This window comes from Halichoerus grypus, chromosome 6, assembly GCF_964656455.1.
Source record: "Halichoerus grypus chromosome 6, mHalGry1.hap1.1, whole genome shotgun sequence".
In the NCBI taxonomy this organism is placed as follows: Eukaryota; Metazoa; Chordata; class Mammalia; order Carnivora; family Phocidae; genus Halichoerus; species Halichoerus grypus.
The window spans coordinates 169938749-170195334 of NC_135717.1; the positions used below are offsets into that span (position 1 = coordinate 169938749).

Genomic DNA, 256586 nt, shown 5'->3' on the forward strand with positions numbered 1-256586 from the left:
GGCCTCTGGGGGGAGGGCACACCGGGTTGGGTCTTGAAGGATGAGTAGAAGATTTGCCAGAAAGGCTTTCTGGGTGGAAAGACTAAGATACGCCAAGGGTCAGGGCTGAGAAATGTTGGAGAAATGGCAAGCGTTTCTGAGGGCTGCCTGCGGTGTGCTTCTGGGAAGGGCTCATTCATGGATGAGTGGAGGGAGTGCAGGTGGGGGAGGGCAGGGCAGGCTGCCGGTCTGGTGACTTCATCCAGCAGGGGAGAAAGAAGGAAGCGAACCTGATGTTTACTGAATAGCCCTGCCGGCGACCCACATGCGGTCAGGCAGCCAGCCTTGAGCCCATTCTGCAGATGAAGACACCGAAGGCTAGGAGCCAGCTCACGCCGCGCTCCCTGCCTGCCAGGAGCCTTGGCAGGGCTGGAGCTTGGCCCTCGGCAGGGGTCAGGGACTCCTCACCTCGGGGACCCAGGGCCAGGAGGGAGATGACCCAGGGCGGGAGGAATGTGGCTCCCACGGGCCAGGCGGCAGCTGCGGGAAGGGCCAACAGACCTAGCAATTGTTCACAGAGCCAAATGGGCCCCAGGTGAAAGAGGACTGCCGAGCTGTAAGGTGACACCGCCTTGGGCTGGCTAATCTTGTATCTGGGCTTCTTTCAGCTTTCAGGCTTGCACAGCTTCCTTGTCAGGCCCTAGAGGAGGGGCCGGGGAAGGAGGGCCACCTACCAAGCCCCCCCCCACCCTGCCCCCAACTCTCCCCTACATCCTCTTTGGTGGCTTAGAGGTAGGACAAGAAGTGAGTGAGGAGGGAGAAGTTGGAAAGGTCCAGATTCCAGTGTGATGTTGGGCAGTGATTACTCCCATTTTACGGATGAGGAAACTGAGGCTTAGGGCCTCGAAGTGACTGGGACACACAGGGGAGCTGGATTCATCAGTCACGCCAGTGTTCAGCTTCTCCACCTGCTGGGCACCTGCTGCGTGCCAGACCTTTCTAAATGCTGGAGAAGAAACAGAGGCTTATCTCCTCTCCTGGCCAGCTCTCGCAGAGGTGGGCTCCCGCGGTTGGGAGGGTAGAGAGGTGGGGCCTGGTGGGCTGGCTCTGCGTGTGACTGAGCAAGTCACTAGTCATCTCTGAGGGGCTGGAGGGCAGGCTGGCCACACACAGCCCCCACCTCTCGTCGAGACTGCCAGAGTGCACTGGGCAGGCGGAGGCTGACTTGGGTATGGCCCCACCAAGGCTGACTCCCTTGCGGCCTCACAAGAAGCTTGGAATCCAGAAAGGTCAGGAGAACAAAGACCGGAGTGGTGGGGGGAGGATGGAGCACAGTGAGCAGGCCCCCGGAGTCTGACCCAGCTAGCTCCAGGCAGGGCAGGGCAATCCCACACTTGTTCCTCTACCCAGCTGCCCTGGTGGGTGTCTTACCCCTGCATGGACTTAGGGGCACCCACATGTGGGTGCGGGTGCTCTCGTGAGGGATCCAGGGTATAGCCTCCTGAAGCAGGGCCTTGGGAACACAGCTTTCCTCAAGTGGCCATTTTCAGACAGGTCAAGATGAACAATCACTGCTTTTTTTAATGACAGGTAATATGCACACAAATGGCATTAATCATTTTTTTTCCCCTGGCAAATACTTATTGGGTGTCTCCCCCAGACCCAGCTAAGGGTGTTCAGGAGACAGTGTCCCTGCTGTCACTGTGCCAGTTGGACAATCTGGCTGGCACGCCCTGAGGGGGGCACCTTATGTACGGGGACCCATTTCACCCTCTGAGGCGCTTGAGGAGGGAGGCTTCCTTATCCCCATTTCACAGATGAGGAAACTAAGAGCTAAGCCACTCACATGAAGACCCAGACCCAAGTCAGATCTCTCTGGTTCCTGAACCCGCTTATCCCCGAACAGTGGGACCCTCCCCACGGATCCTTACTTTTCAGTCCATACCACGGGCAGGGCCTGGAGGCTCAAGGACAGGAGAAAACATCGGTTTCACACCTTATTTTATTTTATTTATTTATTTGTTATTTATTAATTTATTTATTTATTTTAAGATTTTATTTATTTATTTGACAGAGAGAGACACAGCGAGAGAGGGAACACAAGCAGGGGGAGCGGGAGAGGGAGAAGCAGGCCTTCCGAGGAGCAGGGAGCCCGATGCGGGGCTCGATCCCAGGACCCTGGGATCATGACCTGAGCTGAAGGCAGACGCCTAACGACTGAGCCACCCAGGCACCCCTCACACCTTATTTTAAAAAACCAAAAGGGAGACAAGCTATAAATGTAATGGATTGGTTTTTAGGTCACAACAAAATGGCTTCACATCAAATGAACTGCATCCAAAAAAAAAAAAAAAAAAAAGATGTCATGAAGGAAATTGGGTGGCTGGGGCTGGGGCTGGGAGCTTCCTTTCCACTGGACATCTTTCAATAATTTTCAAATTTGTGCTGTGTGTAGCTATTATCTGTTCACCCAAATCAATTAAAAAATTTCAAGGGATGAAAAAGGCATATTTGTGGCTCAGGCCTTGATCTGGACCTTCTTGGCTCATAGCCTTGGGAGCCGGAGCTTGTCACAGGGAGAAAGAGTACACACTCGGTGAGAGATGACTGCCATTGGCTGCTCCCTGCGAGCACCCCAGCATGGAGAATGAATTCGAGAGAGTCCCGCAAACCCAGGTTTGAGTCCAGGCTCCAGGGCCCCCCAGTCTTGTTACCTTGGGCACCCTTTGATGGGAGCTGTGAACATGGACGGATACAATATTTTGTTCCCAGCTTGGTGCTAATGGGCCAGCTTTGAGGTTTCCAAGACGCCCAGAGCAAGCCAGACCTGAAACAGTGCCTTTCTCATGGGCCAAAGGATGCCCAAGTTGCTGCAGGAGAGGCCAGGGGAGGAAGAGCAGATTCTCCTGGGGAAGTCAGGGGCAAGGAAAGTGTCTCTGTCTCTGAGATGGCCCTTTCCAGGTGACAAGAGTACCCAGGCAGAGGCACGGGGAGAGGCGGGAGAGACGGAGGTGAGCCTGTGTGAGGGTTCCACTGGGAACCTTTCCCACAGTGGAAAGAGAATGGCAGAGAGTCAGCTGGAGGAGCAGGTAGGGAAGAGGATGCTGACCCTTTGGGGTAGAATAGATGGGATTTGCAGGGAATGACAGGATACCTGAAGCAAGTGAGTCATAAGGATGTTACAAAGGGAACAGGGATGTGCTTAGAGTGATGCCAGCTGGGAATGATTTTTACATTTTCAAAGATTAGGGAAAAAAAAAAAAGAAAGAAGAATAAGGTTTCACACACAAGAAAATTACATAAAATTTACACTTTAGTGTCCATAAATAAAGTTTTATTGGAACACAGCCATGCTCATTCCTTCACATATTGTCTATGGCTGATTTTATACTACAGTGGCAGAATTGAGTAGTTGAGACAGAAACCCTACAGGCAGCAAAGCCTAAAATATTGACTAGCTGGCCCTTACACAAGATAGTTTGCCTACTCTTGGCTTAGAGGGAGTCTCCACAGAGAGGAGGGGTGGGAGTGAGGCTGGAGAGGAGACAGAGCCAGGTCACCAGGGCCTCCTGCCCTGCCCAGGCACTGAGCTTAAGCTGAGGGCAAGTGGGAGCCATTGAGGAGTCAGGGGGGAGAGTGACCAGCTCAGATGACGGTTGGAGAAGGGTCACTGACTGCTTGGCAAAGATAGATGAAGGTGGGCAGGGGGCACATGGAGCAGGAAGCCCAGCCAGAGGCAGCTCCAAAGGCCTAGCGAAGGCCAGTGGGATCCCCCCTTGAGGACATTTGCTGGGACCTAGCCTTGAGGCGTCTCGCAGCCCTCCGCACGCACCTTCGCCTATAGTTCAGAGCCGTGCTCACTGTATACCCAGGGTGCCCCGCACACGGGGCGGAAGTGACTGCTTCACCCGGGAGTCCCTGAGCGGAAGGAACTGCCAGAAGGGTGGGAAGCACGTGGACGCCACCTCGGAGCCCCAAGCAAGATCATGAGAAGCCAGGGCATGAAGTGGTGGGCGCTCGGAGAACCACTGGTGGCCCGATGGCAGGAGAGGAGGCTCAAGAGGTAGGCAGGGCGCGGACCTTGGGGCCTTGAGTTTCGCTGAAGGGCGTGGGGGAGGGGAGGTTTATGCCCAGGAGCCCCAGGACAGGAGTCAGGGATAGGGCTGGGGGAGAGAGAGCGCGGTGGGGCCTGGGCAGGGAGCGCACAGTGGCTCTGGCACGTACGTATATGTACACGTACAGGAGGGTGTCGGAAGAATACAGGCAGACAAAGGCCCGTGGACCCCGGGGCGGCATACACTGGCCACGCACGCACGCAGACACACAGACCTGCGTAGACTCGGTCAAAGGCCTAGCGGTATGCACGCACCGCAGCAGAAGACCAGGCCTCTGCACACGATGCTCGATGGGTGTACATATAAGCACAGCTGCCCAGAGTCACGCACGCACACGAGCCCTAGAGGCCCCTCCACACGGTCACAGAGACGTGCACACAATCACGGTCCAGGCACACGCAGGCACAGCGCCGGATCCACGCACACACCATAACGCAGATGTGCACGCCCAGGCTCTCCCGGGAACTGCAGGTCACACAGTCCCATGCACACTGCAAAACGCAGACGCACACAGAACGGGACGCGCAGACCCATGCACACACCACACAGACACACACTCTCTGACCCGCCCCGCCTCCCATCGCACACACAGCCGCCCAGGACGCACCGGGCCGTGGGCCGGCGCACGCACGGTCACAGGCAGGGGCGCGCACACGCACACATTTGATCGCACACGCGGGAGGCGCGGAGCGGCGGCGGCCCGAGACTGCGGCCCGAGGCGCCCCCCGGCCCAGCGCGGCGCGGCGAGCGGAGCGCGGCCGGCGGCGGAGGGGAGGGGGCTCCGGTGGGGGTGGGGGTGGGGCGGGGGCCGGAGCCGCCGAGCCGGGCGGGAGCGGGCACCTCTGCGCGCCGCGCTCGGGCCTCGCCTCCGCACCCCCACCCCCCGCGCGCCTCCCGGGGGGGCCCTCCCCCGCGCCCGTCCGCTCGCCGGCCCCCAGCCGCGGCCCCGGGGTGCAGCCAGGCGGCCGCGCCGGGCCCGCGGGACGGGGTGGAGGTGGGGGCGGGGGGCGGGGATCGGGGCCGGGCCGCGCCGCCCGCGATGCCGGGCGCCCACCGCAGCCGCCGCCGGAGCCCGGGATGGGGCGAGAGGCTGCGGCGGACGCCAGCATCTCCCCGCCGGGGGCCCCGGGGGCCGCGGAGCCGCCGCCGCCGCTGCTGCCGCCGCTGCTGAGACCCAGCGGGCGATGGGTGAGTTGACCCTGGCGTCCCGGGGGCCCGCGCCGCAGCCCCGCCATCCCCGCACTCCCGGCCCTCCGCCTCCGTCTCCGCGCCGCCTCCTCCGCGCTCGCGGCGCCCCCCGTCACGGCTCCCACGGCCCCCTCCCTGAGCGTGACCCCTAGGGGCGGGGGCGGGAGCACGGGGCCGGGGGGAGGGTGCTGGGGGGGGCCGAGATGGGGGGGGATGCCTGGGAGGCTACTCAGCTCCGGCGCCCCCTCCCCCAACCCGGCTGCTCCGCGGAGCTTTACCCGGCCCCGGAGGGCAAAGCCTCATCCCTCCGATCCCCTCCCCCGGCCTGGGCGGGGGGCGTCCCCGAGGCGCGGGGCTCGAGCGGCGCTTTGTGCGCCGTGCACCCCCCCCAAACCTCCGGCGCGGCGCGGGGCTGGGGGTGGGAGGCCTCAGCGCCCGCCTTCCCCACCCCCCGACCCGGGGCTGCGGCGGCGGAGGCCCAGGCGCGGTCCGGGAGCAGGGCGGGTGCGGGGGCTGGGACTGTGGCTGCTCGCGGCGACCAGGCAGAGGGGAGTGGGAAGAGCACCCCCGGTTCTTTGGGGGGGGGCTCCCGCTCTTTTCACTGCACTGCCCAGGGCGGGGGAGGGAACCTGGCTGGGGGAGGGCGCTATAAATATCTGCAAATAGTGAGTTCTGGAACCGGGGGTGGGGAGGGGAGCGCGCTTGGGTATAAGTGGGAATGGTGGAGCCTGAGCTGGGGTGCCATGAGAAGCAGAGATGGGTCTCAGCCAGCCCTGGTGGCCTGAGGTCAGGTGACTCTCCCAGCTCTGGAAGACTCCCTAGAAGGGGTGTGCGCAGGAATACTACCCCAGAGAGACCCCTCCATGGGCCCCCAGAACCGGCACTGCCCCCATCCCGATGGTACTCCTCCTCACTCCTGGGACACCAGTCCAGATCTGCCCCGATGGGGAGCTGTGGGCGCTGGCGCCTCACCTCCCGGGGCAGTTACTAAAGATCCAGGCAGGGGGCCTCCGAGGGCTAAGGAGATAGGCACAGGGTCCTCTGAAAGTTTGAGAGGTGCCGCCACAGCCCAAGGGGGAGAGAGAACTTGCTGGAAGAGTTGGCTTGCTCAGGAGAGGAGGGAAGGGCACTCTAGGTAGAGGGAATGGCAGGAGCGGAAGCTCCGAGATGGGAGTGCCTGGTACCAGTGGAGAGCTGGAGGGGGCTGCTGGTCAAGCAGGGCAGGGTGAAGAGAGGAGTGCCCAGGCTGACGGGAAGGAGGGCCAGGTGGAGGTGAGGTGGCAGGCCCTACCAGGGAGCTGGCACTAGCTTCTGAGGACAGTGAGGAGCAGATGGGGCTGGGAGTGCTGCCATCTGGCTCGGAACCCCCTCCTGTCTGCCCAGGGCCCCTGTTGCGGTCAGGGCTGCCTACCCACATCTGGGATCCCTCTTACTGTGGTGGCTGGGCTGGCGCAAGCAAGTCCGCTTTCTGAGGCTCAGTTTCCACATCTGTCAAATGGGGAGAGTCCGCCACAGGGTTGTGGAGAGATCTGAATGAGATGATGAGTTTAGGGTGCCCAGCACCTGAGAAGTAGTCGGGAAATCCCTGTCTGCTGTGTCAGGATCATTACCTGGAAAACAGGGACACTGATGTCAGCTGGTGGGCCAGGCTCACTTTACTGGCTCACCCCATACCGGTGGTGATAAGGATCATGTGAGGGCTGGATGTGACCCCGGGGGGAGCCAAGGGTTGGGGGAATTGCATGTCCACGTCCTCACGTTATTCTGGGAGAAGAGAAGAGCAGGGGGCAGTGGCTGGAGCCGGGTGGTCTGCATAGACAGCCTGTTCTTGCCCCCACATGGCACCTTAGCCATGACATTCAGCAGACCCTGCTGTGTTCCCCAAGGCCAAAGCCTCTTTGTTCTCCACGCTGCAACCCTCCTGCTAGCCAGCTCTAGCCCTGCACATGGGGACCAGGGCTCCCTTCCAGAAGGTTCTCCAGGCACTGAGACCAACAAACACAATGACCTCCTGTGAGGGGCACTGTCGTGGGCAGCCAGGTGGAGAGGACACAGACTTTGCCCCCAGGAGAATGGAATCTAGTTGGGCAGCAAATAGTCCTGGGCGTCCGTGGTCTTGCCTAGCCCTGTGCTGGCTGCTTAGGGGCAGGGGGAGGGTGGCAATAATTGCACCGTGGGACAGTCCAGTGCAGAAGTTAAAAGCAAGGATTCCGGATCCAGTGGCCCAGGTTTGAATCTCGACTCTGCCACTTCTTCCCGTGCAGCTGTGGACTAGTGTGACTCTGCCTCTCTGGGCCTCAGTTTCCTTGCCTCTAAAATGGGAATGATGCACACTAGTGCTATTTGAACAGCTTGGTTCCATTTCTAGTGAGCATTCACGCCCCCGCTTTCAGAATGAGTCTCTTGGTTCACCCCCTGCCTCCTTGGAGACGATGCAGCCTCCTCCTCTAGATAAGGTGTCTACGTCGCTGTTGTGAGTCCCTATAGGCAGAGGCCTGCCTTTCTGTGTCCATTGCTGGGGCAGGGGCAATGGTATGCTGGCAGCAGACTCTCTGGGAGAAGAAAGGTCCCGATGAACAGTGTTGGCAGGTTTCTGTGGTGTAAATCTTCCAGCAAGGCCCCTTTGCAGCTATACCAACAGCTCATCCATGTCACAGTGGGAGCTGGTACAAGCCTACTTCGGCACCCAGGCATTCAGTAGGTGTTTAATAAATGGCAGCTGAATGAGAAGAGAAGGCTCCAGAGCCTGTTGGTCGGGTAGACTTGGGGAGCGGCCAGGCCGTGCTGTAGCTAGGAGGAGCGGGGGACATTGGACAGGTTGAGGGCAGGACCAGATCACTCTGAATAAGTACCCACAGTGAGATGCAGGGCGGGGGGGGGGGGGGAGGGCTGGTGCCTCCCTTCCTGGGAGCCTCCACACCTCAGACCCTGCCTCACTCCAGCTCAAGCTCCCCTTGACCGTGGCCGGGTTTGGGCTGTCTGCACAGAATGACCCAGCTGGATCCCAAGCTTCCGCCTGACAGAGCTCTGAGATATGGTCCAGATAGGCCTCAAATGTCAAATTCTATTCCCTTGCTTATGCTCTTCCCTCCGTCTGAATGTCTGTTCCACCCACTTCTTCCAATGTCCCCTGGAACTCTGTGCCAGCCCTCAACCCCCAATCGCACAGACCCTTCTCCACTTCTGCCATCACCCCCAGCCTTACAGCTTCTTGGGCACACTGCCTGCCCATCAAAATATCAATACCTGACATTTGTTGCGTCTCCAGAGCAACCCGTGACAGAGGTACCATGATCATCCCCTTTGCAGATGGGGAAATGGAGGCACAGTGTCTTGTTAGTGATGACCCATCCTCTCCATCCGAGCTGAGCGTCAGTCGTGCAGGGAAGCTCCTTGCTGTGGGCCGGCGGAGTACCACGTCTGTCTCGTTAACGTGTTTGCTATCGCGTGTTCCGCATCCTAGAGGAGCTCGGATGGATGGATGGATGGATGGATGGATGGATGGATGGATGATGAAGTGCATTAATGATCGTCAGCCCCAGGGAGTGGCCCTGTCCTTTTCCCCATCCTTCCCCCTTCTTCATCCCTGTTGGAGGAGACTGACCCTCCGGAGGGCAGCCTCAGACCACAGAGGGATGGTCACAGGGACCCTGCTTATCCACACCTCCTGGAAGGGGAAGTGAGGCCCTGGGTCGGGCCGGAAGCAGTGTGGTAGAGGGTAGTAGACCACCCTCCTGTGGTCTTGAACGGGGCCACATGGGCCCATGGCCCTGCCAGGAATCCAGGAAGTGATCAGGGTCCTAAAATACTTTTTCTTGCACCACCTCAAGTGGAAAGTCCCCTGTGGGCTCACTTATTTTCGTCTTTTTCATACAAATAAAATTGGAACAATAAGAATCGTTCACGTACCTCATTGCTCCATTGTTTTACGAAATTAGAGCTTATTTGGCTCAAGACTGTGGTTTCCAGTGAAGTAGGAATCCCTGGGGAGGGGCAGGATTAGGGCCAAGACGGAAGGCCGGAGCCCTGCTGACGCTGGGGTCTCCTCCGGGTCTGCCCTCCAGCTGCCCTCTTCGGGCAGGCTGGGAACTTCCCAGAAGGAGCAGCCCAGATGGGGGTCTGAGCGAGGGAGGGCGGCCAGAGGCAATCTCCAGGATTCTGGTTGACAGAGACCCGTGATGGATGACTTCCCAGGCTGTTCTACCCCACCTTGACCTCTGAGTCATAATCATTCGCTGCTATTTATCGAGCACTTACTATGTGCTGGGCGCTGGGCCAAACACTTTGTCTGCATTATCCCGGCGACGCCTCCTAACTTCCCTCGAAGTAGGTACTATTATTATCCCCATTTGGCAGTTTGAGGGTGCCTGGGGCCCGGGGCTCAGGGCCAGGAAGGGGCAGGGCGGGGATCGTATCCAGCCGGTAGGACCCCAGCGCCTGATGGGGCTCCGAGTCTAGGCCCCTCAGTCACTCAGAGGAGAGTGGTCTCTGAAGCTTGGATGCCCAAGACAGCGACTTCACTGGTGTCCTGGCCTCCAGGCCACCCTCCTCGTAGCCCTGGGGTCACTCCCTTCTTTCCCATCGTCCTGGGGCTGTCTCTGGAAGCCCTGCTTAGCCTCACCTGGGACGCTTGGGGAAAATACATATTTCCCAGGCCCCACCCCACCCCACTGAGTCAGAATCCCACTGTGGGAGAGAGGGCTGCAAACCCGGTTTTTAAAATAATGTCCTGGGGCTACGAGGCCTGTGGGCTCCAAGAAGGCCTGCCCAGCCCAGTGGAGTCCAGGCCGCCTCAAGAGACCCCCTTGCCCTCAACCCAGATCCCTGGGACCCTGCTCCCCCACCTGCATTCTCGGCCTCTGCTCTCTCCTACCCTAACCCAGCTCTGCACGCACCATGCTGACTCCCCCACCCCTTTATCCAGACACCTGCTGCTGCTGTTTCCTTCTGGAAACAGGTCCCAGCTGGCCATGGACCCCACGTAGCTTGCTTAACACTCTGGAGAAATCGCTCAGGGCCCCACTCTGGCTACCCCGGGCCTGGCACACAGCCTGGGTGCATCGTGCTGGGTGAGTGAGGGTGGCCAGGGAAGGGGGAACAGGGAGGGCTGCCGATGGCCGGGGAGGAGCTGGGCTTCCAGGCTGGGCTACACAGGCAGTCTCCGGGGGCTGGCCCCTTGCCTGACGTGGAAAAGGCATTTGATAAATATTTCTTAAGTATTTGTTGAATGGTGATGGTGAGAGGGGCGGGAAGCCGCGCAGGTTGGCGGGTTTGGGAGAAAGACTGAGGGGGACGCCTTCCCAGTCATCTCCTAGGACTGTGATGGTGAATGGTCGGAACTCACTGATGGCTCGAATGGGAGCGAGATGCTGGTGCTCTCTTGAATGATTTCATTTCAGTATCACAGGATCCCTGGGCAGTGGTGCTCAAGTAATCCTCATTGCATTCTATGGAAACTGAGTCCTGGGCAGGGCAGGCGACTTGCCGGGCTCACAGCCAGGAGGTGGTTCTGCAGTCCGGAGCCTTGCCCTTTGGGCAAAAGAACCAATGACTCTGTGCAGCACTCCGTTGTGTACAAAGCACCCACACATTATCTCGTTTGGCTCTAGCAGTAGCTCAGAGGTTTGGTGTAGGTTTTTAACTACGCCCATATCCCGGAGTCAGAAAACCTGCCCCCGAGGGGCCTTCTGCATCTCTGAGGGGTAGTGGTGGGAAGAGACCCCTCCTCCAGGCTAGCGGAAGAGAGAAACGAAGAGGCATGTGTTGGGGGCTCTGGCACACAGTAGGTGTTTGGGATCCCCTTTGGGGAGGCAGAGCCAGGCCTTTGGTCCCATCTGGTCCTTGGAACAGCCCAAGACAGGCTTCAGTCTTTGAGCCGAGGCCCACAGAGTATGGGCGACTGGTTCAAGGTCACACACCCGCCATGACCCAAGGTGAAGAGCAGAGCTGTTGAGGCTCCATCAGGGCTGGGGGGTCTGGGAGTGGGGCAGGCGGATTCTGGCTGTGCAGGGGGGACTGGTCCCAAAGGGACCCCAGGCAAGCCCCCTCGCAGGGGTGTCGAGGGCTGCTACTGGGGCCTGGCATGTCACTGCTGTTAGAAATGTTTGGGGCCACCCCTTGGCATGGGCAGTGGCCCTGTCCCCGCCACTGGGCGGGGAGGTAACAGGATTCGTGGTCCCTGCCTCCAGGCATCAGCACCCCGCCTAGACTGGGAATCCAGGGGTTAGCTTTCCTGGCCTTTGCAGATGCTGTCCCTCGTCTGGAAGGGCCTTCCCCTCCTCTCCTGGCAGGGGCTGGCTCATCCCTTGAGACCCGACCCCCCTGCCCAGGAAGCCCTGCCTGACCCCCACCCCAAGGGCAGGGCTGATTGTCCCTGCCAGGATTTCCATCTGTCTGCTCCACAGGATGCTGAGAACGAGAACCCTAAGGGCAGGGCAGGTCTGCCGAGGGCCTGGTTACAGTGCAGGGCCTTGAGCGAGATGCCAGTGGAGTGGGCAGAGAAAGCAACTGTAAGGTGCAGCCCAGCTCAGGTGACTGTCGCCTCAGCCCAGACAGGGGACCAGGCTGGGGAGCCTAGAGGCCATGCAGCCCGCCAAACACGCCCGTTTCACAGAGGGAACATTGGAGGCCTGAGGTGCTTGGGACTGACCTAGAGTACCACGGAGAGTGGCTGTTAGTCCCTCTGTGGCTTGTAGGTGAGCCCAGGGCTGTGTGGCCGCACCCCTCCCACTCTCCCCAAGCTGGAGCGTTTCTCTACAGGATCCAGGTCAGGTCTGGGGAGCTGGGAAGAAGCCCAGGAGAGCGGAGACCCCAGGGCTCAGGTGTGCACTCGGTCCTCCCGTGTGGAGGAGAAAGCTCCTTAGAGGAAATGCTTGCTGTCCCAAAGTGGCAGGAAATCCACACGGATGGTTCATTTCAGCAAAAAGATGCGTAGGAAAAAAAGTCGGCGAGAACTGAGACCAAGAGGTTAGCTCGGGGGATGGTACGATGGTGGCTGATACTGTCCTGTTGCTTTCGCTGTGATTTTCAAATTTTCTAGAACGTATGCGGCACCTTTATCATCAGAAAAATGAAGTTATAATCTAAAGGAGAGAGGCTAAGAAAAGATGCCCTGAGAACAGCGAGCTCCCCATGTGTTCGATCCTGGGGTCACCGCCTGTGGGTGGCTTCCAGGGGGACCCGTGGGAGCTGCCTGGCCCCAGGCACATCCCCCGGAACAGCTGCACCTGCGGTAGATAGCTTGTGTTTCTCTCCTTCTTGCAAATGGGGTCAGTGAGAGAGTCCCCGGCGTGGGGCTGCTGGGATGTGGCACCCCGAAATTCCCATTCAAACTTCTGACCCCCTCCCTGCAGTGCCTGGAGCCCTTGCCTTCCCACCTCCACCTGGAAAGCCGGCCCACTCGACCCCCAGCTACTGCCATCCGCCTCTTCCAGCCAGAGGTGGCCCGCGGGGCTGTTTGCTTCACCCCAGTGGGTGTGCATCACTGCTGACTGCCTTCCTTACTGACTCCTACCCCGAAGTGCCTTTCCAGGGGTCCTCCTGCAACATAGTCAAGTTCTGCCTGGCGGAAATGGTATTTGTCCTCACGGCTGAGCCTTGATCCCGGGTGAGGATGCCGTCTCTGTCTCCCCCAGGCCCCTGCCCCTGTGCCCGGTACAGAGCTCTCATTCATTCGTTCAGCTGTTGTCCAACAAGTGCCCGGGCCCAGGCTAAGTGCCAGGGGCACAGATCTGCTGACTTCAGGGTGTGACCGCATGTGTATCTTTGCGCGTAGGTTTTGTGCACGTCCCCTTCGCCTACACACAGCGGGAACAGCTCCATCGTACATGACCTGTCGTCCTTTCGGCTGTGCTGGTATAGAATCTTGCTGGTACCTCCGGCCCACCCGGTTAATTCATTCAGCAGGTGTTTATCAGATACCCACTAAGGAGGTACCAGGCCCTGACCCCAAAGAAACGTGACCCAAGGTCTCTGTCCTTGGGAAGTGCCGTCTTAGGGTCTGTTGCAGTGCAGACTGGTGAGGGCCGAGGCCAGCGGGGCCAGGGGTGGTCAGAAGCGTCGTCCTGGAGAGACGGGGGGCCGGGTGGGGAAGGGCGTTCCTGCCCAGCTGTGGGTATGCGCTCCGATCCCCGCGGCCCTGGGAACACTGTGCTGGCCCTCCTTGCGGCTTTTGCTTCTCCAAAGCAGCCCCGAGGGCCGACAGAGCTGGAGCACGGGCCCCGGGGCTGTGAGTCCTCCTGCTGTGAGTCCTCCTGCCTCCTCCGGCAAGCAGGAGGACCTGGGCTGCAGAACTTTCTGAAGGAGAACCTGGGGACCAGACCCCAGAACACAGCATTGAGTAGCACCCCTCGATTCAGACCAGAGAAGCTGGGTCACGGAACTCAGAGGAGGAGAACGGAGCAGCAGACCTAGAATGCAGCCCTTCCGGAACCGGGAGCACGGATGTCAGCCGGAAGCTGGAGGATCAAGTCCCCCAGTGGTCATTGGGGAAAACGAGGTGGTCCAGGGATGGGGAGGTCTGGAGCCCGGGTGAGCGTTGGTGCGCGTGCTCGTGGCCTCTGCTGAGCCGGGCCCTCCCCACAGCTTGCTCTTGGGCAAGGCCTGTCCCTTCTCCAAGCCTCAGTTTCCGCATGATGGCTGTGTGACAGTGAGCTGAGATGGAGCACTTCACTTGGGAAGGAGTGCTGCCCTTGGTGCCCAAGCTCTCCTGGGCGGTTCGTGGTGTGGCTGAGGCCTGGACCCTGGCCACCTGCCTCCTGGAAGGACCCTGTCCCCTGGTGGTGATGGTCTGCTCACTGCTGTTGTTCTGTCTTCTTCCCCACACTCGGTGGGACGTTTGGGCACTTGCGGGCCTTTCTTGGAATGGTCTTTGGATCTAGCAGGTGGGAAGGACTGAGCGATTAAAGGAGCAGGAACAGATTGGTGGCTCCATATTAAGGAGCAGGGGCCCAGTGCCTGCAGCCCTGCATGGTGTCCCCTGCCCTTTGGTGGGGGCTTCCTGAGTGTCCCCGGTGGAGACGGTCAGGGCCTAACCCAAGGGGGCTGTGGCTCCTCGCCGGCAGGGGTGGGCTGAGATTAACTGGGGAGGAAGAAGAGAAAGGGCTTATTGTTGCAGCTTCGCAGGGGCTCCCCAGGTGCCCAGAGTGGCAGAGCCAACCAGCTGTGCACCTGCTCCGGCCCCGCCACTCCCGCAGGAGGGGGCTTGGGCTGCTCGGGTTCCCGGGGCCCTGGAGCTGCAGGGTCCGAGCCAGGAGCAGCCGCGTCACCTCCCCAGATCCCTGCGAGGACCCTGCAGGCGGGTGTCAGCGGCCCCCCCTTAATGCCTTGGGGAGAGTAGGGTCCCAGAGCTGTGGGTGGCAGAGCCAGGGTTCCAGCCCATTCTTCCCGCCGCAGCAGCTGGTCGAGGCCCTGCTGCACGCCAGGCATGGCGCTAGCCACTGAGCGCCCGGTGGTGAACCGCACTCACTTCGTTTTTCGCCTTCTTCCTTCCTGGGCCTCCTCCAGCTCATCAGCCATCATGTTGCTCTGAAGGCTGGAGTCCTTTCCCGTGTCCCCCCTCTCCACCACTGCCCTCCCACGGCAAGCGACCCCGTCCGGTTCATGGAGATGAGCCACCTCATCCGGGTATGCTCTGCCCAGGCCGATCTAGACTTTTCCAAGCCCCATTCCAGGCCTCAGAGCCCAGCAGTGCTGACTGCAGGTGCACGTGTGTGGGTTTGCGGGGGAGGGTCATGTCTTCATTCAGCAAGCCAAGGTCAGGACCTTCTTTGCATCAGGCCCGGAGCTGGGGCCCCAGGGGAGCCGGGCAGCACCGCCCAGTGTGGAGTGAGGAGCCCTGGGGGGCAGGCCGGGGGCGCCCGGGGGGAAGTGCGGTTCAGCTGAGCCCACCTGGAGACTGGGCGTGAAAGATTACACAGGAACCCGGAGCCTCCTGCAGGATCTGCACTTTTTCCTGAGGACAGGAGTTCCAGCCTGGGAGGGGCAGCGTTGGATGTGGCTTTCGTTTGGTTCACGGGGACCAGGCCAGGGGGCCCCCGGGAAGCCACTGCTCTTGTCCAGGTGAGTGCTGATGGTGATGCAACCCGCGTGGACAGTGGCACAGCGGGACAGGTGGGATGAGAAGTACTGGGGCATGGAATAGACGCGCTTGGTGATAGACGTGTGGGGTCCGCAAGGGGGACGACTGAGGATGGCTCCTGGGCTCCTGGCCTGGGCAGCTGGGTGGACGGTCACGTCACGTCGAGGCCCAGGAGGAGGAATGTTGGGAATGCCCGAAGTCGTCCCGGCGTCCCTGGGTGCCAGGCTCAGGTCACAGGTTATCAGCTCAGGTTGTTGGGACAACTGTTCGAGTGAGTTCTTTGTGCCTGATTTTGCAGCCATGGACTCACCAGCTCTGCTCCTCTCTGTCCCTTAACCCCATGGCACTCTAGCCTCTTGAGGACAATTGCACCCCCCCTGCCTGTGCCCTGTACCCAGGGGGAAGTGCCCATGGGAGCACCTCTGCTCCTGCCTGGGTACACGGGACTGACCTCTGCAAGGGCACTGCCCCTCTCCCCATGCAGGGGCATTCCCCCCCACCACTCCCCAAGGTGCAGCTCATGGAACAGAGCCTGTCCACGGTGTGGCTTGAATCTTGGCCCTCCTGGCCCTGTGCAAAGGCCCCATGAAGACAGACGAGGCGCGCATCCTCCCCACCCTTCCCCCACCCGCAGGCCTCTGGGCTGGAGATGGAGCTGAAGCTCCGCACTGAAGTGGCCCTTTGTACATTGTCCCCCTGGAGGCTGGGGGAGCCTGGTGGGCGGGGCCGGCACTGCCCGACACCCTTCGCTGATCTCAGCAGGGCTGAGGAGCGAGGTGGGGGGGGGCTTTCTCTGGGCCCCGGGAGCAGGACAGAGCACCCTGCTAGGTATGGGTACGCACTGGCCAGGCCTGCTGCCCCAGGCCCCCCAAACTAGATGATACTTGTCACTCAGAGTCTGTCATCATTTCTCTTCAGAGTTCGGTCGTCACGCAACAGCTGTTTCTGGAGCGCCTTCTCTGGGCCAGGCTTTGTCCAAGGGGTGGGGAGCCGCCGAGCCCGGTGACCGGTGACTGAGGCTCATGATGACCCTGCTCTCCTGCTGTTGACGTTCCGAGCGCCAGGGTGTGGGTGGGTGAGACAGACCACTAACATGTAAACAAAGAGCTTGCTTCCGCAGTGGTTGCGGGGGGGCGGGGGGGGGCAGATGACCTGGGGAGGGGACAGCCACTCTAGCTGCTGGGGCGGGAGGTCCCCTCTGAGCAGGCAGCCACATTCCAGACAGAGGAAAAGCCAGGGGGAGGACCCTGAGGATGAAAAGTGGGGACTGTGGCCGGAGCCCAGTGGACGAGGGAGGTGAGGGCAGAGAAGATTCAGGGACCAGATTGGCAGGGCCTGTGGGCCCAGAGAGGAGCTTGGGTTTCATTCTGAGCCAGACTGGGGGGGTGGGTTGGGAGGGCGTAGGGTCTTGTGGGAGGGGGGTGAGCTGGAGATGGGGGACATGTGGCCTGATGGGGACTTTGCAGTGACAGAATTTGTGGGGCCCAGTGCCAAATGAAAATGTAGCGCCCCTTGTTCAAAAAGTAAGAATGTCAAGACAGGAAGAAGAAAAAAAAAAGGAGGCAGGCCAGTGAGGAGGAGGAGGCATGGGGCTGGGTCCTGGGAGCGTTTTGGAAGGAGGTGCCAACAGGTCTTGCCGTGCCCCCCGCCTCGGGGAGCGGCAGGGGATGAACTTTGGCTCAGGATCTCAGAGGACTGGTCTATGTCGAGGCTTTTTGGATGCGGCCCTCTTTACCCCTCATGGGGTGAGGGGTTGGGATGGTCCCACAGTTCAGATGGCGACTTTGAAACCCAGTATAGTAAATGACCCAGAAAGCACTCAGCCCAACCTTACGGGCCTTGCTTTCTTCAAGGTGATCTCCATTTTCCACAGATGTGACAGCTGAGGCTGGGCAGAGCTGCTCTCCGCCCTGCCCCCTGGGCTTGTCTCCTCTCCCTTCCTGCTCTGCTCCTGGTGGGCAGGGTGGGTTATTTGGGTCTGGAAGTACCAGAGTCTCTGGGGAGCCTCTGGGGGGTTTGGGGGAGTGGTGGGTGGGTATGTGAGCAATAAGCCTGCATGGGGAGGGCCAGACAACTTGGTTGAAGGACTGGTGGCATATTCTTTTATGAGTTGGAAGAGGCTAGGTTCTTCTCTTTCCTCTACATTGGCTGCACGTTAATGATTAATAATTTGCCCGATTATCACTGGCTCCTGCGGCCCCTCCTGCTTCCTCGGCCCCACTCTGGCTGGACCCTGCCCTCCTCTTTCTCCTTCCTTCTTCCTCCTGGCACCTCAGACCTAGCCCTGCCCCCCTCCCAGCCATAGACCCCAGCCCGCACCCCCGCAGAGATGACAGGGGGCCCCGTGCCCTTAGGAAGTCCTTTCGTCCTGCTCACTTGGGCCTTCAGCAGCCCTCCCGGATGGGGTCTGTCCCACCTGACAGATGCAGACAATCAGGCACTCACGCCTTCACCACACTGACGCCTCATAGGGGATTTTGGCCGTGCAGCTCTCCTGAGCACAGGGCTCTTGTGATTGGTCACCTGCTGGAACCAGGGAGGTATGTGACCTGCAAATGGCAAGCCCTCCGGCTCCTGCTGGGGGCCAGGGTGGAGGTGGGGGAAAGCCCTTGCCCTGGGCAAGGCTGAAGGCAGCAGCCGAGAACTTGCCCCCTGAATGAGGACCCCTAGAAGTGGTGAGTAGATGTGAGTCCCAGGCAGGTCCCTCAGCTCCCCCTCAGGCCGACTGGCCGCCAGGAAGTTTCTCTCCAGGCTGAGAGGGGGCTTCTGAGTGGGCTGGGGGGGGGGAAGGGCAGCTCCCCAGGGGTGGCTAGAGCTAAGCTGGGAAGTAGTCTCTGCTGGTGGGACCCAGTGTCTCACACAAAGTGGGGGCTTGCAGGGCCGCGAGAGGAGCCTGAATCCTGACTGCCCCTCAGAGACCCTGCACGGTTCATTTGTAAGTGGGCTCCATACTCAACAGCCCCGGGGCGGGGTGGGGGCACAGTTGGGGGTGAAGGGCTCTCTGGGAGTGGAAGTAGAGGCTGGACTCTGTGTGGCTGGCCACGGATGAGAAACTGGGGGCCCAGAAGAGACCCCCCCCCAAACAGCTGTACTGTACTGTACTGCATGGCTCCATGCCCAAGTCCACCATGAGAAAGGCATTCATTCCTTGTGGTGGGAATTACCCTCTCCGGACTCCTTCTTAAGAGGGTGAAGACAAACCAGACCCCGGCAGAGAAGAAGGCTGGGGGGTAGAGCTTCCAGCATCCATACTGCTGGGTCGGGGGATGCATGCGGGGTCTCTGGGGGACTCCTCTCTTACACCTCAGCCCCCCCTCAGCCCGTCTCTTCACCCCCTGATGGCTGTGAGGATAAATGGAGTAAGACATACAGCATCTGGCAGCCAGGCTGTTCAGGAAGTGCCGGAAGGTGAAGATGATGGAGGCGCCGCCTTCTGGGAGGAATGTTCCAGACCCACTTGCTCCCCAGACCGGTCCAGCCCTGCCCAGTTAGAGGGTTTAGCTGCATCCGGATTACTGACTCGGGAGGGTGGCCACTGAGATGGGGGGCCCAGGCTTCTGCCCAAGCAGCCCCTGAAGTGTGGGGTGTCCTCGCCAGCCCCGCTAGGCTCCACAGGCCCTTCACAGACTCAGACGCCCCCCCCGCCCCCCCTCCCACTTTGCTGTCACCACACTGGGGGTTTCCTCCTCTGTGAGGTGGCTCCTTCTCGGGTCTCAGCTGAAATGTCCTCTCTTCGGGAGGCCCACCCTGACCCCTGGCATCCTCTGTTGGCCCGTTTTCTCATTTGTCCTCTGTCCCTTCCCCGGACTGGGCTCTAGGGGAGGACCTCATTTATGCATCTTGTTCCTTGCTGCACCCCCAGCTCCAAACCAGGACTGATCTTGCTCTCTCCACCCACCTCAGGCAGGGCAGAGGCACCAGCGACCTGTGAGCCTCACACCCCCCCCCCCCCGCCGCCGCCCCAGCCCCTGGGTGCCTTCCCTCCCCCCAGGGCCCAGCCCCGAGCAGGGCAGCCATGTCTCTTGATCCTTCATCCAGCAAATCCATGATTATATGTGGCCCTGCTGACAGGGACACAGCCAGATCCCTGTGCCTGAAATTCCACCTTAGTGCTCATCCCTTTGGCTTGTCCCAGACATTCACTGAATGTCTGGGCCGGGCCCCATGCTGGGCTCCGGGAACACAGGGTCAGCCTGACTTGGAGAATCACAGTGTGGGAATGGAATGAACAGGGCCGGGACAAGGCCAGTCGCTGCTGAGATTTACTGTGACAGGGCAGAAGCAGGGGTTGGGAGAGACATGATCTCCGGCTCGGTGGCCGCCAGTCACGCTTGGGTGGCTGCCACCCTCTCCTCCCACCTCTGCCCCAGCAGCCCCGGCACCCCTGCTGGGATGCGTCCACATCCCCTCTCTGGACCACGGAGGGGATGCAGGCAAGAGGCACGGCCAGCTCCTGGCATGGCTGTTCCCCGAGGCCCCGGCTGTGAGTGTGGCCATCAAGAGCCCTTGCGGCCCTTCTGAGATGGACGTCCACCTCTGCCCGGCTGGGGGTTTTAGACCTTTTTTTAGTATAGAAGTTTTTCTGCGAACGAAATCTTAGGAGAAACTCTAATGTATGAAATTGAAAAGCTGAGAGAGCATCTTCTTGATTGTTTCTGGGGGGCTGTCCCCGGCTTCGTTACCTCTCCCCGTCGTCATCTGGTCCCAGGAGCACCCTGGGGATTCCCCAGAACCTGGTTTGGGGACACCTGTTCTCAGTGCCCACAGAGCCCTTTCTGTGGGATGTTGGTCTGTGTCTGCATTGAGCCCCCTCTTCCCCTCCCCAAAGCCACCCACCAGGAGTCCCTGCTTCCTCCTCAGATGCCGCAGTCTCCCTCCTGTGGCAAGCATTCACCCGCCCCTCACCAGATATTGTTTCATCCCTACCGGGTGGTCGCTCTCTCAGGCAGTGTTCCAAACACTTTAAATACATGAAATCCTCACCACAGCCCAGTGACCTGAACACCGTGGCCCCACCTTGCTGCCTCTGCACAATGAGGCCCAGCCCCCTGCACCCTTAGGTGCCCCCCCTCCCCGGAATTGGGCTCAGCTCCTCTGTGGCTCTGCTCCTCCCCTTCCTCCTTCCCAAACTTTCCCAGGTCCCACCTCCAGCCCACGTCTTACCCTGAGGCTGGGACCCTCCTCCTGCTCCCTCCCTCTGTCACCCCAGCTGCTCACCGCTCACCGCCACTCCCCACCCTGGCCCTAGGTCCCAGGCTGGATGCCCCAGGCTGCCTCCTCGCCTCCTGTACCCTCCCCTCTGCTCCTGCTGCCTCCTCCCAAGCCCAGCCCCACCATTCCCCCAGGGCTGGTGCGGTCAGCCCAGCCCCCTGCCCCGTCCTCCCCAGTCCCGTCTAAACCTGCGCGCTCCAATTCCATAGCAGCTAGCACATGTGGCTACTAGACTAAAATTCAAATTAAGTTAAATTATAAATTAGTTCCTCCGTCTCCCAGTCAATTTCAAGTGCTCGGTAGCCACGTGGGGCTAGCGGCTGGTGTGTTGGACAGCGTAGCCTGGCTGTTTCCACTGTCACGGAGAGTGCTGCTGGGTCGCTCTGGAAGCCGCTACTGGTCACCCTCGGGCACAGGGGTTGCTCCGCTCAGAGCCTTCAGGGGTCTGGGGCTCAGGCCAGTGGCACCTCCCCCCCCCCCCCCGTAAGTGGAGGCCGCGTGGGTGTGCACAGGTGAGCAGAGGAATGCTCTGCAAGTTGCTTTGCCCTCTGAGCTTCGGTTTCCTCATCTGTAAAGTGGGGATAATAAGTCCTACCTCCAAGGATGGCTGGGAGGGTCAAGTGTATGTAAAACATATGCCGACAGCTGGTGCACATCTAAGCGTGTGATGAGTGGCGGCCGTGACCTTAACATGAATAAGGCAAGGTAGGGCCAGATGTCAGGAGGCAGGGGTCACAACAGCCATGAGCCTGAGTGCGGGACAGTGGGAGCCACTGCAGGCTTCTGAGCCGTTGGCTGACGCCTGAGCATGACTAATCTCTTTAGCCTCCAGCACTGTCCAATAGAACATTCTGAGCTGGTGGAAATGTTCTTTGTCTTCACTACCCATGGGCCTCTGGGGACCAGACACTGATGTCCTTGGTGGGCCAATGACCAGTGGGGAAAGAGGAGAAGGCCCCGGGGAGCTGAGGGCAGGTCCCAGCCTTGGGAACCACTTTCTCAGGCACATGCTAACAACCACTCTGTGGGAAAGTTCTCAGGCGTCTGGCAGGGGGCTGGAATCAGGCGGAGTGGGAAGGGGTTTGGAGCAAGGAGAGAGGGCCAGGGCACATGGGCTGGTTGTGGGGGAGGGGGACGGGTGGGGTTCACCATGGAAAGGGCTCCTGAGCATGAGCATTGGGCTGAAGCTTCAGCCAGCCCCCTGCCCTGGAGCTAAGCCAGCAAGAAAGAGTAGGGCCCAGATTCTTGTGCCCAGGGGAGTGGCCTGGGCACCCCACCTGGCTGGTCCAGGAATGGCTCCCAGTGTAGCTGTGCCTCTCTTTTGGGCCTTTTTTCTTATCTGTGGTTGGGAGCAGCAGCAGTTCTCCCACCCGCCCCATGGTGAACAGGGTTTGCCAGGACTTTCCAGTTCCTGGGCAGCTGGGGTCCTTGGCCAGGGCTGGCCCTTTGAGCCGACTTCTCTCTGGGGAGTGCCGGGGAGTAGAAGTCCTGGGGACTGGGGGTCAGGGTACATCAGACCCTCCCTCAGCTAAGCTGTTCGTGTTTAGCCTCAGACAGAACCCCCAAATATGCAGCCCCGCTGGGCCCCAGGTCTACCTGTCGGCAGGTGCAGCATGCTTGGGGAATCTTGGTTCCCATCTGCTGCATTCCCACAAGCCCTGTGTGGCTGAGCGAGTAGCTTAACCTTGAAGCGTCCATTTCCTCATTTACAAAATGGAGACTCACATACCTTCCTCCAGGGTGGGCCCCAGGAAGGGCCCCTAATTTCTCCAGCTGTTGCAAGGGCAGCGCCTGGCACACTGCAGGGTCTTGGGAAATGTCCACCAGTAGCCTGGATGATGCGCTGGCTGTGGGGTGACCCCCGCGTGTAGGCTTGACCCTTATGGAGCTCTGCCTGATGGATAGGAGCCGAAGGAATGAATAAAATGATGAAAGCTAAAGAAATAAACAGAGCGTCAGTTGTTTCTCTCATCTTGCCAGAATTCTGGAATTTGTCGGACTCCGTAGCTGCCTCCTCTGCCCGTCTCTCCGTGTAGGATCGTGGAACCTCACATTAGAAGGACCCTTTTTTTGCCTCGGAGTCTTCTGATTCCTCAGGCGCTGCCTTGCTCTGCCTAACCCCAAGGAAGGACCCGGAAACAGTTGCAGAAGCTCCAGGGAGGCTGATTTAGGTCAATAGGAGGAAGAATTTCTACCAGCCCAACGTGCTTGGAATGGGTGGCGCTAAGAATTGGACAAGCAGAGGCCAGATGGGCACTTGGCAGGAGCACCGGCCTGGGGTGAGGGTTTGGACAATATTCTTACTCCGGGGCCCTTCAGACCCCGGGAGAGGAGTCTGGAACCTCTGTGGGGCTCCAGGTTTCCTGGGCTCTGAAAGCCAGATGAGTCACTGAGATTGCCCAGTAGGGTGTTGGGTGCCAGTCAGTAGTAAGCAGCCTTCCAACTGGCTCAGTCCTTTAACAAAGCCGGCCAGGAGCAAGCCTGGCGTGTTTAGTCATGTCATCTGCATTTGGTTGCCTGGCAGGAAAGGCAAATGGAAGGAAAGAAACAGGCATTTTTAGAGCATCTACCAAGTGCTGGGCTCCATGCAGGATGCTTTGATACCACGGCTCATCCAGATCTCCCGACAGGACTGCAAGGGAGAGGATATCGTCCTTCTACGGCTAAGACTGAGGCTCAGAGAGGCTAAGTAACTTGCCTGAAGGCACACAGTAAATTACAGCACTGGGGTTCAAGCCAAATCTTCCTGATTTCCAGTGACAATGAAGGCCAGTGTTCACTGAGCACCTACTTGATGCATAGACACAGTTACTAGTCCTTTGCATGGATTAATTCATTTGTTATACCTCCATTTTACAGAGAAGGGGAACTGAGGCCGGGAAAGGTAGGATAACTTGCCAAGGTCAGGGGCAGTGTTCAGATCTGACGTCACAACCACTGTGCCTACCCTGTGTCTTAGGCAGAGTTTGCTGCCAAGATACACCTCCTGCCTCCCTCGTGGAGATGGGCAGAGCCCTTGGGTCACATAGGGTAAGACTGGAATGGGGTGGAGGTGAGCACAGGGAGGCGGACTGCAGCTCAAAATCAAGATGCCCTTTCTTTTTTTTTTTTTTTTTAAGATTAATCTATTTGTTTGACAGAGAGAGACACAGCGAAGAGGGAACACAAGTGGGGGGAGTGGGAGAGGGAGAAGCAGGCTTCCCACGGAGCAGGGAGCCCGATGCGGGGCTCGAATGTGGGGTGCATTCAGAGGTGCTCCCAGGTGGGGTTTGTAGATGGGCCATTTCCTGCCCAAGAGTGGAGATGAGGTTAGCTGTGCAACCTCCCAAGATTTCTCCTCATGGCATTTCCAGAGCGTCCTGAGCACCTACTAGGTGTCAAACCTCTTTGCTGCTGGACTCAGAACACAGCTGATCCCTTCACCCAGTGTAGGAGTTGAGTGCCCCGTGGCTGCTCCAGAACTGAGGACACCAGGGATCAGGTGTCATGAGGCAGGCAGGGAAGGGGGCCAGAGAATGGTGGGCAGGGGAAGTGGCCATTAAGACATGAGCCACTGAACCACGGAGGAGGCTGGCAGGGGCCAGTGAGAGGCTGGTGGAGGCCATTCCCAGGGCTAAGCTAGGACCGTGGTCAGCGCAGGCGAGCTCAGGACCATGGAGAGCTCCACAGGAGACTCCCGTCACTCCGATGACAGCTGTCAGGGTATGTCTGCATCCATGAGGCTACTGTCAGCCTGGCCAGGCCCACAGTCATAGCCTGTGGTCTCCAGGGAGCACCTGTCCTCTCTGCCCAAGAGCCACCCCCCAGACAGCTTGAGCCCTGACCCTGAGATTATGGGTGGGTTGTGGGGCTTGGGCTCATCTGCTTTCCTCCCTTACCCAGTCAACCTTCTAAGCAGAGCCCAGAGAAAGAGGGCGCAAGGAGGAGAAGGAAAGAGTGGGAAGAGGAGGGAAGGAAGAAAACCTGCCCAGGGGCACCTTCTGGGGCATGGCCACAGCCACAAGTCAGCACAAGAAGAGGAGGCCCAGGGTGGGCTGATCCTGCCACCATCCTGGGTCAGGGTCAGCCTTAGCCTCCCCCATCCCTGATTATCTGCTACCAGGAAGCACCCAGCACCCCCCCCCACCTTCATGCAGGAGACCCAGGCCCCTGGGTGTGTGTATGTTGGGTGGGGGTGCTGGGGAGGCTCTTAGAGAGCCTGAAATTCCTCCTTTCCCCGGCTCCCCAGGAAGCAGGGCGCCCTTCCCCAGCCCCTCCACCGTCCGGCTCAGTTTCTGCCTAGGTTTCACTTGCTGAGCCCCTGCTCTGCTCCTTGCTCCTCTGAGACGGGACAGCACCCACCAAGGCCCAGGCTTTGCCAGGGGCTCACTTCCAAGCCTTTACTCCTGCCGTGCCCCCACCCAAAGGTTCTCTCTGCCAGGCTGGGATATAGCAACAGGAGTAAGAAGAGTTATAGTGTATTTCGTACTCACTATGCGCCAGGCACTTTATATGGATTATTGAACCCTCATTTTATAGATGAAAAAAAGGAGGAAAGTTGTGAACTTGCCCAAGGCTACACAGGAGATGGTAGAGCCAGGATTTGGAGTCTTGTTCCAGAGTCTGTGTGTATGGAAGTGATGGTGAGCACATTGAGGAGGCCCAGGGCAATGCAGGGTGCTTTTATTGAGCACCTTCTGTGTACAGCTCCCTGCCCCAGGTTGCTGGTAGCCCAGCTGGGGAGACAGAGGTCAGGGAAGGTGAGCTCCGCATGGTGAGCATTGGCAACAGGGCAGGGCTATGGACTGGTCTCTCTGATTTGGTGTCTCATTTAAAATAGGCAGGACAGGGGCGCCTGGGTGGCTCAGTTGGTTAAGCGACTGCCTTCGGCTCAGGTCATGATCCTGGAGTCCCTGGATCGAGTCCCGCATCGGGCTCCCTGCTCGGCAGGGAGCCTGCTTCTCCCTCTGACCCTCCCCCCCTCATGTGCTCTCTCTCTCTCATTCTGTCTCAAGTAAATAAATAAAATCTTTAAAAAAATAAAAATAAAAAAAATAAAATAGGCAGGACAGGAATGATTATATCCATTTTATAGATGGGGGAGTTGAAGCTCAGAGAGGCCAAGCATTCTTGAGACTCAGGTTGACAGGGGCTATATAAACCCAGAGGCTGATGCAGGGAGTCAGGAGGAGGGTTGGCAGAACTCAGTATGGTTCTTCCAGGTCCTAACCCGGGGCAGAAGCCACTTGGTTTCAAGAGAGGCCAGCCCTGACACAAAGCAAGCACTGGAGAAATATCCAGTGAATTTTACTGAAATGAGTAAGGGCCTAAATATGGCCTCTGAGCTGCCTAAGGTCATCCTCAGCAGCAGGAGGGACCCAGACAGGGGTTTTGTCCTTAGGGAAGTGCCTGCCTAGGCCTTGGAGGGCAGCGGGCCAGCCCATTAGAGACCCCAAGTCCTTCCTCAGCTAACTTGCTTCTCCAGGCAGGTCCTGGCCACTGCACCCCACCTGGGGTCCTGAGTTCCCAGAGGGGCTCAAGCTAATGCATGCCAGCCAGCAGGAGTAGGGAGTGGAGAATGGTGAGCTGGACAATGCTCCCCAACCCAGCTCCTCCTCCCAGAGCCCACAGGGGGACGTCAGATCCAAAGCATTGCTCACCCCACCCCCATCTACCCTGTGAAGCTTCTAGACCAAGCATACTGTGGAAAGGACATGAGATTTGGATCCAGAGACCAAAGTCAACAGCCAGGCTCTGCCATTAGCCAGCGAAGCGACTGGCCACGCCCCTCACTCAGCCTCAGTGTTTGCATCTGCTGGGAGGGATGCTGCTTGAGGGTGAGAGCGAGGACCTGCAGAGACAGCCTGACTCAAAGCCCAGCTCTGCTGTTCACCCATCTCCGTGAAGGCTGTTGAGGGGTGGCCCCCACCCCAGTCAAAGGCTTCTCCGTCCTTCTCGGTCCAGACTCCTTGCTCACACTTCACATCCACGTCTTCAGCAAGTCCAACAGAACCTAAGCGCTTTCTGCACGGCTCTCACCGTGGTTCAAGCCACCCCCGTCACACCTGGATGGTGCTGGGGCCTCCTCGCCACGCTCCCTGCTCCACCCTGCAGCCAACCGTGTCCTCTCAACAGAGCAGCCCGAGTGAGTCTGTGCAGACCAAAGTCAGGTCATGTTCCTCCTCTGCCCAGAATCCTCCTGTGAAAGCCACATTTCCTGCTGTGACCCCAGGCGCCGTGTGATCTGGGCCCATCCTGTCCGCCTCCCTCCTGAGCACCGGCTGTTCCTTCTTCCCAGAACCTTCTTCCCCTGCCCCCTCGTCTTTGTCAAGTCTCCGTCTTCCCAGTTAGGCCTGCACTGAGCACCCTGTTTGTCACCGAGCCCACTCTACCTCCTAGCCTTTACCCAGCTTTTTCTCTGGAGCACGACTCTTTCTAATGCGCAGTATTACTTGACTCATTTATTTCTAATTTATTGCAGTCCCTTGTCCTGTTCACCCCCGGGTACGCTGCACGGAGGTGGGGTCCTCGTTTGCCTTGTCTCCTGGGCTCCCAGGGCCTAGCACAGTGCCTGGCACGCAGCGGGCTCTTGATAAGTAGTTGCTTTGTGAGTGGGTGATATGGGTCAGGTGGGCACCCTGTGGGGTATTGTGTGGGTCAAATGTGATGGTGGCTGTTCCATCTCCTGGCTTGTCTTCACTGGTCACCAGTAGACTCTTCATGGGTGTCACCCTACTTGGGTTGAATGTGGCAGATGGAAGGGGCTCAGGACAGATTTACCACTGGACCCCACAGAGTCTGACCCTTACTAATTGTGTGACACTGGGTAAGTTATGTCATTTTCTGGCCTCGGTGTCCTCATCTGTAAGATGGGGATGACAACGGTACCTGCTTCGTGTTGAGAAGATTCAATGAGGTCTAGTGTGGAATGTGCTCGGGACAGTTACTGGTTTGTGAGCGTCAAAGACCGTCAGCTTTGCTGTGATACCTGATGGGTTCTCGACGAAGCTTTATAACGGAGGTAGAAATTCTGCCAGCTGGGGCCTCATTTGCTTCCGCGGATTTAGCCCACAGCTGGGCCACCTGGAGGGCTCATCTCAGCTGTAAGGAGGGAGGAAGGTGCTGGCACGGGAACCGAACTGTCCTAATGGCCTTTGGGAAAAGCCTTGTCATCTTTCTGAGTCTCTGTTTCCCCATCTGTAAAATGGGTGGTTACAGTAACCTCCCAGGGTGCATGAGATTTGCATGAGACCTCAGGAGCCCATGCTTTATTTATTCAGTTTCCTATTTAGATGCCACTCAGTGGGGAAAAAAAATATTTCAAGCATTTATTAAAGAAATACATGAAGATAAGATAAAAAGGGATCGGGGAGTAAGGGTGAAGGAGGAGTAAGAGTGAAGCTGAAAGTGAAGGTGTCCCAGCAAATCTGGTCTGTGAGGCACTGACTTGCTCCAGGCCGACCACCATGTGCTTCGGCATTTTCTAAGCAGCCCAAGTAATGAAATTAGCCGCACACACTTCCTTGATTCTCTGCAGCAAGCCAGGCTGGAGCCTCATCAAGGGGCCTCACTCTGAAAGCCCCAGTGAAAGGGGGATCCCAAGCACTGGTGAGTCTGTCCTCCGAAGGGCACATCTGGCCAGGTGTGACCAGGTCCTGAAAGCCAGCCTGGTCGGGGAGCCGAGGGGCAGCTGGGTCAGGGTGACCCTGGCGAGGCTGTAGGGGCCCTTCGCGCCCAGCAGGGCCACTGCTGCTGGGGGAATGAGCGGGAGCGGCAGCCTGGCCCCGCCCTCCACAGCTCATGGGCTAGTTCAGTCCAACAAGGGCCAGGGTTGGGGTGTGCTCCATAGAGGCTGGTTCCAAGTGGGAAAGAAGAGCCTGCCAGAAGGATCAGGGCTGCCTTACTAGGTCCTCAGGGCCCTCTGGTGGGTCAGTCTGGAGGCTTCTGCTGTGCTGACCTCCATCTGCAGTGTTGCCTGATGCCTGGTCTCTGCCACAGCAGGAACTCCTATCTACCCATCTTTATCGGGCCTCACCCCTCTGCCCCGCCACTCACCCTGCTGGCCTGGTCTGCCCGGTCTCACTTTGCCAGAGTAGGGCTGGGATCCATTAGAGAGAGAGGAGCCCAGAAGACCTACTTCCAAATGTTGCCAAGGAGCAGCCCCTCCCTCCCACCTTCCCAAAAGCCAGTGGAGACCAGCAGCAAACCGCCCCCGCCCTGGGACAGCTGACATTTAGCAGAGGCCAGGTCCCCCGCCCCAATTGTCCTACCCGACTGCCGGCAGTCAGCTGTGCCAGCCACCCTCGGGCAGGCTCCAGGAGGGCTGGGCATTCAAACTGGAGGAGGTGCGTCCCCTTGGACCTGATAGTGCAAGTACCCCGGCCAGGGGACTTGGCAGCCACTCCACTGTTCCTCACCACCCTGCTCAGGACTCCTCACCAACGTGAGGCTGGGAAGGGGGTGGAACAGGAGGCAAGCCACCCAGATTCCTGCCCCAGCTTTGTAACATCAGGCGGGTCCCTGAAGCCCCCTGGGTCCTGGTTTCCTCCTCTGTAAAATTAGAAGGTTGGAGGAGGTGGTTCTTAAAATTCTAGATCAAACATTTCATGATTCTGTGCCTTATGACCACATAGCTTAGAGAAAAGTATGTTGGAATCTTCCAGCCTTGAAAGGACAGAAGTTTATTGAGCACCTGCTGCCCACCGGGAACGCTGTACCCATTTCACAGGTGTAGAAACTGAGGTTTAGAATAGTGAGGAGCCTTGCTTAAGATCACAGAAGTTTGAAGCCAAGTGTGCATCTTTCCACTCTCCCCTGCTGTCCTCAGAGTTAGGAAGTGGAGGGGAGTGTATGGCAGCAAGGCACCCAAATGACCCAGAGAAGTAAGGAGAAGCCACAGAAAGGAACATTTGAAGGGAAAGAATGTTCTACGTGGAGGGACAGTGCCTCACTCATGGGGATCTATGGAAGGGAAAATGCAAACACCAGATGCCAAAGGCCAGTTTCTGTCCTAGCCCCTCCCGAGACTCGATAGATCATCCAACCATCATTGGTCCTACTTGGCCCAGTGAGTGTAGCCTCCCAGCCTGCCTGCCCACCTCCCTGGGCTCCAGGACAAAACAAGCTGGAGGATTATGGTCAGAAGTGTGTTCTTGCTCCGCAGGTTCATTCATGAGATAAATAGCACATCTGAATGAAGTATAGACTTCAGTTAATAGTTATGTGGCCATTTCAATTTTCGAGTTATGACAAATGTATCATGGTGGTGTAAGACATTAACCATGGGGGAGACCGAAGGAGGAGTGTAAGGGAACCCTCTGTACTATCTTTGCAACTTTTCCGATACGCTACAAATATTCTACAATAGAAAGTTTACTTAAATTGTAAAAAACAATATACAAGGCTCTCCATTCCACAGCCATAAGCTAATTGATAAATCGAACTGTGTAAGTGAATAGAAAGAATGGTTATACTCATGAATCACTCATGAATAGAGTGATTCATTCAAAATAACCATGGAATATTGTGTGGGATTTAAAAGGAAATGGTAGATTTATTACTACTGATACGAAAATCTCTTTATCATTGATTGAGGAAAACAACTTGATTGTACTTAATATCCAATATGATAATATTTATGAAAAATAGGAAATCAAAAACAAATACTGCATATAAAACCAGCAACACACCTCAAACAGATCAAACTGTTTATGCCTGGAGATTGGTCTAGCAAAGGGGTAATGAAGGGGAACTTTTACTTATTCTTTTAAATATGTTAGAATTAAATGTGTTTCCTTGAGACCTGTGAATTTTTTCAGTGAAAAGGAATTAAAAAGATATGTCAAGCGCATCTGGGTGGCTCAGTCAGTTAGGCATCTGCCTTTGGCTCGTGTCTTGATCCTGGGGTCCTGGGGTAGAGCCCCGCATTGCGCTCCCTGCTCAGCTGGGAGTCTGCTTCTCCCTCTGCCCCTCCCCCTGCTCATGCACTCTCACTCTCTCTTAAATAAATAAATAAAATCTTAAAAAAAAAAAAAAATTTGTCAACATATCCACAAAAGAAAGAAAGAAAGAAATGAAAAGAGAGGAAAGCACCCTGGGCAGGGCAGGGAGGGGACGGACCCACGTTGGCAGCCTGCAGCCCCCTCTGCCCCTCCCTTGGGGCAGGTTCTGCACTGCAGAGTTGAGCTTTTCCCAGGCTGCATTGTTCCTAGAGCAAAGCCTAGCGGTGAAGCCGAAGCCGGTCTGGTCAGGGGAAGCAGGCCAGGTGGAGGATCAGGCTGCAGCGGGGGTGGGTGTGGTGGGTGTGGTGACCTGGTACTCTCTGAGGGGAAGGGAGGAGGTCCTGAGCCAGGAGGGGAATTTCCTTGTTGCCTCGCCTTCCAGGGGTACTTGGTACAGCGAGTTGGGACTCACAGGCTGGACTCGTGGCGGCCAGGAGGTGACTTCCTGTAGGGGCGCCAGGCACTGGCCAGGACGTTCACAGACGCGGTGGCTGCAAAGGCCTCCCTGGGGTCCCTCCCTTAGGAGAGGGGCCTCAGGCTGTCCTCACCCAGGTCTGCAGACCCCTGACCCGTCCGCTCTATCCCTCTTTACTGCAGGATGAAGATGAGACGCTACAAGCTCTTTCTCATGTTCTGTATGGCCGGCCTGTGCCTCATCTCCTTCCTGCACTTCTTTAAGACCCTGTCCTATGTCACCTTCCCTCGAGAGCTGGCCTCCCTCAGCCCGAACCTCGTGTCCAGCTTCTTCTGGAACAATGCCCCCGTCACGCCCCAGGCCAGCCCGGAGCCGGGCAGCCCCGACCTGCTGCGAACGCCGCTCTATTCCCACTCGCCCCTGCTCCAGCCGCTGTCACCAAGCAAGGCCACCGAAGAGCTCCACCGGATGGACTTCGTGCTGCCCGAGGACACCACCGAGTATTTCGTCCGCACCAAGGCGGGAGGCGTCTGCTTCAAACCAGGCACCAAGATGCTGGAGAAGCCCCTCTCGGGGCGGCCCGAGGAGAAGGCCGAGGGGGCCGACGGCTCCTCGGCCCGGGGCCCGGCCCGGCACCTGCTGAGCGCCCGCGAGCGCCCGGGGGCCCGCGGCCCACGGCGCAAGTGGGTGGAGTGCGTGTGCCTCCCGGGCTGGCACGGGCCCAGCTGCGGCGTGCCCACCGTGGTGCAGTACTCCAACCTGCCCACCAAGGAGCGCCTGGTGCCCCGCGAGGTGCCGCGGCGGGTCATCAACGCCATCAACATCAACCACGAGTTCGACCTGCTGGACGTGCGCTTCCACGAGCTGGGCGACGTGGTGGACGCCTTCGTGGTGTGCGAGTCCAACTTCACGGCCTACGGGGAGCCGCGGCCGCTCAAGTTCCGCGAGATGCTCACGAACGGCACCTTCGAGTACATCCGGCACAAGGTGCTCTACGTCTTCCTGGACCACTTCCCGCTGGGCGGGCGGCAGGACGGCTGGATCGCCGACGACTACCTGCGCACCTTCCTGACGCAGGACGGCGTGTCGCGTCTGCGCAACCTGCGGCCCGACGACGTCTTCATCATCGACGACGCCGACGAGATCCCCGCGCGCGACGGCGTGCTCTTCCTCAAGCTCTACGACGGCTGGACCGAGCCGTTCGCCTTCCACATGCGCAAGTCGCTGTACGGCTTCTTCTGGAAGCAGCCGGGCACCCTGGAGGTGGTGTCGGGCTGCACGGTGGACATGCTGCAGACGGTGTACGGGCTGGACGGCATCCGCCTGCGCCGCCGCCAGTACTACACCATGCCCAACTTCCGGCACTACGAGAACCGCACGGGCCACATCCTGGTGCAGTGGTCGCTCGGCAGCCCGCTGCACTTCGCCGGCTGGCACTGCTCCTGGTGCTTCACGCCCGAGGGCATCTACTTCAAGCTCGTGTCCGCCCAGAACGGCGACTTCCCCCGCTGGGGCGACTACGAGGACAAGCGGGACCTCAATTACATCCGGAGCTTGATCCGCACCGGGGGCTGGTTTGACGGCACGCAGCAGGAGTACCCGCCGGCCGACCCCAGCGAACACATGTACGCCCCTAAGTACCTGCTCAACAACTACGCCCAGTTCCGCTACCTGCTGGACAACCCCTACCAGGAGCCCAAGAGCACGGCGGCAGGTGGGCGGCGGATCAGGGGTCCCGAGGGAAGGCCACCCGCCAGGGGCAAATTGGATGTGGTTGAAGGCTAAGGCTGCATGATCGTAGAGGGCCAGTGGCAGGGTGGGGGGCAGCGGCTGCCCCTCCTGGTATTTTCCTGCCTCCCTCTGCCCTCTGGCTGGTTCTTGAGAAGACCAGGAGTGGAGGGGTGGAGGAGTCGTCCCTACTCAGGCCCTCGTGAATCAAGGGTCAGGCCTGTGAGCTCACAAAACATCCTTCCTCATCAGGAGAGGGGAGTCCAGCCCTTCCGACCACCAAGAGCCCTGTGGCAGGGGGAGTGCCAGCCGAGAGTGCATGATGGTTACTGGGTGGCAAGGGAGGGCGGGCAGGGTGGGGAAGGGAACCTGCAGGAGCTCCCCAGGGCCACCAGGTGGGAGCTGCGGCCCCTGCCAGGAAGAAACCTACCATTTGGCCTCCTGGGGCTTTGGACTGGCAGCGGAAAAGTGGACGTGTCAGGAGGTCCTGGGGCTCTGTAAATAGATGCTTTGGGGTCCAGGAGGAAAAGGGGACACCCAAGATGGGAGGGGATGAAAAACAGCAGCCAGCTGGGAAGAACTGCAGTGTCCTCAGAAGAGCTGAGCCAGAGGGAGCTGAGAACTCTGCCCCATAGGCCACCCCTGTGCTGGATAGCACCTTTGGGGTAGGCAGGGGTCTGCGGAAGTCCAAGGAGTCTTCCTTTTGGTTCCAAACCTGGCCTTGACATTCCTTCTTTCTTTTATATTGCTGTCTTGTGGGCTGCCCACTCAGTCCTTGCAAGGCCAAGAGTCCAGTTCTCAGGGTGGGATGGGAGCCAGAGACTAGACCATCTACCAGCCTCATAGGTCGGGCCTGGGAGGGGGCGTGGGGGAGGAGGCGGTTCCCCATTACCCCATCCCCAGCTCCCCACCGTCTCTGGTAGAGTCACCCTTGCGCCCCTTCCTGGGGCTGGCTAGAGCCAGGAAGGGCCCACGGGGCTGCCCTGGACCCAGGAGGGACTTGAAAGCCAGCTGTATGTCATCTCATTCCTCTTTGCCTCATGAGGGCAGGGGATGTATTGGTTAGATTCTAAGCTGCTCTAATTAAGAAGCCCCAAAATACAGTGGTTTAAGCAAGACAAGCTTGTTTCTAGCTTAACTGCCTAGAGAGAGATGGTCCAGATCTGGTAAGGCAGCTCTGCTTTCCTTCATATGCACCTTCCAATTCTGGATAGAGTGGTTGCTTCAGCTCCCACCATCACATGTGCATCCCAGCCCAGGGGAAACAGAGAACGGCAAGAGAAGTACATGCCCTTTCCTTATAAGGGCATGAGCCCGAACAGGCATGTTCACTTCTGATCACATCTCACAGGCCAGGTCTTAGTCACATGGCCACAAGTAGCTGCAAGGGAAGCTGGGAAAGGTAGTCTTCAGCCGCATGCCCAGCCTCAGCCTGAGAGTTCTCTTAGTAAAGGAAGGAGGAGAGAATGGAGATAGGAGACAAGAGCATCTCTGGCACAGAGGGAGGGGGATGGGGAGAGAGCATAGGAATGACTAACGCAGTCCTAGGATCCTACTCTCACATTCAGAACTCCTAGAAGCACCTGCTCCTGCCCTCACTCACTGCCAGCCCAGGGTTGGGGGGCAGTTAGAGCCTGTAGTTGTAGGAGGGGTGATAACACCCCCCCTCCCGAGGCCCCGTAGATGTTCACCCAGTGATGCCAGGATGCAGAGCCTGCCTGTGGGACGGTACATGTTTGTGCGTGTGTGTGTGTGTGTATTTATGGGCATGTGTGCATGCTTGGTGTGTACTTGTACGTGTCTGTATTGGGGTGTCCCTGTAAATATATGCTTCTGTATGGATGTGGGGGCAGGGCCCAGGCCTCCCCTTCCCCAGGACCTGGAGCCTGTGGCCACACCTCCTTGCGGCTCCCACAAGGTAACTGAGGCAGAAAGCCCTTGGGGAGCCTAGAAAGCAAGGCTAAAGGGGGTGCGGGGTCTGTCTGTCCATCCGTCTTTCAGTCCAAGGAATGAGAATCCTCCTGACGCGAGGGCTGAACATCTGAGAGCTCACTACCTCTCCAGCCCATCTTGGTCCCAACCATATCCTTCCATCCGGTCCCACCCAGCCTCGAGCCTGGACTTTCTCTGGGTGTCTTATTGGGGTTTCCTGATGGGCCAGGAGAGAAGGGCGTCTCCTTTGCCACAGCTCCGTCCAAGGAAATGTCTGGCGTGGGCATGGTCTGGGGAGCTGGCCGCAGAACAGCCTCTGGTGGGCAGGCATGAAGCAGGCGGAGGGGGCTCTCTGGCCTCCACTGTCCCTCCCCAAGGGAGTCCATGGCGTGCCCCGAGGGAACCCCTCCCTTGGAGTTATAACAGCTGCTCTCCCAGTCCCTCTTGGAGCTGAGAAGTGGCGAAAGAGGTCAGAATGTCCGTGTGGCTCTGGGCCAACTCAGGCCAGGGCCTGCCTTCCCAGCCACCTCTGCTCACCTCCTGGACCGGCGGTCTCTGGGGGCTCCTGAATCATGCCTGAGCCCTAGCCCAGGGTGGGCTTCCTCATCCCATGCCCCCGGCACACTCAGCTGCTGTGGGGACGCCCCCTCCCCAGGCTGGCGGGGTCCCTGGCCTCCAGTTCACCAGCTCCAGGGCAGGGGAAGGAAAAGGGGGGGAGCTCAGACCTGCCAGGCCCCACCTTCCCTCTCAGACCCAGAGCATGTTTGTGGTCACTGCCAAGGGGAGACCTGGCCATTGGGTGGAGAGGGCGGCCATCAGAGGGGTGGGGGGGCCAAGGTGTGGGGTTGAAGAGTTTCACTTACACTCACATCATACACTGGGAATTTGGGGGGGCAGGGGAGCCCTGGGCCACTCCCCCAGTATGAAAGGAAACCAAACTGTGAATGGGAGTGCGGGCACACTGCTGGCCCTGTCACCGTCACTAGGTGTCTTTCCCTGGGAACCACTGGCCCTATGACCTCCAGACTCAGGAGGCTCAGCCCACCCACAGGTCATGTCAGTTCATGGGGGCAGGTTTGCAGCGGTGGACATGGGAGAGCTTTGGGGGCAAAGGGGGCAGGCGGGGAGGGGAGACAGGACTTCTCCAAGTGGAAGGCAGGGCCCTGGGAAATGCATAATTTAAGGACGCCAATGATAATAGTATTATTTTTTTTGTAAGGGAAAATCAATATGTACATTCTGAAATCATTTTCTCTGTAAATGGTTGGATTTCATTTCACCCTTAAAGGGATGCTTAAAGGAAAAGATAATATTAATAATAAAAACAGCTACAAAGTCTGAAAGGTACGCGTGTGGGGCCAGTTTGGGGGTGCTCTGGGTCAGGGAGGGGTGCAAGGGAGTGGTTCTGGTCTTCTTAAAGACCTCCTCACTGCCAGGGCTGGGCCAGTGGGGTGCGAGCCTCCCCATGAACCGGGTGGCTGCTGGGGAGAAGGGGGACATGCAGAGCCCCTTCACGGAGGGATGCAGTCACACATGCACGCGCGCACACACACACACACGCATACACACACGCATGCCGCCAGGGGAGCTTCCTGCCCCACCCCACCCACACCTGGTGGAAACGCCGGACAGGGGAAAGTGCTAGAAGGAGGGCCACAGAAAGAAGAAGTGGGCCCAGGACTGGCGACATTCACCCTCCTGGGTGGGCCGGTACCCCTGCTGTCTCTGCCCAGAGGGGAGACGTCCCCCCAGTCCTGCTCTCTGGGCATCCAGACAAACGCTCCCGCCTCAGTGCTCTTCCCCTCTATACCTGTCACAGGTTCCCTTTTTTTTCTTTTAAGATTTTATTTTTTTAAGTAATCTCTACACCCAACATGGGGTTCGAACCTACAACCCCAAGATCAAGAGTCCCATGATCCACCTGCTGAACCAGCCAGGCTCCCCCATCACAGGTTCAAAGGTCACACAGCTCCTGGCTGGCAAAAGAGGGACCGCACCTGGATCTCCAGCACTGGTCCTGTCGCCGGCCCTTTGGGGGCAGGTGAGGATGGCAGTGTCTCTCCTGTGGACTTGTGCTCTGATGGCGCCTGGGGCCGTGGAAGGTGAGGGGGCTTCCTGGAGGCTTTCTCTGGGCCCGTGGATAATGGTATTGTCCTGGGGAAGGAACCCTCTGGGTATTTTCTAAGGGAAGTCTCAGAGATGGTGGGAGTGGGCACACTTTGAACTCTGCCTCTGTCCCCTGTGGGGTGGCTGGGCAGCCACCCCGTTAGATGGGGAGACCGAGGCTGGAGACAGGGAGGAGAGCCAGTGTTGGTGGCTATAGCAGGGGCTAATGTCCCCTGAGCGCCCACATGCCTAACTCAGACACCTGGACTCTGGCCACACTCCCAAAGCGCAGGAAGGCACCTGCTGCAGGTGCTTGGGGTAGGTGGGGTGGGGAGTCAGGTCCAGGTCAGGCCTGAGCAGGTGGGCACATCCTTGCAGTGACTGCCCACGTGCACCTGGGCAGAAGAACCCAACCATTCAGTTGAGCCCGGATCGAAATATGGAACTGTCGGCAAATAATTTGCTGTTTTATCTATTAAATTTCAGGGTGGTTTGTGTTGAAGCAATAAATATTTGATGGCAGGCTCCGTGGCCTTGGAGGGGATGCATATTCTCTCCAGTTTCAATCTCCTGTCTACAAAATTGGTCCATAGAAAGCTTTCAGAATTTAACATCCAGAGGATAACATAAAATACAGGGACATGCTCCGCAGCCTGGAAAGCCCCATCAGGTCGGGGAGACAAGGGCAGCAATCAGCGAGGCACTCGTGTGGTTGCTTTCCGGGTTGGGGCTTGAGCTGTGGGCAATTAAAACCCCCACATCCTCAAGGCCCGTCATCCTGGAGCCCACTGGAAGTCCCCACCCAGGCATCCCAAATCATGGAACGTCTACAAATCTCTGGTTACAGTTCAAAGCAGTGAAAAGCCTTGCCCAGGGCCAGCCCCCTGGTCAGCATCCTTGGCCCCTCATGTGCCCTTCTAGTGAATTCCCAGACGCTCAGTCACAGCAGGAAACTCAGTCCTTTAAATTACAATAATTGTTCAAGTTTTATGTTTTAGTTTACTCTATCAAATATTTATTGCTTCAACACAAATCACCCTGAGACTTAATAGATAAAACAGCAAATTATTTGCCAACAGTTCCATATTTCGATCCGGGCTCAACTGAATGGTTGGATTCTTCTGCCCAGTTGCACGAGGGCAGTCGCTGCAAGGATGTGCCCGCCTGCTCAGGCCTGACCTGGATTACTGGTGACAAAGGAAGGGATAAGGCACAAAAGAACGAGGTGGTCAACCAGTCAATGACTGCGCACCAGACAAGGGGGACATTAACACACACAGGCCCCCCCTGGCCTCACAGACCCACTGAGGTGAGACTCTGAGAAGGACCTCACGTCACCTCTGAGGTCTCCCGCCAAAAAAAACATGACTTGAACCTAATCTCAAGGAAGCATCACACAAACTCAAGTTGAGGTACAATCTGCCCCCAAACCTGACCTCCCCCGTGCTCCTGATTTCCTGTAACCCTGTCCTTTGGCAGAAAAAGTCCAACCCCACATTGGTACCACAAACCACCTTTCAAACACCTATCCTAGGCTGCTGAAAGCTTCTAGAGACAAACCATCAACAGTGGCACCAGTCATTGCCACTGTGGCCTCGGCATGTGGTTTGGTGGTTCCCATCACCCCAGCCGACCACCACGGTGTGTGAGCCTAGCCAAGACCAGGAGAGCTTCCTGGCCGAGTTCAGCCTAAACATTAATCCAGTCTTGTGAGCTCAATTGCTTTGGCCACTGGGGTGGTTTGTTACACAGCCTAATTGTGGCCATAAGATGACTGACACAGTTTGCTTTCGGTTAATGACAGAAAAGCCAACCCAAATGAGTAAAGCAGAGAAGAAATTTATCGGCTTGCTAACAGGTTACTTCAGTCACAGCAAAGGCTTCAGGTACAGCTTGCGGTGGAGCTCACTGTCACATTGTCATCCGGCTCTCTCTGTGGCTCAGCTCAGCTCCACTTCCTATCTCGTGTTGTCCCCATTCCCAGACAGCCTTAATCCTCATGCCTGCAACATGGCTGCAGCAGCTCCAGGCCTCACAGCATCTCATCTTGTGAACTTAGCACAGAAGAAACAGAGCTCCTCTCCCTAAAAGTCCTGGGCCTGTGTCTCAGTGACTTAGAGAAATAAAGTCATGTGATCATCCCTGGGCCAATCGGTGAGACTGGAGGGGGGGATGGGTAGAATATGCTGATCAGCTTAGATCTTCCAGAGGAAGGAGGATGCCCCAAAGAAATGTGGGTTGCAGAGGTCACCACCCGCACAACCTCAGCTGCCTCCGTCAGGTCTTTCACCAGCCCTTGGCCAAGTCCTTCTCCAGCATGCTCATCTGCAAAATGAAGATCTTCATGGGACAGGCCTCCGGAGTGGTTGTGAGTGTGCTCAGAACTTGGAACAGAGCCCAGAGCATCGGGAGAGCCTCAAAAGTGTGAGCCATCACCATCATGACCACAGCCTCACCCTCCATTCCCTCATGTGGTGTGTCTGACGCAGGGTCACGCTTCCCGTCTCCGCACTCCCTCCCTCAGCCTCTGTGACTTTCTCCTCCTCCTTCCTGATGTTCCTTCCTGGGATCCTTTTATTCCATGTACCCCTTCAATAAGGGGGCTCCCCAGGACTTAATCCTGGACCCACTGCTCTGCCTACTCTTCTTGATTCTCGCCCAGGTGGTGCTGGATCAGTCTCTCCAGGGAGTCCTCCCTCCTGGGCATCCAGCCCGTGGATCCAACAGCTTGTTGGATTAGTCCTCAAGGTCAAGGTCGCCTCAAACACCATGCGACCAAATGAACTCAGCTTCCCCCCCACCCCTGCCCAGGGCTGTTCTCTCTGTTCTGTATTCTCCATCCCATTGATGACCCCTCATCTACCCATGCAACAGCTGGAAATCTGGGAGTCATCCTTGAATTCTTCCTAACAGTAGCTACCATTTATTTAGTGTCTACTGTGTGCTGGAGACTGTGTTAGATGACCACCCGGGGTCCAAATCCCAGGTCCCCACTTGCTAATCACCTGACCCTGGATGTGTTCCTCAGACTTAAGCCCTCATTTCAGCATTTGTAAAGTGGAGATGATGACTCCCACCTCAAAGCATCAAGGGGCTTAAAGGATGCATGAAAAGCAGCTAGCACAGAGCTGGGCATGCAGTAGGCACTCAGTAAATGCTGGCTATAGTGGACATTTGCAGTCGCTCTTCTCAGGATCTCTTCCTACCAGAACTTCTTAATCGTGCATTTGGGTGAGATTGACGCACACACACAAATGTGCACACTCACACATGCACACACCCAGCTCTTGGGGTAGCCCTGAATGGCTACACCAGTTGGTACACCCACTGCCTGGTCAGGGCGATTACTTTAGGGATGGACAATCCAGGTTAGTGATACAGAAGAAAAAATTGCTGGAAGCTCCTGGAAAAGAAGTTCTTCAAGAATGATGGGAAAAGAGCCCCCACCACCAGAAATAAGAGGGAGGAGTATATAGCTTCTAGCATCGGCTGCGGGTAGAGCCTCACCCAAAACCCGCAGTTAGGACTTCTCAATTATGTGAGCCCATAAATTCCCTTTGTGAGAGACACTTTGAGCTGGGTTTTCTGCTACTTATAACCAAAAGCCTTCTCACTCCTCTAAAGAAAACCTTCCTGAGTTCATGCACACTATTCTCTTGGCCCAGAACCTTCTGCCGCCATTTTGTACCTAACTCTTACTCACTCTTTCAGGCTCCACTCGTGTGTCAGGTTCTCCAGGAGGCCTTGCTGGGAAGGCCCCCACCTCTGCCTCCCCACGCCCAGGGTAGGTGCTGATCCTCTGAGCTCCCGTTATGTCTCGAATGTCTCCAGTACGGCCCTTTCCACATGGTTTTAGGATGGTCTGCTTTTGTGTTTGTCTCCCACACTTGGGAGCAAACAGTTCCTGACACAACTCAACAGCTATTTATGGAATGGATGCTGCTAGTAAGTAGAGGCACTGAGATTTGAACCCAGGACCGTCTCCTATGCTGTCCAATAACCCCCACTTCCCAGATACCCTGCTCCCTGAATGTCCCACTCTGCCTGGCTTCTATCGCATACAACCTACCTGCCCACCTGAGGACAGTAGGTATTCTATGACCCAAACTTCCTCTTCTGTAGGGCCTTGCCCACAGGATTAGCTGCCCTCCCACCCCAGCTCAGTTACTGGCCCAGCCTGGCCAAGACTTGCCACTTCTGTCGAGTATCACACTGCATCAGTGCCCATGGTATAATGAGAACCTTTGGTGTGTCCTGCTGGGCAGCCTTTCTGAAGACCCAGCATGCCTCACACCAGGCCTGTTTGGATGCTCTGCCTTCTAGAAGTTCATGTGGGACAAGGCCAGGCCCTCGTCCACGTGACTGTCCATCACATAGTTAAAAATAACTCTCCATTCCCTGTTCTGCTCTGCCAGTCGGTCCACTGCTATCCAGTAATGGGACTTGTAGACTGTTTACCATTTGGTTCTACAAATAGTGGCCAGGGTCTGGGGTGCAGGTTGGTGGTGGGAAGAACACACAACATTCTTGAGATTTATAGGAGGCAGAGAACTTCCTGACTCAGCCAGTCCAGCCCATTGTGACGTCCTGGGGCAGGGGCTCCGAAGGGGGGCACTCAGTTCTTCTATAAAGCTCTCGAAGGGTCCCCTTGATCACCAGCATTTAAAGCAATCTGATGAGGATGCTTAGAAGCAATTTTGTTTTTGCAAATTAAATTCATCTCTCAGGAAGCCCCCAGGCTAATGCAGTTAGGCGTTTGACCCCACCCTATGAATTAGTCGTTTTTGTCTGACACCCTCAGTCCTCCTCCCCCCCCCCCCGCCCCGTATCCACGCCACTTCTTGTCACTACTCACTTTTCAGCTCAACCCCGCACTCACTCACTCACTCACTGCACACCGTGATGGGCCTCAGGGAAGATACAGAAATGAAGACACATTTTCTGCCCTCTAGGAGCTCAAAATCGATTGTGAGTAACTGATTGCGGGTTTCTCGACCTCAGCACTAGTGACAACGTGGCCAGATAATTCTGCGTTGGGGGGCTGTCCTGTGCATTGCAGGGTGTTAGCAGCATCCCTGACCCCTACTCATTAGGTGAATCCCCTCCCCCAAGCGTGACAACCAAACATGTCCCCAGATATTGTTAAATGTCCCCCCGGGGGGAAAAAATCACTCTTGCGGTTAAGGACCACTACAGTAGGAGTATACAACTATTGAGCACCTACTGTATACATGCCAGGCACTTTGCATACATTACTTCATGTAATATAAATGGTATTTGGGGGGGATTCTTCCCCCTTACCAGCCTGCAAGATTGTGGGGGTGGGGAGGCTAGGATTTGGGGAGATTAAGGATATAAGTAAATTGCTCAAAGGCAGACAGCTTCCGGTGGGAGTTGGGACCAGGGCCTCCGCCACCCCTTCTCACGGTGCTGTGCTGCCTCCTAGTGGGAGAGCCAGGAACGGCCACAACCAGCAGTGCAGGCCTGCCTTCTCTTCTTCCCTCTCCTCCAACTGGACGTCAGGTGGGATTTGAGGCAGCGTGTCCAAGTACACCCCACAAAAATGGAAAGATGTATATAGCTAATTAGACTCACAGAAAATTACAAAGAAAAAAGAAAACCAAGACTAGGAAAAATGCAAAATGATGAAGGCAATGCTAGGGGAACGTGCAAGTGTTGAAGGCGTGCAGGGCAAAGGGGTACGTGTTCTTCTTCTCCCCTTTTGCAGTCGAGGAGCTCTGAAGGTTCCAGAGCTCACACAGGAGGTGGCGGAGCTTGGAGGATGAACACCTCTGGAACATCTGCTGCCTACACAGCCGGGCTGGGCATGTCTTCCTCACCTGTGTGTCCCCAGCACTCTCTGCCCAGGCCCGGCAGCTCTCACCAAATCCGCTGAACTGTCCCAACACGGTGTGCACGTAACAACTCACCCTTCCTCGGAGCTGCTGTCTCCCAGACCCCACTCGCACTAATAGATGTTGATATCCACCCCCTGGCACATCCCCAGTGGGGCCCCAAAGACCCCTGCGCTCTGCCACCTTCCTTAGGGTTCATCTGTCCCCCTTCCGAGTCACCGAGCATGGAGGCCCACTGCTCTGCATCAACGCGAGGCTTTGCCAGCCGGTGTCATCAACACCCTTAGAAGTTACCAAGCACAGCCCAGGATGGTGCCGGGTTTTGCCTCAGTGATCTGGTAAGAGGGGCCTCAGGTCTGCTTGTGGCTGCCTGCCCTTCCAGCTGGGTAGATGTTTCCTCCCCTGCCCATCTGATATGAGAAGGTGGTGAGAATGGCTTTCCCATTAGGGAGCCATGTCTAGAGAGGATTCCTCCATTCTCTAGTCTGTGCCGGGCTGTGGGATTGCAGAGACGCCTGGGGGAGGAGAGGCTCTTCTGCCGATCAGTGAGCACGAGGACATCGGGGGGTCAAGTTCTAAGACTCAAAGGACCAAGAGCATGCACAAACATTACAACTCATCCTCTAAACTGCACTCAGGGTCATCCCAAGCTCTGTGCATCCTCTGGAATGTATCTTGTCTTAATTACTGTGTTGCCATACACCCCAGACTCTGACCTGGAAATGCAGACGTGCCTTGCTCTCCCTCTTCTCCCTTTCCCTGGCCAATCTATCCTTTAAGGTAGGGTCACTGCCAGCCCATGCAGGCTTCTGTGCAAATTGAGAAAGGCATCCCTTCGCCCAAGATGTTTTATTTCCACCTATTGGAAAATTGCCGTAATGTACTGATTTCATTAGAACAAGACAATTCACTGTCTTCTGCCAAAGAAATGTCATAGGAAACATACAACTCCACAAGGTCTATGATGTGAAAGGTGCCCCTTGGATGTGGTGCCCTTGTGCAGTGTGTAACATGAACCACCACACCCAGCAGCCCTGCCTGTACCTTATAGATCTGATCCAAACACCACCTGCTCCCAGCTTTAAAATAGTCTATGGTTCCCCATCACCTACAGTAGCAAGTCAAAGTTCTTGATGTAGCTCCAGGGAGTCTTGCTATCTTTTCATCTTCCTCGTCCCACCTCCTTGGACTGGGGTAGAAAACTTACTGAAATTCACCTACAGGCTCAGCAGCACTATTCATGACATGGCTTGGTTTGAAGAGGTGAGCTGGGCCAATCAGAGGAAGCAGGTTGGAAAGGGGGCAAATGACACAGGTGCAGAGAGAAGCAGCCATGAGATCAGCCTCCAGTACCTGGCTCTGGTCATCCTTAGGACAAACCCAACCTGAGTTGGTTTCAGTGGAGCTCTCACCCCCCAACAACTCAAAGAAGCCCTATCAGAGCTGTGACTTGGAAGAGGTCACACTGACCCAGCAGTCAGCAAATTTGAAGTATCATGAAAATGGGGTCCTTAAATACACACAGGAATTTAGTATATGATATAGATGACACCGGGGGAAGGAAAGATTATTTCATAAATATCTGACAGCCATTGAGAAGAAAGACTACAATCCCTACCTCACTCCTTATACCAGAGTGAATTCCAGATGAATACACCAAAGTTATAAATGTTTTAAGAAGTATGATTTGGCCAGTGTCTTCTCTCTCTGGGTGTCTGTACAGGTGTGTGTGTGTGTGTGTGTGTGTGTGTGTGTATGCGCACATGTGTGCATGCACCCTGGGACCAGCACGGAGGGGCTGAACTGGATAAACTCTCAAGTGTCTAACAGCTGTGACCCTCACGAGGCCTCAGGTCTTAGCAGACTCAGCAGACCACAGGAGCCCAATGGGTAATGTAATGTAAATGAGGGAGCACCAGTGGATGAGACAATAGGGCATGGTGGGGATTGGGGTGAACTGGGGAGCTCAAACTCTGTCCAAAGGTGGTGGCTGCTCCTTAGCATAAGTGGGGAACCCAGTGCTGCCAGATCATTGAATATTTGAGCAAACCTGGAAAGCTTTTATAATTTTCTGGGTCTTGCAAAGCTCTTTGTGGAGTGAAGAGAACAGTTCTTGGTCCAGTCCAGCATGGAGGCCTCCAGTTTACCCCTAGAGGAGGTGGAGGCTATAATCAGCCTGAGTGGAGCTGCCTCATCTGTAAAGTGGGTCCCCTGCTATCCAGCCCTCGCAGGACCGTAGTAGGGATCAGTGGGTATAAATAAAGGACGGAAAGGGACATTGACGGACATTCACTGAGTGACTGCTCTGGGCAGGGCACTGTACTCACAGAGGGGGCACACGTGGGCAGAGGTAGAGCCCCTGCTCATCTGCCAGCCCTGAGCCCCGCTCCTGCACCTGCCAGAGGGAGGGTATTCAGTGAATGAGCTCACATTCCCCGTGCCCTGTTCGGCACCACCTGGCACAACGTGGGCAGCAAAGCATTCACAGGCTAATGGGGGAACCTCACTCCTGTCCAGGGATATCAGGTTTTAGTCTGGTGAATACAGGATCGATGACCTCAGATGACAGCAAACTCCATTAGGAGGGAGGTGCTCACTCTGAGAGTGATTTCCAGGTACCTGGCCAGCTCACATCCCGGAGTTTGCTGATCCGGTTACAGCCAACTCCTCCATTACTCCATCACCCCAGGTAAAAGGGTCTCAATTTTATAAGGCATCCTGCTGGGCAGAGTAAAGGGCATGAGACTCGTCAGACCCTGGTCGCAGGGACTCACCTTCTCTGCCTTTTGTCGGGAAGCCTGGGGCTTTCCCTCCCCCTGCCCCCTGGGTGAGCAGCATCTGTGACTTCGCTCCAGTGAAGTGACTTCACTCACCGTCTCTGGGGCTTTTAACTCCTCTGCCTGGACTGGCTCCTCTCCTCCCCTCCTCAGGCTGGAACACGTACCAGCCCACCGCCACCCCACCCTGCCCACTTTTCCTCCCTCCAACTGGCCTCTCCTTTCACCCTTTCTCCTCCCAGCAAAGTCACTGTCTCCCTTTCCACCTTCCCATGTACTCTTTCACCCCTGGGCTCTCACTGAAGTGAGAGAGTCTGGGACCAGCCCCTAACTGGGCAAGGCTGGTCTCAGACTGGCTGGAGCACCGGCCTCTGTGGCCACACCCTCCTCTCCCCAAGCCTCCAGGACACCCCGTCTTCTGCAGTGTCTTCTGCTTCCTCGGCCTTAGACATCAGTGTCCCCAGATCTCCCCTTCCGTGTCCTCTTCTCCACCCTTGCCCCGAGTGACTTCATCTATCCCAGGGGACCCTTCAATCCCCAGAGCGGAGTTCAGATCCTAGTCCTGCCGCTTATGGCTCTTCGAGGTCCTGCCTCCTTGGATGGATGTAACAGGGGCAGTGACAGTCTTATCCCCACATGGCTGTGATGAGGGTCAGGCGACTGTATGTGCAAGTGTCAACACACAAAGAGCCATGTTCACTCCTACTGTCTGCTGATGGCTTTCAAGGGGCGCCACAGTGGCCTGGGGACCGATCTCCTGCAGGTCTCAGCCCATCAGTCTAGTCCCTCTAAAGGGACCAAGAATCTCTTTCCCAGACGGAGTTTGAGCCTAGCTCGAACTTCCCTCTTGCTGTTGGCTCAGGGTCAGAGTCCTGGCTGTGGCCTGCTAGGCCCTGCCTTCCTCCCAGTCTCATCTCGGGCCTCTCCTTCCTGAGTTCTCCGGCTCTCATTCTTTGAACTCTGCAATGGGCAGAGACCCCATCCTCTGCCGGGACCACTCCTGCCCCCGTACCATCACCTGAACTCCCTAAGGCCTCAGCCATAGTTTTATTTCTCATTACAGATATACCCTTAATACATACACCGATATACACTGCTTCACTCTCCCTCTATCTTAGTTAGCATGAGTGGATTTCAAGGTCAGATTGCTTAGGTACTTTAATTAATCCCCATTTAAACCAAGACTCAGAGCTGTTCAGAAACTTGCTGAAGGTCCCCCAGCTGTCAGATAGCAGAGCTGGGATTCAAACCCGTGACTGACTGCAGACTAAGGGCGCCAGCATAACAGCCCAGAGCACACCTTGTGGACTATCACCTCGTCCCCGGGAAACCTTGGTATGCTCGCCGTCCAGCTTTGGGTCTCATCCCTTCGCCTCCCTATCCAGCTGGTGCCCACGCAACCCTGCTTCTGCACTGGCGAAGGCTCCTCTCCGAGCGACTGTCTGTGCACCTGTCTGCCCCCCTCTCAACCCTGGCTCTCTTGAGGACAGGAACTGTGTGTTTTCCTCTACATTCCCCACTCTAGTCCTGGCTCACGCTAGGTGCTCACTACATGCTGAACGACAGACTGCTTGGGAGCAACAGTGTTAATCCTCATGGCTCATTATTTTTGTTCATTTCGTTCCAGTATCCTGCCTTCACCCTCTGGGGCCCAGACCCCTGACCACTGAGGCTTTCCAGGGCCAGAAGGCCATAGCTTGAGACTTCCCCGAGTTCCTGCCCTGGAACTGGTGTCCTGCGTTTTCAAAGTCTGTTTGTGAGCCAATATTCCCATGTCCCTATCCACACACGAGAAAGAGAGAGAGAGAGAGAGACCTCATAATAACACAAGTCTCTGCTTACTGTGCGTTCACCAGGTGTCAGGCTCCCGATGACCCCTTGCATGCCCTCTCACATTTAATCCTCAACAGCCCAAGGAGGCAGTTCCTTTAACTCCATCTCCAGCTCACAGATGAGGAAACCAAGGCACGTGAAGCTTAAATCACTTGCCCCATGCCCACCACCATCCCACTGCCTCTTTCAATTCAACTGGATTTGACTGGCCTGACTCGGGGAAATGGTCCCACTCTTCCAGGCCCTGTCTTTCTGGAAAATATTCATTCATTCATTCATTCATTCATTTGTTCACTCATTCCATAATTAAATATTTACTACTGGTGTGAGTCACCACTCTGGTGAACAAGGGCTTCCCACTCACCCTCTATCCATGACCCCAGAAGATGCCATTGCCAACGTCCAGATTATGTCAAAGCTGCAGTATCTGAGAGATCCCAGAGGGCCCCTTGTCTCATCAACCCGGCAGGGCCCTGATATTTGGGTCAGTGCTCCTTGCCAGGGGTCTCGGGCCTACAAAGGCACCATGGATACACGTGGGTCCCAGATGCCTGCCTCACTGCCCTCCCCCATTGTCATGGGAGACTGAGAGCAGGAATGAGTGCTGTGAGTCTGGAAGTAAAGAGAAGACCCAGAAGAGTCTAGGGGGAGCTGATCTGAAAGGCAGGCCCGCAGGGAACCTCTCCCCTCCTAAAAATAATATTTTATAGAGCAGGAGGGTCAGGAGGGCTATGAAAGTTCACCTGGTCTTCCAGCTGGAAATGTTACCAATTAGATTTATTTGGGTCACAAACATTTCTTTATCAAGCAAAGTAGGGCAACCCAGAAGGGTGGAAAGAACACACGTTTTGGGGTAAGACAGACATGAGTTCTACTGGGAGCTTCTCAGTTGCCTAGTTCAGTGTCAGAGAAATGGGCAAACCTCTCTCAGTCTTGGATTTCCGATCTATAAAATGGGGATAAAGATGCCTACCAAGCAGGACCGCTGGGATTAGACATAATACAATGTTTGTAAAGCATTCAGTCCCGATGTCTGACACACAAGAAGTGCTTCATAAAGGTGGCTGTAAGTGCCCAGTGCTCCCACACTGTGAGTGTGAGGGGAGAGAATTGCTGAATCTCATCCTGGTCTCCCCATGCCAAGCTGGCCCTGGGGGATCCTAGCCTAAGAGCCCCGACTCCACACCATCATCGCTCCTAAGTCTTAAGCCTCCGTCCTTGAGGCCCCCAACTGGGCCCTCCCTTTCCCGGAAGCCCTAGGGGTTCACTGCCTCTCCAGTGCTGCCAGGCTCCCTACAACACAGGGAAGTCGCCCCTTATCTAAGCGGAGACCTGAGGCCCCTGGAAAACAGCCTTCTGCTAGCAATTTGGAACACTTGGAATATGCTCCTAACTAAGCTGGTGGAGGGAGGCAGCAGGGCAGTTGCTCAGGTGGAACCCCAAAGCCACGGTGACCCTTCTCTCTCACACCCCACACAAGCAGTGGCTTTCCCTCCAAAGACTTCCAGGATCTGACCACTCCTTCCCTCCACTGCCGTCTCCCTGGTTTGAGCCCCTGTCCTGTCCCCCCCAGGGTTCTGCCACAGCTTTCTGACCAGTCTCCCTGCTTTAGCCCTTGGTGCATTCAGTCCTCCTCCAGCCAGACTGATCCTCTGGCAATGCAACTCGGGGACCCTTTGCACGAAGATGGAGCTGAAAGTGAAGACAGCTCCTGGTTCTCCTAAAGTGGAAGCCATAGCAAAGGCTTTGAAGGTCAAGAAGGCAGCACTGAATGGTGTCCACGGCCACAAGAAAAAGGGAAGATCCACATGTCACCCACGCCATGTAGGACAGCCACCCCCTCCGCCCCACCACACTCCCCTCACCCCATCCTGTCACCCAGCGGCGGTCCTCCTAGCTGGTCTCACCTCCTGTGTCAGCCCTGGCTAGAAGACAGGACCCCATCATTCCTTGCCCCGCAATAACTGAGGCAGTGCCTGGCCCATTAGAGACCCCTGATAAGGATTTGCTGCAGGAATCAATAAAGTGGCTGGGCAATTGCTCCCTAAGTGCCCACCTGCTCCTCTAGATACTTTTTAATTCTCAGACTCCCCGGCTGAGGTTAGGGAACTTGGCGGAGGGCAGTCCTTAAGCAGTGGAGCTGGAACTGGGAGCCCCCCGGGGCCGGACTCCAAACCTTGCTTGCCTGGCCTCCCTGGGCACCACGGAGATGCGGTGGGGAGGGGACTTAAGGATTCCGTAAGACATGGGTCCTGCCCTCGAATCTAGTGAGAGATACAAAAGCAAATGGATAAATTAAGTAACAGTGTCCGGCAAATAACTGGTGCCAATAAATACATTTTGTCATCGCAAGGCTTAGGAGCCCCAACGGCAGCGTGCAGACATTTCTGCGCGGCCCTAAGGAGGCTCCCTTGTCGGACACCTGATGACTTCCGGAGGGAACATTTGAGGTGGACCTTCAAGGGTAGGAGTCTGTCAGGAGCCAAAGGGCCTGGGGAGCAGGAAGAGCACGGAGGGATGAAAAAAGAAAGCGAGCTGAGAAAGCGATCTGGATTTGGAGGAGCTGTGAAAGCCAAGACGGAGGATATTATTAGTGTCAGAATCCCCCAGGTACCCCCACGGCCCCAGCCCGAGCTCGGCAGTCGGTGCTGGGGTCTCGCCTGACCCCCCGACAGACCACGAGGCCGGCAGAAGGTGGAGGCCTACCCCACACAGCGGGCTCGCGGGACTGAGCGGCCAACCCGGGCCCTCCGACCCTCCGTCCGCTCCCGCCCACCGCACCGCGGCTCTCGGGTCGAGCAGGGCCCAAACGGCCTCCGCGGGCCGGTCCTTGGTGACGTCACGCACGGAGGCGGGACGGACTCCGCCTGAGGGGGCGCGGCCCGATGAAGCTCCAGACCCCGCCCCGAGAGAGGTCGCGGCAGGGAAGAACGGAAGTCCTCCCGCCTCCGCCCGCCCCCACGCTCCCTTCAGTCCCTCCCCTCAACTCCGTGCGCAAGGTCGTGTCCCGGAAGTGAAGGGGCCATGTTGGTGGGTGACCCCGGGAGAGGTACCGGGCGAGAGGCGAATCCCGAGGAGTGGTAGCGCGCGCAGTCCGCGGGTGAGTGAGGGGAGGAGCGGGGCCAGGGGCCCGGGGCTCGCCGAGCCTCCGCTCAGGGCCGCGGCCGGCGCCCCCCAACCTGGCCACCGGGGGTCTCGCCCCAGACCGCTCTGGTTTTCCCCTGGAATGCCGCTCTGTGGCCCCGCCCCAGCCTCCGGAGGCTTCCCGGGGCCCCCGAGCCGGCCTCACCCAGCCCGGGGTCTCCCCATCCCGCCTTGGCCTCGTCCCGCAGAGTCGAGGCAGGAACTGGGAACCGACCAGGGCTCAGTCGCTCAATTGCCGAGCGACCTTGTAGTAACAGCCTTCGCGTGACAGTCGCCTCAAACCTCATAAAGCACTTTTCCTGTTGATTTCTGGATTCATCTCTCCCCGCTCCGGGGGGCCCTTGGGGCCGAGAGGAGCCCCTCTGTAGTTGAGGGAAAAAGGACAGGGACGGTGGCTTGCTCAGGCTCGCGCAGGAAGTTAGGCCAGACGCTGATGGCTAACTGACTTTGGGCCCAAAGTTCAGATCTTTTTACCAAAGACCTCCCCCATTCAGTCTCATTTTTTTATATCTGAAATAGAGGTGATCATTGCTTCCACATAGGGACGTTGTTTCTTTCCTCCAGCGTATTTTGGGGGGCCCTTACATGTGCTGGGAAAGTTTGTGGAGCACCCATGCTCTACGTGGTAAGGCCCGAGCAAATGGTAGCTATCCTTAGAGAGGCAGGCAGAGTCGGGGTCAGGAATGCAGCCCCCCTCCTTTCCAGCTGTGTGCCCGTGGGCAAGTTACTTCCCTCTGGGAGCTTCAATTTCCTCCGCTTAAAATGGGGATAATGACACTGGGTTTGTTGATAGAGTGAGATGGGACATTCTGTGGGATGTGCTTGGAACTTGAATGGTATATAGTATACACTCAGTCAGTGTTCATTGTCATTGTTCGGACCCCTGACCACCTCATGGGTTCCTCAATTTAAATGTGGTAATGGATGACAAAGCGTTTTATAAAGGACACTGTACCTGTGTAAAGGTTCATTGTTACTGAAAGGAGATGGTGGCGGCTTATGTGTAACTAAATCTAGTATTTATTGAGTACTTACAAACCAGGCTAGGCCCCGCTAGAAATAGCTAACCCTGATCGAGTGCTTAGTATGTACCAAGTACTATTCTAAACACATTTACATACGTTAACTTATTTAATTTTCATACCAACCATGTGGGCAGAATACAGTCTTAATCCTCATTTTACAGATGGAGAACTGAGGTAAGCACAGAGGTTAAGAAACTTGCCCAAGGTAATCATCATGAGTGGTGGTGCCAGGATTCAAGTATGGCTGAGAGTCCTTGCCTTCAACCACTCTAGACCACCCCTTGTGGTGAAGTTCTATTACAGATGCTTTACATGGGTTATCTCACGCAGTTCTCAAAATAACCGTAAGCGGTAGGTAGGTACTCTAACATAATATCATCTCCATTTTACAACTGAGGAAGCTGGTGCTCAGAAGGGTTAAGTACTTTGCCCAAAGTCATATGGCTGGTAAATGGCAGAGCCAAGATTGAAACCCTGGCCGGTCAACATAACCTGTATTTTCCCAGAAGAGGGGATTGAGAGGCTGGGGTCTACTCCTAGACCTGCCGCTAAGTCATAGTGTGACCTTGGTGGGTCTCTGAGACCCAGATTAAGAACTCCTGAATTTTAGATAGTCTCTATAGCCCCTTCCATCATTAATTCTGATTCTAGGCTTCTGTTTTTTCCCTTCTGCTTATAGCTTGACGCCCAGCCCCTGCCTGTCCCCCATGGCCCCATGGAGCCGAGAGGCGGTGCTCAGTCTCTACCGGGCCCTGCTGCGCCAGGGTCGAGAGCTTCGCTACACTGACCGAGACTTCTACCTTGCCTCCATACGCCGTGAGTTCCGGAAAAATCAGAAGCTAGAGGATCCTGAGGCCCGGGAGAGGCAGCTGGAAAAGGGCCTGGTCTTCCTCCACAGCAAATTGGGGGGAATTATTTAGGATCCCCTCCTTTCCCTTCTCATCCTAATTCCAAGGGAAAGAGAACAAAGGTGTCTTCCGTAGACACTCCTGCTCTTTCCCATCCCTACCTCACAGATGCAGTAAGAAACCTCAGGTAGGTAGACAATCCTATAGGTTTCTTTTTTTTTTGGATGTAGGGGACCAGGAGAGGGGAACCATAGTCACTAGAAATCAATGGAGGAAATACAGACGGTAACAGAAGTAGGTTTCCTTATTGAGAAAAAATAGGCCCTGAGTTTCAAGCCCCACCAGAACAGAATTATTATCACCATCTTATTTCATGGAACATTTTACATACGAAAATGTTAGAAAAGATAATGGTTAAAACTATTAGAGCTCAGTTCTAGGCTGGCTCATTCTCCAGTGGATTCAGTTACCTTGTGGGTCAGATCATATTCTCCAGACATAACTAGATTCTGTTACAGCACAGTCTATAAAGCAAGCATAGTGTGTAGACTGCAAAGGACCGTGTCTGGGTTCAAATCCCAGCACTGCTGCTAATAGCTGTGGGATTTAGGGCAAATCACTAGACTTTTCCAGGCCTCCATTTCCTCATTTGTAAAGTGGAGAGAACGGTACCTTCTTTGTCCAGTTATTTTGAAAATTAAATGAGACCGTGCACACACAGGATTTGGAATGGTGCTTAGTAGGTGGTGTGTTAGCTCTGTTTACTCCTGATAGCAGTGTTCTCAAGAAGTCCCGCTCTAACCTAATGAGTATATCTATTTCAGCAACTTTTCCAGAGGGTCTTCTATGGCCCTGGCATTCTGGCAGGCCTTGGGATAAAGGTGAATGATATGGTCCATCAGGGGAGTCAGTCTAATGTGGAGATCAACAGGAAGTAATCCCAGTGAAAGCAGCTCCGTACTAGAGGGCCGTATAAAGACCCTTGGAGATGGGGATGAGGACAGGATTCTGCCTGAAGTTGGGTGGTGGTAGGGGAATCATGGGTGGCTGTAGAAAAGGGGATGTTTGAGGACTGCCTCAAGTGAGAAAAGCTTGCCAGGCAGATGGGCAAGAATAAGCAAATACGGTGGTGGAAACTGTATTTGGTAGTCTGCTGTGGCTAGAATGGCAGACCTGTACAGCAAGGGCCGGAGTTGAGGCTGGGCCAAGTTGGCAAGGACACTGACTCCCCTATTGAAGAGATGGTGACATCTGAGAGGAGGGGGACAGGCACAGAAGAGGGATTGTGGCAGTGGCAGCATGGAGAAGTTGGTGAGAGATCTTAGAGGCAGCAGATCTGGCCAGACAACACGGAGCGATGGAGGGGGTAGGGTGGCTGCCCGTAAATACAGTGTGCGCCGCAGTGGGGCTTGGTGACCAGTTGGCTGAGGCTGGAGGAGGAGAAAGGAAAATGAAGACTAACTGAGGTGTAAGGCTTGCCAGCTGGGTGAGGATGCTGTTTTTGATCGAGAGGGAAAGTGGGTGGGGGGAGCGGGGAGCCTTGTGTAATGGCTTTTGGTTCGCCTCAGCCACTTAGGTTGACTGGCAGACTGGCCTTCAGCAGTGGGGGCCCAAGGGAGGGCTGATGCCCATGGGAGCCTGCCTGCACAGGGAAGGGTAATGGATCTAGAAGGGAACTAGTGAGTTACTGAGTCTTTGCGTTCTTAATCTAGTTTGACTGTGAGTTGGGTTATAAATCGCCATCACCATCTCCTCAAAAAACCAAAAATAACCCCATAGGGTTAATAGCTCGTTTGTGCAATGAACACGTACTAAGTGTCAAACACTGCTGGCCCTGGGGACATGGCAGTGAGTGTGCCGGAATGCCTCCAAGAAGTGTATGGTCTCCTGGTTAATAGAGCGGAGATGTGAGCAGGTGGGGTTGCAAGCCAATTGGGACTCCTTAAACTACTTCTCCCCAGCAGCAGGAGCTCCAGGTTCCAATCTTGGAGCTTACTGACCCCATAACCTTGGGCCATTACTTCCCCTCTGCCTCCGTTTCGTCATCTGTAAGTTGGAGAGAGCACTATGACTGACCTCGTGGTGGTGGTGGTGGTGGTGGTGGTGGTGGCGGTGTGAGGAGATGTGTCAGATGCCCAGCACGTGGTGCACACTCGGTGCACGTTCGCTGGCCTCACATGTACTCAAGCCAGACAAGTTTAAGTCCTAGGACTTTCTCAACTAAAATAAGTTGGAATTTTCATAGTTCTGTGCTGTCATCCTGGGAAGCTATTGGACCACCATGACTCATCATCCCTACTACATCAGGGTAATGAGTATTTCTATTCCCATTTTTGTATCTGGGTAGACAGGTTAAAAATTTGCCTAAAAAGTTGGTGGTGCTGAGACTCTCCATCCCCAGCCCTGCCTGCCATGTTGGTATTCCTTCTCCTCCTACTTTGTCATCTTTTTTAAAAAATATTTTAACCGGGCGCCTGGGTGGCTCAGTTGGTTAAACGACTGCCTTCGGCTCAGGTCATGATCCTGGAGTCCCTGGATCGAGTCCCGCATCGGGCTCCCTGCTCGGCAGGGAGCCTGCTTCTCCCTCTGACCCTCCCCCCTCTCATGTGCTCTCCCTCTCTCATTCTCTCTGTCTCAAATAAATAAATAAAATCTTTAAAAAAAAAAAAAAATTAAAAAAAAAAAAAAAATATTTTAACCATTTTTTAGTGTGCAGTTCAGTAGTGTTAGGACTATTCATACTGTTGTGTCACAGAGCTCCAGAACTTTTTCATCTTGCAAGATTGAAACTGTACCCATTAAACAACAGTGCTTCTCCTTGCTTGCACTGAGGAGCCAGGCTCCCCCTCCTTGCAGGGTGGATTTCTGTCTCCTAATAGGCAAGCTAGTGCAGCAGAACCTGAGTGGACAATGTGCAGTGGATAAGCAGGTTCAACTGGAACAAATTAGTTTTAGAACAAGAACTTTTAGGGGCACCTGGGTGGCTCAGTCGGTTAAGCGTCTGCCTTGGGCTCAGGTCATGATCCCAGGGTCCTGGAGTCGAGTTCTGCATCAGGCTCCTTGCTCAGTGGGGAGCCTGCTTCTCCCTCTCCCTGCCACTCCCCCTGCTTGTGCTCTCACTCTCTCTCTCTCTCTCTGACAAATAAATAAGTAAAGTCTTCAAAAAAAAAAAAAAAAGAACAAGAACTTTTATCTCCTTGTTGAAGCTCGTGGAAGCACTCTCCTCTCCCAGGTCACCAAGTCTTGACATCATCTGGTCCTTGGATGGGGGAGCACATTGCTCTAGAGGAGGAAAGGCCTTCTCTCAGGCCTACCCAACTTAATCGTTTTGGTCTCAAGCCAGAATAGCATCAATGTGCGTTTTAGAGGTCATTCTTAACTCCATCTCAGAAGGAAAAATGTAACTCAGGATAGTCTGGATTGCTGACTGCCTTCTGGAAGTTGACCTTTTGTCCTGTTGATGGAAATCATAAAAGACTTAATGATAGCCAGTATTCGTGGATTACAGTTTATAAGGTGTTCACGTATAGTATTTTTGTAGATGTTCTTTCCTCGCTACAACCTTATGATTCAGGCCATGCAGGCATAATTATCCCCTTTTCATAGCTGAGAGGTGAAGTAACTTGTGGAAGTCACCCGGCTAATAAGTCAGGGCTCAAAGACAAATACTCATCCTCAGGATTTCCGGCTCAAAAACTCAGGCTCTTTTCTATTATGCCACGTCACTGCCTCGTTCTTACCAGTCATCACATGGGCCCAGGGAGGCTTCTTCTGGTTTTTGCTTGGGGGGAGGATATCTCCTGGTCCTGCTGCATCACATGCAGGAAGTGCCTATATCCAGGGGTTCTCTTATATCAGTAAAGGTTCTTTGGTGGTTTTTAAAAAATAAAACAGTGGTCATTGTTAGGTGTGGGGAGCTGTGTAAAGTTCTCCTTTGTCCTGATTGGATTGCTCTGCCTTGGCCGAGTTTGATCTTTCTCTGTGGCCACTGGAGGGAGGGCAGTAGCGTTCTCGCCTGACCTCATCTGTAACATAGTTGAACTCTTCTCCCTGGCCTTGCTTGCTCTTTGCATATTATGAAGTGGGAACTTATTTCAGTTGGCCAAGTAGTCTCCCATTATGTCCCTAAACCTAAAGCTTCTGCTGACTGTAAGAGCCACCAAGGTTGTGAACTCTAGTTAGGGATAAATATTTTTGGACTCGACAGTGAGTCTTCCTTAATAACTCAATTGTTGGAATAAATAGAGTCAGAAATCTCTTTCTTTCTTTCTTGGGGAGGGGGAGGATAGAGGCAAGGGGATGTGAAGCCAGCAATATCCAGTTGCAGTGGTATTAGAAAGAAGGTTACTTACACTGGAAAACGCACCCAGGAATCCTGTCTCTCCTCCCATTCTGGGTGTGTTGGGACCCTGGCTGGCATACAGCTGGTTTTCCCCATGTAACTCCTGGTGAACTGGACACGGGAGGCAGGGGAGGGTAGCAGTGGTGGGAGTAGTACTCAGATCTGAACCACTTTGCCATCCTTTATCTGTGTGGGGCCCAGGGTTCTAACTTGCTGGGAATTGGGCTTATTTGGGGAACTTCAGTCGGGATGACTCCATTGTTGTTGGGGAGTACATGTGCACTCCCCTTGCTTGAGCGCTGGACGAGAGGCCAGCCTCTTTGTTGTGGAGCCCATGAACTCCCTTTTAGGTGACCACATTTTTAGTTCATTTTCCAAGTGCATTTGGGCAGATGGAGTTTTTTTGTTTTTTCCCCCCGGTTAACAGCCAAGATTACAGTGTCTTTGGCATTTATTCTCTGTCACGGGGCCAGCCTCACCTGAGCTTCTTGTAGCCCCCCTGAACACCTTCCCCAAGAAGCAAAGCATCTGTCAAGTGGGAGTGTCCACAGAGAGTTATTTTTCCCTTCGGACCTTTCTCATGTATGGACCTGAAGTTATGTCTAGTGTGCAGTGGTCTGGTCCGTGTTATCTTGTGGGGGTTGTTTTGTTTTGTCTTGTTTTTTGCAGAAAGTAGAATAGGAAAGTTTGCTGTGGGTAATTGTAATAAACATGATGTGGTAGGAAAAGCATCATACTGGGAGCTGGGAGTCCTGAGTTCTGGAGGTGGCTCTGCCATTCCTTGTTGCTGGGACCTCTGGCAAGGGAGGGAGTCACCTCCCTATGTGTGAAGCGACAGGACTGGATGAGCATCTTCTATCCTAATCTAGTAGATGAGACCTTCTCAAATCTCACCTTATAGGAAGTAGTAGCCAAAGGATCAAAACACGATCTACATTATACTGACCGGGAGGGAGAGGGAGAGGGTTGAATTGCATGCACACTAATATAAGAAAGGATTGACAGTGAGCTGAGGCTTTCTAGTTCTATAATCTCAGTAGACTGGTGGAGAGGTTTTTTTCACAGTTAGCGTGAGCCACTCTTCCCCCTCGCATGCAGATACGCCATGGAGCCTGGTGTCTCTGTCTTGACCCGAGAGCCTGCACTGCTAGAGGCAGGAGGATTTGGGTCTCTGGCATTCACAGAACACCCTGTGCTTGCTGGGGGCTGGCCTCGCAGGGGAGAGGTGGGGGATGGCTCTCGAAGTCCCAGGTGGTGATGGCTGTGTTGTGCCTTTGTCCTCAGGTGAACGATGGCAGGCTCTGGTGAGCGCAAGGGCAAGAAGGATGACAATGGCATCGGCACGGCCATTGATTTTGTGCTCTCCAACGCCCGGCTGGTGCTGGGGGTGGGCGGGGCGGCCGTGCTGGGCATTGCCACACTGGCGGTTAAGCGGGTAAGTGCGTGCGGCCGGGGCGGGGGCCGGGGCAGGGCTGGGAGAGGGGCTGAGGCTGCCCCTGCACAGTGCAGCTGACCTGGAACGGGACTCTGATGCTGATGGGCTGGTCATGCATGTGGCATTATAAGATGAGCCTTGAGGAGAATTCACTAAGTCCACTTCTAGGACTCTGCCCTAAAGAAATCGTTGGAGATACAAATAGATTGCAAATAACCAAAACATTCTTCCTTAATTACCTTATTTAAAATAGCAACACTCCACCACATATACACTTCCTACTTCCGTTTCCTACTGTATTTATCTTAACATTTATCTCTGTCTGCATACTTCACATTTAACTTGTTAATTATGTATTACCTGTATCCGTCCCCTGGCCTGGAAACTCCATGAGGGCAGGGTTGGGTCTCTTTGGTTTCCTGCTTTATTCTGTGCGCCTAGAACAATGCCTGGCACACAGTATCCACTCAGTGTCTGTGAAGTAAGTGAATCCGTGTTTAACGTTACGGTACATTCGTAAGGTGCAATGTTGTATAGTCAGAAAAGGTGCTGTAATGTTGAACACTGGTTCATTTCTAGTCGCATGGGGAAATGATAAAAGTGATCAGTGAAAAAATCCAGTTCCAAAAGTATATATAGAGTCAGATCCTAATTATATAAATATATATTTCCAGAAAGAACTAGACCAGTGTATTAAGTGGTCTCTGTGTTGTGACATTATGGTAGATTGGTTTCTTATTTGTATCATTTAGTATTTCCTGAGATTTTCCGCGTGAAGCAAAGTATTCCATAATCTAAAATAAAACGAAGTTACTGCAAAATAGTAGTTGAACTCCTGAGGGCAGAGCTGCTGGGAAGAAGGGCAACGGGCAGGAAGCTACCTATGCCGGTCCTCTGCTGTTTCAGATGTACGATCGGGCCATCAGCGCCCCTACCAGCCCCACCCGCCTGAGCCATTCAGGGAAAAGGAGCTGGGAAGAACCGAACTGGATGGGCTCCCCCCGGTTGCTGAATAAGGACATGAAGACAGGCCTGAGCCGGTCCCTGCAGACCCTTCCCACAGACTCCTCAGCCTTTGACACGGGTGAGGAAAAGGCTGTCACCCTCTGGGACTCCTCTCTGGGCTCTCAGTACTACATCTGCCTTCAGCAAATGTTTCTTGAGCACGTGTGTGCAGGCACTGTGCAAGCACTTGTCTTTTGTGCCAGGCCCTTCTTTCCGGGGCCGAGGCAGCTATGGACTAAGCAAGCATGGGAAGAGCTCACGTGCCTCTCTCTCTTGCCTTGGCAGATACATTCTGCCCGCCCCGGCCCAAGCCATTGGCCAGGAAGGGCCAGGTAGACTTGAAGAAGTCACGACTCCGCATGTCCCTGCAGGAGAAACTTCTCACTTACTACCGGAACCGGGCGGCCATCCCTGCTGGCGAGCAGGCTCGGGCCAAGCAAGCTGCGGTGGACATATGTGCCGAGCTCCGGAGCTTCCTGCGGGCCAAGTTGCCTGACATGCCACTTCGGGACATGTACCTGAGTGGCAGCCTCTATGATGACCTGCAGGTAACAAGGCGGTTCCCACGAAGGGTAGGGTTGGGTGCTGACCGGGATGCTTCTCAGGAGTGTTGTTGGTACCAAAGATCAGCGTCCCAGGCTTGCCAGAAAGACCAAGGGCTTCCTGCTTCTGGATTCTGCCCACTGGGGTAGCACTTACTGGGTCTTCTTAACCCTTTCTTGTTCTGACAGACATGTTTTTTTTTTTTTTTTTTTAAGATAATTTATTCATTTAACAGAGAGAGAGATTGAGCACAAGTAGGCAGAGCACAGGCAGAGGGAGAGGGAGAAGCAGGCTCCCCACTGAGCAGAGAGCCCGATGTGGGGCTCAATCCCAGGACCCCGGGATCATGACCTGAGCCGAAGGCAGACGCTTAACCAACTGAGCTACTCAGGTGCCCCTGACAGACGTGGGTTTAAATCGTCACTCTATTTGAATTGGTAATGGAGACATGAATGAATTCCTAGTTTCCTTTATTGTTGGGGGGAAAATGAGATGGTGGGACCTGTGTTTGGGAATGCTTGTCTCTTGAGCAGATTAAGTTCCTCAAAAGCTTTTTAATTCTGCCCCAACAGGTGGTGACAGCGGACCACATCCAACTCATCGTGCCCCTCGTGCTGGAGCAGAACCTGTGGTCGTGTATCCCTGGTGAGGACACCATCATGAACATCCCTGGCTTCTACCTGGTTCGTCGTGAGAATCCAGAGTATTTTCCTCGGGGTAGCAGTTACTGGGACCGCTGTGTAGTAGGGGGCTACCTCTCCCCAAAGACAGTGGCAGACACGTTTGAGAAGGTGGTGGCTGGCTCCATCAATTGGCCAGCCATAGGGTCCCTCTTGGACTATGTGATCCGACCAGCACCACCCCCAGAAGCCCTGACTTTGGAAGTGCAGTATGAGTGTGACAAGCATCTTGTCATTGACTTCCTGCCATCAGTGACCCTTGGCGACACCGTCTTGGTAGCCAGACCACACCGGCTGGCACAGTATGACAACCTATGGCGGCTGAGCCTGCGTCCCGCAGAGACGGCCCGCCTGCGGGCTTTGGACCAGGCCGACTCGGGCTGCCGATCTCTGTGCCTCAAGATCCTCAAGGCCGTATGCAAGTCCACTCCGGCTCTGGGCCACCTCACTGCCAGCCAGCTCACTAACGTCATCCTCCACTTGGCCCAGGAGGAGGCTGACTGGTCTCCAGATATGCTGGCAGACCGATTCTTACAGGCCCTGAGGGGACTCATCAGCTACTTGGAGGCCGGAGTCCTGCCCAGTGCCCTAAACCCCAAGGTGAACTTATTTGCAGAGCTCACTCCTGAGGAAATAGATGAACTGGGCTATACTCTCTATTGCTCGCTGTCTGAGCCGGAGGTGCTGCTGCACACGTAGGGCGGGTGAAGGCGGTCACACCCTGGCTGCTCCGTTAGCAACACGGGGCTGCGTAGTTGGTGCCTCACGGGGTCCCTAGGTGCCTCCTATCTTGCTGGTCATCGCCCCGGTCACTTCATGCTCATCAGAATGCCATCTCCTTGTCTCCTGTTTTCTCACCCAGCCCTTTCTGTTTATGTTACCAAACACTGTGCTCCTACTCCTCCCCTCCCCCTTGCTCCAGGCTAATTTTTCTGGAATGAATTGAGAAGGTGGAGCACTGGCCTGAGCTGGTGTTTTGCACTGTGGCCCAGGTTTTCTGTCCCTGTCTGCCCTGCCCTTTTGCCTGTTTCTTTTCAGTGTCTTCTCTGTCTTTTCCTCTTGTTCACGCCTTCTGTTTTGCTCTTTCCCCTGGAGCGTATCTGCCTAGTCAAGATGTTGCCTTTTCCTTGAATGTCACTGGAGAGTTATGATTGCACGTTTCCAAGCTGAGCTCTGCAGAGTGAGTGCTCAGACAGTATTTAGAGTTTCTGGGAGTAAAGCTGGTGGAAGAGCTGGCCTTTGACCCAGGTTCCTGGAGAAGAAGCCCATTTCCCCCGCCTCCTGACCAGCTCCAATTCCTAAGTGCTGAGAAGGTCTCATGGGAACACTGTTATTGACCCACACAGGAGGGAGGCTCAATATAAACTGGATGCCAGGTTGCTTGGAGATTGTGTTCTTTGGTGGCCACCAGAGACACTGCAGTGGGGGAGCCGGCGGTGGTGAAGAGGGCCTAGGGAAGGGTGTGTGTGCCCGATGGCTGAGCCTCACCCTTGGCTGGTCCAGATCAGCGCTGCTGTGTGAGCAGCTGGGGGAAGACGGGGAGGGAGGGGGCTGTTGGGACAGCACCTGTGCACGGGTGCTGTTGTTCAGCCCCTTCCTTGCCTTATTGCCAATTAGGACGAAGCCTTCAAGGACACAGTGTTTGTGGTAGAGGTTGAAGGGAGGTTGACAGGCAGCAAACACCAGCTGAAAAATCCAGTCACCGGTTGAGGCTTGGCGACCGTGTTTCTTCCCCATGAGGCCCTGCCTTTCCAGGACGTTGCCTGAGCGCAGGAACAGGCCCACAGCCAGCCTTTCATTCCCCAGCGTCTGCCATAGGAACATGAGGGGGCGTTTGCTGAACTCTCCAGGCCCTGCCAGAGGCCAGAGGGCAAGCAGACCTGCGCTGACCTCTTTCCCGTCCTGTCTCACCCCGCACCTGGGGAGACTGGTGCTACCCAGGAAGAGCGCGCATGGATAAGACACATAGGAGAGGGATGCGGGGCTTCCTACGCTCCCTCTGGTTTCCTGCTGCTAAAACTGCACTGCGTGTTGCAACGACAAAGGTATCCTGGCGGTGGGGAGGAGGGTGTCACACACGTCAGTGCAGCTGCTTGTTTTGTGCTTTCTTCCTGTTCGTGGCAAGAAGCCAATAATAATTCTGTTTCTAATCTGCCAGTATTTTGTTCTCCCATCAAGTTTTATTTTTTCTCTTACTACCTCTCCATCAGTGAGATTCTGGTGAAGCTCCCTGCAGCTGTCTCATTCCTTCCCAATGACAGCAGCATGAAATGACTCTTTAAATAGCATTGAAACCTCAGCTGTCCTTTGAATTTAGGGTAGAGATTCCTGTACCCTTTTTGTCATGGATTAGGAGGTTGTGAACTAGGGTTAACCTTGGCTATATTTGGAACATTTTCCTGCTTCTCTCATAGATCTGCAAAGGTTCCTTAAAGTGGTTCAGTTGCCATTTGTATGAAGCCATTGAGAGAGAATGAAAAATATAAAGCCCAGAACCCCGAGAGAGATCCCCCATCCTGGCTGTTCATCAGAATCGAATTAGAGTTTAAAGAAATTCTCTGTGCCTGAGTGCTACCCAGGTGATTGGCAGAGAGGGTACGGGGCAGGACCTGGCATCGAACGTTCTGTGCACCTGTCTGGTATCCATTAGAGGGAAGGAAGAGGGGAGGTTGCAAAAGCATGGGTTAGGCTTCGTTGAGATAAAGGATTTGGTTTTCCTAATGTATTAGAGGACCTAGTTTTACCAAGCTGGCATCTCTGACCAAATTCCATATTAAAACATTGGAAGGAGAGCTGAAAAAAACAAGCGGTTTTTTTTTTTTTTTTTTGTGAGTAAAGCGAGAGGTTTATTTAAAGTGAAGATACAGAGAAAGCTCTCAAGAGTGAAAGGGGTCCTGACAGGGTTGCCCAACAAGCGGTTTTAAAGACAAAGTCCCTAATTATCAAAGCCAGGTGTAATTGTGATTTGATTTTATGTCCTTTCTTAAAAGAGCATCTTTCTAAGGGCATCTCTGTCTCTTAACTATGTTTCACAAAACCAGAAACCGTAACTTTCCCATTTCACAAGCAAGAACCACCCGGAAGTCCTCAGAACTAGAAGCAGTGGGAGTTCTTGGCCCTGGTCCTGGTGGGTTTGCTGACTGAGGCTGGGCCAGCCTTGTAAAACATGGAAGATAGTCTAGTGCTTGGAGGTTCTTGGATGGAAGAGGGCAATGCTCTGCCCCAACCCCCACCCCCTGCTCCGCCCCCCCTCCGTCCAATTTTTTTAATCTTTGGGGAAGGATGTTTTGCCTCTCCCTGCCATTCTGCCTTTCTACTCAGTAACTCCCACCTTTGCCTGAAGTTTTTCGCACCGTCTAGGTTAGCAAACCATGAGTTAGCCTAATGCTTAAAAAATATACTCATTACCTTGAAAGCCTAATCAATTCCAAAGCGTATTTTGGTTTTTTCCCTGTTGGCCCGTCCTAAAAAATGAGTTCAGGATAACAGTATTTTATATGCTTGGTTGTGACTTTTTTTTCCCTCAAATAAATAATCAAAAACTAATGTCTGGAAAAACTGTTGAGGCCTACAGTCTTTCCTCCTTGGTCTCAGCCCCTGGTGGTCACCCTGTTCACACTCCAGATTAGCTGGTTTTGCTCCCTTGTACTCCACTCAAGTTGAGAACTCTCATTTTTTTTTTTTTTTAAGATTTTATTTATTTGAAAGAGAGCACAAGCAAGGGGAAGAGCAGAAGCAGAGGGAGGGGGACAAGGAGATTCCCTGCTGAGCGGGGAGCCAGATGCAGGGCTCAATCCCAGGACCCTGAGATCATGACCAAAAGCTTTTTTTTTTTTAAGTAGGCTCCACGCCCAGCATGGAGCTCAATGCAGGGCTTGAACTCAGGACCCTGAGATCAAGAGCCAGACGTTGAACCAACTGAGCCACCCAGGCACCCCTTGAGAACTCACATGTTTTGACAAGGAATCAGCTTCAGGATCACAAGGTCCTGGAGAGGCACCAGGAGGAGTTCTGCAAGTAGGGAACCCCGCATGTGTCTTGGTCCTCTGCCGTGGTACATCTTCCTTGACACTGTGACCCTGGCTGAAAACTGCTTACAGGGTTGGTTAGCACTCTGCCCGTCCTGTTAAAGCTCAAGGCCAAAGAGAATGGTAAAGACACCTGGGACTAGAGCTGTCAGGCTGTGGCCCTTTTACACACTGCTCATTCTAAGTGGCCAAAACACCAGATGTGGGTTCTGAGGCTGTGTCCAGCGTGTTTACCTTTTCATTCGGATCACCTTGTAGTCTTTAAATTCTTGCTCCCTGAGGCCAAGGACACAACTTGCCTTCTAGTCACTTGCCTGCCCTTCAGTAGCAGTGGATGCATTCAGCTGGTAGATCTGGAATCCGTCACTGGTGTTTCTGTCCCACCTTGGCTAGGTCCACATAGAAGCAGCTTAGCCCTGAGACCCAGAGAACTCTATCTTTTTTCTCCTTGAGGGAGGAAATAAAGCTGGGGAACATGAGGACCTTCCACAGCATGGAAAGAAAAGAATAAAAGTCTCCTTTCCAATAGCTTTGACTTCTGTGTGTGGTATGAAACATTTTCCTACAGGAGTGATCCTCCTCCATTTTCAGCCAGGAGAACCTTTTAAGTGCTTGATCTGGGTCTTCATGATAGAATGAATGGGACAAGCTGCCACTGGAGTCATTCATCTGTGACCTCCTGCAGTGTCAAAACTGGGGCAATATTACTTTAATTCTCAACCTCCTGCATGGTCGTCCGTAAGGAGGCACTGGCAGGTCTCCTGATACAGCAAAAGGAGGACGTGCCCCATGGGTCCTTAGTTACACCTTGGAAGACTTGTGTAATGGCTCAGAGATACTTACTGCCTTTGTACTGAAAGACCAGACAACTTCGTTACATCTTGACATTTGTGATTCTCCAAGGCAGTAGAAAAACCATTCTTGTCCCAGTATGCAATGTACTTTGCATGTACCAGTTGTTGCTGGTTTCATTTCAGTCAAGAAGAGGCCTCTGTGGAAGCAGGATGATGTAAGGAAGATGTGGAGTGGGGAGTTCAGGATCAGAAGACCTGAGTTCTAATAATGGTAATAATAGGCAACCGTTTATTGAGCACTTACCAGCACTTTGCTCAGTGCTTTCCATATATGATCTTCATTCTAAGGAGAAGGATACTCATCATTAGCCTCATTTTACGGATGAGGAAACTGGCTCAGCAAGGATAAACTGCTTAACCAAAACGTCTTAGTACTAAAAAGAAGAGCCAGGATTCTTGGGTTTGCCTCAAAAATTTGTCTTCTAAGGCCTGCCCCATACCGCCTCCACTGGCAACTGTGTGACTTTGGGCCACACACCCCGCCCCATTAGTTGTTTGGCCTAAAGAAATTGTTGGGCTAGCTAGACTGAATCAAAGCAATGAATGGTTTGTAGTTATCAAAGACAGTGTTTCCCCAATTTTCTGACCTCACCGCCCTCCTACAGATACTTGAATGGCCCACTGAAATGGAGGCAGAAACAAGGTTTCTGCCCCTACAGGCCCCGACTGTGAAGGACACGGAGGATGATGGAGACCTTTCTTGGCACTCTTCACAGCTCCCCAGTAGAGAGCAAGTTGCAGGCCTTGAGCTGGACTGCTGCTTCCAAACACGATGCTCCGCGAGAAGCCTCAAGCTTCTCCCGCCACATCAGCGCCATTAGGCGGACGTGCTGGGAAGTGGTTCGGATGGATACACCGGGCAGTTGCAGACTTGGGAGACCGACAGATACCAGTTTAACAAAATCTCGTCGGGGAACTGCATCTGCATAAACCAAAAGAAGTTGCCCTGTGATAGACTGAATACTTTTTTTTTTTTTTTTAAGATTTTATTTATTTATTTGACAGAGAGAGAGAGTGAGTGCAGGAACACAAGCAGGGGGAGTGGGAGAGGGAGAGGGAGAAGCAGGCTTCCCGCCGAGCAGGGAGCCCGATGCGGGGCTCGATCCCAGGATCCTGGGTTCATGACCTGAGCCGAAGGCAGACGCTTAACGACTGAGCCACCCAGGCGCCCCTAGACTGAATACTCTTAATAAAACAGCAAACATTTTAGCAGGCTGCGTATGTAAAAATACCCTAAGTTGGGCTAGAGATTATGTATCTTCCCGACTGGCCTTGAGAGTTCACGGTAAGGATGCAGAGTTGGCCCTTGATCGTAGGTGCGCGCGGAGCGTTTGAGATCCCGAGTGAGGTCCTCAGTCTCCCCTTTCAGCTATTTAAGGGCTTGCGTGACACGAAATGCCACTTCCTTTTGCCTAGTTTCGGCCTGAACTTGGTCGCTAATTCGGAGCTTGACGGAGGGCGACAGGAAGGGACCACAAAGGCCGGGGCCTGACGCGACCGTTTGGGACTACCCAGGTTAAAGCAGCCCGGAGAAGGAGCCAGGACAGTCACGGACGGCTACGCGTGTGCCGAGCTGAGGAGGCCAGTGCAGGACAGGGAACCTCACTGGCCGCTCCCCTCCTTCCCGCTCTGACCGGGCGTCCCTCACCGAGCAGCCCGCCCATGTCGGGGTCTGAGCCAATAGAAAATCGGGATATATATGACTCACCGTGACTAGCCAATCAGCTCGACGCTCGCTCTCCGCCAGTATCTCGCGCGATAACCAGGTGGCCTCGGACTTCACAATAAAAACCTTCCTTGGGCTGAAAGACTTCTCTCCCCGCCCACCAAGCTAACACCGGAAACGAGGTATGTCTGAAGAATCCCTCCGCGCCATCCGGCGGCGGAGGGAAGAGTGACACTTTGATCTTAGTAGCCTTGCAAAGTAGTGCGCCTTTTTCCTTTCTTGAGGCCTTGAAAATAACTCCTATTCTCTTCACAGCTACGCCCTGGGCATGAAAGTCGTGGGTTGGACACGGTGGGGCATCGGATAGGAGAAAACGAGCGGGTGGGAGGCGCGGGTCACGTGACCGCGGCGGAAGGATGTGCAGTGTGATGCGTCCTCATAGAGGCAAAGTCTATAAAGGACCCTCGGGCGGCGCTCCGCCGCCATTTCTCTTCCTCCCGCCTATAAATGTAGATCCTTCCCGCAAGTGCGCGCATTCCCTCCAATCCCCGCAGGGTCCGCGGCCGCCATGGCGTATTAGAGGCAGCAGTGCCTGCGGCAGCATTGGCCTTTGCAGCGGCGGCAGCAGCACCAGGCTCTGCAGCGGCACCCTCCAGCGGCTTAAGCCATGGCGTAAGTACCGGGCCGCCCCGGCCGTGCTCCCCTGAGTCGGCAAGGGCAGTCAGCTCGCTTGGGCGCGGCCTGCGGCCGGGCGGCGTCGCGGAAGGGGAAGCGGTTTTACGAGCGCCCGGGACGCGTGACCCCTGTTTGGGTGTCCTCTAGACGCCGACGCTTCTGGGTGGGGAGGCCGCGGCCCGGCGGGAGTGGGGGTAGAAGCCCTCGGCGGCCCCGGCCCCTGAACCCGGCGGCGTCCCGCCCGGCGTCCCGCGAAACGTGGCAGGGGCCAAGATGGCGGCGGGGCAAGGCGGCAGCAGCGCGGCGTGAGTCCCGGGCGGGCGTGGGCGGGGCCGGGCGGCCCGGGCCGTATTTGGACATGAGCAGGGCGCGCCTTCTTCTGGCGGCGGCGAGGGGAGGAGCGGCCCGGCCCCGAGGGCGTCCATCTTGAGCGGGCCGCGGGGAAGGTGGACGCCATGGCTCTGGGGCCGCCTGTGCCGGATCCTCTGCTCCCGAGTGGGGTTCTAGTTTGGCCATCCTCCCTCCGGGACGGAGAGATGAACTTCTCGGGTCGGCCGATGGCTGAGGGGACTTGGTTTCTGATTGCTTCTCAGGCTTCTCACGGCATCCAGCAGCAGCGTTGCTGTAACCGACAAAGACACCTTCGAATTAAGCACATTCCTCGATTCCAGTAAAGTACCGCGACATGGCCGAGATGAGTTTCCTGAGCAGCGAGGTGTTGGTGGGGGACTTGATGTCCCCCTTCGACCAGTCGGGTTTGGGGGCTGAGGAAAGCCTAGGTCTCTTAGACGACTACCTGGAGGTGGCCAAGCACTTCAAACCTCATGGGTTCTCCAGCGACAAGGCTAAGGCGGGCTCCTCCGAATGGCTGGCTGTGGATGGGTTGGTCAGTGCCTCAGACAACGGCAAGGGTGAGTGAGAGTCGTTTGCCGCTGGGGCCTGGTCTAGGGCTTTGCTGCGGCAGTGTGCGTCTGACTTCACTGGTTCTCTTTTGCAGAGGATGCCTTCTCCGGGACAGATTGGATGGTGGAGAAAATGGATCTGAAGGAGTTTGATTTTGATTCTCTGTTCAGTATAGATGACCTGGAAACCATGCCAGATGAGCTTTTGGCCACGTTGGATGACACGTGTGATCTCTTTGACCCCGTAGTCCAGGAGACTAATAAGGAGCCCCCCCAGACTGTGAACCCAATTGGCCATCTTCCAGAAAGTTTACAAAAAACAGACCAGATTGCCCCCTTTACCTTCCTCCAACCACTTCCGCGCTCCCCAGGGGCCCTGTCCTCCACTCCAGATCATTCTTTTAGTTTAGAGCTAGGCAGTGAAGTGGATATTTCTGAAGGAGATAGAAAGTCAGACTCTGCCACTTACAGTAATGTGATCCCTCAGTGCATCAAGGAGGAGGATGCCCCCTCAGATAATGATAGTGGCATCTGTATGAGTCCTGAGTCCTATCTGGGGTCCCCCCAGCATAGCCCCTCTACCTCCAGGGGCTCTCCAAATAGGAGCCTGCTGTCTCCAAGTTCCCTCTGTGGCTCTGCCCGCCCCAAACCCTATGACCCTCCTGGAGAGAAGACAGAAGCAAAAGTAAAGGTTGAGAAACTAGATAAGAAGCTGAAAAAAATGGAGCAGAACAAGACAGCAGCCACTCGGTACCGCCAGAAGAAGAGGGCTGAGCAGGAGGCCCTCACTGGGGAGTGTAAAGAGCTGGAAAAGCAGAATGAGGCTCTGAAAGAGAGGGCAGATTCTTTAGCCAAGGAGATCCAGTATCTGAAAGATTTGATAGAAGAGGTCCGAAAGGCGAGGGAGAAGAAAAGGGTCCCCTAGTCGGGGTAGTCAGGAGTGTGTGCGCTTGTACATAGGCTTGCGCTAAAGCTGTGTGTTGTAATAAATTATTTTGTAGTGAAAGTACTTGAATTGCTGTGTGCCTGCTTTCTGGTTTCAATCCACCTTGGCTTGGCTGTTGCAAGGCAAGTGGGGTTGGTTCAGCCCTGTTGGGCCATAGGTCAGGACCACTGTTGATTCTGTTGGACTCCCAGGCTGGAGGGAGTTGGGCTTTGGACCCCCATAGGTGGCTGGGTGGGGCGGGGGAGCTTTACCCTTGAGGGAGTTGGGTGATGAGGAGCCACAGGCCCCACCTGGGCACTAAGTGATTAAATTCCACTTTTTTTACAGTTCTGTGGAGCGCTTCCCCAGAACTCTAGAGAAAAGTAGGTCTTTGGTTTTTGCTGGAATAAACTACGAGTTGGGGGTTCAAGACGTAGCTTGCAGAATTCCTGGCCAGAGCTGCGCTCAAAGGCTGGCAGATCTGTCCATAGGTGATGTCAGGATAGCACCAGGAAGCCTTGATGTTCATCTGAATGGCAATGCGGACCCCCCAGAGTGTGGCACCGGGCAGTGTTGTAAGCACTCTACTACGTGCATTCTCCCAGTTCCTGTGGTAACCCAGTGGGGCCTTTCCCCTGTGGGAAATAGGTGCAGGAGGAAGCATCGGGCTCTTGACCCATTTGCCTTTGGAAGAACTTGAGAACAAGGGGGGAGAGGGCCCACGTTTCCCTGACCTACTTCCCAATGCTGGGCATTGAGAGAGCCAGCCTGCTGTTGGAATACAACCAGCTGTGACCCGGATGGGAACATTTCCTCAGACATCTGCCAGAGGGAGTGGAGGTCTTGCCCTGAGGTGGTAGCATTCCTCACAAGCCCATGGGCCTCCATCTTACTCAGCAGGGACCACCCATCTAGGTAGTAAAATTATCACAAGATCTCTCACCTCTAAGCAGCTGAACTGTTAGCAGCTAAGTATGTGGGGATTTACTGGTTGGAAAAACAGCATCTACTCAGCTACATGCACTGATGTTCTGAAAGTTCTATTCACAATACCTTTTTTAAAAAAAAATTTATTTTTTAATAATCACAAGGTGGGACTCAAAACAACTCTTAAGATCAAAGAGTCTAGCAGGTGCCCCCAAAATGCTTTTTTCATAAGGATCACCTCATCTGCATTTTACAGATGAGGGAACTAAAGCTTGGAGCAGTTGTGTAACCTGCCCAGCTGCCAGGTGGATTCAAACCCAGGCAGTCTGACTTCAGAGTGCACTTAGTGTGGCTCCAGATTTCCTTACAGGCAGTATTAGAGGGGGACCCTGGATACTCATCAAAGCTGGGGGTTCAGAGAAAGCACGTGTGGGTGCTAATGTGTGTTACAGATCAGTACAAATGTGCAGGCTTAAGATCACATCAGTTCTCCACATGGCTCATGTGGGGTGAGGAGCTGGAGGAGAGTGGGGAGCCTAAGGCCACTGCCAAAGGCCCACACATGAGCACGACTGCCATCTGCAATCCCTGCTCTATTCCTCACTTCTGTGTTGTGACCTTAGAGTTTTTTATCCAAGATAGGAAATAAAAATCTACAACCACAAACACTGCTTCCTTCTGTCCACCCCCGACAGTGTCTTAGGCTTTGCACAACGGGCAGCTGCCCAAGCCTGGGGCATGTGGGGTGGGGGCAGGAGGAGGACATGGAGAGTTGAGGCGAGAGAGACCGAGGCCCTGGAAGTGACCCAGCCACCTTGCCGCATCCAGTGCCAGTGGGACCCTCTGCCCTTGGAGCAGGCCCTCGGAGACAGTGGCCTCCATTTGACAGATGGGAAACCCTTCCCTGGGGTGCCCTGAGGGGCAGTGCCGGCTGGAGGCCGAAGGCCAGGACACTGAGCTATGCCCCTTCCCAGGCCCCTGTGGCTAAGGACTCCCCAAACCCAAAAGGCAGGGATGGGATGGGTAGCAAGTTCCCTGTAGAGCTACGTGTAGGCTCAGACCACACTCAGCCTTTACCCTCCTTCACTCTTCACTGTGCTCCAGCCACTATGACCTTCCTGCAGTTCTCTGCTAAGCTCATTCCTGCCTCAGGGCCTTTGCACTTGTTCCCTCTGCCTGCAAGATTTTTCCAGGGCTCCTTTCCCCTCTCATGTAGGCCTCATATGTCACCCCAAACGACTTCCAAGATGACTCTGCTAATGTCCCAGCCCCTCTGCTTTGCCGTTTTATTTTTTACATAACCTTATCTCTAGTTGAACCTATTTGCATACATGTTTATTTTCTATTTCCCATTCCCCAATGACAATGTAATTAAGCTCTTTGATGGCAGAGATCTTGCTGTCTTGTTCATTCTCATATTTCCAGGACCTACAACAGTGCCTGGCAAGTAATAATGATTACGACTAACAATTTTTATTTAAGAGTTCTGAGGCACGGTTCTGAGTGCCTTCCGGTTATTAGCTCATAATCCGCATTAGGAGTGGTAAGGAGGATCTTACGATTGCACCTTTTTTAACGAGGCAAGCCTGCAGGTGGACGCTGGCCCAGGGCCAGCCGGTATAGACCATGACAGAGGCCTTGCTCAGCACGTGCGGTCTCTGTTTGAGAGCCCCCCACAGAGGGAGTGGGAATGAGACGAAGTCCAGCTCCACTGCTGTGGGGCCCTGCTGGGCCTTGGTCAGCCCCAGGGCTGGGCTCTCCCCCTGCTGCGGTGGGGGACGGGGTGCTCCCGGTTCAGCGCCAAGCCCTCTGCGGCCCGCACCTAGAGGCTGGAGCCACACAGCTCTCCCCACTGCACGCCTGTTTTGACTCCTAGGATGAGGCTGCGGGTCCTGGAGATCAGAAACAGGCCTTGTTTCTCTACAGCTATTCATGAGCACCCACCGCAGGCTAGACATCGTTCTGGGTGCTGAGCATTCAGTGGTGAGGAAAACAGACACAAATCTCCGCTCTCGTTCTGGCAAGGGAGGCCGCCAATAAGGCATCTAACGTGCCACGGCAGTGGGCATGCTGAGCGCTGGGGCAGGGCTGGATATGCCCATTTAGGATGGGTGTTCAGGGAGGCCCTCTCTGGGAGGTGAGGGAGTGAGTAAGCCCGCAGTGCCTGTAGCGGGGGCCGGCACACGTGGTCCAGGGCCTTGTCACCGTGATGGGACTTGAGAGTCTCCATGTGACTTGGGGAGTCTCCGGAGTAGGAGTGATACAGCGGTTGCTATTTGAAGAGGGCTCCTCAGCCAGCCTGTGAATGGCGGGGGGCGGGGGGGGCAGGGAAAGAGGACCAGGCTGGGGTCAGCACAGGTGAGCCAGGAGAGCTGGTCAGGGCCTGCATAGATCCTCAAGGTCAAGCAAGTCAGGCTCCGATGGCGGATGTGTGAGAGGGGACAGAATGGTGGCTGAGCAACTGGAAGGATGGAGTTTCCATTTCTTGAGATGGAGAAAATGAGGTGAGGAGCAGGGACTCTTCATTTCCACTCTTGGATGCTGGCCGAGGGTGTGTCCGGTCTTGGCAGATCTCTTCGGCAAGCAGGTGGGGACGGAGCGGGCAGCGGACTTTGAGGCCGGAGACCAGGAGAAGGTCCAGCTGAGACACAAAGCCCCCGTAGGGGCACCTGAGTGCCACACACCTGTGCCGGGGACCACGTGCTGAGGGGAAGGCAGCTCAGGGTCCGGTGGGAGGGCAGTAGGTAGATGCTCACACCAAGTGGAAAGTGACAGCTCCGGGAGTCAGGACTGTGAAGCTGGGTGACCCCAGTGGAAGGAGCAGGGACTCTTGGGTGGGAGGTCACAGCAGGCTGCCTGGAGGAAAGGGTGCCTGTTCTGGGCTTCAAAGGATTCGGAAGCTGGGAATGTAGAGAATGGGGAGGCATCCCCAAGAAAGCTGGCCCAGAAAACTCACGAAGGGGCACGTGCTGCGAGTGCCACAGTCCCACCTACCTGTCCAAGAGGGCTCCCCACCCCAGCTCTGCGACAGGAAGTCACCTGATGGGGACCCACCCAGCTCCTGCAGGAACTCAGGCCTCTGTCCGCACAAACTCTGCGCAGGCCCGGTGGGCAGGCCTGTGGTTGTGCCCTAGCCGGGTCCCACGGGCAGGCCTGCCCCATTCTTGCCCCGCGCCCCGGCCAACCCGTCCGGTCACAAAGGACCAGGAAGTGTGGATGCCTCAAACAGCCCACCCCGCTGGGAAGTCACAGGGAGCCTTGGCTGGGCCCTCCCACTGGTCACCACGTGCGTTCCTCCAGCTTTGCTCATGGAGGCCCACATCGGCCAGCTGCCCCAAACTACAGGGGACGCAAATGCTTCCAGGCGCTCCGTGTCACTCGCAATGTCTCGACTGAGGAGGGCCTCCTCCTCCTGGGTCTTTTTAGACCCGGCATGAAGGTGGCAACTCAGTGTCCTCTTATTTGAGCCCCGTCCCTTCCTTTCCCAGCTGGTCTGTCAGTCGCCAGGTTTTGGAGCACATGGTCAGCAAGCCCCATCTTTGACTTCTGCACACACGCCTCCCCTAACGGTGGCACATCCTCCATCCTCCGGCGCCTCTCCCAGGCCCTCTGCCGCCTTCTAAGCCCTAGCACCGGAACTGTCCGGGGTGACTGTTTTTTCTTTTCTTTTCTTTCAGATTTTATTTGTTAGAGAGAGAGAGAGAGAGAGAGTGAGCACAAGGTGGGAGAGAGAGAGGGAGAAGCACACTCCCCACTGAGCAGGGAGCCTGATCCTGGGACCCGGAGATCACGACCTGAGCCGAAGCCAGACCCTTAACCGCCTGAGCCACGCAGGCGCCTCTGTCCAGGGTGACCGTTACAAGCACGTCCCAGAGTCCTACCCCGACCTCCTGGACCAGAATCTCAGCAGTGAGCACTAACTTTGGTCACTCAAGGGGAGCACGGACACCGTCACTGGTGCTACGTGGAACGAACGGAACGTACCCACCAGCAGAGAAGTGGGAGACCCCGCTCTCACACCTGCCAACTCCCTGCCCCGGAGCCGGGCCCGTCACTCTACGCCTGGGAAGGGACAACCGTAGGTGATTAGGGCACAGTGGGCGTGTCCTTGTCAGAAAGGGGCCTGGAGCTCGAGGGCCGGTGAGGTGAGCAAGAGGGCGCCCGCACAGCGGAGATGAAGGGAAGGAGTCTCCGGGGATATCCAAGTTTGCCTCTCTCCCCGCAGGGGTTACGAAAGCTCAGCAGGCAGGAGCGAGAATGTGAGAGATACCAGCCTTTCCCTTCTTTGGAACAAGCCCATGCGAGGAAGGTGGGTCCGTAAGGGTTTGGAGTCACAGCTCCCTCCTCTCCGGCCCCCTTGGCCTCCTGGATGGATGGTCTGCTTCCTGCTGCTGGGACGGAGGCCACCTGCAGGCAGGACGGGCTCCCCCTCTGCCTCAGCCAGGTCCGCGGTCCCCTGCTGTCCCCACTTAGGATGCAAAGCTAGTTAACCACCAGGAGCAGACCCCCCGGGGCAGCGTGGGGGGTGCGGCACCCTCTCCCCTCTGGCCAGAGGGACCCACTGTGGGGTGGGCAGACTGTGGCCCCCCGGCCGGCCCAGCCACAGGAGGGCCCCTCCGCAAGTCCTCTGCCAGACGAGGCCCTGACCTAAGGAGCCCGGGACACGGGGGAGCAGAGAGTTGGACGGAGCTGCCCAAAGGCAAGCTGGGCCCTCTGCACGGGGAAGAAGGGGCTCCTGGACTTCCAGAACTTGTCGTCTCCTCCACAGCGAAGACCCATCCGGCCAGCACACCCGCTCACTCAGGCACTGGCTCTCCACATACCCGTCCCTGGCGCGTGCCTGCTGGGAAGGGGCCACCCGCCCTCTCCTGCTGGTGCAGCCCGACCCCGGCCCCGGCTTCCTGCCCGGGCACACGCCTGAGCGTGACGCCGTTTGAGGTCACCTCCTGAGCTGCCCCCTTCCCCACAAGAGCACAAGCCTTGGGTGCCAGGGCAGCCACACCCCCGCTTCCCGAACCCCGAGTCGGCTGCCCCGGAAGCCCCCAGCCGCAGTGGATACTACTCTGCCTCAAGGGCTGCCTGGTCAGCTGTGGCCGCCACCCCCAGGGGAGGAGAGCTCCTCTCAGCCCATGAGCAGATGCTGGGTGCTCTCCGGGGGCCAGCTGCACCGGGGCTGGACGGGAGGACTTCTGACCCGGAGCCCTAAGAAGCATGGGGGATGGCGAAAGGCCCTTGGTGCCAGAGGAGATGGGAGACGCCCCGGCAGCACACACTCTGCTCTTGGGTCCATGTTTATTAGAACCTGAAGCCGGCCCAGCAGCCTTCCCTCCTAGAGGTGTGGCCCCCAGGGCCTAGGAACTGGCCTCTCCGGAGCGAACAGCCCAGAGGCCCTACTTGGGCCAAAGCAAACAAAGCAGTCAGAAATGTTTTCTAGCAGGCAGACGGTTCCTCCCGAGCCTGCAGATGTCAGCTCCGGTCTGAGTGCGTTTCCTCCCCCGGGCGTCGGCTCCCCAGCTCCACACGAGCCACCCTGCTCCGGCCATGGGGCCAGCAGAGGCTGTGAGGTCCGAAGGAGACTGCAGCTGAGTGCCTTTCCCACTGTGTCCTCCTGGGAGCCTAGCTGCCGAAGTATTCCTGCTGGAACTTCTGGAAGTCTTCCTCGGTGAACACGGTGCCCTCAGCCTTCTTCTTCTTCTTCGTCTTGGCTACAGGCCGGTCACAGGCCTTGCGGCCCCGGTTCTGACGCACAATCTGGGGATGTGGGGGGGGGGGGTCAGGATCCCTCGGTGGTTTCTCTCTGCACATGAGGGACCGCCCCTTGGAGCTGCGCAACCTAGCAGAGCTGACTGAGTGCCACCTTCTCACTGGGCCCTCACACTGTTCCAGGAGGCAGAGTGTACCATTTCCACTTACAGAGGAACAAACCAAGGCCCACAAGGGTCTCAGGGGAGTAAGGCCAGGCCCAGCCTCCCAACAGCCCCGCTCTGCTCTTTGCCATCTAGAGGGGTGGCCCAACCTCTGCTCTGTGCTTAGGGCAGAGACTCCCAAGGGTCCCAGAAACAGCCCTGGCTCTCCCCACCCAGGTTCTGCCCCACAGCCCACTCCTGACAAACCTGCTGGGTGACTGACTCCGCCACGGTGCTTCTTGCACGGGTCATAAACTTCAGGTTTTCTCCAAGGTAGCCTCGACACTCTCGCTTCTGGAACTCAGCTGTGGATGGCAGGCAGGGAGGCATCATTTCAGATGTACTCCCTGGAAGCCGCTGGGTCCCCTTCCGGCAGCTCTTCCCCGTCCCCCCACCAGCCATGCCAAAGGCCCTGTGTCCCCTCCCTAGGTTAACTCCAGCACGCGGGGCTCTTTTCTGTCCAATCCACTTTCCATTCGATCCTCCTGAAAGCATCCCCCACCCCTGCCCCCGGCTCCCTGATGCTCAAGGGGCTTATGCAACAAACAAGTCCTGAGCATTTCCTGTGCGGCAGACACTGTTGTAGATGCAGGGCATAGAGCAGAAAACAGCAAAAACTCCCGCCCTCATGGAGCTTACATTCCAGAGCAAAGAAACACGGTAAACAAGATAAATAGTATTTTAGAGGGTGATACATTTTATGAAGAAAAACACCACAGTAAAGAGAAATGAGGAATGCCAGCAGTGGAGGGTTGCAATTCTAAATACGAAGGTCTGAGCAGGCCTCAGTGAAATGAGGTTTTAGCAAATACTCAAGGGAGAGAGTGTGGATATCGGGGGAAAGAGCATCCTAAGCCAGTGCAAAGAACCTGAAGAAGTGCGATTAATGTGTTTGGAGAACAGAAAATGGCTAGAACGGGGAGGGGAGAGCAGTAGGAGATGAAGATGGAGATGGGGCAGACCACGTGGGGCCTCACTGGGTAGCAAGTCTGATGGAAGCCACCGGAGGGTGTGGGGCCGGGAGAGACAGGTCCCGCTTACTGCTTCACGGGATCACTCTGGCTGCCTCGGTGAGAACAAGATTACCGGGTGGGGGAGTGGAGGTTAAGAGGCTTCTGAAATAATCCAAGCAAGAGATGATGCGGCTCACACCGAGGTGGCCCCAGAGTCCCCTCATCATCCGTTAGGTAGCGTGACAGGGAGGGGGGACAAGGGCTGGGATACAAGAGGTGACCCCTGGCACCCTAGGCTCCTGTTTCACACCAACATCACCGTTGCTCACGCCGTTTCCTGCTTGGAATTCATAGTTCTTTCAACAAATATCTGAACACCTTTTATGTACCAGGCTCCGGGGGTTCAAAGACACACGAGGAGCTCACCAAGCCCTGCCACATGTCAAAAGACCCCACCATCCAGCCCACATCTGTCCCTCCTCAAGGCTGTCTGACCCGATACATGGCATCCTATCTCCCAGGATGCTCTACTAGAAAGTGGGCTCTGTCCTCGGTGTCTCCCTCTTCCTCCATCCTTGCAGCCAATTCACCACTGAAGCCCAGCAATGCTCCCTCTCCCACCCCCCCATATCCTTGCACCATCGCGGCGGCCCAGGCCACAGTGCCTCCCACCCGAACCGAGTAGGTGAGAGCAAATCTCTCCGCAGACACACTGCCTGGTTTCCACCTGTGCGATCTGGGCCCGTGCCCATTTCTGCATCTGACAAATGGGGGTCACGACAGTACTGACCTCACAGGGTCGTGTGAGGAACCAAACGAGGGAATATTTATTTATACAGGCTTTAGAACCGCACCAGGCACGCAGACCATTCACGGCTTGTTAAGCGCTCCATCTCTGACTCCTGCCCGCTCCGTCACCTTGTCCAGGCATCTTTCTGGCCAATTCTCAAAGCAACGAACTTTTTCCTAACTCTGCATGAGCTATTTTCTCCAGAGCGCTCTTCCCCTGGCTCACTCTCACACTTCCTTCAGGTACGGGCTTAAATGTCGCTTCCGCAGAGCAGTCTGATTTGGCTTTTTATTCTAAAGCCCTCCAGAGCACTCCAGTCTTACCCCACAGGCCTCATCACACTGAGCAATTACTCCCTGCCTCTGAAATTCTTTGGTGCTTCTCTCCCCACTAGGGCAGTAGCCCACGAGGACCGGGACGACGTGTTTCGTCCACCTCCGTACTCCCAGGACCCGGCTCCGCGCCTGGCGCACACCTGCTATTCCAGAAAATGCCCGGCCACCCTTTCAAGCTCAGCCTCCAGCGCCCCCTCCTCCTGGGTGCCGCCCCCTTCCCGAGCTCACCGAGCGCGGACTTGGGCACCTTTCCCTTGGCCGAGTTCCGCAGTTTCTGGGCTTGGGTCGCCTTCGCCTTCCGGGTCCGCTTCGCCGAGGCCCCGTTCGGCTTGGCCTGGCCTGGCGCGGCCCCGGGGGCTGCAGGGGAAGAGAGAAAGGGACCGACCCGGGTCAGAGGGCGCGCAGGGTTTCCATCCCACCAGGGCCAAGCCTGGCTTGGATCGTCCCGTACCCCCTGGGCTCCCGCCCGCAGACCCTGCCGTCCCTCCGCCCACGCTGCGCGGCCCCGGCCAGGCCCGTCTCACCCTCCGGCGCCCCCAGCAGCTCCAGGCCCCGCCGCAGCAGGGCGGCCGACATGGCTGCGCTTAGCTCCGCCTACACACCACGCTACTTCCGCCTTGGCCGCCCTGGTCCTCTCGGCGGAAACCCGAGCGAGAACAGAAGGTTCCGGAGTGAGCGGGCGGAAGTGCCCGCCTGCCTTAGGACGCATGCGTTTGGGGTCGCCACTTTACTACGGAGAGGAAATGGGGGCGGGAGCTGGAGGCGGGGCCAACCTGCAGAAGGACACATTTGTTGTCCAATCCTAAGAAGGCCACGCCTTCTTCCAGAGCCGTCCGTAACCAGCCCGGGCTGGTTGGTCAACTTTCCCGAGTCCCGAAGCTCCCTAGTGGGCGAGGCGGGGGCCGGAGCAGAGTGTTCACATTATCAATTTTTTCGACAAAGGGAAGTGTACAGCCGGGTTCTTTTTCACGTACATCAACCAAAGCAACATATCGGTGGAGTATGGCATGAGAATCCAACTTGTCTTCCATTATGTCAGACCTGAAAGACATTCGCCAAAAAATGCAAAACCGTGTCAGTGTTTTCCCGCTATTTTGTTTTGCTTTGGAAAATACAACCATTTTCATTAGAAATATTTGTTCAACATAGAGCAGGCAAAAAGCATGTCTGACGTCACTGGGCCACAGGGTCCCCCACAGCCCTTTATTTATAACATGCAGTGGGGTTGCTATTGTTTTTAAAAATGAATTAATAAATAAAACGTATTAACTTACTAAATTTTAAAAATTAAAAATTTCTCAGTTTTAGTTTCTAATATGGTAAATATCAGTAGGTATTTACACATGGTAAAGCTCTTTGGGATCCTGAACTTTTTTTAAGAGTGTCAGGAATTTCTTGGACCAAAAAGTTTGAGAACTTCTGGCCTAGAAATTACTCTTCTTTTTTTTTTTTTTTTAAAGATTTTTAAAAATGTATTTATTTGATAGAGAGATAGAAGCCCGAGTAGGCAGAGTGGCAGGCAGAGAGAGAGGGAGAAGCAGGCTCTCTGCTGAGCAGGGAGCCTGATGCTGGACTTGATCCTAGGACCCTGGGATTACAACCCAAGCCGGAGGCAGCTGTTTAACTGACTGAGCCACCCAGGTGCCCCTAGAAATTACTCTTCTTGCAGTGGGGAAGAATCCTGCCTATTCACAGCTCCATCTGCAGCTCTTAGCCCAGTATCTGGCATGCAGAAGGAACTCAATAGATGAGTGGTGAATGATGAGGAATATGATTTGAGAGCCTTTCGTATGCCCTACGCTGTTGAGGTGGGGCATGGGGATGACTCAGCTGGACATTCCTGGATGAACCTCACTGTCTAACCGCCATGAGCTAGGCCTGGGGGGAAAGAACACCTAAATAGACGTTAATAATAGCAAACACTATGTTAAGGTACTGTTAACATTTGTTAACTCATTTACCTCCCACCACCCGTAACTCTGAGGTAGGAGCAACTGTTTCCCCCATTTTACAGATGAGGAAACAGTGGCACAGAGCCAAGGAACCTGTCCAGGTCACACACGTTGGTGTCCGTGCTGGGAATCAAGACACAGAGCTGAGTGTGTATGTGTGTGTGTGTGTGCTGCATCTTGCCCCAGCCTCCCAGGAGATTAGTGCTGTGGTGCTGGGTGGGGCCTCACAAGCCCACAGGATCAAGAGATCTCTGGAGAAGAGGAGCTACTCATGTGGGAGGGGAGAGTCCCAGGAAGGAGGACCCCTTAGTGAAGGCACATGCCTGGGACAGGAGTGGCCCCAGAGGGGTGACTAGGGAAGGGTGGGGTTTTTTGATTTTTTTAAAAAAATATTTTATTTATTTGAAAGAGAAAGCTAGAGAGAGAGAGCAAGAGTGGGGTGAGGGGCAGACGGAGAAGCAGACTCCCCGCTGAGCAGGGAGCTGGGGCTCATGACCTGTGATGAAGGCAGAGCTTAACCAACTGAGCCACTCAGGCACTCCAGGGAAAGGTGTTCTAATTTGCATTCAACTCCATGAATTTGCCTAAAGGACTGTGGGGGGTCGTGGAACACAGTTACATTGTCAGACACGCTCTTTTTATCTGCTTCTAAAATAGCCAGATTATTTTCTTACCATGTTTATTTTTTATTGTCTTTCCCCCCACCCACACCCCACTGTATGCTCCATAAGGGCAGGAATCTTTGTTTTGTTCATGGTTATGTCTCTAGCTCCTGGAACATATAGTAAGCACTCCATAAATGTACGGATCAGATGGATGAAGTTTGAGTTTGGGATGCCTGTGGGAGGCTAGGTAGAGGTGATTGTAGGATGTGTGAGTCTGTCTCTCAAGAGGGCAAAGGACCAAGCTCTATCGTATTCCCTTCCTCCTCCCCATCTGGGGTGGTCAGCACACGGTCCCCAGGGTGGAGGAGTTCTTTGTATTCCAATGTCCCGGCGAACAGGGACGCCAGTCATGGCTGGATTCCTGCAGCATCCTCAGCTCAACCCGTTGCTCAGCGGACTCTGGAGGGGTCCGGCTGCCCCTTCGGCCACTAGGTGGCGCCGCAGGACAGCTTTCTTGCACAGCGCGCCTCCGCGATCCTGGTTGGGGTTTCGGGGTAGGAGTGTGGGGTTGGGGCACCCTTCGGCCTCAGCTGGCTCTTTGCAGCCAGCACCGCGTGGCCCCGGCTTCCTGCCGCCTCTGCCTTGCGGCCTTCCGAGACCGGCCTAGACACCCCTCCTGGGCCTGCTGAGGTCAAGCCACCAGGCCGGGCTGGGCAGGGGCGGGGGTGGGGGGGGTGCGGTGGAGGAGGAGGCCCCCCTCTGAAAAGGGTTGTAAATGGCAGCAGGTGGGCACTCACTGTGGGGAAGTCTCCAGTGACCCTAGGCAGTCCCTTAACAGAGAGTGCCTCAGTTTCCTCATCTGTTAAATGGGGTTTGACTTCCTAATACGGTGGGAGTGAGGAGCTGGTAAATTAATACTGGTGAAGCATCTAGAACAGGGACTGGAGGGTAAGCACCCAGCAACTGTTTGCGGTGGATTATTACAGAGGTGCACTCCCATTCTGGGCAGGAAGGAGGCGCCCAGGAGGCGCCCAGGAGGTTGCCGCCTTCCTATCCCCTGTCACCCATTTACCTCATCCCTGTCTCCTTCCTGGCCTTCCTGGAACAGCTTAACCTCACCAGGCCTCAGAGGGACCAAAGGCTCAGAGGGAGGCGAGGTGTTCTAAAGTCACACAGTATTTCAAGAGCAGAGGCAGGACTAGAACCCGGGTCTCTGAGTCCTGAGCAAGAGTGTGTGAGTACGTATGAGGTTGTATGTGTGTGTGTGCGTGTGTGTGTGCAAGTGTGAGCGTGCGTGCTGGGGGGGGGGGCACCTGGCATCCTGTGCTTTGCTTTTGCTTCTCTCCATCTTTCTTCCGTCTCTGTGTATCTCTGTCTCCTTGTCCTTGTCTCTGGCTCTTGTCCTTGTGTCTGTGCCTCCGTCCTCCCTTCTCTGTCCCTGAGTCCTCTCTCCATCTCTCCCTCCTTCACCGCACCCACCCCCAGCCCCCAAGCTCCTGGCCTCTCTCCACCTTCAAATTGAAAACCCAAATTGGAATTTCCAATTGCTTTTCCGAGTGGTGATTGCCAGTCTCCGCGTGTCCAGCCCTCCCTTGTCTGTGCCGCCCGGCCCTGAGTTACTGCCGAGTCCCCCCCTCTCGCCTCCGCCTCTGACTCCTGCCCCCTGTGGCTTTGAAGTGTGTTTACCTGAGGGCTCCAGAAGGAATCCATTTCTGCCCCCTCTGGTTCTCAGCTGATGTGTGTGTGTGTGGGGGGGCTCCTTTCAGGCTCTGGTCTCCCCTGTCCCTCTCGGGGTCTCTTGGGCTTGTGTCTCATGCCTCGTTCCCTCCTGACCACGCTGTCACCAGGCAGTCACTCCTCGGTTTCCCAGATCAAGGACAGAGCTGGGGGAGGGAGCGTCCCCAGGGGTCCGAGGCTGACACAGATGCTCTAGGTTCCGCAGACTGGGCTCACAAGGCTGTGTGCCCACGAGCAAGCCACCCTCCTCCTCTGGGCCTGTTGCCTCCTCTGCCAGTTGGGCTTTGAGAAGTACTGTCCAGCCTTCCTCCCAGGGCTGAGGGCGGGACGGGGCCAGAGCTTCCTCATTCCTGGGTCCTGAGGTCTGGGGGGAGCTTGGGTTCTGGAGCAGGGCTGTGCAGGTTCAAATTATGGCTTTGCCACTCGCTAGCTGTGTGACCTTGAGTAAGGCACACAACCTCTCTGTGCTTCCGTTTCCTCATCTGTGAGTTGACTATAATAGTCCCTACCTCCTGAGGAGGGTTGCCGTGAGGACTGAGTGCAAAGAGCTTAGAAAGGAAACCTGGGCACAGAGTAAGTGCCGTATGTTTGTAAATGAACGATGGCCATTGGTGCCAGACTGTGTTTGGGGGACCTGTGCGCACATCCGTGGGGATGACCTGCACAGGTATGTAGCCACTGGACCTCCGTGCTCTTGTGAGCAGCACATGGGGAGCTTGGGGGCTACAGAGAGTAATGCTCAGGAGCCTGGAGTCTGGCAGGTGTACGTTCACGTGCAGCCTTTGCCACTTCTCAGCGTGTGGCCTGGGGAGGCTACGGTCACCTCTCTGAGCTTCGTGGGGGTTTTGGGGGACTGGTGGTGTCTCCCTCCAGGTCTGTTGGAGGGTGCGGTGAGAGGCTGCGTGGAAAGCTCAGCACCGGTCCGGACACTTGATCATCTGCTCACTCAACAAACAGCTGCTGAACATGCCCCCCAGGCAGCGGGCAGGGAGGGGGTTCCAGGTGAAGGAGGGGCTGGGTGAGGCTCATGCATTCGTGTTACACTCTAAGCAAATGCCCCTTGAGGGTCTGTGTTTATGACCCCAGGGTTTTCAGGGTTCAGGGTGGTCGCCCAGATACAGGCCCCAGGGACGGCAGCCCCACCTGGGGAGTCCAGGCAGAGGCAGAGTGGATTCTTTTTAACGATTTGAAAAGATGAAATTGTTGGCATGACCGATTTTGAGAACTTAGTGGATACACAGGAAGAAGCTGCTGGAAATCCTCCATGGAGATCTGAGGTCAGACAGGGAGTCTGGGTGGGGGTCAAAGGTCAGGTCTGTTTCATCTTAGGCTTGATCCTGACCCGCCAAACTCACAGCTCTGTCACTAAGTTGCTATGCAACCTTGGCACATCCTTCCCCACGTGGGCCTCAGTTCCAGGTAGGAGGGTCTCCCAGCCCTACCAGGTCCCCAGGGCCACTGAGACGTCAGGAAGTTACGGCGAGAGTAAGGGTGAGCTTGGAAGACTCAGGGGAAGACTTGAGAGGTCCTCAGCAAGCCAACACCCCTTCCCCGGTCACCTTGTCCCCTGAGCACTCCCTAGCAGGGACGGAGTCAGGTGGTAGGGGGTCCCTGAGACAGAGTGGATGGGGGACTCATCCCCCATCTGGGGACTTGGCCTCACTGTGAGACCTTGAGTAAGTCCCTGGGGACTTGGCCTCACTGTGAGACCTTGAGTAAGACTCTGGGGACTTGGCCTCACTGTGAGACCTTGAGTAAGTCCCTGGGGACTTGGCCTCACTATGAGACCTTGAGTAAGACTCTGGGGACTTGGCCTCACTGTGAGACCTTGAGTAAAGTCCCTGGGGACTTGGCCTCACTGTGAGACCTTGAGTAAGACTCTGGGGACTTGGCCTCACTGTGAGACCTTGAGTAAGACTCTGGGGACTTGGCCTCACTGTGAGACCTTGAGTAAGTCCCTTCTCTGCTGGGAGGGGGGTGGAGACAGGCCCCAGGGGATATCTGCGGTAGTTAAGTGTCAGGGCAGGGCTAGGCAGGGGATCCGTATCTGGCTCCCAAGGGGAAGGGCAGGGTTTTGTTCCGTCAAGCCTCAGCTTTTTAATTCTAATTACATCTCCATTAAAATGCAAATTTCCGACGAATGCAGGAATGGAGGCCCCGTTGTCGTGGCAACTGGAGTCTGGGTGTGGGGATAGGGGAACCCGTCTCCATCTCCAGATCCTTCCTGCCAAGCTGGGGGCCCCCCTGCTCACCCTGTCAAACTCAGCGTCTCACCCACAGCTTGGGGGTCTCCTACCCTGAGGCTGGGTCTTCAGGGACGAGGAGCTGGGTAACTGCACAAATCATTTCCCCTTGTTGGCCTCAGTTTACCCATCTGTGAACTGGGTATAACATTATAGGTTTCTCTTGCGGGGTCATCCTGGGGATTCAGGAAGTTACTGTGTAGGAGGGTCGCCTGGGTGGCTCAGTCGTTAAGCATCTGCCTTCGGCTCAGGTCATGATCTCAGAGTCCTGGCATCGAGCCCCACATTGGGCTCCCTGCTCAGTGGGGAGTCTGCTTCTCTCTCTCCCTTTCCCTCTGCCACTCCCCCCTGCTTGTGCTCGCTCCCGTGCTCTCTCTGGCAAATAAATAAAATCTTTTTAAAAAAAGTTACTGTGTAGGGCATCAGGGAAGGGGGAGATGCAAGAGGTACTAGATGAAAGTACCAGACCCTTCCCCATGTGGCTCAAGGTGTGTCCTGCCCTGGAGTTCTAGCATCTGCTCCATCCGGGTTCAAGGAGCCTAAAGACAGCCTGGGAGTGAACTTCAAGTGCCGTGTAGGCTCCGTTCTTCAGGCTGATGCTTCCTTGACTCTAATCCTGTCACCATTTGATCTTGCGAGGGCGATATGAATACCTAAAAACTGAGGGGTGTGTGTGGATCTTCCTGCCCTGATTGACTCTGAAAATAAGAGAGAATAAAGAAGGAAAGGGAAAAGAGAGTTGGCAAAAGAAGGAGGAAGGGATGAATATATGGAGGAAGAGGTGATTTCTCTTTTTGCCTCTGCCGCTAAGAAGCTCAGACTGAAATGTAGGATTACTGTGTTATTGTGATAAATGCTATATTATTCAACTGTAATAAATGTTCGTTTTAACTTTCTAATCCATTTAGCTCCTTTCTGTTCCCTAAATTATTTCTGATCTCTTATTTTACTTTTTAAGAAATCCTCCTTAGAAATAGCTGGGAATATAAATTATATATTAACAGTGATGACAGAAAGAATGAGCATGGGTTGTTCTGTGCAAACCTTTCGGTCCCTAAACCTCTGCGTAATTGTGGCCTTGTGCTAAGTGCCAGGAGGGGAAGGGTGGGGGCTGGGGGGCGTGGCTGTGAAACGGGGCTGATGATTGATTCTGAGTTCTTCACACCAGGCTGGGGACAACCCATCCCAGCCAGAACAGGGGTGGGGCTGAAGGGGATGGTCTTGGAGGGACCTGTCAGTTCCCAGAAGAGGCCAGAGAATGTGCATTAGTTCTCTCACCGTTCAAGACAAGATAGTGCTCTGTGTTTGCACCATCTCCCCTCCCTTTACTGCAGCTTACTTTGCTATTAGGCAGGGTCAGAACCCAGTTCTGGCTGGTGGAATGTTGGTGGAGGGGATGACCTGGCTTGGCTCTTGAAAGCATCCCCTGCAATCTCCAGCTCATTTTTCTTGCTACCATGACCCGGGGACAATGTGCGGTGGATGGCAGGCCACCATCCAGTCGGACCATGGCACATATAAGCGATAAACTATTGTTCTGATAAAGCTCTGAGATTTGGCGATCTGTTTGTTATGGCAGCATGGTCTATGGTATCCTGACTAAGATACCCCCAGTTCCCCTCCTGAGAGTCCCCCAGGACCTCCCAGGAGGTTGGGCTGGGGCTCTGGGATGACCTGTGTCATCCCTTGTTGATGTAGGAAAGATGTTGGTGTTCGGAGCTGATGGAAGAAAGAATTCTTGAGATGTCTTTGGTGCAAAAAGGTGGTTTTATGAAAGCATGGGGACAGAACCTGTGGGCAGAAAAAGCTGCACCATTATATACTTTCAAATTGGAAGGGGGTTAGGGATAGTGTAAGTCTCTAAGGAATTTTGGAAGCAAGGTGTCCAGGACCTGAGGGAGCTAAGTATTGTTAGGAAAAGGTCATTTATTACTGTCTAAGAAAACCTTAGTCATGAGACCCTTCAGATGTATATCATATATCAGTGGGCCATATGCTTGGGGGATGATGGCCAAAACATATCTTGGGGGGTAGAGATAAAGGAAGTTTCCAAAGGAATTTTTATATGTTAAAGTAGACTCACAGGATCCTGGGGGTCAGGCTAAGATTGCCTTTTGCCCTTAGCAAAGTAGTAACATCGAGGCAGCTGAGTTCCTAGAGGAATGTCCCTCTGCCTGTTCCAAGGACTTGTCAGTGGGCTGTAGGGAGTCAGGAAATTTAATTTTTCTTTTGCCTTTGTTTCCCACATCATTGTGAACACCTCAGTTCCCTGAGGGTTCAGGCTTAAAGATTGCAAAGGACCATGGAGCCTGGGCCTTGGATCCTCTACTTTCCTGGCCAGGAGCTTGAGGCCTGTAGGCGTACTGAGCCTCCAGCCAGGCTCCTGGGGCTTCCTCAACCACAGAGGAGGAAACCTAAGGGTCCCAAGAGGGCTTGAGGGGGCACAGAGAGGAACAAGGGTCAGAGGCTGGGGCTTTCATTCTGCTCCTGCATGTCCTGGCTGGCAGTCTACAGTCCATCCCCTTTGGGCCTCCTTCGCCAACCCAGAGAAAGCATGGAAAGGTCTGAATGTGTTCAGCCCACACTGGTGGAGTTGAAGGTGCAGGGGACAGGGGCCGGGCAGGTGGTGGGGACTTCTCTGGACCTCAGAGGCCCTAACTGGGTATGTCTGGAGAGGCCACATGTAGGTGAAGGAGTCAGGAGGCAGCCAGAGGGGAATCAGAGGATGTCAGAGGAGGAAGCAAAGTTAGAGATTGCACTCAAGAGGGGCCAGCTCCTTCCATCCCATCCCAGCTGGTCCAACCCAGCCAATAGTCTCCGAGTCTCTGCTCTGTCCCCACCCTGTGCTGGTCTTTAGAGACAGAGAAGAATTGTTCTGTCCCTACTGTCAAGGAGTCTGTTGGGGAGATTGGCCAACAGGGCCCTTTGGTTGGCGTGATGAGGGCTGGCAGTCAGGAGGGAGAGGAGGGGAGGGAGGAGGGCATCTGTTGGTGGCCTTATTTCTCTGAGGGCAGGACTGGCTACATATTTGTAGAGCCCAGCGAGAAATAAAAACGAGGGGCCCCTTGTTCAGAAGTTATCAAGACAGTGACAGCAGAGCATTAAACCCAGCATGCAGCCTTTCGGGGTGTGTGTGTGGTGGGGTGGAACCTGTGTGACTGCACCGGTCACACCCCACTGATGCTGTCCTGCCCCAGGGCAGGGGGGACCTTGGGGTTTCAGCTGGCTGCACATCCCCCACCCCACCCCAGTTAACATGGCAGCGGCCAGCACATCCTGACTCCCTGCCTGTGCCTCAGTTTTCTCATCTGCAAAATGAAAAGGATAATAGCACCTGCCTTCAAGGGTTGTTGTGAGGATTCTGTGGTCTGATGCTCCTGTTAGGTCCTGAGTCTTGGGCCTAGGGCAGTAATCACTCCACGGGTGGTGCCTATTTAAATTATTGTGTCTCCCCCCGCACCCCCCGTGCTGCTTTTCTCCACAGTGCTTACAGAGAGAGAGAGAGAGAGAGAGAGCACACACACGAGTGGCGGGGCGGGGGGCTGCATGGAGGACCAGAGGGAGGGGCAGACTCCCCGCTGAGCAGGGAGCCCGATGAGGGACTCGATCCCAGGACCCTGGGGTCATGACCTGGGCTGAAGGCAGATGCCCAGACTGGACTGAGCCACCCAGGCGCCCCTTACTTCTTATTCTTATTTGTTGTCTGTCTTCTCAACCACAATATAAGGACCACAGAGCTTCTATATATCTTGTTCTCACTGTAGCTGCAGAAACTCCAATGGTTTCTGGCACATAGTAGGTGCACGACAGATGTTTGTTGAATGAGTGAATGAATGAATGTCAAGCCATTTGTTTAAGCAAACAATTATTGAGCACCTACAAGGTGCCAAGGATCTTCAGGGAATTCAGCCTGAGCGAGGTTCAAGGCACGAAGTGGGGGAGCAGGGGTGCAGTGTGCGTGAGAGGGGGTAAAGCCTGGAAGGGCGTGTCGGGGAGCTGACTCAAGGTGGCCACAGACTCCAGAACCAGGACGGGAAGAGCGGCAGAAAGGCTTGGTCGGGAGGTCGGTTGTGTGGCTGTAACCTGTAACCTGTAACCTGTCACAGGGAGCTCACTCTTTAGTGGGAAGCCTGTTCCCTGGCAGGACAGCCCTCAGATTTGGGAAGTTCTCCCTGAAGCTGGGCTGAGGGCCACCCTTGGTGCCCACAGTGTCTGCCAGCTTCCGTGCTCAAGTTCACATCCCTGGAATTACCCAGAGGGAAGGCACAACCTGGTCTGAGGACAGTGCACCTCGGCAGCCTTGCTCCAAGAGGGAGTCCTAGAGTGGCCACCCCTTGCTGGGGCCCTGGCATGGTGGACACTGGCAGGAGATGTCCCAGAGGATCCCGGCAGCTGGACTCAACTCCTCTCCTGAGAAACAGGTACAAGGAGGACTGGTGAATCCACTGGCCTTTGGCTGAGCCACCCAGGCTGCAAAGCTTCCCCGTGAGCTCAGACCTCCCGAGGCTCTCCACGGCCCCCTGGGCATGTCCTCCTGTTCCTGTGTGTCCCACAGACGTCTCAGCCACAACTTGTCCCAGATGGAGCTCGCTCTCCTCCCCCAAACATGCTCCTTCTCTCCTTTCCTCTGTCTCACCCCAGCCAGAAACTGGGGTACCATTCTCCCCCTTTTATTCACCCCACATGAGAGAAGTCATCTGTCCTGTAGATTTAATTAATTAATTAATTAATTAAAAGATTTTATTTATTTGGCAGAGAGAGATAGCCAGAGAGGGAACACAAGCAGGGGGACTGGGAGAGGGAGAAGCAGGCTCCCCGCTGAGCAGGGAGCCAACCGCTGGGACCATAACCTGAGCCGAAGGCAGACTCCCAAAGACTGAGCCACCCAGGTGCCCCTGTCCTGTAGATTTAAACTTCTAAATCACCCTCCAGGGGCGCCTGGGTGGCTCAGTCGGTTAAGCGTCTGCCTTTGGCTCAGGTCATGATCCCAGGGTCCTAGGATGGAGCCCCGCATCAGGCTCGAGCCTGCTTCTCCCTCAACCCCTCCTCCCTGCTGGTGCACTCTCTCTCTCACTCACTTTATCTCAAATAAATAAATAAAATAAAGTCTTTTAAAAAAAAATAAATCACCCTCCAGATTCTCCCATCTCTCCATCCCAGGACCATGCTCCCAGCCCAGATTACCAGCCCTTCCCAACACAGCCTCCCCTCTGCCACCGGGCTTGCCTCCTTGAGATATCTCCTTGGGGAAGGAGTTGCTGGGAGGCCCATTTGGTGAGCAGACCCAAATGGAGGGTAGCTTTTCCTGCCCAGGTGGTGGTCCACATGACCTTTGGGACCTCTGCTGCTTCATCTGCCTGCCCTTGGGTTGATAACACCCCTTCTTCCCCATACAAACCAGTAGTGCTTGGAGCCCCATGGCTTCTGTACAGATAGACTCACGGGCCCCATCAGTCCTGGGGGTGGGGAGCTAGGCTGTGACCCCACCATAGGTCTGGTCCCAGGATCACTCCTTCTGACTCTGCTCTCCCTTCTTCTTTGCTAGATGACCTCCTCCTGCATCCTCCCAGGCCTACATGCTCCTTTGCCTCCCACCTCTTCCCTGATACTCCTTGAGGGAGGGAGCAGAACATGGTGGTTAAGGGCATGACTCTGGGGACACCTGGGTGGCTTAGTTGGTTAAGCATCTGCCTTCAGCTCAGGTCATGGTCCCAAGGTCCTGGGATTAAGTCCTGCTTTGCGCTCCTTCCTCGGCAGAGAGCCTGCTTCTCCCTCTGCCTGCCGCTCCTCCTGCTTGCGTGCTCTCTATCTCTCTGACAAATAAAGAAATAAAATCTTTAAAAAAAAAGGGAATGACTCTGGAGCCAGCTGCCTGGGTTCAAATCCTGACTCCCCCATCTATGGGCTGTGTGACCTTGGACAAATTACTTAAACTCTCGAGCCTTCGTTGTGCTTAATGATAATGCCAACCCTGTAGGTTATTGTGAGGGTTAAATGAACACATTCTAAGTGCTTTATCAATGTAGCTATCATGTTTTTGGTGCCCATCCATTTACAGAGCACTTTTCCAGTTAACGTCTGGTCCACAAACTTAATCCATGACGCAGGTGTCAGACCCATTTGAGAAATGTGGAAATTGAGATTCCCACCTACTCAGGGCAGTGGAGATGCTGGGACTTGGGGGTCAGACCTGGCTGTGAGTTCAAGCCTTGTCATTTCCTATGTGTTTTAGAGGGGGGTGCCCTCCCCTTTTTGACCCTGTTTCCTGATCTTTAGGATCAGGGTTATAAGCTTTACTTTGCAGGATTTTGAGAACCCACCACTTCCTAGCTATGTGACCTTTAGCCAGGCTATTTGCCTCTCAGTGCTTCAGTCTCCCCATCTGGAAAATGGGTCTAAAGCTGTTGGGAAAGTTGAATGAGTTAATATGTGAAAGTGCTTAGAACAGCACCTAGCACATAACTAAGACTCTGTGTTTGCTACTATTATTATGATTATTATTCATTGAGGAAATTTTCACATGAGCACAAGATTTCCCAAACACTTCCAGGAGGTTCATCCCTGGAGTGCCAGCATCCTTGGATTAGACACCCCTGGGATTCCTTGTCAGAGATGTGCACGTGTGTGTGTGTGTGTGTGTGTGTGTGTGTGTGTGTATGTGTTAGAGACCCCTGTGGGAATGGGGCTTGTGGGCAGGTGCTTCAAGCCAGGAAGAGCACTATTGAGTCCTGGTCATGCCTTTTACCTACCCTGTGGCCTTGGGCAAGTCACTCTCCTTTATTTTTATTTCTTCTTTTGCAGAAAAGCAGGTGGTAAAACTGTGAGGTTAAAGTTAAGTCAGATAAAGTGTCTGACGAGAGAAGACCCACAAGAAGTGATCACAATAGTTATGATGCTCCAGTGCATGGAAATCTGCAACCAATTCCTTGGCTGTGTGGGTGAGGACTACATTTTAAAATACCAGGAGGGGCCTTTCCCCTCTGCCCCTTGTTTCCTCCCCCCACCCAGCTGCCTCCTTGACCTCTGCCCAGCATCCTGCTTGTCCCAAAGCCCAAGTCTGATGGAGGGATCCCCTGCAGGGGAAGTAGGAGGCACACACAGTCCCAAAGGAAAATGGGACCCTCGCTTCTCCTTCTTCCTTCTCCAAACAGGAAAGGAAATCCTCTCTCCCTCTTGGGAACTACTGAGCATTTCTTCAGACTCCAGCTCAAAGCTCCTCAGAGACCCAAATGAATTAAAGATGTAATTAAATTAGGAATCATTCATTATTTGAAGGCTGGGAGTCTCTGGCAGGTAGAGTGGTGGAGAAGGGGAGGTGGGGCCATCTTTTTGCCAGGGCCCAAAGATTCTCTCCTGAGGGGCATGTGTGGCCAAGCTGGGGCCTGGGGGCCTGGGAGAGAGAGAGAACTGGCCTCTTCCCCACCTGTTCCCACTAAGAAGGAGCTCTTCGCAGTCTCAGGCAACTTCAGGATGTCCATGATCTCTTCAGACAACCTTACACAGATCCCTCCCCACATTGTCTCATTTTGCAGCCTCAATCTTCTCATCTGCAAAATGAGGCAAAGTGGGAAGGGAAGATGGTATTAAATTGTCTTTAAGGTTGCCTTAGGTAGTAACTTTCTATCTGAGAAATTGGAGACCTTTCTCCCTTTGAACACCTGCGACACACTCCTTGCTCACGGAGTAAGTGTGCAGGGATGGGGCAAGTGTAACTGGAGCATTGGGGGGGCAAGTGTGTGCCAGGCAATGAGGCTCCTGAGGCTGGCATGTGATGGGGAAAGAGAGGGTTAGAGCTCTTCCACATTCCCAGAGGAAAACAAAAATTTTGAAATTGTCAGAAATGTGATGTAGCTGTGAGGAGTTCATGAAACAGCTACGTACCCTGGGAAACGAGTCACGGCTGTTTGTTCTGACAGTGTGAAAACTCACAGCCTTTTCACCAAGATGGGTCATAAAAACACAGGAAAACTAGAAGTGCTTTGGTTCAACTCTGCTGAGGATGTTACTCTCAGCCTGCCCAGTTTCCGCCCTCTGGCCTGGATTTGTTTGTGCGTGTTAACACTTGCCCAGCTTTGCAGACAATTCACTCCACTTTGGTTCCTTGATTTGTCAGCCATCTTCGCTTCCAAAGTTCTTCTTGGTCACTGCGGTTATTTGAGAATGATGTCAAAGAAGAAATCGCTCTCTCTCTCTCTCCCTGAAAACCTCTGGCTGGGACCACCTCCGTCACAGTCCCTCTCCTTAGTCCCCTTCTCCCCCTTCCTATCCACCACCACCTCCCCCTCCAACCCTACTGGACTGCTGGGAGAGGTCTGGGTGGGAGCCCACACTATCCAGGCTGGGGAGAGGTGCGGGAGGTTCAGCACCACGGACAGCGACACCGGACCCGCTCAGTAGGGGGTGACTCTTCAGGCTTATGACTGGGCTGGGTGGGTGGCCTTGAATGCTGACTCAGGAGGTAAGGTGCAGGGAGCTTGGTCGGGGGGCTGATGTTGTCAGAGTAGCTCTCCCCAGGCCCAGAGATTATTTTTCCAGTGGAACTCTCTCCTTTGTTCCCAAGACTCTTGACTATCCCATTCTCCATCCTCCCCCAGCACACACACCCAGTTCCATTCCTTCCTTGCTCTGCAGGCTTTGGCTGTGCTCTCTCTCCCTCCCAGCCCCACCCTCCCTTCTCCAGCCCCCAGCTTGCCTGTCCCTGAGCACTCCGCCCCACCACCCCAGGCCTTCACCCCTGGCTCCTGGGGGGAGTTTCTGGCCTGGTAGTCACAGGAGGATCTGGTGTGGCTCATCTACTTGCATGCTGTGTGACCTTGGGCAAGTGTTCCCGCCCCTCCCACCTGACCTCCTGGCTTCAGAAAGGGGCGGTTTAGACCATGTTATTTCTGAACTTGGAGCCAAACCCCATGGTCAGCTCTTGGCAGCCACTACGCTGGTGCGGGGGAGCTGTAGGCAAGGGCAGGATGTGTGCTGGTTGCTGCGGGAGGACACAGACAGGGCCCAGCGGGCTGGGGAGAGGGAGAGTCAGGGGCTCCAAGGGTGTTTGTGTGTGTGCTGGGGAGGGGAGGCGAGGGCGGAGGGAGAACGCAGAGGAGCTGCTGGACTAGAACAGAAGAACCCCTTAGCCTGTATATTTAGCTCATCGAGGTATATAAACAGAAACCTGGAGCGGACTCAATGCTCCCCCCCCAAGCGTGAGTCATCAATGCTGCTGCAGCTAAAGTTAGGCTCCAATCACAGGCTCCCTCCCCTCTCCCCTCTCCCCCTTCCCCTCTCCTCTCTGCACTCCCCTCTCCCTCCCCTTCCTCACACCGACCCCTTACTGCCTCCTATCTCCTTATCTCTTCTCCCTGCCTCTCCCCTCCCACCTTTCTCCCTAAATCTCTCCTCGTGGGTGCTTTAAACTCCATCCCTCCCTGATCTGCCCTTCCCCTTGCATGCTCTCTCTCTTTTCCTTGATTTCCCCCCCATTTTTATTCTTCTCTTTTTCTCTTTCCTCTGTCTCTCTCACACTTCAATATGTCTTTCCCTCTTCCTGAGTGCATTTGGGAACGGGTATTTTTACTCTTGCATTTGTATTTGTTTGAACCTAGTAATAATAACATGCATGTGTCTGTGTGTACTTGAGAGGGGGTGTGCATGTGTCTGTGTGAATTTGTGTCTTGGTGAGAGGCTGTATTTAACAAAAATGATATCTGTTTGGGTGTACGTGTGAGGGTGTCTGCAGTGTTCGTGAGTCTGTGTGAATGTGTCGGTTTGTGTGTCTATGAGTGCACACATGGGAGTGTGACGATTGTGTGTCAGTGTCTCTGTGTGTTTCTTCCCTTTTGGGGGAAGGGCAGCTCTGTGCCCCAGAAGTAAATGCTCAGGGTTAAGCAGTGGAGAACCCCTTCTCCAGTTTCCTCTGGGTGTTTGTGGTGCAGGAGGATCTCTGGCCCTTACAGACTGTGAGCAAAGCAGCTGCAGGCTCTAGGCTATCTCGAGAATGGACCCAGGCTTGGCTTTTGGGCCCTGCCACTTTCTGCTGTGTGACCTTGGGCCAGTCTCTTGGCCTCTCTGGGTCTTGCTTCTGCAACTGCCAGAGGAACGTGATGACCCTGCTTCCGTCACCAGGGTGGGGGCAGGGAGCAAGGGAATTCATGGGTGCAGAGGTGCAGGAGCATGGTGGTGAGGACAGGCTGGGCACTGGGATACCCAAGGCCTCTGTGGTAGGTGTATGCTTTTCTGCCTCAGTGGGGCTCATGCTGCCTCCCCAGACGTTCAGACAGAACTGGAGGCTGGATGCCCCCACTGGAAGTGTTCCCCCATCTTAATCAGTGGATGTCACTCCCACCTTCGAGATGCATCTTGAAAGCTGCTCTCTGCAGGAAACTTCCCCAGATATCTGTGAGGTGTGCATCTGCCTCCTCCATTGCTCCTTGGGCCACTCTAATACCTTCACCATGGTCCATGTCTCTGCCTGCAACGTGGGGATTCCTGGAAAGGGTCTATAAAAGGGAACAGTGCATGTATGTGTGAGAGCGTGTGGCCTAGGGATGGTGTAGAAGAAGGATGAGAGACAGACAGCAGGGGTGCGCTAGGGGCTGAGAGGCTGCTCACCCAGAATGGGGACATGTCTGGGCCTTCAGTGGGTCGCTTTGCTCAGACTTTGCAACAGGGAGCAAGGAGTTGGCTGAGAAAGCATCACTCCTTTGGCCCCAGGGTGAGTGGGGACTATGAACAGCGCCCCTCCCAGGGCAATCTCTACCAGGCAACCAGGGTGATCTGTCACTTCAAATGACCCCATCATCCTCATTCCCCACCAGTCTCCCTTGCTTTATTTTTCTCTATAGGATGATCATCAACTGATGTCCTATATATTTCATGTATTTATCTTATGTATTTTCTGACTCACCTACTCCAATATAAGCTCCATGCGGGCAAGGACCTCATTTTATTCACTGCTGTGCCCCCCAGGGCCTACAACTGTGCCTGACACACAGTTGGGGCTCAGAAGGAGCTACTGAAGGGGTGCCTGGGTGACTCAGTCGGTTAAGCATCTGACTCTTGATTTTGGCTCAGGTCATGATCTCAGGGTTGTGAGATGGAGCTCCCCGCACTCAGAGCAGAGTCTGCTTGAGATTCTCTCCCCCTCTTCCCCTCCCCCAGCTCACACACACATGCGGTCTCTCTAAATAAATAAATAAATAAATAAATAAATAAATAAATAAAATCTTAAAAAAAAAAGGAGCTGCTGAAGAGACAAAGATGCCCTGCCATATCCTCCTGTGTGATAATCATTCATTCATTCATTCAGCAGACCTCTGGTACCTACACTGTGCCCCACTCCTTTCAGGGCTCCCAGCCTGGCAAGGGCAGAGCAGAGAGGCAGGCGATCAAGACTGGGAGGGGGTGAGGGGGTGGGGGGTAGAGTGAGGGACCCCTGACTTGACCTGGTGTGATCCCAGAGGAGGAGATGTCCCAGCTGAGCTTGAGGATTCAAAGGCACTCTCTAGGTGGAGACATTTGATTATGGCTCTTTCTATCCCCCCTTCCCCCAAGACCACTGCCAAACAGAGGGCAGCTGGGGATTATTCTTTAAAACTCAGAGTTGGCATTGGCACAGAGCAGACTTCACAGCCGGGGAACTAGCTCTGTGATCCTTCCTGGGGGTCCGGGGTGTGGGGGTAATTCCAGTTTTAACAAAGATCAAAATCTGAAAAGGACTGCAGCCCTGATGGTGGGATTTCCGGCACTCTGGGAGGCTGAGGGGCTGCCCACCCTGCCTCTGGGCAAAGTCAGCCTGCTCCCTAAAATGCCCATCCTGAGCCACCAGGGGTCAGAAGGTTGCAGGGCAGGGGCCAAGGCCAACCTGGGCGAGCCTCTCCAGCCTTGAGCCAGCTCGCACCGGCACAAACCTACACTCATCTCTCCTTGATGGTGACATTGAAGGTGGCTTCCTGAGGCTCGGCAGCTGGGGTGCCGGCCTTTGTCCAGCCGAAGATAAAAGGAAGAGTTGCCTGCTCTATTATTCTTTCTCCAAGCAGCGGGAGCAGCAGAGAGAGCGGGCGTGAGAGCACGCGCACGTTCATGAGAGACACACACGCAGAGAGCATGAGGACAGGGAGTGGGACAGACAGACAGGGAGCTAGACACACCGGGAGACACGGAGTCACAGAGAGGGAGAAGTGAGAGAGAGGAGGGAGATGGAGGAAGAAAGATGGAGAGAGTCAGAGAAAGGAGGAAACAGCCCAGAAGGAAGGGAGCGGCCAGGAGGAACAGAAGAAGGAGAAAGACACCCACAGAAGCAGAGGGAAGAAAGCAGCGGGCAGGGATGCCCACAACTGAGCTGACTGCTCTCCGTGCCTCCCCTCTCTTGCCCCTCGGGCTCCACCGCTCCACCGTGCCTGAGCTCGGCTCCCTTCACCTCTCCTGTCCCCTGTCCTGTCTCTTGCTTCCAGGCCTCCCTGATTCGCTGTCTCTCCCTCTCTGTGCCCGGTTCACCCCCCACCACAGCGTCTGCCTTCCCAGGCTGGGGAGTTTCTGGGAGCCAGTCTCGGGGAGACATCAGACACCACCATCCACCCCAGGAAGGATCAGAAACCAGGGCCCTCCCTCCCTCCTTAAGTTTCCAAGTCCTGTTCCTCTGCCCTCTGAAACATCCTTCAAATCAGTCTCAACCCGCCTGTCAGCAATACAGCCCAGGCTAATACAGGCCTTCATCGTGCCCTCTGCAGTCAGCTCACACATCACCCAGGCAGGGCCTCCTCAACAAGCCTGACTTCACCACTCCCCACCCACACTTCCCTCAGCCTGGCATTCAGACACTTGGCCTGGCCATGCGGCCATGCGGGACTTCCTCCTGTTCCCACAACAAGCCTTGCTCCTTCATACCCCCGATCCTTTGCTCCTGCTGTTTCGCCCTGCCTAGAATGACCTTCTTCTGATGCTTTGGCAGAAAATCTCTTACCAGCGCGCACCCTCCCCTTCCAAGACTTCAAATGGTCACGATGCTGTGTGAAGCCTTCTCTGACCCTCCCACGCCAGAAACAATGGTTTTCTCTTCTACTCCACTTGACCTGGGTTATCTAAACATGGCTGTTCCCCACTGGGCTGGGTTTTGTCATTGCTGTATATCCAACACCTTGCACATAGTATGTGGTCAATAAATGTCACTGAGCAATCATCTGGGGTGACCGATGGCATGCCGCAGCACCTCTCATGACCTCAAGTTCCTCATCAGTAAAATGGACCTGGAAATGATGGCTCAGAGCCCTGGCATTCAAGAAATGCACTCAGCAAGGGGCGCCTGGGTGGGTCAGTCGTTGAGCGTCTGCCTTCGGCTCAGGTCATGATCCCAGGGTCCTGGGATCGAGCCCCACATCGGGCTCCCTGCTCCGCGGGAAGCCTGCTTCTCCCTCTCCCACTCCCCCTGCTTGTGTTCCCTCTCTCGCTGTGTCTCTCTCTGTCAAATAAATAAAATCTTTAAAAAAAAAAGATGCACTCAGCAAATATTGAGCACCTACTGCATGCCAGGTCGTGCATGCTGGATATTGTGAGGCACCAAGGAGACGATGTGTCACTGGTCAAACACCAGTCAAATGTGATGGGGGCTTCTGGTGTCTCCAGCTGGGGTGGGGGTTTGGGCAGTTCCCTGCTGCAGATCTTCTGTCTGACATTCATGCTGGAATAAACCCACTGCTGCTTCATCCCCACCCTTGCTGGTTGTCGACTGCTGGGGTGTCAGCAGCCCTTTCTAGATGCACCCAGACTGGGGATGCTTCAAGCCCCATCCAGAAGTTTCTAGGGCATCAGTGGCCTTCTTTGGCTGAGAGTCAGGGACCTCCCACCTGGCAGGAACCTGAGGATCCTGTGGTCTGTCCCTTTTCCTTCTGTCTGTCTCTAGCCTTCTTCCTGGGCAGGTGGGAGAAGGATCTCTGTCTCTGTCTCTCTCTGTCTCTCTCTCTCACACACACACTCTGGCGTGGAATCCTGCATCTGCCGCTCATTAGCCAAGTGACCCGGGATAATTTACTTAATTTCTCTGGATTCTGGTTCTCCCATCTATAAAATGAGCTTCATGTTACCTCTCACCCAGAACTCTTGCCAGGATTAAGTGGGCTAATGGAGTAAATAGGCACCTGTCAGCGGGCAGGGAGGCTCCCCTAGCTCCTTATCTGGATAGAATGCCACAACCTCACCCTTCCTGCCTGGGCAGGATTCCTGGGGCCACAGCCACCCTGGGGGGAGGCTAATGTCCTCCTGGGCCTCTCTGGCTTTGCCTTTGCTCCTGCCAGCTTAGTCCGGTTGGGGGATGGACTGGTTGGTCCCGGGGCTGGTCGTCCGCGTGGGCTCCGACCTTGACATCCACACACTGGACACCCACTTGCACTAGGCCTGTGTGTGTGTGTGTCTTGCTGACTTTCCAGGGGGCAGGGCAAGGGGAGCCAGCGCTCCAGCCATGGAAGCTACTCACATCGGAGTCCTCTATCCCTCTCTGGGCCCCCGCCCCCCCCGTATGACCCCGCCTCCTCCATTTTGCCATCTCTCCTCCCCCTCCCTTCACTCTCCACACTTTCCCTCTGAAACTTCCGTTCTTCTCCCTCCGCCAGTTCAGCCACCACCCCTAGACTGGGCTCTTGGGCTCCTGGGACCCATCCCTCTGCATCCAAATCCCCGTCCTGTTTCACCCACAGTCAGCATTTCCGGACCCTTCACCTCACGTCCTCCGGCCCTGGCACAGGCCCCGTACCTAGTAGCTGCTTAATAAAGCTTTCGGAGCATTGAAGTTCATTTTCTGCCATGGGTTTTCTCCTCCCAGTGGGCTGCTCCTGGGGCCTGGTCCTGCGGTGTTCAGGTTGCTGCTGGGCGCTGAGAGCAGTCCCTTCCCGTGCCCCAGGGGGAATGTGCTCTGAAGGGGCACAGGGTGGCCTACGGGAGGGTATCACTGGCCTGGTCCCTTTCTACTCTGAGAGGTGGGGCCACTCTGCCAGTTTGGAACCCTGGACCCTTTAACTCTCAGAATTTTTGAATCCTAGGATTCCGAATCGTAGCTCGGAGCACAGACTCTGCAGCCAGATGCCCTGAATTCAAATACTGGCCCTGTCGTTTATCAGCTGTGTGATCTTGAGCAAGTTACCTGACTTCTCTGTGCCAAAGTCTCCTCATCTGTAAAACAGGAGCGACGATTTACAAGATTGTGGAAAGGATTAAAAGCGTTAATATTTGTCAAGGGCTTAAACCAGGGCCTGGCGCAGATAAATGCTTTGTGTTTGAGAAATAAATCAGTGTGGATTTTGAGGATATCGGCAACTTTGTCTCTGTGTGTTTAGGATCTCTGCTCCTGGAAGGGGGACCTCATCGTGTGTCCTGGAGCAGGAATTCTGCCCCAGTTTTTTTCTGCCCCAGCTTGCTCATCCCCCTTAATGGATTCTCCCGACACTTCTAGCCACTTCTATTGCTGGAAAGTTCTCCCGGGAACGGAAGTGAGCCTGGGCTGCTCTGGGAGTAGGGAGGGAGGCCCTGGTTGGGTCCCGGGGGGAGGGGCTGGGGAGCCTGGCCCAGCTGTCTACCCAGGTGGGTGCATGAAGGGACTCCAGGCTGGCCCCCCCCATCCTGGCAGGCCCCCCTGCTCCCAGGGCACGGCAGGGCCTAATGAGTGTATGCGGCTGCTGCAGCCTTCTGCAAATACCAGACACAATATAAATAGCAATAATGAATAAATGAAGCTCCCACCGCCAGCGAGGGCCCCTGGGGGGACGGCTGCAGCCTTGCCTCTGGCCGAGACCTGGAGTTGCAATCCCGTCCGCCAGCGGCTTGAGGGTCACCCCTCACCCCACTTCTTCTATGACCTTTGGTTTGTCTGCAGCCTCCCTGTGCTCAGAGCCCACCCCTATGCTGAGGGCAGAAGAATGGAGGAATGGACAAAGAAGGCGTCAAGTAGTGTGGGTGGATATAAAGCAGAACTTTCTGCCAGTGTGGATGCTTGAGGATGCTGGGGAGGGGGTGTGGGTCCCTCGAGGACAGAGGAATGCACTACAATCATGGAGGGAAGCAAATTTCTCCTTAAATATGAAAAAGAACTTTGAACGATCGGAGATGCTCAGGGAGCAAAGCAGCTGCCCGGGGAAGTGGGGAGCCCAGTGTCACCCCAGGTAGGCAGGCAGGGGCTGGGTGGCCACTTTGGGAGGCTGGAGCTGAAAAGACCCAGTCCTGAGAATTCACCATCTGGTGGCTTCTCAAGGTCCTGTCCAGTCTTTTGAATTTTATTTTTTTTTAACAAAGATTTTATTTATTTATTTGAGACAGAGAGAGAGAGAGAGAGCACAAGGAAGGGCAGAGAGAGAAGCAGGCTCCCCACTGAGCAGGGAGCCCGATGCGGGGCTCGATCCCAGGACCCCGGGATCATGACCTGAGCTGAAGGCAGACGCTTCACCGAGTGAGCCACCCAGGTGCTCCTCTTTTGAACTTTATGAAAATGTTTGCCAGAGGACAATGGACAGAAAGTGAGCAACGTTTGGTCGCTTCTCCCTGACTTGCTGTCCGATTGCTGTCCGCTGTCACTTTCCTGGGCCTGGCGCTTTCCAGCTGGGCACTCTGTGGGTCAGGGCCTGGAGTGCCTACCCCGCCACCTTATTTCTTACCTCCATGCCTTTGCTTGTGTCCTTTCTTCCTCCTGAAAACCATTTATCCACCCATCACCTCTCCTCTTATCTCGGTCCCATTTGAGCATTCCGGGCGCAGTGCGAGCCTCTTGCCTTTGGTGAGGTTGTCCCTTGAAGACTCCTGAGCTGAAGCCCGCTCTGTTCTGAAATAAATCCACCCCACAAATGGACTCGTCCTGGCCAGCTTACTCCCTATCATGAGACACCTCCTAGCCTAGGTGTGCCTACAACACCTTTCACTGTGGTCTGGTAACAAAGATTTGTCTTGTCTCCCTGGGCAGATTAAAGGGCAGGAAGGGATGAGTATTTGCTGAGCACCTACTAGGTGCCAGGGATGGTGCTAAGCCTGGATAGACTGTTCTCATTCTGCAAAGTGTGGACTTCTATCTCCATTTCACAGATGAGGAACCTGAGACTCAGAGACCTTAAGGGGCTTCCTCTGACAGGAAGCCACAGAGCTTGGATCAAACCTGAGTGCCCCTTCCTTCACAGCTCTGCCCGTCTGCCAGGCCAAGTGGCCCCAGGGAAGGCCTCAGTATCCTCAGTATCAGCCCCCCGCCCCACTCCCACCAGCCCCAGCCCAATGCAGGACCCCCCCCCCCCCCGCCCTAGTTTTCCAAAGGGATGAGGTGGGGATGGAGAGGGCTGAGCTGAGTGCCTCTTATATGCTTCAGGTTCCTGTGGCCCAGGCTGCCCTGGGGAAGTGGAGAGGCAAGGGGCATTTGAAGCTGGAGAAAGAAGCCTCTGTTCTACTTGGGAGCCCTCTTGGAAGCCTTCCTGGAGGAGGTGACCTTTCAGCCAAGCCCTGAAGGTTGGGAGGAGGCGCCGATGCAGATTAGCGGGAAGCTGCCTGGGCTGAGGAGCCCCCTTCGGAGTCCAATCGTAGCCTGCCCCACCGTTTAAGAGCTGTGGCCTCAGCGGGGCAGCGCCTCTCTTGGGCAGTGGGGGAGCCCCCCCCCTTCCCCAATCTCACAGTACCTCACTGAGAATCCAAAGTGTTCCGTGGCCAAGCAGGGACCTGGGACACGAGGGTGGTCAGTAATGTGGGGGGTCCCTCCCTTTTTACGCATGACGCAGCCCCCTCGGTAGGACCCTCCCCCAGACACGACCCTGAATCTTCAGGGGGGTGGCCGCAAGGCTTGGGGCTTCCTGCCCTCTGGCGAGGAGTGGGGGCTCACCAGCCGCCGCCGTGAGTCTGTCTGTCGCCTCCACGCCTCCCCCCTCCAGCGTCCCGCGCCTGCAGCTTTCCCCGAAGACATTTGGTGTCAGTATAAGGACGGCTTTGCCTCGCACGCGGCGCAGCTCGGTCTCGCCGCCGCCGCACGTCCCCGCACCGCCGGGCGCTCGGGCTCCTCCGCAGCCCCCGCCGCGCGCAGACCCCACGCCTCGAGCCCGCGGCCGGAGGCGCGAGCCGAGCCGGGGGAGGGACGAGCCCCGACCCCGCGCCGCCGCCGCGCGGTCCTCCCCGGCCACTTCCCGGCCGCTCGGTCCCCGCAGCGCCCCCGGCCCCGGCCCCGGCCCCGGAGCGCCGCGCTCCCGCCCGCCGCCCGCCGCGCGCTCCAACTCCGGCGCCGTCCGCCGCTCGTCCGCGCCGCCGGCTTCTCGCGGCCGCCCCAGCCTCGCCGACCCTCCCGCCGCCCGCCGTCTCCTCCCGCCATGGCCCGGGCCCCGGGGCCCGCCGCCCACCGCCCGCCGCCCTGCGCGCCCCAGGGGCTCAGCTGATCCTGAATTGGCGGGGGGCGGGGGGGGACGGCTGGCGGGGCCGGGGGTCCCCCTCGATTTCCGGCTTCGGGGGCACGCGGCGTTCCCGCATCTCTGACCCGGACGACCCCCTGCAGCCCGGCCAAGTCCATGCCAAGGTAGGTGGGGGTTGGGGGGAAGGAAGGGAGGGCTCCGCTCCGAGGCCAATTTCTTAGCGCGTCGGGTGCTTTCTTTACCGAGGCGTTTATTCGTTTATTTCTGGGGACCGGTTCCCCCCCCCCGACACACGCGTGCCCATCAGGTCGGCCCCCAACCCGTGCTTTCGGGCAGGTGCCTTGGGAGGAAGGACGGGAAACTTTGACCGGTCCCTTCTCCAAGGCCACGAAAGTTCTCTCGGTGCCAATGCTGAAGCCGGCTGAGCCAGCGCTGCAGAAATTTATTCAACAAGTCAGGCTGCCGGCCGGGGGGGGGGGGGGGGTGCAGTCTGTGTCTGTCTGTCCCGCTGCCCCTCGGTTGCTGCGGCTTTGCGGCCAGCTGGACCAGGGCTGGTGTCGGTGTCCAGAGGGCTGAGCTGGGAGAATTGGCAGAGACGGAGAGCAGCAGTGGGGGGATCGAATGGGGGAATCCCAGGCAGCAGCGTTAACTTTCCTGGAGGCAGAGGTGGTAGTGGGCCCCCTCCTGGGCCAGCACCCCTGGGGTACGCAAGGCTTCGCTTCGTGAAGCCAGGCCAGGGGCTGGAGCTGGGACTCTAGGGGGTAAAAGGAATCCTCAGCAGGTTGGGGCTGGTTATATAATGAGTGTTTATGATGATTGGGTTTTAATTGTCTGCTGGGTGGTGTGTGTAGGGGGGGACGTGGGGGGATAAGAGGCCTTGGCAGGGGGTGGGAAGGCCTCTTGGGGGGGAATGATGCCTGGGGGAGGGGGCTTTTGAATGGGCCCAGCCTGAGGCATCAGTCAGCCCCTCTGCTTGTGCCTTTCTCCTCCTTTCCGGGTCCTGGGGGCTCTGAGCCGGGGATGAGACTGGTGTGTGGGGAGACTCCTGAGCTATGTTCTGGCTGTGCGAGTCTGTGTTCTGGGTCCAGGTGTGTGTGTGTGTGTGTGTGTGTGTGTGTGTGTGAGAGAGAGAGAGAGAGAGAGAGAGAGAAAGAGAAAGCTTGCTTGCGTCTGTGCCCGTGTGGTGTGATGGGGTCTGACACGCCATGTGAGGAATGCCCTAGGGCTGGAGTGCTCAGGCTGGCCGAGCAGGAGGCCAGTCCGTCCTTCTGTCTCTCACCGCCCTGAGGATTCACGCAGCAGATGCTGGCAGCACCCAGGACCTGGGATGCTGTGCCCATAGGGATGTGGGTCCCTGGGCTGGGCCCGTGGGAAAGGGTCTGGCTGAGGAGTTCAGGCCTGCTTCCCGAGGCTGCGAACCTCAGGCCCTGCCCACACTGTCGGGTCACCTCTTGGATCGATATTTCCCCTCGGCCCCCAGGACTGGCTTTGGAAACTCTTGTCCACCCTTCCGGATAAACTTTTTGTTCAGACTCCAGGACCCGGGCTGGGCCGGGGACAGGGTGGGGAGTCTAGCTATCTCCTTGTCCCCTTCCCGCCTCCACCATCAAGGCTGAACCAGAGGGAGGGCATGCCGGTGGGTGACAGGGTAGGGCGACACAGAGTGGGGACCAATTCTGAGGCTGCAGTCGGGGGAGGAAGAGGAAGAGGGAGGAGCACATCCTGGGGGGTGGTGCTGAGCCAGTCTGGCACCAAATTCACTAGCCCCAGGCGCACACACCCGGGAGGGCCTGGGCACCACACCGAGTCCCTGCACTCTCTTGCTGGCTGCTCAGAGCAGCCCAGGCCTGCCCCGGGGCACCCTGAGGGGCAGCTCTGGGGAGAGGCTACGGGCTTGGCAGAAGGCCCCTCCTGGTTCCTCCCCCCACCCCCATTCCAGGTGCTTCTGAGAGGGCATCTTCTAGGCCCACCAGAGGGCACCAAGCAGCAGTTCCTGAGTCCCTGGGCCCTGACTCCCCTTGACCTTGGGTGGGGAGGTGGGTGCAGAGGTGGCTGTGAGAACTAGAACGAGAACGGCTGCTCTCTCTCACCCTCTGTCACCGGCTCCAGACAGACTCCTCCGGAGAGCCCACAGCCAAGCTGGGAGCAGTTTTAGGGACTGGGGTGATTGCAGCACCTCCGTGTCCTGGGCCCGGATCCACACTGAGCTCAGAGCGTCACCACCTGTGACTCTCCCAGTCCCCTTCATCATGCCCCCTCCACTGCCGGCTCAACCACCCACACCCCGCACCCCAAGTGGGACTCCCCTGGGCCTCAGCCCTCCCAGGAAAGTCTGTTTCTAGACACCACTCGGTTCTCCCCCACCCTGGAAGAGCTCCCGCCCCCAGGCAGCTTCTGAGTGCTTTCCAAGGTAACAAAGCCGGCTCTTGTGGGGCTCCTGGATTCCCGGCTGTCTTCCCCTCCGCCCCGCTTCTTCTCTGAGTTGCCCAGCCCCCAGCTCAGGGTGCTCAAACACTCCGTCTGGAAAGATGGGATGCCAGGCTGGGGGTGGTCCAGGGAGCCCCCACCAGGCTGCAGGGAGAGCAGGGTCCTCCTTCCCTCCTCTCCATCCCTTTTCCTCCTCCCAGCTTTCTTCCTCGTCCTTCCTTCCCCACTGCTCCATTCTGACCCCTTCCCTCCCTCCAGTTCTTTTCTGCAGAACGCTTTCTTCAAACACGTCCCCAGCACCTGCTCTTGCCTTGTGACCTCAGCCCTCGTGCCCACAGTGCAGGGAGCTATGGGGGTGCATGCCGTGTGTCTGAGCTCTGCGATCCACGCTCTGTGGTCCTCTGGGACTGTGTGTGTGGGGGTCTGTGGGTCTGCAGGCCCATGGGTCTGAGGATCTATAGATCTGCGGGCATATGTGTCTGTGGATCTGTGGATGTGTGGATTTTGGGATCCATGGGTCTGCAGGTCCTTGGGCCTGTGGATCCTGATATCCAGGAAGATGTGGGCTGAGTCTCTCCCCCTCATGGCTGCCAGCCTAGGGAAGGAAGAAAACACATCTGATTTCCTTGTCTCTCTCTTAGATTTATTAAGCACCTACTATGTGCCAAGCCCTGTTCCGGTTACTGGGGGGACACAGCAGTGAACAAAAGGGAGCAGACCAATTCTGCCCTATTGGAGCTTCTGTGCCCTGAGAGGGAGCCTGGGCTCCCCTCTGCCGGCTGCTGTGTGGGCAGATGGCTACAGGGCCTGGTTTTCTCTTGTGCCCTTGCCGGGGAGAACGAGGGCTCTGCTTGGTATGTAGGTGGTGCAGACTGGGGAGGGCTTGAAATCCCCAGGTGTTTGGATGTCCTTGAACAAGTGTGAGGGGCTTGGGGGGGCTCGTTGAGCAGGAGAGGATAAGAGGGAAGTGGTTTCTCCAGGATGGAGGCCATGGTCTTCCGGGGCTGGAAGTCAGCACAGACCTGGCCCTGCCTCACAGACCTTCTCCCTTCAGCTCAGAAGCCCTGCCTCTACCAATTCCCCGTCTTCCTGGACTCTGGCCACGGTGGTCTCACTGATGATGCATTTTGAGAAGAATGTCAGGCTTTTCTCTCTCCTCATCACTGACTCTGGCCCTGATGAGCTGTGAGGGCCCCGGGCAGGTTTCTGTTGGTCCAGGGACTTAGGCCTTCTCCCTGGACCACTCAGCTCTTGTTCCGGGGTGGGGTGGGGGGGGAATATGAGAACATTCAGGATCATGGGCATGGCCCAGAGAGGGAGGGCACTTAGCATCACGGGGGGATCAGCTTCTTGCACAAGTGGGACGATACCTTTCACCTTAAAGGATTTTTGTGAGGCTTAGACGTGTCTCTGCAGTGTCTAGTGGGGGGCCTGGTGCAGCGAATTGAAGCTGTTTTTCTTTCATGAAGGTACTTTCCAGTTCTTTTCCCCGTTTGCTATCCCTTTAGTGAGGTAGCGAAGGAGTCCTGTTCTGCATTTTATACAAGAGGCCATGAAGCTTGGTGAGACGCATATGCCCGCAGATCTGCAAGGGCCAGAGTCAGTGATGAGGAGCGAGAAAAGCTTGGTGAGGCTTGGTGCGGTGAGTGTGGCGCTGGGACCCGAACCTGGGCCCCGAGACTCCTGACCCAGTGCTCTTCCTCCTAGAACAACCTCCCTCCCTCCAGGGACCACATTCACTCTCATTTTTTCGCTGAAGCAAGACCCAAGGCCCTCATTACCGCAGAATGAGTAAAAAATGATCAGCAGAGTCACCTGCTGGGAAATGTTCAAACACACTGATGGAGATTCAGATACAGTGTCGCTGGCTGGCACTAGGCATAAGGCTGAGAGCTGGCAGACAGTGACAATGTGTAATGACAGGCGTGTGGACAGGTACCGGGGGCTGGGGGTGGGCGTGCTGCAGCGTCCTGTCCACCGCCTCGTCGGGATGACTCTTTAACTGGTAACATGGATTAAGGCCTTCCAGAGCCAGCTCGTAGCTCTTTCACTAAGTAGCCCTTGACCCTGGGAAAATCCCTTAGGCTCTCTGTGCCTCAGTTTCCTTACCTGTAAAGTGGAGAGAGTCAAAACACCTACTTCGCTGGATTGTAATGAGGGGCCTGGCCCACAGTAAGTGCTCAACTAATAATGTTGGCTATGACTCTTGGTAGCCATCATGGGAAGGGGTTCCGATCCACTTCATTGAACACTGCAAAGCTGGGAGGGCTGGCTGTTGATTTTGGTGACAGGACCGAGATGACTGAGGTGTGTGCAGGCTCGGCTGGGCAGACCACAGCAAGTTTTGCATCAGGTCATGCATTTGGGGCCATCCTTGAGCCATTGATCTTTAGGCTAGAGGAGACTTTCCTCGCCTGCAGTTTCTCTGAAGAGGATCTGAGGGCACCAGTGGACCACATGCACCCTAGATGCTGCAGTCTGATTGGGTTGCCACCCAGGCTCTGGGGCTCCCAGGCTGCGTCAAGAGACGGCGCCGCTGCAGAATTAGACAGGTGACCTCTCTGCTCTACTCTGCATTATTCAGTGCCAGTCTGGTCCTGCCCTTGCAGGGGAATGTAGGCAAACTTGAGTCTGACTGGGGACGGGTCCCAAGGAGTAGATGATCTGGAAATGTCACCCAAGGAGGGAGCTGGTGACAAGAGACCCGGGGCAGATGAAGCTCCGGGGTGGGCGGGCTGTTGTCAGGCATCTGCAGGGCTGTCATGCGGAAGAGGGAGCAGACAGAGTTCCAGAGCCTCTGGGATGCTGGCTGGAGGATTCCGGGAGGCACGTTTCCTGCAGCCTCGCAGAGACTTTTCTACAGGCCGACGGATGCAGGCCATGCATTGGCGTTGTGTGTGTGTGTGAGTGTGTGTCTGTGTAGATACGATGAGTGTGTGAGGTGCGTGTTTGGGTCTGTGCGAGCAAACGCTGTGTGTGTGTGTGTGTGTGTGTCTGAGTGTGAGCGTACATGCCCGGTTGTGTACATCTGTGAGTGTGTGAGTGTGTTTGTGTGGGTGGATGGGGGTGTGTGAGCGTGAGTATGCGTGTGAGTGTGTGATCTTTGTGCTGATGAGCACGTGGTGACCAACCACGCCCCTTTGGGGATCCCATTCTTTTCAGAGACTCCCTGTGTGGGGATCTGGGGCCCATTCGAGTCGAAAACCAGGCCGGTGTCTCTGGTCTCTGAAGTTGCGGGGTTCTGGGATTCCGCGGCCGACGGCACCCAGTGTCTGGTGGTGCGGCCGGGTGCTCGTGGGTGTCACCCCACTCCATCCTCCCGGCAGTCCGGCGCAGTGTTGTCCTCACCATGGACCACCGCCGGGCTGAGTGGGGTGCCAGGGCAGAGTGGTGTCAGAGCTGGGCTCTAGCCTGTGCTCTAAATGCCACGCTACAGAGTCCGAGGTTATTGTAGCTAATATGTTGGGCCTCTAAGGTTCTGGGTGATTCTAAGATACTCTGATTCTGAGATTCCTAGATTCTACTATTTCCAGAATGAATTTGTTGCTTATTCTCCTAGTTGCGACGTTAGCTGACGTGTGATTGTTGATAAAGGAATAAACAAGTTGTCTGCTGATGTGTGCTGGTGAATACACAAACACACACGTATGCATATGTGCGTGTGTGCGCGCACACACACACGCACACACTCTCACACAGGGCCTGGGGTGACCAGGAGAGGCCTCAGGTCTTTCTCCACCAGGGCTCTGAGCTCTGCAGACACAAGGCCTCTCCACACCATACTCCAAGGGCTCTGGAAGATTCTGGGAGGCAGATTTCCCCACAGACTTGGAGGGTCTTTGTCCCCACTGGGGGTCTTGGCTGCGCCAGCAGCTCTATCGGCACTGTCTGGGGACTGAGCTTGGGAGGGAAGGCCTGGTTCCAGGGCACCTTTCCCTGTCCCAGGGTGGTGTCTGTGAAGGTTCGGTGCTTAGCTTGGGAGTGGCAGGCCTGAACTGGGACCTTGAATCTGCCCTATACAAGCTGAGTGACGTTGGGCACCACTGGACTTCTCTGGGCCCGTTTCTTTCTCCATAAAGTGGAAATAAGGATGGTTTGTACCTTAGGGGGTTGTGGTAGAAATTTACATAAATGATGCATAGACAGCCCTTTGCTCATTGCCTGGCCCAGAGTCAGACTTAGAGGCTCTGTGATGCTGTGATGGTGGTGGTGGTGATGGTGGTGATGATGGTGATTATGTTAGTGGTGAGTGGTGATGGTGGTGATGGTGGTGATGATGATGATGTTGGTGGTGGTGGTGATGGTGGTGATGATGATGATGTTGGTGGTGATGGTGGTGATGGTGGTGATGATGATGATGGTGGTGGTGGTGATGTTGGTGGTGATGATGGTGATGATGATGTTGGTGGTGATGGTGGTGATGATGGTGATGATGACGATGTTGGTGGTGATGGTAGTGGTGATGGTGGTGATGATGATGATGGTGATGGTGGTGATGGTGGTGTGATGGTGGTGATGATGGTGAAGATGATGATGTTGGTGGTGATGGTGGTGATGGTGATGTGATGGTGGTGATGATGGTGAAGATGATATTGTTTGTGGTGATGGTGATGGTGGTGATGATGGTGAAGATGATGATGGTGGTGGTGGTGGTGATGGTAGTGATGATGATGATGTTGGTGGTGATGGTGGTGATGGTGATGTGATGGTGGTGATGATGGTGAAGATGATATTGTTTGTGGTGATGGTGATGGTGGTGATGATGGTGAAGATGATGATGGTGGTGGTGGTGGTGATGGTAGTGATGATGATGATGTTGGTGGTGATGGTGGTGATGGTGGTGTGATGGTGGTGATGATGGTGAAGATGATGATGTTGGTGGTGGTGGTGATGGTGGTGATGATGGTGAAGATGATGATGTTGGTGGTGGTGGTGATGATGATGATGTTGGTGGTGATGGTGGTGATGGTGGTGTGATGGTGGTGATGATGGTGAAGATGATGATGTTGGTGGTGGTGGTGATGGTGGTGATGATGGTGAAGATGATGATGTTGGTGGTGGTGGTGATGATGATGATGTTGGTGGTGATGGTGGTGATGGTGGTGTGATGGTGGTGATGATGGTGAAGATGATGATGTTGGTGGTGGTGGTGATGGTGGTGATGATGGTGAAGATGATGATGTTGGTGGTGGTGGTGGTGATGGTGATGTGATGGTGGTGATGATGGTGAAGATGATGTTTGTGGTGATGGTGATGGTGGTGATGATGGTGAAGATGATGATGTTGGTGGTGGTGGTGATGGTAGTGTTGATGGTAGTGATGATGATGGTGGTGGTGGTGATGATGATGAAGATGATGATGTTGGTGGTGATGGTGGTGATGGTGGTGTGATGGTGGTGATGATGGTGAAGATGATGTCGTTTGTGGTGATGGTGATGGTGGTGATGATGGTGAAGATGATGATGGTGGTGGTGGTGATGGTAGTGGTGATGATGGTGATGATAATAATGATGGTGGTAGTGGTGATGGTGGTGATGATGATGATGTTGTTGATGATGGTGGTGATGGTGGTGTGATGGTGGTGATGATGCTGGTGATGGTGGTGGTGGTAGTTATGGCAGAGAGAGGGCTGGTGTGGCTGCCCCTGGAGATGGCATTGCTGGCCTCAGGCATGCTTAGACATCTACCTTCATGGGTCTCAGAGAGCCTTCCCATCCACATTGTGTGAGGCCAGCTGACGCAGGCAGGAGGAGGGCTGAGCTTTATGGAGAAAAAGGCCGAGGCTCCAAGAGGTTGGTGGAGTCAGGAGTGGGTGTGTGTGTTCCAGACCCAGTGAGGTTTTGCTCTTGCCCCTGCACTTGCTCACGGAGGCCAGTCCAGTCACCACACCACTGCCTGGTGGCCCCACCCTGGGAGTACTTAGAGGGAGGAGGCTCCAGGATGCAGAGGCAGCTCAAACTCTGGGGCCAGAGGGACCTGAGTTTCAATCCATCAGTGCTGTCACCTGAAGCCAGTCCTCTCGTGTCTGTGAGGCTCCATTTGCAGAGAGGTTGGAGCCCAGGGGGCCCAGGTGCCAACTCATCAAGGGCTTCCAGCCCTAGGCAGCAGGGCAGCTGGGGACAGGAGCAGGGCTTCAGGCACAGGGCAGAGAAATTTGGGACTATAGGGAGCAGGTGAGAGGGTGGTGCCCTGAGTAGGCACTGGGGAGCAGGTGAGAGGGTGGAGGCTGGGTGGGCATGGGGAGTGGGTTGGGGGTGGTGGCCTTGGCAGTAGTGGTCTCTAGGAGTCCCACAGTGAGGCAGGAGAGGTGTGAGGACAAAGGACTACAACAGTGTGACAGCCTTAAACAGGGCCAAATGAGGCAAAAAACAAGTTAGGACAGAGTCGGCGGAGCTGAGAGCGAGGAGAGGGGTGGTCATGTGTGGTTCTAGAGGCCACGGCAACTGTTTGCACCCATGCGGTTGCAGGAAGGGTTTTGGTGGTCCTGGGTGGGGTGGCATTGGGGCCAATGCAGAGCCAGGCTTTTCTGCCTATAAAACATGTCTCAAATCCACCCCATTCTTCCCACCTCCCGTAGTATCCCAGGCCAGGCCAACCCATCCTTCCCACCTCCTTTTGGCCCTCCCTGCCCCACCCCTGCCTGTCCACTCACTCTCCCTTCAGCCCTCAGAGGGCTGGCTTAAAAACACAGACCAGAGCACACCACTCCCTGCAGAAAACCCTCCTGTGGCTTCTTGTTGCACTTGAAATAAAACGCAAGCTCCTTCCGTGGGTCACAGCGGGGCCTGCCCAACACTCCATTTCACCCCCTTCCTGCCCTCAGCTCGGCACACTGGCCTCATTTCTCTTCCTTAAATGCACCCAGCTCATTCCAGCCTCCCAGACTCTGCACATGCTGTTCCTTCTACCTGGAGTGCTCATCCTACAGATCACGCATGGCTGGTGCCTTCTGCTTCCTATTTTTATCTTCGGCGTCTCTCTCCTTCGACAAAGTGCCTTCCCGCCTTGCTCCCTTGTTTGTTTACTTCCCAGCCTTTTTATTAATTTATTCAACGACTATTTGTCGAGCACCTAGTATGTTGCTGGCACCGTCATGGCCCTGGGGGGGGAGTGCAGCAGTGAGCGGAGCAGACCGCAGTCCCTGCTCTCCTACCACCTTCTTTCAGGTTGGGCAGATAGGTGCTAAGTCATGAAGATATAAATACATAAATTACATGGTATGTTCGGTGGTGATAAGCGCTCTGGAACCCAGAGGAGAGAAATTCATTGACTCGTGTGTCTCTCTCCCTTGCTGGAGCATCAGCCGAATGAGAGTTGGTGCCAAGTCCGCCTCATCCACTGGCGTAGCTGCAGCGCTGGCCCAGTGCCTGCACGTAGTAGGTGCTCAGGAAATGTTTCCTGGACGGATGAATGCATCGTCAGGCCTGGGGGAACAGGGCGTGCGAGCTGGAGGAGTGGGTGTTCCGGGGAGAGGGAAGGGTGTGAGCAGAGGTCTGGAGGAGGCAGCCGGTGCTCTAGGACCGGAGGAGGTCCAGCGTGGCAGAAGCAAGGGGCCGGCGGAGGGACGGTGGGCTCAGAGGCTGGCGCTGCGGTGGGCAGGCCCAGAGCCACCCCAGGGAGGATGTTTTTCAGCCCAGGGGTTGACACGTGGCAGGCCGAGTCGCCTGAAAGCTTATGTAAGGCCCATGGCTGTTTTTCTAGAACCAAAAGCAAAGCCTGGAGCTTGGGAGAAAACTCTGCCTCCCCGACCAGCCGGGTAAAGTGGCAGGAGGTGCCAACTCCCGCCTGTTGCCCCCGGGAGCCGGAGAAATGTCCAAACGCATCAGCTCTGGGCAGCTCAGCAGTGCGCTGAGCCCCGGGACTCAGGTTCCATCTCCAACTCCCATTGCCCAGCCCGGCCCTGTGAGGGTCCTAGGGCCCGGGAGACCCCTGGGCGTGACGATTCAGGGACGGGTGGCCTCTCGGATGGGGTGGGGAGGGGACAGGCCCTGACGAGTGGCTGTCCTTCCTCCTTCACCATTGGCCGGCTGTGTAGAGGGGGCCACGCAAGGCCATGGTCAGTCATCCCTGAACTAGAGGGCCAGTGCTGGGACTCTGGCATCTGAGCGTGCCCTAGTCTCGGTGCACCACTTCCTCCTCTGGGTCTGTTTCTCCAGCTGCATGGGAGCGTTCCTGGGGTTGTTGGAAGCATCAGTCGAGACCGGGATGTGAAAGTCCCCCTGAGCTGTAGTCAGGAGCAGCTATGAAAATGTGGGGGCCCCCGATCACAAATTATGAAGAATTTCAAGTTGGTGACGGCCGAGCATTAAACCCAGAGCAGGGCCCTTCTGCGCGTGGAGCCCTGGGTGGCCGCGCTGATCACACTCCCAGGAAGCCAGCCCTGGTGGCGCTTTCCCTCTGCTGTTACCGGGCTGTGTGTCTCTCCTGTCCCTTCTCTGGGCCTCAGTTTCTCCAACTGTAAAGCAAAGAGTTTGGTGTGTAAGGTGCCTGAGCTCTCACCTTTGTGAGGTGGTAGGGGGGATCCCTGGGCTATCCGTCGTAGGTCTCAGCTCAGGGGTCACTGCCTCGGGGAAGCCTGCCCTGATTCCCTCCTGGCTTGCCCGGCTCCCTTGGTGTGCGACTCCACGGCCCTCCAACCTCTCCTTTGTTAACGCCTGTCAAGCTGGTGACTTTACAGTAACTTCCCTTTTTTTTTTCTTGCAAATTTTCTTGTCTTCGATGGTGTAGTAGATATGCAACTGTAGTCTCATAAAAACATAACAAAACCCAAATGATATCATAACTACGTTCTAGGTGGGTTTTATTCTTCTCACTCTTCATCTCCCCAAACTGAGGCTGCGCAGGGTTGACCAGACTTGCCCCAGGACCCCTCCCTGGAAGTGGATTCCGACTCGGGTGCATTGGGGCCCTCAGCTCTCTCCTAATCTTCGTGGCAGAGTGCGGGCGAGGGGCCTATGGGCTGTCTGGGCTGTGTCCCCTTGTGGGGGAAGGCGGGTTGGGAGGGTGGGTGCCAGGCAGCCCCTGCCACGTGCTGCCCTTCCTCCTCCCCCAGGGCTCCTTGCTCAGCGCAGACATGGCTGAGAGCTCCCCGCCGCCCTCCTCCCCTGCCGCTGCCCCAGCAGCTGAGCCCGGAGTCACGGAGCAGCCGGGGCCCCAGAGCCCCCCTCCCTCCCCTCCAGGCCTGGAGGAGCCCCTGGATGGAGCTGATCCTGAAGTCCCTCACCCGGACCTGGCCCCTGTTGCCTTCTTCTGTCTGCGACAGACCACCAGCCCCCGGAACTGGTGCATCAAGATGGTGTGTAACCCATATCCTTTGTGTAGGGGGGCCAAGCTGTTCCCTGATGGAGCCCTGCCTGCCCTCTGGTTCGGAGGCCACGGCGGTGGTGGTGGTTGGCGAGCTCAGATGGGGGGCCTGGGGGAACATCGGGGCATGGAGGGCCGACTGATGAGGACCTGGCGTCCTGCTGACCTGAACGTTCTGGAAGTTGTTGACGACTGCGGGGGTTGGTCTGGTGCCCGGCTGGCTCAGAAAGTCCTCAGGTGTGAGCCCCAGGCCTGCGCTGGGACTGGGGATGCCGAGTTAGGTCAGAACCTGACCCGTGGCTCAGCTCCCAGGGACTGAGCCGTTTGCCTGACGGTGGCCACAAGGGTGATGAGAGCCTGATGGGGACCCTGTGAGCGTGGACCCCGAGGCAGCAGTAAGCAGCCTCCTCACAGATCTCCCTGCCTCCACTTGCTGCCCCGTGTTGGCTGGCCCCTGCCTCGGACCCTTCGCAAAGTCCTAACCCAGCCCACCGGGCCACCTTACTTCTTACCAGCTGCTTCCTCTGTGTTCTTTCATGCCTCAGGCCCTTCTCACAGGCTCTTCCTTTTGAAATGCTTTTCCTTGCTGTCTTCACCTGGCAGAATCCTTCACTGCATCCTTCAAATCACAGCGTGTCACCTCCTCAGGGCAGCCTGCCGTGATTCCCCCTCGGCCTCTCTGTTTGTTGTCACTCCCTAGCTGTGGCATTCTGAATGTACCATTTGCCTCCTCTAGGGTCCTGTCAGGTGAGCGGGGGACATGGACCGAGCCTGTCTGGTTTGCTGCTGGACCCCAGCGCCCAGCACGGTGCCTGGCACCCAGCGCATGCTCCTTCAGTGTTCACTGGGCACATATTGGCGGTGTCTGAGCTGAGTCTCCAGTAATGAGCGGTGTCAGGTGGAGAGGGCGGTGGGGAGGAGGGCGCGTCAGGAGCAAAGGCCTGGAGAAGAGAGGAACCGAGGGCAGTTTGTTGTGGTTGGAGTGGAGGAGGGAGGGCCAGTGTGGAGGGGGAGGGGGAGGGGGAGAGGGAGGCTCGCAGGGCCGAGTGAGGAGCTGGCCCGCGTTCTCAGAGCAACGGGATCAGGTGAAATTTACAGCAGGGTGTGATGTGGAGCGATCAGTGTTTTAGAAGGACCGACTGCTCAGTGCGCCGTGGAAATGGATCATGGGCTGAGCTGGGGGCTGGGGGCCGGTGAGGAGGAGGCTTTGGCACCCAGACATGGTGGCCTCTGGGTTTGGGGGCCCGCCAAGCAGAAGATTCTCTGCCAGTGCTTGAGGCCACGCTGAGTAGCACCTGAGCCCAGCTCTGGACACCTGGGCTACCCGGGATGACGGCTGGGGTGGTGAGGTGGCCCCCAGAAAGGCTGGGGGAGGCAGCCATGCAGAGCCCAGGGCTACTGGCCTCCCTGCTCTGGAAGGGCTGGGTGATGACCTTGGAAACCGGAGGGTCTCTGCTGTAGTGGGTGGAGTGTGGGTCTGGGTGCCCTTAGCTGGACGGAGGGCCAAATGCCAGGTGTTCCTTCTGTAGGAGGGCTCAGGCGGTTTCAGGCATGGTTAGCGGGTCCGTTCAATAAGTCTGTTCCCCCAGCGCTCACTGACATCAGCCCTGGAATCGTGGAGGATAGAGAAACAGCTAGCTGGTCTGCCCTGAGGAGCTGCCAAGAGTGGGGGACGCAGGCACCATCCATGGGAACAGTTTTAGTACAGTATGTTGGGGAAACCTTAGGAGCATGTGAGCTGGGGGGTGGCCAGGCCAGGAAAAGGGGGACCACAGGAGCTTTGGGCCTTTGAGGAAGAGAAAGACTCCTTGGAAGACGAGGGAGACGATGGAACCATGTCATAGGTACCTAGCCTGGGTGGGACTAGGGCTAATTCTGGCTCTGCCATTTGGGTGCTGTGTGACCTTGGGAAAGTTACTTTACCTCTCTGAGCCTCATATGGTCTAGAGAGTCAAGACCTGGGCTGGGCTGGAGGCAGAGGCATGGCTCAGATGACCTTGACTTGGGAGTGTGACCCAGCTCACCCTCTGACAGGCTCTGGCGCATCTGGCTGGGCAGATGCAGCCCAAAGCTGGCCCCAATGTCTCAGAAGCCCTTGGATGGAGAGCGCATCTGAGTCCCGTCTACTGTAAACTAGATGTGTGACTTTGGGCAGCTCCTTCTCTCTGAGCCTCAGTGTCTCTACCTAAATAGAAGGGCCTGGATGAGATGGCCTCCTCCAGCCCTGGGAGCTGGGGTGCCTGCCATATTTGGCCTCACCCTGACCTCAGGTACTCGGGGCCCTGGTCACTGAGCAGCCCACAGCGACCCTTCCAGGTTGCTACATTTCTGGTGTGTTGGGCAAACAGAGTCCCTGGGGTCCTCTGGCCTTCGTCCTCACCATCCCCCCGGGCTCCACCCTCAGTGCATGTGGGAGCCTGGGAGTGGGAGCAACAGTGGGGGCTGGCCCCCAGAAGGGAGGGAAAGGGTCCCGCTGCTGGTCAGAGCAGGGCTTGGTCCTCCTCTGTCTCAGGGAGAGCCTGGGTCCAAGCGTGTGGAAGCCGCCCGCGGGAGGAGTGCTGCCAAATTCAGCCCCCTCCTTCGTGAGGGACTCCCCAACACTGGCTGCTGCTCAGAGCATGTTGGGCTCCCTAGGCCCCGGGACAGAGGCTGCTGAGGCTGGGGTGAAGGATGCAGGTGATTCAGGTCTCTGCCTGAACTGACTGCCTTGCTTCTGAGCTCCCTTCTAGACCAAAGATCTGATGATTCCAGAGTGGGGCAGCCTCCGAAGTGTCAGGTCTGGGACTTTCAGACTGGAAGCTTCTGTGATTGAGTCTCAGGGTTCAGAGTTTAAATGTAAGGCTCACGGACAATCAAATTCCAAGCCTCTGTGATTTCAAAGTCTGTAAAGTTCTGTGTTTCAAAGAGGGCGTGAGTCTGAGATTTGGCGGCTGCGATGGTATGTGTTTGGAAGTCCAAGGACGCGAGATTCTAGGCTTTGTGAATAGGATGGTTCAGCGCTCAGATTTCATAGCCTGAGTCGGGCCCATGGGAGGGAGGCCAAGGCAGGTTTCTGCAAATGCAGGCCCAGGTGACCTTGGTTGGTGGATCAGGGGCCCTGGATCAGAGACTTGACCGTAGGTATGCTCAGGCTGGGCTTTAGGGTCTTGGTGTGTATGTGGGTATCTTTGATCAGGTGCTCAGGGCTCTAGGATTCTTCCCTGGCCAGAAACCTCCCTTCCCCTGCCTCCTTCTTGGGAGGGAGCTCCAGGAAGGGGCAGTGCTTAAGCAGGTGCTCCTCAGTGGGGACACTGTTGGCATTTGGGTGTGACAGTATTTTGTGGTCCGGGCTGTCTTGCATATTACGGGATATTTGGTGTTCTTGGCCCCTAAATATTAGGAGGCAGTGGCCCGAATTTTCGTGACAACCATAAATGACCTTTCCCATCCCCAGACTCTGCATGGTTCTTCTTCCCATCCAGAGCCCAAAGGAATGATGGACGTCTTGGCATCAGGGTCAGGCTAGCGGGAGCAGCTATCAGGCCCAGCAGGCCCGGGGCCGGGGCAGAGCAGGATGGCAGGGTCTGCTCAGAAAGACTGTCCTGAGCACTAGAGTCCCTGCTGTGTGAGCCAGTTGTCCTTTGAAACCTGGTGCTCCCTGACTCGGCTCCTTACCCGGCTCGACCCTGAGTCGCCACCTGACTCCCCGGAGAGCCAGAAGAGGCTGCTGGGACTGAGCTGAGCTGGTGAGCCGGGCTGGCGAGCCGGGTGGGAAAGGGCCGCTCGCCCGGATGTCCGCACCACTCCCTGCCGGGTCTGGGCCTTGAGCAATGCACCGCCAGCCAGGGTTTCAGCTGGGAAGTCTCCGGGTCTGAAATGTTGGGGGATTGGTCCTGCTGTTTGACTCATGGGTAGGTGGCATGTGGAAAATGTTGGGGACCTGAGTCAGACAGACCCAGGGGCTCATTCTGCCTCTTATTTGCTGTGTGATCATGGGCCAAGTTTTTTTTTTTTTAAGATTTTATTTATTTATCTATTCGAGAGGAAGAGAGAGAGAGAAAAAGAGCACGAGCAGGGGGGAGGGGCAGAGAGAGAGGGAGAAGCACACTCCCCGCTGAGCAGGGAGCCCAACATGGGGCTCGATCCCAGGACCCTGAGGTCATGACCTGAGCCCAAGGCAGACGCTTCACCCACCGACTGAGCCACCCAGGCGCCCCCATGGCCCAGTTTTTTTTTTTTTTTTTTTTTTAAAGATTTTATTTATTTGACAGAGAGAGACACAGCGAGAGAGGGAACACAAGCAGGGGGAGTGGGAGAGGGAGAAGCAGGCTTCCCGCTGAGCAGGGAGCCCAACATGGGGCTCGATCCCAGGACCCTGGGATCATGACCTGAGCCCAAGGCAGACGCTTCACCGACTGAGCCACCCAGGCGCCCCCATGGGCCAGTTTTTTAACCTCTCTGAGCCCCGTGCTCCCTGCTGTCAAATGGGGGTGGTGTACCCCCTTCTCAGGAGTGCACTGAAGACCAGGCAGTACACAAGGCGAGTGCGGACATGCAGCTCTGCGGACTAGAGACGCTGCCGTCCATGTGGTTATCACGCTTATCGGCTGTGCTCACAGGTGCACCAGGCCTCATGGATCACCGAGCAAACGCTCTGCTCGTGGGAGATGCAATGAGACGTTAGGCATCAAGCCTTTAGACAGCACATAACGCCTTCAGAGGACATTGTTTCCAGGGAAAATCATCGATCTCTGTTACTTAGGGAAATTTGTGCCAGTTACGCCCTCGGTCGTCACGCCCTCATCCCCGGACACGTGGCTAGTCGGCCGCAGCGCGACCCATCAGCTGGAAACCTACCTATTTTCTCCCCCGGCTTCGATGCGGGAGCCTGTGTTGGGAGCCTACCCGGCTGCGTGTGGGAGAAGGGCCTGTGGGGGGCTGTATTTGCTCTGGTTTTCCCTCCCCGAGCTTTGCTTTTCCCGGCTCTGTAAGGGACGCTTACAGGTGATTAGAGATGACTCCTTGGAAGCATCCAGCAGCGTGTCCAGCACAGGGGAGGGGCTCGGGGTGATACTAAGGGCTGGCACTCCTGGTGCTCAATGCCCTGCTGTCTTGACACCTGTAACCACCCCCCGAGGGGCTGTCACAGCCCCATTTCCCACACAGGGAAGGTGAGGCTCAGAGAGGTTGAGTAACTTCTACCCCGTGTCGCACAGCCAGGATGTAGCAGAGCTGGGATGAAAACCTCGATTTCTCTGAATCCCCAGCCTCAGCTTGTATCCAGGACACGGCGGCCACCTGCCGAGTCTGGAGAAGCGCCCGGTTCTCCATGCTCCACCCGGGGCGGGGAGATTTGCTCCGCAGTTCCAGGAGGCAGCGGGGAGGGTCTCCCTGGGTTTCGGCATCTACATCCGGCGCCCACCTCGGTGGCCTGCCTGGGGCCATCCCCTGAAGGGTGTGCAGCCCCCTTCCCTTTGGGCGCACTCCGGGGCGCATACACGGTGGGAAGCCAGTGGGCTATGAAGACGGCCTCCGCAGGGCAGGCCTGGGAGGAAGGAGACACCAGCTGCCTGTGACCTTGGATCTGTCACTCCCCGCCCCCCCCCCCCCCACCCTAGGTCTCCCGTCTGCAGGATGGGAGAGTTGGCCAGTGAGGTTGGGAAGGGGCTGGTGGGGAACCCACTTCTGTCCCTCCTTGGAAAGCATCTCAGTGCTGTCTTCAGGGAACACCCGGGCGCCGTGTTCCTTGTGGCTGGGCTCCCTCGCTCTGTTCTTGTGGCTGTAGCCCGGGCTCTCATCTGTCCCTCTGGCCCCCTTCTGTCTGCTTCTGGTCCCCTGCCTGGCTCCGGCCCTCTGCTTGCTCTTGCTTCGAAGTCCAGCTGGCTGAGACCCCCGCCGTGTAGACCCTCTGACCTTGCCGGTCATTGGGCAGGAAGAGGGCAGGGCCCACAGTCTCATCATAGTTCAAGCCTTGTGCTGTTCATTCTGGGGGTTCAGCATGTTTGCTGGAGGTGAATGGGCTCTCGTTCATCTCTCACCCATTCATGAGATCATTTGACAAGATCATTCGACAGCTATGACCCTTTTGTGCAAGGGAAGGTGACTCCGACTCCCTGGGAGAGACATCGGTCGGAGGCCCCTCCCGAGAAGGCACCTGTGGGGTGGTGATGAGGAATGATGGTGGCCCAGGGCGCTGGCGGGGCCTGGAGAGGGGGGTCCAGACGCAGGGGTTGGTGCCTTGGGGTTGGTGTTGGGAGAGGGCTCCGGTGACCCCAGGGACTATGGCTTGCATGAGTGTGAATGCAGACCTGCTCCTGGCTTCTTGGCCAGGAGGCCTTTGCCTTTGCTGAGCCTGTGTTTGCTCATCTGTGAGGTGGGGCCATAGCAACCCCCAGTTGGGAATGTCAGGAGGTCAAGTGACAATTCCAGGACAAGCCCTGGCTGGGCTCCTACAACAGTTAAGTGCCGAGCAGCAGCTTTAGGCACCCTGGGGCCAATGGGGAAGCTGTAGGGAGTCACCTGGGGTGGCTCAGGACAAGGGTCCTGAAGGTGGTGCCAGCTGGGCCCCCGGTCTTTGACGATCCACCCCCCATCTCTGGGCATGCTCCCTCAGTCTTGCTGCACAAGATCAAGGCCTCTAGGACCCTTCTGAGGGTTTTTAACTATCAGGAAGCCCTGCCTTGATCTAACCTCCATCCCTCCTGGCCTGAGCCCATTCCCTGTGGCTGGGCTGTTGGGAACATCTGAGTTTTTCCATCTTCTTCCGTCTAAACAGACAGCTCCTGGGATCTCACCCCAAATGCCCACCGACAAGGTGGCATGCCTTCCTTCCCCTGCACAGTGAAGAGAGCACCCGGGAGCCTGGAGTTGTGCCACATGGGCAGTCACCTCCGCCCTGGACCCAGTCTCTCCCCCCTCCCTCACCTTCCTCCTCAGGGGCTCCTGGGGCCCCCTTGTGTGGAAGGGGTTTGTCACCCACAGAGTGCTGCGTGCCCAGGAAGGGCTGTTGTCTCCCTCCCTGCCTGCCTCCTTTCATTTGTTTACTCATTCTTTCCTCACTCAGACGCCTCCCAGGGCTCCCTGTCCCCCCCCAGAATAGTCTCACTTGGCTGAATTTGGGTCCTTCCATGGTTCCCCGCCGGGCTGTCCTCCAGCCACCTTCCCGCTCTTTCCCTTCATGCTCCTGTTCTGAAGCCCAGACTAATGCTGATGTTTCCTGACATGCCCTCCTTCCCTGCCTTGGCTTCTGCTGGGTCTGCCCCCCGAGATGCCCGCTCCCTGCCTCCATGGCTACAAATCCCACCGGCCCCCCAGGCCCAGCTGCCCGGCCCCTCCCTGCAGGGAGTGTTCCAGGATCCCCAGCTCCTTCCTCTCTTGACCCCTCTTTATCCTATAATTTTCTTCCTGCCTCAGGGGAATTGTTTGTGGCTGGCTTTGTCTCCTCCATCTGGGTGAGGCCCCAGACAGCATGGCCTGGGGCTCTCACTTCACTCTGTGGCCCAGCCTGGGCCTGGCACTGATGGGTTCCTCCCTCGCTTTCCAGTTCATTCAGTACTTCCCCGCCTGCCTTGGCCTCTCAGATTCTCGCAGCAACTCCCGTGAGGTGGCAGGGCCGGGAGTTTGCTAACCCCCATTCTATAGCTGGGGAGACTGAGGCCCAGGAAGGAAGCATGCCTTGCCCAGGGGCACACGTTGAGTAATCAGACGGCCAGGGCAGACTGGAGCCCAGCATTCTAGACTCTGCGGCCGGCGCTGATGGCTTGCTCAAGGCTGGGGAAGGGGCTCTTTAGGGAAGGGTATCCCCTCCTCCTTCAGCCTGGGGCTAATGAGAATGCCCAGATGGGCGGCCAGTGTTGATGGAAGAAGCAACACGTGTCTGGGAAATTGTCCGTTTCCCTCCATCTGGTGTAGAGAAGGTTTGTTTTTCTCAGAAGTAAAAGTCCGCATCGAGCTGTGCCCTAGGGATGCTTCTGGTGGCCAGAGGGGCTGTCACACTCTCGACTGGTCAGCAGGGTGGGCTGGACAGCCAGTTGGAGGAGTCTGGCTGGGCCAGAGAGGGCCTGACCTTCAGGGCAACCTCTGGTACCATCACATGGGGATTTCTGTGTAAAGAGAGCTGTGGGTGAAGAAGCTGCCTCTGATCCAACCTGGGGGCATTGGTGAAGCCTGCCCGGAGGGGGCATTTGGCCTGGGTCTTGCTGCATGAGTAGAAGTTTTCCAGAAGCACAGTTGTGGGATAGTGTTCCAGGCAGAGAGAATAGTATAGAGAACTGTGAGTTTAGTGTGGCTGGAACAAGGTGAGGCACGTGCTGGATAACAGGTGTCAAATGCCAGTTTGGAGCTTGTTCTTGATCTTGCGGGCACTGGGGAGCCATTGATGGGTGTCCAGCAGGGATGGGGTATGAGTAAATTCATTTGTTAGAATGGTCACTCCTGGAGCAGAATGGAGGATGCTTGAGGAAGAGAGAGGCCTGGAGACCAAGCAGTAAACTCTTGAAGCAAATGTTGATTGATGGTTGATGATCGATCGATTGATTGAACAAGTGTTTTCTGGAGCCCAGCTTCAGAACAGTGTTGGCCACTGTTCTACACTTGAGTAGAGGTGCCCTCGGGCTGTTTAGCCATGTTGGGTGGAGCCTCGGAATACCAGGCCTGGATCTTCAGTGGTGACCCTGAGGAGTCCCTAGCCTGATGGGCGAGGCAGAGCCAGACCCACATCACACTCCTGGGAAGCAAAGTGGGATAAAGGCTGGGCGGAGGGACCCTCAGGGGGGCCGTGGCCACCAGGAGGATGGAGTGGTCAGTCTGTCCAAACTGGGGATGCTGCAGGAACCTTCTGATGAAGGAGGCCTCCAAGCCAGGGCAGGAGAGTGTCTGATGGGCAAGAGGTGGAGGGAGGGGGGATGGCATCCCCGCTGAGGAAAGTGCCTCGTCAAGGGCTCTATGGTCACCCAGGATGCTGGTAACAGCCTGGTGTGTGGGCTGGGAAAGGAACGGGGCGGGGGCTGAAGGACATTTGGGGTCCAGATTTGGAGGACAAAGGGGGAGACTGCACCGGGAGGGCACTGGCGTTGACTAAGGACACCTGTGTGGGGGGAGCATTCCATCTTCCCAGCCCCTCAGACAGCTCTAGAGAGGCCCGGAGAGGTGGAGTGTTTGTCCAGGGCCGGGGTGGCCGAGGGGGGCTTGGGCGGGAGCCCAGGGTGTGCGCAGTCCCGTGAGAGCTGACCGCGAGGCTAGTTGTAATTGATAGTGAGCAGGAGAATTAGAAAGAGGGCTGGCTGGCTAATGAAGTGTCAACCCCCTCCTGGGGGCATTTAAAACGTGATTGGATTTTTATTCGTCCATCCTGCCTGGGCTTCGGCGTCTGTGTCAGCAGCCAGCTTTGACCTGCCACCTCCCTCGGACCGCCTCGCCATGCTGTTGGGAGACAAACGGCCCCGTTTGTTTCTTTCCGAGAGAAATCGATCCGTCTTTTTAATCAGTCAGAATGTCTCCTTGCTAATCTCTCTCCAGCTCTCCCGTGGGGCTGCCTTCCGCACTTCTGGCCCCGTCTGCCCTGTGGAGCTGTGCTCTGGTCTCCCTCTTCTCTCCCCAAGTTCAAATCCTGACGCTGGTACTTCCTGCTGTGTGATACTGAGCAGACAGCTCGACCTCTCTGGACGACAGTTTCTATCTGTCTGAGAAAGCATGAGAAGGCTTGGCTGACTTCGAGGTGCTGTAGGAATGCGAGGGCTTGGTGTGTTGGCGGGGAGAGGGCCAGGGTGGAGGTGGGGAGAGTAGGGTACCCAAGGTCTGCACCTGGCTTCCCCCCAGAGAGTGGCAGGAGAGGCTCTCAGCCGCACCCCTACGTTGAGTGAGGAGATGATTGGGGATTGGCTGTCCCCCAGGGTCCAGTCTGGGCTCTGCCAAGTGCAAGCTCCGCGACCTCAGGCAGGTCACTCCTCTCTGGGTGTCAGTTTTCTCATCTATAAAATTGTGGGGTGGGGGAGGTTAGGGTATCAGTGATTTTCACGTGGGATGATGTTGCCCCTAGATTTGGCAATGTCTGGAGGCATTCTTGGTTGTCACAACTTGGGAAGGGTGTTGTATTGGTTTCTAGTGGATAAAGGCCAAATATCCTATAACGCACGGGACAGCTTCCCGACAAAGAATTATCAGGTCCTAAATGCCAAAAACCCTGGCCTAGGTGGTCCCTGGGATCTCTTGAAGCTCTGAAAGTGTGGGCACAGCATGGGCCTTGGGGCGAGGAGGGTGGAGACTGAGAGGGGGAATCTCTGAAGGAGGAAGAGAGGACAGTGCTAAGTCCCAACCTGAAGGTTTCCTTTGGTCATATAAACTTGGGTTTGAATCCTGGAGCTGCCATTTACTAGAGTGTCACATTTCCAACTGCCTTCCCATGCACCCACCCGTCCATTTCCCCACTCACCCGTCCTTCCATCCATCCATCCATCCATCCATCCATCTTTCCATCTCTTCATCCATTCATTTACCCATCAACCCATCATCCATCTACCTAACCTTCACATTCATGCATTCATTCCCCCCTTCCCGACCATCTACCCATTCAATCATCCACAGACCCAAGGCCCCATCCCCACACTCCTATCTATCCATCTATCAACCCATCCACTCATCCATCCATTCACTTGTTTGGCAGATACTTGTTGATCAATACACCTGCCCCTATCTCCCATCCACCCTGCCACATGTTCACTGTCCAGTTAAGCCCTATTCTTGTACTGTCTACAAGGCTTTTTGTACCTGACTTGTTCTCCTCACCTTCTAGACTATGAGCTCCTTGAGGGCAGGCTCCATGTTCCACTGATACCTGTCTCTTCTTTAGGCCACAGCCCTCAGCTCTGCACATAGTAGGTGTGCAGAAAAGCTTTCAGTGAAGTGTATCCTAGCAAGCAAGGTTTGGAGGTGGAGGTTGTGTGGACAAGATGTGGCTGACCAAGAGCACTTACACAAAGGGCCTTCAGTGTCAAGCCAAGGAGTTTGGAAACTCTCCAGAAGGCAGTGGGAAGCCACGGAAGGCTTTTGGTTCTGGAGGAACCCTCTGGCTGTGCAGGGAGGATTTATCAGAGGAAGCCAGGCTGGAGGAGAAGGCTATTTCAGAGTCAGGGGTGAGGGAGTACAGCCTGCCTGGGTGGAGGTGCAGCTTTGTGGATGGAGGGGAGAGATTTAGGTGGTGAAATGGACAGGTCTCTGAGAGGGACAAGGGGATGAGGGGGAGGGAACCTCTGGAGGGTTCTCCCATCTGGACAACTTCTAGCATTAATGGTGGTTGGGGGACATCATTCATTGGGGTGGGAAATGCAGAGAATTTGGTGATCTGGGGAGAATAGGACCTACGCCATTATGATGAATTTGAGGTTCCCAGAGACATCCTAGGGGGTGTCTTTGTTGCTCAGCAGTGAGTCAGCCTGGGGCTGGGACAGATTCCGGACCTGGTCAGCTTGCCGACCACCATATTGCCAGAGTTGGGGCCGTGGGAGTGGGTGTGCGGTCAAGGAGAGGAGAGCGGAGACCAGAGGGTGGGGAGCCTGAGAAAGGCCAACATTTGAGGGACAGAGCCAAGAAGTAGAAGGAAGACCTGCCCAGGTCCTTGTGGTATCCTTGGAGCCCAAGGGGGAGAGAGTTTCTAGGATAAGGATCTTCACCTGGGGTTCTTGAACTTGGAAGGGGACAAGTTGCACATTTGTTTTCACTGGTGTGTGAGTGAAATTGAGCATTTCTTTCTGTTGTGAACAGAGGTAACAAACCAGGGTGTGATTATTGGCAGCTCCCGCAGTCACTGGTAGCGATCATCTGTCACCCTGCAGTGGCTGTGGACTTAATCACTACTCTCCAGCCGCATACATCAGACCTGCCACAGGCTCTGGCTCTTCATCGTGTTCATAATGAAGCTCACGTGGTGCTCCATCCCAAGTCTGTTTTTTTAAAAAAATGTTTTGACAACTATTTTAACATAACTGGCTTCCTTCCTTTCTAATTCTAGGCATTAAAAACAAATGTATGCATTAAAAACATGATTCTGAGAAGGGGCTCATGAACTTCCCCAGGGGGTCCGGAGAAGCCTCAGAACTGCTTTTGCAGGAGAGTGGGCCGGCCGTGCCCAGGGCTGCTGGCCAGAGGGCGAGGAGGAAGGTGCGCATGCGCGATAGCGTGTGCAGGTGCCCGAAGGGCTGTGGCGCCCGGTGGGAGTGCATACCTGGACGCGTGCACGTGTGTGGTCACTGGCAGGCAGGGGAGACGTGTGGTGGGGGACAGGCCCCAGGAGACCGAGCGAGGATGTCATCACCCTCTGTCTGTGTCTCCACCGAGTGTCTGCTTGTGGTTTCTGGAGGGCAGGGACTGTATCTTCTTCATGTGGGGTTCCCAGAGCCACTGTGGGCCAGACAGAGGGGGTCTCGGTGAGGGGCTGCCGAATAAAGGAGTAGTGAGTGATGGATGTTAAAAGGGAGAAGAGGAGGGATCAGGGTGGGAAGGGAGGCTGCAAATCCCTCCAGCACAGAAATTCCTCCTTAGGCTCCTCGATACCTCCAGGTGATGGGGACCTCACTCCTTTTGAGCTGCTCCAAGTAGGGCTCTGGGCACAGAGAGGGATGGATACCCTCTGCCCTGGGACAGCACAGGCTGGTTGGTGGTGAGAAACCAGGACAGACCACACTCAGTTTGATAGCTGACATAAGGGGGGTACATCCAAGACATTGTGAGTACCCCCTGCCTAGGACTCCAGGAGGGTTCCCCGCGGCACACCTTCTTTGGGGGTGGGCTCTTGAGGCTGGGCCAGCCCCCAGACAGTGGGACCCTGGGCCCCAGCGGTCTGCCCTGCCCTCCCCTTTTCATCAGCAGGGGCTGAAGCCTCCTTGGCTGGAGTTCTTATCCCATGGACCATCCGCCCTGGGTTTTCTTCCAAGCTGGCAGCCCCTGTTCCCTCACCTCCCCCACTCCGGCTGTCTGCACTGGGCACTGAGGCCTGCTGGGCATCTGGGAATCAGAGACTTTGGCCAAATTCAATGAGTTCTCAAATTAAGGGGCCTTTAAGAAGTGGAATTGGGGGCAGGGACAAGGAAGGAAGGGAGCACTCACTTCCTCATCTTGCCCCTGTAAGGGTTCTCAGCCCACGGAGACTCTAGCATATAAGCAGAACCAGTCCAGCCCAGGCTGGGCTGTGTGTCATGTGGGGAGCTCCCCATTGCTGGAGGCATGTAAGCAGAGAGGCCTAGGACCATCTGTCCAGCAAGTCTGTCCACTTTATGGAGCAGCTTTCTGTCTCAGCTCAACCACCGTGTGACCTTGGGCAAGTATCTGGACCTTTATTTTTGAATCTGTGAAGTGGGTATAATAACCCACTATCTCCCGAGACTGCTATGGGCATGGGAGGAACAAATCTTTCTTTTTTTTTTTTAGAGAGGGAGAGAGGGGGGTTGGGCAGAGGGAGAGGGAGAGAGAGTCCCAAGCAGGCTCCATGCCCAGCGAGGAGCCCAATGTGGGGCTCGATCTCACAACTTTGAGATCATGACCTGAGCCAAAATCAAGAGTCGGAAGCTTAACTGCTGAGCCACCCAGGCGCCCCTTTGTTGCCCTTTTTATTGAGGTGTAAGGTGTACATGCAGTAGAGCTCACAAATCTTTGTGTCCAGCTCGGGGCATTTTCCCGTATAAATATACTCCGGTGACCACACTCAGGCCAACAAGAACATCTCCAAAAGATGGAGAGCGCCCCAGAAGCTCCCTCGTCCCCCACCTCCGATGGGTGCTCCCCCGAAGTCACCGCTGCTCTGAGCTCCTTCACTGTAGGGTTAGCTTTGCCTGATTTTTCACTTTATAGAATTGGATTCACACACTCTTTGCTCTTGGGTGTCCTGCTTCTGTCACCCAGCGTTATGCTGGTGAGCTTCGTCCCAGCTGTTGCGTGTGTCAGTGGTTTGCTCTTTGTCCCATTGCTGGGGAGTCTTCCATCGAACGGATGTGCCCCTGGTTTCTCAGCTCAGCACTGCTGACACACGGGGCTGCATAATTCTTCGTGGTGGGGCTGTCCTGTGCATTGCAGGATGTTTAGCAGGGTCCCTGGTCTCTACCCATTAGATGCCAGTGCCCTGCCCCCCCGAGGCAATCAAAAACGTCTCTAGACATGGCCACATGTCCCCTGGGGGTCAGAATCATCCCTAGTTGAAATCTGCTGCCCGACTCATTCTCCCGATGATGCACACTTGGGTTGTTCCCAGGTTGGGGCCGTTATGAATAAGAGAGCTATGAGCCTTCTGGCACAGGCCTTTCTGTGGACTTCTGTCAGAATTTCTCCGGGGTGTGCACCCAGGAGGGGCCCGGCTGGGCCTGTTTCGCTTTAATAGATACCAAGCAGCTCTCCAGAGTGGCTTTTGCTCATAAAGACAAGTCAAATGAATCAATTAATGAATTAGTGAATGGATATATTCTTTGAAGCCCAAGGGTCTAGAGCATAGTTGACATTTGAAATGGTAGCCACACATCACAGCCGGGGCCTAGGACAAGGATGTGCTCTAGGGACCTCCAGGGCAGGAGTAAGCCTGGTTCATCTCAGAGCCCTGATGCACAGCCCAGGTATACATACAACAGTTGCTCCGTGGATGCCTGTGGATCTGGCCATGTAGAAGCCGTCCTAAGAACTGGGATCTGGAATCTCAGACCTCAGCCTTTGAAGACTGGAGGCCTGAGCTCCTATCCTGGGACTAACTGAGGACCAGTAAGGGAAGGACCCCCACGTTGGGTCTGGCTCTCCTTCCCTGCCTCTCTGGTCCAGGAGGATGCAGCTTCCAGCCCTTTCTTCCACTTGATTTATTTAGACAACTGAGGTGCACCCTGGGAAATGGATCTGATTTCAGATTTGACAAAAATAAAAACAAATTTGGCTGCCTCAGCCAAACCCAGCACTCCTGCCCCCACCCCCCTCCCAGAGCCCTCCGAATTACAGAAACTGTGACTGTCATCTGGGCCTACAGGATGGAGGGTGGTGGTCACCATGGTAACCGTGCTGGCCTCGGGCTCTGGCTCCTAGAGAGGAGGCTGCCCTGAGGGGCCTGCTGGGGCATCAGGCACTGTCCCTCCATCCGGTCACTCTTCTCTCTGGGAAGTAGCAGGTTTGAGGAGGCCCTCGGCCTGGTTGGCTTCCCAGATGACCCTGTCCCTCCAGTTTTCAAGACGGCAGCTGGGACGTGGGGTGGAGTAACGACTCTTGTCCAGCTGGACTTCTTACTGACTGGGGGCCTTGAGACCAGCACCCTCCCCTTGCTGACTTGCCCTCCCATTAGCTCCTCCTCGTGGGATAGCCCCTCCTCCCAGCCACGCAGGGGCCACAGGGGCGGAATGTCATCCTTCCCGACTCCCAGGCCGCCTGTGACCCCGGCCCAATCGGGAGGAGACAACGTGGGCGAGAAGGAAAAAGCAGATATTCCACTGAGCACATGCCAGTCGAGGGCTTCTCGTGTTCCAGGCTCTGTGCCTGGGGCTGGTGGGGCACGGGGCTGGGAACATGGGATTAGGAGTCAGCAGGGGGCAGATTCAAATCCTGCTGCTGTCACATAACAGCTGTGTGACCCTCGATGGATGTGGAGCCACAACTCCTTCTCAGCTTCCTTGTCTGCAAGATGCAGATAACAGTAGTCCCTGCCAGTTTTAGGGGACTTTGCTGAAATTCTGGGGGCAACTTTGCGTTGCCTGGCCTGAACTGAGTGGTTCTTTTTGAAAGGCTGTTAGTGAAGATTCGGCCCTCGGGAGGCGGACACGGGACGGAAAGGCTGTGATAGCATCTCTTCTTTATTCAAGGTCATTCTAGGTAGTCAGCAGTTAACGCGAGCAGGGGATTGCAGTCCTCTGCTGGTGAGGTGGTTTCCCCTTGCCCCCCCCCCCCCGCCCCCAAGCCAAAGAATGGGAGACCCTGGGTCCTATTACAGGAGAGGGTGACAAAGAGGGGCTTTCCCTGCTGCCCACCACGTGCCGAGCCCTGGCCCCAAGTCCACGGCTACACAGGCTCTGTGTTCTGCCCTCCCGCACGCGCTTGCTGTAGGGTTTAACTGAGATAGTACGAGCTGTTTGATTGGAAAGCTCCTTGGCAAACAGACATTCGGGAGCACTTGGGAAATGTTTGCCAGGGTTACCATCGTCACTGCTGCTGACCCGGGGCCTGGAACACAGCAGACCCTCAGTATATGCTCCTCGATTCGCTGCTGGGCTCTGAGGACCACCGGACGCGCCACCAGCAGAGCAGGGGGAACGGGGTGGGGTGGGGGGCCGGCTCTAGGTGGGGCTGCGCCTTGCGTGCTGGGGCCGGGGGTGGGGTGGTAGTGTGGTGGGGGGTGACTCTGCAGCCCCCGAGAACCCTTTGTTTGTTTCTCCCCCAGCCGGGTGGGTGTCTGGGAAGGTTTTCTCTGCCAAGGAAGCCCAGTTGGGTCGCCATTGATCTCTTCCCCCATCCCTGTTCCTCAGAGGTGCCCGTGGCTGCCGGTCTCGGGTCGAATCCGGGGGCTGTGCTGAGCAGGTGCTACATGCAGAGCCTGGACCTTTGGGGAGACGCGGGGTTTGGGTGTCTGTCTGAAATCCAGCCATGGCTCAGGGACCCCCGTGGGCGGGGAGTCTGTGGTCTGAGGGTCCCTTCTGCTCCTGGCTCACGGTGTTGCAAGGAAGCCTCTCTGTCCCTCCGGTTCCCATCTGCGCAGTGGGGGATTGAATGAGTTGCTTCCTGAGGACCTTGGTGGGATTGTTCTGTGACGGAGGTCCCTCTGGCCAATGGAGCAGGACGGGGTCCCCACTGCACAGTCTCAGGTGCCAGGCAGGTGGCTTTGAGCCTCGCCGTGAGAGGCAGTGGGGACCACTGAAGACTGTGCTCGTGGAGCCAGCACTCGAGTCTTGGCCTGCCCTGTTACCTGGAAATCCTTACCGCCCTCTTGGGGCCTCCGTCCTCCCTCAAATGGTCCCAGAACCCCAGAGTTACGCCTGACTGTGCTTTCAGATTTCCTCACTGCTTATGACTAATGGTGGAAACATTAGTCACTGGGCCAGGCCGTGGACTTCCACAGCCCGGAGACCTTGACTCCCTCTGACAATCTCCTTCCCCAGGCTTCGTGGTCTGGTTTGGCTTCAAGGAGGGCTGGGGCCTTTGATCCCCGAGCCAGTGGGGTGCATGTCAGGAACCATGGGCAACAATACCAGCTCTGGCCGGACTTCTGAGCCTCGCGGGCTCCTGGAAAGGGCCCAGGCTCTGCCATCTGGGATTTCCCCGAGTGCCTCGGGGCAGGGCTGAGACTGTCCACCTCTGAATGTCTGAAGCTGAGCAAGCTAGAGGTGAAAGCCACTCCATCTGCCTCCTCGAGGGACTCAGTGCAGTGAGTAACAACAGAAGCAGCATCACACAGTGGCTCTGGGCACCACTGAGTCAGGTCATTTGGGCTGCTTAGTGGCTGTGTGACCTTGGGCAAGTCACTCTAGCTCTCCAGTCCTGTTTCCCCATCTGCCCCCAGTGAGCTGTGATGAGAGCCAAGGCCATGTCCCTAGGGACTTGGCACACAGTAGTCATGGTTACTGCCAAGTTCATTACTGTGGTACAAGCTAGACCATGTGGATAGGAAGCACTTCCAGAGAGGAGGCTGAGCCACCACCTTGTGAATGGGGAAAGGTGCTTCAAGGGAAGTTTCAAGAAGGGACAAATGGACTGGGCTGTGAAGGATGGGTAGGAGTTTGCCTGGTAGAGACGGTAGAAGGAAGTGCATGCAAAAGGTATGCTTGGGGCCAGCAAGAAGTTCATTGAATGCCAAGCCCAATGGGTGGGAGATAAGGCCAGAAGAATTCATTGAGTTCAGAGTGTAGGCAGCCTTGGGTGTCAGGCTAAAGAGGGTGGAGCCATAGAAGATTTCTGAACAGGGGAAAGGCATAATCAGAGCTGCGCTTCAGGCAGATTAATCTGGCTGTGGCCAAATGGCTTGGGGGTAAGCAAAGCAGGCCCTGGTTCTGAATCTCAGCTCTGTCCTTTTCCAGCTGGTGACCTTGGGCAAATCAGGTTCCCCTTTGTGTCTCAGGCTCCTCATTTCTCAGTGGGACTTACAACAGCCCTCAGAATTAACTGAGGTGATGCTTGCAAAGCGCTCGGATAGTACTGGGCACACAGCACTTGCCTGGTGATTGTGTGGGGCAGATTGGAGGGGCAGAGACCAGAGCCGGAGGCTGGGGGGTGCTGTGCAGGGTCCAGGTGAGAGACACTGGGGATGGTCTGAGGCCTCAGGGAGGGAGGTGGAAGTCACAGGCAGAGACAGGCCATGTATCACAGAGGAGAACACTGGCCTTGGAGTCCAGCAGGCTTGGTATGAATCTCAGTTCTGGTACTTCCCAGCTGTGTGACCTAGGTGAGGCCCCTAGTTTCTCTGAGCCTCATTTTCCTCATTTGTACAATGGGCCTGCTGACCTCCATTACTCAGGGCCCTGGTGAGGAAGAAGTGTGGGGTTCTGGGCTCCTGGGAGAGACCTGCTAAGTGCACTTTGAACTTGAAGCTGGCAGGGAGGGCAGAGGGAGCAGAGGAGGCAGCTGGGAGGAGAGAAAGTGTGGCAGGCAAGGGGAAAAGCAAGGGGAGTGGGAGATGTTCACTGGTAATTAGAACGCTTGAACTTCAAAAAAGTTAATTAATGACGAAGCTGCTGCTCAGAGCAGTGGTCAGGCTAGAAGGGGGCCCTGGCAGGGACTGCAGTTAATTACAGGCTGTGGCAGGAGAGTGGCGGTGGGGTGGGGGGTAGGAAGGAGCAGGGCTGGGCGAGGAGGGTCTGAAGGAGAGGTAGGAAGGAAAGCAGCATCCCAAGGTGAGCAAGGGCCCGGGGATGAGAGGGAGCCTGTTGCCAGGGTAACCAGGTCCGTCTCCCATCAGGCAAGAAGAGGTGTTCACCCCCAGTGGGTGGGGTCTGGGTAGTGTGGCTATGTCCCAGCTTAGAGCAAGGGGCTGGGGTTCTCATTTGGAGACACGTAAGAATCACTGGATATCAGAATGGACAGGGCCCAAAGAGATTTACTTATTCATGCACCAGACATTTACTGAACTCCTACTTGATGCCTGTCACTGTTAGAGGTATGAATGCAAAACCCCTGTCCCCTTGGAAAGGAGGTTCTAGCTGTGGATGAAGACAACAAGCATGCCAACAAGACAACTTTAGGACATAAAAGTGCCTCAGAATCCCTGCCTAAAGCTGGTGGCTGCAGGAGACTTTCTGCCTGGCCGGGCCTCTGGAGGCTGAGTTCCATCCCTCTTGGTGCAGAGGCCGGGGGGGACCTAGACTCCGATATTCCAGAATCCAGTGATGAGTTCTAACCCCGGCAATGGAAGAGGAGGGAAGGATAGGGTTGTCCAGCCCATCCCAGCCACACTGCACAGGCCCTCTGCAGGCTCCAGCTGCAGGCTTGGGGCAGACATGGAGAAGGCATAGGTCAGGGGAGGGGAGAGGTAGGGGAGGGGAGAGGTAGTCAGAGAAGGGAGGCAATGACAGAGGGAGGTGGTCAGAGATGGACAGGCAGGGATAGTCCAGAGATGGCCTGCCAGCTGGGCGTCTGTGGACTTCTCCCTTCCTGGTCCCGAAGGGAACACTCAGGCTGGGGCAAGGAAATGGGGGAGGGGTCCTCGAGGGCGGTGGCTTCATATGATTTGTGTTCTCTGGTGGGTCTGGCACCCGCGGCTATGTCTGTTGTGAGGTGCCTAGGCTCCTCTTTGGTCTCCAAGGTCTTTGAAAACGTGGGCATAGACCTGCTCAGGGGAGGCATCTGGAGGGGAGTGGGGTGTATGCCTGTGTTTATGGTGGGTGGGTATTATAATCCAGGGTGCATTCAGCCCTCCCTTGGCTACAGTCTTCCCGACTGTTTTGTCCTTGACTGGGTGTGTACATGGTTTGAATGTGTCAGCATGTTGGTGATCCTGCTGAACTGCGTGACACTTGGCATGTACCAGCCCTGCGACGACATGGACTGCCTGTCTGACCGCTGCAAGATCCTGCAGGTGAGGCGGCCAGCCCTGCCTGGCTTGTTGTGCCCTGCCCGTGCGGCCCCGCCCCCACCAGCCCCCGCCTGCCCCGCCCCCTAGCCCCGCCCCGCTTGCCATATCCCGCCCACTAGCCCCGCCCTGCCCACCACGCCCCGCCCTACCTTCCATACCCCGCCCATCCGCCCTGCCCCGCCCCGCCTGCCATACCCCGCCTTCCGTCCTACCCCGCCCCGCCTGCCGTACCCAGCCCACTAGCCCCGCCCCGCCTGCTACACCCCGCCCCGCCCGTCATACCCCGCCCACCCGCCCGGCTCTGCCAGCCGTACCCCGCCCACTAGCCCCGCCCTACCCTCCATTAACCCCCCCCGCCCCCCCGCCCTACCCGCCCTACCCCGCCTTGCCATACCCCGCCCCGTCTGCCATACCCCGCCCATTTGCCTTGCCTGGGGCGCTCCTGCCCACTACCTGGCCTGCCCTCGCTCAACTGGCTGTCCTCTTCATCACTCCCGACTGGTCTTACCCATTGCCCTTCCTGATCCTTTCTCCCCTCCAGCCCCTGTATATTTTGAAGCCTTTGCCCTAGTCTAGGCCCCCATGTTCCCCGATCTAGGTGCCTCCCCAAGTCTTCTCCTGCTCTCCCCAACCCCAGACTAACCATACTGCCCCATTGCCAAGAGAGTTCAAGTGACCCTGACACTCCTCTGCCCAAAGCCTGCTTAGCTCCCTGGTGCTCTTGGAATGAAGGCCAAGCTCCGTACTTGCTGTCAGTTCCTGTCAGGAGCCAGCGTCCTGTATCTCTCCTGTTTTCATCTCCCAGGTCCAGGTGGGGGCCTAACCTTGGGTACCTGCCATGACCCCATGCAGCACTTGTCTACCCGTAGTGCAGGATGTTAGGGTTTTACTTATTTTACAGATGTGTATAAACATCCTCATCCTATGTCCTCTCCCTGGGAAAGCCAGATTCCTCCTGGGAGGAGTTGCCTTCTGCCTCCTGTGTTTCCACAGGACTCAGCAGTTCTGAGCAGCCCCTGAGCAGCCCAGGGTCTCAGAATCCCCTGGGGCACTTGTTAAAGATTCAGACCTGGCCCATCTCAAACTTGCAGAATCAGAATCTCTGGGGTGGTGGGTCTTGGGTCTGAGAGGGTGACAAGCTCCTCAGCCAGCCTCAGGCCCCTTGGAGGAGTTAGAACCGATTAGCTTCAGTGGGTACCAGGCTGGCTTCCCAACCAGATGGTGAGTTCATCAAGGACTTCCTTCTATGTCGGTGACACCCAGCCTCTGTCCCAGCACACAGGAAGTGGGCCCGTTTGTTGAACTGAATTGACCACAGCCCTCATTGATCCTCCAAAGAGGAATTCCACCCAGCCCTGTCCTCAGGAAATATCTGCTCACTTGAGCCCATGCTTAGGGACGCATTTGGGGCCTTCTGTCTAAACAGAGGAAGGCAGCCCCGAAACCTGCCTGGAGGGGGGTCAGGTCTGTTTTATAGACCTGAATGTCCGTTCTGATTCTGCCGCTTACTTTCTGTGTGACCTGCGGCAGGTCGCTTGACTTCTCTGAGTCTGTTTCCGCCCCTGAAGTGGGGCTATCCATGGGGTGGCTGTGAGAATTAGGGAAGAGAATGCAGGTCAGATATCTAGCCCAGTGCTTGGCCATTGTTATTAGGGAGAGCCCTTTGCCTTGCCCCCATCTGGGGCCCTTGTCAGTAGGCCTGACTTTCGGGAACAAAAGAGTGGGCTGTATGACCTTGGGCACCTTCATTCCCCTCTCTGGGCCTCTGTCTCCTCATTTGTGAAATGACTCATTGGACCAGGATCTCTGAGATTCTCTTCCTGCCCAAGAGGAGATGTTTCCAGGTCTTTTCCAGGCCCCTCATGTCCAGGCCTTTGCCCCACCCCAAACTGTGGCTCCAACCCTACGGTCCTGCTCCAGAGCCTCATACTGTCCCTTGCCTTGCTTCTTGCCTTCCTCCTACCCCTGCAGGTCTTTGATGACTTCATCTTCGTCTTCTTCGCCATGGAGATGGTGCTCAAGATGGTGGCCCTGGGCATTTTTGGCAAGAAGTGCTACCTTGGGGACACATGGAACCGACTGGATTTCTTCATCGTCATGGCAGGGTAGGTAGTGTATGTCCCACAGGCCTTAGCCTCTGGGGCACACCGGACATAATTTAAATAATCGGTGAGGCTTCTTGGTGAGAATGATGAGGCTGCATTGGGTAGGGCCTTCCTGGACCCCTGGGGTGGGAGGAATGATGGCCCTTTGCTGAATGGCTTGGACAGACAGACCTTCCTCCCCTCTCTGGTAAGACATGTGTCTTCCCGCACTGTCAGCTGATACTGGGTCTGTTTCACACTAACTGTAGGACCTTGAGAAAGCGACTTAATCTAAGCCTCAGTTTCCTCATCTGTAAAATGGGGATAAGTATGACTCTATCAAAATGAGCACCCAATCAATGTTAGCTATTATCTTACTACCCTAAATCGCTCAGCAAGTCAGAGATAGAGCACAGACTCAGGCACTGTGTGACTCCAAACTGTGGTTATTTCTGTCAAGATACAAGCTACAGTCAGAAAAAAGCCAGGTTGCAAGTTAGCCCATCTGGAGCATCTTGGACCCTGCTTTGTGCCTTGTTCCTGCTTTCCTGGGTCAAACCGGGCTCATGCATTCATCTAACAGCCAGGGGTTGAATGGGCTCCTCCTAAGCATCAGCACTGTCCTAGGTATGGGGTATGAAGGACAGCAAACGCAGAATAGGCCTTTTCCTTCCCAACTTCTGTGTGGCGAGAGGCATCCAAGAGCTGTGGAGGTGAATGTACCACACACACAGCGACAAGGGCTCTGGGAAAAGCGTTGTGGTTTTCTGAGAGCATCTCTGAGCTGGCGTGGCGCCTTGGGGGCCTGAGGACTTTCCTGAGGAGGTGACACACAAGAGCTGAAGGACAAGCAGGGGTTAACCGTGCCCAGTAATGGGTCAACAGAGCAGAATTGAGAAGGGGGAGAGACCGAGGGGGAGAGGGAAACGCTGGAGGCCTATGGGTGTGCATGTGAGTGTGCGTGTGTCAGCGTCTGTGACAGTGTGAGTATTCATGTATGTGTGTGTGTCAGTGGGAGTGCGTGCAAGATGCCACTGGGAAGGGGCGAGGAGGGAGGACAGGCGCGCGGCCGAGATGGGCAGTCAGCACCACCAAGTATATGCTGAACTCCACAAGGATGCTCTGAAATGAAATGATTTGTCCACTAGCGTTTTTTTTTTTTTTTAAAGATTTATTTATTTATTTATTTGAGAGAGAGAGAATGAGAGAGCAAGCACATGAGAGGGGGGAGGGTCAGAGGGAGAAGCAGACTCCCTGCCGAGCAGGGAGCCCAATGCGGGACTCGATCCAGGGACTCCAGGATCATGACCTGAGCCGAAGGCAGTCGCTTAACCAACTGAGCCACCCAGGCGCCCTCCACTAGCGTTTTTAAGAAAATGTTACACCTCTGCTAAACACCCTTCCCTAAGAACAGAGTTCAACTTCACAGCCACCCTGACAATTACGAGGACCTCGCTGGAAGCTGTGCTGGGTTTGTATGGTTTCTTGTGAACTGTGCCACTCTCTTTTGTCAAGTCCTTCATTCTCCTCGTTTTGCTTTGGCTGGAGGCCATCCTTAAGTCGTTTTTTGTTGTTGTTGTTGTTGTTGTTGTTGTTGTTGTTGTTGTTTTAAAGACAAGGTGTTTGGATAGCGTCATCTTTCAATCTTGCCTGTCCAAACCTACGTTCCTTTGATCTTCTTGTGCGAAGGGCAGTTTTTGTCTGCACCACTCTGGAGTCATAATTTCTCTCCTCAGAGCCCTGCATGTGGTCCCATTCAAATCCACAAGCTCGAATTGCGGGTGAGTCCAGGACAGATCTGATTCTTCTTCCTGGCTTTTTCCCTGCCTGAAGCTTGTAGGGTTTTCTCCTTACCTTCAGAATTCAGACAGTTCACTAGGGCAAGTCTAGGGGTAGGATTGCTTCCTGTGGGGCCTTTGAGAACTGGTATTTTCCTTCTAGTCAGGAAAAAATTTCTTTTATTGCTTTTTTGGTTCTTGCCCATTCTTCTCTGCTGCCTGCTGGCAGTCCCACAAAGTGGATATTTCCCTCCTATATCTATTCTCTGCAGTTATCCTCTTTTCCCTCAAAGGTTTCATCTGTACTAGAGGAGAATTCCTCGACTTGTCTTCTGAATCACCAACGATGTCCTTTCCTCCAGTTACTGCCCCTCCTGGAATCGTTCGTCTCCTCTGCGTCTTACTAATTCCCAAGATGGTTTCTTGTTCCTGGGTTTCTTGGACCCGTTCTTGTTTTATGGATGCAATATTCATTTGACTCTCATCTTATGGATACTAAGTAGGCTTCTTAATAGTCCTTTCCTGACCTTGAAGTCAAAGTAAAATTTCCAAAGAGTTAAACAAAAAAGGTGACCCACACACAAATCTTAAAAGGCATGTGATTTATTCACCTCATTAATGAGGAACAGCAGGATGGTAATCAGCAGAAATAGGAAAACAGGTATTAGAGAGAAAACGTGGGGATGAGAGAGTTAGGTTGGAATTAAAGCTGGTTAACGACCTATAGGGTCATAAAACCATAACTTTGGGGGTTATCTTTTCTGTTGCGTATAAATCACTTACAAAACTGCAGGTTAACTTGATTTCACAGCAGCCAGACCTTTAATTAACAGTAAATAGTGGGAGGGGGGTGGGAGGATGGGTTAGCCTGGTGATGGGTATTGAGGAGGGCACGTTCTGCATGGAGCACTGGGTGTTATGCACAAACAATGAATCATGGAACACCATATCTAGAACTAATGATGTAATGTATGGGGATTAACATAACAATAAAAAATAAAAAAAAAACAGTAAATAGTGAATGAAACAAAGGTATATTCCCCTAGATAGTGAAATAATCTTTAGCCGGGTCGATTAAGTAATGCTCCAAAATCACACTGTGAGAAATACTGCCCTCCCTGTGCCTTATGTCCAAGTTTTAGGATAATTTTTCTTGGCTCCTGTTTCGGGGAAGGCATTTGCTTTGCTGATTCTATTCAATGCCTCCTATGAGCATCACCACTTTGCCCTTTGGACTTGAAGAGTCTCTGTTGCTTACTGATTCCCCCTTCTGCTCAGATTTAGAAATTAAGACAATGAAGATCCAAGCTGAGCAGAGTGAGGATTGGTGAGGTCTCTGGTATCTTGTCTCTGTCCTTGGGTGGGGTCTGTAGGCCAGCATACCCCTGGGGGGGCGGGCAGCGGGGTGAGCGAGGGCTGCACGCATGCACAGTCACATGGGGCCCCCATGCCTGGTTTCATGCTCTGTTATCACTGTTTTGAAATTCTTAATAAGTTTTGAAGGAGGGCCATGCATTTACATTTAGCACTGGTCCCACACATTAAGTAGCTGGTCCTGGTTGGGGGCAGGTTCAATGGAAAATTTTGTTAGAGTCATGAACACACCAGGGTGACCCAGACCTGTCTTCTTCTCAAGGTCCTCCTTGTCCTTTGTGCCTAGGGATGGTGTGGGTGCAGAGGGCTGGATGAGAAGCCACAACCCGCAGCTCCAGAGTCCAGCCCCCCAAGTCCCAGCCCGGCTTGGTGCTATAAACGTTATGCTTCCCCAAGTAACGGGCCTGACATCCCAAGGACGTTTTCTTCCTTCCTGCTCCTCCCCTTCCCCAAATTACTGGCTCCTTTTTCAAGCTGTGGAAGAGACAATCTCCATGATGGAAGGTTCCTTCGAGGTCAGAGCTTTCCTCTTCACATCCAGTCAGGCCCTGCTCACAAGCTGTTGCTGTGGGGAACTCACCTGGCAGCCAATCCCAAATGGGGACAGCCCGATGTGCTAGAAAAGTCTTTCTTTCACTGAACCGAATTTGTCTTCCCGTAGCTCCTATCTGATGGGAACATTCATTCACTTATTTGTTTACAAAATCAATATTTATTGAGCACCAGCTACACACCAAGCCTTGTGCTAGACAGGGGTGGGGGGGGGCCCCTGGGTTGAACAAGACAGATGCCATTGTGATCTCATGGTTTAGAAAACAGATATAAAACAGAGAATACGATGCTAAGTAAATTCTAAATTGAGATCGATGCTGTTGTAAGGAAGTGTAGAGGACCATGCGGTTGTGGAACAGGGACCTGATTGACACAAGCGGGGTGGAGTATGCTCCCTGAAGAAGAGAGGCCCTGCACGGTGAGTAAGAGCTGAACAGGCGGAGGATGGGGGTAGGGGGTCTGGGGTAGAGGGGACAGAATGCAGAGGGCCTCAGGTGCTGTTTGGGGAAGGGCTTGAGGGGGATGTTGGACCCTGGGGATCCCGGAGGAGGGGGTCGGGTGCTGAAAGATGAGGCCAGAGAGGGAGGCGGGGGCCTGATTGCACAGGGGGCCCAGAGCCTGCAGGCGGGCGCATCTCTGACAGACTCATGACAGTCCTTCAGAATTTGGAAGGACCCTGAGATCATGACCTGAGCCAAAGGCAGATGCTTAAGCGACTGAGCCACCCAGGCGCCCTCCCTTTCTTTACATGAAATGTCCTCAACACCTGCCACCATTTGTCAAAGGATAGGTGAGGCGGCCTCACCTGCTGGGCGAGGCTCCCGTGGTGCCTGGCTGGGGGTAGGTCCCCAGCCTCCCAATGATGGCTCATGGGGCAGAGAGAATGGGTTGTCCTTGTCCCAGTGCCACGTGGTGACCTGTTGAGTGGCTGTGCTCCCTGCCACCCCCTGGTTGTGTTCACTTTCCAAGCCAGGTCTCTCCCATCCTGGAACTAAACACAGCTGACCTTTACTTAACCCAAGTACCAAACTTTGCTTTTTTTGCTATTAATTTTATCTTACAATGATCTCTTGGAGTCCTGATTCAGTCACTCATTACATTTACTTCCTGTGCTTGATCAGCTCAGGATAGTGAGTCCTGTGGCACCTCACTAGAGACTCTTTCAGTGTGTGACAAACCTCCAGTAAGCATTGGGTTATAGTTGAACCCACTTCACTGTCTCATTTAAACCACTTTTCTGCTTTTGTCCATTAAGAGGTCATGAAATATTCAATGGCATTATTGTTGAACTTGAGATATTCTTTATTTCTGTATCTCCCTCGGTGCATTGTGCTGGTAATTCTACCTCCTCCCCTAACCAAGAACATGAATGGCCATTGCCATCTGTGAGGAGGGGCCTGGGCACTTCTGTTAAAAGCTTCCCCAGAAATTCCAATGATGATTCTCTTAGGTGAACCAGGGCTGGAGGACTGGCCTGCAGGGACCTCTCCAGAATGAGGCTGATCCTTGCTAAGGGTGTGGACCCCTGCCTTGGATGAGTGCAGAGAACGGGAGCTGCTCTGAGTCGGAAAGCCCTTGGAAGCTTCCAACTGTGATGGCATCCCAGAGAGGGCCTCGATGTAGGAAAGTGGAACAGCTAAGGGATGAGCATGAGCAGACCAGGAACAGGCATCCAGCCTCTCCACTCCTCAAACACATGCACAGCCTTGCACCCCTTCTCAGTGCTCCTCAAAGTTCAAGGAGCAACAGGATCTCTGGGGTACATGTTACAGTGCAGATTCCTGGGCCTCACCCCAAGGATCCAGACCCAGGGAGTATGGAGGGCCTAGGAATTTGCATTTCAGCCAAATGCCCGGGTAGCCCCAATGCAGGTGCTCTCGTTCATTTGGCCCTCAAGATGCCCTTGACTGGGAGCGCTTCAAGTGGAGATGAGCATTCCTAGTTCTGAGAACCCCAGGAAGGGGAAGAAGCATGAGGAAGGCCCCCTCTCTGATCTGGGGCCAGGATCTGAGTTAATTCTCATGACAGGTAGATGTACTTCGTGAACAGAACCGTGAGGACTCCCCCTAAGAATTTCTATCATCATTAAAAATATTAACACAAATAGCAGTAATGTCAGTAACTCAGCCCCTTAGCCAGGGAGCGAGAAGGAGGGGCTGGTCAGTGTCCATCACACCCTGGGATCTCTTCTCCTGAGTGAGTGAGTGCACACAGGGAACAGCTTGCCCACCCTGACTTTTACAGGCTCTTAGGAAATGAAATGTCAATTGTTCCTCAACCCTGGGCTAGAGCTTTCTAAAAAGAGCAGGCAGGCACGTCCCCTCTGCAGTTGCTTGCTGAGAGTTCCTTTTGTCTGAAGTGCCCGTCCGTGGTTCTTTAGAAAGCAGAGGGAATTGAGTCTTCCTGGGCTCCATCCAGGGGTGTGATAAAAAGTAAGAGCATCTACTGTTTGCCAAATACTCACTGTGGGCCCAAGCTGTGCATTGTCTGGTTTAATCTTCAGACTGGCTCTGTGAGGGACGGACTGTGGTCAGTTCCATTTCACAGATGTGGTCCTGTAACCGGGAGAGACCCGCCCACAGTCACGAGCTGGTAAGGGAAAGGGCCAGGAGGTGAACCCAGGGAGCTAGGCTCCAGAGGCGGGATTGAGTCCTGGTTCTGTGTAACTTGCTGGGATGCACTTGGCTGCAAGTAATAGAAAACTCAACCAGTGGTGGCTCGAGTAAATCCTGGGGTGTTTTTCCAACATAACATGAAGTTCTGAAGTCGGTGGGTGCTGATGATGGCTCTGTGTCCTGCGGGCTAATGTCCGTGATTTTCCAGGCCTTTCTTTCATGGTCACAAGGCAGCTGCTGAAGCTGTGGGCTTCGTGTTTGCATTGAAGGAAGGAAGGATGAAAGGAAACAGGGCTATGCCAGCCGCGAGTGTCCACTTGGATCAGGAAGACATTTTCTTTCCTAGATCCTTCCCCTGTGCTAGCACACTTGGCCAGAGCTGGGTCTTGTGGCCATCTTTAGCTGCAGGGAAAGCTAGGAAAATAGAAAACATCATTGAATTTGGCTCAATCAACCAAGAATTGTTCCCTGGGGCCAGGCAGGATTGGAAGAAGAGAGAGTGCACATTACGTGGGCAACTCTCAGAATGTGCCACATTCCTCTCCTACGGCCTGAGTTTCTCTGCTCTTGGCCAAAGCTGTGGCCCTACCATGTTCCCAAGCCTAGTTGGAGCCTCCGGAGCTCTGTGTGTGATCTATTGAGAAGTTTAAAGTCAAATCCAACCCATGCAGCCTGTGCAGAGGCCTGTCCCTGCTTACAGACCGGGCTGTGGTTATGGGTGTCAGAGTGTCATCATTGTGGCTGTTTCCAGAAGCCTTTGGAGCTGGCCTCCCTCCGGCATGACTCTTGTGCATCATCTGTGAGTCAGGGAAGCACTCCTTATGTCAGCAAGACCAGGGCACCCTCCTGGTATTCACGTCTTTACATCCTGATTTATCCTGGGCTCTATAGGTCTGTCTACTCCAAGCACTGGGTGCTCTGAGGGCAGGGCTGAGGCTGACTCATCATCCCAGAGTCTCCAGAGCTTGGCTCTGGGCCAGCATGGAGGGGGCGTCTCCATGACTTGTTTGTTTGGAATCTGTTGTGCCCAGGCACTGTGGAGCTGTGGGAGGGGGTATCTGGAGCCTTTTTCTTTCTTTCTTTTTTCTTCCTTCCTTCCTTCCTTTCCTTTCCTTTCTTTCTCTTTCCCTTTCTTTCTTCTTTCTCTCTCTCTCTCTCCCCCTCCCTCTCTCCCTCCCTTCTTTCCTTCCTTCCTTCTTAAAGATTTTTTATTTATTCATTTGAGAGAGAGAACACCAGAGCAAGAGCATGAGCAGGGGGAGGGTCAGAGGGAGAGGGAGAAACAGACTTCTTGCTGAGCAGGGACCCCAACGTGGGGCTCAATTTCAGGACCCCGGATCATGATCTGAGCCAAAGGGAGATGCTTAACCGACTGAGCCACCTAAGTGTGGGGCCACTTTCTTTAAGCTGAACTGGCATTGGGTGGGTGTGGACCTGGTTAGATTACAATGGGAACCTTGGGGTGGATGGTTTTCTCATTTGCTGTGGATTAGAGTGGATGAGAGCGATGATAACCGCTTAGGTTTGTTTCCATGGATACAGGATGCTACATGCTTTGAGGGGTAACGGGTAAATCACCAGATTCTCAGGCCACAGGCTGACAAGCCGGACACCAGTCAATCATGAATCAGGAAGGCCTCTCTCGGTTACACAGGACAGGAACCTGCCCATCCTAGTTTAAGTTTATCGTTTCCTTTCCTGAAAGCCGCAGGGTCTCTGGCTTCAGGGCCCATTTGATCCAGAATCCTGGAAGAGATCACTAGACACTGTGTCCTTCCATCCTACAGCTCTGCTCGTTACTCTGTGCTGACATACACCCCGGCAGCTTTCCTCCCAGGGTGCGGGTGATGGAGGGCAGCCCTGGGCTCAGAGCCCACTCTCTTGGATTCACTGAAAGGGGACCTTCCTTTTCACGTCACTCCAAAGAGTGTGGAACGTAGCTTCCTTGACTTGGATTGGCTGGCGTGGGTCATGTGCTCATTCCTGAACCAATCACTGCGGCTGGGATGAGGCTGTGCTCTGATTGGCCAGAGCTGGGTCAGGTCCCATCCCCTGGACAGGGTGCGAGGCCGGCCCCACCCACGCCACGTGGCCTGAGAGTGGGGAGGGTAGACTTTGCAAAATGCCAGGACTCTTTCCCTAAGAGCGGAGAAGGAAGGGGGCTCTGGGTAGGCAGAAATCAGCAGAAATCAGCTGGTTTAGCAGAAGTAGTGTTTACTGACTGCGCTGCGCTCTCTTAGGTCCTCACAATCCCAGAACTTGGGGGAGGGGGTGGTTAACACCATGTCGCAGATGTGGAAACGGAGGTTCAGAGACATCAGCAGCCTGCCCCAGGTCATACAGCTTGTATGGGCCAGATCCGGGATGTGCTCAGATACGGCTGCTCCAGGGCCCATGCTGACTCATAGTATGAGGGGTTTTACCTTTTCAGAGGCCAAAATATTCCAGTCCATCTGCCCCTGAGGACGTGGGCAACTTCATCAGCCCTCAGAGGGCTGCCAGGTGGGTCCTCTGAGAGGGACCTTTACCCCCAAAGTCTGGTAGAGCCCAGAGTGTCTGTGTCTGGTTCCCAGCAACTGTGTCCACTGATCCCGCCCAGACTATGCTGGTGTAACCGGGCTAAATTTCATGAAGTGGACATCATGAGGCGTGTTTGGGACCTATACTTAAAAATGATGTATTGTTGTTTATCTGAAATTCAGACTTAACTGGGAATCCTGTATTTGTGTGGCAACTCTACCCAGAGATAAAGTCACTGGAGTATTGTCACCTGAGTGGACCCTTGTCTAGAGAAGACGTGGGATCTCCTGCTGCTGCGGTCCCCAGGGCTACCCTGGATCCCACCTGCCTGGGGTCTGTGTATGCAGCCTTTCCTTTGACTTTGTGGCCCCAAATCTTCCCTTGATTCTGAACTTGGCCTGAGTTGGTTTCAGAGCATCCGTTTCTTCAACAGTCAAATGGGCTTAAGAACCTCTGTTTTCTGGTTTCATAGAAATAGTGTGAGGATGTATGGGTAGAAGTGACCTGTAAACCAGAAAGTGCTGGCCAAGGTCAAGGGTTAATGTGATTGTTCCCTAATTCTCTCTTTCCATTATTTCTTCCCTCCCTCCTTTCTTCCTTCCGCTGAACACCTACTATGTGCTAAGTGCAGGGTAGGGGTGTAGGCTGGTGGTCTAGTTATCCACTAGAGCAAGCCTGAATCATCACAGAGCTGCCTCCTGACAGATGATCTGCCATTTCCAGCATCTCAGCTTCCTTTCCATTAGCTACATCTTAAATTACATTTTAAGAAAGCCCCCATGGGCCCCTTGCAAAGAGTGAGGAAACACCCTATTTTTATCAGCAACACACAGGAATCATCTCCTGGGAGGGGTATTTCCTGGAAAGATGTTAAATCTCAGTCACTTTATGTTGCTTCTTGTCAGCTCCAAGCTTTTTTTTTTTTTCTGATCTTGTCCCTCAAGTTCTGTGTGTGACAAGCTGGTGTGGAGAGCCCGCCTCTAAGCCAGGCCCTGGGCTGGGACACTGGGGACCCAGTTGGGACTCTGAGCCCGCCCCTGCCCTGAGGAACTGGGACATGACAGAGCACACGTTAGAGCCAGAGGTGCCCTCCTAGAGGACAGTGGGACAAAAGGCAGGCGAGCTCAGTTCAGGGGTGGGATCTGGAAAGCACAGGTAGGACTGGCAGATGCAAAGGCAGGTAGCTTGGAAAAAGCCTGGGGCACTGTGGGAGCATGGGATGCGCAGGTGCCCCTGGAAGGCAGGGCACGTGGCAGACAGTGCTGGGGTCACGTCAGAGCTTCTGGAGGCCCTTCCTGCCTGGGCTTTCTCAGGCAGGAGGTGGGATTCAGGGAGGGGTTTAAGCAGGCATATGTGATTCGTGGGCAGGTGTGAGCTGAGGCGGGGAATGAGGCTGTGACAGAGGAAGGAACTGCTGGTGCTTCTTTGGCTCCTCCTTGGGCCAGGCCCTGGTCTTTTTTTTTTTTTTTTTTTAAGATTTATTAATTTATTAGAAAGAAAGCGCACGTGAGAGAGTGAGAGTGTGTGCAAGTGGGGGGAGGGGCAGAGAGAGAGGCAGAGAAACTCGAGCAGACTCCCCGCTGAGCTCAAGCCTGACACGGGGCTTGATCTCATGACGCTCAACTGACTGAACCACGCAGGCACCCCGGGGCCAGGCCCTGTTCTAAGCACTGAATCCGTATAGGAGCACATTTCATTCTCCCCACACCCCTGGGAGGTCAGTGACTTGCCCAGGGTCACATAGCAGAGCTCGGGTTGGGACCCAGGCTCCATACTCTAACCACTGGGTAAAACTGCCCCCGAGGATGCTGACCCTATTCCGTGTACTGCCGTGTGTGGTGGGCTTCCTGGCCACCTGACCAGATGAGGGGGGTGCTTGGGGGCCAGAAAGGCGGCTGGCCTGATGCCTGATGGGAGGGGGCGGGCTGGGCAGAGCTCCTGGATCCCATGCTCCCGGGCTGTGTGATCTGGGCTCTTTCTGAGCTTCAGCTTCCAAATCTGGCAGTGGCCATAATCCCACCAGGGGGAAGGTCAGGAAACCCTTCTGAATTAGCCAGGACTCTGAGTTGTCAATGAGAGAAAGCAAAGGCAAATGGGGCCCAGGCCCCAAAGGGAATGTATTGGCTCATAGAACTGGAAAAAGCAGAGGGCAGATCTGGGATTCGGATAGAGGGAGTGCTCAAACCATATGGTCAGGATCCTGCCTTTCTCCAGCTCTGGACTCAGCCTTTTTTTGAGTTGGCAGAATTCTTAGGCCACCACGGAGGCAAGATGGCCATTAGCGCCTTAGGGTTTCCAGGCAGTAGCCTAGCCAAGGAGAGCCCTCTTCCCTGTTGTCCCAGCTCAACGGCCGGGCTGTCCCTCATGGCCCACCTGGGGGTCCCATGCCCATCCTGAACTAGTCACTGTGGCTGGGGGATGGTGTCCGCTGGTTGGCCGGGCCTGGGTCTCTGGGCCTCTCCTGGGAGCCAGGGGATCTGGGGGTGGGGGAGGGAGGCTCCTCAGCAGGAATAGGTAGGGTTGTGCCCTGAAGAGCAGATGTCTTTTCTCCCAGCCCACTCTGGAATGACCCCACCTGAGCCCCTCTCCTCAAGGACAGCCCCGGAACTGGGTTCAGCTACTCTCTTCCTGGGGTGATGTCAGGACAGAAGTGTTCGCTTTAAAGCAAAATTACTTACCTAATTAGGCGCTTGGGAGCTGGCAGGAGGTAGTGGGGGTTTTTGTTGATTTTTTTTTTAGACTTTTAGCACCGAAAGCTGTGTGATAAAGTAACTGTGTAATTAGGAATTAATTTCTCACTCCCATAAGTGATGTCTTACTTGGGGCCCGAGGGAAGTCAGCCCAGTGGTTATTCACCCATAGAGTGACCCCCTCTTCACCTTCTCTTTTTTGGAGGGGGGTCTCCCACAGCTGTCACCTAGAGTAGGAGGAGGAGGAAGGAGGTAGCTTCTTTTGTCACCCGTGTTATTCATGCTAAGTAGATCCCTGAGTGCCTACTGTTTGCTGTGTGGGCCTGGTGTGGGAGTATGTCACAGAAGGAGGGGGGTGCATGGCCAGGCTCACCCCACTCTGGTCCCATTCTGAGGCCCACTCCACACAGTCTTTCAGCGGGTACTGGTTGTGCCCCCATTGTCCACAGCAGTGATCCTCTCATGAACAGCCCCTCATTGGCTTTTCTCTGTTTCCTCCCCTCCCTTGCCACACTCCTTGGGATCACTGCCAGAGCTCTTGGCTCAGGGTCTGCTTTGGGGGAACCCATGCTAGACAGGAGGAATGAACAGAGTGTGGAATAAGCCAGAGCAGAGAGGGGTCAATTCAGCCTGCGGTGTATGGAGGGGGTGAGCGGGGGCTTCATGGAGGAGATGGTCTTGAAGGAAGGCTGGGAGCAAGGGGGAAGGGGCACTGAGCAAAGGAAAGGGGGCAAGAACAGGGTGTATTTGGGGAGCTTGACAGGCCTAGGGTGATGATGTCTCAGCTGTGTGGTGTAGGAACAGGGGTTGGGGAAAGGGACGGCCAGACTGGAGGGCCTTGTAGGCCTTGGTCAGGGGCATAGACTTTGTTTTGAGGACAATGGGGAGCCACTGAGGGTTTAAGTCAGGGAGTGATACAGCTAGATTTGAATTTTAGGAAGTTTTAGCTGACTGAGGAAGGGGTGTGGGGTGGGGAGGAAGCAAGAGACAGGAGAATAGTCAGGAGGCTGCTGTGGTTGTCAGGAGAGAGGGACGGTGACCAGACTAGGGCAGGGGTCAGGGAGCTGTGAGCAGACTGTCCCAAGATGGTGCACAGAGTCACTGTTAGGACAGCGTGGTTCCCGGGGGATAGACTTAAACCCACAGTTCCACCCTCCTAGCTATGTGCTCTGCCCATCTCGCTCCATCCTTGTCCAATGTCCCCCTTTCTATCCTCTTTCCCTCAGAGAAGAATGAGAACTCCTGGATTCTTCACTGTGTACTTATTGTGTGTTCTTTATCACTGAATGCATTTATACCCTGTCTTATTCCTCCAGAATAAGGTGCAATATAACATCCCCAAGTAGAAATATAGAAGAGAGGGTTAGAACCTGGTAGGAATGTTTAGGCAAGTGGATTTCCTGGAAGGATCTTTCTTGCTGCTAATAACTCAGTAACTCATCACCTTTCCTCTTTTGACTGGACTGCCAGGAAGCTCAGAGCTAAGATTCCTAACACTAAATTCTCAAGAAATTTCTCTCTTTTTAAAATTTTTTTAAAAAAAGATTTTATTTATTTATTTGACAGAGAGAGAGATAGCGAGAGCAGGAACACAAGCAGGGGGAGTGGGAGAGGGAGAAGCAGGCTTCCTGCCGAGCAGGGAGCTCGATGTGGGGCTTGATCCCAGGACCCTGGGATCATGACCCGAGCCGAAGGCAGACACTTAACGACTGAGCCACCCAGGCGCCCTCCAAGAAGTTTCTCATGGGAGCTTTTCAGTGGACACCCTGAGGGCTGGAAGTGATGAGGTCTCAGGGGCATTTTTGCAGTAGACTGCAGAAGGCGTGTTCCCTCACCGAAGACCTGGAGGGTCGCGTCAGGGGGAAGGGAGGAAGGGGCTGGGCCAATGCGTCTCTCTGGGCCTGCCAGGCAGTGGCTGCTTCAGTCCACCTCAGAGATGGGCATGAGTCTGATCAGCCTCCCATGAGCTGGTTGGGATCTGAGAGGTGCTCAGATCCTAAAGCTTCCTAACTCTGGCTAATCATAGGCCTTGGTGACATTCACCAACACCCTGTACCTCACTCAGAACCCAGGGGCCAGTCCCCTCCTTGTTTTAGAGAAACACGAAGGGAAAGCTTGAGCCTGGATAGGCTGGGCATCTGTAGATGTTTCCTATCCTTGGTCCCGGCCTGTCCCCGGGGCAGGGCCGGGACAGGGCGGCAGTGAGCAGCCTGCCTTAATTAAGAACCAGTCATTCCAGTCTCCCACAGGTTCTACTTAGGGGGACATGGAGCCCCTGGAGCAGTGTGAGGCAGGGCCAGGGGACAGGCAGGGTTGGCCTGAAGGCACCCATAGTGGGGAGCCCTGGTCCAGGGGAGTGTGGGGAACAGTGCAGTGGGTTCCAGGTAATGGGGAGGCTCAAACGGGTTAACGCAGGTAAGGAATGAGAACTGCCTGGCAGGCAGTAGGCCCTCAAACACCACGTGCTTTTCTCTGTCTAGCCATCCGTCTGTGAAGCATCTATTTATTTTTATTGCGAGATTTCATGGGGATGGGAACAAATCCTGGGCCGTCACCTGCCAGAGCTCAGCAGGTGTGCCCTGGGGCTCCCGAAACAAAGGATCCCAGTGGGTTCAGTCGGGCGGAGTCTGGGAACCCCCACCCCAGCACCCCCAGCAAAGCACACACGGAGCCCGGGGGGCCCAGCTGTGCCCAGGGCATGGTGCTGCCCCTGTGGGCAGCATGGAGGGAGCATGGAGGGAGCCAGGGCGGAAGGAAGAGGGTGGGTGGGGGAGGGGCAGGGGGAGGGGCTGGCTGGAGCTGGGGCGGCTCTCCTAGACCTGGGGTGTGAGTGTGTGTGTGTGTGTGTGTGTGTGTGTGTGTGTGAGCGCCTGTTTGTGTGCCTGTGTGTGCCGCCCCCACAGGGCCTTCATCGCACACATCTCCCTGGCTGCCTGGAGAGCTCTTTCTACAAAATACGAAAATGACAGTTGGCTCGCCCACACACGGAATCCTCATACAGCTCCACTCCCTCGGTGCCCCTTCACACATCACCCTCTGTCCTCACCCACTGCCCCTGGGCCGGCCTCAGCCTGCACCCTCTCTGCCAGGCTGCTGCCCCTAGCACCCCTCTCTCCTCCTCCTCCTCCTCCTCCTCCTCCCCCCTCTTCCTCCCCCCTCTTCCTCCCCTCCCCCCCCTTCCTCCCCTCCCCCGCCCCCCTCCGGCTTCCTTTTTTCTCCCCCTTCTTTCCCTCCCCTCCCTCCTCCTCTTCTGCCTCCCCTCTTTGCTCCCCCAGGTCTCCATCTCTAGTTCTAATTCTCTGTCACTTTTTTGGTCACGCCCCCTCTTCTGAATTTGGGCTCTGGTAGGAGTGTGTGTGGATGAGGGTGTCCAAGGAGTGAGTGTGTGTGTGCGGGTGTGTGACTGCATGCGACAGAGAGCATGGGAGCCAGAGCCTGTGCCCCAGAAAGCTGGGGGCTGGATGGAGGCATCTCAGGCAAAGAAGCTTTCGCTCAGTTATTCTTCCAGCAGCGGGAGGGGGCGGTGGCTTCACAACAGTTGGACAAGTTTGCATGGTGTGTAGGAAAAGCCTTCATTTCCCCGCTGATGGGAGTGACAGGTGGAGCCCCGGGGTGGAGGATGGGGGGCGGGGAGGGGGAGGAAGGGTCTGGTGGTCTGGTGAGCGGCACGGGGCGGGGGCGGGGGGGTGGGGGCCAGGCCGAGGCTGTAGGCCTGGTGGGGGGGGGCGTCCTTCAGGGGGGAAAGCAGGGACAGGTAGTAACGGAGCAGGTAGGATCTGATGGAAGCCAGGACACCACAGAGGGGACCCCAGAGATCTGCCTCCAGTGGAGATCTGGGAAGACTTCCTGGAGGAGACAAACTGCCTCCAAGGCGTTTCAGGGCCGGTTGCATGTGGAGAGGGAGGGTGGACCTGTTTGATGAGGCCTCATCTCTGCCTTTGGGTCTCTCCCTGGCTCCAGTGGGTACTCCTGAGGGGTGGGACCAGCTCTGAGTCATTCTTGGGTGTGTAGCACCCACACTGGCTTGGTTCATCGCAGACTCTGGTGTGGAAAAACTTCCAGGACTCTAGGGGCATCTGCCTGGATCCTTAAAGCATGAGTAAGGTTTCAGTGGACAGAGATGAGAAAGGCAGCATCCCAGGCGGAAGGGACGGTGGGCGCAAACGCTTGGCATGGGGAGTGCAGTGAGCCCATGAGGCTGGAGCCTGGGTGCCTTGCAGGGAGCGTGCCCAGGAGAGCGTGGAAGCGAAATACAGTGTGCCTGTGACATCCGCGGAGATGGGGCCTGTGATACCTGGACCGCTGTGAGCCCGTGGTTGGGCTCAGAGGCCTGGAGAGCAGACAGGGAGGGGCAGGTGTGGTGTGGGCCTGGCTGGGTGACCTGGGCCATGCGATGTCACCTCTCTCTGGTTCCTCTCCTCATCTGTAAACCTGGGCATCTAAGCTAGGCTTGCTGGGGGCCTGGGGGCTCGGGGAGATATAAGCACAGGGGGCTCGGCTCTGGGCCTCTGCTGGCAGCCAGGACTTGACACTGCAACTATGATTTTGCCCTCTGGTCACCACCTGGGGTCAGCCGGGGGTCTCCCCTGCCTTGGTTCTCCCCTGCTAGCTTTCCCTGCTTCAGAGGCTGCTGGGGAAGCAAGGGCAAGAGCCACCTGGCACAGTGCTGGGCACTCAGTGGGGACCCCAGGGCTCTGCTCCTCTGCTCCCTCTGCCCCTCCCCCCCCCCACTGCATCTGTTGGAATCCCCAGGATGGTAGGAGCCAGATGCCACCAGGTCTACTTACAGAGGGGGCAAGAGCCCAGACCACACAGCTGACTGGGCCATAGCCCAGATTCTGGCCCCGTTCCTTACCTCTCCCCTCCAGGCGGCCGTGGGCACGGATGGGCGTACATGGGTGGCTAGATGGCCATGGCCTGGTCCGTGGCCCTGAGTGTGTCTCCTGCTCTGTCCCTTACTCTCCCCCCTTTCTCTGCAGGATGGTCGAGTACTCCCTGGACCTTCAGAACATCAACCTGTCGGCCATCCGCACCGTGCGTGTCCTGAGGCCCCTCAAAGCCATCAACCGTGTGCCCAGTGAGTTGGCTCCCCGCTTTTGCCCCCCTGCCCCCCTCCCCCAGCCATTCCTGCACTAGGACGAGACTGACCAGCACCTTCCAGTGCCTGTGCTGGGCATGGGGATCCTTCAGTGACCAGACAGATGTGGGTCTTGCTCCCACCAGGCTCATGGGCCCGTATTTGGGCCTGAAGACGCTGGAGGGAGGTCCCGGTACCTCTGAGTCCCGTAAGAACTTGAATGGCAGCATTTGGGGGAGTCTGGCTTTTCAGCGACAAGGCTCCTTGTGGGGGGTGGCTGTCGAGGGGGACACGTGTGTGAAAAGAAGCTGCTTAGTTTGAGGGAGCGCATCATGCCGCCTTTCACTGGGGAGGGGATCCCCAGATTCCTCACTTGCGCTGACTTAGGACTCAAGCTCCATCACCCAACCACACGCCTCCCCGCCCCACATCAGGACCTACCCATCCATCTGTCTGTCCACCCGCCCAGTGTTGAAAAGTTATGTTATAACAACAAGCCCTGACGTCTGCCCAGATTCATAGTGTTCAGAGCTTTTCCATCTCCATGATTTCTCGTGAGCCTTATAATTCCTCTGTGAGGGAGGTGGGCTGTTCTCACGGTTCTGAGGTGAAAAGACCAAAAAGACCGAGACTTGGAGATGCGAATTAACTTGCTCAAGAGGCCTCCTGACTTCCCGAGCACTGTTCTTTCTACTACCCTGAGTTAGGAATAGGATGGGGGACGGGGAAGGAGAGGAGGAGGGAGCACTCGGCCTGCATGGGGTTTCAGCCCTGTCAGGGAAGGACAGGAACTTTTATGAGCACCTTCCCACCTCCTGTGTGGTATTTGGCATACTGATGGCTGACTTAATCCTCTCGACAACCAGGGTGAGGCTCAGAGAGGGGAAGCAGTTTGCATGATGTCACACAGCAATTCAGCGGCAGGACAGGGTTCTGCGCAGAGTTCCGTCTGCCCTGAGCCCAGCTCTTTCCCTGGCTCTCTCCGAACCCTTGCTTCTCTTCCTTGCCCGAGCCTCAGTTTCCCTGTCTGCAGAAGAGGGGAGGTCCTCTGGCACCTCTTCCCCCTGCAGAGTCAGAGTGGTCCTCATTCCCCCCCGCCCAATTCTCAGTCTTGGGGCCTTGGGGCTTTGTCACCTGCTCCACCCAGCCAACCCTCTCCACAGCCCGTCCGCGGTGAGAGCCCGTGGGGCTGGCCTGACTCTGGGCAGGCCTGCTAGGGCAGTGGAGGGCAGGCCCCAGGGTATTTATGGAGCAAGATGGGTGGCCAGATGGTAACTTCATTCTGAGATGGGCAGGCCGGGCAAAGTATGGAGGGGATCCTGGGGGCGCACATATGGGGGCACCTCCCCACACGTGAAGGTTGACATGATGGGAACCCTGGGAGCCCTGAGTGCTACTCTGATGGTCCTGAGGAAGGATGGGGAGGCAGGGGATGGGTACGGGTGAGTGATGAGGAGCAAAGCTGTGAGGGGCGTGGGGAGAAGCAGTTCAGTGCGCTTCCCCCTTGGTCCCCTCCCACTGCTCTGGGGAGACTCCCTTGGGGGCAGGGTGGGGAGGTGCCAGCTTCTCTCTATCCTTCCCACCCCCACCAATCCTACAAGGTGATCCTAAAGATTACCTAGTTCAAAACCATCTTTAGCCCATTGAACAAATGAAGAAAAAAAGGCCCAGAGAGGGCCTCGAGAAGTCCAAGGCCACACAGCAGGCAGCCTGGAGCCCAGGCGTCTAACCAGCACACCTGCCACAGTGTGTGTTCCCCTCCCCTCATGCCCCACCACCCTTTACTGGGGAAGCTGGCCACGAGATGGACTCCCTTCATAGAGGGCCACAACTATGCCTAGTACGTGGAAGTCGCTCAAGAAATACCCGTTATGTGGACACACGGGGCAAGTGTGTTGAGCGGTTGTCCCGTGCCAGGGCCACAGTGCCGTCGGTGCTCAGAGAGGTGCCCAGGCATCGTGGAGCACGTGGGGCACGACATGGGGAGGGTGGGGGGCTGGTGGTCCAAGAAGGTGTCCGAACTGAGACCCAGTGCGGCCCGGGGATTAACCAGGCCAGGGAGTGTTTTGGAAACGCCCGGCAAGAGTGAGGAGCATGGGGGGGGGGCGAGCTGGCCTTAGGATGGGACTGTGGGTGAGTGATGGCCGGGTCCGGGCCGGACGGGACTGAGAGAGCAGATGCCTGGAGGTCCCAGGCCTCACCTTGGGTTGTTATCGGGGAAGCCCAGCGTGTGGCCTGAGCAACCTCAGAGGGAGGGCACGGGAGGGGCCACATTTCTTCTGTCTCCCCCTCCCCCCCAGCCCTCCCCATTGCTGTCCCAGGCAGCCACCCTATGGCCACTGTCGCACCCCTGGCCACAGAGCCCACAGGCCGGGACCCCTTCCCAGAGATGTGTGTGCACGTGCCGGGTTTGTACACCATCCTGCATCCTGAACCTCCAGGTCTTGGGAACGGTGATGTGACGGGACATTTGAGAAGAGAAGGTCTGGGGGGGAGGGGACAGGGTGTGGGTCTCTCTCCATGGGGGATCTCTGTACATCTGTGTGTGGGTGCATGTGGGTGTGAGGGCCTCTGTGGCCACAGGAGACCACGTGTGAGTACATGCACGTGCACGTGGGATGTGTGGTGCCCGTGTCTCTCCCTGCCCCCCTCCCTCCCTCTCCCGCAGCCCTGAGTGAGGAGCTCATTAGGCAGCTCCTGGCCGTGGAGGTCACTTCCCGGCCCCCCGCAGCAGCCTGCCTGGTTCTCTGGAGAAGGGCAGCGATGGGCCCTGTGCCCCCGAAGCCTCCAATCTGGGAGGCTGCGTGGCCTGGAGCGCCCGGAGAGAAGGAAGTGTCCTTCCTCAGGGGCCTCCCGCCTGCTAGTTAATAGGTGTGACTGGGAGGCCCAGGCAGCCAGAGTCGGGGACTGGTTTCCTGCCAGGAGCTGACTGCACCTCTCAGCTGACAGAAGGAATCTCGCTGTCTCAGAACCTGGCCTGGGGGCGTGTTGGGAGCACAGACCCTCTGGGAGCCAAAATATACCCAGTGTGTCCCCTCCCCCAACTTAGAAACCACCCTGTGCTCCTGTTGGAAAGAGACCTTAAGATCAATTCATATTCATGAGGAATTTAGTTAATAGGAGCCTCAGGCTGTTAGAGCAGGTTGGTTGGTCCATCCCCTCCTTTATGGGAGGGGCCGCTTTGGTCCCAGGTGCCACGTCCTCTGCCCAGAGTCGCCAGGGAATGGTGGCATGCGGGGGGCACAAGTTCTTAGAAGTGCCTCCTGGAGAGATTTGGTTGGTTGCCTCCTTTTTTTCTAGATGTTTCCCTGAAACATTCCAAGTCCTCCTGTTCGTCTTTAGAGTTTCTTCTGCCCTGGGACTTGCTCTTTTCAACAATAGCCTGTAGCTTTCAGTGTCGCCACTAGATGGCAGGCTAGAGAGCCAGGAATAGTGAAATGATGGGTTATTAATTGCAAAACCCTGGAGAGTGGGTAGCTCCTTGCACTTGAAAAAGTATAGCAATGGCTGCAAAGCCTCAGCACAATCAGCCCGGAAGACTTAGTTGGGTTGTCAGGGAATGCAGGGTCTGGTTGTTGGCTCTGCCAGGAGCCTGCTGTGTGACCCAGGAAGTCCCTTGGTGTCTCTGGACCTCAGTTTCTCTACTCTCACAAAGCAAGAGGAGGACTGGATTCGATGTGTAGTTCTCAACTTTGTCCAGGATGGATGGGGCACCTGGGAGTGATGGTGCTGTTTACAAACCTTATAAAATATGTCCCTCCACCCTACCACGCAGGGCTCTGTCCTGGCCACTCAGCCTTTGATGGATAAAGGAAGCACAGCATGGAGGAGAAGGTTGGGGAGGGAGGGAGGGAGAGAGGAAGCACCAGATTGTGGGTCAGGAAGCTGGGTTCTGGCTCCTTGCTGTGGCCTTCATAAGTCCAAAGTCCGTTTCTGGGCCTTGGCAAGATGGGGCTGATGATCTTTAAAAGTGCCCAGTCCTGGAACGGGGCAACCCCAGGCCTGCACCCCCAGTAAGCTGGTTGCAGTGCTTCCTAAAACCCATTGGCCACGCCATTTAAATATAAAAAGTGCCTTTTTTCTCCAGTAAGAAACCAGGGCAGTCATGCTAGGCTCTGAGCCAGCTGAATCTGAGCTGCGGGCCCACACCTCTACCTGACTGACCATCATGCACCTCAGCCCAGGCTGTGGAGAGGGGTGGGAGTGAGGCCTGGGGAGTTCAGGGGCAGCTGCTGGGGATGCTGAGCCTGGCCTGGGCCACTGCCCGCCCGCAGAGCCCTGTCCGGCTCAAGGTCCCTGGTTCACCAATCACCCACTGCTGCGCAGGGGCCTTTGGGCTGGGCCTGGGGTGGGGGTGATGCAGAGAGGTGGAGGACATACTCCTGAGCAGGGCCCACGGGCAGGGAGGCAAAGCTCACAGAGCTATGGAGGAAGCCACCGTCAGGTCCCAGCTGTGGGACCAGGAACTGAAGCTTCGCTCTACACCGACAAGCCCAGGTTCGAATCCCAGGGCCTCCACTTGACCATTGTGGGACCTTGGGCATCCATGCTTCTCTTCCGGCCCCCATTTCCCCAACAATAAGATGTGGCTAATAATACCAATTTCTCTACAGTTTTGTAAGAATAAAATACTATAATGTGCGTAAAGAGCTCAGCACAGAGCTCGGCGTGCCATAAGTGGTCAGTAGGTGTTACTATTGTGAAGAAGGTGCTGGAACATTGAGGTCAGAGGGCAGGGGCATCGGGGCATCTTTGCAGAGGCTGATTTGGGGAGACAATCCCCAAGCACACAGAGGGCCGGGTAGGGCGTTTTTGGCAGACGGACCTGCAGGTGCAGGTGGAGAAGAAGAACCGTCCAGAACGTGTTGGCTGGGCAGGGGGCTGCACGGCAGGGCCGGCTGGGAAGCGAACTCTCCACATCCTCTAGGGATTGACCAAGAATGATAAATGGCTAAAATCCATCAAGGGCTTTACGTGGCTGCTTCGTTTTGTTTCCTAATAGCCGTAGGATGGTGGTACCATTACAATGCCCACTTTACAGATGGGGAAACTGAGGCACACAGAGGTTGAGTAAACTGCCCCAGGCTGCCCAGCTGGCCGGGGGCAGAGGCAGGATTCGAACCTGTGCTCGCACGACCCCAGGGCTTTGGACTCCTTTCCACTGCCCCCTTCCTCTCCCTGGAATTCTTACACTCTTGGGATCTAGGAATTAGCCTTGCTGAAAGTCACAGAGAATCTTAGACTCATCAAGCCTCAGAATCCTAGACTCTTGGTTTCAGAGATCCTCAGAGCCCTGGTTTCAAAAGGAGAAGTCTTTGAATGATCTGGCCTTGCAGGCACGTCTTCGATTGCTCATCAGGCCAAGGGGCTCTGGGCTCATGGCTGGCACCTTGCCCCTTATCCCAGGCCTGCTCTGGCCCTTTCTGCTCGGGTTCATGCCCAGCTGGGTCGTGGTTAGGCCAGCCATGCTGAGGATAGATGAAGAAGGCCCCAGGATTCCTTCTTGGATCCTGCCTTGCGAGGCATCTGTTGGAAAGGAAGCTGGGAGACTCACTTTGAAACAGTTTGCGTGAAAATCTCAGCAGTTTCACTTGAAGTGTGTGTTTACTTGGGCCTTGGGGGCAGCTGAAGGAGGCTCCCACCCCAGGCCATACCTTGGACTTCAGGGCTGACTGTCCTTGGCACCCACAGGGCTTCCCAGAGAAAGGTCTGGCAGCTCCCATGGGGAAGGTAGGGAGGGGAGGAGTGTGGCGGAGAGAGGAGGGAAGAGGGGTGGAGGGGCCCAATTTCCCCGGGGCTGCTGCCTTCTCAGAAGAGATGGAGGTAGGTGGGAAAACATCTGGCCCGAACATCTAGTGAGAACCTGACTTGGGAACAAGAAGAGAAGCCAAGTGTGTGGATGGAGAAATGCTGGGGGTGGGGGCGGAGCGAAAGCTGTTCTCCCCTCCCCCACCGTCAAGCTCAAAGTCTACAAATCAGGAGGGAGCAATTCCTGGACGGGATACCAGGTCAAGGGAATGGACTACTATGTATTCATTTATTCATTCATTCATTCGTTCATTCATTCATTCATCCAAAGGAGCATCCACTAAGAGGCCACGGAGGTTTAGACGCAGCCCCTTTGCAGGCAGATACTCAACCGGATCTATGGGCCGGTGGGACAGGGGCTCTAATGGAGGCAGCAGGGGGCTGAGGGGAAGGGTCACTAACATGTACTTTGAGGAGGTTTTACATGGGGGGGGGACAGGACATTTGAAGAATGAGTGGGAGTTCTTTGGGCCACAGTGGGTTCGGGGACCTTCCGTGGGACTGGGGCTAGGACCACCCCCTAGGGCGTGAGCACTCTCCTGGGATGGAGGGTGTCGGGGTGCACACTCCTTGGCTGGCATTTGTTTCCAGCTCAGGAATGGGCACTGAGGCCCCCTAATCAGCCCCCAGGCCCCTTCCCCGCTGGGCCGCGGCCGGCAGCTGGGGGCTCGGCAGCACGGCCGTATGCTGCCTGGCCCGGCCGCCCCGGCACCCACTGTGCCCCTGATTAGTTGGCCTTGGCAGTGGCAGGCACGCAGACGGCCTCTCCCGGTCACTCAGCGCCCTCCGCTGACCTAGCCAGAGCCGGGGGGAGCCCCTGGGCCAGCCACAGCCTCGGCCCCTCCTGCCCTCAGCCCCGCACCCTTTCTCCTGGCTGTGGGCAGTGCCCCTGGCAGAGGCCGGTGCGGGTCCGGGCGCTTTCTACGTGAGCTGGCCTGGCGGAGCGGCTGCGCTCAGCTGGGCAGACAGCTCCCGTCCGCAGACAGCGGCCTGGACCTCCGGGGGAGATGCCCGTCAGGAAGTGCGGCCCCATCCCTCTCCCTGCAGCTCCCCCACAGCCACCGAGGGCCTCCGGCTCCCTTAGAGCAGGGGGTCTGGTCGGGGGGTCCTCGGTGAAAAGGGGTGAAAAAGTTGAGCAGCTCCAACAGTTTGCCCAGCTGCCTTCTGTCTCCTTGCCAGTTCCCGGCTTTAAGTGCCATCTAGAGACTATCTGGACCCTGAGGCCACTCACCTGATGCTCTTGGGCCACACTCGTCTCCCCTAACCCCAGACCCTGCCAGCTTATGAAATGCCTTCACATCAATGCCCACCAGGCACTCCAAATGCTACGTGTCCAAACGGAGTCCCGTGTCCCCATGACGGCTGCTCCATGGCTCTGGCTTCAGGCCCCAGACCGTGGAGATGCCCCGACTCCTCACTTCCTCCACCCCCCACCTCCCATCGATCACTTGACCTTCCGAAAGCTCCAGAATTTAGCCTGTCCCCCACCTCCACAGTCACTGTTATCTGGACCCAGCCAGATGTGGAGTGTCGTCATGGCAGGTGAGCGACGGCCATATGACCGTCCACCCTCGGAGCCTGCAGGCTGGGCCCCTCACCCCGAATGTGTGTGCATGTGCCGGGGGTGACAGATAGGCGATCGTATACCATCCCGCAGGCCGTCTGCTTCTAGGTCTCCTCCTTCCACCCTGGCCCCCCCAGAGTCCATGCTGCCCCCCTCAGCTGGGGTGATCTTTCAGACCCTCCTCAGACTGCGTCTCCCTTCTGCCCAGGACCCTTGGTGGAACAGAGGCCAGAGTTGTGGCCCCTGCGGGGCAGCCCTGTTTCCACGCCCCCCTTGCTCACTTCCCTCCAGCCACGCTGGCTTCCTGGCTCTTCCCTAAGTGTGCCTTGCCTCATCCCCACCCCCGGGACCTGCCCTGGCTGCTTGACCCGCTGGGAGAGCCCTTCCCCAGATGTGCCCGCCGCGGACGCCCTCAGCTCCCGTGAGTCTGTGTCCTGTATCATCTTGCTGGCCAGGCCCCTCCTGGCCCCGTTCATACCGACCCTACCCTGGCCCAGCCTGGGGCTCCCCATCCCTTTCTCCTCCTCCACCTGCTGTTTTCATAACACTTTCCACCCGACAAATGAGGAAACAGACTTATTTATTATGTTTGTGGTTTTCTGTCTCCCCTCCCCCTATCTAGAACGTCCACCTCTGGAGGGCAGGGGACTTTGTCTGTTTATTCATTTGTTTGCTTTAACAGATGCACCCCTAGAGCCTAGAACAATGCCTGGCACATAGTAGGTCCTCACTAGATATTAGTTGAATGGCTCTATCCACCCATCCATCACTCCTTCATGGCCGTCCTTCAGGGGAACCACTCTGGGCCAGGCCCTGGGCTGGGTTGGAAGATGCAGAACACCCCTTAGGGGCCTCATGCTCAGGACACTGTCCATTTTGGGGGGGCTGTGGGTAGAGCCATGAACTGATGAAGGCCAAGAGCATCAGAAGTGCTGTGACGGAGGGCGGGCGGGGCAGCAGTGCTCACTGCAGGGGTACCCGTCCAGCCTGGCGGCCAGGAGAGACGGCCACTCAGCTGAGGTCTAAGAAAGGAGGGGAGATGGCCTTGTGAGTGTGTGTGAGGGCTTTCCAGGGGCTGGCAGGGGATCGGCCTGGCTCTGTCACACCAGCCTGCGGCCCTGGGGAGGGGACCCGGCACTACTGCCCAATAGTAACGGGAACCCTCGTGGCGGAGGTGGGGGAGGGCCATGTAGGTGGGGGCAGAGTGTGTGCGAAGGTGAGGGGTAGGGATGCTGGGGGCATCTCCAGGCTGGCTGGAGTGGCAGGTGTAGGTGTGGCCTGGTGGACAGAGAAAGGTGTGGCTGGGGGGAGAGGCTGGGGCCTGTGATTGGGGCTGGTGGGGACTTTCCTTGGGGGGGTGGATGGACTGCTAGCAGCTTCTGCCTTTGGGGGCTCCCCCTCCGAGGTATCCTGACCCTGTGTTTTTCTTGAGAGGCTGGCTGGACTGTCTTCTGTAGATGAGGCTGCTGGGGTCCAGAGAGGGCAAGCTCTGTCTCAAGGCTGCCCAGCCAGGACTGGCACCCACATCTTCTGTCCTGGGTTGGCGCTCTGGGCACTCACCAAAGTAGAGACTGCACTGGGTGTCCTGGGGACTTTGGGGTCCTCTCTCCCTTCTTGGCTGGGGGAAGCAGGGCCTTCAGCCACACTCATGGGGTTGCCTGGAGCCTATTCCTGGCCTCTACCCCAGGCTGAAGGCCTGAAAAAAAGTCACACTAAGAAGGCAGAACCACATAAGCTCATCCCGAGAGATGGCGAGTGAGAGCCTGGGGGGAACTGGAGGCAGGACGGCTTCATGACTAACTGGGGGTGGAAACCAGAGAAGACTGCCTGGAGGAGGAGGGCTGGGTGGAGGGGATAGGTGTAGAGGGACATGAGTAGGAAGGATGGTCTGAGGCAGGTGTCTGTGTCTCTGCCTCTCTTGCTCTCCATCTCTGTCCTCTGTCTCCATTTCTTGTTCTTCCTCTCCTCTCTGCCTCCACCTCCTGTACCCAGTGCCAGGGGAACTGAGGGCAGAGAGGAACCATCCGACTTGCCTTAATTACTTGACTGTGGGCATAAAAAGAGGATTAGCTAGGGTCTCTTGGGGTCCTCCCTGACTCCCTAATCCTGTGGCCCCTTTTCCCTGGCACGGAAACGATGGATTCGTTCTGAGTCCCTAATTAGCTAATTATGCCTTTGGCTCAGTGGCCCTGGGACTTCCTGGGCCCAAGGGAGGGCTGTGGAGTGAGCTGGGACCTGGCTCGGCCGAGGGAAGAGGGGAGGGGGGAATGGGCTGCCATTCAAGGAAGCCAGCCGAGCAGGTTTTGGGGAGCCTTTCAGAATTTCAATATCCTGGAGAACAAGGGAAATGTAATTAATTGAGCAACAAAGGCTGGGCCCAGGGGAGCAGCCACAAGCAGCCAGGCTGGGACTGTGCAGTGCCACCTGCCTCCTCGCGGCCTTTCTGACCCAGCCTGTTCTCACATGGCTGCTGGCCGCCAGTGCACGCATCCTGCCTCTGTCCCTGTCCTCTAGGACTGCCCCGTCCAAGGGCTCGCCTGCTGGGACTCTGCCCATGGGCCTCCCTGACCGGTCACCTAGCATAGGGCCCCACACTCCTTAGACTCTGCTTTGCAGCCACCCCAAGCGTGGCCGCGATGCACTCTCTGAATGGTCATATACCCTTGTGCCTTTGCCACAAGCTCTGGTCACCATGCAGGGCCAGCTCAAGCCAGTCCCTCCAGGAAGGTGCCCAGAGGTGCCACCACTCCCCAGGCTTGGTTGTGTTTCCCAACACTGTGGTCGCCCCCCCCCACTGCTAGACTGCAAGCTCTGAGGCGCTGAGATGCGGGAATGTTCATGTTTGGATTCCCCGTGCCCTGTGCCTGCCAGGCGGGCAAAAGCATTTGGAAGTGTTCGATGGGCGAATGAACGATGGGGCACCAGAAAGGCCTGCAACTGGCTAAGGTCACATTTGGGTGGATTTGCATGGATTGCAAAGGTGCTTGGTCTGTTTTCTTGCCTCCCTCCCCCACACAAGTTTGGCTACCCCATTGGGGGTGGGGGTGGGGTATTGAGCCCTCACTGGCCCTGGCCTGCTCTCAGCTGGAGGCCGCAGCCTGCAAAGGAGCCCCACTGCCTTTCCCAGGAGGAGGCTGACCTAGTTTTGTGGGGAGGGATGATGGGGTAGGCATTAATTATTGATTGGAAATCACGCCACACAGAGCTCATGATGCAAATCTCAAATAATTACCCTCATTAACAACCACCTTAGCATCACCCCTGGAATAAGTAAAAATCTGAATAGGGCCCCTGTTCTCCTTGTTGCCATCTTTTCATCCTCCCCTCTCCAATCTTCCATTCTTTCCTCATGACTTATCACATCATTCAACAAATGTAGGCTGAGCCTTTGTTCTGGGCTAGGACCCACTGGGGTCTGAGGAGGCTGATGCAGACACAGGCCCTGCTCCCAGGAGCTTACAGCCCAATGGAAGAGGCAGGAGGGTAAACATAATTATGCACTAGGGCTAGAAGACTACCTAGTGAATGGGGCCTCCAAGGTTGTGCAGTATACAACCTATACAACTGTACAAGGCAGCCTAGGCTAGGTCAGAGGTGCTGAGATTGCTCAGAGCAGAGCAGAAGGGATGAACTCCACCTGGGATGGAGTGAGAAAGAGTAGGGGAAAGCTTTACAGAGAGAAAGTAGAGCTTCACCTGGGCTGTGGTGGCTGAATAGGGATTTGCCAGGCATAAGAGACATGCAAGGATGTTCCAGAAAGAACAGCATGAATAAAAGCACGAAGATGTGAAATCCCATGGTATATTTAGGGAACTTCAAATAATTTGGTATTGAGAGAGAAATAGGCGTAGGTGAAGAAAGAGAAAGAGAGAGAGAGAGAGAGAGATATTATGCTAGAGAGGTAGGTAGAGTCCAACCTCCCAGGATCTTGAAAGGTATGCACTCAAGAGTGATCTACCAGCTCCTGACCCACTTTGGAGCCACAGACATTTGTGTGGACCTTCTCCCAAGAAAAGTTCATGATGTCATACCTGCACATTTTGTAGCAATTTCACAAGGTTCACAGACCTCCCGCAGTCCTTCCAGGCCTTTGTCAGGAATCGCCCCCGTTCTGTCCTGGGCTCTGTTTTCCCTGGGCTGGCTTCAGTTGTAGGCAGGCACTCCCCTGCTAAGGCCAGACTGTCCCAGCAGCGGTCCCAGCAGCTCCAGGCGTAACTCTCCCTGGCTTGCAAGCTCTGCGGGAAGTGGGCATTTCCCTCCCTCTGTAGTTCCAGCACAAGTCTCAGGGCTGACTCTCACTGGTCTCAGCTGGGATCACATGCCCATCCTGGACCAACCCCTGGGGCCAGGGGAACAGAATGTGCTGATTGGCCAGGCCCAGGTCATGTGACCTCCATGGCAGCCCAGCCAAACCACAGGGACTGGAATGGGGGAGTGGGCTGTTTTTTTTTTTGGTTTGTTTGTTTTTTTAAGATTTATGTATTTATTTGAGAGAGAGAGAGAGAGAGAGAGTGTGCACCAAACAGGGTGGAGGAGAAGAGGGAGAGGGAGGAGCAGACTCCCCATTGAGCAGGAAGCCCGACTGGGGCTCAATCCCAGGACCCTGAGATCATGACCTGAGCTGAAGGCAGACACTTAACCGACTGAGCCACCCACATGCCCCATGGGGCTGTGTTCACAGGACTGGGAAAGGAGGCCGGGCCAAACCACAGAGATGACCCATCTGCCTGGGGTTTGTACTCCTGTGGATTCTCCAGTTCCCAGGGTGGCTGGGTCTTCCTTCGTGGAGTCAAGGGGGAGTGGGTGGCATACAGATGGGTAATGAGGTCGTGATGATGGATGACATCACCCAGACTCGGGAGAGCAGGTCAGTTCACAGGTCGGGGGCTGGGGGTGGGACTGAGCCTGTGGAAAGGGAGAGGGCATGGAGGGTGTGGCTGGTGGTGTGGATCAGCCCAGGGCAGGAGGGGCAGAAGGGCAGGACGGGGAGGTAGATGTGAAGGGTGGTAAGTGTGCCGGGGGTGGGCCTGCAAGCTGTGGGGTGGGAGCACCAGGTTTGCTGAGCTTTGGGTGTGGCTCTGGAGCTGGGGAACTTTTGCAGGGTGGCTGCTGTCTTCTTGGGCCCCTTTGCTGAGAGGGGAAGGGACTGGCTCAAGGTCTCATAGGAAATATGGCAGGATTTGAACACGGATCTCTCTAAATCAGAGACTGCATGCTTTCCACAGGCTCTCTTTTCCTACCTTTTGGGTTTCAGGATGTCAGTCCCCTCCAGGATGTAACTGATGCATTCTGCTCCCCTTTCCATACCACCTGAAGCCCCCCTCAGTCACCCTGACACCCCCCCCCACCCCCTCACACACAAAGGGACTCTTGTCTCCATTCCCATTCCCCCTTTCCTCCTCTTCTTGCCTCTGGCTTGGCTGGTTCTTTGCAGCTATTCCTCAGGAAGGAAAGGCCTCTTCTACTCTCAGGCCAGCTCTGAGTCCACCGCTGGCTAGGGCTCTTCTGCAGGTTGTCCAAGAGCTCAGCCTCGTTCTGTCATGCAGTGGGGTGGGTCAGCAGAGCAGTTCTGGCTGGAACCAGTGGCTGCCCCAGCGATGAAGGACATTTGGGACACATTCATTAGGCACCTAGTATGCTCATCTGGGTGGGTTCTGGGCAGAGTGAGATGAGCCAGCCTCGGTCCTAGGCTGCCAGGTAATTGGGGCTTGTGGAGGGAATGCCAGACTTGGTGTCAGGACATCTGGTTTAAATCCAGACCCTGCTGCTTCCCAGCTGTGTGACTTCGGGCAAGTAGCTTTAGTTCTGTGAACCTCCAGTTGCTTCTTCTATAAAATAGGGAGAATCTCACCAGCCTCACAGAGTTGTCATGAAGCCTGAAGGAAATCATATTTGTGCATTACCCAGAAGAGGGTTTAGCACATAAATGGTGCTCCATAAATCAAGAGCTGCTTATTCATCCAGAATCTGGTGGGAGTGTGGTGGGGCCCAGAGCCATTTCCATGGCCTCTGGGTGGAAGGGCAGACACCAAGGAGAACGTCTGTCCAATGGCCCCTAAGCAGGCTGGGAACAGTTAGGAGCCCCTGCCCATGTGTCCCCACCTCTCGTCCCAGTGCCCCTCTCTCTGTTTCTCTGAGCCTGCTCTCCCTTTCTTCTCTTGGGACCTCGGCTCCTAAGTCTGATGGTCTCCCCACCCTCCCCCACTCACAGGTATGCGGATCCTGGTGAACCTGCTCCTGGACACGCTGCCCATGCTGGGGAATGTCCTCCTGCTCTGCTTCTTTGTCTTCTTCATCTTTGGCATCATTGGTGTACAGCTCTGGGCGGGCCTGCTGCGTAACCGCTGCTTCCTGGAGGAGAACTTCACCATGTGAGTGTAGCCCCCCGCCATCCGGGTGGCTGCCAGCCAGCTTTGTCTGGGGCGGGAGTGGTGCTGGATGCTTTAGGGCTAGGTCTCCCCATTGAGCACCAGGTCAGGTGGATCTCCCGTGAATGGCTGGACACTAAAAGGGGCACAAAAGGCCACTGAGGTCTCAAAATGGGCATCACAAAGTCCTAGTCTAAAATAGGCCCTTAGATGCTAATTCAGCTCTTAGTGACTCTTACTTAATACACAGTTTTAACTTACTTGGTAATTGGGAATGGGGCCGACAGTGGAAGCAGCCTACCAAGAGGTCAAATACCAGGGGAACGGACAGGTAAGACCCAAGCAGACGTGATGCCAACAGGGAAAAGGGAGACAGGAAACCTCAAAAGCAGACACAGAACCTGGCCCAATGACAGACATTCCTCTCGGTGACTCTGAGTCATCAAGGAAAGGTCAGCTCTCAGTCGGCAAATGCACTGATGGGCAGGTGGGCGGGCTACCCCTCAGGGAGGCGATTGCCAAAGCCATCTAAACAGAAGTCAAGCTTCGGCTCTTGGAGGAGTTGGGTTGAGTTGTCCGAGAGATTTGACATCTGTGGAATCCCTGCGGTGAGGGATGAGCCGCGTCTTTGAGTGCGCATACCTACACAGATGCGTTTGGACAGGAGCATACTAGTGTTTTACTGTGTGGTAGCGCACTCCTGCCCTGTGCCAGGCCCCGGGGGGGCAGAACCCGGGGAGTGTGTTCATTCAGCCTCTCACTCAAGTGGCTGCTCTTGCCAAGCCCGTGCTTAGTGCTAAGGACCCAGCAGAAGATGGAGTTCCTGCCCTTGGGGAACTCGTCACAGATGCCTCCGCTGGGTGACTCTTGTGGACCGAGGACGTCTGCAGGAGGCAGGGGGACACTGCCCGGGGTGGGCTGAGCTTTCTCCCTCGCACCCTGTCTGTTACAGAGATGAAGCTAAACCAGAGAGCCGGGGTGAGGACTGGGGAGGGGCCTGGCTCACCTACCCACTGCTGTGGGGACCAGTGGGGTACCTGGGTAGACCAGAGAAAGGGCACCCTTGTGGGAAGGGCCATGTGGGGGGTCTACGCCTGTGTCAGTCACTTAGAAGAGGTGGGCCCTGAGGCAGCAGGAGAGGGGGCACCTGCTTCTCCTGGCCTGGCCTTCAAAGATGGAGATGTGCAGCTATGAGCTCTCAGCTTTGGGGGTTCAGGACATGTCCAGATCCCTCTGTCCCACGTGGATCTTCCCCCTAGGTCATTCCGTGGCCACCCTGTTCTCATTATCCCACTGCAGCCCCAGTGTCACCACCCTGCTGGAGGCCTTCCCTCACCCCCGCACGCCCCCCACTCCCAGACACCCTATTGCGTTATCCTGCTTGATTTCCTCTTGGCACCGTCTCTGTCTGAAATTACCTCACTTGTGAGTTTATGTTACTTGGTTGTTGAGTGTCTCTAGACTGGTTTATTTACTTGGTTAACAGCGACGAGGTGCCCCAGCGGACCAGGTGTGATTGAGGTAATGCTTAGATTTGACCCCATGTGGAGGCCAGGTGACCGAGGCTGAGAGCGCAGTATTGAGCTCTAGGGCAAGCCTGACAAAGTCAGAGCTAGAATTCGAACTCAGGTTCCCCTCTTGCAGAGCCCGCTGTGACCTGCCCCAGGTGAGCGTGCTCCAAGCATCCCTCCAGGTGCAGAAGCCCCTGGGGAGACCCCAAATGGTCAGTTTGGGGGTTCTTGAGCACAGAATCAGGACAGTATCACCCAGCTAAGAAGTGGCAGGGCCCAGAATGTGGAGCCCAGGACTGGTGTCCTCTGCAAAGCGTCTGGTCCTGGTCCCTTCTTCCAGATTCTGTCTAAGCATTAACATGCACCCACACGACCGTTCACATCCCAGACAGGTTTTCAAAATGCGAATTGCTCTGACAGTGTAGCTTGAGGGTGTTTTCACACCAGTGTTTCTTACTCCACGGATAAACGGATAAATGACAGTTCATCTAGCCAGCCCCTGTTGATGGACCCTGCGTGGTTTCCAAGGTTTTGCTCTTGCATACAAGAGTGCATCATGCACACTTGTGATCCTTATATACACACGTGATCAATGGCTAGGCTCATAATTGCTAGTCAAAGTGTATGTCTGTTTTTATAGTTTTTTGGTGAAGATATAAACTGCATTCAGTAGTGGGCACAACTATTAAGTGTACAGCTTAACGAAGTTTTCTGTGTAAGGCTACCCAGGGAGGCTCCCTCCTGCCACTGGCCGGTTCCTATCCCTGTCACCCCAAAGTAGCCACTATTCCGACCGCTATCACCATGGATTTGTGTTGCCTGTTTTTGAGGTTTCCTTCAGTGGAATCATACAGGAAGCCCCCTTGGGTGTCTGCTTCTTTGGCTCAGCATAATGTGTCTTTGAGATTCACCCACATGCTTGCGGGCAGCAGTCGATTTTCGTTTTTCGTTGCTGTGGGTAGATATTGAGCAAATATACAAGTACTTTTTTTTTCATTCCACTGTTGATTTGGGCTGTTTCTGTTTTTTTTTTTTGGCTGTTATGACTCATGCATATTCTTGTACATACCTTCGGTGGACAGAGCCATGCTTTCTTTTGGGTAAATACCCAGGATTGGAGTCGTGAAGGGCGCACGTACGTCTAGCTTTAGTAGATTTTGTCAAATGGGTTTCCAAATTGGTTGCATTAAATGGCTGCTAGCAAAGTGTGAGAGTTCCAGGGGCCTGGCATCCTTAGCAACATTTGGTATTGTCAGTCCTTTTAATTTTAACTATTCCAGTGAGAGGGCAGTGGTATCTTATTGTGGTTTTAATTTGTACTGCCCCGATGTCTAGTGATGATTAGCGCTTTTCACATGCATATGGGCCATTTGTGCATCTTCTTACGCGTGCCTGTTACAGTCTTTTGCTATTTTTAGATTGGGTTGTCCTTTTATTATAAATTTGTAGCCGCTGGTTCTTTGTATTCTGGATTAGCGTCCTTTGGTGGCAGATACATATATATAATTGCAGATATTTTATGTATATATATATTATATATATATAAATTGTATATTTGCATCATTTGGTATATGTATATATATGTGTGTATATATGTACATACATATATACACACAAATATATTGCAGATATTTTATTCCAGTCTGTTCCATTTTCACTCTCTTAACGGTGCTATTTGATGAACAGAAGCTCTTAGTTGTAATGAAGTCCAGATTACCAATCATTTTTTTTTTTTTAAAGATTTTATTTATTTGACAGAGACACAGCAAGAGAGGGAACACAAGCAGGGAGAGTGGGAGAGGGAGAGGGAGAAGCAGGCTTCCCGCCGAGCAGGGAACCTGATGCGGGGCTCGATCCCAGGATGCTGGGATCATGACCTGAGCCGAAGGCAGACGCTCAACCATCTGAGCCACCCAGGCGCCCCACCAATCATTTTTTTTTTAAAGATTTTATTTATTTATTTAACACAGAGAGAGCTCAAGCAGGGGGAGCCTCAGGCAGAGGGAGAGGGAGAGGCGAGGCAGGCTCCCAGCTGAGTAGGGAACCCGATGTAGAGCTTGATCCCAGGACCCTGGGATCATGACCTGAGCCGAAGGCAGACGCTTAACCAACTGAGCCACCCAGTGCCCCCCAGTCATTTTTTTTAGTATTGCTTTTCGTGTCCAATTTAATCTTTTCTTAACACAAGGTGATGAAAATATTCTCTAATGTTTTCTTTTAGAAGCTTTCCCATTTTATCTTTCACATTTAGGTCTGTATTCCATCTCAAATAATTTTTAGTATGGTATGCGGTTGGGGTCAAGATTCCCTTTCTATAGGGATATTCGATTGTCCCAGCCCATTGATTGAGAAGTCCATCCTTTCTCTGTGGAGTTGCAATGGTGTCTTTATGACTGTCAGGTGGCCATTTGTATTTGGGGTGGATGTGTACATGTTAATTGCTGATGGATGTTGCCAAATTACCTTCTAAAAAGGTTGTATCAATACACAGTCCCACCAACAGTGTGTGCGCATGTCTGGTTGCACTCACTCTTTTCCTCACTCAGTACTATCAACCCTGAAACATTTCCATTTGGATGGGTGTATTTTTGTTTGCATTTTCCTGTTATTAGTCAAGTGAGCATCTCTTTCTATATATTGATATATTGGCCCTTTTTTTTTTCAAGTACGTTGGCCATTTTTATTTCTTTTGTGAATTTTTTTTCTTTGCATTTTTATGTCCTTTTCCCCCTAGTGGCTATTTTTCTTTTTCTTACTGAGTTACAGGTGATTTTAATATGCTGTCGTTACCTTTTATTTGCTTTTTTTAAGTTTACTTGTTTGTTTATTTTTAGTAATTTCTGCACCCAATATGGGGATTGAACTCACAACCCTGGAATCAGGAATCACATGCTCTTCTGACTGAGCCAGCCAGGCGCCCTTCTTTTGTTTGTGTTATATGTTGCTGGGACTCATCCCAGGGGAATGGCAATCTCTGGCTTGTTTTTGTAAATAATGTTTTACTGGAACACAGCCATGCCACTTGCTTACCTATTTCCTAAGACTATTTCATATTACAATGATGTAGTTGAGAAATTGGCACAGAGACTATATGGTCTGCAAAAAACATTTTTTATCTGGCCCTTTACACAGAAAGCTTGCCTACCTCTGCTTTTTCCCAGTTCATTGCTTATCTTTTTACTTAGTATACTTTCTTTTGTCTCATAGAAATTTTACATTTGGGGGTGCCTGGGTGGCTTAGTCACTTAAGTGTCCAACACTTGCTTTTGGCTCAGGTTATGATCTCAGAGTCGTGAGATCGAGGCCCGTGTCGGATTCCATGCGGCCCATGGAGCCTGCTTAAGATTCTTCTCTCTCTCCCTCTGCCCACCACCTCCTCTCCCTCTCTAAAAAAAAAAAAAAGGAGAAGAAGAAGAAAAAAGAAAGAAATTTTACATTTGTATATAGTCAGTCTTGACCTTTTTCTTTGCAGCATTTGGATTTTGTGTATTTTATCCAGAAGGCCTGTATTTCTTGAGTTAACAAAAATGTTCCTTGTTCTCTTGTAATATTTTTGTGGTTATGTTTGTTGCAGTTATTATTTTTAATCCACCAGAAGTTTATTATTTAAAATTCTGTAATATATTTTACTTAACCTAATATATCCAAAAGATTATTCTTTTCTTTTCTTTTCTTTTTAAGATTGATTTATTTATTTTAGGCAGAGAGAGCAGGAGGGGCAAAGGGAGAAGGAGAGAGAATCTCAAGCAGACTCTGTGCTCAGCAGAGTCTGACATGGGGCTCGATCCCAGGACCCTGAGATCACGACCTGAGCCAAAATCAAGAATCAGACGCTTAACTGACTGCACCACCCAGGTGCCCCAAAAGATTATTATTTAAATGTGCAATCAATATAAATAATTAATGAGATAACTTACATTCTTTTTTTTCTTTTGATACCAAGTCTTCAAGAAGTTTATTTTTGTATATGGTGTGAGGTAGGGATCTAGCTTTATTATTTTCCAAACAGATAGCAGTTATCTCAACACCGTTTATTGTTTAGTTCTACACTTGATCTTAGCCAAAAGGCTGAGAAGCGATTGTTTAGTTCTTCCATTCCCCATGGATCTGAAAAAGGTGTTTCTATAATAGACTAAGTTCTGCTTTATGTATGGGTTTGCCCCTGTGCTCCGTGGTGTTCCACAAATCTTTCTGTTCCTGTTGCAATATCACACTCTAGTAATAATTGTAGTTGTATTTTGCTCTCTTGGGTTGGACTCCACTCCTCTTTCTCCTTTTTAAAAAATTGTCTTGACTCTTCTCCCATCCAGATAAATCCTAGAACCATCAGGCCAGGTTCCACAGACAAAAACATGTTGGGATTTTGATTGGATTGCAATGAATCATTGTTTAGCCCCACAGGATGGGTAGGGCAGTGATTGTCATCTCTGTCTTACAGATGAGGAAATTGAGTTCTGGAGAGAAGAAGTTAACAGTCCAAGGTCACATAGATGGGAAGGGGTGGGGCAGGCAGAGGATCAGCTCCTCATCTGTTGGATCAGTAAAAATCAGCATTTGTGGATTAAACATGTGCTCTGGGCTGACCAAAGAGTGTGTGGGGACTGGGGAGGCTGAGACCCCATCCTTGCCCTAAGAGAGCTGCAGCCTCCCAGAGAAGTTGGGTGCATATGCCCCAGGAGCAATAGGGGTGTGTGTGCAGAGCACAGGGGACTGAGGACTAGCCCTTAGGGAAGGCTCCCTGGGAGGGGGGGGACCCTGGAGCTGACCACAGTGGGTCCGTGGGAGATTTTTCAACCCTGGGGAAGGGTGTCCCGGGTGGGGGAACAAGGTGGGCAAAGGCCTGAAGGCAAAGACAGGACTTGTTGGGACAGTTCTGCCACACCACGTCGCCTGTGCCCTTTCTGCTCCTCCTGGTGATGACCCCTCCCCTCCTCCTCTTTCCCCCACCGTCCCCTGTGGGCAGACAAGGGGATGTGGCCCTGCCCCCCTACTACCAGCCGGAGGAGGACGACGAGATGCCTTTCATCTGCTCCCTTTCGGGGGACAATGGCATCATGGGCTGCCACGAGATCCCCCCACTCAAGGAGCAGGGCCGTGAATGCTGCCTGTCCAAGGATGATGTGTACGACTTCGGGGCAGGGCGCCAGGACCTGAACGCCAGCGGGCTCTGTGTCAACTGGAACCGCTACTACAACGTCTGCCGCACAGGCAGCGCCAACCCCCACAAGGGGGCCATCAATTTTGACAACATCGGCTACGCGTGGATCGTCATTTTCCAGGTGAGGCCGCTCAGGCCTGGCAGCAGCCCCTGTGCCCGGAGCCTGGGAGGCCAGGGCGGGGGTGGGGGGTGAGGGGTGGAGCGAACAGCTTCTGGCAGGTGGGGCTTTGTGCTAGGCGTGTCGCTGACATCTGCCCCGCTTGCCGGCACAGTGGGCATCATCCTGCCCCGATTACAGGCAGAGCAACTGAGGTTCGAACGAAAGGAAGCAAGCTATTTGAGGATCACGTGCTATTTAATGGAGAATCAGGATTTTAATCCAGGTCCGGGTGACCCCAAAGCCTGTGCTCTTTGTGGAATCCCAGGCGGCCTAGGGGCAGACGGATCCCAGCGGGGAGGTCTGTTTATAGAGGGGAGAGGCCAGACTCACGCCTTGCTCTAGGGGCGGACCAGGCCAGGCCCACGCTCAGGATGTGGGGGCAAAGATGTTTCTGGTGGAGGTGACCGCTTGAGCAAAGGCGTGGGTGCAGGGAAGCCCCGGGGGTGTGCAGAGAGCTCCAAGGAACTGTTTGTCTGTTTGGGCAGGGTCTCTTGGACCGTTCTTTTGATCAGTCAGTAAGAAATACATTTTACTCAGTGCGTGAATTATATATATATGCGTGTATATATATATGTGTATATGTATACACGTACACACACACTTACAAAAATAAAAATTTTTTGTTTTTTATTTTAAAGATTTTATGTATTTATTTATCAGAGAGAGAGAGAGGGGGACAGAGCACAAGCGGGGGGAGTGGCAGGCAGAGGGAGAAGCAGGCTCCCCGCTGAGCAAGGAAGTGGGACTCGATCCCAGAACCCTGGGATCACGACCTGAGCCAAAGGCAGACGCTTAGCCTACTGAGCCACCCAGGCGCCCCCATCACAAAGCAGTGTTACCGGTACTGTGTGCAAAGGGCTTTATTGCCTTGCATGGCCCCAGGGCATTGCGGAGGACAGGGATGGGGTATGTTTAGGCAACTAGGGCTGTGGGACCTTGGCTGTACTGCTTGATGTCTCTGTGCCTCAGTTTTTCACCTCTAACGTCAGGGTAATAACAGCTCTCTTACCCTGAGTAGCTGAGAAGAAGAAACCAGATGAGTGAGCAGAGCAGTCAGCCCGCGGAGTGAGTGCTTGGTCAAGGTCACCTTCCCGGGGCCCTCAGAAGGAAGAACAGGGCTGGAGCAGAGGGTGGTGGCTGAGAAGCCCCGAGGAGAAGGGAGGGCCTTAGCGGGGTGGCTGCGCTTTGCTCTGGGGCTTTGCTCTGGGGAGCAGTGAGATCACAGAAGTCAGGGCTGCAAGGTGTGATGTGATGTGATCAGAGCCGAGCAGCTGCGTTTGGAGACCCTCGGCCCCGAGAGGGTGAGTGGCCTGCGCAGGGGCTTCTGCTCCAGAAGCAAACAAGAGGACAGTGCTGGGGAGGGCCCAGCATTTGTTGTGCCCGAGGCTGCTCTGCCTCGCTCTCTGGGAAGGAGAACAGGGCAACAGTCACATGGGCCTCATCACACTCCCGGGCTCCGCCGAGCTGCACCCCAGCCCTGCTTACCGGGTAGGCTGGTAGCCCCATGTGCTAGAAGAAGAAGAAGAAGCAGCTGAGGTTCAGGGAATGGCCCAGCCGGTGAGCTGGGGCTGGAGCCCAGGACCCCCGGCTTCCAGCCCTCCTGCCTTGGTGCAGGGGGAGACTGGAGAGGGGGGGCCTCTGGAGCAAGAGGGACCAGGCTTAAGTCTGGCTCCCCCCGCCTTCCTGGCCGACAGTGGGCAAATACTCTAGCCTCTCTGAGCTTCCGTCTCCTCACGCGTGTACTGGGGATGAGGATGGCTGGCCCATCGAGCCTTGTGAGGAGTCCAAGAGACAACGTGTATAAAGCAGTCCGGCACACAGTAGGGCCTCTGCCTGGGGCGCTGCATCTGCTGGCTGTCTTGCCTGAGGGTCCTGCCTTTCCTGTCTCAGGCTCACTCCTCCTCTGCTCTGTTCTGGCTGCAGGTGATTACTCTGGAAGGCTGGGTGGAGATCATGTACTATGTGATGGATGCTCATTCCTTCTACAACTTCATCTATTTTATCCTGCTTATCATAGTAAGTGTCAGGGAAGCTGGGGCTTTCTGGGCAAGCTCAAGGACCCCTGGACCAGGGATGGCGTTGGCGGGAAGGGTCCCCAGGGAACCCCGCAGAGCCAGGAGAGCTGAGTGGGAGGGAGCAGGAGGGGCAGTTTTTTTAGATTTTATTGTTAAGTCATCTCTACCCCCAGCGTGGGGCTCAAACTCACAACCCGGAGATCAAGATCTCGTGCTCCACTGACTGAGCCAGCCGGGCTCCCCAGGAGGGGCAATTTTTAAATGCCTCCGAGCAGCGGGTGATTGAAGGGACTCGTCAAGGCGGCGGCGGGAAGCATCCATCATTTTCTATTGCTTTCATTTCTCATTTCTGGGCATTTAAGTCCATCTCGTCACTTCTGCTCATGTTTCTTTGCCTCGTGGTGGCTGGGAATGCGTTCTTCTCCTGACCTTAGCCAGGTGCAGCCCCTGGACAGAAGCTTCTCTAGGGCTCCAGCTTACTCCTGTTTTCCCCGGGCTGGGAAGAGGAGATGGCCTGAAACGGAAGCCGGGGCTGCTTCCCCACGGGGCTCCCTGAAATTCTGGGAGGGATTCCCACCTCTCAGGCAGCTCTGCCTTGTGGGGGTCGCTTGGGGGTGGAGGCGGGGCTCTGCCTCACAGAGCAGGGCCCTTCCCCAGCCGGCAACCCCTCCTGCCTTCCCCCACCGTCTCCCCGAAGCCAGCTCACCCACCTTGTCATGCCTGACTGCAGCCTCAGCCACAGCACAAACCCCCAAATGTCAAGGTGACTCACTCCCAGGAGAGTCAGTGCTGCCTGGCTCCCGCCTGCTCCGAGGCTGGGTTCTCTGGCGTCCTGGTGGTGGGAGAGGGCACGCTTGGCTCTCTGGGGCAGCACCCCGTTCTGAGCTGGTGGGACCTTGACCTGGGTGTTCAGGACAAGCTGGCAAGTGACCTGAGACATACCCACTGTCGACTTGGCTCTGATGCCTTCCTGGGGAGGCTGGGGCCTTGGATCCCTAAGTAGACAGCCAGATAAAAGGAGAGGGGTCCGGGCTTCGTTCAGCATTGTCGTTCACCCACTAGTCTGTCTATTTCCCCAGCACAGCGAGGGAAGCCTGCACTGCTCGGGGCCCTGAGCCGAGCACTGGGAGCTGAGCAGTGAGGTGGACCCGGCTCTGCTCTCGAGGAGCTCAGTCTGGGGGTGGGGGTGGGGGGGTGGGGAGATGGGCTACAGCTGACAGTGACCAGACAGCATGTTAGGAGCTGTGACAGATGGAAGCCTGAGAGGCTGAGGGAGCCCAAAGGATTTTTCTAATCTAGCTTGGAGGAGGGCTGGGGGAGTGGGAAGTTTCACCGAGGAGGTGATACCAGAATTGAGCCTTAAAGGCTCCGGGCGGGCAGCCAGGGGGAGAGCCTTCTGGGCAGGGGGCCTCGCGCAGAGACCTTGAAATGGACAGAATCCTGAGAGGGGGGAACCTCCAACCACTGGGGTTGGTAGAGGAGTCTCGAATTTCAGAGAGGGGCTGGAGAATGTGGTCTGCCCCTCCGGATAGAGTTAGGGGTGGGAGTGTGGGCTTGGTGACTCCTAGCGTGACCCAAGGCAAGCCTCTTAGCTCCCCTGACCCCGCAGTAAAGTAGGGGACGGTGACGGCACCTAGGCTTATGGGCTCTCAGGAGTATTCGATGGGATAGAGCCTGGGGCCTGGCACACAGGAAGTGCTCAATAAGTGTGCCCTGCTCCTATTCCTGCTGCTGTTATTGGGTCCCAGGTGTCCCTGTCACAAGAGAAGGGGCCTTGGTAGGGGGCGGAGGATGCTGAGTTTTTCCAGGCACTGGGAAGGGCCCAGAGAGCAGAGCCTGAGTGACCATGCTGTCATTCTGCACAACCCTGGCCCCACAGGGCCACCTGCCCGCTCTGTTCCTCAGGTGAGGACCCTGAGCCCCAGCGAGGTGAGAGGTCCTCAGCCCTCAGACTCAGGTCCCCAGTGTTCCCCCCGATTGGAAATGTCTTAAGCTTGTCTTGCTTGAGCCTTCAGCTTTACAGATGGGGAAACGGAGGTCCAGAAGGGATGGGGGGGCCGCCAGGGCCACAGGGCAGCTGCTCTGGAGGCAGGCTGGATAGAAGCCTGACAGGTGTGAGCTCCCAGAGGGAAGGGGCTGTGCCCTCTCCTTCCTGGTGACCCCTCACACAGGCCTGGTGCGGAGCGGGGCCCCAGGAGATGCTTCTGGAAGACATGACCAAGAGAGCCAATGAGGGGCATCTTCTTACTGGGGAATTTTTCCAGAATCTTCCAGCCAGGAAACCCTCCCCCCGCTCCATAACCCCAGAAGCTCCCTATTTGTGGCCTGGGGGACAGGAGGGAAGGGTGAATTGGTGGCTGGGGCCGGGGCCTGCAGGAGGGCGGCCTGGAGGAGGATGAGAAGCCATTCCCCCTGCTGGCAGGGCCTGTGGATCCCGTTCAAAGGCTCAGCAAAGGCCAGGGGTGGGGAAACCAGGGCAGGAAGGGCTCTGCTCCCTGTGGTGGCCACTGGACCTGGGCCCTGAGTCATGAGGTGGCAGGATTCCTAGTACTAACTAGGTAGCCTCTCCCCACCTCCTCCATCCAAGCACGGATAAAGCCACACACGTAAACGCTTTCTGAAGGAACCTTCTCTTTTGTCTGGATGCCCGACTGAGGCCAAAGTCAAGCCAGAGAGAGGGCAGGGCTGGGGTGGCACTCAGGGCCCGGATGGCCTGAGCGGGGCTGGGCCTCCCTCCCCGGCCTCTGTGCCGGTGTCCCGGTGGGAGGGCGGCCGTGACCCTGGGCCTGAAGGCCTGGGGGAGTGGGTTTGGAAGCAGGTCCCAGTGGGGCCTGGGGAGCTGCCCGGGCCACCGCCACCCTGGGGCCCTGGCCTCCTGTCGGAGCAAGGCCTCAGCAATCTTTTCCTGTCCCTATCTGTGCCCGTGCCTCTCCGTCTCTCTGGGCCCTCCACCCTCCGCTCCTCTCTCTCCCTACCTCCTCGTGCCCCGTCGCTCTGCCCCGTCGCTCTGCGTCTCCCGTACCCTCCGCTCCTTTACTCTGAGCCTGTGTCACTCCCTCTCGGTGTTTCTCCTGGCCGTCTCTGGCTGCCTGCCTCCTGGCTCTGTCCCGTCCCTGTCTGGTGTCTCGGATCTGTCCCTGCTCCCCGCTCCTGTCTTCCTTTCTGCCTCTGGATCCCTCCGCTTCTCGCCCCGCCGCTGTCACTCCGGCTTCCATCTCTGTCTGCCCCCCCACCCAACCACCGTTTCTCTTTCTCCTTCTCTTCGTTTTCCTCTCCCCCATCTCTGCCTCCCCCCTACACCAATCTGTCCCCTCTGTTCCTGTCCCTGTCCTCTCCTCCCGTTGGTCACAGGTGGGCTCCTTCTTCATGATCAACCTGTGCCTCGTTGTCATAGCGACCCAGTTCTCGGAGACCAAGCAGCGGGAGCACCGGCTGATGCTGGAGCAGCGGAAGCGCTACCTGTCCTCCAGCACGGTGGCTAGCTACGCGGAGCCCGGCGACTGCTACGAGGAGATCTTCCAGTACGTCTGCCACATCCTGCGCAAGGCCAGGCGCCGGGCCCTGGGCCTCTACCAGGCCCTGCAGAGCCGGCGCCGGGCCCCAGCCCCGGGGGCGCCCACCCCTGCCAAGCCCGGGCCCCACGCCAAGGAGCCCAGGCACTACAGTAAGTGGCCCCGCCCCCCGCGGCCTCCAGGGCGCCCCGCTCAGGCCTCGTGTGCCTCCAGCCAGGGACTTGACTGCCACCGCGGGCAGACATGCCCCCCCATCTCCTCAGTGTCAGCAGAGCTGTCCGGCAGGCGGAGAACCCAGGTCCCCCTGGGGAGCTCCAGTCCGTGCCCCTTGTTCTCTTGCTGCTTTCCTGACCACCTGCCGGGGCCTGGCCTGGGCTGGGGGTCTCAGCACCCTGCCCCCTGGAGGAATTCCCTTTGGATCCTGGTGTGTGGTCTCGTGTACTCAGGCTCCACCCCCTTGGCCATCCTGTCTGGTAAAGCCCTGAAACTCCCCTCCACTCAGCCGGCCTCGCCCCCCCCCGCCACGGGTTCCTGCTGCCCCCCATGCTTGCTAGCACACCAGAGCAGTGACGACCGGCCACCTGGAGTAAAGGGCTGTGGCCCCCACCCTGCAAAGGCGTGGTGTATTAGGGACACCTGTGCCATTTTGTGATCTTCCCTCTCCGGGCTGTTAGGCTCAGAAAGGGCTCTCCATTCATTTTCTCATCTGTTCTAGAAAATAGCCTGAGAAGGGGGCCAAGCCGGTAACATGATCCCATTTTCGGATGGGAAAACTAAGGTCCAGATAGATGAAGGGAGTCACTTAAGGTTACACGGTGTGTCAGGGATAAAAACAGCATCAGGGACTTTAGAGTTGGATTTGCTGAGCCCGCCTCCAGGGGAGAAATGAATGCTCCCACTCCTGCAGAAGGCAAATGCGCCCTGGGAGATGGGCCCCCGGCTGGTGCTATGGAAGTCAGCAGGGACTGGACCCCAGAGCAGGTACACAGTGTGCAACCTTGGACATCCTGGGCCCCTCTGTGGGCCTCAGGCTCCTGCTCTGTAAAGTTGAGGCTGAGGCTCATGCGCAGTGGGAGTCAGCCACCCCCAGGCCCTGCTCCCGCAGTTCTGACGTCCTGCGAATCTGAGATCCTTGGGAGGCAAGCCGGAGAACTGGTGCTCAGAGCTGCCGCCCACCCATCCTCGGGCGCCAGCCGTCCAGGCATGGTCTTGGAGGAGGCTCCAGGTGGCCCGTGGGCTGGCCCAGCACGTGGACGGGGGAGCCAGGGTCTGGGCAAGGCTGGCGTGCAGCGTTCCTGGGTGATGCAGGGAGACGCTTCCTGCTGCTGCCCCCCACCCTCTCCAGGAAACTTGTGTGGAGGAAAGTTCAGGAGGCCGTCTGGGGGGAGAACGTGCCCCCTGCCCTGGGGCCTCCATGCCTTCCCCCTTCCCTGGGAAACAAGTTTCAGGGGGCCCAGCCCCATGTACAAGTGGGGCTAAGCAGAGCTTTGCTGAGATGGGACCGACCCCTGGGCTTCTGGCTGCCTCACCCTGGCTCCAGGGGACAAATGAGTCCGAGGGGCCTTGTCCGGGGCATTGGGAGATATTTGAAGGCAAAGTCTGGAAAGGAAGGGTAGGCATTACATGTTTTTCTTTCCCTTTAATGTTATTTATTTATTTATTTTTGGCTCACACAAGCGAAACACTTTTATTTTAGGAAAATATAGGCAAATATAAAGAAGAAAGCAAACCACCCAGAAAGAACCTCCATGACACCTGTTTGAAATGGTTCACAGATCACAGAACTCTGTTCGGAGACTGGCCCAGGCTTCTGAAACTCTCCCTGGGGCATCAAAGGGGATGAAAGCTTCTGACCCCCACTCCCTGCTGTGCCTTCTCCCCCAGGAGCCAGCCCCGACTCTCAGCTTGTGAGGAGGGAAGTCTCAGGGGGCTTCTAGAGCAAGGGACACAAGCCCCACATAAGGGTGGGAGAATGGAAGATGGAGAGGCCACCTTGGCTCCCCCTGAGGGGCGTCCATCCTCTATACCAGCCTGGTTCTTCTAGAAGCTGTTCTTCAGCCATTTCCCCAGCTCTGATGTCAGCAAGCAGGACAGTGGGAGGGCTGGGCCTCGGGCCAGGAAGTGATGGAGCAAGGACGGATGACAGGCACTTGTGCCCCAGGCACTGTTTCCGGCACAGCACACGCAGCCACCGTAGAACCCTCCCCACAGCCCTGCAAGGAGGTGCTCCTAGTCCTGGCTTTACATGGGGGCAGACAAAGCCCGGAGAGGTGAAGCCGATCCCCCAGGAACCACAGGCCCCAGGCAGAGCCTGGAGCCCAGGAGCCTGAAGCCCTCACACGGGGCTGTGTCCCAGGGTTAGGTTGGGGCCTGGTGTGGGCAGGTGCTGCCGCCTCTGAGACCCTCCAGCCTGCGTGACCTGAGGCAACACCCCTGCCTTTGTGTTTGCTTTGCAGAGCTGTGCCCTCAACACAGTCCCCTGGGCCCGACGCCCCACACGCTGGTGCAGCCCATCTCTGCCATGCTGGCCTCCGACCCGGCCAGCTGCCCCCGCTGCCAGCATGGGGCGAGCCGGCGGCCCTCGGGCCCGGGCAGCACCGACTCGGGCCAGGAGGGCTCGGGCTCTGGTGGCTCAGGTGGTGGCTCGGAGGAGGCCGATGGGGACGGAGCCCGGAGCAGCGACGATGGGGCCTCGTCAGGGCTCGGGAAGGAGGACGAGGAGGAGCAGGCAGACGGGGCCACCCGGCTGTGCGGGGACGTGTGGCGGGAGACTCGAGCCAAGCTCCGCGGCATCGTGGACAGCAAGTATTTCAACCGGGGCATCATGATGGCCATCCTGGTCAACACCGTCAGCATGGGCATCGAGCACCACGAGCAGGCCAGTGGGGGCAGGCGCCGGGTGCAGGGCTGGGCGCGGGCGTGGAGGGAGGGCTGGGCGCCGAGGCCCAAGCCGGCCCCCTGTGTGGCTGTCTCCCACCTGACTGGGACTGGGTCCGATTCGTCCCTGTGGCCTTAGTAGCCCAACCCAGGGCCCAGCCCAGAGGAGGGAGAAGCTCTGGCGGTCTGCGCAGTGGGTGAGTGAGTGAGCGAGGGGGGCCACTCTAGTAGTGGGCCCGTGGGGTTCAGATCCAGCTCCTTTCTCCTGAGCAGCTCAGCCTGGACACCAGGCACCCACAGGCCTTCCCCTGTCAGTCCCTGCCAAACCTGACTTCCAGTGGTCACCTTTCCCGGTGAGCCCACCTGTCCATTCTCCCCCAAACAGTTGGAGTGCTCTTTCCCAAGGTTGGGTTCTCCGCTGCCCCAAACTGCCACAGAGCCCTATTGCCCTTGGCACAAAATACAGACCTTTCCTCGGATAGCCAAGGCTCCTCTGTGGGCAGTGCCTTTAGCCGGCGAGGCGTCCTCCTGTCCCCGATGCCCCCCACTTAGTCCGCCCTCCACACCGCCCCAAGGCACTGAGAGTCGCCCCGAGGTTGCCCTACAAAGACTGTCCTGTGTCCCTCCTCCGCCAGCCCCGTGGTCTCTTCTGTCCTTGGCGCTGGGTGCATAGAGCACAGAGTGGGTGTTGGCTGAGTCGAATGGTGTGTCCCAGGCCCCTTGGGCCATCGGGGATACTGCTGGAGCTTTGGGGCTGAGGAGAGTTCGGAGACAGGGTCCCAAGGGGGGAAAACACGTGGAAGAGGTGGCAGGAGCACAGGAAGGGTGCGTTAAGAGATAAGAGGCTACTTGTAAGGACACAGGATGGAAGGCTTGGGGGGAGGGGCTAGCACCCACGTCCCCAGGACATAGGTCATACCCTGGGGTGACAGCCTGCACGACAAGTCCAGTCCTGGCTCTATTTGAAAAAGCACCATTTTCTGGCTCCCCCAGCCCCTGGGTGGGTTCCCTCCCTTGACCTTTGCTCCAGCCCTGTGAGGGCACCCCATTTGTTAGCTAGTGACCCTGAGGCCTAGGGAGGGGATGTCACTGACCCAAGGTCCCACAGCCAGTGAGGGGTCAGATCTGTACCCACATCTTTCTGTGGCAAGACTGACACCCTGCAGGGCTTAGAACGAGGGCCCCCTTTGCTTCGTGCCACCCTCTTTCTGCGGCAGCCCCTCCGCCCGCCCGCTGCGCCCCGTGGTGGGCCACACTCCCATTTCCCTCTTCATTAGCTCGCCAAGCGCTGGCTCTATTCAATTTTCTTAAATGCGGCCCCTGGGGCTGTGGCGACACTGTTCGGAGCTGCTGGTTTGTCAGGCATTCTGGCTTAATTAAAAAGGTCTCTGCAGAGGACTGGAGGGGAGGCTATCTGCGGGGTAAAGCTGGGGAGACAGGCAGCCCAGAGCCCCCTCGCCTAGGGCTCAGACTTCTGGCCTTTCCTGGCCTAGGCCTGCCAGGTGGGCAGAAGCCTGGCTAGGCCAGCGGTGCTAGAGGGGGGCCCCATGGGGGACCAGGTGATGTTGGGGCGCTGGCTCTCATTTCTGAGCGAGTAGCACCGAGGGGGCTTGTCACCGCGCTGCCGCAGTGGGGTCTGGGCACCATTCCCACCAGGGCTTGTGGGAACCAGCTTGCGAGAGCTGATTTTTTAACACTCAGGAATGTCGAAAGCCTGTTTTTAAACAGTTGGTAGCTTGAAATTGGCCGTGGTGGGAGTATTTACACCACGGAAATCGGCATACGCTGCAGATCAGGGCAGTTTGTCAGAGGCCTGTTTGTCGGGTTCTCTGGGTCACAGCCTCACCCCCTGCCCAGCGGCCCGGCCTCAGGGGCTCCCTGCCCAGCCTCTACCCCACACACCTCCTGCCACCGCCCCACCCCCCAGGTTCCTTCCCTGGTTCAAGGCGACTGGCCAGCAGGGAGCCTTGGGCAAGTCCCTTGGCCTTCCCCAGCCGGTGGCTCCATCTGGGAAATGGGCGCACGGACCCTTGTCAGAGTGGCGGGCGGGTTAATTAGGAAGCCCAGCACATAGTAGGTGCTCACTGATTTGCAACCATTTATGAATCTTCTGTTTGAGCCTCACATCACCACCCTTGGGGTGAGGTTACCTTCTGCCGTCTGGAGCCTCGAAAAATTAATTAATTAAAGAAAAAGGTGAGGGGGAGGGAGCATTTAAAAAAAAATGTTCTTTTTAAAGCAGCCCTGAGTGGCAGGCATTGTTCTGCTGAGCTCTGAGCAGGGCCTGCTGGGGGCCGGCCGGAGTATTTGCTCCACTCCCCTCCGCTCCCAGACGCTGCTTGGCGGGGAAACAGTCCGCCCCCGTGTTTATTTTGAGCAGCCCTGTCTGAGGTGGTGCTTGCAGAGAGAGGTGGCCCAGGGCCGCTGGGAGGCGGGGAGAGCGGGGAGAGCGGGGAGGAGCGGGAGGAGCGGGAGGAGAAGGCGGGTGGACGCGTACAGCCCCTTTCCTGCAGGGGTGGTGACTGCGGAGGGGTGGGCATTGCGGGGGAGGTGGGGGGGCCTGGCAGGGAGCCTGGCACGGCCATGGGGGTGCTAGGGAGTGAGAATGGGGCGAAGCCTGTGGGTTGCTCTCTGGCTCCGTCTACCACCCCTGCCTCTGTGGTCATGGGCACTCAGACGAGAGCTAAGATTGCGGGTTCCCCTGGCCTTTAGGTGGCCATGGCTGCCCCGATCACAAGGGATCCCAACGTCCCCAGGTTCCTCATGGACAAAGATGCTGTTCCTTGCAGGGACTGGCCTGGGATGAGGTGACAGGTAAAAGGGGGGTCATCCAGGCCTGCTTGTGACCCATGAGGTGGTTAGACGGGGCTGAAGTCTGCTTTCCTGAGTAGGCCAAGGGAAGAGAGGGGAGGCCCCGAATGGTCTGTGATTGAGGCTACATGACAAGCAGGTCGGGAGGGGTCAGCTTGGGGGGGCCAGATCCCTCCCTCATCACCCACTGTCATGTGTTGTCACATTCCTTGTGACCCTCATGGCAGCCCTATGGGGTAGGCCAGGCTAGAGCAGATGGGGAAACTGAGGCTTGCCCAGGTGACACGGTGAGCAACTGTCAGAGCAGGGCTCCAGGATGCTGAGGCGGAGGTGGAGGCTCCACAAAGCGGACAGGAGGCAGTGGGGAGGCCTGGGTGGGGAGGCCTGGCTCCGGTGGCAGCTTCTTCCTCTCCCGGCACTCAGCTATCCAGGCGAACGGCTCCTCCCAAGCTGGGCAAGGCCGCTCTCAGCCCCATCCCGTCCTGGAACTGAAGGATGGTCACCGAGTTGGACAACAAGAAACAGAGCGTTCGGCTGAACGGGCAGCAGGGCCGGGGTGCATGTAGCCTCCTAGGGCAGGTGGGGGCATGTCCACTGGCCCCTGCTCCCAGGGGACTGCATTCAAGGTCTCCAGGTCAGGGGATGGCTCAAAACAATCTTTATTTTCCTGTCTGCAGCCAGTCTGGCATGGCTCTGGGAAGAGGAGGATGGGCTGGCTTAGTGCCCAACATTCCAGCTCTTTGGGGGCTTAGGGGAGAGAGCCAACATGGGCTGCAGTCACGGAAGGCTTCCCAGGGGCAGTGGCACTGGAGATGGACCCTGAAGGTTGACTAGGAGTTCGTCAGTGAGACAGAGGAGGGAGAGGTACAGGGACCAGGAGCACAGGCTTTCCCCCAAAGGACCTGAGCCCTCGAGGAGGATGTGCACAAAGGGCAGGAGACTGCCCAGGAGGCTGGGGGTGCTGTCCATCCACAAAGTGTCTTAAGGCAGGCTTTGTCCTCCAGGCAGTGGGGAGTCACAGGAGGCTTGTGAGCAGGGCAGTGACATGTCTGTATGCTGAACTGGAGCCTCAAGTCAGGGAAGTGGGGCAGTTGAAGCTGTCAGGGCCGTGGGAGGGGGCAGGCCGGAGGGAGAATTCCTCTGATTCAGATTGAGATCCCATTCTACCACTTCCTGGCCCTGGCCCTGGCCCTGAGCAGTCACTTCCCTCTGAGCCTCAGCGTCCCGTCTATAAAATGGGGATACCGTGGAGTAACGTTTGAGGTCTAGATGAGATAATTAATGGAAAGTGCTCGGCGGCGCCGACTGGTGCGGGGGGACCCTTAACACCAGCTGACATCATTACCACGGGGGGGGGTAGTATCAGGTACAGCGGAGGGGCCCCTGCCCGGCAGGACCCTTATTTACCCCTGCAGAAATGGCCAGAGGCTGGGCAGCCTCGTGCCTCCACACCTGGCGTCGGGCCAGGAGGAGCGGGCCCCTGTCCCTCTCCCTCTGCTTCGGGCCTCCAGGTTGCAGCCCCTCCTTACCTGCCCTCCACCCTCCTGCCTCCAGCCCAATATGGCTTTCTGCCCTTTGTTGTCCCCTCTTCCGCTAGGGGCGGGGGGGTGGTCCCTGCCGCCTCCAGATGCCTCTTTAAAGCCTCTGCCTGCCAGTCTGTCTGCCTGTTGTCTCTCACGTTCCTGGCTCCTTCACCCACTCCTGCAAGGTCCCGATCTTGGTCCCGATCTTGGTCCTTCATTATGTTTGCATGCGTGTTTTTCTTCCCCTGTCTCCTCTCTCCACACCCCGCCTTTGCCTCTCCCTCCCTGTGGCCTTATTTGTCTGTCTGTCCATCTCCCCCATGGCTGCCCCCGTCCCTCTCCACACACCCTCCCACCTCCATCTCATAATACAAAATAGTCTGTGTTCGCCTGTCTCCCTCCCGCTCGCTGTCTCTCTCCCAGAAAAAAGCTTGCGGGAGTGATGGATGGTCCATTAGAGAAAGATTAGCAGGTGTGCGCTTGACTAGAGAAACGGCTGCTGTGAGTGGGGGGGCGGGGGGTGAGCAGGTGACCTTCCCAGAGGGAGAGCGGCGGCTCCGCATCGGTTGTGGGGCGGGAGTGTGTGCGCCGTGTGTGGCCCAGAGCGGGGTGATGGTCATTACCGACTGTCAGCGGCCCCGTTTTCCATCTTTGCCGCCCCTGTCGTTCGGGCGGGCTGGGAAATTGGTGGCTCGGAGCAGCATCTGGGCCCGGCCCCTCCCCACCGAGGGCCCCTCTCAGGGTCCCACTCTTCTTTCAGGGCCCTTTTGTGAGTCAAACGTAATTACAGATGGAAATGGGGCCTTCTCCTTTTCTCTGGGCTTGAGAGGACCTGGCAGTTTTATTAGGTTTCCCAGGCACTGGTCGGAAGCGGGCGGTTGCATTGGGTTGTTTTTTTTTTCCCTCTTCTCCTTTTAACCCAAATGGAATCACAGGCCCCAGAGGCGCCCTGTCGCCTGGTGGAGGGGCTGGGCTGGGGGTTGGGGCACTGATGGATGGCGGCTCTCTCACCTCCCCACTCTTGCTCTGGCTGCTCCCTCGGCCTAGATGCCTCCTCTCCCCGCCCCCGTCACTGGGCTCCCCTTCTCAGCTTTGGGGTCTCTGCTGAGAGGTCACTTCCTCCAGGAAGCTGCTCCTGACTGCAGGATCGCTGTTCCCTCAAAGCATCCTCAACTCTTCTCTGTTTTTAGCATCCACCGAGTGCTGGTCAGCTTGGGTGTTGGGCTTTGCTACCAGAGCCCGCACTTCTGGGGGCAGGGGCAATGTCCCGATGCATTCACCACCGGCCGCCCTGGGTAGCACACGCCTGGCCCGTAGTGACCGCTCAGCGGACCTGTGGCGTGTGTGAGCCCTGGGAACGGGTGAAGGCACGGGTGGGCTCTGTGTGTGTGTCCGCGGAGAGCAGTTTGGAGATGATTGCGTGGCTCAGCCACATCCTGGCTGGGTGGCTCAGAGCAAGTCAGTTCACTCGTCGGAGCCTCCGTGTCCTTCCCTGTGGAATGGAGACACCAACAGTGGCCTTGCAGATTGTGAGGAGCAGCAACCAGACACTTCACAGTGCTAGCGGGCTCATGCAAGAGGGGCTGGAGCCCTGCATGGTGCTTTGGTGGAGAGGTCCAGAATGAATGTCATCTTGTTTCACCCCCTCGTTTTATGGATGAAGAAACTGAGGTGGGAGGGGTGCCCTGGAACCCTGTCTCCTCGTCATGGCCCAGAATGTGGTCTGTTTTATACACCAGCGTTGCTCACAAGGTTCTATTTGTAGGGTGTCACCTGCTGCTAAAAACCAGGAGGTAATCATGTCTGGGGTCAGAGGGTGGCTCTCTGGCCAGGGGTACTAGTCTCCTTCTCACCAGCTGGTGACTCTAACCCCTGCCCTCCCTGGGCTCTGGTGCCTTCCACTGAGAAGGGTGTGGAGTAAGCCCCATCGACCAGGGTCCTCGAGTACAGGAAAGAGCCGTTGTGCACAGCAAGTGCACGGTCTCTGTCTTCTCTTCGCAGGGCACGGGGCTCTCGAGCCACCCACAATCCTGAGCTGACCATTGGGGAAGGGGAGAGTGGGGAAGGCTCAGGAGAGAGGTCTGCACAGGCAGGGGTGAAGGGCGGGAGCCTTGGAACCGGGCTGCCTGAGTTCACATCCTGGCTTTGCCCCTTACCTGCTCCACAGCCGAAGGCAGGGTGCTGGCCTTCTCTGAACCTGCTTCCTCCTCTGCAGAATGGGCTCTTGTGTGGGATTAAGATGAACTGTAAAGTTCAAAGGACAGGTCCCGCATGGGGTAAGTGCTTCCTAAATGGGGTCATGGGCAAACAGGGACTTTCTAGCAATGACTGGCCTGTCTTCTTGCCTTGCTCTGCATCAAGCCATGTGACCTTAAGTCAGCTTCTGAGCCTGTGTCCTGATCTGTAAAATGGGTGTCACGATAGCTCCCTGAGGGCACACAGTACCAGCGTCATTTCCAAATGTGTGGAAGGTCAGCCCGGTGGGGTCCCGCCATCTTAGTGGACTCTTAGGACAGCAGAGATGCAGCCGCGTTGTTAGGTTCTCAAGGCCATTGTGCTCCAGCGAGGACTCTGACCCGCCTCCCTGGCGGTCCTGGAGCCCATGGGCATCCAGAGAGGATCCATGACTGTGCTCTGGCCTGACCAGGTCCCTGTCCCGTGTCCTAACGCCTCCACAGCCCGAGGAGCTGACCAACATCCTGGAGATCTGCAACGTGGTCTTCACCAGCATGTTCGCCCTGGAGATGCTCCTGAAGCTGGCCGCCTTTGGGCTCTTTGACTACCTGCGCAACCCTTACAACATCTTTGACAGCATCATTGTTATCATCAGGTGCTGCCCCCTGCCCCCGCAGGCTGTGGGCCCAGAAGTCCCGGTGTGTGTGTGGGGGGTGGAGGGGGATCTAAGGCACCGACCCCGGCCGGGAAACAAAGCATGTAAGAGCACAAAGGAGATCAATTACACCCAAGCACAGTTATCAAATATTTAAACATCTGTCATTCAGTAATATACGCGCTTCTGGATTAACACATGAAATAGCAAGATGTAGCGGCAGGTCTTGTGACTACCATCGTTCCCAAGAAAGGATGAGTATAAGTAATATTTGGAAATATGTACATCAACGGTTATAAGATATAAAACTGTCAGCGATTTTGACTGGTCAGAAAGTCATAGGGACTGCTAGTTCTCCGTGGCTTATTTAATGTTAAATCTCAAAAAGAGGTCAGTGGGTAGATCTCCTGAATTCTAGCCATAGACTTCTCGTGGGGGGTGTCCATGGACTCCAGGTCAGGAGTCCCTGACTTAGAGCATGCCCCGGCGCAGCAATGACCCTTGAAACATGTTATTTGTGGGATGAACGAATGAGTGAATGGAAGCTGTCCGTCTCTCTGTCCTCCCTGGCCTCCCTTTGCCCTCCTCTCCTCCCCGCCCTCTGTCGAACCCTCCTGCCTCTCTCTCCCTCCTTCCCCCGCTTGCCCCCTCCCAGCATCTGGGAGATTGTGGGGCAGGCGGACGGCGGCCTGTCGGTGTTGCGGACCTTCCGGCTGTTGCGGGTGCTGAAGCTGGTGCGCTTCATGCCCGCACTGCGGCGCCAGTTGGTGGTGCTCATGAAGACCATGGACAACGTGGCTACCTTCTGCATGCTGCTCATGCTCTTCATCTTCATCTTCAGGTGAGGCCTGCCCACCGCGGGCGCCATGAGTGCTGGAGCCTGGGGGAGCATGGCAGGTCGAGCTTCTGCAGGAAACACCCTGGACGTGGGTGTGAATCCTGACACCACCACTTAATCCCCAATGGCTCGGGGCGAGTACTTGCCCTCCGAGCCTCAGTGTTCGCTTCTGTAAAATGGAACCAGTACTGCCCCCTGCCATCTTACCGGGTAGCTGAGAATGAAACAAGGTGGGTGGGTCCCTGAGCCTCCTCCATTCCTCCCACAGCATCCTCGGGATGCACATCTTTGGCTGCAAATTCAGCCTCCGCACAGACACGGGAGACACCGTCCCCGACAGGAAGAACTTTGACTCCCTGCTCTGGGCCATTGTCACGGTGTTCCAGGTGAGCGACAGCATGTCTTTCTGTGCGTCAGGGGAAGGGGTTTCTCCCAGGACCGCTGCTTGCATTGCTTTTTGGAGGTGGCCCTTCAGAGGACCCAGAGAAGAGGGGTGACCTGCCAAGGAGGCTCCTCAGTTCCGGACCCCAGCAGACAGGTCCGGGTGCAGGGTCGGGCTGGCATTGCACTGGCTCTGGGAGCTGGAGTGACCGCCTGGTGCCCATCCCTGCCCCTCCACTCCTGCCCTAAGGCTTGGGCACCTTGGGATTCTCCTCCAAGACTATTTCCTCACACATGCAGCTCTACCACCCGGTGGATTCCATCTGTCCTCGGGCTGGGCTGGGGCTTGGGGATACCCCAGGGCTGAGCTGTGCTCCTGATTCCCCCACAGATCCTCACCCAGGAGGACTGGAACGTTGTCCTCTACAATGGCATGGCCTCCACCTCCCCTTGGGCCTCCCTCTACTTTGTCGCCCTCATGACCTTCGGCAACTATGTGCTCTTCAACCTCCTGGTGGCCATCCTGGTGGAGGGCTTCCAGGCAGAGGTGACTGTAGCCCTGGCAGAGGAAGCACCCCCATGGGGCCTGCGCCAGACTGGGTGTGGGGGATTCTGGATGGGGGAGGGCTGCAACTCAAACATCTAGCCAGTAACAAGGTCCCAAGGAGGAGGTTGCCAATTAGGTGGTGAGCTTCCTATTGCAGGAAGCATGCAAATGGAGGCTGTATCTCGGATCCCTGCCTCTCCCCCAGGGGTGTGGGACTAGGTCTCGCTATTTCTGAAATTCTAAAGCCCCTAAGATCTAGATCCTGCCTCCTCCCTTCTCTGAGGCTTAGGGGATACCTGCAGTCAGGCCGATGTGGGCTTATGGCCCAGGTCCTCGTTTGCTTCTTGCTTTCCTTTTCTGAGCCTCAGTCTCCCTATCTGTAAAATGGGGGTGAAAAATTCAAGAGGGAGAGAAGGGCTGAGCCAACCTGCATTCCAACAAGAGGGATGGTCTCCCAGGGTGACGCCAATCGCTCCTACTCGGACGAGGACCAGAGCTCATCCAACATGGAGGAGTTTGACAAGCTTCAGGAGGGCCTGGATGGCGGTGGAGGTAAACAGGTCTCCACTGGCACCTAGGGGACCACAACGCTTCCCCAGAGATCCGGGAAGGCGAGGGGCACAGCACTGGGTTTCCCCTCAAGCCCGGGCTCCCGGACTGCTAATTATCTGTGGTTTGCTTACATTCATAATGGAAACAGGCAAATCCCCCAAAAGAGGTCAGTGACATTCAGAGCCCTCCTGAATTCTAGCCACAGAGGGAGCTGCAGTTCACCCTCACCCCTTCACAGTGTGGCCTGCTGGGAAAAACCTCGGGCCTCAGGACACCTGGGTTCTGGTCCTGTTGGCACCACTGGGCAACTTGGAACAAGCCTCCCCACACCCAGGGCCAGTGTCCTCCTTGGTAACTGGGCTGGACCGTCTTTGCCTTGCTTCCTGAAGTGGGTCCAGGAGTGAGGTTCCCAGGCTGGGTGCAGCTCGGGGCTGGCGCTCAACACGGGAGACAAGGGATCCGCCCCAAAAAGAAAGCTGAGATGATGAGTGCTGAGGAACGATGTATAGAATTGTCGAGTCGTTCTACTGTACACCTGAAACTAATATAACACTGTATGTTAACTATACTGAACAAAAATAAAAAACCTAATAAAAAAAAAGCAAGCTGAGAGCTCTCCAGGAAGGGTGGAGGAGAGGCACATGACATGGGGTCCAACCCAGAAGGTGGAGGAGGTTTCCCCAGAAAGACTCTATTTCTGTTCCCATCCCTGTTTCTTTGTCTCATGACTTCTTTTACTCTTGTTCTTTGTTTGCCCCCCCCTTCTGTCTCCATCTCACCCCTCCAGATCCCAAGCTCTGCCCAATCCCCATGACCCCCAATGGGCACCTGGACCCCAATCTCCCGCTGGGTGGACACCTGGGCCCCGCCGCGGCTGCAGCACCCGCCCCCCGCCTCTCGCTGCAGCCGGACCCGGTCCTGGTGGCCCTGGGCCCTCGCAAGAGCAGTGTCATGTCACTGGGCAGGATGAGCTATGACCAACGCTCCCTGGTGAGTCCTTGTGGGGTGCTCTGGATGAGTGCTCCCTGCTGGGGCGTGTGGTGAGGGACTCTGGGGAGAAGTGCCTGTCAGTTCAGCCTCAGGCTGGTACCTAGGTTTAGGGGACCAGACTCTCCAGCTAGAACCCAGCCAGGACCATGTCTGTTGCATTTGTGGATGCCCAGTGCCAGAGTAGGATGCGGCAACAAAGAATGAATGAGTGAATGAATGAATGAGTAGTGCCAGTAGGTCCCTTACGGAGAATTGGGTTTTTATCTTGGCCACAATGTGCAGGTAAAGAGCTGGGCTTTGGGGTCTGGCATATCAGAGCTCAAATCTGGCCGCTGCCATTTTCGAGCTGTGTGACCACGAGCAAGTTACAGCCCTCTCTGAACCTTTTTCCTTACCTGTGAAATAGGAAGACCACCCTAACCTGCTGTAGCTTCCTCAAGGGCAGTGAGGTGGCAGGAGGAGATGTAGCCACACCCTAGAGGTGCCCACATGTCCAAGAGTGAGAGCGGGGCAGGGAGAGGACCGCTGGGGCCTAGCCTGCTCTGTCACCCACTAGCCAGGCCGGTGGCCCTCTTAGGGCCTCAGCGGGTGTGCAGGCTGCCTTCAGGCACCACAGTGGCTTGTGTGTGTGGTGGCTTCCTTCCAGTCCAGCTCCCGGAGCTCCTACTACGGACCGTGGGGCCGCAGCGGGGCCTGGGCCAGTCGCCGCTCCAGCTGGAACAGCCTGAAGCACAAGCCGCTGTCGGCCGAGCACGAGTCCCTGCTCTCGGCGGAGCGCGGCGGCGGCAGCCGGGCCTGCGAGGGCGCCAGGGACGAGGGGCCGCCGCGGGCCGCGCCGCTGCACGCTCCGCACGCCCACCACGCGCACCACGGTGCCCACCCGGCGCACCGGCACCGCCACCACCGCCGGACGCTGTCCCTCGACACCAGAGACTCGATGGACCTGGCCGAGCTGGTGCCTGCGGCGGGCGCCCACCCCCGGGCGGCCTGGCGGGCGGTGGGCCCGGCCCCCGGGCACGAAGACTGCAATGGCAGGATGCCCAGCATCGCCAAGGATGTCTTTACCAAGATGGATGACCACCGGGATCGCGGGGAGGATGAGGAGGAGATCGACTACGTGAGAGGGGGAGGGCCCAGGGGCCGGGGAGGGGCGGGTCAGAGGGGGCGGGCCCGAGGGGCGGGGCTAGCGCGGGACCGGACTTAAGGAGAGCGCGGGGGGGGGGGGGGGCAGCACTGCTCGCCCCAGCGAGGGACACCCCCCCACCGCCCCCCGCTGCTGGTGGAGAGGCCCTCTCTCCGCGCTTGCACTGGGTGGGGTGAGGGTCCTGGTCTCGCTGGAAGAGATCGCAGTTCATCCGGTGGCCCCAGTTTGGTATATGGCCAGAGTGGGCGGAGATGCGCAGCTCTGCGCAGTACTGACCCGTCTGCACCCCATCCTTGCCTTGTCAGACCCTGTGCTTCCGGGTCCGCAAGATGATCGACGTCTATAAGCCTAACTGGTGCGAGGTCCGTGAGGACTGGTCTGTCTACCTCTTCTCCCCCGAGAACAGGTGGGCAAGTCCAGGCTGGGTGTGAGGTTAGAGTAGGGGGTTGGCATGTCTGGGAGGGAGAGATTTCTGCCAAGCCAGTCAAGGCTATTGGTGGAGGGTCTTTTATACCCCAGAGGACCCTCTTGGTCCAGTGGTGGAGGGTCTGCAGGGGAGGGGGAGGATCTAGGTGTTCTAGATTCCAAGTCTAGGCCGTTCCTGTGCTGGCACCAGGTTGGACAAATCCTCAAGTAGCCCGGGGTGCTCCCATCCGGAGGGGGCATCAGTAGGCCTCCTGGAGGAGGAGGCCTGTGTGCTGGATTTTGGAGGCAGATAGTATTCTAGTAGGTGACGCAGGGGTTGTGAAGAGGTGGAGACTGGTCTGGGTAGAGGGAGCAGCCTGAGGGAAGGCCCCAGGGGCAGAAGCGGAGGGTATCAGGGAGTGTGTGTCCGAGTGGCTGGAGGTTAGGGCTCAGAGATTTGCACCAGTGTTTGGAAGGCCTTGACTGCCAGGGCAAGGTCGATGCCCTTTATCCTGTGGTGCCAGTTTTTGCCATGTGCTTAGGAGAGCAGACACGAAATCACCACCTGTTGTGTGGCCAGAGAAGAGAGATGTCAGCTCTTCTAGCCATCCCAGTCCCCATGTGTGTCTGGGCCCCACACTCATGGGGTGCCCTGCCTACCCCGCCCAGGTTCCGAGTCCTGTGTCAGACCATCATTGCCCACAAGCTCTTCGACTATGTCGTCCTGGCCTTCATCTTTCTCAACTGCATCACCATCGCCCTGGAGAGGCCCCAGATCGAGGCTGGCAGCACCGTGAGTGGCTGCAGCCTTCGGGCAGGGCAAGGGACAAGGCAGAGGGGCAGGCCACCAGGGCCTGCACTGGGACATTGTGTCAGGCTCAGGGGGCTAGGAGAGCTCAGCCAGGCCCAACCCCAAACGCCATGGAGGGAGGTGTGGTAGGAGCTCTGGGGAGGGAGATGCCTCCTGAGACTGTGAAGTAGCAGCAGGGTGTCCCTTGGCTGAAGGTGAGAGGCTGACCAGGTGACAGGGCAGTTCTGGGAGTCCCTGGGCCCACGAGAGCTGTCTTCTTCCAGGAACGTATCTTCCTTACTGTGTCGAACTACATCTTCACAGCCATCTTTGTAGGCGAGATGACACTGAAGGTAACTCCGGGCTTCACCCGGGACCCTCTCCCACCCCCGGCTTGGGGCCCCTGGCTCTGGGCCAGCCTCTCTGAAAGCTTGTCACTCACCTGCCCATCAACCGCATTCCACTGAGGGCCCAGGAGGCCCATCCCTGTTAGGTGCCAGCCCCTAGGTTGGGCTCCAGGGACCCAGAGGGGGTCAGCCACGTCCTCACTCTCCAGGAGCTCACATCCTGCGAGAAAGGCTAATGTGGAGAAACATTTAGGGTGTAATGCAGGTACCTGCTGGAGGTGGGGGGGCAGGGGAAGGATTCCTTCCCGGATGCTTCCCAGACCGCTTGGCTTTGAATTGAGTTTGTCAGACGTGCGGGGAGTACGAAACGGGGTGGCCCGCTGGGCCTGTGTTTCAGGGGGCGGTGGGGCACGTGTCCCCTGCCAGACCATCCTCCCAGCCCTCTGCCTGACAGGTCCCCACCAGCCCCACCTGACCTCGCTCCGCCCCCTCGCTGAGGCTGGCCACACCCCACCCCGTCTCCAGTCGCCGAGTCCGGCTCACCCTGCCCATCGTCCTGCCCCCAGGTGGTCTCGCTGGGCCTGTACTTCGGTGAGCAGGCTTACCTGCGCAGTAGCTGGAACGTGCTGGACGGCTTTCTCGTCTTCGTGTCCATCATCGACATCGTGGTTTCCTTGGCCTCAGCCGGGGGAGCCAAGATCCTAGGGGTCCTTCGGGTCTTGCGGCTCCTGCGCACCCTACGCCCCCTGCGGTGAGGACTCCCCCGCGGATGGGGGAATCCCTGCACTGTCTAGTGAGCTCCTGGGGTCTAAGTGGACCCCTCACTCTGGCCCTCCTTATCCACTCAGCCCTCTGATAGCACGTGCCAGATTAGTGGGGACAGGGACCAGGCTGTTGATGCTGCTCCTGGGGGAGAAGCCTGGAAACCCTGGCGGGAGGGGGGTGCTGGAAAGGCCAGGCTGAAGGTGGCCCCCCAGGACTGCTCCCCACTTTCTGTGTGTCCCTGGGTAGCTCACTGCCATCTCTGGCCCTCAGTCTCCAGATGATGGTGAGGTGTGGACCCCAAGGGGCTGGAATTAGGGCATAGTGCACTGCAGTGCATATAGATCTGGGGTTTGGGGTTCTCTGCCCTGGTGATTCTGGGCAAAGTGGGTGCTGTCTCCAGACATGGCTGTGGGCTTATGGTGCCTCTGGCCTGTCTGCCTCCAGTGTCATCAGCCGAGCGCCTGGTCTGAAGCTGGTAGTGGAGACACTTATCTCTTCCCTCAAGCCCATCGGCAACATCGTCCTCATCTGCTGCGCTTTCTTCATCATCTTCGGCATCCTGGGGGTGCAGGTGAGGGGTACTCAGGCTGGGCAGGCATTGGGGTGAGCTTCGTGGTTGGGTAAAAGGCTCCACATTCCTGTTCAACTCTCCCGACCTTGTGTTGACCAACCTGGGGCCTCAGGTGGCCCTGGTAGAGCACCCACGGTCCTGCCAGCCGCGAGCTCCCAGTCCAGGGAGAGGGGCAGACACAGACTTAAACGTCTGAGCGCAAAGAAGCCTGGGTAAATGGGATCACGGGGGTCCAAGCTACACAGAAACACAGGGCTGGGCTGGGGGCAAGAGGAAAAGCATCCTGGAGGAAGTGGCCTGGGCACTGGGCCTCGAAGGAGAAGTGATTCCACAGGTCATGGCGGGTGGAAGGTGTTTCAAGGGAGGGTGGGCACATGTGTGGATGTGAGCTCAGGAGCCATGGCTGGCCCAGAGACAGGAGCCAGACGGTGGGCTGGGCCAAGGTGGGAGAGACCTGGAATGGCAGCTAAGAAGCTGGGGCCAGTTTCTCCGGGGGTGGAGACCATGGAGAGTCTCTGACGCAGGCAGGGCCTTGAGCGAACTCGGATTTTGGCTTGGAGCCCAGGATTAGGATGGGACCTTAGGGCTGGACACGGAGGAGCAAGGAGGCACATCATAAAAGTGTGTGACAGGGGGATGGCCAGAAGGCCCTGGGCCCTCTGGGGTCTGAGCTGCAACTGAGACCTTCCTCTTTCTTGTCTGAGTCCTGAGCTGAGGCCCCCAGTCTCCTCACCTGGTCCTGTGTTTGGGGTGGAGTTGCAGCGGAGCTCCGGGCACAGGTGTCCTTTGGGGCTGCTGCGAGATCTGTAACAGCCGCCTGGGCAGGAGGGGTTTGATGCGGACAGTGGCCCTGTCCCTTCCAGGCAGATTGCCTGGGTCCCTAGAGAGGGTCCCTTTACTTCTCTCTCTCACCCTTGAGGATATGCGGGCAACTTTCTCCCGTGGAGTCCCTGTCCACATCCCCAGGACTGAGGTCTGCGGAAGAGCCCAGAAATCAGACAGACAGTGACTCTGCCCCTTCCTAAACCTCATATGACTTTGGGGAAAATTACCTAACACCACTGGGCCTCAGTCTCCTCATCTGTGAGATGGGCTGAGAGTAGCCCTACCTCATGTTGGGGGACTTGGTGAGATGGTGTGGTCGAGTGCTTGGTCCAGGTTATGCACAGAGGAAGTGCCCCCTGCGGGGCGGGTCCCTTTTCTGACTTGCATCCCCTACCCCCCGGAGCACTGGCAGACGGTCCGCTAACCCTGTGGTCCTCCCCCCACCCCAGCTCTTCAAGGGCAAGTTCTACCACTGTCTGGGTGTGGACACCCGCAACATCACCAACCGCTCTGATTGTGTGGCCGCCAACTACCGCTGGGTCCACCACAAGTACAATTTTGACAACCTGGGCCAGGTGAGTGCCGTCCGGGTACCCCTGCCCTGACCCCCCCGCCCCCTGCCAGTGGATGGGGGTACAAGCTCTTCAGTGCCGACAGCCTGGGATCACAGATCAGGCTCTGGTCCTGCTCTGCCAGGACTGACCCTGTGACTTCTCCTTTCGAGGCCTCGGTTTTGTCTTCTGCAAAATGGGTAGAGGTAGAACTCACCTCACAGGCTTAGAGATTCTGAGTGCAGAGTGTCTCAGGAGTATGTGGTGCTTAGGAGGTGCTTCAGGGAACACCCCCCACCCCAGGGACCCTGACAGGAGTTTTAGAGACAGCCAGACCTGGTTGTGAATCCCAGCTCTGTGCCACTTACTGTAGGTGTGGGCTCTCTGAGCCTCAGTTTCCTTATCTGTAAAATGGGAATGTGATGGCCTACCAGGCAGGCAGTGGTAACAGAGTGTAGCAAGCCCCTGGCCCAGGGTGGGTTTCCTCTCCCAGCACCCATCTATTCTGCTCTCCACCTCAGTGGGCAGGCAGGCCTCCTGCCCAGTTCCTGCCTTGCCCTTGGTCCCCTCTCCTGGGGGCCTGCTGGGTTTGACCCATTGCATAGTGCCCCAGATGAGAACCCACAGTGGGCTGCCTCCAAAGAGCTTTATACTACCCCCCCACCCCAACAACTACTATTTCTTGAGGGCCCAGCCAGGTGGCTAGGTATAATCAGAGGGAGAGTGCCTTCCCCAGGTCACACAAGGAGGGAACAGGATCCAGGTCTGTGGGACCCAGGGCCTGTGCCCTGCTCCTCTGTCAGGGACCCTCTGGCTGGATGCCATTGAAACTCTCACCTCACATGACCAGGGATCCCACTCGTCATGCCCTCTGGGAGAGGAGCTATGGGGCCATAGAGAAGCAACGAGTGGACAGGGAAAGGGGTCAGGAACTGGGACACCGGAGCTCCCCTAGCCCCTGCAGATTTTCCAGAAGCAATGCCTTTCAAGTTGTTAACGACTCAATGGTTGATAAAACCGAGGTTTTTTAAAAAAAGATATTCCAGGAAGCTGAGGGAAAGCCTGTGGGGACAGTTCGTGAGCTTGTTCCCGACTCCCTGAGCTCAGTGCCAGGCCCCGGGCCCTGTTCCCATGGAGCATCCCTAGCCCTTTCCCATTCTGGGCACGCTCGATGCCAGGCTGACACCCCTGGAGCCAGAAGTAAGGTGTCCTCAGCGTGCATATGGGGGAGTTACAGCACGGCCCAGAGCCTTTGGCTGCTTGCTGGGCCACTCAGGAAAGTTCCGGTGTCTGCGGTTCGGTGCCCTCATCTGTAAATGGGGAAGTGATAGCAGCTATATGCTTCCCTGGCCCAGGCTCTGCACTTCAGGCCTCTGTGATCCCAGGGCCCACAGGAACATTTGCCCCTTGGCATGTGAAGGCTTCGTGTCCCTCCCTGGCCACGAGGGCTCCCTCTGTGTCCCTTGCTCAGACCTCCTCCTGGGCCTGAGCCCTTTCCAGGCAGCCCTCAGCACCATTCCCACCTGGAAGGGAAGAGGAGGAGTCTGTGCCTTGGGGGATGGGAAGTAGGGGCCCTTGGGGGGCAGGAGACCCATCCCAGAACCCCATTTCCCTGCCCAGGGCCCTGGGCCACAACAAATGAGCAAGTGTGCTGGAAGTATGGGGGAGCTTCTGGAATGTGGTGTGTGACCTCTGGTCAACCGCTGGTGGTCGGGGCTCTGCAAGAATGGGTGATGGTGCTGTCCAGCTCAGAAAACCTTTATTGAGTACTTACTGTGTGCGAGGCACTGTGCCGTTGCTGCAGGACCAGCCCGTAGTCCTGTTGAGGGGACGTGAGCGTGCTTTGGCCTGCCATCTGTGTAGGAGCCTTGGCTGGTGTCTCCTGGGCATTCCTTCCAGTTAAAGTCTCACATTAGTGAGGGTAATTATTGCCGTTTACAGACAAGGAAGCTGGGGCCCAGAGAAGTTGAGGAACTTGCCCCGCGTCACCCAGCCAGTGAGTGGCCGAGCTTGGGCGGTGCTTAGGGCTCCTGACTTCTCTCGTAAGCTCCTGTTTTCAGGTGCTAGAGGCCTGCTTGGGGTGAGGATGGCAGGGCCCCTCATGTTTGTCAGCAACCTTCTAGTTTAAAGTGTTAGTAGACCTGGACGTCAGGCACTTAAGCATTAGCTACATTCTGTGGACGAGGGGACAAGAGCTCACGAATTTTCTCAAATTAATTTTCAGAGCTGAACCCAGGACTCCTGGTCTAGTGCTCATTCACCTGCAGCAGTGTCTGCAGGGTATATGGCAGGCACATAGTAGGTCCTCAGGAACGGTTTGTTGTCATTCTCAGGGAAGGTCTCTTTGTCTCTCTGCCTCCTGAAGGCAGAAAGATGGAGAGCTGTCTGCACCTACCACTGTAGGCCCTCCCCTTCCTGTGTCTTCCAGGCCCTGATGTCCCTCTTTGTCCTGGCCTCTAAGGACGGCTGGGTGAACATCATGTACAATGGACTGGACGCTGTCGCTGTGGACCAACAGGTGGGGGTGGGCTGGGGCCAGGGCAGAGGGCAGTGGAGGAGGGACATGGTGTCTCTGGGGCCCAGTTGTCTAAAACTGGCATCAGCAGGACCCAGAGCCCCCGGGATCTCTCCCTGTCAGCCATGGCCCACCCTTCACCATCCTAGCCTGAATCTTCCACCACTAAGCTGCTCTTAGATAGCATAAGCCATTGTGCCATTTGCTTTGCAAATCCCCCTGCTGTGCAGCGAGAGCATGCTAAGCTGGCTTCTGCATGGAGGGTCAGAGCCTTGTGCGTCTAGAACCAAGTGCAGGAGCAGGAGAGGGGCTGAGCCAGTTGGCAGAGGGACAGCAGGGCAGGCCCCCGAGGTGAGAGAGTGCCATGTTCAGGGAGTCCTGTGTTGAGGGCAGGAGGTGGTGGAGGGCTGGAAGGTCAACAGGCCCCTGCGTGTGCCAGGGCTAGGGCTGGAGTTTCGCTGAAGGCAGTGGGAGTCAGGGAGGGTGTTACAGCTGGGGTCGGCTTGGGGAGGGGGCTCCCTGAGGCTCAGCACGGCGGTGCCCCGCCCCGCCTGCCTCAGCCCCATCTGCTCCCCGCAGCCCGTGCCCAACCACAACCCCTGGATGCTGCTCTACTTCATCTCCTTCCTGCTCATCGTCAGCTTCTTCGTGCTCAACATGTTTGTGGGCGTTGTGGTGGAGAACTTCCACAAGTGCCGGCAGCACCAAGAGGCCGAGGAGGCTCGGCGGCGAGAGGAAAAGCGGCTGAGGCGCCTGGAGAAGAAGCGCCGGAGTGAGTGGGCAGCTGCGGAGGGCAGGGCCTCCCGGCCGCCCGCCCTGTCTGTGCCCAGTCCTCCCGGTGCCGCGGCCCAGCCTGGGTCTGCCCCCAGCCTCTGGGCCTCCGGGGCTGGAAGGGAACAGAGGGTCGATCCTGGGCAGAATTTCCCTGTCCAGGTGACCTGATCCCCTGTTGCTGTCCACCAAGTCCACTGGTGACCCCCTGGTGGCTCAGTTCAGCTGAAGGCAAAGGCCTGGATGCGGAGCCCTGAGCTGTGGGACCCCCTGTCTTCCCCCCAACAGACCCAGAGCCCCTGCCTTGGGCGTGTTTGGGGTTGATGGGGACAGTCATTGTCCTGCCCTCCCCCACCTCCTACCACATTCCCTTGTGTGCCGCCCCCCCTCCCCCCCCCCACTGGCTGGGCAGAGGAGACCTAAATCTGACTCTCAGGGCCTGGGGTGTTCTGACATCTCTCCCCTTGCTTCCTCCCTCCCCTGTGCTATTCCCCCCTTGTGCTCTGTTCCCCCACCTGGGCCCCAACCCTCTGTGGTCTGTGCCTCCCCCCCTCCGCCCGCATCCCCCTGCAGAGGCCCAGCGGCTGCCCTACTATGCCACCTATTGTCCCACCCGGCTGCTCATCCATTCCATGTGTACCAGCCACTACCTGGACATCTTCATCACCTTCATCATCTGCCTCAATGTGGTCACCATGTCCCTGGAGCATTACAATCAGCCCACGGTGAGCCCTGGGCCCAGCCCCAGCCTGAGGTCACATGGTAGAGTTGGGTCCTCAGCAGGACCCAGGGAAAGGGTGAGGCAGGAGAGTCTGAGCAGCACCCCCATTTGGGTCCCTGTGTCCAGGAAGCTCATGGCTTGGTAGGACAAATGAGAGAAAGGGAAATGTCACTTGTTCCCGGTGAGTGGGGAGGTGACATTTGGGCCCAGCCTTGAACATGGGTTCCAGTGGCAGTGGTGTGTGCAACGTGACTCTGAAAGACATGCTACAAATATTAATATTAATTAATTACTACAAATATTAACTCTAATGCTCACAGCAACCAAAGGTGGGGGAGGAGCCTTTCTACAGATTTTGTAGAGGAAGAAACTGAGGCTCAGAGGAAATATGCTGCCCAGATTACTCAGCCTACAAGTAGCAGAGCCAGGACTGGAACTCAGATTTGCCTTCAAGGCCTACCATGTGGCCTCCACTACTGCCTGGGCACGTGGAGCCTGGGGGAGGGGCATTCCTGTGGCAGGACCATTGGAGGCAAACACTGGCCTGGGGAAGAACGACCAGTTCCCAGTGAGTTGCCCGCAGCGCTTGTGAGGGGCATGTGAGGAGCATCTAGGGACAAGTGCTTTCTAAAAGTCTCAACATATTGGAGCTGGGGAGACGAAGTGTGAAGCTGAGCCTCCAGGTGAGGAATTGGTATCTTATTTTAAATGACAGGAGAGGTATATTATAAATGCAGGGAAAAGGAAGGCAACCATTAGCAGAATGAACAGTAATTGTAGAACTTCCAAATTAACATGAAGAAGTAGAGTAACAATACCAAGTATTTCTTGTGTGCCCAGCACTGGACTATTACCTCACTTAATTTGTACAGCAACACTTTGACGTAGGTACTGTTATCATCCCTCATTTATAGATTTGGGAACTAAATCTCAGAGAGGTCAAGTGACTTGCCCAAGGTCACATAGTGAATAGGGAGTATGTACTGGGCCAGGATTCATAGCTAAGCAGCCTGGTTCCTAACCGTGACCCCTAACCATTACTTCATACTGCCTCCAAAGAGGGGTAACTGGACCAAATCAGCAGAAATAAGGAAGAAGAAATAGCGATGTAAAACAAATAGTACACGTTAATTAAAATGGAGAAAATAAAAGCAGATATAGAAACCATTGCACTAAATGTGAATGGACTAAATTCTCCCCTTAAAAGGCAGAGACTTTCTGAGTGGAGGAAGGTGGAGGGCAGGTCATGGGGTCTGGATCATGCTTCTCTTTGCCCTCCATAGTCCCTGGAGACAGCCCTCAAGTACTGCAACTACATGTTCACCACTGTGTTTGTGCTGGAGGCTGTGCTGAAGCTGGTAGCGTTTGGGCTGAGGCGCTTCTTCAAGGATCGGTGAGCAGCTTGGCTGGGCTAGGACAGCATGGAGTGGGCTGCAGGATGGGGAAGCAGTCCTGACCCCTGGGGAAGCCTGGAACAGCTGGAGGAGGGAACCCACTAAGTGGGCACTGACGGCCAGAGGCCCCCAGTGCTGCCTACAGCTCTGAATAGGAAGTGATTATGGTCCCACCTGATGGATGCAGGGCACACTCCCATGTCTCTTCAGCTCATCTCTCATGGGTCCTCTGTAATCCACAGGCAAAACAGGGCATGTTCAGAGAAGATGGACTAGCCCAAGGCCACACGGAGGCAGCAGCTGGCTCAGGATTCCAATCTAGAAGTCATAGCTTATTCCTCCTCCCCTGTAGGAGGCCAGAGATGTTTATTTAGCCTGGTCAGCCTCTTGCTTGAGGGATTGGAGGCTGTGGGGGGGCAGAGAGGGAGCCAGAGCCAGTGGGGTCTGGTGGGGCTAGTAGGGAGGGTGACCACACATCCCCGTGGGCCACAGCAGGAGGGTGGAGAGCTGGGAAGCTCCTCCCAACCTAGGCATTTCTAAACCAGAGTGCCCCTCACCCTGCCTCCTACTCCTGCCCTCCTCTGCCTGGCTGAGCAGGTGGAACCAGCTGGACCTGGCCATCGTGCTGCTGTCGGTCATGGGCATCACGCTGGAGGAGATTGAGATCAACGCAGCACTGCCCATCAACCCCACCATCATCCGCATCATGCGGGTTTTGCGCATCGCCCGGGGTGAGGGGCAAGGGTGATGGGGTGGGGACAGGCAGGGGCGGGATGGGACTCCAGGAGTGGGGTGGGGGGCAGGCAGAGGGAGAGGCATGTAGGCATATAGGCATGATGGGTTTCCTGCTGAGTAGGGAGAACAGCACCCAGGAGGAGCACACACCAGCCACCACACATACTTGCCCCATGTGTACACATTCACGCGCCCTTGTCCACAGACCACTCTGTATAGCACATTGCACCCCCGCCTCCTTATAACACCATGACCCATGTGGACCAGTCTCAGGTTGGGATGAAAGGAACTCAGGGCAGCTGGGAAGACACCGGGAAGTGACTCTAGTTCCTCATGGGCATGTGTCCAACACTGGCCGGGACGCACAGTCCTCAATGCTTCTTAGAACCTTCGCTTCCCCCAGAAGCTCCCTCCTCACCCCGAAGGTGGGCCTACACTCCTTTCACAAACCTCCTGCCTCAGTGCTGGCCCGGGTGCCTCTTGCTCTCTTGCTCCTCCACCTGCAACAGCTTGAAGCCTCCAGGTTCCCAGGTGGGGAGGGTGTGGAGAAATTCAGCTCGGAACACTGGGGCCCTCTCTAGCCAGAGGGAAGGGACAGATGTGGGCACTCGGGTACTTTGGCTTTATCGCAGTGAACTATGTGCTCACGGACACACTTTGGTCCCACTGTGCACGTGTGCCCTCCTCCTCTCGGACACCCGCACCTCGTGCATGCATGTCTTTGTGCACACCCTTGTTCAGCAGCACCCATGTTCTTACGGCGTGGCATCACAGAGCTGTCCCCTTTGCTCACATGCTCCTCCGGCTTCTCCCTTTTCCTCCTCACTTATGCACACGCACACCCCAACTGCCCTGGGCTGAGTGGGCCGGGCTGGGTCTCACCCACAGTGCTGAAGCTGTTGAAAATGGCCACGGGGATGCGGGCCCTGCTGGACACGGTGGTGCAAGCTCTGCCCCAGGTAAGAAGTCCTCCTTCTGGCGGCCCGCCTGGCTGTCACTGGTGTCTCACAGGTCCTGATGTCCCTTCTCCAGCCTGCCCAGAGCTGGGGCTGAATCCTGTCTCCAGAGACACGGTTTGAGCCCGGGGCTGTGACAGAGGGAAAGGGCCCCCTCTGCCTCTTTCTTCCCGACTTTAAGTGCTCACAGTGCCTGCTCCCTGAGCTGGCCCTGAGCTGGGCTCTGAGGACCCCTATCCGGCCCTCAGGAGTCTCCAGGCTAGTGGGAAGGACAGATGCCTCCGGGCAATGTGGGAGGATGGGAGGGGTCCTGACACTCCTTGGGGAAATCAGGGAAGAAGACAGGGGACTCGAGCTTGACCTTGTAGGGTGGCTTGGCAGAAGGAGGTGGTGATGTGAATGGGAGGTTCAGATATGACCTGTTTGGTGGGGATAGCATGAGACCCTGACCTGGGTGGAAACCCTAGGAAGTAGGAAAGCACCCCCCTCCCCACCCCCATCCCACTGGCCAGTGGAAGGGAGAGAGGATCCGGGCCATAGAGGGTGCATCTTTCATCCTCCTGGGAAATCCTCAATCCCAGTCCTCCCCTTCCCCACTGTCCTGACTCTGTAGGACTCCCCTTCTCCCTCCCCTCAGGGTGGCCTCTGCTCTGAGGCGAGTCTCATACACATTCATTTATTCATTGATGACTCATCTAGTCTCCAGGAATTTTAGGCATCTTAAAATAAAGGGCATGAATCCAGCATGATAAAAATGAGGATAAAAGATTAACAGCCCTGGGAAGGTGGAAGCAAAGCTAATTCTCTCGGGGACATGGGCTAAGGATGCTAGCGAGTTCCACTCTTGCTGTGAGCGTCCCAGCAGCCTCCTTACAAAGGGAAAGCGACACGGCTCTCGTCAGGTCTGGAGGGAAAGCAAGCAGGGGTGTTCATTCAAAAAGACGTGGTTCTTCCTAACATGAAATCCGTTTGGAGGAATCTGTCACACGGAGATGCCCAGGAGGTCCCAGCTTCAAGTAGGAAACAGGATAGTAATTATAATCACATCAGCACTTCAAGAGATGTGCATGCCAAGTACTATGTAGCATGGGGGACTTACCCTCAAAATCTGTTAGCTGTCATATGGACATTGGACATTTTCTCCATTCTGTGTGAAGTGCTATGAAAATGACACTTCCCACCAGGATCTGCCCCCTGCAGAGGGAAGAGGCAACAAGGAAGGCTTCTCAGAGGAGGTGACTTGTGACCTGGGCTTTGAGGGTGGGGCAGAGGCATTTACCAGGTGAAGACAGAGAAAGGGTCTTCCCTGCAGGGGGAACGGAATATGCGAATGGAGTCTGATTTCTGCGTGGTTGGAGTCTGGGGTGGGAAGATTAGGCTGGGAGGGAGTCCACGGGTCTAGGTCACAAAGGGCTTCGATGTCAGGACAGCAAACTCGGGCTTTATCCTGTGGGCAGCGGGCATCATCAGTGGGAAGGAAGTCCTCAAGCAGAGCTGCCTTTTAGAAGTGGGTTGCAGGAGAGGTTGGAGGCAGGGAGGCCAACGAGGAGGCTGCTGCAGCTGTGCAGGCTCTGGGAGATGCTGAGGGTGGAAGGAGGGACTGATGGGGAAGCTGAGGTCCATCCTGGTTAAGAAGCGCTGCTCACTGGCCCTGCAGAGGGTGGGAAGCTGACCTGAGGGCCGGGGCCATGCTCACTCCTTTGTTTTGTAGGTGCTCAGTAAGTGCTTGTACCGTTAATGAGCAGAACATCTTTTAATTAGTCAGACGCTATTGGTATGATTGTCAACAGCTCAGAAGGAAATTGTCCTCTGGAGCAGAGAAGCATTAGGAGGTTGTGGTTAATATGGTTTACTTTTCTTTTTTTTTTTTAATTTTTATTGTTATGTTAATCACCATACATTACATCATTAGTTTTAGATGTAGTGTTCCATGATTCATTGTTTGTGCATAACACCCAGTGCCAACATGGTTTACTTTTCAACAATTAATGCAAACCCTCAGCTGATCCTATTCATGCAGGCCTTCTGAGGGTTCCAGGAGTTATTCCATTTCTAGGGCAAGAATATGCTCGAGCCTTATCTTATCCATAGCATGAGTTACAGGCGGTCTTCTGCGTATGGATGGATTTGAAGTAGGTTTATAATCTGGGACATTTTGTTCCCACAGGAGCCGTGGGACGGGGGTGGCTGGGTTTGCAGGAAGCTTCTGGGGCTCACAATCCTGCGTGAGTCCTCTGCTCACTTCCCTCCGTGGCCAGGCCGCGAGCTGGCCGGAGGAGGCAGGCCCGACTTAATCCAGCCATGTCCCTCCTCTCAAGGACTTCTCAGCCCAGCAGAGGACGGTGACAGGGACCCACAGGTTACACTCCCACTGTCAGACTGCCTCCCGGAGGGATCCAGGCAGGCTTTGTGGAGGAAGCAGCACTGTTGCTGAGAGCCCCCTCCCTCGCTCTCTGCATTCATTCGTGGGACGTGGCCTACCACACGCTTGTGTGGAGGAGCGATTGTGCTCATGGGGTCAGCCTGCCGCGTTTGAATCCCAGTCCTCCCACTTACTAGCTGTGTGACCTCGGGCAAGTCACTTCACCACTCAGTGTGTGTCTTTCTCATCTCGAGAATGGTGTAACATGTAGTTCATAGATCGTTGTGTGGAGTGAGCGAGCTCATGAATCAGAAGTGCTGGAAACCGGCAGCTCAGGGGAAAGGCTCTACCCGCATTTTGTTATTCTGTGCCATGTGCTGGACCTGGCCTACCCCGGGGGCCGCTGCGGGGTAGCAGCCCTGGGCACAAAGCCTGACCCTCAGGCTGGCCCCGCCCACTCTCCCCCACAGGTGGGCAACCTGGGTCTTCTCTTCATGCTGCTCTTCTTTATCTACGCCGCCCTGGGCGTGGAGCTGTTTGGGAAGCTGGGTGAGTGACTCCCCAAGCAGGCCTGGGCTGGCGAGGGGGCGGACCGGGCCTGGAGGAGGGTCTTAGCAGGGTGGGGAGGCTGGAGACACCGGTAGAGGGTCACATCAGGGTCTCTGTATTGGGGAGATGCCCCCACAGCAGGCCCGTGTGGTGATGGAGGGGTGACCCTCAGCCATCGGCGCCCTCCCCCGGGATGGGTAGTAGCTTTTTTTTTTTTTTTTTTTAAGATTTTATTTATTTATTCATGAGAGACAGAGAGAGAGAGAGAGAGAGAGAGAGGCAGAGGGAGAAGCAGGCTCCCAAGGAGCAGAGAGCCCGATGCGGGACTCGATCCCAGGACCCTGGGATCATGACTTGAGCCGAAGGCAGATGCTTAACCATCTGAGCCACCCAGGCGCCCTGGGTAGTAGCTTTTGAGAGATGCTAGCCCGGATCCACCTGCATATGGTAGGCCTGTGCAGCAGACCCCGGCTGTCTGACCCCCCCAGGATGCCCCCCTCTGGCCCCATGTGCCAGTGCTCGCCCTGAGCCAGCACCGCCCCAGCGAGCAGAGCGGGCAGGGCGCAGGCTGAGGGCAACACAGCCCATGCTGAGCCAGCCCTGCACAGGGTTGGTTTCAGAAAGCCAGGCTCTCTCGGGGGCTGGCCCTCACCCCTGCATCCTTCCTCTCAGGACCTGATACACGAGTGAGGGGAGGAGCCAGGCTTGCCAGAGTCTGAGCGCCAGCTTGTGTGTCCCTCCCTGAGGCTCAGTTTCTCCATCTGTGGGCTGAGCACAGTCCACACGCACCTCCAAGGATTGGGGATCCTGAGATGAGGCTGGGAGGCCCTGGTGCAGGGCGGGCCGGGCGGGGGACTCTGCAGTGGGACAGGGCTGACCTCTTCTCGCCTTTCAGTCTGCAATGATGAGAACCCATGTGAGGGCATGAGCCGGCATGCCACCTTTGAGAACTTCGGCATGGCCTTCCTCACGCTCTTCCAGGTCTCCACCGGCGACAACTGGAATGGGATCATGAAGGTACCCGTGGGGAGGCTGGGGAGGGAGCAAGCAGGCTGGGTTCTGGGGTCCAGGGTCCTGACTGCTAGGGCTCCTGCCCAGCGCTCTACTGCACACGGGAGGGGATGCCCAGGGACCTGCCTGGGGCTCTGAAGCCCAGCGAGGTGGAGATGAGCCCAGAAAGCGTCCTCTGTCGACCCCTAACTGCCGCTCTGGGATCAGTGCTCGGATTCTTGGGGACCCGCCCAGGGTCAGAGGGGAACTTGGGGCCCACAGCCCAGGGCCAGGGGTTGCAGGCCCCGCTCCTCCTCGCGCGGCGGAGGCTCCCTGGCTGTGTGTGGCCCACAGCCCGGCCGGGGCAGGGCGGGGCTCACGGAGGGCAGAGACGAGCCCCTCACTGAGCCTCGGCCCGGGCGCAGGACACGTTGCGGGACTGCACCCACGATGAGCGCAGCTGCCTGAGCAGCCTGCAGTTTGTGTCGCCGCTCTACTTCGTCAGCTTCGTGCTCACGGCCCAGTTCGTGCTCATCAACGTGGTGGTGGCCGTGCTCATGAAGCACCTGGACGACAGCAACAAGGAGGCCCAGGAGGACGCCGAGATGGACGCCGAGCTGGAGCTCGAGATGGCCCACGGTCTGGGTCCCAGCCCGCGGCCGCCCGGCAGCTCCCCGGGGGCACCTGGCCGGGGCCCGGGCGGGGCGGGCGGCGGGGGCGACGCCGAGGGCCGCCTGTGCCGGCGCTGCTACTCTCCGGCCCAGGTGGGCAGGGGTGCAGAGGGCGGCACCACGGGGCTGAAGGGGCAGCCGGGCCTCCGAGGCCTCAGGCAGAGACCTGGGTCGTTTTGGGCCCCGCCCTGCGCAGCTCCGTTGCAGGTTGAAGGGGTGACCCTGTGACGAGGGGGTTGGGCCCCGCCCACCCCGCAGTCCCCCCCGGACCCGGCCGATAATCCCGCCTGTCCCCACCCCGTCCCCGTCCGCCTAGGAGAACCTGTGGCTGGACAGCGTCTCTTTAATCATCAAGGACTCCTTGGAGGGGGAGCTGACCATCATCGACAACCTGTCTGGCTCCATCTTCCATCACTACTCCTCGCCCGCCGGCTGTGAGAAGTGTCACCACGACAAGCAAGAGGTAATGGCAGCCTCGGAGGGAGCTGGCGCCTCGTGGCAGGGGCAGCGTGACGCCTGGTAGGGGCCAGCCCAAGGGAAGAGCCTGGGCCAACTTGACCAACGCTGTTTAGCTCCGAGGAGCGCTGGGCCTGGGGGCAAGTGGACCAGCTTGGGAGGTCATAGTCCATGGCAATGAGGCTGCCCTCGGGCCCAGCCCCGGCCTAGCACTGTGCTGACTCTGACGCCATCGTGTTGTCCCCGACCCCCTGTCCAGACGGGGCCCCCTGTGCGTGGTGGCATAGTGTCCGTGCTCAGCAGATCTGTGCCCCTCTAACCACCTGCCTGTGTCTTCCTGGAGGACCAGGCCTGCCCCATCCCAGCCCCCGGGGTGACCTGAGGCGGCCACCTCTCCCTGCAGGTGCAGCTGGCCGAGACGGAGGCCTTCTCCCTGAACTCAGACAAGTCCTCCTCCATCCTGCTGGGTGATGACCTGAGTCTCGAGGACCCCACAGCCTGCCCACTCGGCCGCAAAGACAGCAGGGTGAGCGGTCCCAGTGGGCTAGTGGGGCTGTCCTTGTAGGCTGACGCTGCTTCTTCGCAGGGCACCAAAATGTAAGCGGCACCTGCTGTGTGGTGGGCTCTTCTCTCTTGTTGGTCAGATGAGGGCAGTGGGGCTCAGAGAGGTGGAGTGATTAACCTGAAGTCACGCAGCAGCAGGCCCAGCCAGGGCCCCAGTCACGGCATTCAGTGGCCTCAGCCACTCCTTGTTTCTTTGGATATTTTTTATCCATTTAATGGGGGTTGTCCCAAGTAGGACAAACTCATGGTGGGGTGGGGTGGGGGGGCTCGAGGCTGAAGAGAATGGAGGACTGGCACTAGACGCAAGCACCTACTCTGTGCCAGTCACTTGCACTCAGTGTGTCTGTCTCCCCCCTGTTGGCGTTCGGGATGATTTGGCCCCATTCAGCACCTGAGTAAGTGCGGGCTCTGAGGCGAGAAGCGGCTTGCTCACCTCACACAGCTGGAATGGCAGAACAGGGAGGCCAGCCCTGGGGCTGGTCCCCAAGCTCTGCCCCTGAGGTGGGCCGTCTCAGGAGGCCTGGAGACCCGGAAGGGCCACTGTGTTCACGTGGCAGACTTAGGCAGTCGGGGCACATGGCAGACTGCGTCTCCCGCTGGGCCGGTGACCTCAAGGCCAAGAGGAGCTGTGGAGGGGGAGGGCACTGCCTGGCCTGAGGTAGGGATGCGGTGGCCCTGCCCGTGAGAGCCTCTTTCCCCTAGACTGCAGGGCAGCCTGGGTCTGGCACCACTGTCCCCCAGGGCCGTCCTCCATCAGTCCCCTCCCTGCCCTCTGCATCCCCTCCCTAACAGCTGATAGCTCCTATAACCCCCCTCCCAGCCCCTTCCTGCCTCTCCCTGCACCCCTGTGCTCTCCCACACAGGAGGTTGGCATGCACCGTTTCTGGGGCCTGGTTGGGCCTCAGCAGGTGTAGTCGGGTTTTATTCTAGACTCAGAGAGCAAGTCATGGGGGTCCATCTGCCTTGGAAGGGGGCCCTGAGGCAGCTCTGAAGGAGTTTGCTGGGCAGGGGTCACCTTGGGCTGCAGGGCTGAGAAAAGGCTGGGCCCAGGGAGTGCCGGAAGGACTGCCAGGCAGCTTCGGGGTGCCAGACCCAGGAAGGAGGGCTTACTCTCTCGTTTATGGTTGTGGATGCCGTGGCTCAGCAAAGGGAAGGGAACTGCCCACCATCCTGCTCACAGGGAGGCCCCTGCCGCCGCTCTACCTGTCTGCTGATACCTTCACCAACCTGGACTTGACTTTCGCACTGGGCCTGGGTCTGTACCAGGCACTTGGCTACAGAGACAAGGAAGACCCTTGGGATCTCAGGGCCAAGCGAGGAGTGAGCAGGAAACTGCAACCTGCCTGGGACACCAGAGAGGGCTTCCTGGAGGTGGGGCCCTTTCACTTGGGTTTTGGAAGATGACCATTGTTGGCCAGGTGGGAGAGGCGAGGAGAAGGCCATCTTGGACAATGAGAGTGGCCCGAGCAAAGGGCTGTGGAGCAGGGACATAAAGCCCACCACCCTAACCCGCCTCCCTTTCCTGCAGGGTGAGCCAGACACACCTGAGCCCATGCACACAGGAGAGGTGGGCGAATGCTTCTTCCCTTTGTCCGACACGGCCGCCTCATCAGATCCTGAGACCTTCCTGTGGGGGAGGGAGGCGGTCCCGTCCAACCCCGTCCGGTCCTGGCTGAAACAGGAGAGCAGCCGAGGTGAGGGGGGAGCCCCCACCAGCTCCCCACAGCCCCGATCTCTGGTGGAGGGGAGCTGAGGGGCTGGCTGAGTGTTTTTCTTAGTGTCTCTGCCCAGACAATTGTATTGAGTCCAGAAAGAACCAGATGGTTAACGGACAATAAAAGATGGGACTCTCAGGTCTGATATAACAATGATAAAAGATCAAGAGCCAGATAATACCAAGAGGTGAGATAATAATTATCTAGCAAGCTGGTCTAGTGGGAGATTCATGCTGAAGTCCTGGGAGCTGCGGTGAAAAGGGAAACGGGTCACACAGAGCTCTCATTAAGCAGAAGGAAAGCTGCCAAATTATTGTGGTATTTTTCTAGAGCTGAATTTGAGAGGTGTTTATCTCACAGATCTTCATACAAGGTGATTCTGAACAACAGAAAGCCTGTTGTAAAATGTCCTGAAATTTACCCTTCGGCCCTACCCTCAGCACCCTGTGTTCGTGCTTTGGGCTTGTGGCTGGGCTGTGGGCAGAGGACAGAGGACCTAGTTCCCTTGTTCGTCACTCGGGCTCACCTTCACCTCCAGTCCTCTTGGAGGGTGATGGGAATCTGGTTCCATAGCACTGGCTGGGGAAGAGAGCAGAGAGATGAGCTTAGCAGTAGAGAGACCTCCCAAGACCCTGAGCCCACCCCAGGTACTTTCTGGAAGGCCTGGCATTGAGCCCCTTCCAGGAGCGGGGGGTGGAGTGGCTTTTCTAAGGACTCTCCCTAAAACCAATGGCCTTGGTGGCTGAGGTGCCAAGACCCCAGACTTCCTGGACCAGAGTCAGGGCGCAAGACCCAAGAGCCATTCTGATTGAATAAAATCCCATCCTCTTAAGTTAACCATTCATTTGTGTATTCCTTAAATAATAAGACGACAAAGAACAGGAACCCCTCCTCCCCCCGCTGGGGACATTCAAGCTATCCAGCCTGGGGTCCCTGTTTCAAAAAGGAAGGAACTCAGGGGTCCTTGAGCCTGGGTCCACTGGCCCCAAAAGCTTGTCTTTGCCCAGTGGCCAGGAATCAGAGTGGCTGGCTCAGTATTTCTTTCTGGCTTTCGCAATGGAGACACCAACTCTCAGACACGGAGACTTAGCCACGGTTCCACAGCCAATTTGTTAGGAAGCCCTCTGCTTGCTGGCTTGAACGCACCCACCAGGGGCCCACCAGCCGGAGCCCCCTCCCCAACCCCCTCTTCTCCCTCCCCAGCTGCACCCCCGAGGCCCTTCTCCCCGGATGCCTCCAGCCCGCTCCTGCCCATGCCTGCAGAGTTCTTCCATCCTGCTGTGTCTGCCAGCCAGAAAGGGCAGGAGAAGGGCCCTGGCGCTGGGACCCTCCCCAAGATCGCCCTGCAGGGCTCCTGGGCATCCCTGCGGTCGCCGAGTGTCAACTGCAGCCTCCTCCGGCAGGTATGGGCACGTCCCCGTCTCCAGGAGCTTTCCTGCTGGGGGACATCTGAGTGGGGCCTTGATGTCCAGGTGGAGATGGAGGGGCAGGTCTGGGGGATGGGAGGTCTGGCCTACAGGGCCCCCTGTACTGCACTGGCCAGGGCTGCCTCCTGGGCATGCAGAGGGCATGGAGCGCAGAGCAGAAAGGCCACGCAGAGCCAACAGCCCCACGCTGTGGGTGGGGTACCAGGACTCAGGGAGAAGCAGGAGCTACCCCAGTTCCCACCGTATGGCGGAAGCAGAGCTGGGCCCAGAGCTAGTCCAACTACTGGTCCCAGCTCTGTGCCAGGCTGTGTGCGAGGCTCGGAAGCTGCAGCGGGCAACAGAATACAAAGTCCCTGTCTCACGGCTTACAGTGTACTGTTCAGTGTGTGTTGCAGGGGTGTGAGAGGAGAGATGGTAAGCCAAAATAAATGCATAAAAAGCATAGTCTATTTGAGAGTGATACATGCTAGGGAGAACATTGACCCGGGAAGGGGCTATGCGGGGAGCAGCTCAAGGCGCTGGGAAGGCAGTGAGGGGTGAGGTACACGGATGTCTGGGGAAGAGATTTCCAGGCAGCAGTGGCCAGGGCTGGGGGGTCCTGGGGGGAGGGGGACAAGGGGGAGGCTGGTGGGCAGAACGGTCCCAGAGGGCTGGAATGGGGTCCTCAGGCCACCGTGTGAGTGTTGAAGTGAGACCACCGGGGCAGCGACCCCCGTGAGGGCCACCCAGAAGCTCGGCCGGGCGGTGGTGTCCTGGAGGGGAGAAGCAGTGCGGTCCTGGGTGTATTCTGGAGGGAGTTCCCGAGGGATCGGAGGGGCTGCATGTGCCCGTGTCTCTGGGAGGGGCAGCCTGCCCCGCGGCGGGACCGGGACCGGGGGACACCCACCCGCCCGCCGCCCCCCTCCCCCGCCCCAGGCCACAGGGAGCGACACGTCGCTGGAGGCCAGCCGCAGCAGCTCGGCGGGCAGCCTGCAGACCACGCTGGAGGACAGCCTGACCCTGAGCGACAGTCCCCGGCGCGCCCTGGGGCCCCCCGCCCCCGCCCTGGGCCCCCGGGCCGGCCTGTCGCCCGCCGCCCGCCGCCGCCTCAGCCTGCGGGGCCGGGGCCTGTTCAGCCTGCGCGGCCTGCGGGCGCACCAGCGCAGCCACAGCAGCGGGGGCTCCACGAGCCCGGGCTGCACCCACCACGACTCCATGGACCCCTCGGACGAGGAGGGCGCGGGCGGCCGCGGCGGGGGCGCGGGCGGCGGGGGCGCGGGCAGCGAGCACTCGGAGACGCTCAGCAGCCTGTCGCTCACGTCCCTGTTCGGCCCGCCGCCCCCGCCGCCGGGGCTCACGCCCGCCCGCAGGGTCAGCAGCACCAGCAGCCTGGCCGCCGGCCCCGGCCCCGGCCGCCCGCGCGCCCCCGCCCGGCCCCGCGGCCTGGCCCGGAGCCCCTCCTGGGCCGCGGAGCGCAGCAAGGACGCGGGCGGCGCCCCCTCGGCGGCCGAGCCGCAGCCGGCCCCGGGAGAGCTGCAGCCGGGGGACGCGGCGAGCAAGAGGAAGAGATGAAGGCTGCAGGGGCCCCGCCGGACGCCCCGTCTCACCTTCTTTTACCTCAGGAGCCAGGGGGGCAGGCAGCAATACTTCGGCCACAACCTGGGCGTCGCGCAGGGGGCCAGCCAGCGCCGGGCCGCCGAGAGGGTGGGCGTGAGCAGGGTCTGGGGTAGCCGAGGCTCGGCCGTGGCCCCCGGCCGTGGCCCCCAGCCGTGGTCCTTCCCGTGCATATACATATACATATATATATGCATATATATAGAGAGAGACAGACATATATATTTATTTTTTTTACTGAGAGCTTATGATTTCCAGAAAGTGCTAAAGTTGGGTGTGTGTGTGTGTGTGGGGGTGCGGGCTGGTTCCCCCACAGGGCTTTTGCCTGATGCTTAGGACCCAGGCCAGACCTACCCCAGGGCAGATGGTCCAGCTGGGGTGTCAGCCGCTGAGCTCTTTGGTATCTCCCCTGGGCTGGGAGTACCTTGGGAGATGCTCTCAGGCCTCTGAAGTTCCCGTGGCTGGGGAGACAGGCTCAGAAGACGTGAAATTCAGGGTGCGTTTTTTTTTCTTCCCAAAACGCCGCTAAGATCCTCCTCCCACGTTTTGGGGTGTCTGTCTTGTTCCTGACTGTCTAGTTGTTGTGAACAGTCTTTTGTAGATGCCCCAGAGCACACTCTTAGTCAACCAGTTAGATGTCTTTCTTTAGGAAAATCAGGGGTGAATAGTCGTAATTTCTTAGGGCAGGGGTGGGGGTGGAGGGCAGCTCCAAGGCTGGGCAGGGGGCTCAGCCAGCGGGCAGGGCATTTCCAGGGGTGGGGGGTCTGCCATGGCTTTGCCCCCTAGGGAGGCTGAGGGCAGGCAGGAGGCAGCAAGAGAGAGGAAGGGTAAAGGGTATGGAGCAGGGCATGCAGATGCTTGGAAGTCAAGAGTACCCGCCTGGTCCGGGCTGGCCAGGCTGCCCTGTGGGCGCCCTGGGCTAATGCAGTGGTGGTGGTTACTTACCCCCTTTATCCTCCAGGTGGGCTCTGAGCCATGGTCATTCCGGGAGGTCGTGCTCCCCCCTGGCCCCTAAGAAGCTCTGCCCCTTCCAGTGGAGTTCAGGGGAAAGCAGACTCAACAGATTCTAAGCAGGGGTGGGGGTACCTGCCTAGCCCTGGGACCAGCCTCGCTCCCCTGCCCCCACCACTTTCCCAAGCTGCAGATCAGGTTTCACTCTAGCAGTGCTTCCCAAACGGGTTCACAGATGGGTATTTTTTCTTTGAATAGTTATGCATTTATTTCAGTATTTATTACAAAATAAACAGTACATTGAACCCGTGATTTCACAGACATTGCTTAGGTCAAGCGGAAGTCTTCAAAAGTGAGCGGATTTCAGGTCACTCTAAAGAAGTGGTAGAGGCGGTCCGCAGGCAAGTGGAGTCCTGGGGTGGGGAATGCTGCAAGTTTGGGAGGCGCTACACTTTCAGCAATAACCGGGCCCTTTGCCTTTGTGAGATCTTCTCAGATGGCTTCAGTGGGGCCCTGCAGAGGGGGCCTCGTCCTCGTTCCCAAACCCTGACCTTAAAGAACTTGCCTTCGGGCTAGGCTGGCGAGTGGTCCTGGGGGGGGCTTGGCTGCTTGCATGGGTTCCGGGTACCTTCTGGGCGCTTGGGGCCTGGGCACTGCGGCAGAGGGAGGAGGCAGCGAGTGACTCAGGCTTTGTGGTCTGCAGAGCCCTGCCCTCCGGAGCTGGTGCGGGCAGTGGGGAAGGGTGAGCAGGCCCATGTCCCACACGAGGAAATTGAGGCCTGGAGAGGTTGAAGTGGCCAGCTCAGGATGCCTCAGTGCCCTGGAGTTCTGCAGGGGGCCAGAACCTGGGTATGTGGGGTATGAAAAAGTGCACCCAGTGGTCAGAAGGAGTGGGGTCAGAAGGCGAAAGCTGCGTGTGGGTCTGCTGGCACCATGGAGCTGGGCCAGCGTGGTGGTCAGACCTGCATCAGCCGTTGAGCCTCTGGAGCTTGGCTCTCCTCCCCTAGAAGTGCGGATGGTGGGCCGCTGCGCGGATACCAAGGTGATGCCCGAGCCCTGAGCCCCCTCCCGGGCTGGCAGCCGGGAGGGTTATCAGAGCCCCCCTCTCAGGGAGCAGCTGGACCTGGGGTCCTGTCCTCTAATGCTCCTGGCGGCTCCTCAGCTGGGTCGGGTCCCAAGCTGCCTGCTCCTGCGAGCCTTGTGCTGGCTTCCCTTGCCGTGCTGTTTTGGGATGGGGGTGCTCATCCGGGGAAGAAGCGGGCAACGGTAGCCGGGCTTCACCCTCCCTCCCAGCACGGTCCTGGGCCCGAGCCATCGCGGCTGGAGCGGAAGCCGCATGCACATTAGGTGTGCACAACAGCACGTTCCTGGAGGGACGTGTGTGCTGGAACCCGGAAGAGGGGCATGGGACTTGGAAAGACTGAGTAGAGGACAGATTGGGGTTCAAGGGCTTGGCCTCTGACACCTGTCAACAGCGTCCATTTTCTGGGCCTGGGTGTCCTCTTAATCTGCATGGCAGCCCCGAGCAGCGTGCAATGCTGTTCCAGGCACAGACCAGGGAAGTGACGTTCCGGTGTCACCAGGTGACAGGTGCCTGGGCAGGGAACACACCCTGGTGTGTCCCACATGAAGCCATCCCTTTATCCTCAACCTTGTGGCCCCAGAATGAGCAGACGCATGGGGAGGACGGTCTAGGCAAAGGGACTGGCCCCAGCAAAGCCGAGTAGGACAGAGCAGGGTGTGTCTAGAGGTGGGGACAGCTGAAGGTAGAGGGAAGCTTGCTCAGGGGTGGGAGGGGCTGTGGTCATGGGAGAGGGGGCTTATTCCCGGGGGCCTCCAGATGCTGTTCCCAGGCACTGGGCTTTGTTTCTGGGAGCTACAGGAGTTAGGGGGTCAGGGAAGCCGTGGTCGGCTGGCTAGGACAAGCCAAAATGAATGAGGGTTGGCTGAATGGCCCCTCTGCCCTGCTGATCCTGTGACCCATTCATTGCAAAAGCACAAACGTATCCTAACTCACACAGATGTGGCCCCGGGGAGAGTGGAGAACTCAGTGCGGGCCACCTCAATCCATCTGTTTGCAGCGCTGTACGCAGTGGTGGTTGGTGGGCACCTCGGCGTCTGCACAGATGGACCCGAGACCTGATGGGGCTGTGCCCACCCCGGCCAAACCCTCTTCCTGGCCCCTGCCCAGCCTTCTTTGCACCTGGCAGCTCCCTAAAGGATGAAGTGTGCACAGTACCAGCCTGTTGGCCTGTCTTCCTCCCAGATCCTTCCCCTGGAGCCTTTGTTTCTAGGGCCACCTCTGGCCCTCTTTGCTGCGCTGTGTAAGGGCTTGGGGTCTTAGAAGCCGCTCTTTAGCCCAGATACACATACTCTTTTTGTCTTTGTGCAATAATCGGTGTTCTTGGTGGAGACTGGGCTTGGCTAGGGCCTGGGGAGGAGGCAGAGGCTGCCGCCTCCAGGAAGTCCTCAGCCCAGCCCCACCGCCGTGACTATCGCACTCAGAGTGGCTGTACAGTTTCTGTGGTGTGAATGAACTTCCCTCCTAGTTGCTGACGGCGCTGGTCCCTGCTGGCCCAGATGGCCCGGGCATGGAGAAACCAAGTGGTAGCTGCCACCATGTGGTTTGGAATAAAAACCCAGAAGCCTATTTCAGAAATTTTCCATGTGCCTGTGCTGTTCTTTCTTTTGCAGGGTGGGTGCTGAGCTGGGGGTTTCCTGGGATGGGTTGGTGAGAGGTTCTCCATCATGCTCAAGCTGTGGGGCTTAGGGTGTCTGGGACCTAGAAAAGTACCCCATGGGAGGGTCTTCTCAGGGCTGAGGTCTGCTGGGCTGCGGAAGAGGCAGAGCCTGGCTGTCACACTCGGGTTCGGTAGCTAAGATGCTGGGCCTGTGTGGGAGGGTCACACAGGAGTAATAATCGACTCACTTTTGGCACTGCTAACAGAATTCATATTGTGGGTATTATTAGGATTCTCTTGGCTGCAAAGGACAAAAGCCCAACTTGAATGAGCTTAAGAATAAAAGAAAAAAAGAGCCAGAGAGAGAGAGAGAGAAGGAAAAAAGAGAGGAAAGAAAGAAACAAGAAGGAAACAATTTAGTGGTTCAAGAGATGGTGTTGGCTTCAGGTGTAGTTGGATCAAGTGCTCCAACTATGTTACTAGGACACAGTCTCTCTTCACCTCTTGGATCTGCTTCCTTCTACATTTACTCCCCTCCTCTCCTAGTGGCCTCTGGCAGCCCAGGCTTAGGGCCTGTCTACCCATCCCCCGATGAATGAAAGCTTCCCTCCCTGACAGTCCGCCCAAGTCCATGGACTCTCATCAGTTGACTTGGGTATGTGCCACGGAGATGCCACACTCTGATCGGCCAGGCCTGAACTCTGGGATCCAAGGATGAGGGTGACGCACCTGCCTAAGAGCAGGAAAGGGACAAACTGCCCGAGAAATATTGCTGTGCGCTTGCTGGGAGGAGGGAATACACGGGGCCTGGGCTTTTGTCCCTGGGAAGGGCCGCTGTCAATCCTGCCCTCCTACGTGGGGCAAGAAGCCCAGAGAGGTCCAGACACTGGGCATCAAAAGGCTGTGAGAGCAGAACAGCCAAGCTGGTGGCTGGAGGGCCTGCCTATCCCCACCAGTCTCGTCTGGGACTCTCGTCACCTTTTCCCCCTTATGTGTCCTTTCTCTCCTCCTCAGGGGCATGGCTGGGCAGGGACATGGGGACCTCGGGATCAGGTGTGAGCTCCAGTGCCGCACCTCCATCCCTGAGGCCCCGCCCACTCTGAGCCAAGGCCACCATTTGTCCTCTCACCCCTGTGCTCCTTGTCCTCGCCTAGTGATCCCTTTGTGGCGGCTGCCGCCACTCTTGGAGCTAATCGGGAAATCACCATCCAGGTTCCTCAGAGGGACGCGGACACTCCGCTCCAGGCAAGTGCCATCCTGCTCAGAGCCCTGGGCTTTCCTGCTCCGGGTGTCTCAGGGGGATGCCTTAGAGGCCTTTCTACCAGGGGGGGGTTGGCGTCTGCCTCCCTGTAGACAAAGCAGTGGGGCGTCGGGAGAGAGGCTAGAGCTGGAGGCTCATGCACGCCCAGCGTGTGCACCTGCTGCGGTGCCCGGATCCGTGACAGCAGGCCTGGCCCCAGCTCCTGGGCTGCCTGCCCTCATCCAGACGGGGATCATACCCCCATTTTCACATGAGAAAGCGGGGCAAGGCGGGCCCTCTACAGAGCAGGCCAGGGCCCGAGTCCAAGTGTGGCCCAGGCCTGTCTGAACCATGTGGCCCTGGGCCAGCCAGCTACCCACCTGAGCCTCGCATTCCTCACCTGTGCCGCCTGGTTTCGCCGCCCAGCTGGGGATCTGAGGCCAAGAGCTCCCCGTGGAGCCCTGGTTCCTGGGGAGACCCCCTGGTTCCAGCCCCTCCTCTCCCAGCCCCTTGAGACAGAGCTGCTGGACTCCCGCACCTGGCCCCTCAGACTCCATGTATCCCAAACCCTGGCAGCCAGGCCTGCCCTCCGCTGTCCTTTCCCAGGCCTTTCCCTCCCTCTGAGGGCCACCCGTGTGCTGCCCACCCCACACCTCTACCCCCAGCCCAGGCCTCTCTCTCTGCCTGTCACCCTGCCCAGCTGCCTGCCAGAGGGAGGGCCCAGGTCTGGGTCAGGAGAGGCAGGTGTGTAGGGCCCCACTCAGCTGACAGACCAGAGGCCTCCAGCATGTCCTGGCTTCGTTCCCTCCACTTAATCCTTGTGAGGATGACAAGGTGACTAACAGCAGCTCGTGGGTCCTGAGCCAGGTGGGCGCTGGGGCCACGGACAAGATCCCAGTGTGGCCCTGCCTGTCGTTCCTTCCACATGGGCCCCACCCACGGTGCCCAGGCCCCACTGTCGGGGGACACAGGCCTCATGGTGGTCGCCCCTTGGCTGAGTGAGCATCCGCTTTACTCTCTCTGTCCCAACTCTGTCTAAACACTGCCTTGGCCCTGAACACTTGAGCCTCTACCCAGTGCTCTGTAGGACCAGGCCCACCCACTAGCTTCACCTGTTTCCTTTCTCCCCTTCCCCTGGCTAACTCTCACTTACCCCTTCAGGCCTCATCTCAAATGTCACTTCTTCCAGGAAGCCTCCCCTGCTGCTCCATGGCTTTGTCTGTTTCCTGACTGAGTCCCAGCCGCAAGGCAGTGACCACAGCCCCTCCTCCCAGCCCAGAGCTTGGTGCCAGGCTGAGCCTCAGCAAATGTCAGCTGCATGCTTATGTTCTGGGAGCAGAAGAGATTTTGAAAACCAGCTAAACCCTTCCCTCATTCTCTACCAGAGGCAAGTGAGGCGCAGAGAGACAGAATGGTGTGCTCTGGGTCACACAGGGAGGCGGTTCCAGGGGTGACCGTCACCTGTGCGACCCTGGCTCCCTCCAGAGCTGCTGGGGCCCTGGGGAGCCGAGCGCTGCTTTGTTTTCCTCTCCCTTACCCGTTAGTAATGGAATTAAAAGCAAGTTGCTGCCAAGGAGAGAGAATGACTTAAAAACAACAACAACCCAAGAACACTTTAAGGGAATGAAAAACTTCAGCCATCAGCACTTTTTACTTCGACGTGAATTCATGAATTTTAACCAATAGGCACTGTGCACGTTAGGTATTAATGTATGTACCATTATGCAAAACCACTCTTACAGCTACAATGAAAATTAGATTCTGACTCGGTGGTGGTGTTCCAGGAGGGAGGCCTCCTCCGGTTTCCAGCGCTGTGACCTCGGATTGCCGTTGCCATGGGAACGTGGCTGCCTCCGGACTGTGTGGACAGGAGGCTGGTCTTGTGGGGAAGGGCGGCCGACGAGGCTGTTTCCTGGACAGAGGCAGCCCTGAGCCTCAGAGGACAGTGGCCAAGTCGCCGACAGTGGGAGGTGGCGGGTGGGCAAACACGGCAAACCCACAGTGCCCCCAGGCCACCTTCAGAAGGTATTTGTTGAGCACCTGCTACGTGCGAGGCCCGCGTCAGGCGCCGGGGTGTCGTGACAGGTCCTGGCCCCCGTGACCCAGCGTCTCAGCGCGGGGGACGTATCATAAAGAGCAAACAGACACACGAGCGAGGCTGTCTCAGAGCCCAGCCAGTGCCCGGAAGGCAACGGAGCAGGTGATGTGTGTGACGGGGAGGGCCTGGGGGAGGGGGAGGGTCCTTCCACCCGGGTGGCCAGGGGCGGTCCCCTGGGGAAAGAGCCCAGTGAGCCAAGGCCTGAAGGAGGAGAGGGACACAGCCATGCAGAGGCGTCAGCGACCCTTCAGACAGGAGGGTGGACAGATGACGTAGGACTCACGGTTAAATTTGAATTTCACAGTTACATTTTAAGCTGCGAATAATTTTTTAGTGAAAGTGTGCAATACTGGGGACATACGCTAAAAAGTAATCTGTTGTTTATCTGAAATTTGAATTTTTATTGGCTGAATCTGGCAAGCCTATCAGAGCGGGGAAGGGACCTGCCCGGGCGGCGGGCGGTAGAGGTGGGCCGCACCCCACCCACACGCCTGCCCCGGTCGTCCTGGAAGGCTGCTCATGGTCTCCCTGCCAGGTCCCCTCTGGTCTCAGCGCCAGGAAACGCCCTCTGATCCTGTCCCCGCCTGCCCCACCCGCGCGAGGCTCCCTGGGGACTCTGGGCCGCCCCCACCCACCAGCGCGGCTTCCTCTCCGGCCCCCCCACTCCTGCCTCCTTCACTGGGCTCCGTGGTCCTCAGCCTGCAAGCCCCAACTTGGGCATTGCCACATCGGGAAACGTCCTGCCACTCCAGGCTGTCCCCACGCTCCGCTGACTCTCGCTCAGCTCCTCACTGTGTTTTTAAATTAGCCATGTATATTTTTGTATTGTGGTAAAATACACCTAAAACTTACCATTGTAACCATGTTTGAGTTTACACTCATTAGCACGCACGATGTTGTGCAACAGGCACCACCATCCATCTCCAAAATTGTTCATTCTCCCAAACTGAAACTGTCCCCGGCAGATAGCAACACCATGCCCCCTCCCCCGCCCCCACCCTGCTTTCTGTCTCTATGAACTTGACGCCTCCAGGAACCGCACAGAAGTGAAATCACCTGGGGTTCGTCCTTTGGCAACTGGCTTACTTCACTGAGCATCACGTCCTCCAGATCCACCCATGGTCGGACCACGCGTCCGTTTCCTTCCGTTTTACGGCTGGGTGATCACTGGCCGGCCTGGACCAGGTTCTGGTTCTTTTTTTTTTTTTTTTAAGTTTTTTTTTGTTTAAAGATTTTATTTATTTATTCATGAGAGACAGAAAGAGAGACGCAGAAGCAGAGGGAGAAGCAGGCTCCCCGCGGAGCAGGGAGCCCGATGCGGGACTCAATCCCAGGACCCTGGGATCATGACCTGAGCCGAAGGCAGGCGATTAACCAACTGAGCCACCCAGGGATCCCCAAGGTTCTGGTTCTTTGCTGAGGGACACCTGGGTGTTTCCACCTTCGGCTGAGAGGAGTCAGGCTGCCATGCTCACGGGCGCGCGGACGTCGGCTCGAGTTCCTGCGTTCAGGGTTTTGGGTGCGCGGCCAGGAGTGGGATCGCTGTACCATGTGGTCAGTCCATGTCCAGTCATTTGAGGAGCTGCCCTGCTGTTTCCGCAGCCACTGCACCATTTTGTACCCCCGGAGCTCCTAGCTTGGATGTGAGGCCGGGCAAATACTAGGAGAGCTCACCAATGGGGTTTTTGGCTTCCTTCCCCCACTTTCCATTCCCCTCCCTGTCTTTTTGGCACTCTCTTGCCTCAGGGGAGGTGTGTGGCTTTCCCTGATGGTGCTCCACACTTCCTGGCTTTTATTTCCAAAAGCCCAGAGGGGAGCTCGGTGAGTTTTTGGGGAGGGAGGAAGGCAGAGGGGAGGCGGGAGGCACGTCTGGCCCCTCCAGCAGGTGAGTCCTGAGCTCCACGCAGGTGGGGACTGGGGCCCAAGAGGAGTGGCCGTGGGGAGCACCCTCCTGGCCAAGAACCACCAGTCAGGAAGGACTGAGGCCACGGGCCCGCAGTCAAGGGGCAGAGGATCCACCTGGCATGTGGGACAGCCACAAAATGACTGGGTCAATTCTGGGAGAACAGAGAGGTGGTACTTCATGCCTCTGAGCTCCTGGGCCGAGACACCTCCCTCCACACCCGTCATGCTGACACGTCCATCCTGAGGTGGGTGGCAGCTCCGGCCGGGCTATGCCCTCTTCCCAGGGGCTCAGGTCTCATCCCCCCCCGTGCAGCTGCCTGGGGACCCCGAGCCAGCTCCTGCTGCCCGTGGCAGGGCAGGGGGCCAGGCTGGTGGCTTCTGGGGTCTCCTTATCTTCAGGCCAAGACGTAAGCCCCTGGAGGATGTGGCAGCAGGAGCCGGGTGCTGGAGGGAGGCACCCCCCAGGGGCTGCAGCTGACATTCTCTGTCCGCTTCATTTCAGTTTCTTCCCGTCCTTGTCTTTGCGGCGTCTCTGCTCTTCGCTCCTCCCTCTCTGTCTGTGTCTCTCTGTCCATCTGTCTCTCTGGCTGGCCCTCTGGTCCTCTGCTGCCTTCCCTGGCCACTCCGTCCTATTTATAGTAACAGAAAGCGCACCTCGGGCCGAGCCCCCAGTCCAGGCTCTCCAAGCCCGCGGTCCCCAGGAGGGAGCCTGCGCTCCTCTCCAGCTAGGCCGGGGGCGAGTCACAGACCAGACCTGGTTCTGGGCTCTTTGTCCTCATACGGGGCGTTTGTGTCTTGCCTCCCGTGTCTCCTGTGAAGGTAAGGGCACTCGGGACAAGAGTCCCTCCTGCCATCAGCCCACTGAGCGACCATGGCCCAGAGTCACCCACCCTGGGCCAATGAAGGGACAGCCCCCGTGCCGGTGCTGAAAAGGACGAGCCATCTCCTGGACAAATAGAGCCATCAGGACTTGCCAGCTAAAAGTAGGAGGGGGTGAGCTCCTCACCCCCACCCCAGGGCACCCCGATTGGGGTGTTCCCCATAAGCATTCTTCCTGGGAAGAAGGCAGAGGCAAAGGTCAGGACCTCCAGGCGCCGGTCAGCTTTGGGTGAGGGAGGAGCAACTTCCTACAGGGGCCTTGGTGAGGGACACAGACCCAGGTGGGGCACCGGGGTCACCTCCCTGAGCCAGATGTGCGTTTGGAGAGGGCTGCCATGAAGGCCCATCTGGCTGGCATTGGGCAGGCCGTGGTGTCCCACCTGAGAGTGCTAAAGGCAGCTTGTTGGCTGGTTCACAAAGATCCTGCCTCCCGGTCCCCAGGGTGTGTAATGCCCTCCCCTCGCGTATGGGCTGGACCCAATGACTTCTTCCCAATGAATAGCAAATGTAATGGAAGGTCACTTCTTCAGCCAAATGCTCTCCCACCTGAGCTAGTTCAGCTGGGTGGCAGGGCTCACTCCGGGGATGTCATTCTGAGAGGTGGTCACAAAGAGCTTCTGGCTTCCACCGAGCAGGTCCCCTCTTGTCCCACATCACTTACTTCCCCTGATGAGAACCGGCTGCTGTGCTGTGAGCTGCCCTATGGAGAGGCCACCCGACAAGGAAGTGAAAGGCGCCTTCCTCTGGCCATCATCCGGGGGGGATGAGGCCCCCAGTGCAACAAGCCTCGGGGAAGTGAGCCTGCCAACAGCCGCTTGAGTGAGCTTGGAAGCAGGTCTCCCTCCATCGAGCCTGCAGCCCCAGCCAATAAGCTGGTTGCAGCTGTAGGGACCAGAGGACCAAGTCAAGCCTTCAGAAACAGTGAAATCATACATGTGTTGTTTTAAGCAGCTGAACTTTGCAGTTATTCGTCATGTAGCCATTGGTAATGGATCCAGGGACATACTGCACTGCATTACGAAGTTGTGTCTTCTAGTATGTGAAATTCTACTACAGGCAAATTACTCTAATGTGGAAAAAAATCAGAACAGTGGTTGCCTCCTGGGAGTAGAGGTGGGACTGATTGACAAGGGTCATGAGGAATCTTTCTGGGATGACGGTAATGTCTTCTGTTCTGTCGCAGGTTTATGCGACACGGGTATGTGCCTTTGTCAACATTCAAATGACTTTCAAGATTTGTGCATTTCATTATATGTAGATTTCACATCCAAAACAGTAAATGCTAAAGGATTTAGGGGGAACTGGACTGATGTCTTTAATTTGCTTTGAAATGCATCAAAAAATAAGATGGATCGATGGGTAGATATTGATAAAGCAAGGATGATTCAATGTCAATGGTAGAATTCTACCCTTATAGTATATGGGCATTCACTAAAAATTCTTTCGACTTTGCTGTGTGTGTGAAATTTTCATAGTAAAATGTTGGAAAAAAAAATCACTTATTTAGCAAATACAGAGTGCTTCATGGGAGAAAATTTGAATAATAGCGTTGTGGCTGGATAGTAATTCTAATCAAGGTTGGTTTTGTACGAGGCACCCAATGGGCCTCTTTCATGGGCATGACTTCATTTCATTCTTATAGCCAGTGCGCAAGAAAGCAATGATGCGCCTGAACTTACAGATGGGGAAACCAAGGCATGGGGGAGCCACTCCATCAGGGTCGCTCAGTGAGCAAGTGGCAGAGCTGGGATTTCCCCAGGTCCGAGTGCTCAGAAGCGTAGAATTGTGTCAGCCTGGGGGTGTCCTTTCTCTCTGTGCCTCGGTTTCCCAGTCTCTGATGTGGAGATGCAAACTGCCTTGTGGGTGAAATCAGGTACCAGTGGCTAAGTTTTTCAAGGTGCTATCTTACGCAGGCTCTGTGTCGTAGCTGCGAGAAGCTTGTGGACACTTCGGCACGTGGACCTCACCTCTGTGCCCTGCCACGTCCACCAGAGCAGGTGCACGGCAGGTGTGGCCGGGAGGTGCCGTTTGGCTCAGCCTGTCCTCCCTGAGAGGCTGGGCTCCTCTCTTCCGGATCAGTGGCTCAGACGCCTGCCCGGGGCTCCTGGGTGCCTCACTCCCACGTGGCGGGGTCCCACATGTGGGGGTGAAGATGCCTCACCACCCACCGGGTTCCACGGGGGCCTCGCCTCTGTCCTTTCTTTCACAGGGGCGAGGGCTGCTCAGGCCCTCCGCAGCCCTGGCCCGAGAAGAAGACCTCTGGGCCCCTGCTCTTAAAAGTATCCACGAGGCACAGGAAACACTTCCCTGAGTGCACCAGTCCCCACAAATATGCATTTAAGCCCATGTTTCAGCCAGTTCAGAGAATCAGGAGAGGACAATAGCATGGCCCATGACTCTGCTGTTTCCCCCCACCCGAAATTCCTCCCCACCCCCCACGCCCCCAAAATAACGTTCGTTGTTGCATGTCCCATGTCCCCACAGGCTTCTGTAGGCAGGGACAGAGGAAGGGATAAGAGGCCCACCTGCAGGGGCTGACCCAGGGACCGGAAGCTGGGCATGCATTTCCGGTGTACCTGGGGCTTTTCGGCCCTTCGCCCTCATGTCAGCTTGGAGAAGGGGGTGTCACGGTTCCCACTTCTGTGGTCAAGGAGGTGGAGGCTCAGAGAGGCAGAGTGACCTGCCTAGGGCCCACCACCAGGACTCCCAGCCCCGATGAGCCAATGCTAAGGGCTTTATTCTTTCTGGCTGGTTCTGCAGGTCCTAAGGAGAATGTAAGTGAAAAGAAACCATCCTTCCCAGGTGTCTGTGGGCTTCGGAGTACCCTTAACAATCAATTCATGGGCTAACCTGTGTTCACAGCTTTCCCACTGCTCTTTAACCCTAAAAACCCAGAGGCTCTAGTCCAAACTGGGGTAACTGGAGGAGCAGTTTTTCTCCGGAGTGTCGGGCGGTGACCAAAGTAGGTCCCCTTCCAGGTCAGAGGGCTGGTCCAGGCTGTAGGGAATCGGGGTGTGGCAAGAACTCTGCACCCCGAGCCCCAGGGGCCACCATCGGCAGCAATGGATGGGGCTGGGTCCACGATTCCCACCCCCAGCTCAGGCCTTCTCCTCCCTCTGGGATTTACGTCCTGCGGAGCGTGGGGCAGGACAGGAGGGGAGGAGGAAATGATGGATTTTTAAGTGGCACCTTGTTTCCCCAGAACCTGGCCTCCCGGGTGGGTAGCTGTGGGGTGGATGCTGGTCAGGCCCAATCCACTAATGGTCCATGTCCTGAGGCAGTTGGGGATGCAGGGGGCAGGCGTGCAGAACTTCTCTGCTTTGCCCCTCTCAGCTGGGCTCTTCCTGGAGAGAGGTCAGGCAGGCTGCCTCTGCCTTCCTCCACCTTCCATTCCTGCAGTTCCCATGGGTGTGGGGGCTGCTCGGATATTTAATTTTGGGTGGGTGGGAGTCAGACCCAGGATGGGTGTGGGGGTGGGTGAAACGTTCCAGAACACAGTGCAGAATTCTCAGCTTCTCCCCTCAGCTTCACCCTCCCTTGCCCCCAACCCTGCCCGGCGGTCCTGACCACTCCCCAGACTCACTGGGGCCTGTCCCAGCTCCCCACCTTTGCCCGTGCTGTCCTCCCCGCCTGAGCAGGGTCTCCCGCCCCTCCTTTCTGTCTTCGAGTGTGCAAACTCCCGGACCCAGCTTGCACAACACCTGCCCTGAACCTGTCTGTGGGATCAGCCACACCCTCGTCTGGCTCCCACGGCTTTCCTCCTGGCCCTCTTCTCTGGGACCCTCCGAGTTGCCGTCATATAGGTGTTGAAATCCCCCGAGTGCGTGAGTGACAATGAGCCGAAGGACAGGGACAGGCCCTCAGAGTTTGGGGGACAGAGCAGCTCTCGAGACCGTGGTCTGGTCGAGGAGGCCGGGCAGCAAGTGAGAGAGGGCAGTGTGCCTGTCAGCTCCCAGCAGGGACCCCTCCTTGTCCCTGCAGGGCTTGCCCCACCCAGCATAGGGGTCCCGATGCCAGTCCTTTGGCCTGCCATGTTGCTGTAGACCCTGACCCGGGAATGTCACCTGCTGCCAGTTCTTGTTCTAGGGAGAACACTCTGCCGTGATTCGAGGTTCGTGGTCTCTTGAGGGCACGTCTGCACAGCGGGTGGCCCGAAGACTCCAGCAGCTGCCACACAAGGTGCGTGGGTGGAGATGAGTCTTTCCAGCATAGGGCAGGCCTCGGAGCGCTGGGGGAGGTGGGCTGGGCTGCCCCTAGGGTCTCCCTTGCCTGCACCCAGAGCAAGGCCCACCTTGTTCTCTGACCCCAGCGTGCTTGTTGGTACCGCTGGTCCAGCCCGACAGGCTCTGGAAGCTCAGCCTGAATGGGCCGCTGCCTGAGTGACCACAGCCCCTGCTCTCAGCCCCACTGCATCTGTCATCCCCTTGTTCTGGGGTCGCCTGTGTCCACCTCTATGTCCTCAATACCCAGGGCTTCCTTGAAAATCGGGCCACATCTAAGTGGTCTGGGGACTTGGTGGCCAGCACAGGGCCTGGGCCGAAGTGCTGACAAGGCAGGTAAGGGAAGGAGGATCAGGCCATTATCCCATTTGCAATGCCGGAGAGCCACCCCCCCTCCCCCTGCTCTGTGACAGGCAGTCCTGCCTCCTGGGAGCCGGGCCAGGTAAAAACCCTTGAAGTCCCTAAGCCCTGAAAAGATGATGTGTGTAATGGCAAACTGCAGAACAATTATAAGTGGCACTTGAATTCTGGCACCGTGGTGGACTGGTGTGACTAATGCTAATTGCTACGGTGGGTAAACTCCTCAGTCCGCGCTCATGTAGCGTCTGCAACGGTAGACGGTTCTTCCAGCGGTGACTCGGGACGCAGGCGCATCCATGTGGGGCTCTGCCATCCTCACCCTGAGGATCGTGTGGGAGGTTTTCAGGGGCCTGCCCTGAAACGGTCAGGGGACCATGCTTAACTGCAAGGTGGGGGGCTGGGGATAAGGTCTAGCTGTGAGCCCCAAAGGAAGAAGAAATAGTTTGGTGAAGAGTTCTGCGACAGTCTGATCTGCTGGGGGCGAGGGGGTGGGGGGACGGGACACTCTCTGACTATAAAACACCTAAAATGCTGGAACAGTTACCACAAACCTTATTCAATGCATAGCTAAGTTTGCAAGGAAGGAAGGGAAGTTCCTAAAAGCCAGAAATGACCGGTGAGCCGACACCAGAATAGGAAGCAAATGTTGACCTCTGGGGGCCCCAGGGTATTTGCCCAGAACAGGAGCCTAGAACCTTGGGTTTTAACCGCAACCCAGGGAACTGAAGACCTTATTTGGTCTTGAGCTCATAAAAGATTGAGAGTAGGAAGTGAGACCCTCACCTCAAGCTGGGACCGTTAAAGTGGTGCGCTCAGTGTAAGGGAAGCCTCTAAAAACCAAACTACCAACAAAGAAAGACAACAAGGACACTCATTTGTCCTGGCGTCTGCAATAGATAAAGATACATTCCTTCCTAAGAGTGTGTCAACTCAGGTTGACCTTCACTGCGGATTGGGGTCCAAACTTGTCCACTGAGTGGTCCAGAAAACCCTGAGCCAATGAATGACCCTGAAGTGGTGTTGGGTTGGCAGACTCCCCTGCACACGGCCGGGGCACCTTCTCCTCTTCTGGGTCCTCCTGGGTCCCCGAAGCACAGCAGCAGGCTCGCGGTCTCCCATTGCAAAAACCCAGGGGCAGACAATCCACGATGAGTCACGGTCAGCCCAAACCACACCTGCAAAACTAGATCAAAAGACTTCAGATGTTCGAACATCCAAACTAGAATAAAAATCAGTAAGTCAAAAATATTTAAAGAAAGAAGAATTGAGACCACGGACAAGGAAAAAAAAGACTATAAAAGTTATCAGAGAGAGATGAGAAACAGCCAAGTCGAATTTCTAGAAATGAAAAATGCAATAACTGAGACATAAAACCCAATGGACAGATGGGTTGAACGGCAGCAAATAGACCCAGCTCAGGAGGGAATCAGGGACGACAAGATGGGGCGGAAGCAGTGGCCAGAATGCGTAAAGCAGGACAGAAGAAAACGATACAGAAAATAGGAATCGCAGGCCAGGAGGTGGGAGGTTAGAGCAAAAAGAAATGGGGCCCATCTATCTGGAGTTCTGGAAGGAGAAGAGAATGGACTAGAGTCATGATTCAAAGAGGTCATAGCTGAGAATGTTCCAGAATTGATAAAAGATGTGAATTTCAATCCAGGAAGCATAATAAATCCCAAGCAAGGGGTAAAGAAAAAATTCCACAATTGGATCCATCACGGGGACACAGGACAGCAAGAAGAAGACTTGTCAAGAAGCTGGAGAGAACAGACAATACGAACCACACCCAAATGGCAGACAGAGGCTGGAACATGGTATCGCCAAAGACGAAAACAGAACAGTTGGCCATTGAGATCTGTATTAACTAAAAACATCTTTCAGGACCGGGAGGAAGACACCTTCAGACAAAGGCAAGCGAGTGCAGCTCTCAGGGCCCCTCGCGAGAGTCCCTTCTAAAGTCCAGTGACTCCTGGAGGAAGGGGAGGGGGGGGTCCCAGAGGCAAGAACGGGGAGCAAAGGGGCAGTGACTTTATAGAGTAATGTCCAAGCGGGGGGGTACAATGGATAAAATGTCAACAAGATTCGGGTATTTCCCATGATGATGATCCTGATGCTTCTTGAAGAAATACGAAATATCGAATTCGTTCACGAATGTTTCTGCTTTGCCTGCTCCCCAGACGCACGCTGTCAGCCTGCAGGATGATAGAGCACCTGGACAGTTCGCCTGGAAAGTGCTTCTAGGCCCCAAACTCATGGCCAAAGGAGAGAATTCCCAGGACGTTGGCTCCCTCGGTGTGGGAACGCACCCCAGCCCGGTGGTTCTCACCGGATCACCTGTAGGGTTTGTCACCAGCGGCGTGGCCAAGGACCCACCCCAGAGTGGCTGATGCATTCTGAGAACCTGTATTTCCAACAAGTTCCCAGGTGCTCCTTGTCCCAGACCAAAGTTTGAGGACCACTGCTCTAGCCTAACGGTCCCCGAGTCTCTCCAGTCTGATGCAGGGTTAACATGCCTCCTCCGGGAAGCCTTCCGGCATGCCTACCTCCTCAAGCAAGGACTGTGTTTTCACTGTTACCTGCTCAGAACAGAGCAGATGCTACGTCAATTTTAGTTGGATACCTAACTGACCTTATGAACCTTAAAGAAATCCCCCCAAGAAATCAGAGACACACACACACACACGCACACACACACACACACCACCTGCTCTCTTCACCACAGTTACTACATGTCCTCTACCTCTCAGTAGGTAGTAGGCCTTCCTGAGTGCTGCCTGGGTGCCAGGCCTGGCGCTGGACTTCAGTCGGTCCTGCAGCCCCTTGTGCAGGACACGTCGGGCTCCCCAGGGACTACCGCCTAGGCGCTATCTCTAAACATGGGCTCTTTGGCCCTGGGATGCTCCCAGACCCCCGATGCCCCCTGCTTCAGTCTCCACACTGACAGCCATGCTCCTGGGGGTGCTGTAGGGTCCTGAGGAAGTTCTTCTTGCTCCTCCTCTCCACTAAAGCTGGCAGCTGCCAGGCAGGGGGCTTCAGCGGAATGTCACGGGCAACTGATCCCAACGAGCTTAAGACGTCCCGGTTCCAGGAGAAGCAGCCCCCAGGCTCCTGGCTGCGGTACCCCCATAGGAGCAAGAAATGAGTCCCTTTGCCAACCTCTGAAGGGCACAACTGTGGAGGAGGAGAAGCTTTGCAGAGTGCAGTTCAGGGGAGTAATGAGGAGTAATGGGTTGAAGCAGCTGTGTTTCAGGAACGATCCTTGGCTGGGAAATCTGTCGAGGCTGGAAGCCAGCTTTGGCAGGAAGAGATGGGCCTGCTTTCTTGGATGCGGGGGGATCTGACCGGGTGTGGGAGGCGCACGTGGGAGAGGTGCTCGGCCCTGGCGGGGAGGGAGGTGGGGGCTCATTGGATTCAGCCCCAGACCGTTTCCCTGAAGTCCTAATTGGCTGTGCAATGGCCCCCCTCTCTCTGGGCCACCTAATCCGCACCAGAGCCCGGAGGGTTAATTCTTGAGCATCGGTGGGCTGCCGGGGCCCCCACAAGAGACACTTGCCTGAGGGCGAGCTGCAGGGCAGCGTGGGGCTCCCTCTCCCCTGAGGGCAGGTGTCTGTTCCCCACCCGTGGGGTGGGGGGCAAGCCAGGCACCACGGCGGGTGCACAGGGGGGCGGCCATTCAAACATGGAGCAGGTTGACTCCAGAGCCCAGCTGTTCAGGGTCCCTGATGGACTGACCCGTGGGGAAAGCACTGGGAGGCCGACCTTGCCCCCTTGCCATGTTTCCAGAAATCTCTGAGACGCACCCCGGAGCCCGGGGAAGTGCACTGCCCCTTGGGACTCATAGCTGTCCTGGGTGAGCCGTTTGAGCTTCCCTAAGCTAATCACCAGCTGCTGCCCCCACGCAGGGTCACTTGCTGAGTAACCGGACGGCGTGTGCCAAGGAGAGCTTCCTTGCTGGACGAAACAGCCCATGACTCAGGCTCTGACTCAGTGCCCAGCCCGACTGGGCACAGGCTGTGCTAGCTGGGGACGCCTGGGAGGAGGTGCGGGGGCCTGGGGAGCACGGGCAGCAGGGCCCCGTGCAGGGCCTCCTCCCACCTGCCAGCTCCCTGAACAGCTTGCCAGGCCTTTGTGGTTTCATTGGTCTTCATGAAGCCCCGGGAGGCAGGGACCCGTTCTCCCCATTTTGCAGCGAGATGGCCACGTGTCCAGGGAGCTAAAGTTACATCAAACACTGGGTCCGGTTTAGCCCTTAGTAGGTGCTCAGATATGCCCCGTGCCTTCCGAGGACCGGCCCAGACTGTCTCCCTGGGTCCTGCTGGGACCACCGGGCTGAGAAACACAAATATCCTCCTCAGGCAAAAACGGCTCTCCCGGGAAGGTCTCTATGGGCCCCCGGCACAACTTGCTGTCTCCCCGGACAGTCTGATCCGGCCTCCGGTCCTGCCCGCCTCCAGGCCCCTCCCAGACCAGCCGCCGGGGCCTGCGTCCCCCCCCACCTCCAGCCCCCCTCCCCTCCCCCTCCCCCACCCTCTCCCTCCCCTCCCCTTCCTGGCCTTCTGCTTCAGAACAACCTTTGCAATTTTCTTGCTGGCTGACAGCAGCCTTTGGAATGTGAACTATTCATTTGTGGGATTTTTATTTGCCCGTGAAAATTAGTGTTCAAGGGACAGGGAGTGAGAAAGAAGTACAAGCAGCAACAGCCGATGCCCTGGGTTCCTGGGGCGAGCTTGGGCTCCCCGGAGTTCTAAGCGGATCTCCGGGTAAAGCACTCAACACAGCTGATGGGCATGCTAAGCGCCCCCTGCCCCCCGCCCCCGGTAGATTTGCATTCAGGCAAGGCTTTGGGGGAAAGTAATAAAAAATGTGAGGGGTGGACGGGGGAAGCCTAACACGTCCAAACAAGATCTCTCATTAGTTTGAACGATGGCCCAGGACCTAGGTCTGTAATGAAGAGAATGGATTGCGTCTTGATTAAGTTGTCTGGAACATGGAAATAGCTCGGCAACTCCTGTCCTGACAGTCGCAGAGGTCCCCAAATACGCCAGGCTCGAGCCCGAAGCCACTCTGCCCAGTTTGGGGTGGCTTTAAGATTCCCCCCCATTAGCCTCACCCAGCCAAGATCAGGCCCCTGCCCACCTGCCCCCTGCCTGCCTCCGGAAAGGAGGGGAGGCTGCTGGGTGGAGGGGCGCAGTCTGCCAACGGGGCGGCAGCCAGGGCTGTCCCCGGCTTCTCTCCTGGCCTCGGCGTCCCGCGTCCCCGCTGTTGGACAGTGGTCATCATCAGATCATCATCCTGCCCCTCGGGTGAGACTGCTCCTCTCAGCCAGCGCCCCTTCCGCTCCTGCCCGCCCCTTCCCTTCCGGGGAGCAACTGGCTGCCTGCTGAGCCGCTGAGCGAGTCGGGGGTGCCGCTTCCTGCAGGCGGGGGGACCGATGCCCGGCGCTCAGACTTGCCCGGCAGTTTTAACTGGAGCCGAGAGCATCTCCACCTGGATCCTGTGGGGTTGGACCACGTTAAACGAGGAGTCATTTCTCAGCCCAGGTTCATCTTCTTCCTGGAGGAAGGTCTTGAAGTTCCTAATAAACAGGACAAAAGCAGCTCAGGTGGTTCCAAGCGCTGCTTTGTCGGTGACACCAGCTACATAAAAATGATAAGGGCCATTTATCTTCTGTCTTTGGAACATGAAAGCAGATTCTTGGGACTGCGGCTCTATGTTAATGGCATTTCTGTTACCCGGCGCTGACTGGCGGCACCCTACCTTCCAGAAGCAAGGCCTCTGGGGACAGCCTGTAGCCATCATTAGAGAAGGTTCTACATGCTCTTCAGTCAGTAACCAGGTTTAATAGCAGTGGGGGCCTCTCCCTCCCCCAGGCTCTGAGTGTGATGGCCTGCCTGGCTGCCTACCTGCTCTCCCCAGGCCTCCTGCCCTTGACTTTCAGTGCTGCTTCACCTGCAGGCTGAAGCCCACCTCTGCTCTGGGACCCGCCCCGACCTCTACTTCTCTGTGCTCAGACCCTGAGCCAAAGGGAACTGAGCTTCAAGCCCTGAGAATTTTGCCTCCTGCCCCCTTAATGTCTCTGATGTCCTTCCTCCCTGACATCAGTTGCCCTCTGCCCATTCGTCCAACCTTCTCTCTGCTCCCTGTTTTGAAAACTCACGCTAGCCACAGTACCCCACACGGTGGGCTCATGTTGTTCTTCCTCCCGCCTTTGCTTATGCTGGTCCCTCAGCCTGGATGCCCTCCTCTCCCCAACTTCCTGGGCTTTCCTGGATGAGTGCCAACTAGTTTCACAAGAAGTGTTTGTGGCATTTCCTCCTCCAGGAAGCCCTCCAGAAACTACAAAACTCCACCAGCTCTCAGCTGTGTTTTGTAATAGCTTGTTCTGGATCCGTCCCCCACGTCGCATCTCCCCAGGAATGCTAGCTCTACCCAAATACCAGCCCATGAGGCTCCCTGACCCCACAACTCCCAGGGCCCCTGCTGCCAGACAGACCCTGACTTCCATCCAGATGGAGCCTCCAAACCAGCATGAGAGGTTTGTCCAGCAGCAGCTGGGACCCTAAAGGAAGGTGGACGTTCCAGAGGGCCCCCAGGGACCTGCTCTGCTGCCTCCCTCCTTGGAGACCAGCTGTCCTGAGGGAATAAGGGGGTGGTGCCAGGCCCTGTGCTCAAGGAAAAGGGGACTGAAGCCCACCTTGGCTAGCAGCCCTTCCTCTGAGATCCCACTTGGTTATGGCTGCTCTCAGCTGGCATCATCTTACCCACTAGAGAGGACCACTCAGCTCCGAGAGTCCCTGTTCCTCAGTGCACCCTCCTGAGAGTCTCATCATCTTAGTTTTCATCACATGTTCTCATCAGGGGGCCTGGGAGAGGCCCCAGGGGCACCAGGATGCAGATCCATCTGGAACCCCCACCCCCGAGCAAGTAGCCCCCAAATTCTCAGAGCCCATGAGCGGTGAAGACAAGGATCCAGATGGCATCCCTGAGCACAAGGATCACATATGTGCCTTGAATGCTCCCATCTTCCCTGGAGGTATCCCTGCACTCGTCGCAGTGATGGGCGGGGACAAGGTTGTGAAATATCACGTTGGGAGAAAACGTGTTTATTTTCTAACTGATATAGCCTCAGCCACAATGTGCCCCTCTAAGACACGCTGTTCCCTGTTCCCACACTGCAGAGCCGCAGAAGGATAATAAACTGCATTCCCCAGTGAGGCCGGGGGTCGCCTCTTCTTCATTACCCCTCGGCCTCAAGGTCCCAGCAGGGGACGGCAGCGTGGTCCTTCCCGTGTTCTTTCCATTTCTCAGAAACGCTACTGGTGCAACCCCGAACCTCCCCACGGCTAGGACACGGAGGGAACCAGGGTGCACACCTCGTCCAGGGGTTGGACTGGGGCTTCGAGGCAACTGCATACAAGTGGCGGGGACACGGGATTCGAGTCAGTAACATCGGTGTGGGCCACAGTGGACTGAATCAAGACCCAAAGTGAAACCTGATCCTGTCATTTCTTGGCCTCAGTGTCCTGATTTCCAGGGGACAATGGGCTCGGCGCTTCCTCACAGGGTCCGGGTGATGTTCCTGTGGGGACAGCTGTCAGCACCAGAGGGATGAGCAGAAGGGGACAGCCTGGTCTCCACCCCAGGAGCCCACAGCCGGGTGAGGGAAGCGTCAGAGTCAGTGTGTTGGATCAGAAGGAGCAAACCTCTCTCGACCCAGTTTAAATAAAGTGAGTTTGTTGGGGCGCCTGGGTGGCTCAGTCGTTAAGCATCTGCCTTCGGCTCAGGTCATGATCCCGGGGTCCTGGGATCGAGCCCCGCATCGGGCTCCCTGCTCCGCGGGAAGCCTGCTTCTCCCTCTCCCACTCCCCCTGCTTGTGTTCCCTCTCTCGCTATGTCTCTGTCTGTCAAATAAATAAATAAAATCTTAAAAAATAAATAAATAAATAAAGTGAGTTTGTTGTCAGGATTGGGGGGCGGAGGGGATATCCTGGGAGTTAATTGCAAAGAGAGAGGGCATCTCTCCTGGCCTCTCTCTGGGATATCTGCCCTCAGCCCCTGCCCCTCTCCGCATGCCAGCTCCATGCCCATGCGACAGACAATGCCGTTTCTGCTCTCCTGTGACTTAGCCTTGCGTGTGGCTCTGCTTCTCAGCTCCACCTCTAGACCCCAGGACCAGCACCGGCTGCCTGCCATCTCATTGTCTCCAGATTCCCGGGACGGAAGTCCCTGTAGCCCCGGTGTGATCGGGGTGGACAAGGCCTTGTCTCCTGGAATGGAGGGAGGACTGCCTTTGCCACGAGGCGCAGAACAAGATCTATTTGGAAGATGTGTAGGTGCGTCTCCGGCACAGAAAGACATGCAGACAGTTCATTGTGGGAGCCCAGGAGCGGCAGAGGCCGTGTGTGTGTGTGTGTGTGTGTGTGTGTGTGTGTGTGTCCCAGGGGATTTCACAGAAGAAGTTTTAACCTAAGACCGCAGCTCCCGAAGGCTGGACCAGGCCTTCTATGAATCCCTGGCACCAACACGGAGGAGATCACGAATGAATGAATGAATGGATGAACGAATGAGCATCAGCACATGGGTGGACTTGGTGGTGAGGCCCTCATCGGGGCTCCTGGGGACAGGAGAGTGGACAGGCCGGGCGGGGCCAGCAGGCTGTGGGCTGACTCTCGGGGAGCAGAGAGCCCGTATGACCTTTGACCCAGCAATTCCACTTCTAGGACTTTATTCCAAGGAGTTACTTGCACAAATACACAAAGCTGTTTACTACAGCGTGGAAGTCACCTAAATTTCCATCACAATGGGATTGAAACACTACACAGGGTGCGATGCGCTCCCACGGTGGAGTGGGCAGGCTCCTTTGGAGACGATGAAGTGGGTCTGCACCCTGGGAGGGAGAGGGCTGCCATCTGCTTTGTGAAACGACAAACAGCTTGTGTAAGGAAAAGCGGGGGCGGCGGGGCGGGTGTGACCTCACACGGGTGCAGAGAGGTTTGTGGGGAAGAGGCTGGGAAGCTGGGAAGGAATTCTTACTGTAAACCCTCTTGCTTTTCCTCTTTTTATTTCTGCCTCTGTTGGAAAGCAGTTATTAAAAATGGAATAGAACAACAAACGAAGCTTGTTTGGTACCCTTCTGGAGGGAAGGAGCAGGCTGCTGAGCTCGCACATGCAGGCACACGGACCAGCCGGCCGCAGAAATAATCGCATGACCGCGAGCAGTCAGGATAGAATCCCGTGCACCCCGTGCACCTTGTGCACACGTCAGCTCCCTGACTCCTCCGAAGGCGGCCGGTCACGAGCCCTGCTAGGATCCCCATTGTACAGACGAGGAAGCTGAGGCTCGAGGGAGTGGAGCCTGGAGTCTACCTGACACGACGGGCAGCAGCAGAAGAGGGGACTTGGAACCTGGGACTGTCTGATTCCGGTCTGTGCTAGTTTTCGGAGATGCTGAGCCCCCCGCTCCCCCGCCCCGAGCGAGCAGGTGCGGGGCCGTGTCTCGTCTCTGATCACCCCCCGTGGGGGCCGGAGCCCACTGCTGCCTGAACCGTGGCTAGCCCTGGTTCTGCGCCTGGGTGCTGCAGGACCCCAGGGCCGGCCGCACGGGTCCTGGGGGACGCTGGGACCCAGAGCTTGTATTCGCTTCACCCAGTGGAGGCCTCAGCTTACCCTGCCCTCTGTGACTCAGTGGCCCAGGGCATGCTAAAGCTAGACGCTGGACGGTAATGGTGACTCTTCGCCGAGGCCTGCTTGGTGGCATCTGTGTCTGGGGCACTGAGCCCTAAGGGACTGTCCGGACCGCATGTGGCCTGGGAGGTGGTGGCTTTGCAGAAAAGATTTGCTATTTCCTCTAAATGTGTCTTTACCACGCAGAGGCCGGGGGGCATTATGAACTTGACTGCTAGGTGCCCTTGAGAAAGGAGGGGTCCAAAGGAAGCCAGGGAGGGGCCTGGGGGGAAGGCCTGGGAGTTCTCTCCCTGGGAAACTCTTACCCCCACCCCACCCTGGGCTACGGGCTCGTTGTGGCCATTTGCCTCCGTGTCCAGCAGACACGATCGAAGAGGTGGGCTTGGGAACTGCACGCCTGATCGGGGCATTTGCTACGGAATGGGGTCAGAGCCTGAGCTCGCAGGACTAGATTTATTCAGAAGAAATTGGTGAATTCATGATTTTTAATAAAGGTAACTGCAAAGCAGGATAAACATGAGAACATTCTGTTCAGGGCTTCAGTGAGTTACCCGTGCAAACATGCGGGACTGTCTCCCCCTTCTCCCTGCCCGTGGCCACCCCCATGGCCCTGAGAGGCTTGGGCATAGTTAAGCAGAAATATGCCGTACTTATTTATTTTTGTTGGGTGGACTTGGTTGGATTTACCACATTCAACTAATATTTCTTAAGTAGCTATAGTGTTTTCATACATCTTGAAACTCTGCCAGGCGTTTTATACGAATCGCTTCTTGTAACTGAAGAAGCAGCTTGTGAGTCCATTATCCCCATTTTACAAGCTCTTCCCAAGGCTTGACCGCCTTCTCTCGTGTGAGTCCCGGGATCTGACCCAGACATCACCGCAGCTTGGGAAGTCCTATGGCTGGGGTCCTGCCACACCAGCCTCCCTACGCTCCCCCACCCCCACTCTCCCCCGACACCCAGAACCCATCTGGACCTCCACGGCACACGCCAGGCCTGCCCGCCCCAGAGCATCCAGCTTTGGGATGGAAGAAAGACATTCAGATCCTGAGCCTGGTACTTCCTAGTGAGGTGAGCCCCCTGCCTCAGTTTCCTTATCTATTAAACATGGGTAAGAAGAGCCGATCACTGGGTGACATACTGGTCTTACAGCGTCCAGCAGCCTAGAAGCACTCAGTGAACATGGAGTCCTCATCACTGTTATGACTGATGTGTGCAGAGCAGGGCAAGCCACAAGCCCAGGCTCCCAGAGGCAGGCAGACTGACGTGACGGTGGTCCCCAACCTGGTTTCTGGTGGAGACAGGACCGCCTCTGTCTCCCCAGCCCTGGGCCACCATCCAGTCCTCCCCTCTTGTCCCCCCTCATCCACTCGGTCTGCCTGTCTCCCCCCACATCCCACCTTCCTTCTGGGCACAGTCCGATTGCTGTGACTTCGAGAAACAGTGCCCATCCCCCAGCTCCAGGGCCCTGCACCCAGGATTTTGGACAAATGAGTGCAAGTGACTGGTGCAGGCTGGCCCGGCTCTCCGTGGGGCAGGTGCCCCCTCGTAGGATCCAGAATCAGTCCGGGCAGCTTCTTGATTGAACACCCTTGTTCAGCAGCCAGCTCATATTCTGTGCACCCTAGATCCTGCGTTTGAAGGTGGGGAGAGGAGAGCAGTGAGCAGGAACACGAGCCCCCCTTTGCACAATCTGGCCCCAGGGGACTGTGGTGCAGGGCTTGGCGCCCCCACAGGCCTGAAGGCTGAGGAAGACAGGGCTGGTGTGGTGGACATCTGTCATTCACTTGGGCCACCCAAACCCAGGCCTATGGCTACAGAATTCTGCAGTTTTTTAAAAAAAAAATATTTTTATTTATTTATTTGAGAGAGAGAGTGAGCGAGTGAGAGAGCAAACACAAGGAGGTGGGGATGGCAGAGGGAGAGGGAGAAGCAGACTCTCTGAAGCACAGAGCCCGATGTGGGGCTCGATCCCAGGACTCCAGGGTCATGACCTGAGCCGAAGGCAGACGCTTCACCAGCTGAGCCACCCAGGTGCCCCGCATTCTGCACTCTTGAGTCTCGATGGAGTAGAGGGTGAGAAGACCATCTCCCCTAAAGGAGCTGAAAGAACTGGAAATTCACTTCTCCTGCTTCCCTTGCAGCCGGGGTGCAGAGCACACTTGGACTTGGGGGCCCTTCTCTCTCTCTGCTGTCAGCTGTCTTTGCTGCTGAAGTGGCCGTGTGTGACTGCAGGGTCTCAGGATCACTGACAGCAAGCTCCACGTTGGACCAGTCCAATGGCACGGTGTGGGGTAGCGTGGGCGTGCTTCTGGAAGCTCCAGCCCTCCCAACCGCGCCCTTTCAACACGACTGTTTTCGCTTGCTAACGCAGAGTCAGCTTCTCTGCTTACGGCTAAGAGCCCCCGTTGGCACGGGTGCTGGTGCTAGTTCGTTCCTGTGCCCTGTCCCTAGCTACCCTTGTCCCAGCCCGGCATGGGGCCTTGCACCCCTGAGTCCTTGTCAAATGCGTGGGCTTGCTTGGTTTTTATAAACATTTATTGGGCACCTACCAAGGACCACAGAGCCCGTCTACACACAGGGTTCCGTTTGTAACTCGAATTTTATTAGCATAGCCGATTATCCCTATAAAAAGCCCCCCTCCCCCCCCGTGCATCCTGCGTCCACACGTGGTTGCTCTTCCTGTGTTGACAGTGGCATCCTACTGAGCTTTGTGGAATGAATTCATCCTTTTTGGGTAAAGGGAAGGGAGAGCCCGTGTCTCCGGAATGGAGAGGGTGTTTCTAAAGGCAAATGATCTGGAGCAGTGTATATCCTCAGAAAGCCGGAGCTTAGGAGGCGGACTTTCTCGAGTCTGTACTTTTAGGAAGGTGTGAGCTCCTAGGAGGTGGGCTGAGATGGGCAGGGAGCTAGGAAGGTGGAGAGAACTTCCTGGTGCGCGCGCACACACACACGCACGTGCACGATCTTTACCTTTTAATTGAGATGAGTAAATATACAGTAAGGGATGTGAAGTACAAAGTGTACAAGTGTTAAACACACAGCTTGATGTGTGTTTAAGCTCTTGGGGGAGGAAAAAAAATGACGATTTGTAGTGCTGGCCAATTTCCATGGTGCTAATAATTTTATGGCCGATTTTAAGCTGCCCACATGAAGTCATTACACCCAGAACTGGAAAGAGATGCAGGCCACCAGATTTTGGGATCCATATGAATTGGCTGAAGAATGTCACTGAGCCTCTTTTCCTTAGGAACTCGGTCAAATAGAACAGGGCCTACAACCCAGAGACGAGTCTGCACGGCGTAACCTGGTCCGTGCGAGGCACGTCACACATTATACTTCCATTATTTCCCAGTTGTCACACCTGCTCAGGCTTTGGGCCAAAGGGCAAGTGTCCGCCTCTCCCTGGAGCATTAAAAGGGGGAATGCACTGAGGTCAGTGAGCCTGTGGCGGAAGGATCAGGGAACCAACCGTCCCCAAGGTGAAATGTGGTAAAGAGCTGCCCCCCTGCCCCAGAAAGGTCCTTTTGATGCCAACCTTGGAGGACCTAGGTCTTATCACTATGAAGGAAAATGGCAAATTCCTTATAAAAACCGAGGCTCCGAGAGCTTAAGGAGGACAAGAGGGGGGCCAAGTTGAATGCCACCTCTAACGCTTGGTGCTTGGAAAGGAAATACCTAATGTCAGAGGAATGAGTCTCGCAGGATGACATTTCAGCTCCCCTGCAGGCGGGTCAGGCAGAGAATTGCTCCGCACCCCTCAAGTGACACCCTGAAGCTCTCCTGCAAGGCTGGGCCCGGCGGGCCAGGCCTTTCTGCTTCATTTGAAAGCCTCCCGATTCCCCACCGTGCAGCCCCGGCTGGTATTTTACGGGCAGTAAAAAGCCAGCCCTCAATCAGCTGGAGTGCGCCGAGCCTTTGCAGCCCCGGCATGCTAAGGCTGTTAACAAACACGCTGCGCTGAGGGCCTGAAGCCGCCACCGAGGACACATCTGTGCCCCAGAAGCACTCGGTGACGATCTTCCATCTCCTCGCCCGCCCGCCCTCTCCGCCTCGGTGGGGGTGGGGATGGGGGTGAGTGACCTGCCTTCCCAGCCGCTGCCCCTAACGTCACCTCCTTCCCCACTGCCCTGTGGCTGCCCAGCCGACATACCCCTTACCTCCCCCTCATTCCAGACCGGTGCTGGTTCCCCAGTGCCTGCAAGAGGGAGTCCAAACTTCTGAGTCTGTTGTCTTAAAGGGTCTTGCAGATGGTGCACGGGCCTGCCTTCCCAGAACATGTCCTGTCACTCACCAGCTGGCCCCTTCCTGCAGACGCTCTGCGCATCAGTTGCACCCCCGTGCCCTCCGTCCTGGGCCGGCCCCACGTCTCACCCGGTGGAGCCCAGCCTGGAGGACTCAGCTCAAACAGCAGCTCTGCTTGGGACTTGCGAGTCGTGCCCCTGTCCCTGGCAGAATTAGTCACTCCACCCCAGCTTGGCACGGCTGCTTCTAGAGCAGCCCACCGTGTGCTATCAGGAAGGAACTGGCTTCAGTCTGTGCCTCAAGGTCACAGACAGGTCACCTTCGTCTTGGTGTCCTTGGTGCGGAGCCTTGAGCCTGGCACTTAGCAGAAGCACTCAGGAAATGTCCCTGGTTTATTTCAATTCGGTGAAGACATATCACTGTGCTCGGGACGACCGTCAATACGTTCCTGCCTGAAAGTGGTCCAGGAGAGAGCCGGGGGTGGGATGCCATTCAGCATCTCCTCTCCGAGGAGGGGTCCCCAGGCTCTCCCGTGGAGGCAGCAGTAAAAGGAGCTTTGTCACAGGTTCCAGCTGCACTTGACCCCCACCCCGAAGCCGGACTTCTAGAATGGTCTCGTCTTCTTTCTCTGTCCCACCTCCTCCCGCTGGATGGCAGAGGGGGCCGTGTGTTGAGGCAGGAAAACGGGAACTTCACAGCCATACTCATCCGTGCGGTTTCCTGCCTGTGTGTCTGCCTTTAAGATGGGGCGGACTTTCCCTTCCGGTGGGGACGCTGGATAGAAAGGCCCCGGCAGAGGGCCTGGCCCACCCTAGGTGCTGGGCCAAAAAGGCCTCTGTCACTTGCTGGCTTTGTCTGGTGCAGATCTGATGTGTTTCTGCTCCAGCTTTGCAATCTCACCTGAGTGTTTATATGTAAGTAAGAAGTTTCCTTCCGTCACGTTTCCCTCACGGTCGTCACACAGTCGTCATTCTGATCTCCTATAAAAAGGCCAAAAGGAGTCACAGTGGGGAGACTGGGATTGCGGTGGGCTTTTTTTTTTTCCGTCTCTGTCTCAAAGTGGGTTTTTTGGAAATGAGACTGTATCACTACCCTGATCTTGTCTGAGCCGTTGCCGGAAGCTGATGGATGCATATAGGCAGGGAATGAAGTAAAATGGAAAGTGGACATCAGCCTGAACAGAAGAGTAAGTCCTGTGTTTAGCACTGGAGACCAGGGTGTCTTGGGGCGGAGGCAGGAGGAGGCCGGGGCTCTGGGGGGCTCGAGTCTGTTCCTCCACTCGGGAACGTGGCCTAGGGCAGCCCCACGTGCCACACGGGGTGTTTGTGCTGATGTCCAAACGTTGTTGGGGATCAAATGAAATAACGTGCGGAAAAAACACTTTTCTAAACTGAAAAACAGCGCATAACTCCTAGACACTGAGAGTCTCTTACTGTTTAAAAAATGAGTGAGCTATCCATACAATAGCATATTATTCAGCCTTAAAAAGAAGGAAACTCTGATGCGAGCTACAACATGGATGAAACTTGAGGACGTGGCGCTCAGTGAAATAAGCTCATCGGAAAAAGACAAATAATGCATGATTTCACTTACAGGAGGTCTCCGGGCTAATCAACATCACAGAGACAGAAAGTAGAATGACGGTCGCCGGGGGCTGGGGGAGGGGGTGGGCATTCTCATTGAATGAGCACTGACTTTCGGTTTGGGAAGATGGGAAAGCTCTGTAGGTGAACGGTGGTCACGCCACAATATTGACACAGGGAAACAGAGGGGACCCCATGAAAGTGCATTTTTTGCTGCCTCTTCTTGCTGGGACCTGCACCCCCGCCTCACACATGCCTTCCAGAACAGACAGTGCATGTCCTACTCGTAAAAGTCAAGGGTTTAATGATTTCCTCGGAGGCTTCCAGCACAATAGAGAACACCCAAGCAGTGACCAGGTGGGGTCATCATGAGTGTTTTCCAAGACCGCCGACTCACCAAGACCCCTGGCTCCGGGCGTAAGTGACTTATGGGGACACCTAAACACGCATCTTTGTTCCTGGATGACTGAGAACGCAGGGCACTGGACCACCGTCCTCAATACAAACCCTAGTCCCCGTGCAGAGACGAGACTCATTCTTCTTTCCTTTCCGAGTCTCCCAGACACTCAGTATCTGCACTCTCTCTGTCTTCAGTTAACTCTACTCTCACTTTCTCTCAGCACACATTTAATTTCTATCCTGTGCAAAGCCAAAGACCCTCTTGGCTGGTCCTGTGGGACCCCCTCTGGGTCCTCGGACCCAGCCAGCTTGCATCAATATGAATATACTTAATGCCACTGAACTATACATTTAAAAATGGCTAAAATGGTGAATTTTATGTTACGTATATTTCACCACACCCACAAAAAAAGTGTGACAGCTACTTTGGGAGTAAAAAAGGAAGGATGGAAACATGGAAACATACACTTTATTTCCAGAAAAAAAAAAAAGAAGGGTGTGTGTGTCTGTGGGTTTCTTTTATACAGATGAAAAGTAAAATAAAGGGAAGTGAGAAAACTTTAAAAGGAAGTTTGCCAGCTTACGAGGTTGTGGTTTTTATAGCCTCTGGGTCAGTGTCCTTCACTTCGGAGAAAAGCTGATATTGCTTGTAACATTTTTAAAGGTCAAAACCAAGCGGAACGTCAGCCCACTGCCTAAATGCATGATAATAGCAAATTTAAAAATTAATTACAGGGTCTCTCCCGCTGACACCTGGCACTGGCTCAGTCGGTGCGGAGCTGAGAGGGGCCACTCGGAGGTGCCTCACGCTCGGGTAGCCTTTCACCGTCTGCTTCTATTCTCAGGAGCAGCTCAACTCTGCTTCATGACATTGTCCCCGGACAACAATACGTTTTGAAATGAAAAATGTTCTAATTGGACACAAAGGAGACACCTTCCAGATTCTGAGGCCAGACGGGAATAAAAACCCTACTTAGCTGAGGGCAGAAGGCAGAGCAATTCAGGGAGGGCGTCTGGGGAACTCTATCATCTCCAAACTTCCCCAAGTTACCTGGGCTCCTTTGAAACACAGCGTTGGGAAAGCAAGTAGAGTGCAGGGCTGGGGAAAACACACCGTGGGGCACCGAAGATGGCTCCGTGCTTTCCAAGGACACCAACTTAGTTCTCCCAACCCCCCTGTGGGTTGTTAGTTACCATCTTTGTTTTCCAGACAAGCAGCACCATTCTTACAGGGGCTCACAGAACCTGCCCAAGGTCATCAGCCGTAACCGACAAGCCTAGCTGGATTCCATCCTTGCCGGGCCTGGCGGGAAGGGGCAGGAAGATCTAGATTTCACTTCAGGCTTTTATCTAGGGGCCCTTGGGTAGGTGTGTGTCTTCATTCGCTCATTCTGAAAGTGGGGATAATTGCTCTATTAGTCAGTTCAGCTAGGCCCTGCTGCAGGGACATCATCAGCGCATGCCAACCAACACACACCCATGTTCCATGCGTCTGGCCTGCCGGCCTGAGACTCCGCTCCACGTCTCCTTCCTCTGGGACCGGGGCCAGTCCATGGCAGGGCACATGGACTTGTAACGGAAAGGCTTCAGCCACGTTATAAGTGACTTGGCCACACCTCCCCTCTGGGGGTGGGGGGTAGGAAATGCAGTTTTGCCTCCTGCTGGGCAGGTGGGGAACCAGATTTGCTTACCGTGCTTATCACAACCTTGCTTCACTAGGTTGTTGTTGGGATGGAGAGAGGGAATTGTATATGATGCACTTTGAAAAACGTCAAGTTGTCTACAGACGCAAATTACACGCATAAAATACAAATGTAAATTACAAATGTATGTTTATTGTTGTTGTTACCAATCTTAAAATCCTCTCTGTCTTTCACACCATCCAAGAATCAGCCTTGACCGCCAGCCCCAAGTCGTGGGAGCTGTTCTATCCCCATCAGAATGGGAGGTGCTGAGCAGCCCTGGGGGCTGGGACCAGGCTCGCTGCATTTGACTTCTGCTGTGCTGTGTCATTAGGTTTTTTCCTTCCCCTGCTGAAGTTTCTATCTATATCCAATCCCACAGCCACAGAAGCATCAGAATTTTAATAGACTTGGGCCCCAGAGCCTGAGAGCAAAACGTTATAACGCACAGCTAGAGATGGAAAGTGCTGGGTCTTAGCGTTGCGACATGAACACTGTGGAATTTACACCACTCCACGGGGCCTCAGGGCCCCACAGGGCGATTGAGAAGTTTCCGGGAAAACATCCGGTGGTGGGGTGCCCCTTTAATTGGCTCTGTTTTGCTGTCCCTGGCCCTGTCCCAAAGTTATGCCGTAGGTCGGATACCAGAGCTTTAGAAAAAACCGTCAAGAAAGATTTTGACCACCTCTAACAGTTTCCAAACGTCTGTCCAAGAGGTTTGTGTCTGCGATTGTGGTTATTCTCTCCCTCCACACAATCCCCTTCCTGTGCAGATCTTCCTCCACCTTTCCAGCTGACGTCTTTCTACCCATCCCCCCAAGGTTCTTCCTCTTTGCACCCCTGCTCTGAAAGGATGTGTAGTGTAATGCAGTTGCAAGCACGCTCCCTTGGCTTCAGGCCAACCCACTTATAATTCCTACCTCGGACTCTTACTGGTCTTCTTTCTGCCTTCGGGCCATTCCTTAACCTCTCTGAGCCTGATTTCCTCACCACCGCATGGGGAAGGCAATGCTTAGCTGACAGAGCTTGGTGTGACTGCGAGGAACCTCTGCCTTTCCGCCCTCCCTCTCCCTACACCACTGTCCTCTGTCCTGGCAGCTCACCCCGCAGGGCCCTGCTCAGCCCAGCGCTGGGAGGGCCTCACTCCCCAGTCTCCCTTTTCAGTGTCCCCCCGGCAGTGACTTTTTCCATCCAGCCCCAAGAGGGAGGAAGAAGGAATGAGCTAGAACCTGGCATTGGGGAGTCGTTGGGGGGGGGAGGGGCGGTGCTGGGGCTTCTGCAAAGGAGCGTCCCGGGAACAGTATATGCAGGACGAGGGAAAAAGGAGATCCAAAGAGTCCAGCTCAGGATACATGCTGCATCGGCTTTAAGAATATAAAGGTGAAGGAAAATTCCTTTTTATTACTTTGGCTCTTTGGATTGGGCTTTTTGCCTGTGACTCTATTCAGAAGCCTGACCAGGTGGGCGACGAATGATCCTCAAGTTGATGTTTAGTCCACTGTGTGCAGCCCCGTCCCCGACACGGGGTCCTCCGTGGGCCCCACCTGTGGGGATGGAGGGAACTCTCCCCAGGTCCCTCTCTGGTGGATTCTCGGTCACTTTTACGGCTTGGACACAGCGCCACGTGGCCATTGTTCAGAAGCATAGTGGGCTCACCTTCACTCCAGGGACCTCCAGCTTTCTCCAATATCTGCCTCCTGGGCCTGACCCCCTCCCAGCCTTCTCTGAATCATCGGGAAATCCAGACTTGGGGTGCAGGCCTGCCTCTCCCCCATCTCCCCCAGCCTGCTCCTAATACCCCTTTCCTGGAGACCTCAGGCAGGAGGGGCCATGCTCCGTCCCCACCCTGCTCCCCACCTGGGACCCCCAGTAAGGCCTCGTTGAGACTCATGTCCTGGCTTGCACCAGGGGGCCAGCCCAGGCGTCCTCCTTGCTGGCACCAAGTGCTGTTTCTCTCCAGGGGCCAGGTGTCTTCGGGCCCCTGATCGTAAACACTAGGGTCTCACAGATCACCGGAGGGAAAGGTGCTTGAGCCAGAAGAGGCACCAGGACCCTGAGGAAACCTCTGAGTCTTGTCTCCTATTCCAGCTTGTCCTGAGGCTCGAGTTCACCATGTTGCTTACATTATTACTCTCTTCTTCTCTTCTGCAAGCAGATGTGGGTGAAATATGCTTGTGGCGTTAGATGAGCGCATACTACATGACCCCACTGTTTGTGGGCAGGGAGATCCAGGTCCCCAAAGTGAAAGTCACCCTGGAACCTAGGCCAAGGTCAGCGGCTGCCAGGGTTTGGAAGCCGAGCTGACAGCAATCCAGTGTACAGAGGATGGGATTAGCTTTAGCCCATCCCACACCGTGATTTGATGAGAACATATTTGTAAGAATGAAGTATGTCTCTAGGTCATTAGAAAGCAGCCGCTGTGAAATATAATATAAAATCAGCAGTAATTTTAGAAATGGTGACATGTCATGGAGGGATACTGCATTGTGAGAAGTTTCTAGGGGCCAGTGAGGAATCAAGAAGGAAAGTCAGAAAGAAGGAATGGGCAGATCTTCAGCCCCTCCAGGGGAGGGGAGCTCTCTCTCTGGTGTGGCTATTGTCCCAGCCTGATGACTATTTCTTTCTTGAAGTTTCCTGACCCCTCCTGTGCCCCAGGCACTGTGCTAGGTTCTGGAGCCCCTGCCTCTTCTCCAGCCTCCTTCCATGCAGGGGCACACTGTGCTCAGCACACCCTGGCCTGACTGGCTTTTCTGTTCCTTAAACAGTCCAACTCATCCCTGCCTCAGGGCCTTTGTACATGCTATCCTCTTTCTGTCCAGGATGCCAATTCCTTTCATCTTTTCACCACTGGCTCCTTATCATATAGATCTCCAGCCAAGTTACCTCTTTCTTGATGAATCTCACTCACTCTGTATCCTGCTCTTATTTATTCTGCTTTCTTTTCTTTTCTTTTTTTTTTTAAAGATTATTTATTTATTTATTTGACAGAGAGAGAGATAGCGAGAGCAGGAACACAAGCAGGGGGAGTGGGAGAGGGAGAAGCAGGCCTCCTGCCGAGCAGGGAGCCCGATGTGGGACTCGATCCCAGGACCCTGGGATCACGACCCGAGCCGAAGGCAGATGCTTAACGACTGAGCCATCCAGGCGCCCTGCTTTATTTTCTTTACAGCTCTTGACCACTCTCTGAAATTTTTATTTAGTTGTGTATTGTCTGTGCCTCACGAACTGGAATGTAAGGTCCATGAGAACAGGAATTTTGCTTGTCTTGTTCTCCACTAGATCCTAAAAGCCATCCTAGAGTAATGGCTCCTGGCACACGGTAGGTGATCAGTAACTATTCATTGATGAATCAAGTGCCACCACTCTGTTGAGCACCCCTCGATGCCAGGCACTGTGCAGGGCACTGCGGAACTATAAGGAAATTGACAATTTACTGTGCTGCCGGACATACTGGATTTCATTTCATCTTCACAAGCGCCTCATTAGGAGGGAACTGATATTGTTTCCATACTGTAAACTAGAGAATGAAGTCCGTGCATGTAGATAGCCTGCCGTAGTCGATGATATCACTGTTGCCAATTACTTGCTGCCTTAACTTGAAAGAGTTCCTGCCTCCCTGCCCCAGTCACAGCAGGTCTGGCCAGGTGGCTTACAAGGGAAGGAGCCCTTGCCAGGAGTTTCAAAAGTCATCCACCATTGTTCTTTCCCTCTGCCACGAGAGCATGTCCCGTTCCTTCAGGTTGGACCTCAGAGGGAGGATGGCTTGAATCAGCCTCGGCTGGCTGGCTGCTGCTGTCTAACCCGAGTGAGAAATAACCCGTGGTGGTTGCAAGCCTCTGGGAACCGGGGCTGTGTTACCACTGCATATCTTCGTGAGTGCTGGTCAATACACTGGCTGTGGAAGTTTCGGGAAGGGAAAGCTTTCCCTCTAGCTAACCAGGGCACATCTCTGGTTAGCTCGAGGTGGCTTGAAGAAGAGATGGGAGGGGTTTATGAGACCAGGACGCTGGTGTCTTGTTTTCCTGTGCCCACCACGAAAGCAGGCATCTGGGAAAGTCATTTCATCTCCCCAAGCCTCGATTTCCCTGTCTGTAAGAGGGAGGATAAGGGGACTGCTGGGATTATTTTAAGGCTCAAATGAGCTAACGTGGGAGAGTGCCCAGCCCTCCATAGAGGTTTGTTGGCTGAGTGAACGAATGTACAAATGAATAAATAAACACTTGCCGTCTGGTGCCCAAGAATGATCCGGCTTATAAAACAGTCTCTTTTGATTTGGGTTATTACAAAAAGCGGTCTCCTCAGGGTTGAGCACCGCTGCGAAAGCTGATAAAGTGAGCGTTTCTGAACCTGTGAAATCGAGGCGGTGGTGACCCCGGCAAGGGGCGGCCCTCCCACGAGTGTCATTCTGCAGCAGGCCTCTCCCACCCGAGGCAGGGGTGGAAGAGCGGGTGGCAGCTGGAGCCCCTGAAAAGAGAGAGGCGGGCTCCAGTGCCCCTGTTCTCTTCTGAATGCTGCTCCTCGGGATGCAGGAGCCCAGGAACAGGGCAATTGATTTCTGTATGGCAGACACAAAGGCTCACACGACATGGGAGCTGGAGAGATGCCGCGACAGTCCATCAATGCTGGGCATGGTGTTCGACCTGCATCCTTTTCAAAGAAGGCAGCCTACCAGTCGGCTTGGTACCCCTTGGTGAATTCTGAAAACCCAGGCACTGAGAAATACTTCTTCTTGTCAATTAATTGAGCCACAGATTCAGCTCAAGGAGCCCAGAGCTGCTGCCGAATTGCCTGTGTGACAATGTCAGGTCAACCGACAATCCCAGGACTCAGTGAGATACACGGGAAACGGGGAGATGGGCTAATATTTACTGAGCATCTACTATGTGCCAGGATCTTGTAGACATATCTCCATTTGTGGTAACTGAGCGAGGTGGGTGCTATCGTGAACAGGGAAGGAATAGAGGCTTGGGAGTCTGAGTAGCAGGACTAGGGCTGCGGGGCTCAGAAAGGGCAGAGCCTGGACTCAGATCAGCATTGTCTGATCCCTGGAGCTGCGTTTCCCACTCTGCTGCTCCCCACCACCTTGCACAGCCACCCAATGGTTAAACGGTCATACCACGGGGCTGGCTGCACATTCTGCCGCATCGTTCTCTTGGGGCGGGACTGGATTGAGCCAGGTGGGTGCCTGGGGAAGGGGCTGCTTTTATTGAGATGTTTGTTCACATATGGGTAGATAAGAAGTTGTTGTGGGCTGAATTATATCCCCTAAAAATATGCTTTGGAGTCTTTGCCCCCAGGACCTCCGAATGTGACCTTATTTGGAAATAGGGCCTTTGCAGAGATAAGCACATGAAAATAAGGTCATTACAGTGGGCCCTAACCCAATATGATGTGTGTCCTTGTACAAAGGGGAAATTTGGACACAGACAGACATGCAAGAGTGGAGACATGTGAAGAGACACAGGGAAGTGGAGGGGGAGGACTGGAGGGAGGCTCTGTAAGCTAAGGAATGCCAAGGACTGCCGGGACCGCTAGAAGCTGGGAGAGAGGCCTGGGAGGAACAGCCTCAGAAGGAACCAGCCCTGCCAACTCCTTGAGCTCAGACTTCTGGCTTCCAGAACAGTGAGAGGATGCATTTCTGTTATATTAAGCCACCAAGTTCATGGTACTTTGTTCTGGCGGCCCTAGGACACTAATATAGGGACCCAGGAGTGGCTCCAGCTTCCCCTATCTTGTTGGGGCATTCTGCTTAGACAGGCCACTTCCTCAGCAAAACCAAAGCCCTGCCGCTTGAACAGCTTGACCTTCGTCACGGGGCTTTGGTGACAACAGTGACACTGATACACCTCCTGGAATTCATCCCCACCCTGAGGGAGCTGTGCTGCCGGGGTGCAGGGGGAAGGGGGGAGTGGACTGATGCTCGGCCCGCAGGCTCTGCACAGGCTGGCTGTAGGGACGGAAGAGAGAGACCACAGAAAGGCGCATGCTCACTCCGAACCCTGTCCCGCCCCCTGGATTATTATTAAAATCTCAAAATTAGAATTTTAATTAATGAATCAATTGCTTATTAACATTCAAACATCTCCATTTACTTAAGTTTTTCATGTGGTGAAGGCGACGGGCTGAGTAGCTGGAGGATGCCACTTATGTTCCAATGTCAAACGGCAGAAGAAGACCCCGGTGGACCTCAGCACATTAGTCATTGAAATTCACCCTTTTCACGATCGTCATTTAGGTGTCTAGACAAAATCAGAGCGAGAGCCACCCTCTCCTCCTTCAGCTCATCTCAGAAATATGAGGTGTTCTGGTCTTTGTGTGATATTGCTTCCAATAACTGGCTTTTTAGGGGAAGAAGTGGAGATTAATGAGCCACATGAAAACACCAGTTTCCATATATTAGAGATGGTGAAATACGTTAATGGCTTAAATGAAGCTAATCTATAAGATTAAGAATATAGAAGACAATTTTAAGGGCAGAGACTCCATACTGAGTTTTTGGCAGCTGATTAGAATCCTGAACCTTCCCTGTGTTTTAGGAAAGAGGCTGAAGGTGGCGTGGCTGGCTGGGGCGGATGAGTCTGGCATCAGAAACCTGGGGGAGGTGTCCCAGCCCTGCGGCTCAGCGCCGTGTGACCTTGAGCCCTGACTCAGCTTCTCTGAGGTCCCCATTTCTCCTCTGCTTTGCTCTCAGAAGCACTGTGAACAGAGACGTGTTGAAGGGCTTGCCAACTGTGAATGGTAGGAAACGCAAGGCCAAGGGGATTTGAACAGACTGAGCAGTGGAAACCCTCTGAGGTAACTGGGAAGCATAGCTAACTAAATAAAACACTTTAAAAGAGGAAAACTACAGGCCTCAGGGTGAGCTTTCCAGCCAATCCCTGCCCACATGGTAGGGGAGAGAACCTTCAGACTTTGTGTTCCTAAGCTGCCTGCCATTACTGTCCCCCCTTCAAAAGAGCGGTGACAATTGAGAAGCCACGTTGGCAGGGAGGCGCTCAGCCGCGCTTCTCAGCAGACAAGTAAGCTGGTGCGGATCTGGGACGGCTGTGCTCAGGGAAGGAGCGGAGCTCTGGAAGGCCACCTCCAGCCCTGTCCCATCCTCCCCGCGGGGTCCCATGGCCTCCGCAGGCTCCTGTTTCTTTGTGGGCACACACGCGGATCTTGATGGGGGGGTCGAGGCTCATGTGTGTTCTGCAGGGGCCCCTTGCCTCTTGAATGTAGGACGTTTGGGTTTCAGGCTTCTTGACAGCCCCTCTTCTGGAGCCATGGCCTCTGTCACGGCCGCCAGGACGGAAAAGTGTGCCCGCTGGTACCCGCCTGCAGCCCCGCGGGGCTCCACCGAGGCGGGCAGCCAGGCCTCCCAGCCTCCCTTGCAGACCTCCTACCCCTACTCCCACCTCTTCAGCCTCACCTCAGCCTCTCTGTTATTCCCCATCCCGCCTGCCTCCAAGAGCCCTCGAACTGCCGGCGGACACCGTCTGCAGTGGGCCTGTCATGGACTTGCCCTTCTGCCCTCGCGACACAGGCCAGGGAGCGAATTCCTTTCCCAGTCGCTCAGCTCGCTGGTCTCTGCGGGTCAGGTGCACCGAGGTTTTTTTCCTTCCGTTTGCTAGTTCCCTTAATCTCTGGAGTTTGTGCTTTTCAAGCTGGGTATTTATTCGGGGCTGTGTGACCTCACTGTTTCTAGTTCTGTCCTTTCTGTGTTTTTTGTTGTTGTTGTTGTTGTTGTTGTTGATTTTTGGAGAAATGGGGGCGGGGGATATGGGTGGAACAGGACCCGTTTAGGGTTAATTAAAACCAGATCTTCTGGGGGTGGTGGCTGCTGTCTGGGACCCTTACACAGGGATGTAGAAGTAAAGCAAATACCCCATCTTTAGTGCCAGGGATGATGAAACTAATCGCACAGATACATGACGAAGTGCCCCCACCACATTTTTTTTTAAAGAAGTATGAACATATTACTGTTAGATGTAACCAAATTCAAAACAGATCTTTTCCTTTAGTTCTTGTTGGCTGTTTCTGGTTGCTCTGCGTGGTTTTCAAGTGCATATTATACAGTCCAGGGCAGAGACCCATGGTAGTAAGTGGAAGTTCACCGCTGCTAGGGAACAATCCCCGCTTAAATCAGTGTGTGTGGCTCCATGACATTCCCCAGCTTTAATCAAATAAGAAAAAGAGAAATAGGGACAGTCTTTTCATGTCTAAACCGGCTCTTAACATGTTCTAGCTCTGCCCCAGCTTCCAGATGTGAGAGAAGGCAAGGGCCGGCTGGGGAGGGGGGTGGAGGCAGATAGATCTTCAGAAACAGGCAAACCAACCAAGAAAGATCCAGAGCGTCTGGGGTGGCAGCTTCGGCCACGCGGTCCTCAGAGTCGGGGGGCGACCAGCTGGAGAGGAGGATGTGAACGGGGAGGACAAGTGTGGAAGGCAGGGGTTCCAGCTGCCCCCAAAGCTGGGGACAGACAGGCTGGACCTGCCATCTTCCCACTTTCCTGTCACAATCATTGGTGACACTGCCCACCTGGCTACCCTCACCTTGGACTGTGAGGCCCTGTGGCCACGTGGTGACACACACAAACTCGACACCAAGACAGACCAGGGCTCGAGGTGTTGCGTGGACCCTTACTGCTTCCTGTGCGACCGTGGGCAAGTTCCTTACCTTTTCTTAACCTCTGTTTTCTCATATGCAACGTGACAATACTAGAACCTTCCTGGTAGGGTTGTTGAGAGAATTAAAAAGTTCTTAGACCATTGTTAGCATTCAATAAATGTCAACCATTATTAGTGTTGTTATTATATTACTGTTAATAGTAATAACAAACTAGAATTCCGGAGCTCATCCTTGATGCGTTGCTCTCTCACGCCCTGTTTTCAATTAATCAGCAAGTCCTAGAATGTCTACTTTCTGCATTTTGCTACTGGTGTTCTGTGTTAC

The 256586-nt window shown here is 56.1% G+C and overlaps 6 protein-coding genes and 1 long non-coding RNA gene across 10 annotated transcripts; 5 read left to right on the top strand and 2 right to left on the bottom strand.

Annotated features, from left to right (window-relative positions):
- Positions 1 to 4022: 4022 nt before the first annotated feature.
- Positions 4023 to 35969, top strand: MGAT3 (beta-1,4-mannosyl-glycoprotein 4-beta-N-acetylglucosaminyltransferase). Of its 3 annotated transcripts, none has more exons than XM_078076645.1 (2): positions 4023 to 4042; positions 31149 to 35969. In XM_078076645.1, exon 2 carries the CDS (start codon positions 31150 to 31152, stop codon positions 32749 to 32751), a length of 1602 nt encoding a protein of 533 aa, XP_077932771.1. In that variant the 5' UTR covers positions 4023 to 4042; position 31149; the 3' UTR covers positions 32752 to 35969. The 3 variants fall into 3 exon arrangements, with proteins under 3 accessions (XP_077932771.1, XP_035934483.1, XP_035934485.1); XM_036078590.2 differs by lacking the exon at positions 4023 to 4042 and adding an exon at positions 5134 to 5282; XM_036078592.2 differs by lacking the exon at positions 4023 to 4042 and adding an exon at positions 22719 to 22850.
- A 16104-nt stretch (positions 35970 to 52073) lies between these two features.
- MIURF (mitochondrial elongation factor 1 upstream open reading frame) lies at positions 52074 to 52286 on the top strand. Its single transcript, XM_078076646.1, has one exon. The coding sequence runs from the start codon at positions 52074 to 52076 to the stop codon at positions 52284 to 52286; it is 213 nt and encodes a 70-aa protein (XP_077932772.1).
- A 5561-nt stretch (positions 52287 to 57847) lies between these two features.
- Positions 57848 to 64775, top strand: MIEF1 (mitochondrial elongation factor 1). The gene is made up of 4 exons (XM_036078584.2): positions 57848 to 57991; positions 58898 to 59075; positions 59282 to 59544; positions 60112 to 64775. The coding sequence occupies exons 1-4, from the start codon at positions 57848 to 57850 to the stop codon at positions 60916 to 60918; spliced, it is 1392 nt and encodes a 463-aa protein (XP_035934477.1). The 3' UTR covers positions 60919 to 64775.
- Positions 63892 to 67071, bottom strand: LOC118527012 (uncharacterized). The gene is made up of 2 exons (XR_004912928.2): positions 66810 to 67071; positions 63892 to 66023 (listed from the first exon to the last, which is right to left on the bottom strand). It is a non-coding gene; the product is annotated as an uncharacterized LOC118527012 (long non-coding RNA).
- A 184-nt stretch (positions 67072 to 67255) lies between these two features.
- On the top strand, positions 67256 to 69353 carry ATF4 (activating transcription factor 4). The gene is made up of 3 exons (XM_036078587.2): positions 67256 to 67439; positions 68036 to 68353; positions 68440 to 69353. The coding sequence occupies exons 2-3, from the start codon at positions 68128 to 68130 to the stop codon at positions 69267 to 69269; spliced, it is 1056 nt and encodes a 351-aa protein (XP_035934480.1). The 5' UTR covers positions 67256 to 67439; positions 68036 to 68127; the 3' UTR covers positions 69270 to 69353.
- A 6121-nt stretch (positions 69354 to 75474) lies between these two features.
- RPS19BP1 (ribosomal protein S19 binding protein 1) lies at positions 75475 to 78834 on the bottom strand. Its single transcript, XM_036078589.2, has 4 exons — positions 78705 to 78834; positions 78409 to 78537; positions 76310 to 76407; positions 75475 to 75947 (listed from the first exon to the last, which is right to left on the bottom strand). Exons 1-4 carry the CDS (start codon positions 78754 to 78756, stop codon positions 75813 to 75815), a joined length of 414 nt encoding a protein of 137 aa, XP_035934482.1. The 5' UTR covers positions 78757 to 78834; the 3' UTR covers positions 75475 to 75812.
- A 24267-nt stretch (positions 78835 to 103101) lies between these two features.
- CACNA1I (calcium voltage-gated channel subunit alpha1 I) lies at positions 103102 to 219334 on the top strand. Of its 2 annotated transcripts, none has more exons than XM_078076647.1 (37): positions 103102 to 103219; positions 114535 to 114787; positions 134663 to 134775; positions 136744 to 136877; positions 153365 to 153462; positions 167046 to 167205; positions 173677 to 173992; positions 175955 to 176047; positions 179398 to 179710; positions 182015 to 182436; positions 189448 to 189599; positions 190255 to 190440; positions 190706 to 190823; positions 191210 to 191365; positions 191824 to 191917; positions 192705 to 192907; positions 193554 to 194024; positions 194357 to 194457; positions 195126 to 195249; positions 195531 to 195599; positions 196160 to 196344; positions 196803 to 196929; positions 198204 to 198329; positions 200734 to 200823; positions 201400 to 201592; positions 202165 to 202316; positions 203596 to 203705; positions 204304 to 204437; positions 205330 to 205400; positions 208230 to 208308; positions 209204 to 209325; positions 209724 to 210062; positions 210286 to 210432; positions 210829 to 210951; positions 212518 to 212683; positions 213908 to 214107; positions 215047 to 219334. In XM_078076647.1, the coding sequence occupies exons 2-37, from the start codon at positions 114556 to 114558 to the stop codon at positions 215680 to 215682; spliced, it is 6555 nt and encodes a 2184-aa protein (XP_077932773.1). In that variant the 5' UTR covers positions 103102 to 103219; positions 114535 to 114555; the 3' UTR covers positions 215683 to 219334. The 2 variants fall into 2 exon arrangements, with proteins under 2 accessions (XP_077932773.1, XP_077932774.1); XM_078076648.1 differs by lacking the exon at positions 103102 to 103219 and adding an exon at positions 103635 to 103758.
- The last annotated feature ends 37252 nt before the right edge of the window (positions 219335 to 256586 follow it).

Bases quoted from the DNA above. Each gene is read 5' to 3' on its own strand.
- ATF4 (XM_036078587.2), top strand. From the start codon at position 68,128: ATGGCCGAGATGAGTTTCCTGAGCAGCGAGGTGTTGGTGGGGGACTTG. The intron at 68,354-68,439 runs GTGAGTGAGAGT...TCTCTTTTGCAG, and splicing joins TGCCTCAGACAACGGCAAGG to AGGATGCCTTCTCCGGGACA.
- MIURF (XM_078076646.1), top strand. From the start codon at position 52,074: ATGGCCCCATGGAGCCGAGAGGCGGTGCTCAGTCTCTACCGGGCCCTG.
- MGAT3 (XM_078076645.1), top strand. From the start codon at position 31,150: ATGAAGATGAGACGCTACAAGCTCTTTCTCATGTTCTGTATGGCCGGC.
- RPS19BP1 (XM_036078589.2), bottom strand. From the start codon at position 78,756: ATGTCGGCCGCCCTGCTGCGGCGGGGCCTGGAGCTGCTGGGGGCGCCG. The intron at 78,538-78,704 runs GTGAGACGGGCC...CTTCCCCTGCAG, and splicing joins GCTGCTGGGGGCGCCGGAGG to CCCCCGGGGCCGCGCCAGGC. The intron at 75,948-76,309 runs GTTTGTCAGGAG...CCACATCCCCAG, and splicing joins CGGAGTCAGTCACCCAGCAG to ATTGTGCGTCAGAACCGGGG.
- CACNA1I (XM_078076647.1), top strand. From the start codon at position 114,556: ATGGCTGAGAGCTCCCCGCCGCCCTCCTCCCCTGCCGCTGCCCCAGCA. The intron at 190,441-190,705 runs GTGAGGCCTGCC...TTCCTCCCACAG, and splicing joins CTCTTCATCTTCATCTTCAG to CATCCTCGGGATGCACATCT. The intron at 200,824-201,399 runs GTGGGGGTGGGC...TGCTCCCCGCAG, and splicing joins CTGTCGCTGTGGACCAACAG to CCCGTGCCCAACCACAACCC.
- MIEF1 (XM_036078584.2), top strand. From the start codon at position 57,848: ATGGCAGGCTCTGGTGAGCGCAAGGGCAAGAAGGATGACAATGGCATC. The intron at 59,076-59,281 runs GTGAGGAAAAGG...TTGCCTTGGCAG, and splicing joins CTCCTCAGCCTTTGACACGG to ATACATTCTGCCCGCCCCGG. The intron at 59,545-60,111 runs GTAACAAGGCGG...CTGCCCCAACAG, and splicing joins GCCTCTATGATGACCTGCAG to GTGGTGACAGCGGACCACAT.